Genomic DNA, 253,942 nt, shown 5'->3' on the forward strand with positions numbered 1-253,942 from the left:
ATAAATATAAATAAATAATGACAGATGAATAAACAATATGAATAAAAATAAACAGTACACAGAAAGTTGATTATATACAGTGAGTACAATAAATGAAATACTGTATACAGTGTTTATTAAAAGGTTATATACATATGTGCAAAAGTATATGGAGTGCAACTAAAGAAGGCCTTTATTTACAGTATGTGTATATAAAGTATTTAATAGCAGACGTGGTAACACACTTGGTGAGCTGCCAATGTACACAGGACAACATCTTTTGCCTTTTGACTTATGAAGGTCGATGCTCCCTGTGATGATGAATATTATTATTATTACAAAACTAGTCTCAAACTTGCTTGATACCACCCTGTAAAAAATCATTTCCACCATTGCAGGTTAAAGGGGAGTCATGGATGATGGAGTAACATAATTATGCGTCCAGGAGAATCTGACTTCACTTACACAGACATTACAGAGCAGGCATACTAATGCTGAACACTGTCTTCAGATTTGTTTTAGTAGATAACCTATAATGTTAAGAACTGGCCGCCTAAATCGCTTCCTCATTTTAATTGTTTTATAATTGTTAACATTTAATGACACATTTAATATTTTTTCTCTTTTAAAATGTTATGGAGGCATCCCTAACAAATTTAGGCTTTAACAGTTAACTGCATTAATGTAACTTAGCTTTGTGTATTCCAGGGCAGGATAGAAAACTGTTTGCTCTGCCAAGCACATGGAGTTGAATAATGAACCTAATCAAATGCCCAAATTCTTTGGGACCTGAATATTGGCAAGAGTCAGTAAGAAAGCTTTGGCCTAACTGCAGAATAATGTCATTAGCAATGTGCAAAGTGTGCCTTGCAGGGCACAGCTATTTATCACCTTCCTCTTTTCCTGCGGGACCACAGTGAAGTGTGACGTTAGTATGAGGTGTGGCTGCAGAACACGCTGGAAAGAAGAACGAAGAAAACTTTAAACAGAAACGGATATTGAACTCGACTGATCTATTCTATAGAAAAGAAGTAAGAAGGAGTAAGTGCTGTAACCAGACTGGAATGCAGATTAGAGGAGCTGGCAGGAAGCTTGGGCCAGATACCAAAACTGTTATTAGAAATGCAACAGCAAAATGAAGTATAGATCTCGAAGGGAGCCAAGTATAACTGCATCCTATATTGAGGCAGAACCTGATGTGCTCACTGTGGTTGTAAATTATTCAATGAAATTGTGAATTTTGACACAGGGCTTGTTATCTGAGGAGTCTAAAGATCATCGTATAAATGAGACGTACACAAATATACCGCAAACTGGTTGTAAGAGCCAATTTTTTATTTCAATTTTTTGGAAAATGTATTATACATATGTATGTGTTATTCAAGAAACAGTAAAGTGAAGGTGTAACTTTTGTAATATAATTTGTAAAAGCATTATTCAATGCTGAATATTTTTGATTGTTATTTAGACTTTATTGATTTCTGTTCTGTTACTGTGTTAGCCACTCCTACTTATTTGAATATAAGAAACACTTTTCTTGCTGTCATTTGTAAGCTTTTAGAAATATAAACTTCTGTTAAACGTTTAAGGTAACACAATAAAGACATAACAGGTGATAATGGTTGTAAATATAAGAATTAAAAGGATGTCCTGTATATATATATATATATATATATATATATATATATATATATATATATATATATATATATATATATATATTTTTTTTTTTTTTTTTTTTTTTTTTCTTTTGTTTGTTTTTAGATTTTGTGATAAAAGAAGACCTTTTGCACAGACTCACTGGTTTTGTGACGATGTATAAGAACATATTCCCTTGTATCATAGTTTCAAGGGAAGGTAATCCAGGACTTTGTTTCTATACTAGTGTTAGGGTTGACTTGGAAATATTAAAAGTGGATTTTTATAATAAACTCATTTCACAAGATGTCTTCTCATGACAAAAAATAGGGCTTTACCAAAACACACTGATTTCTGTAACAGGCTCTCAGATGTGTTCAGTTTGGCTTAAACGACCCTCCTTGCTATTCATGCTGGAGGTGATGTAAATGCTATACAAAAGGTGATATATTGTTTTCACCCACAGATCTAGAGGATGCACATTTCCACATTCCAATTATTGTGAAGTACAAGTGGTTCTTCTCAGACTATATGACCAAAGCTACATCATTTCTGGCTTTTCCCCCTAAGTTTTAGCACAGAGGGTATTTAGAATATGATTGTGAAAATTAACTGCAAAAAGATCCACTTGATGTCTGATCAGACTGGAACAGAGCTGTATGAAACATTACACAACTGGACCATTAATGGTAAAAACGGTAGGTCTAGTAGAGGTCTGCGACCTGACCCCCGGATCCGGTGCAAGTCCTTTTCACTTTTGCTCCCACTGCAGCTTTCCTGTGAGTGAATGTAACCAGTTAGCTAATTGTGATGTTTAATGAAATAATGTTAATATGAGAATTGTAGAGCAGTGAAACCATCAAATGCCAGTGCTGTTCCTTCACTTCACAACACACACTGATCAGGACTATGAATGAATCTCCATAACTGAGGATATTACGATTTGAATCTCAATGCATAGCCAATGATACGATACATTAAAGATACACATGAAGCAGCTACTGATGCGATGCGAGTCCGCCCTATTATAATGCAAGTCGATATGATTTACATTTGATTTAACACAATGCAATTCCATGCAATATAATTAAATAAAAAGAAATATGTGTTATGATTTCTAAAGCATGGCCTGTATCGTGATACAAAGGACAACTTGTATCCGATGCACACTTTTTTAAATCGATGCTTGGGAACGGCACTAAGAGTGCACTGGCTTGTGCAACCCTAATGGCTGGGGTTGGTTCCCTGACCGGGGATCGAACCCGGGCGGCGGCGGTGAGAGCGCCAAATCCTAAAAAACATTTTTAGGGGCGTTGGAGGTCTGTGAGCACCCTGGGACTACCCCTTAGGCAGTCCTTTTTGAGGAGCTCCTAGAGGTAGTGACCCGTGCCGCTGCCAAGCTTGAGATCGACTGGCCGGCCTATCAGCAAATGGCTGCTTTAGAAAGCTTAACAAGCGCTTCCTGAATGAAATTATGAGGTGCAGAGACAGAGTGTCACAAGTTGTCTTCCCCAAAGAGGGATCCCATGCAAACTCTAAGTGCATTGGATGTGTGAAGAGATCCCAGGTTACTGACTCAGGGCTCCATACTGGCAGTTCCTGGGCATCACATAACACTTACGACAGATGCGTCCCTCACTGGGTGGGGAGCAGTCATGAGTGGCTGCTCTAGGTCTCTGGTGGAGGCCCAATTGGACACGGCACATAAATTTCCTCGAAATGCTAGCTGCTAATTTCTCCTATACCTCAGACGCCACCATGTTTTGGTTCGTACGGACAACACTTCGGTGGTTTCCTATATCAACCAGTAGGGGGCTCTGTGATCTCACCTCCTGTACAAGCTGGCATGTCAGATCCTCCTGTGGGCCCAAGGGAAGCTGCTCTCCTTAAAGGCAGTGTATATTCCAGGCCACTTAAACGAGGGAGCAGACGCCTTCTCGAGGCAAGGGCCGAGGCCCTGGGGGAATGGCCACTCCACCCGGATGTGGTAGAGCAAATCTGGAAAAAAATTCACAGAGCTCAGGTGGACCTGTTTGTGACTCAAGAGACAACGCACTGCCCCCTCTGGTTTTCCCTACCACCCCCAGCCCCTTTAGGGCAGAATGCCATGGTACTGGCACGGGCCCTGTCATGCTGCTCCTGGGAGTTCTGGAGTGAATGCTATTTCTTCCTTTTATGAGTCCTCTGGTCTCTCCGCTCCTTCAGATTGCACGCTGGGCCACCTCGCTGACCTTTTTCAGGTTCTATAGCCTTGACCTAGACTGTACTTCGCCCTAGCTTGCTTAGTAGGCAAGTTTTTGCCGCATGTTATTTCCTCTGGAAACCATGGTTACATATGTAACCTGGAGTTGTTAGGGGATATAGAGTGGAAACATACACAGTGTAAGGGTGCGATGTTGTGCTTTTTTGTAAATATTGTAAATATTGATGATTTAACAGCAGAGCTGATGTAAAAACTGATCCAATCAGATTGGGTGGGTTCAGGTGAAATGATACTGAGTATGGATTGGGATTATGGAGTGGGCGGTTTAAAGCCTGTTCATATATAGACCTCTAATGTCTAGTACTGACACATTTTCAGGAACTTCTATACTATTTGCATGGAATTCTTTGAACTCATGTTATATTGCATGAGCCACAAGGTGTCAAGAAATCTTAGACAGTTCTGTGTTACTATAATGTATTCAGAGTCTCAAACACTGTTCCAGCCCCAGTGATGCTCCTGTACACAAAGCAAACTCCATGCAGACATAATGTGTGAAGGTTAGAGTGGAGGAAGTGGAAGTGTCCTGCACAGAGCCCTGACCTTCTCACTCCACTGACCACCTTTTAAGATAACCTGGCCTAATGCTGTTGTGGCTGAATGAGCAAAATTTCCCACAGCAACACACACACACACACACACACACACACACACACACTTAAAAAGCCGTGCCTGAAAAGTGCTGATATACAGTCTCGAGAAATTGTGAAAATAGAGAGAAGTAGTTTGTTAGCTAATGTAGTAGGGCAGTCTAGGTACCACCCTAGTAAACGTGAATGACTGGTGTGACAGCCTATTGGCTGCCATTCCAGGCATATTTAAGACGTCGTTTATGCCACCTGAGTGTGCATGGTCCAATCATTGTTGTTTGTGGGCGGGTGCACACAGCTTTGCGGGAGGTATGTACCTAGCTGTTTGGCTAATGTTGCTGCTAGTGTTTATGCACTATTAAGTGTGTATATTGGTTTGTAGGCAGGTTGTGTTTAGGATTGGCGCAATGTTGCTGTTGGGTACAGGCTTTCTCTCACTTCAGGTATGTTGATTCCAGTGGATTAATGTTTGTTGCGGTGTGACTCGTAACTTATGCTAAGATTATATTGCAGTGTGTATGCGCTGATGGAACACCTGCATATTTGCAGCTCGTTGATTTTGGATAAAACTGCAAGTAACTGAACCTGTGTGTTTAGCGAGCTACTTCTGGGTATGTATATCTAGTCCCTCAAGCATTATTGGATTGGTGCCTCTGACTGATTTGTCTTTATTTTTGTCTATTTTAGTGGGGGTAATTACTCACGAGCATTTCATCATTGTGGACTGCAGCAAATAAGTTACTCCTTATACAACATTAAGACGGCACTGTTTGTTCTGTTGTGACCATTTGTACTGGATTTGTTTGTTTTTGTTTTGTTGCTTCACTCTCATGTTGGTGGTTTAAAGGAAGGCTAGTTTGAACCGTCACCTAACAGGAGATGTACCGTTTAGCCCTACTGGTAATTGCCACCAGCAGCGTGTTTGTTTGTTTTTCTTTATTTTCCCTTGATCTGCGCTCGTCCTATGGACGGCGTGGAAGAACACTCAATATCTGGTACCTGGGAAGATTTTTTTTGTTCCCTGTTTAAATGTATTGATTTGAGTATTTATGGAGATCTCTTTCAGTTTCCTTCTTGATTAATTTGCTATTTTTGTGATTTGATTTGAACTCTGTTTTCATTTTTGTTTGTTTTTATTTTTTTCCCTTTTTTTGTTCTTTTCTTAAACTCTTTGTTGAGCCATTGCGAGGTTCATGAGCTCATGAGTTCATGAGACATAAAAAATTTACAAAATAACCAAAGTGCAATGCTGAAGACATGATTCACATGACTGCAAAACATGGAAGAGATGCACGTCAAAATTCCTGCAGTGTGAGATTGGGTTGTTGTCATTCACAATGTGAAGGGGTGCACGTGTGTGTGTGTGTGTGTGTGTGTGTGTGTGTGTGTGTGTGTGTGTGTGTGTGTGTGTCTGAAATGATGGGGAAGAGGCAGTAGATGGGTGATGGCTTTTGAAAAACTTTGATCCTCTAAATAAAACTGAATATTATAAAAAAAATTTTTAAGCTATTTCATAACTATTTCGATTCACCGCACGCACAATTTATTAATAACACAACACAAGGAGTGAAAAGTCGACGACATGTCACTATGAGGAGAAAAGAAAGGCATGAATTAAATTAGGCATTAAAATATAAGGGAAACTTTCAATGTTAATCTTTTTCACACCCACACCCCCACACACACACACAGTCTTGACAGATAAATCCAGGTGCTCTAGTTTCACCCATTCAGCTCCCGTCACTTTAAATTCACTTCTGCCAAACGATGCATCAGTGAGTCAAAATAAATGATTGGAAGAGAAAAAACATTTATTGAGTCCATCAGAAACGGAAATGGGACTGTGTGCGTGTGTGTGTGTGCGTGCGTGTGTGCGTGCGTGCATGTGTTTTAATGACTTCACCCAACATACTTCTTTCATCAGACACCTGCAAAGAAAAAGCAAAGAAAACAGATGTAGGCAAAAAAAGTGTTGACATATCATTTATTTTCACATAATCTTGAAAGCAACCATTTTTTTTTCTTTTACAGAACTAGATTTCTTTTTCTCTTTTTCTGTAGTTCATTCATTCATTTTCTCCCGCTTATCCATAATTTGGGTCACGGGGGCAGCAGTCTAAGCAGGCCTTTGCCCCGCCTTCGACTGCTGCCCAATCCTCACAGCACTGTCCCTTACGGTCCCTCCTGCAGGTGGTGAGCCCACGGGAAGGCGGCCCCACGTCACTCCGACGTCACGGACCTTGATATTTCCCTCGTAAGGGACCCATTTTCTGTAGTGTTTGGCTCAAATCTAATTTAGCTCCCAATCATTGTTCCAAACAAATCACTATTTCCACCGATATGTGGTTCTTCTCCAAACCTGCTACACAAAGTTGGAAGCACACAATTGTATCACACATCTTCAGATAAAGATAAACTTGAACTAGGAGACCCAAACCTGTTCTTGCATGCAAATGCCCCTGTGAACAATGCCAGCTTCATGAAGATATGCTTTCGATGGGTTGGGGTGGAAGATCTCCTGCTATTAAGCTCCAACCCTTTTGAGATAAATGTGAACACTGACTGCACCCCAGGCCTTTTCACCTTACCCACATCATAGAGGGAGTTGTAGCTTAGTGGTCTTTGGATCACAAAGTCATTAGTTCAAATCCCAGCTTTACCAACTTCCCACTCTTGAGGCCCTGCAGGAAGTTGCTCTGGATGTAAAATAAATGTAAATGTACTGTACATCCTTCCTCATTTGACACCCTTTTCACAAATTAATTCAATAATTTTTATTTGTATAGCGCTTTTAACAATGAACAGTGTCTCAAAGCAGTTTTACACAGATAATGTGGTAATTAAAAGTGAATATGTTCTTTATAAGTGTAAGTTTGTCCCTGATGATCGAGCCGGTGGCGACTTTGGTGAAGGAAAAAACTCCCCGAGATGGCATAAGGAAGAAACCTTGAGAGGAACCAGACTCAAGAGGGAACCCATCCTCATCTGGGTTGCAACGAATGTCCATTTATTGCAGATAAACAATGTTGTGGGGTACAGTGATGATGATCAGAAGCAAACTGTAGTCCTGTACAAAATGTAGCAGACTGTTGACATTAACTACAGTCCAATCCATTCTCAAAGCTCCTGTTCTTACTCCGGTATTTCATGGAACCACCCGAGGCGTTGATGAGAAACCGTCCCCAGCTGCACAGAGTGGCCTCCAGTCGAAGAGAACACCATCCAGAGGAAGGCCTGGACGAAGTGGGAAGATCCACGGAGGGAAGAGGGGCAGGAACAGTGGTCACTGGAACCTCAGGAGCATGTTTAACTCGACCAAGAGAGAGAGAGAGAGAGAGAGAGAGAGAGAGAGAAGAAGAGTGACAGGAAGAGACACATCTCACTCACATAGATCTCCACAAGCACGCTCCAAAATATAGTGGAAGATCTTTCCAAAAAAATTGTGCTTATTATTACAGTAAATGGTGACTAAATCTGGAATGGGATGTTCAAAACGCATCAATCTTATCCAAACAAGTGTCCACAAACCTTTGGCCACAAGTATTTGTTTATACACAGCTTCCTGGAGGTCCTGCCACTGCTGCATGACCCAGTTTTAGCCAAACACTTGACTCTAGATTACTTTGGTGTACAGAGGAGTCAATGATTACAAGGTCATTATGCTGTGCTCGGGTTTTTGCTATTGTTGCTGGAGGCGTCTCCATTTTGGTGTCTTCAGTTCAAAGGACATCGTTGCAGAAGTCTGGTGGTTTGTTTACATGCAACTTTGCAAAAAAAAAAAACATGCTCCTGTATTTTCAGAGAGAGGAGAGGCTTTCTCCTGGCAACCCTTTCAAAGGAACCAGACTTGTTCAGTATTTTTCTAGTTGTACTGTACTAGGTGAATTTGCTCCTTGCTGAACATCCACTCTTGGGAAAATTGCTTTTCTAAGATCATTTCTGATGTCTTTCCTCCTTAAAGTTGTGTTAATACATGCCTGAATGCTACAGACCAAAACATAAAACTTGGACTTATAGAGGTGATCACACTTGTCAATTAATAAAGGGCATTTGATTAACAGCACCTCCTGCTACTTCTTAATTCCAAAGAAGCAGTGAAGGTATACATGGTTATTCACATATAGCTTCTCCGTTCATGACTGTACCACCCACACACCCCTACACAAACATATCTCTGCAGTCTCTAAATGCCGTGATCTTGTGTCTGTGATGAAACGGTATATGATATTTTATCACCCGAGCATCTATGCAGCACTCAGGGCTCCTACTGTGCATTACAGATTATATTTGCCTTGTATTACAGGTGGGAAGGCAAAAGAAGCAATAAGAAGAAACTTCCTGCATTCCCTTATTAAGCTTATTATAAAGTAATATACACACATAACAATGTTTAATCAGAAAAAACACAACTTTCCATGAACAGTATTTTCACATACAAGTCCTGTGCTGGAGCAGAAACCACAATATTTTTCACAATAAAAACCACAGTTTTTATAGACTTAAATTGTCAAATGAATTAACAATTATTGTCATGTTAGCCATTCTAGTTCGAAATGCTGTACCTTGTTTTAAAAATAAGTATTTTCTTTACTGTAAAGACAGTTGACTCGGTTGATATTAAACAATAAATAAACCGCCTTGTGTTTTTAGTTTAGATTGCTGTCTCTCTTTCCTTCTATAACTACTACTGTGATTTTTATGAAGCGTAAAGATTGTCTGTGTAATATAAGTGAAATGTTTTACAATCGACTGTATTACTGAATTGTTTCCATTTAAAGTGTGTAGGATTTTATTCAGTTTGAAAATATGTGATTATTTCTCAGCTCTGACTACGGTGGCCGAGAAGTGCAAAACACATTAACAAATCCGAAAACAAAATAACAAATCCGAAAACAGATTAACAAATCCGAAAACAAAACAACAAATCCGAAAACAAAACAACAAATCCGAAAACAAAACAACAAATCCAAAAACAAAACAACAAATCTGAAAACAAAACAACAAATCCGAAAACAAAACAACAAATCCGAAAACAAAATAAATTCAAAAACAAAATAACAAATTCAAAAACAAAATAACAAATTCGAAAACACAACGACAAGTCAGACAAACCGGAAAGGTAGGTTTATAGATAGTTTGTGAATGTAAACTTACCGATCATTGGACAAGACACCTGTCATTCAAGATATACAGGTGAATGATATACTCGTCCAATGATTGATAAGTTTTCATTCACAAACAATACCTACCTTTTCCGAATTTGTTATTTTGTTTTCCGATTTGTTCATGTGTTTTGCACTTCTCAGCCACCGTATCTGACCCCCAAATCCCTACAGTCATTATGACCTATGAACAACATACAACCCCAAAACACACACACACACACACACACACACACACACACACACACACACACGGTGCTCTCAATCACTAATTCAGCACACGTTAGTTACACACACAAACTGCACTGAACTCTCATTCATACAATGTTTATGTTAAGCTTTCCTTTGCTGAAACCAAGATTTTGTTACCCAGTTCCAGATCTTCATATCTGCCTTCATTACATGAGTACAATACACTATTACACTATTATCTAGTCAGTAGACAGTTTGTACAGTGAATTATTTATTGAGTTGTCAAACATTCACTGGCTTTTTGAGATTCAGTTCAACTATTGCTGTCTGCAATTTCAGCATGGACTGCAAGAGCAAATGTGAAATTCTGTGTGAAACTGGGCAAATCTGCCACAGAGACGTTTGACATGACAAACGTCTGACATACGCCGATGATGCCACGAGTCGTTCAAGGTGTTTTGAGTAGCACACACACATCAAGAGCGGAAAAACATCACTGGAAGATGATGAGAGATCAGGAAGACCTGGGCTCAACCCCCGAAAGTGTCGAAATTCGTGCATGATAATCACCGAACACTCCACATGATCTCACTTCCGCACCCACACTACTAACTCATTTGGCTCCCTCTTCCTGAAGATGAAGGTGAAGCTCAAAGGTCGCCGTTTTGACAGCATTGCGAAAATCCAGTGCGAATCGCAGAAGGTGCTTGACACGCTCCCAGGACACATTCCAGAAGTTACAGGGACACTGGGAACGCTGGATTGCTGTGCAAGGGGACAATTTTGAAGGTGATGTAGTGTAAAAACAGATAAACAAAGTACGTCCTTGTAAACAGAGCTAGTCTGGAAACTTTTCGATACCATCTTGTAACATTTTGAGCAACTTCTCGCTTTTTCTATCAACTCAGATTTATGTTTTGTGTTTTATCAAATGGATGAACTTAACTATATTTATGTCGTATAGTCCCACTTATCCTTCATTGGGTTTATTAAGAGAAAATCGATACATTTTTTTAGATGTCTCCTAGAACCCTCCAAAGGATACACCGTCCAGTTATGAACTAAAATTAGAGACATTAACTAAAGCAATGATTGGTGTTAAAAATGGCCAGTTAAAAAAATGTCCTTTGTGAAGTCGCAATTAAACAAACAATAGATCATCAAGTGAAGAGACTGTATTTACAGATGTATTTACATTTATGGCATTTGGTAGACTTATCCCCTACCACTTATCCCTCATCATTTACCACCTTTATACTCTTAGTCTAGTGGTTAGGATGCGGCGCTCTCAATGCTGCGGCCCGGGTTCGATCCCCGGTCAGGGAACCAACCCCAGCCATTAGGGTTGCACAAGCCTTAGTGCCGGTCCCAAGCCCGGATAAATGGGGAGTTAGGATTGCGTTAGGAAGGGCATCCAGTGTAAAAGCATGTGCCAAATCAAACATGCGGATGATCTGCTGTGGCGACCCCTAATGGAAGAAGCTGAAAGAAAGAAAGTTTATCCTATTCAACTTACAACTAGGCAGAATTGAGGCTCAAGGGCCCAGCAGTGGTAGCTTGGTGGTGCTGGGATTTTAACTTATGACCTTCTGAACCAGCTTCTAATGCCTTAACCAATGACTTCCACCTTCCACTTGACAGCAGTATGGCTATGCTGAGGGCTTAGCAAAGATGTTGAGAATCCAGAATTTAGCAGGATGGTTTTTTTTTTCTGATGCCGTATTAAAATGTGCAACTTAGCGTACTAGTGTTTAAAAGACGTGCAATGAGCAGGATGTAGAGATAGAGGCTAATGTAGTTAAAATTTTAATGTAATTAAAATTTTATGAAGTAAAATTGTGTAAGCAAAATTTTAAAGGGTGTCAAAGATCTAAATGAAGAAGTTTTATTAGTGCAAAGTAGAGATCAAATACATGAAGTCGTTCAGGTCTTCGTTTTCTAATGTGTTTTATTCGTCTTTCCACTTAAACCAAAATATAAATGGAGTTTCACCTTAAATGTAAAGTAAAAATAAAACTAATAAGTGAGAACCTTCTGTTCATTCTTCATGTTATTACTGATAGTAACAGGAAGGTAAATCGTCATTATCTCCATCTACCCTTTTGATCACAGGATGGTTTTTCTACGCTATATGTTATATAGTATCATTCTGGTGGTACAATTTACATATTATCGAGACCAGGGTGAATTTCCTTTATGGTAATTAAGCTGTCTTTTGGAAAGGAGCACTTTCTAACACATTTCTTGGAGTAGAACGTGGGCTGGGGCAGACTATAATTTCTTAGAGTTGTGTGGATAATTAAATATTTACATCAGTCATAACATTAAAGCAACTGACAGGTGATGTGGATAACACTGATTATCTCATTACGAGGAGTAAGGATACCTTCTATTCTGGAAGTTAATGTGCTGGAAATCAGATCTGAGTATTTCTAACAAGAGACCACATCCTGATGACTAGACGACTTGGTCAGACATCAACAAAACAGCAGGATTTGTAAGGTTTTTCGAGCTGTGTAGATGCAAAGCGTTCAGAGAGCCCACGCTGACCCCCTTTGTACTCCACCCAAATTGACATAGAAGCATGAAGCAGTGGAAGAAACAATAGTGGCCTGGTCAGATGAACCATGTTTATTTTTCTTACAATATGTGGATGGCCATGTGCTTGAGCATGAATTACTTAGGGATGAAATGGCATATGACTAGTAAACCATTGGTCCTGGTAGTCATTCATTCATACCAACTTTCATACACATTGTTTAAAGAAACTTGTCTCAGGTCAATTCCTTATATTTTTATTAGATTTGTTCTTTCCTGGCAATCTATTCTGGTAAAATTTATATTTCCAGCAAGTTAAGTTCTACAGTTAAACAGATTTTATTACGGTATATATTTACTGAAGGAATATTTGATGAGAGTTTAAAGTTGTAATTGAACAAAGTGAAGATGAATAAAGAATTAATAACTGCTACAAACTAAAGAACCAAATGAGCAGGTTTTCGAAAGCTAAATGTGAATGGTAAACTCTAAAGACTGGTGTGTGTGGAAAATCCCAGCTGCTCATCAGTTACTGAAATACCCAAACCAGTCCATCAACATCAACATTTTCCCCATTATGATGTCTGATGTATGAGGTCTGATGTCACCCTGTGAAAGCTTTTGTATCTTGTATCTTTATCTGCATGGTTCTATGCAATAGGCTTGTTACGGTCCCTCTTAGCGGCAACCTAGGGGCAAAGGGGGGGGGGGGTGTAACATGCAGTGAATGTGTGAGCGTGTCTGGAGAAAAGGGCATCAACAAGATCCAGTAGTAGCTTTTTTTTTTTTTCCATACACTTAATATAATTTACAATAATATGAAAAAAATGGAAACAAATAAACCAGGAATAGAAGTGAATAATGGTGGTGGAGTCAGTGACAAATCAGTAAAATAAAGGAACCATCTACCCTGCAAATATACAAAACTAATTTACTCAAGAAAAGTGCAGAGGGCACCCGTCTCTAACCCCAGTGTGTCTAGATAGAGATGTAGTATGGAGAGGAATGTAGAAGAGCAATCAAACTATTTCATTTCTTTTTATTTGTAGAGCGCTTATAATAATTTTCGCAAAGCAGCTTTACACAGATACAGAGGTTATAAGGTTGCAAATACCCAGCAATCATTTGGTGGAATTAGCACATGTGCACAGGAGGGACAAAAGATGAAGAGAAAGCAAATTAAAAAAATAAATAAAAAGAAACAACAATGCCTCTCTGGTATGTTCCAGTTCTGCTGCCACTTAGAAGAAGATAACTACATATATGTGTAGTTATATACTCATATATATTTTAACTTTCTATTTTTCTTTTTTTTTTACATTTAAATACAATACAGAATTATACAGAAGCAATAAATGTTGTATACATTTTATATCCTTATACAGACTTTGCAGCAAAAAAAAAAATTCTGATATAATCCACACATCCAGTAAATATCCCAGTGAAGTGTAACATCAATCATTTCAAATAAGGTAAATTTTTTAGGTATCTCTGGCTTGGGGGGCAACACACCCTCATTATATCACACACAGTGTTTGCTCTCCCAAGGCAGTGGAAAAAAAATACATTATACCATTTTCCCTAATGTTGTTGGCCATGTCTTCATTCACAGCTGCTGTTTCCCGTTTGTTTTTCTTTCAGCATCTGCATCATTTGTGGAGCTGCTGCTTATTTTTGCCAAACATGAGAAGTGTTAGTGTGTCTGCATCATTTTTATGTTCCATTACCATTATTTGGCACTTTTACTTTACAGCTGCTTTCCTCGTGTAGTACAATGAACTTCATACTGAGTAAAAACGAATCATGCACGGAAAAATATAGAAACGAGAACAGATTTGTTTGTTACAGATGTGTGCACAGTAAAATTGTAATACTATAATCTATCAGTCTGCAGTAAGTGACCTGTTGTTCTACCTAACAGTACAGACTACAGTAGGAAACACTAAATCAGGACCGGCTGTAGCTACATGCAAAGCAGGCAGTTGGGTAGGGCCTTGGGCTTAGATGGGGGGCCTCCAATCAACACAGGCAGTGGAAGATTAGACTCTATGTCCATTGGATATAAAATAACTGTCACACACCTGAAGCAGAAGCAGTTAATATCAGTGTTTAAATGTGGGTCCCCACTATCTGAATGCATGAAAAGTCTGTGTACAAAGAAAGTGCAGCTTGTGATCCGGCTACCTGAGCTGTCATCATGTATTTTTGACTATAATAAACTTTCTTCTGGCTTTTCCCATTCGGGGTCGCCACAGCGGATCATCCGCACGTTTGATTTGGCACGTTTTTACACTAGATGTCCTTCCTAACGCAACCCTCCCCATTTATCCGGGCTTGGGACCGGCACTAAGAGTGGCTGGGGTTGGTTCCTTGACCGGGAATCGAACCAGGGCCGCAGCGCTGAGAGCGCAGCATTCTAATCACTAGACCACCAGGGACTGTATTTTTGACTATAATGTATTAATAAAATAAACAGAGCCTTATTCTGCCAATTCGAGTCAGCGAATTATTTTGCAGCCGGTTTATTAAGTTCATAACAGCGTTAAGACAAGTTAAGATTTTAAATTTGTGTATGTTTGACGCTTTGAATCCGAGCTGATCGACTGTACAGGGACACTGTCTCAGGAGCGGAGTTTCAAAATGCTAAAGTAAAAGTTTTTAAATAAAAACAGCAATCGCAGCTAGGTGGCCTTGGCCCAAGAATAAGAAGAAGAGCTGCAAAAATGGCAAAAAAAAATACCATAAAGGTTAACACAGTCCAAAGTGAATAATAGCAATAATCCAAAAAAAGATTCTTTACGGAAGGATCCCCTAGAACAATTAGTTTCCCAAAGAAAAAAGCACTCAAGAAAAATGTAAAAACTATGAGAACCACACACAAAGAGTTGGCCAAGAAACATCAAATTCCAAGAAACAAAATGAGAAACACAGGAAACATAAAACATGCACAGGGAGATTGAACACAGCTGATGATGAATAACTAACAGTCAAGTAGCCAAAACACAACACATTCAAAATCCTGAAAACTGTGGCTTTAAAATCATTTGATAGAGCTGTTCGTCTGCCTTCTGCCTATGTCCACACATTTTCTCATGCGCAGTACAGGGATGGAAGTGTTTTCAGACGTTTCAGTGTTTCACTTTTGGGAAACAATTAAAAACTAAAGTGTGGGCCTGGAGTGTTTTTAGATAAAAAAACGTTGTTTGCGAATGATGAAAATAAGATTTGCTGGTTGTTGAGTACCAGTAATGTTTTGAACAGTTTTTACTACCTTTTGCAGGCTTTCCTTTAATACACCATTGAGCAACCAATACTAGCTTGATGATGTTGGTCGAGCTCCTTAGAATGATGCAGGGATAAAAACTTGTTAAGATCTCAGAGACAGATTAACTTTTTGCCATCTCCTTAGAAGGCATAGACGGTGTTTCACCTTGCTTACCAAAATTGAAGTGTACTGGTGCCTGGACAGATCGTCTCTAGGTTACGTGTATAACCCTGGTTCCATGAGGAAGCTATAAAAAGCACATGCGGTGAAACCAAAGGCACCTTAGGAACATACCCTGGTCTGGGTTAGAGAAAGGCACTGGCCATGCCTGAGGTATACTCCAAGTGAGGGCCTAAAGGTCCCCGACCCTCTTCACGGAGGAAATAGCCAGAACAAATACAGTCTTGACTATAAGAAACTTCAAGGGCACCTCAGGCAAGGGCTTGAAGGGAGGCTTAAATAGGGCCTCCAGAACGACGGCCAGGTCCCACACAGGCACTCTAGGTCGCACCTGAGGCCTTAGCCTCCGGGTGCCATGGAGGAAACTTGTCACTAGCAGGGACTTGCCCAACGACTGCTCAGCAAGCGGAGCATGATAAGCCACAATAGCCGACATGTAACCTTTCAGGGTGAAACGCGACAACCCTGTGGCAAACTGTTCCTGCAGGAACTTCAGTACTGAACCGAACGGGCAAAAAAATGGGTCCAACGGGTGGTGTTTGCACCACACAGTGAACAGGTGACATTTCAGGGCATACTACCTCAATGTGAAGGGAGCTCTGTGATGGAGAATAGTCTCCACTTCCTCTGCAAAGTGACCAGAGCCTCAGCCTCCATAACTCCGGGGCTGAACCACCGTGCCCCCTGCCTGAGAGAGAAGATCCCCCTGGGAGGAATCTCCCAAGGAGGTTGCTCGAGAAGGGCTACCAGGTCCGCAAACCATGCCAGCCTGTATAGGGGGCGATAACGCTATTCCCCCCTGATTGTTGATGTAGAAGACCACTGATAGGCATTGTTGCCAATCTTCATGGTATTTGTACATACTTCATGATGTTAGAATTATACAGCAACACACAGCCATAGGCAATTTATACAGAGATTTTAATGCGAAAAGTATGTTTTTTTGTAACTGTTTTAGTGTGTATGCATCTAATATCTGTATGTAATACTTTTTTAAATGGAATAGATTTGGATCAAATTATGTCTTTTATTTGAGCTGTATTCTAATTACTGCCATGAGGGAATCAGTACATGTTATTTAAATGAATATCTTACTCGACCTGGATAAAAAACATTTTATCACTGTCTAAAATAGGAATGGATTTTGTCAGAACTAAACGAAACGATTCCCACTAGATAGAGCACATTTTTCACAATTTCTCAGTGCTACAGCAAGACTAAAAACCTCCAAAAACCAGGACAAAAACAGTGGATGCAGTATAGTGGACCAGCTGTTTGATTCTGCATCTGTATCCAGTTTCATCACATCACATCTTTGTTTAGGCACTTGAGAGTAGTGCAGAACTGGAATCAGTATGATGGACACTGTGCAGATGTCCACACTCACTTCCTCAGTGTTAATCTTTGGGCTGCCAAGGTGTTTGAAGACACAATGTAACCTCATTTTAGCTGCATTGTCCCTCGATCTAATGGCTTGAACAGGAAACCGCAGAGAATCAGGAACTCTTTTAAACCCCTTCAACACTAATCTCTTACAAGCTTTCAAGGCAGTTGGTTCAGAACAACAGGCCATTATTTACTGAATCCTCGATCTCCTGAGACTTGTGTCTGTAACAGCAGCGACCAGAGGCTTGATATCAGGTCCTGGTGCTTTTCTGGTCTTTAGCCTTTGAAAGAGTCTCCAGGTACCCCCCTTCACAGTTTCAGAACATTTGTATGTAGGTCGGTATAAGGCCATGTTCCCACTAATACATTTTCATTTGAAAACACATATTTTTCTCTCCATTTTAGCCTTCTGTCCACACTGAGATGATGTTTTCAATCAACATGAACAATGCTTTTTTAAAATGCTCTCCAAAAGTGATCATTTTAAAAACTGTTGATAATGATGACATTGCCGTGACGTTTCAAAGAGCAGGAAAGAAAATAAACGGAAGGTTGAAATGACGCAGGTCGAAGCATCTAACATTTTGATCATACACAGTACAATCAGGGATACAGGGATGTGAACAGGTACGTGAACGCTTTCAGATCTTTCAGGGTGGATGAGCAACTTTAGGGAAATGATTGAAAACAAAAGTGTTAGACAAAAACATTGTTTTCAAATTTACCCAGATTAGTGTAGAGCTGCAACCATGGTAGAGCTGCCCATAATCAGATTGTCAAAGCAAACATTTCTATAATCTTAATGTAAAACAGTAGCAGAAGTCCAGTGTACTGTTGTCGCTCTATTCTTTGGAGAAATATCAGATAAAATACATTATATGGCCAAATATGGTTCTTCCCCAAACGGAAGTAGTAGCACAACAATGTCCTTATAAGTTGGTGCATTACATTTTTCTTTCCTGGAACTTAAAAAAAGAACATTTGCCCCTGTACACAATAGGAGATCCAAGGATCATTAAAGTTGCTGTAGACGAATTGGTGTGTATTGCGCAGACTCCAAACCTCAACCCCACTGAGTACATTTGGGATGAACTGGATCCCGATTGAACATAATTTCCTGACTTCAATCATTCTCTTCAAGTCAATCATCACTGAGACAGCTACTGTACAAAATCACTGTCCACATTCTAATAAATACTGTATTTTTTTTTATCATTTTGTAATTTAGCAGCATTCTTTTTGTGCACATTTGCAAAGAAGGTGTTAAGTAATTAAGTATATTAAATAAGTATAGTTCCTTTACAATGTGTGTCTGACGGAACTGTTACAAAATCTGGTCGTGGAGCCCCAAATCTTTATTACCGTTTTCCTAGACAGCCGGAGGGTGAAGTGTGTATGAGGGATGTGTGGTAGTTGAGGATGCAGCATGGGGCATTAATGTCTATGATGAATTTTGAGCAACCAGATGATCCTCGAAAATCTCCACCGAGGAGCTTCCGATGTTTAGTGTAGATTGGATTGTTTTTGGCATATAGTATTGGGTCACCTGACATTTTCTGTTATATGTGGTTCTTTTCCAAATCGTTACTACAAAGCTGAAGGCACTCAAATGTATAGGACGTCTTTAGATGCGCTAAAATATAACTTTGTATTCACTTGAACTTGAAAACCCAAACCTGTTCCAGCATGGCAATGCCCCTGTGCACAAATTGAGCTCCTTGAATATATGGGTTATATGCTTCGGAGAGGAAGATCTTGAGTGGCCTGCTTTAGAGCTCTGATCTCATTCCTTCTAAACACCTTTGGGATGAATTGGAATGCTAACTGCACCACAGATCTCCTCACTTACATCAGTACCTGCCTTTTGTAAATACCCTTATGGCTGATGAACACAAATATCCATAAGCACACTTTAAAATCTAGTGAAACATCTTCCCAGAAGATAATTTAAGTTTATATAAATAAACGTATATATCCATGGAAACTAAACAGTTAAAATGAGCATTGAGTTTAGCCCTGAGTGTAGCGATAGCAAAAAATGCTGTGCACATTAATCATTTCTATGTAGGTAAAATCCAGGAAGTCCAACTGAGAAGACGTAACTCATTTTGCTGCCCAAGGGGTGAACATTATCCAGATAAATGCAGTGGATAGTGAAAGCTGTGGCACTTGAGCCTCAGCAATGAACCAGAATTCGCCACAACTTCTACACTTTGTATTTTTGTGACAAAATGACACACATGACAACAGCCATCAGTTCTTCACAGAAACTGCTTCTACTGTAAATATACTGTTCCCTTGGGGTTTATTGCAACAGCTGGTTTTAAGTGATCCTCACCCCAGATAATTGCTGACAAACTAAAATGGAGATTTGTGCAGCTTGAGCCTGATTCAGCTGAATCCAGACTGTATTTCACCACCTATAAACCCAGGATGCGAGCACATAATGATGAAATATTGGTATGAATAGTGAGCTGTTGCGGTTGTTAAAGGACCTACACATTTTTATTTCTAATATACACACACACATCTTCTGTCTCTTATTGCAAGTTTGTACACACAAGACATTGCCTTGATTTTAGATTCAGTTTTGTGGAGTCTAGAAGAATTAAATACGATCATGTAATCAGAATTATTTGCACAAAACACACTTAAAGTATGAGACTAAACGAAACCAACCAAAAACTAGAAATTTGACTATAAACATGAGTAAAGAGTTACATCTAACGATGTAATACCCAGTAAAGGATTCAAATGAGCAGGAAATAATGTTGGTGATATTATTAAAGCCACAACACTATACCACTGGCAGGTATTAAATTCTACAAAGCTAAAACAGAGCTCTGGTACTATAATTATATAATTGGAATGTCATAATTCCAGTAGATGTATTGGGGATGATCATAATGCTAATAAAGACTGTAAAGTTTCACACTGCTGTGTAGAGAAATAATATAATGAATTTGTAATAACCTGTATATGTTGATAAATGATGTCATCATCCTCAGATCGTGATTCGTTATTAAAAACACTAATTTGGTGAAGCAGTTAATGTCAGATTGTAGGCTACCGTTCACTGTATGTTGCTTGCAGTTGATATTTTAAGCACATACTGTCGACACAGGCCAAAAACACTATGATAATAGTGAATAGGCCAACCTTTAGCTCCCAGAGCAGCCATATTTACTTGTGGCATAGATTTGAAAAGGTGTTGGAAACATTCCTATTAGATTCAGTTTCATATCAACATGATTTCATCATGTAATTGGTGCAGATTCCAAAACTGAACTATCATGCTGGGAATTCTGTTCTGCCTATTGAAAAAATAAGAAATAAATGCATGATTTAAGAGGATAAAGACTGGAAACAAGTCAAAAGATCTTCCAGTGCAGTAAGATAATTACATTTTGTAAGAGTTCTTGAAATAAGAAAACATATCAAGTTTTAAAAAAAATAAAATAAAAAGTCAGTAATCACGGGACACGATGCAAGCCCAGATTATTCCGTCAGTGATCTTGCGAGCGACTAGGTGAGTAAGGACCCAAATGCAGGATGGGTATGGAGAAAACAGGATTTAATGGGGCACAGGCAACACCAAAGTTCAAATACAGTCCAGGGTCTGAAACACAGACAAACAGGGTGATGCAGTGAAACACAAAACCAAAAATCCAAGAGTTCAAAAAATCCAAGAGACAGCAAACAGAACAATATAGGCAGGGCAGAATCAAAAACCCAAAAAACAGTCCAGAGTTCAGAACCAGAAACTGAGCAGAACAGGGGTCAGGAACAGAAGCAGGAGCAGTAACAGGAATCTAGAGCAGACAAAGTGGCACAAATAATCTCAGGGACATTAGGAAACCGGTGAGATAATCTGGACCGTGTTAAAGTCTTTGGTGTCCTCAAAAAGTGGAAGGAACGGGAAAAAAGACAAGATGGCCGCCGACCCGGAAGTGCACGCTGCAGAACCGAACGTGCACCCACGAAACCGGAAATTTGTGCGAAAAGATTTTAAAACCAGAGCTACTAAACATGGGAATTCCTCTTAATTTAAGAATCGTTATCATTAATAATTGAAACGAGACCAAGAATTTGTCTCATTTTTAAAAACAAGATGACTATTTAAATGATCACGCATACTTACGTATTGTCAACAATTTTTTGTTCAATAATTCTTGTAACACACAGTAGTTACGATGCGAAACCAAAGCAAAATCATTGCCGCTTCTTAAAATATTTAAACGTATTGCACTCATTGTAATTATTTTTTACTGAGCAACCTTAAAGTTATTACAGCTAAAATAAATTCTTGAAAGATACAAGGCTGTAATGATACTGAAATTATGTCTGTGATAGTAATTAAGCTACATTTGCAGGTAAAATAACTAAGTTTAAGCATTACTAACTAACAGATAAATAATCTTTAAACAATTATAAAAATCGTACACAATCTGCTCTTGCATAGTATTTTAGTGTGAATATTCTTAGTGTGAATATTGATTGCCATTAAACCATTACATCACCTCTAACAAACTGGACTCTTGACATAAGGCAGGTTGGGCCATGGGATCACTCCCACCCTAAAAAAAACCCCCAAAGAACAAAAAAACAAGTCTTCAGCTGTCTAATTGTGGTGAGCCCATGCACACTATAGCCTCAGCTTTTTGTTCTATATTAAGAGACGTGGAAGCCTCTGCTGTTGTAGTTCATCTGCTTTGAGGTTCAGCATGTTGTAAGATGTTTTTCTGCTTACATTTTCTGTCAGCTTGAACCTGTCTGGCCATGCTCTGGTGGCCTCTTATCAACAAGGTGTTTCTGTCTGCAAAATGAACACTAGCTGGATTATTTTTGCTTCATTGTGAGTAAACTCTAGAAACACTGTGGGTGGAAATTCAACATGATCAGGATTTATAAAAAAAAAAAACTCAAACCATCGCAATATTCACACTGCAGTTAATAATAACTACGATGGATAAGGTTGATGTGAACATTACCTGCAGTATCTGCATCGTTTTTATGCACATCTCTTTTACACCCGGTCCAACACGGTTAAAAAATAAGACTTTAAAAGGGGTCATAAAGAGAAAGAGAGACAGATTTTTGGATAACTGACTCACACTTTCCTCACCTACACTTATTTTCTCCTCTTTTAGAGTCCCAGTGTGTTTAAAAACCCCATGGGTTCTACTTGAGCACAGAGAAACGTCTTCCCACCCACCCACCTACACACACACACACACACACACACACACACACACACACACACACACACACACACACAATAGCTTAGACTACAGTTCAAAGCTTAGGACAGCAAAAGGCAAGAAAGGCCTTTCACCAATAGGCACGTATTGATTTCAGCATTACTTCAGACGCAATCTAGTCTTTGGATGGATAAGTGTGTAGAATATAAACAGTACTAGCTGACTGAGACTGTTTTTAAAAAAAATAAATAAAAAAAAGCCGGTGAAAAGGCAGGCCTGCTGTAGGCTGTTAGCTGGATATAAGCGCTGATAGAAATTGAACTGAAAGCTCTTGTGGTTGAGCGCTTCTGTATCGATCACCAGGATTTCTTACTGTTTCACTCACGCCCTTTTAATAAGCCAGTCAAGAGGGAGAGCAGTGAATAATTGAGCTCGAGTTATTTAGCATAGATTCTGGAAATATCTGTAAAGTAGCCAGCTTTCACACTACCAGGAAAAGAAAGCACAGCATTAGAGCTAGATTAGAATACAATAAAGTCTTGTCAGGAATCGAGACTAAGCCAGAGATAAGAATGTGTACACATTAAAGAACATAAGAGAGAAACGAAAATCCGTCCAATTTGTACGATTTGCGGTTCATCTCCATTTTGCTTCAAAGTCTCTGTACATGCTTTTTATGTGTCCCTTCTTTCAGTTCACTACTGCTCTTTCATCTTGCAGATGGCTCTCCATTCTTTCCTCGGCTGAAAAAAAAAAAAATTACGAACTCCAACTATGTGTACTCTTCCTCTTCACTGTCCATCTCAAAGAAACAGTCTTCGGTCCTTACGCTAATGTCGCTGTGAAAACATTGTCTCGGCACACCAGCTGGCAGAAGTAGATTCTGATTCTGAGCTAAGAAAGGGATCAAAGAACCTCTTGAGATGTTTCCTTGCTGACTGGATTCCAGGTGAAGTGCAGCTCATAGCACTGATGTACTGTTCTGCACAACCCTAGCCGCGATGAATCTGACTGGGACTAAATGTAAGACTGCAAGAAATGTGTGAGGCTATAAATAAAGCCGCTGCCCCCACAGTCACTAACATCCCAACAAAACCAAATAATCATCTCTCAGCACCTCTCCTGCAATGTGAATATGACGTGTCACAACACTACGGAGACCGAGGCGTGTCCCGAGAGTCACATTGAATACAGATTTACATGGCGGAGGTAGAGATCTGGAAAAGAATGTCTTGTTTTATTTATTTTGTTTTGTTTTCTTTGCCACTACCAAGACAAGGCAGTGGAATAAATAGATGACTTGCTGTCTATCTGAACCAAAGAAATAAAATAGAATTAAGTAAAAATCTGTACAATATCGAATTTGAAAATCGAAAATCATATTGCATTGTGTTGAATCGAATGAAAATTGGATAGCACTGCATCATAAAAGGGGTGAATCAATTTTAATGCATATGAATCAAGATGCGAATCACATTGCCCTTAGTTATGGGGATGCACATACCTACAACAGACACACAGACAAACGGACACACACACACACACATCACAAAACCCTTAAACCCTGAACTTAACAGGGTGAAATGCTAATGAGCCTTAAGCCCCTTTCTGTAGGTTTGTCCCTTTTAGCTAAGTTTTTAAAAGTGTACTTCCACCTGCTTCCAGAGTCACATCAGGTTCTACATCGGTGTAAAATCTGGGAACAAGGAAGACTCCTAAGCTATCATGTAGTGCTCCATGTGTGGCCACATTACACCAATGATCTGGAAGTGATCAATGAGCATTTCCAGAGTGTGGAAGCTGGAGGATGAATGAGCTCTCCAAATACTCCCTTTGCTATCAGGGTAAGCCCAACTTAGCATTCAACATCTACCACCAAAGACACAGCTGAGGTGGTAATGCAACACATCAGTCAAACTCCAAAGAAGTCAACTCTTATAGTCACTGAAGGTCACAAAAGTCAGCAGTTACATCACATACGCAAAGCAGCTAAAGGACACCCATCTTCAATGGTTGCAACCAATGGAAAGGAACGCAGAAACTATTGTGCTGGTGTTACTGAAGCAGGTGATTGTGAAAGGAAAGGTGGAATGGATCCTTCAACCTGAATCAATGCAGAGCTTTGGGTAATGCATGACTGGTGATGTGGTGGTGTGTGCACTGGGATGTGTTTCTATTGGTGCCAGTATTTTTTAAATTCCATTAGCATGGAGGTGGCGGTTAGTCATTGCTTTATCCATTATCCAACACATTTTTGAGACATGGCAGGATTTTGGGTTATTTAAAGATAAACTAGGCAGTAATCAGTGAGTCATGGGGAAAAAAAATATGTGCCGTTCAAGCATGCTCCATTGACTGAACTGTTTCTTTAACCAAATTAGATTTGCCTCACAGGGCAGCTAGCTGGCCAAGAATAGTGTTAGCATTTTTCTGACCTCTGATTGGTTGGTCAGAGGAAAACTGTTACAGCCAAGTTCGACTGGCAAAACACGTCTGTAGCGCGCTGCACACATTAACACATCAGAGTTAAACTTTTTTATGCCTACGGAGGAAGAGAAATTGATTTGTCTTAGACATACTTAAAAATCAATTTTCAAGAAAAGCTAGACATCGTGAGGAGGTCAGCCAACCCCAAAGCTAGCTAGCTTGTCTCAGCCCAAAAAAGGGTTTGTTCGCCACTTCCAGACCAGTGCCTACAGTACCACTGGTTTACAGCCTCTAAGAAGCGTTGCAAATTATGAGTATGCATCTCTGGTGAGTTGGTTTTATTTTATTAAAATTTTTAATGTTTTTGTCGTGTTTTTAGACAAATAGTGATTCTAAACTGCTCCAGATGATGCAGTTGCAGTTATAGTGTAGCGGTTTAGAGCTTGCTTTAGTAAAATGGTATTCACCCTCCATATGCCTCTCTCTCTGTAAAATTTAAATGTTGTGTATGTATTTACTGCGAGTTTTTTGATTAAAGAGAGATTTGTGTGTGTGTGTGTGTGTGTGTGTGTGTGTGTGTGTTTGAGGAAAAAGTGTGTGCGTGTATGAGCAACTATTATAATAAAGTGGTTATTGTATATGTATATGTGTTGTTTGTGAGTAATACTGATTGATAAAAGAGTTGGGGTGATTATTAAAGTAAAGCAAATGGAAGTTCATGCAATATGATGTTTAGAGGTTAAAAGGAGATAAGCAATCTGTAGAGCATAAAACTCTGAATGCTGATGGACGTTGTGTGTGTGAAGTATGTGGTGTTATCCGTAGAGAAATAAAAAAAGGATCTAAGGTCCTGTCTGCCTCTCTTGTTGAATCATTGGTACATGTGCATTGCTGAGACAGTCGCTCAGAGCGTCACACGGATTGAAGCACGCTGACAGAGCAACATGGTCAGCGCATGGCTTCTGTTTGATTAAGGCCAGTGCTGTTTTATATAAAAAAATAAATAAAAAAATAAAAAATAATAAAAAAAATAAAATAAAATAAAATAAATAAATAAAATATTTTTTTTTTAAATGCTTGGATGTGTATTTGAACATGTGTATGCATATCCAAATATAAATTTTTTACTGTGCCGTTTGATCTCTCAGCTTGAGAAGTAACGCAGTGAATTACATTTTGTGTGTGACCTTTGTGTTATGCAGTTTAAAGGACACTTGGCAACGGACTGACCAGTCATGGTATTTAACTAGTTAATGAGGTACAATCGTTTGGTTTGAACTCGGTTACAAGTTGTTGATGCAAGTTTTACAATTTGTTTGTGGGTTTTGCTGAAGTCAGTTTCAAGTAATCTTTAATTTTAGTAGCTAGTTTCAATTTATGCATACAAGAATACAGAAAGTTATCATAATGTCAAAAATAATTACTCCTGTAGATGTGGTATGCGAACAAGTTTTTGTGCAGAGAGGTTATAAGTAGGTGGGGACTTCCGGATCGGATATCCTCAGATAATGGAAAATAATTTGTGGATAAAACAGTTAAAATGATCTTACAAAAGTTGGGAATTAAACAGCGTCTTGGAGCAGTATACCACCCACAAAGTCAAGGAATTTGTGAAAGGATGATTGGTGTTGTAAAGAATCGCATTGTTAAGATCTGTCAGCACAAGGGCTTAAACTGGGTAGCGGCGCTTCCACTGGCACTAAGGAGAGGAAAGACGAGGTGCACCAGAAACTTGATGAGCAAAAGAGTACCACAGTGCAACCTGGAGACAAGGTGTTTGTGAAAGTGTTTAGAAGGAAGTGGTATAACGAACGTCGGGAAGGACCATTTGAAGTGGTCCGCAGTACTGGAACAGCGGTCCAGGTCAAAGGATCTCCAACGTGGTATCATTTATCACATTGTGTTAAAGCACCGAAAGAGGAGAGAACGTGTTCCCAGAGTCAAGATGGTGAGGGTTCAAGAAAGTTGGAAGAAAGTGTGGATGAGCATGCAGCAGGAAAGGAGATGCATGAAAATAACCAGAGTCAAAACCCAGAAGGGGAGATTGTCCGTGATGTGGACGATGTCAATGATGCTGTGTATGTTTTTGACGATGCCAGAAATGACGTTACAGTTAACAGACAGGGAAGAACATTTAGGGACATTGATTTCCAGCAGGTTCCTGAAACAGCAGAGCCTGTGGCAGTCGAGAGACAAGCGTCACAGGTTAAGAAGGACTGTGTCACAACTGCAGGAGAATCAAGGGAGACAGTTGAAAGAAGGAGTCCAAGACCAGCTCGGAAAAGGTTTAGACCAAAACGGTACGAGAACTAGAGCCCATGCGACTATAGCTCCTCAGCAGATTGCTACAACGGCCTCTCCTCCAAAGGTTGTTATTAGAGTTAAGTTAGGGAAAGCGACTGTTCTTCCTTGTCGATGTGGAAGATGGAATGTTGGTAGTGCTGATCCTCCTAAGTGAAGGAATAATCGTGGTGAAGATCTGTTGTTGACAGGACCTGAATTTGAAAGTGTGCCTCGCGATCAAAGAAAGTATTTTTTGTATAATGACATGAAGTTGGTGAAGATGCAGACAGATTGTTCACTAGTCTTGCGTAATGCTACATGGGAAGATGAAGGTGAATATGTGTGCACTTATGTAGAACCAGCATTTAAATTTGTACCAATTCTTAATTATTGGGTGGATGATTATGTAACGCGTAAAGTGACACTTGTGATAAAAGATTTGGAACCCAGTGGGAGTGTCACAGATACTAAAGAGGTTCAAGATCAACCTATTACAATAACTACTCCAAGGATGAATAATACTCGAATGGAGCTTGTTACTGTAGCTCTGGATACAACTAAGAAGGTTAATACATCAACCCAGACTACTACTACTTTATCTAGGACTGTGTAGGAGAATAATGATACAACAGTGACGACGCCTTTGATGTCTGTGAAATTTGTAAACGTATAGTAAACAGCTATTTGATGAATTTGGGCCAACATGATAATAAAAATATTAGTAAGTTGTATGAAGTGAAGTTTCATGCGCCACATCAGAAATATAGTAAAACTTTGATGGTAAGGAATCAAGACTTGCCTGGAAATGTGACAGTAGGGAATTTTAGAGATATTTGGTGGGTTTGCGGTGATAAGGCATATATATATTTCTGCCTCATGGATGGATAGGATGTTGTTACATGGCAAGGCTGAAACTTCCATATAAGGTTTTTGCTGTACGGCAGGGAGAAGGACCTGATAGAAATCAGTTGAATGTTGTTTCTACAAATAGGATGAAAAGAGCATTGGCACAGTTCCATAGTTTGGAGTCCTATCATTGGAGGATAAGTCTAGGAGAAAAGTGGGGTATAGGACTGTTCCCATGGTACGGTGTGACATTTTTAGCTGATCATATTGATAACATCACTTATACGTTACAGGGTTTCGCCAATGAGACAATAAGGGGGTTTGATTTTCTGTCAAATACTCAAAGGAGTCATAGATTAACATTACTAAAGCATGACATGGCTTTAGATTATATATTGGCCAAGCAAGGTGGCCTATGTGTGGCTTTGAACTTAACTGGTGATGCCTGTTACACCTTGATCCCCGATTTTTCTGATAATATGACTAGTGTTATAGAGGCATTGCGAAACATACGAGATGCATTTGGTCCATCAGAAGGAGCTGGATGGTCTGCAAATTCTTGGCTGCAAGACAAATTAGGACCTGTAGGTGCAGTCCTGGTACAAATTTTTGTGGCAGTTATCTTATCGTTGTGTGTGATGTTTTGTTTCTGTACGCTGCTGTTGACCTTTGCGAAGGCAATGATATTGCGATGGGTTGGAGTTGTGATGCCTGGGGACGGTACTCAGATGCCACTGCTGCGAACAGCAGATGTAGATGAAGTGGAATTAGAAGGTGAACTGGTGGAGAAGTATCCATTTTGATATTTGTTCGTATTATAATTTTTCATATATTTTGAAAATAGCTTACTTATTAGTAGTTTCCTCCTATACAGATTTAGGATGAAAGGGGGGAATGGAATGTGATATTATGATTCATTTGTTGCCCGAGAAGACAATACTGGTCGTTTTTTTTATTTTCTTTACTCCAAAGAAACAATATTGGGGGAGATACATACGTTCCAGCATGGACAACAACCTGAGATCGGAAGGCTCAGAACGAGGAATGCTGTGATTCTACACATCAGCGACCCCATACTGAGAATCAACGCAGCCGCGAATGGACATTTTCCCCATACACACATATATATGTTTATTATTGGATTTTATGTGTTGCAGTATATCCAGTGACATTGATAGAAAATGTTTGTACGCTAGTAGTAATCATAGTAAGTCACGATAGTTTTTAAGTTTCTTCTGTTGCATAACAAATGCATATGTATTACTTCTTGTTAAAATCTTGATTGGGCTGGAGTACAATATGTGGCCACCTGGGGCAGAGGGGCCGTGAGAGCGGTTTTCCTGTCTTGATTGTTTGAAGGATATTTAAGGAGAAACGGCTGCCTGACAGGTTTTTTCACTCTCACACTTCATAAATTTATTATATTGTTAAGGTTATGTGACAGGAAGGATTATTACTATTTCTGTAAACAATGATGAACATGTATGTTATATTCTTTTGTTTGTTGAGGGCTTATTGATCCCTCGAAGGGGGGAAATATATAGTATCTTAAATATGTAATATCTTCAATATGCAATATCTTTAATCTGTGTTCGGCTTTGTTCTGTGTTGCTGGAGGCAGACCAGATGTTTCTTGTTAAGCCAAATGTATGAAAGGCTATAGTGTTCGTCTTAAGAGTCATGACTGGGAAAATGAGACTGTTGTCCTTAAATCAGTATGAGTCGAAGTATAGAATATGATCCAGGATGCATGTCCTTTTGGGAGACGACCTCTGACCCGTTCATTAGATAATTAAGATGAATGATCTGGGAAAGGGAGCTCCGATACATCTGGGATACATTTAGCCTGGACAAAGACAGACTTCGCTTTGTGTTAAAGCATTATTGCGAAATAAGATCATATACAGCTGCTATACATTAAGAGGCGGACCCAGAGATCGGGCAAAGTATTTAACATGTGTGGAGCCATGAATCGGGAGTCGTCGACTCATCGATACGGCGGCTCCGAGCTGATCCAGGAGGCTCGTGAAGATGCTGAATTTCTGTGTTAAATAAACACTTTATTTACAAAGATATATCAGTGTCTACGAAGATTCATTCCAAGAAACAGCTACACTCCATCAAGACAAGAAATATACATCACATGCCTCACAAAAAGCATAGTGAAGAGCATCATGGGCTCCAGGAGAACCTAGGGGAGTGTCGTGAGAGCCAGTGAGAATTATGCAGGCAGTGGAGTATTCAAAGACCACAGAAGCACAGTATTTCACCCAACCACACCCTATAGGTTTCCCCTGGATCATCTGGATAGCGAGCTCACGGGCCAGCTGAAGGCACGTTAGACATCCTTGAGAGATGAAGTTTCCCGAGGAGTCGGAATCTACAAGGGCCAAAACCAGAAGTGATAGCGTGGGGTCATGTTCTTAATTATTATTATTTAGATAAGTGGGTGATCTCAAAGGTGAGGTCTACGGTAGTCACGAATGGACGTGGGGGTCGGGCACTGGCAAATCAAGTGACCGGGACTACCACAATACAGGCATGCCCCTGCCTCGAGGTGACGCGCTCTCTCTCTCTCTCTCTCTCTCTCTCTCTCTCTCTCTCTCTTCTCGATAGCCTGTAGGGAATGATCTGCATGCATTCTGGTTCTGGGATGGAAGCGATGGCGTGGCGGAGTGATGGTTTAGCTTCCCAGGGTTTAACAGCCAGCTAGTGAAGGCTATACTCCATGAGCGATGAAGACCCTTGCCGAATACTGAAGAGCTGTCTATGCTGAACACTTCAGCAAAGGGGCTCGTAAAGAGTGAATATGAGGTGGTAAGGGCACTATTGGCGTTCCATATAGCTCTCGCCCATGACAGAGCCTTCCTGGTTAGCAGCGAGATGAGAAAATCTACCTTGGAACGATCTATGGGGAATTTAGAAGGCTGCATTTTGATGTATAGATTGACTTGCAGAAGGAAGCCACTGCACTCAGCCGCTTCCCCGGAGTATGAAGCTGGAAGGGAGCTGGAGTGAACGCCTCCCAGAGAGTAACGACAAGTTCCTTGACTGGATCCATGATTGGAGCTGGTTGGGGATCCATTGTGGCTAGTTCTTTTCGGTCGGATCTTCTGTCACGGATAGACCAGGCGTCGGGAAACGGGAGTAAAACCAGGTGTCGTTTATTAGATCTTAGATAGGCAAAACACAATAGAGTAAGAAACAGAACTGCAGGAAACAGTGAACTTAACTAAGGTGTGCATTACAAGAAGCGTAGCGAGGAGCATAGGCAACTTAGGAGGTCGTAGGACAGGTAGGTAGTCCAGATAATCTATGGTAAGTTAACGATAGATCGATCGGCAAGTGAAGAGGAAGAGGGACCTTTTAAAGGAGACGGGTAAATGGAAAACAGGTGATGGTGATTATTAGGAGTGAGAGGCTGAGTGAGATTATTGAGCGTTGGAGGGAGGGGTGACTGGTGGCTCTATGACACAGATTCTATGGATTCAGATTCTAAAGATTCAGAAAACTGATTCCCGCATGTTGTGTTTATTTGCTTAGTTTCTAACATTAATCCACATGTTGATAAATAATACTTGCAGTGCATTACCTATTGCATTACTGAAGGATTATTTATGTTGGATAACATTAAATTTACTTAATTTATATGCATTATTTAGTCTTAATTGCTCTCTATATATCAGCAGTAATAACAACCACCAGATATAAAATGTATTGAGGAAATTAGGTCATCTATAATGAAAGACTGCTGACTCAGACTTACAGAGAACCATATGTAGCCTGTTCTATTATGCATTACTTTCATATATTGCTGGATAAAATAAATAAAAATAAAACAAAATAAAGTGTAATAGTGTGTAGCTCTATAGAAGTAACATATCTGCTTGACCTACAAAAGAAAACTGAAAACCCAGATTTTTTATATTCACATGTATCTAGTATAGATTACCACAAACCAAATACATTAAACCTATTTCTATACATACTAATTTCAGAAATAAAATTTTCTTTTTTCCAAAGGCAACAATTTTGTTTTTCTTTTAAATTGGAATACTACTAACGACTAGTAACGACTACGACACTTAAAAGCACATGAAACCAGCACCAGCTCCTGGAATGAAAAGGAAGCACTGCAGGGATTCAGGCAGTGTGTCACAGAGATTTAGCATCTCATTCACACTCAGGGAACCATGATTACATACATAACCTGGAGACATTCCCCTTCAGGAACTTGAGATGTGTCAGTCCAATCAAGCCAGACTGCCCAATCCCTGCCTAGTGTGTATGGGCACAGCTAGGGCAAAGGACAGAGAGGCCAGGAGAGGCACTGAGGTTGAGGCAATAAAACCTGACAAAGGTCAGCGAGGTGGACCAGTCCACAGCAAAACATTTGCACCTCGCTGACTTTTGAAGGAAACTCAGAGGACAAGGCCTTAGAGGCCGTCACACTTCGAGTGAAGTGCACTCTGACCTTAAAAGGAGTGGGGAGACCAGAAGACTCAGAAGAGGAAGAAATGGCATTCACAATCCACCTGCTGAGCATCTGCTTATTTTCAGGGAGACCTCTCCTTGGAGGGCCATAACAGATAAACAGCTGCTCCAACTTCCTTCACAGTTCTGTTCTGTGGACAGATATGTCCAGTGCTTGCACAGTGTCATCAACGGGTTCTCACCCAGCGACTTCCCCAAAAGGCATGCATGACAGGCCGCAATGGCAGACACGTAAATCTTCAGGGTGGAAGGAGCCAACCCTTTGGGGGTTTATTATTGTACTTCCTCCCTGAGATAGAAGATTCCCTCCTAAAAGAAAGCTACCAGGGAGGGGGTTCGAGAAGGGCTACCAGGTCCGCAAACCATGGCCTGCCTGCCTGTCCTTGGCGAATTCTATTCAAAATCTGGCATATAAACTGCCTTCAAGGAGAGCAGCTTCCCTTGGGCCCACAGGTGAATGTGGCATGCCTGCTGGTACAGGAGGCGAGATCGCAGAACCACCTGGTGGTTGATATAGAAAGCCACCGAAATGTTGTCCGTACAGACCAATATATAATGGCCTTTGTGGTCTGGCAGGAAATGCCTTAGAGTTTGAAGCAAGGCCAGCATCTCGAGGCTGTTTAGGTGCCACGTAACGTGGCTGCCATCAGACCCAGCAGTCTCTGAAACTGCATCACAGTAAGTGACTGGCCTTTCCTTAATCTGTTGACGGCTGCGAGAATGCTATACCTAATTAAGTGGTTCTCTGTGATGGAGAAAACACACTTTTTTGACGTTTAGCCTTGACTCGAGTTCCTTCATGTGGGCAAGAACGAAATCTCTATGCTGGACTGCCAGTAGCTCTGATTGAGTCTATATCGACCAATCGTTGATATAATTTAGAATGCGGATGCCCTGAAGCCTCAGCAGGACCAATGCTGCATCCACACACTTTATGAAGACATGTCTGGCAGAGCCTGTCAGGCAGCCAAATAGCCTCTTTAGGGAATCAGTCTCTCTAGAGTGACCTCTGTACCTATACCTATACCTCTATACCTGTAGCCGGAGCAATGCCCTGGAGCAGCTCTAGGGGCCTCCTGAGAGGTGCCGTACCCCCCCACTTCCACCATGGTGCCAGGAGAAAAGCGTGGAGGGTGTTCGCTAGAGCTGCCTGTGCCCTGAAGCACCAAGAGTGGCAGGGTTAACGATCCAGCTCCCAGAGAGTGCCGAGGCAGGGTGGGCACTAAATAGTGCGGTGCACAGCGCCCATTCCCAGCCAGGTTCCCAGGTAGTCCTAGGTCAGCCCTATCCCTGTCGGAAAGATAGAAATATATATGATATATAGATATAAGAGCCAAATATGCCCCTCTGTAGAGACGAGGGTTGCCATTGACCGCCCAATGGCCTTAGCGGCTTTGGTTGCCCTCAGGACCAGGTCCGTAGAACAGCAAAGCTCACGGACCTGCTCGCCACCCAGAACATCTCCCATGTCCAGCTCCCGCAGCAGATCGGCCTGATAGTAGCAGTGCCGTAGTGGTTCCCAGGGGCTTGGTGGGCACCGCCGGGGCTTTAAGGGATGACGTCAGCATCTCTTTAATCCAGGGCATTGCCCGATAGCCACACTCTCTTAGTCCTACTATATTCGAGTATAATGCCACCCTGGGACTGAAGGGGCAGAAGGAATAAGGCCTAGCCCACGACCTATACACCTTGGTGTGCAGGTTTGGGGGAAAAAGCAAGCCCCCGCACGGAGACAGCAACTCCGGTTGCAGAAAGCATTTGTTAAGCTTACTAGGCCTTCTGCTGATTAACCAGCCATTTCATTTCGAGTTTGGCCTTGGCATGGTTTACTAGCTAACAAGGGGTAGTCTCAGGGGGCTCGGAGACCTCCATCACCCACCCTCCTTGGAGGAAAATAAGCAAAGCTGAGCCTCTCCTCTCAAAGGAAAGAAACCGCCTAAATGCTATCGAACCTTGCGAGCAGGTGCTGGACCGGGCAGGTGAGGGAGGCGAAAGGGACGAGCCTGTCCACCTGCAAGGTCCACCTGCGAGCACCAGAACCACGAGGAGCGAGTGTCTCCCCACCCATTGCCGAAATGACGCCACGCTTTTGATTGGACTAATTATACACATGATTTAGAGCATGGACAACGCAGAGGCTTTTCAAAGCATTTCTGAAGCAGCTCGAGTTCCTGAAGGTGAACTTCATGGAACTGACTTTGTGTACAAGCGAAGTGCCATACAGGTTTGGGTTTCCTAATACAAGTGAGGGAGAACTTTCATGTTGTATTGAATTATTTATTCTAATAGTTTGTGTAAGAAACACATATGCCTGGAAAGGTGAATTTTTTTTCACCATGTGTATTTTCTCTTGATAAGGTTTATTTTTTACATTGTGAACACATGAAAATGTCTTTTGAATCAAATGAGTGAGCAACATAGTCATGATCTCAACTGATTCTGAATGAATCTCCACAAATTAAAAAAAAAAATGTAGTGAAACATCTTTACAGAAGATCAGGGCTCATTATAAATCAATTCATTTTTTTAGTGCTTTTAACAATAAACATTGTTTTAAAGCAGCTTTGCACTGATAATGTGGTGATAAAAATAAATAAGATGTTCTTTATAAGTGTAAGTTTGTCTCTTTATTTTTGACAGCAAATAGAGACTAATTGTAGAAGGGCATTTAATCCTCTGCCCAGGTGTCCACAAACTTTTTTCCATATGGTGTGTTTGCACATCCTGATTACTTCTATTAGTGTAAAAACCCCAGTCACCTGTGCAGGTTAATGAGAAATTGAAAGTAGATTAAATACTGTATCCAGTACAGAAATGGCAGTGTGCATGAACATGTGTATTGGCAAGAAATATATCATATACCCTGGATTTGTGTAGACCAAATTAGAAATTCAAGAACACACACAGACACTTGCATTAAAGTGATCCCCACAATAAAAGGTAAATCTAACAAAGAGCTGAAAGCACAATATTCTAACATTCTGAATTGCTTCAGATGAAGGAGAGGAAGACATTCTGCCTCACGTGTCTCTACCAATCAGGAAATGAATAAAAAAAATGCTTTGCAGTCTAACAGACAATGGAAAAGGTAAGACTCTGGAGAACGGGTATCATAGAAAAGATGAATAAAGGTGTGAAAGAGAAAAAGAGAAAGGTTTGACTTAAAAACAAAGGATTGCATGGGAAAGGCATTAATAATTTTGTACAAATCCATTATTAATAATGTGCAATTTTTTGTGCACCTACTGTACTTACATGTTTTATAAACAGTTGGAGGAAACCAGAATACCAGGAGAAAACTGATGCAACCATGCAAAGAAATGTGAAACTCAACACATCCATGAAGTAAAGTTCAGAAATGATTCTGGGACACATGAGCAGTGAGGCAGCAGTGCTAATGCTTTATGGTCATTAGCTAGTCTGATAGCGAAGAAGACAAACTGCATATATTTTTGTTTGCTTTTTTGCATTTGTAAAGATAAGTAACTAATGTTGAATGAAACAAACAGAAAATGTCCTTCCCCAGCCTCTTTCTCGCTTTTTTTTTATGAAAATATATATTTAAAATTTTATTTAGATTGTGCAGACTGTCCACCTTACAAGTCCCTGTGAACGAGCTGTTGCCAATAAAATATAGTAAATTAATATAAACCTTTCATTTGTGTTGCAGTTGGAACCACAGTTAAAAACTTGCTGTTATATCTGACCAGTGAGATTCAGGAAATTCAACTTGACCTGTGGTATCAGGAATGTGGTATATTTTTACTTACTGGTGTCTATTTCTGTTCATCTCTTACACATATAGACCATCATATTTTAGACACTGAGGAAGTGGAATATGGGTACACATATATGGCTGAAAGTATGTAAACAGAAATGTTTTACGCCCATATATGGGAAAAAAATTTAGTGGAAATCCTTCCCAGAAAATTGAAGGTTATCATAACAGTAAAAGGTGTACTAAGTTTGGAATTGGATGTTCACACCAAACATATGAATGTGTAGGTGTCCACAAACATTTGGTATACAGTATACTAGAGATGGAGAAGGTCAGAAGGAGTTGCATTGTGTTAGTGGATCTAGAGAAAGCGTACGACAGAGTTCCGTGTACAGTACAAATGACAGACTGGTATACAGCGGAGGTTGGACTGCAGCAAGGATCTGCTTTGAGCCCTTTACTGTTTGCAGTGGTAATGAATAGGCTGGTGGACAGGCGTCTCCATGGACTATGAAGTTTGTGGATGATCTTGTGATTTGTGGTTAGAGTAGGGAGCAGGTGGAGAAGAGCCTGGAGAGGTGGAGGTACGTGCTAAAGAGAAGACAGAGTACATGTGTGTGAATGAGAGGGAGGGCAGTGGAGTGGTGCAGTTGCAGGGTGACGAGGTGGAGGAGTTTAGGTACCTGGGGTCAACAGTGCAAAGTAATGGAGAGTGCAGTTTATTTAACGAGCAATTAGTTTTTAGTTTTAAGCAGTTAATAGGACTACCATTTAACAAAATAAGCTTTGTTTGTATGAATAATGCATTTAGTACTTGCTCCTTCGTTTTAGTTTTAGGACTTAAGCATGCAAGAAGTCAGCGGATTAAAAAGAAAAAAAATTTGCATTTGTTATCTTTCTGTTTTTTGATTCCTGAGTTGATAGGCTTAGTGGGGAATAGTGGGGAATTGAAGCATATCAGAATTTTTTTTCAGCTATTTGGAGAGCAAACACACATACACACACACACAATACACAATATAGCCCATGCTGTGACTGGCTCTTACTGCGTTCTGAGCTCCTCTAAGCTGAGACCATCTCCCTGCCATCCTTGCGCCTCCAGCATGCACCGAGAATAATTTTCAATTTCCTTACGCCTGCCTTGCTCTGTTTGGCACTATCGATTGCTATTTCTTATTCAAGTCTAAAACAAAAGGAGTCTGTTTACCTCTCCAACAACCACCCTTTCAGATATTTACTTTTGTTCAGTTCTGCATCTCTTCCTCATCCAATAAACATTTATATGGTTGTTTTTAATGTTATGGTTTCGGTTGGTAGAAACATTTCTTGAAATAAATGTGTTTTGGAGAATCTCTACATGTGAAGAGCAGTTTGACCTTTGTTTTGCTGAAGGATGAACACAATTTGAGGTCATTTGCATCTTAAAAGTCACTATAGTCACCTTTACACCAGCAGTAAACTGCATATTCAGTGTTTAAATGGGCTTGTGTTTGATGTGACTTTGCTTCAAAATGTTCTTCTGAAGATAAAATTACCACCGAAGATCAAATCATTATTTTTTTATGAATTTGATCTGATCCCAGTCCAGAGAGTGAGTCCAATACTTCTCCCTGAATTCAGTATGGATTTAAAATAGATTTTCAATCTGGATGGGGTGAGAAGAGAAGAATAAAACATGACAAATTATTGTAGGTGGTGTTCTAACCAAGGTTATTTTCCTTAACAAAAACTTTTTGTTAAATGAAAACTAAACCACAGTTATATAAAGTCCACCAGTTGAGTTTCTCAACTTTTGATCATTTATTTATGCTTGTCTATTAGACATTAACTCATAAACTCATTGTATAAACTTCAGCCATATTTTTTAGGTGCACAATTGTACAGGACATCTTTGGATGCAGCATGAAATTATGCCTTCACTTCAACTAGGAGACCGAAACCTGTTCCAGCATAACAATGGCTCTATGCACCAAGCCAGCTCCATTAAGATCTGCTTTACATGGGTCAGAATGGAAGCTATCATGCTTTAAAGCTCTAAAACCTATTGAACACTTTTGGGATGACTGCACCCCAGGACTCCTCACCTCACCAACATCAGTACCTGACAGTTCTAACAACCTGGTAGCTGAAACAATCTTCAGAAATCTCCAAAATCTCTTCCTGAATGTATAGAGGAGGTTATAACAGCAAATGCAGACTAAATGTGGAATTAGATGTTTAAAAAGATGCACATACCAATCTTACACTCGGATGTCCACAATCTTTTGTCCATACAGTGTATATTAGAAACTAATAAAATACCAAAATGAAATCCAAAACTAAACTAACTCTGAAATTTCCTATCCATTTTTCGTTGTAACATCCCAGGTAGCAAATACTTCTAGCCCTGATTTGGCATGAAGCCGGCACAGCTGGCATCCAGTCGGCACTGGCATACGGCACGTGAACCGAACATGACCCAGGTATGGTAAAGATGGAACCGTCTTTAAGGCGGCAAACAAGATATGGGCCAGTTGTTAAGTGTATTAATTATAGAGTTAATAGACTTGTGACTTGTTTGAATGTTGAGTTGTGTGCACAATGGTGCTTGTTCATGAACTAAAAAGATGTTCAAGAGCTTTTTTAAAAATCGTACTGACATTCAAGCATTGTTTTTTGTTTGTTTGGTAAATTGTTTGGTTTAAATGTAAAATAATTTGTATTTGTTTCAGAATACTGTTTTTCGGGCATTTTTCATATGGGCTTTTTCATAAGGATGTGTATAAAGTGGCTAGTTTTGTTGAGGCGACATGTGGAACCAACTTGTTTGGTCCTACATAGGACCAGAATCAGGCCATCTATAGTCATACATTTGGCGGAGATATGGCTATGCCATGGGAGATATGTGGCACGAGTTCTGGCAACCAGACCTGGTCTAATCATGTACCATTATTCATTGCTGTATTTGGGCCAAGTGAAAGTGAGTTGTGTGGCCTATCACTGGGTCAAACGAATTTTGCTATGTGTGATGTAGTTTATTTTCTTGCCAGTGATTATAGATTTACATTTCATACTAATTAAAGCGACAAAGCAGGTTAGTGTCTGTCACCACTTATGTTACAGCAACAATAAACAGTTGTCCCTTCACCCCTCTCTGAATCCCTCTCTCCTGTAGTTGATAAGATATCAGACAGCTTGTCATGTTGCCCAGAAAACCACAAAACACAAACCTCTCTGTTTTTCCAGCAGCAGAAAACTTCATGTTCCAAAGTGCTTTCCTCCATAAAAATGAAATAATACAGAATTAGCATTGGTATATTAGCATTAGAAGAGCAGATTACTGTAGAGGTTCTGGCAAAGCAGAGCAAAGAATCTGAGACAAGATAATATCCTTTAACTTTCACTTTATTTTCTTAACACATTGTGTTTATTTGATCTAAAACCCAAATGGACTGCACTTTTTAGAATGGACATCTGATTGATGATCTATTATTACAACCATAAAAAACATCACACATTCCATGTGAAGCTGACAAGCGATTAGCCGGTTTTCTGTGGGAGCTGCCGAATCATCTCTCCTGTCAAACTTCAGTCATTCGAAACACACTTACACATACTGCAGCATATTATTAAGACTGAAGTCCAGTACACATGAAATGAACTCATTAACGGGCTTGATTGGATATATGAGGTTGTTAAAAAAGTTTCGAGACTAATGTTGTAACTGGTGCTATTGTGATCATGAAGGGCAAGTAAAACATAAAAATCTGTGTAAAACTGTGCAACAGAGATGTTTGACATGACATACGTTTGACATACGGCGATGCTGCAACGAGTGGCATGGACGATACCAAGAGATCAGGAAGTCCTTCAACAAGCTCAATTCCCAAAAATGTCGAAACCATTCAGCAACTTGTGCATGATGATCGTCGGAGAACAGACGCCTCTGTAACTGATAAAAGTGTTAGTCCCAGGCAGAAGAAATGCTAAAATGAATAACATTATTGTTTTTTTGTTTTTTTTTACCATGCTTAATGCCAAATTTAGGCCTAAAAATAATATATTACGATTAGTAAAAGAGAATGAGTCTAAATGAGTTTAAATCATCATTACATCATGACAAGCACACTCCAAGAATCAAACTTCCATCTTCCCAGAAGAATGGAGTTTATTGTAACTGCAAATGTAGACTGACTATGGAATGGGATGTTCACAAAGAAAATCATACCAATAGTATGCTCAGGTGTCCACAAACGTTTGTCCTAATAGTGTATCTTCATCGCTTCCATTTTGCTGAAAATGGAGACATGAATAAAGCATGAATTTCACTCGGAGCAGGGAGAGCACCGTGATCCACTTCACAAACACTCGACTGGTGCTCGCACAGAACACCTGAAGGCACAGGTGTGTTGATTGAGCAGATAACAGCGTTTCAACTGATGTTGCCAAAACAACAGCTGAACCCATTAACACTGACGACATCTCCGTCCCGCTCACTGCATTACATTTTTCCATAACATGAACACATTCACAGTAACATCAGAGTATTTCAGATAAACTATTAGAAAGTGTATACAATACTGATTTGTATACAGTTCCTGGATTGAACCACTAAAGAGATTACATCTATGCTACAAGCGACTGCATGATGAGGATTTTGTTGGTCGAGGAATCCAAAAGCGAACTCATACCCCACTCATAACCCTCCTGCGAGCTCGATATTTTGTGAACATCAGGCTGTGAGTACTTCGTTGCTGCTTAATGTCTCTTCGAGGGGCATAAATCAGCTATGACAACACATGTGGCAGCGTGCACATGCATTATTCATAGAGGCTGCGGAACAGACGTACCCCTAAAGCGGTGTTTAACACTGTGCACATTAAGTAAACAAACCACGTAGGCAGCTTTCCGATGCTGTGCCTCTCCTCCGTACTGATAATACTGATGGCTAGCTGTTATCTTCCACAATACGCCAATAGGACTGTTTATTTATTTACTTTCATGCAAAGATGAGATAATAAAGAAACCATTACAAAACTAATGGATGTGGAGTTTGTATATGATGTTTATTCTTGGCTTCATTTCTGATTCAGCAGTATAGGGGGAGGTGAAAATTTTTTTCTATTTCTATTTAAATATTTCTATAGTTTTTATTAAATATTTCTCCAGTAAAAGTCAAACTTCTTACATTTCATTATCCTGCATATCAGACCTGTTGAAGGAGAGTGGATTCTACAGTTACACACACCAAAACAGAGAGAAACATTTACTTCACACTAGTGATGATCATTTTAGTGACTCGGTTCTTTGAATCTCGTTCATCAAAATGAACGAAAGTCTTGTTTTCATTTCGTTCCCTTGATCAGATATAAAAAAAAAATTGTTAGATTTTCAATAAGCAAATCCCCCAACATGTCTACATGAAACTATAACTTTCTTTCGGCTTCTCCCATTAGGTTAGAGAACATTCGAGAAAATGTTTGATTTGGCACGTTTTTACGCTGGATGCCCTTCCTAACACAACCCTCCCCATTTATCCGGGCTTGGGACTGGCACTAAGGCTTGTGCAACCCTAATGGCTGGGGTTGGTTCCCTGACCGGGGATCGAAATCCGGGCCGCAAAGGTGAGAGCCCCCGCATCATAACCACTAGCCCACCAGGGAACCCCCAACATGTCTACATACACACACATTAACTATAGTTCCAATAATTAATAACAGAAAATGCAGCTAAGAACAAATTATGATAAACAGAATGAGTAGCTTTACCTCTCATATCTCCTGGTCTGTGTCGTTAGCTCTTTTTATCACGTGACTTCCATAATTATTGCGACAATAATGTCGAGATTCCGACCAAAAAAAACCTGATCTATTACATTGTGTTGTGTCTAAATAAATCTTAAAGACTCGTTCAAAATGACAAATCGTTTTTTGCATTTACTTGAACTTGGAAACCCAAACCTGTTCCAGCATGGCAATGCCCCTCTGCACAAAACAAGCTCCTTGAAGATATCATTTACATGGTTTGGAGAGGAAGATCTTGAGCGTCCTGCTATGGAGCTCTGATCTCAATCCTACTAAACACCTTTGGGATGAATTGGAACACTGACTGCACATCAGGTCTCCTCACTTCACCTACATCTGCATCACCTAAGTTTACTAACACCCTCGTGGCTGATGCACACAAATGTCTACAAGCACACTCCAAAACCTAGTGGAACATCTTCCCAGACGATTGGAGGGAATTATAAGAAGAAATTGGGACTAAATGTCATGTCAATTTATTTCACGTTCAAGGACTTTTCACAACGGACATTGTCTCAAAGCACAAAATTTAAGAGTTATCAGAATTTAACCATTAAGGTGAGCAATGTCTATTTATGAGCAGCCATGACAACTGTAGCAAGGAAAAACTCCCTTAGATGTTATGAGGATGAAACCTTGAGAAGAACCAGACTCAAAAGGGGAACCTCCTCATCCTCATTTGGGTGAAACCAAACGTGTGATTATAAATATTTAAAACAATACAAAACACCAGAGAGTGAGAACTAACGTGAACATCGGAATGTGAGATTATGAGTCATTTTCTTTTCTACAGTCTTATATTGTGGAATGTGAAATGCAATGCTCAAAAAGCACATGCCATCCTTATGACCAGGTGTCTGCAAACCTTTGGCAATATAGTGTATTTAATTTATTCAATAATCAATTTAATAGATTTTCATTCAACTGTTTATTCAATTGAATATCAGTGCACTCTCATGTGCTAGCCTTATCTTCTCCTCCCTCCCTTTAATGTCACATTGCACTTGGACCAGCACCTGGCTGCAGCTATGATTAAAAGTGCAGTATTGAAGCTGTTGTTATTCTTAAAATAAGATAAAGGCAAAAGTACACCTCCAGATGTTTTGGATGATCTGCTTCATGCATGTCTTTCTCATGGGATTCTGTGTCAGTCGTGGTAGAAACTTGAAGGTGAACTGTGCACCAAAGTGCAGCAGAGATCTGAGACACCACCAGGAATGTTTATTTTTAACCTTTAAAGTAGGGCTCTCTGAACAACATGGACTATCTAAATCAGAGAGAGCAGGTGAGATGGACCAGGATACAACTGGTTCCTGAGTCAGTACTGAAGCATGAAAATGGCATTATTGACTCCATGGTTTGGTTCATACACTTGATGAATGTTGAAAACATCTCCTTTCTTTACAAATTCATATAAAACTGACAAGTTTATGCCAGAAACTTCTAGAAACTTCTGGAACCAAATGTTCCTGAAGCACTTTTTGGAAATTGTATGTCCTTAGAGAAGCAGATTCGTACTCAGTGGATGTCTGGTCAGTTTTGACAGTTGACCCATGAGCCATATATGTTCCTTGGGGACTTCTGGAATTTTCTCAATGATATACAGTAAAACCCCGTTGAACGAGCATAATTCGTTCTTGAAAATTGCTCGTAGGTCCATTTGCTCATACATTCAAACTGATATTCCCCATTTGAATGAATGTAAAAGTGATTTAATCCGTTCTGAGATCTCATTCGATTGCTTTTTTATGCACTTAAAATGTTTTCGTAGCCCATTTTAACAAACAAATACACCACAAATTACCGTAATGTAAACATAATTTAACACTTACCCATGTGGTAGTGGTGGATTGCGAGTGTAAGACGTGCACCATGCTCTTAACCTCCTCGATTTCCATGGTAAATTGATTTACTTTCGTTTTCCGAGCACCATCACTGATTTTCTTAGGAGACATTTTTCAAGATTTTTAGTACAATAAAAAATATAACACTAAAAAAAGTTATGTTTTTGCTGCACTGAACAACGAGAGCGACCGAGTGACGGAGAACCGGCAGCGTAGGTTTGTTTGTGCCTTGGAAATTTGCTGGAAAAGCGTAAAATATTGCGAGCAAGGTCGCTTGTATCTCTGTTTGCTCATACTATTAGTTGCTTGTACAACAGGGTTTTACTGTATCAGCATTGTACGAGGTGGTATCAAAAGGTTTCGAGACTGATGGTGCTAACTGGTGCTATTGTGACTACGTGCGTTACCACATCTGCAATTTCATCATGGAGAGCAAGTTAAAACAAAGAGAAAACGTGAAATTCTGTGTGAACCTGGCCAAATCTGCCGCAGAGACGTTTGGCATGACATACGTTTGACATACGGCGATGCTACAACGAATCGTTCGAGGTGTTTTAAATGGCACATGCACTAAAAGACAACGAGAGATCAGGAAGACCTTCAACGAGCTTAACCGAAAATGTCGAAAGCGTTAAGTAACTTGTGCATGAGGATCTTCAGAGAACAATCCACATGATCTCACTTCTGCACCCACCCTATTCGCCAGATCTGGCTCCTGAGGACGTTGCCCTCTTCCAGAAGATGAAGAACCAACTCAAAGGTCGCCGTTTTGACACTGTTTGTGGAGATCCATCGCGAATCGGTGCTTGACACCGAGTGCTGTATTGTTGTGCAAGGAGACTATTTTGAAGTTGATCGTGTGTAAACGTAGATAAATAAAGCACTTTCTTATGAGCAGGGCAAACTTTTTGATACCACCTCATATACAGTTAAGGAAATGTATTCACACTCTACCTGGTGTTTAAAGGGTTCAAGGTTTATTCGAACTTTCAGCTTGCATTAAAAAATGAAATGTGTAAAAAGTCAACTGAAGTGAATAAGAAGATTTAACAGCACTTTTGATTGACAACTGCTATTGAATGTATATCTATGCTCTCTCTCTCTCTCTCTCTCTCTCTCTCTCTCTCTCTCTCTCTCTCTCTCTCTCTCTCTCTCTCTCTCTCTCTCTCTCTCTCTCTGTGTCTACCTCTCCCTGTTATCTCATTCAGAGGATAAGTATTGACAGCTTCCCTTCAAAAATATGAAGAGTATGTAATCCTTACCACAGTTTATTGATGCACGGAGCCAAGGTTGAACTTGACTTGAGATTGTGAGATAGATCAAAGATAAGCAGAAAACAAGTAGACATAGATTACAGAGATAAAAAAAAAATTTGAAGAGAGAGAGAGAGTGAACGAGAGAAATAGAGGAAGCCAGAGATTTATGAGCTTTGAGGACTCGCCTCAGTGTTGAGGTCCATCGAAAGAAAAACTCGCACTAAAAGAGACATCGGAAGAACTTCAACTCTGATAATAGCTGCTGCATTGCGACCACCAGAACACAATAAAGCCCCTGTACTGGCTGTGAAACACACACTCTGAAATAATGCATGAACAAGAAAACTTTTTCACCCTGAGTACAATGTTTACCAAAGTAACCAAAAAAAAGTTTCTGCGCTGAACATCCCGTTTTGTTAAGCGAGTTCAAATTCCAGCTCCAACAAAACAACCACTGCGAGGCCCTGAAGCAAGTCCTTTAAACTTCAGCTTCAACCGTTCAATTGTATGAAATAAGATATTTATATGAACTACAAGTGAATCAAAATATTTTTCATGTCTGGAAAAAGTTTTTTAGGAATAAAAAAAAACACTAAAAGTTTTCCAGAAAACTGTTCCATGTGTCTTAGATAATGGAATCACAAAACATCTGGCCGCATTGCCACTGAAAATAAAAACAGGAAGCTGGAATTGGAGTTCTGAAAAGAATTCATGCAATGTTTTGTTTTTGAACTGTATTATAATAAATGCACATTTCTTCGAGTGACAAACGGGTGGAAATGAATTCAGTAAATTTTTAGCTTCATTAATAAAAATATACCAAAAATGATAGGAACGCCAACTTTTCCAGCATGTACATCTTCCCCAAACTGTTACTACATAACTGGAGCTACACAATTGCATCATATGTCTGAGGATGCAGTAGCATGAAATTTTCTCTGGAGTTACAAGAAACAAACCTGCTCCAACATTCATGGATTGGTGTGGAAGATCTCCTGCTATTGGACCCTATTGAACACGAATGAATGAGAACGCTGGCTGCACCCCAAGCCCCCTCACCTCACCTACATCAGTACCTGACTTTACTAACACCCTTGTAGCTCATTGAATCTCCACGAAATCTAGTGGAACATCTTCCCAGAAAAGTGAAGCTTATTATAACAGCAAATTGAGACTAGATGTGGAATAAGATGTTTGAGAAGCGATCTTATGGTCAGGTGACCACAAACTTTTGGCAACAATGAGAACGTAGGCATTGAGGTCAGAAAAAAATCTGGATCTTTGTATTTAGTAAATGCATTCCTTATATACAGATTATGGTTGGATTTGTTTTGTTCTCTTTCACTATTTATATCAGTTTGCTGAGATTTATAGTTGCATGTGTTACCATGTGTTACCAACCTTGAAAGCCACCTCTCAGATTCTCTTCTCAAACATTCTTCATGTAGCAACTTCAACACAATCTGATGTTTTCCCGAATAACGCTTGATGATAAAGGACACAACAGTAACTAGAGAAGTTTTGGAAAATTTTGCAGCACAAAAGCAATGAAGCTTGACTATTGTGTATCACATTTGAGAACTCATTAAATGTTCCTTCATCCAAAGTCATGAGCAAGAGAGAGTCTTCCTCACTAGAACAATCCTCAAATGTCATACGAACCAAAACCATTAGCTGCACTCTGTCTGTCACATTGATTCATTCAGTCTTCGCACTAGGTCTTGTCTTCAGACAGTAATTCGATTCTCCATGCTACACTAGATGGACCTAGTAGAACATTTTTAATCACAATTGTTATGCTTCATTAGCCAATCAGGTTTTACCGGTGGGGCCAAGTGAGGCCAGGGCTTTTTTCATGCGAAACCTTTCGTACTTCTTTAAGCCACAAGTCACTCTTTCCTGGATGAAGTTCCATGGTGTGAAATTTCCAAAGTTTGGCCAACCGCTTGAGTGCATTCAAATAGTGAGAGGTTTTTTCATTCATCTATTTGCCTCTGCAGGAATTCAGTGTATCGTCAAACCTTTGTAAAATAACCGACCTTGCTCTGCTTTTCACGGACGCAAGGACATTATTCCTGCACAGGTTTTGGAGGTGGACCCAATTTTGGTTGCCATCCTGTGAGCTCAAAGGGTTCTGAGAGAACAGCAGGGGGGAGATGAATATGCAGCATCCTCTGGGAGTCCCACTACATGGTGATGTTTTCAATAAAAAAAAGTTGCATCGTCCTTCAACCTAGCAACAACCTCCAGTCAGTCAGTAACTGATACATTGATGAAACTCATTACATGTAGTATACGTATAAAAACATTTGGTTTCTTATCAAAATATGATTGAATTGCTTAGAATTGTACTTAAATAAGATTGTTTTAATAATCATTAGAGAATAAGAATCAGAAAAAGCTATATTGCCAAGTATGTTTTCACTTACAAGGAATTCATGGTGACAGAAGCTTGCAGTTGTACATTTTTATAAAAGATAAATCAAATAAAAATAATATAAAATAAGGCCGTTTGCCAAATGCAATGAATGTAACTGAAATGTAAGTTTGCTGTTATAATCAGCTTCACTCTTCTGGGAAGATGTTCCACTAGATTTCGTAGCGATTCATTCAGCTATAAGGGCGTTAGTAAAGTCACTGATGTAGGTGAGAAAATGAGGAGGCCTGGGGTGTAGTCAGTGTTCACATTCATCATGTTTAATAGGTTTGGAGCTCTATAGCAGGGGATCTTCCACATCTTCCATCCTATTGAAAGCAGATCTTCATAGATCTTCATCTTCCTTCCGCACAAGAGCACTGTCACACTGGAACAGGTTTGGTCTCCTAGTTCAAGTGAAGGAAAAATGTCATGCTGCATTCAAAGACGTCTGAAGGTCCCCTGGTGGTCTAGTGGTTAGGATGCGGCGCTCTCACCGCTGCGGTCCGGGTTCGATCCAACCCCAGCCACTCTTAGTGCCGGTCCCAAGCCCGGATTAATGGGGAGGGGTTGCATTAGAAAGGGCATCCTGTGTAAAAACAAGTGCCAAATCAAACCATGCAGATTATCCGCTTCGGCGACCCCTAACGGGAGAAGCCGAAAGAATGTTTGATTCAAAGACGTCTGATACAAGTATGTTGTTAGAAATCCAGTGAAACATCTTCCCAGAAGAGTGGAGGTTACTGTAACAGTCAATGGGAATTAAATGCGGTATGGGACAGTCAAAAAGAAGCACATACAATAGCAATCTTGTGGTCGGGTGTCCACCAACCTTTGTTCATATAGTGTTTTATATCAAACTCTTGATGGATTCTTAATGATTTTGTAACAATATTTTATTTATTTGAAAAAGTGCCACACCAAACATACGCTACTGTATTTATTCTACTGAAGGGGCAGTAAATCCCCTGATTCCAGCCCACCGGAGCTTTGTATGATTCACTTCTAGCAACAACAAGTGAAAAGTAGAAGGGGATAAAGAGAGAGAGAGAGAGCGAGAGAGAGAGAGAGAGAGAGAGAGAGAGAGAGAGACTACACCAAAGGTTTTCGCATATATTAAAGTAATTGATCCAGTAATATTTGATTGACCTGCCATTTAATATTTAATGTTTTATATCAAACCTATTACAGCAGTTACTCTGAACATTGTACAAACCTCCGCAGTCTTGCATTGTAATATCATGTTGCGTTGTGTTTTCTCAGATCATCTGGTGTCATCTTATTCAATAATTGGTACAATAACTCTGTCTGTAAGTAGTTGTTTATGTTTACCCATACATCATTTCTATTTTAGATGTATTTTATTCAAATCATTTACTCTGCATCCTATTTTCACCCCACTGGAGATTGTTGTCTCCCTCTGGGGGTGGGTCTCAAAGCATGAGCAATGCAGCTGCAATTCAAGCTTCACGGAATACATCCCAGAAAAACATCTCAGGAAAACATCCCAGGAATAAAAATATGATCCCAATATCCAAACGATGTCCTCGCATCGCTTTAATCAGCTTAGAAACATAAGCCTGTGTAACTGTGTGAGAAGAACAATATATCTACGCTATCGTACAGCCTGTGGTGGAACCCGTCGAAGAACATCATGTTGTTTATTTTACCTGTGTGAGCTGTGCATATGCAATCCCCCCAAAAAGCTCCATAGTAAGAGCTCCCTGAGCATATGCGATTGAAAAGCTCGGGTTGTTCGCCCCTCGTGTATTTGTTTGTGGATGAAAAACATACTTTTCTCTCTCTGCCTTTTAGTTCACACACCTCAGGGCCATTTTGGTGGTCCGGTGATGTGTGCTTTGATGAAGCCGGAGGGCACGAGTTTCCCCCGGCGCAATAAATAGTTTACAAGGTGGAGACAAATATATCAGTATGTGAAGCAGCTTCAAAAACACATTGAACCGAAAGCCTTAAAGCCTCTGTTTCACAGCTGAAGGTGATCAACTTACTGCTCGACTCGACTATCGATCCCTTCTCGGTCTGCGAGGTTCGCTATCTGTGCTGCTGAGACTGGGAACTCTTCTCAGCCCGATGCCTTTAAAACCCCTGTTTACACCCGGTCTCGATCACGTTGTAGTAACCCGGCATGCTGAGCACATCTACACTGAACGCTTGTGATTTCCAATGGAGGAAAAGTGTTGTGCAGATTTATTAGATCTGTCTTCCGTTGCACTCGTTGTTTTGTTTAGTTTTTTTCTGCTCCAGCAAATCCAAGCTCATGTTCTAATACAAGCTGTTTCAAGCTGAACTTTTTTATTACTGGAAAGCAGAGATCATGACAAGAACAATAATGTTTTTTTTTTGCCATTTGTACAAGTCTTCAGCTAGACCAGGGATCTCCAATCTTTTCCAGAAAGGGCCAGTGTGGGTGCAGGTTTTCATTCCAACCAATCAATGGTCACACCTGATAGTCATTTACAATGACGATCATTAGATTTGAACAGGTAGAATTTGGTGTGGACTTGCTTGGTTGGAATAAAAACCTGCACCCACACCGGCCCTTTCTGGAAAAGATTGGAGACCCTTGAGCTAGACCGATGCTTTCTCAGATTTTGCATTCACACTGAAGATGTTTTGTGATCATATCATAAAGTTCAGACAATCAAGAAGACATCAGAACCTGTTCACACCTGCACTTAGTGCTGGACAGCTTTGTGAAGTGGCCTTATATTATCATTCCTCTATATACATTGTATGGATACAAGTTTGTGGACACCTCACTATAAGATTCCTATTAAATTCAATTCATTTTAATTTGTATTGCGCTTTTAACAATGAACAGTGTCTCAAAGCAGCTTTACACAGATAATGTGGTGATTAAAAGTGAATATGTTCTTTATAAGTGTATGTTTGTCCCTGATGATCGAGCCGGTGGTGACTGTGGCAAGGAAAAACTCTCCGAGATGGCATAAGGAAGAAACCTTGAGAGGAACCAGACTCAAGAGGGAAACCATCCTCATCTGGGTTGCACCGAATGTCCATTTATAGCAGATATACGATGTTGCGGGGTGCAGTGATGATGATCAGAAGCGAAAAAAGTAGTCCTGAGTCAGTGTACGAGACTGTTGACATTAACTACAGTCCAATCCATCCACAAAGCTCCTGTTCTCACTCCGTAATTTCATGGAACCACCCAAGGCGTTGATGAGAAACCGTCCCCAGCTGCACAGAGTGGCCTCCAGTCGAAGAGAACATTATCCAGAGGCAGGCCTGGATGAAGTAGGAAGAGGGGCAGGAACATGTGCATCCTGAACATCTCATTCCACATTTAGTCCTTATTTGCTGTTATAGTAATCTACACTTTTTAAGAAGATTTTAGACTAGATTTTGGTACTGATGTAGGTGAGGTGAGATCTGGGGTGCAGTCAGCCTTCACGTTCATCCCAATAGGGTTAGAGCTCACAAGGAGGAGATCTTACACACACACCTCCAACTTATGTGAAGCACATCTTCACTGAGCTGGCTTTGTGAACATGGGTAATGTCATGCTGGAACACGTTTGGGTCTCTTAGTTAAAATGAAAGCAAAATTTCATGCTACAAAATCCAGACATCTTATAAAAGTGTGTGCAACTTTGTTAGAAATGTAGTGGAACATCTTCCCAGAGGAGTGGAGCTTTATATTATAACAGCAAATTAGGAGTAAATGTGGAATGGGGTGTCTAAAAAGGTGTCCAATTTAATGTGGAAGACACTTTAGGTGTCCTCTTTTGTACTTTTGTACTGTCTACTGCTTTCTGCTACACCACCAGTCACGAGAACTTCGCCTGATTTACTGGAACACGGTGTGTTTGAACATTCAGGTGGATGCCATGATGTTCCTTCCATGTGCCATATTTAAAATAAGAGCACTGGTGGTAAAAAAAAAAAAAAAAAGGCATGCATGAAGCTCCTGTGTAGAACTGTATAGATTTGACTTAGATATGATTGCGCGTGCATGTAGTCTATGTGTGTGCGCGTGTGTGTGCGTGTGTGTGAGTGTGTTTGTCTCGCCCCTCCCCGCATGCTCTCACTTACATCTCCCGTCTCTCCGCGCGCCCGCGAGCAATCAGAATAGACGCGCTCAGGCTGTCCACGGTCCAGCAGCGCGTGCAACATGTCCTCAGACGTGCAACTGCGCGAGCGAGCGAGCGAACCGACCGATCACGGACAAGCACCGAGCGAGGAGTGAACGCCTAAGAGCACGTAGGTCCATCCTTATCTATTTATACAGATATATATCTTGCAATATGTGTGTATGTGTATGTTTGTGTGCGCGCGCGCGCGCGAGCGCGTCCGTCCGACCGTGCGTGTAGGCGCATAGAGATGCACAGAGCGGATTTTTCTTTTTATCCCTTTGGTCCGATAATTAACAAAAAAAGAAATGCGCAGTCCAATCGCGTAACATTCGGTGAAAAAAAAAAGGTGCTGGGATGAAACCGTGGTGTGATGTTCTCCAGAGGAGAAGTCTTCATGTTTTTTTTCTTCTTCCACGAACTACTGTGGCTGGATGAAGCGATGGCAGTGTGGAAGCTCGACAGGCAAAAAAAAAAAGAAAAAGAAAAGGCGCGTGTCCAGATGTTGGAAACATTAACGAGGTCTGAGGCTCCAGGCTCTCACTGCCATGTCCACATGTCCATCTCACTGTCCTCCTCAGGTTTTTAGGACAGAAACTCAGATTATGAAAAAGTGTTTTCCTGTACAATTTTCAGGCTTTGCTTACATCAGATGTTACAGATGTTACAGATGTTCGGTGTGGTTTATTTTTGTGTTCGCGTTGTTCGGCACGCTGGGTTTTGGGGTTATTCACTGAAACTCATGAAATTTCTTTAGCAAAATAATATGTATATATATATATATACACTGTATATCCACAAACAAACATAAAAAAATATATATATTTAACAAAATAAATAAATCAGTTAAAATAAATAAATATGATTTTTGCATAAATACAATTATACAAATAATATATATGTTACCTTTATCTATCTATCTATCTATCTATCTATCTATCTATCTATCTATCTATCTATCTATGTCTCTCTCAATTTCTCTCTCTCTCTCTCTCTCTCTCTCTCTCTCTCTCTCTCTCTCTCTCTCTCTCTATATATATATATATATATATATATATATATATATATATATATATATATATATATATATATATATATAAAGTTACTCCATATATCTCTCCCTATTCCTCTTTCTCTGTCTTTATCCCCCCCTACTATTCTATTTCTCTTTTTTCCCTCTTGCTCTTTTTCTCTCACTCTCTCTCCCTCTTTCACTCTGTTTCTCTCTCTGTCCACCCTTCACTCTATCTCTCTCTCTCTTTCTCTCTGTTTCTCTCTTTCCCTCTCTCTCTCTTTCTCTCTCTCTCTCTCTCTCTCTCTCTCTCTCTCTCTCTCTCTCTCTCTCTCTCTGTCCACCCTTCATTCTATCTCTCGTTCTCTTTCTATCTCTCACACTCTCTCTTTTTCTCTGTGTCGATGCCCCTCTCACTATTTTGCCCCCCCCAACACACACACACACACACACACACACACACACACACACACACACACACACACCTCCGACATTACTTTATTTGTATATTTCTGAAACATATCTTTGCTACATTCTGTATGGATGTAGGATGAATCATGTGTGTTACACTGACGGGATCACGCCTTTATTTATTTATTTATTTATTTATTATGATCTTTACACGTCTGATATCAGGAGGCTCTTGAGCTGAATCCTGGTGAAGGAACGAGATTTTAAAAAATTCGATTGTGCGTCACAGAGCTCTTGGCTGCGCTTGGAGACTTGTGTGTGGTGTGTGTGTGTGTGTGTGTGTGTGTGTGTGCGTGTGTGTGTGGTGTTCATGTGGTTTGAGAAATGAGCAGGACCTGCAGTCGATTGTGGGCGATTGTGAGGTGTGAGCGCGGCTGATGAACGTGGTGACCCTGAGCCTTCGGGGTGACGCCTCGGGGTGACACGTAACGACTCGGAATCTGCTCCATTACGCTTATTGACGTCTCTGTAGGAGACGAGACAGAGATCTGAGTGAGACATTTACAATCATAATGAACAGGTTAAAGCGTTGTGTGTATGCGTGTGTGTGTTTGTGTAGCATGATACTTAAATAGAAAATCCATCTGAGCTCACCTTTGTGAAGATCGTTTCACCTTTAGGCCTGATTATTTATTTTTGTATTTTTTTTTTACAATAATTAGTGTGTTATTTCTTTTTCTCATGAAAGCCTCACGTGTGAGTATCACATAGGTGTGTCATCTTAGTGGCAATTTTCGAGTCGGATCACCAATAATCAATATCTACAGATTATTTAGTGGTCAGATGGTGATGACTAAACCTTAACCTCTGGTTATCAAGTGTTGTCCATGGGGATGCCGTCAGGACGTATATCAGGGAGCAAGAAGAAAAAATGCAAACGTGCTATCAGTTACACTGTGTGTGTGTGTGTGAGGAGGGTTAATGAAAGGAAAAAGAGTAAAACTGTCTGAGAATTTACATCAGAGCTGCTCCATTTGTCAGCGGAAATCAATTCCATTTCACACTAAAATACCGCAGGATAGAACGAGTATGTGGAGAGTAACATGCATATAACTGTATGTATAAATGTATAACTGCGTAAACAAATATTGTTGGAATATACGACTAAACATCAGTATATATTTGGTGACATTCGGTCGCTTAGAGTAGTTTAATTTATATTTGTGTGCCTTTGTTTATTAAGCAATGTGTCTTTATTTTTTATTCATTATTCTCCTGGAGACTTTGGTCTCAGTTACCTCAGTTGCATCCTGCACTTAAAATGAGTTCATGATGTTTTTTTTGTCTATTAAATTATATTATACATGAATTACTGACATGAATATTTTTCTCTATTTCATTTAAATGAAATAAAAATTTTTTTTAATTAATTTATTATTCAAAAAGATAAAATTTAATAAAATGTGATACAATTTATATTTTATAATAATAAATTAATAAACATGAAAAAAAAAATGTATATACAATTTAAATACATTTATTTATTTGTTATTTAAATTTTTTTATGTTTATAAATGTATTATTAAAAAAATATAAAATGTAATAAAATGTGATACAATTTATATTTTATAATAATAAATGAATAAACATAAAAAGAAAATGTATATACAATTTAAATACATTTATTTATTTGTTAATTAAATTTTTTTATGTTTATAAATGTATTATTAAAAAAATATAAAATGTAATAAAATGTAATACAATTCAAAAATATGGTTTTTTGTACACAGCACTGTATATTCCCGTAATCAACAATTGTGCAGTTGCTTTATTCTTTTCATTAAAAAAAAATATAAAAAGAGAACAGTATAATAAAAAAAAGCAATAATTCGCAAAAAATAAATCAGCGATGGGAACAAAGTGAGGAAGGTTTCTAAGCGAGTACGCACAACGACGCTACACTGACACAACTACACTCTATGGTCAAATATATTGAGACACTCGTCTTTTCCAGCCATATGTGCTTCTTCTACGTCTGGATAAACATAGCATAAAACTTTGCCTTTACTTGAACTAGGAGACCCAAACCTGTTCCGCATGATGCAGTACCCCCTGTGCACAAAGCCAACTCCATTAAGATCTGCTTTACATAGGTTGGAAAATGTAGAAGATCTCCTGCTCTAGATCTCCAACACTATTTGGATGAATGTGAAAACTGACTGCACCCCAGGCGTCCTCACCTTCTCACCTACACCAGCACCTGAATTTACTAACACCATTGAAGCTAAAGGAGCTTAAATCTCCACAAAAATCTCGTAGAACATCTTCCCAGAAGAGTGGAGCTTATTATAACAGCAAAATGGAGACTATATGTGGAATGGGATAGTTAAAACGCACATACCAAAATTATCCAATCCAAATGTCCACAAACTTTTGACTCTTTTGACTTTTCACTCCATATCAAAACTGCGACTGTAATCACGCACTGATTATGTGTAAGAAATTCAGATTCAAAATGTCATTAATCCAGAACATGAACACTTTTGACGTATCAGACTTTTGCACACGAATGTGATCGTGCACACACTCACTTTCCTTACTCATAGGCGCTATAATGCAGTGTACTGTGTGTGTGTGTGTGTGTGTGTGTGTGTGTGTGTGTGTGTGTGTGTGTGTGTGTGTGTGTGTCGCTGCACTCAGACAGCCTCAGGTGTGTCTTTGTCTTTGTCCTATCGTTCATCCAGTAATAATGCTGACTGCCAGTTCCACACACGCACCATCATTATCATGTAAACACTCGCAACAAAAATGAACACACGACACAAAGGACACCACTGTATGGATTTTACAGCTGGGTCTTACAGATCTCCTGATGCGTGCACACACAAACACACACACACACAAACACACACACACAAACACACACACACACACACACACACAATTAATAATTAAGACAATAAAATAATAAAAATTGCTAAATAAATATATAATTTGTGTGGACACACACACACACACACACACATATATATATATACATGCATACACAAAAAAACATACATAACACATGAACTTCTTTAATTTTTTTCATAGTTGCTTTGTCTGATAATACAATCGTTTTTCTTTTTTTCTTTTTTTCTCATTAACTTACACTCAGTTCCTCATAATGACAAAGTGAATATAATTATATATATATATATATATATATATATATATATATATATATATATATATATATATATATATATATATATATATACACACACACACACACACTGGCGATCAAAATTAGAGAACAATTTATAAACAATTGAACAATTCTGAAATAATGTCATCTTCACACAAAATAACTAAGGCATTTATAAAAAAAACATTATTTTGCAGAAAACAACTGATCAAAATTAGTGAACACTTTTAGATACCTCCCAGTTATTGGTGTTAATCTGGTGCCTGGTGCTAATTTCCTTGATTATCTGTCAACTGTCAATCTGTTAACTGGCAGACTAACTTCCAGTTTCACTGACTCTGCAAGATGGTGGGCCGTTCTAAAGTGACTGAAAGCCTCCGGCAGCAGGTTGTCCAGATGAAGGCCAAAGGGATGACCCTATCAGCCATAGCAAGACAAGTTGGTCATTCCAAATCTGTGATTTCAAGAATATTGAATCTTTACAACATCACAAACTCATTGAAGTCCGCCAAGAAGGCTGGTCGTCCACGGAAGACAAATACAAGAGAGGACAGGATACTGCGGAGGATCTCAATGGGCAATAGTTTCCACACTGCAGCTGGAATTGCTCACCAGTTCAGCGCTGAACTGGGTAAGGATCTGTCTCGACATACAGTGTCTCAACGTTTAAGAGCATTCGGACTGAAAGCCCACTTTGCAGTGACCAAACCTCTCATTAGAAGAAAGAATCAAAAGGCTAGACTAAGCTTTGCTGAGAAGCATGTTGTGTGGACAGAGGAGAACTGGTCCAAAGTTCACTTCAGTGATGAAAGCAAGTTTAATTTATTTGGGTCCGATGGAAAACATTATGTTCGGCGACAAACTGGGGAAAGACTGAACCCAAAGTGTGTAAAGAAGTCAGTGAAAAGTGGAGGAGGAAGCGTCATGGTTTGGGGCATGTTTTCTGCAGCAGGAGTTGGGCCTCTTATACAGCTACATGGCAGAGTGAATGCAAATGTTCAGAACCTTCTTCAACAACATATGGGTCCTTCCCTGCGTTCATCACCCAATCAGCCCGCAGTGTTCATGCAGGACAACGCTACATGTCACACAGGAAAACGGTAAAGCAGTTCCTTTAAACTGAAAACATTTAAATAATGACATGGCCTGCCCAGAGTCCTGATCTCAACCCAATAGAGAACCTCTGGAAAATCCTTGGTGACAAAGTTATGGCTAAGAAACCCACTACAGTCACCGAACTGTGGAGAAGACTGGAAGAAGAGTGGACCAAAATCACACCAGAGCAGTGTGAGAGACTAGTGCTGTCCTGTAGCTGCAGCTGTGCTGAAGTCATTAAAGCAGAGGCCTGAGGACTGTTTTGTTGTAATCTTTTGTAAAAATTTTTGTAAAATTATGTTGTAATCTTTTTCCATGCTACAGTCATTGTTGTTCTCTAATTTTGATCAGTGTGTTTTCTGCAAAATAATGTTTTTTTTAAAAACATTTTAAAGTTGTTATTTTAGTTATGCTTAGTTATTTAAAAGGTGTTCTGGTAGCATGGTATAGGCAGGACAAAAACTCCTTCAACTGTTGAGCAGTGAAGATGACATTATTTCAGAATTGTTCAATTGTTTATAAATTGTTCTCTAATTTTGATCGCCAGTGTGTGTATATATATATATCACATCTATAAGTATTTATTCCCTTATGTAAATATATAATTATGTATAGAGCTAGATTGATAGAGACATTCTTTTATATATAACATAGTTAGATATAATCGAATTAGAATAGAATTAAATAAAAAAAAATACAAATCAAAACAAACCACGTGAAAGCACGTTTCTTTTCTGTTAATATACAAAGTGAATTTGGATTCGGAACGAGAACGTGACATGGGTGCAGGGTTTTTTTCACTTAGTGCTACATGTCCTTATTAACATCATTCCCTGTGAATGTGTGTGTACCTGTGTTTATTTTTCCCAGGTCATGTTTGAGAATTTGGAGATTTTTAGATCTTCTATTTCCATGGCATATGTTGAAGAAATGAATGCTAGAACAAGTTTTTAAAGACCACACCTTCTGAATACTCTACTAGGTGACCATCAAACTAGCACAAGGCGTCTGACAAAAAACGTACCTGATCTCAGAACAATGTAACCGCACGCATGGCCAACAACAAAACAGATTTCCCTTTGAATTGATTGAATTTTTATTTATTTTTTTTACTTGAATTTGCTTCACCATAATACAGAGATTGTTAACCAATAAGAATCCCTTTTTAAATTTCCTCGATTTATTTAATTAATACAATGAAACCCATTAAGATCCCTCTTAATGTTTAATATGGTTTCATTTCATTTCATTTCATCTTCTCCCGCTAATTCGGGTCGCGGGGGCAGCAGTCTAAGCAGATTCCCCAGACACTTCTCCGTGTCCAGGGATCGGGCTGTCAAGGCCCCGCCTTCGACTGCTGCCCAATCCTCTCAGCACCGGTCCCTTACGGTCCCTCCTGCAGGTGGTGAGCCCACAGGAAGGCGGCCCCACGTCACTCCGACGTCACGGTCCTTGGTTTATTTTTCTCGTAAGGGTCTCCTGGAGCATAGAGGGTTAGGGGCCTTGCTCAAGGGCCCAAGAGTGGCAGCTTACTGGGGCTTGAACCCCCGACCTTCCGATCGGTAACCCAGCACCTTAACCGCTGGAGCCACCACTCCCCCGTTTAATATAGTGTAGAAGTAAAAAAAAAAATGGAAGGCATATCGTTTCACAAAGCTAGACCCAAAAATGTTTCCGGCCAAGAACCGGTAAGAAGGAAACTGGGTCAAAGTATCTTAGACTTTCTGGATATTAATGTACATGTCCAAAATCATACAGATCCAGGTTTAGAGATTCAGTTAATGTTTATGTCAAAATAAGAATGAAAAGAAATTACTGATACGTCTGTATGAGGTGGTATCAAAAGGTTTCGAGACTAGTTTTGTAACACACCTACAGATGGCAGCACAAGGCTGCATGCACAGTCACAGGGAGCGCCGAACCTTTAATGCCAAAATACATCGTCCTGTGTACATTATTAGCTGTACAACTGGTGACCCAGTGTGTGACCACGTCTGCTATTCTGTCCACGGGCGCACTCTGTCACTGAGCTCTCCTTACACGTGAGTTTCTCGATGGAAAAACACGATTTTACTTCCGCACCCGCCCTACTCGCCAGATTTGGCTTCTGCAGACTTCGCCCTCTTCCTGAAGATGAAGATGCAGGTCTTCGTTTTGACACCATTGCGGAGATCCAGCGCGAATCACAGAAGGAGCTTGACACGCTTCGAAAAAAGAAGACTTCCAAAACATTGCTGTGCAAGGGGACTATTTTGAAGGTGATAGTGTGTAAACGTAGATAATAAAGTACTTTCTTGTAAACAGAGCTAGTTTTGAAACTTCTTAAGACCATCTCGTATGGATAATCACCTTGCGTATTTCACAACCCTTCTGCTTCTGCTGGGATTTTCACACACAACAGTATCTAGTGTTTACACAGAACAGTGTGAAAAACAAAAACTGTCTAAAAGTGGAGGATCTGCAGGCTGAAACACCTCGTGAGAGACAGAGATCAGAGAAAAATGAATAGAGTGCTTCGAGCCAAATAATCACTCTTTACATCTGTGGTGAGCAGAAAAGCATCTGAGAATGCACAACACATCAGGCTTTGAGGTGGATTTTTTTCTTTTCAGTCACGAACAGCTTGACCCAAATTCACCCCGATGAAGACTGAAAGAAGACTATCCAGTATAAGACTTTTTCCTTATCCTGCTGTTTGATGTGAAGATTTACTAAAGCACTTGACCTGCTGCTGCCACGGGATTAGCTGATTAGTTTCAAGGCATTTCTAATAAAGTGAAATGTGAGTTTATGTGTGTTGGTAAATGCAGGTAAATAATATTGCATTTAAAACTACAATATATTTACGTATTAAGTTTAAAGTGAGTCGGATTTGTGTATTCGTGGAATTCCAGGGTTACCGGTGTGTGCCGAGCGTTCTCTAAACCTTAATGAGGTGGACTGCACTTTGATTGATCGTATCTGAATGTGGAATTGCTTCCTGACTGGCTTCATTACGCTGAGAAAGCTGACAATGCAGCATCCGGGTGCTGTTCCAAAAAAAATCCTCTTCAAATGCATTAGGTTCATTTAAAGACCGTGTTTTTTAGTGAAAATGAATCTGTAGTAACAACACTTGTAGTTTTAACCGAGATTTATTCTCATACATTTAAATTCTCGATTATAGGCTCACATGCAATCTTGTAAATTCCCACTTTATTCCCATTAATTCCTGTTTATTCACATATATGGGGGAGTGGTAGCTCAGTGGTTAAGGAGCTGGGTTACTGATCGGAGGTTCAAGACCCGGTATCGCCAAATTGCCGTTCTTGAACAAGGCCCTTAACCCTCTGTGCTCCAAGGGTGCCGTATCATGGGGGACCCTGTACTCTGACTCCAGCTTCTGAGCAAGCTGGGATATGGGAAGAACAAATTTCACTGTGCTATAATGTATATGTGACAGATAAAGGCTATTCTTCTATATTCCCATAGAAAGTTTCCAGGCTTGCAAATTCCCAGCATTTTAAAACCCTTTTCTTTCCTCACCACATCCATAAACCTCCTCCATGGTCTTCCTCTTTTCCTCCTGCCTTTCACCTTCATCATTCTTTTACAAATATACATTCCTCCAATATGTACTTCCTCTGCACATGATCCACCCATCCCAATCACAGCTCTTCACCTAAAAAAACTCATTTCTAATCCATTCTCATCACTCCCAATAAAAATCTCAGCGTCTTCAACTCCGCCCTGAGACCTTGATTAGAAGAAAGCGGCAAAAATAAGTTTTTCTTTTTCTTCTTCTGATCTCCTACGTTCATACACAAGAGATGCTTTATTTCCAGTCCTTGCTGTAGTTCCTTCCCAAGGCAGTAGATGGAAATCATGGTAACATCAGCCTCTTTTCTCAGACCGGAGAGATGCTCTCACAGATGAGTGATGCACACAGACCTTCTTTTTTTTCAATTTGCTTGCTTACACTTACACAACAATCTACTAACGGGAGAGGGTGAAGCTTGCGATGGGCTTCTTATAGACGTAAATCCAGACGCTCTCCTGGTCTCTCAGCCAGAAATGTTGTTTTTAAACGGCTGGAATTTGAAGTACCGATTGCTCTGGTAGGTTTGAAAAGATGCATCACCTGTTTCACTGATGCCAAACCATGTACATTATATGAACAAAAGTATGTGGTCACCTGAGCATTAGATTTCTTTGTGCTTCTTTTTGAACCTCCCATTCCACATTTAGTTCCCATTTGCTTTTTTAATAAGTTCCACCCATCTGGGAAGATGTCCTGCTAGATTTTTGTGGAATTTCATTGGGAAACAATGTGTTAGTAAAGAAACAGGTACTGATGTAAATGATTCTGGGATGCAGTAAGTGCTCACATGCATCCCAATAGGTTTGGAGCTCTGTAGCAGATCTTCCACTTTAACCCATGCAAAGCATATCTCCATGAAGCTGTGGAAGAACCACATATGGCTGGAAAAGTCAGGTATCCTGATACTTTCGGTCATGTAGCGTATTTTAATTTCTGACCACACACACACAGTTTGTGAAAAAGCACTAAGACTTGTTTGATGCACTTAAAGTGTTATTGAAAGTCTACTGAATGTAGAGCATTGAAACCATTTCAGTGGGAATCTAGATGGAGTCTCTCAAAGGGAGTCCTCTGCAGCACTGCAAGCTTGTTGTGTCATTTATTCAAAAAGACCAGGTTTGTTGATAGCAAATAATTTCCACGACAACAGCAATGTCCTTGAAAGACAAAAAAAAAAAAAAGTGACGTGAGGTGCGACTTCATTAAGAGAAAACGTGACACGGGTGCAATCTTGAGACAAGAAATAAAGAGGCACAATGGAAAAATGTAGTCCACACACACACACACACACACACACACACACACACACACACACACACACACACCTCACATTACTTTAATTAGTGCAGCAAATGACTCTAAAACCTGTCAGAGTATTAGTTAGTGACGTTATGTAGAGCGTTGTTGCGTAACGAACGAATGTGAGTGTCTGGAAGGAAAGGAGGAACAGCCAGGGAAAGGATGAAAGAAAAAAAGATAAATATATATATATATATATATATATATATATTATAATTAAATCTGCTGTCTCCTTCACACACACAAACACACACAGACACCCAGAAAAAGTGCTCTTTTCTGTGCATCAGAGTGCAGCAATCTGGCGGGCGGATCAGTCTCAAATCAAAATGGAGTGGCAGAGAGGACACAAGTGGCTCAGTAGCACGTGTCGGCTTGAACCCCATTTACTTAGCGCTAGATGATCCATCATCCATGCGATGCGGCGTTTATTTGAACCATACAGGAAAAGCATTTGCGGTAAAATGGTCCAGAAAGGTACAGATGTGAACGGTAACCGCAACCTTAATAAGTGTTCGAATTGAGCGATGCAAATCGCACTGCAGCCGCCTGAGACGAGACGAGACGAGACGATACGAGAGCACGTATTTCTGATTGCATGGTACAGGCTGAATCATGAAAAATACCCTGAAAATCTGAAAGATGGAAGTTCTGAGGTAAAGTAATTGTGAAAAGTCACTGATTGGACTAAAGACATGCGGTGTGTAGGATGATTTCTCTACACACACTGTGTCCCTTTACTCCATAGGTATTAGGGTTGTGCATCTCCATTAATGAGGCAGATGGCATTCAAATCTCAATGTATAGCCAATGATACGATACATTAACGATACATATGAAGCAGCTACCGATGCGATACGATTCCCCAATTACAATGCAGTACGATCCGGTTTAGATTCGTTTCAACACGATGCAATGCGGTGCATTAGTAGAATTATGATGCTGTGCAACTCGATATGTTACAGACAGTTCACTTTTATTTCTTTGGTTCAGACAGACAGCAAATCATCAATTTATACTTAGGTGCCTTTTGCACATGGCCCTTTCACAAACATGCCTTCCTCTCTCTAGGAAGATACAGCTCTACCTCTGCCATGTTAATCTGTATTCTATGTAACTCTCAGGACACATGCCGTGTATTGTGATACGTCATATTCATGTAGCAGCAGTGGTGCTGAGAGAACCCGCTCTAGAAATCGATCTATATATATATATATAAAATATTGTTTCCTTTTTCAAAAATTAAAGTACTAATGATTATTTATAAATGCAAATATATTAAAAATTATGTAAATATGTTAAAAACGATGCATCGCAATACAAATTCCAGGCACGTCTTTAAATCAACGACGCGAATCAGTGGATCTTATCGTCTCTACAGGGTTTACAGTAACCATTGGAATTTTCTAACTCTTAAGTATTTGCCCCCTATTTGTTGTCTTCCAGTGTCAAATTAAATCTTATGAGAAATGTATTCTCTCTTATTTATTTTTTTATGATTTTTTTATTTATTTATTTTTTGCATGTTCTGCAAATTACATGGATTATTTTGCTGGACAGCGAAATAGGATTTCGTTTTCAGTTGGATTTAAATCTGCGCTTTAATTTCCAAAAGCCATTTTTAGAATACCTTTTTTATTTAATTTGCCCCTTTTTCCTGAACGGAAAAATGATAAAAACGAACATTTCTGGTTGACTGGAACAAATTATTCTGAATAATTGATTTATATTCGGCTCCATCCATTTTGATGCAAACAGGCTGTCCGGTTCTTCCTGCTGTAGAGCAAACCCTGGAGCATGATGCTACCATCACTATGCTTGATAACAGGAGTGTTCTGTGTTTGCGTTTGCCAGCAAGTGGCTCCAAATTACAGATATTTATTGTGTAAGTGTACAATTGGATGTGGGTGGGTGTAAAAAAGAATACACATTCATTGTTCATTGTGAGCCCTTCAAATTTAAATACTAGCTCTAATTTCAATTCCACCTATTTATTAATTTATTTGATGACATTTTATTGCTTTAGTGATTCGCTTTGACATGAGCATGCTTAAATGTGATGCCTCACAACAGCAAAATGAGAAATAAACAGGCAGGAATACTGTATGTCAGATTTGCTCAAAACATAAAAGCTTTTATTCCTAATTTTTTTTCTATAGTTCTCCAAATGCCAAATAGATCATTATAACATTGGAGTGTCACACACTGACCACCAGTGATTCAAAGCAGATATTTCAGTAGAAAACCCCTGACCTCTGTTACCCAGTTCTTACTGGCAGTTCGTCTCCACATCTCTCCATTTAAGGTTCTAACAGGTCTGCTGTGACCAGACTGTCAGAGATGCAATAAACTGCACAGCAAACTAAACAGGGCAGATCACAGGCGCACAGCCATCATGAATTTAACAGACGATTCCAGGACCACTCCTTTATTTGCAGTCGGTGGCAGACGCCGTCTCTGGCTGTGTGCTGCCTGTGGAGTTTTAAAAGACATGATTATAAAGAGACAGAGAGAAAAAACAGGGGCAGAGAAGATGGAGGTGAAAGAAAAAGGTGGCTGTGTGAAAGTCATGTTTTTGTGTACTATACATATGGTGCATTTCATATATATATATATATATATATATATATATATATATATATATATATATATATATATATATATATATATATATATATATATAAAACACACACACACACACACACACACTATATTGACAAAAGTATTCGCTCGTCTGCCTTCACATTCAAATTACCTTGAGTAGCATCTGATTCTTAATCCATAGGGTTTAATATGATCTTGGCCCACCCTTTGTAGCTATAACAGCATCAACTCTTCCTAGAAGGCTTTTCACAAGGTGTTAATGGGAATTTTTTACCATTCTACCAGAAGCGCATTTGTGAGGTCAGACACTGATGTTGGACAATAAGGCCTGGATTCTAATTCATCCCAAAGGTGTTTTATCGGGTTGAGGTCAGGATTTTGTGCAGGCAAGTCAAGTTCTTCCACACCAAACTCACTCCGTCCCCGAACTGTTCCCACAAAGTTGGGAGCATGAAATTGTCCAAAATGTCTTAGTATCCTGAAGAATTAAGAGTCCTTTCACTGGGACTAATGGGCCGAGCCCAACTCTAGAAAAACAACCCCACATTATAATCCCCCCTCCACCAAACTTTGCACCTGGCACAATACAGTCAGACAAGTACCGTTCCCTTGGTAACCGCCACCCCGAACTCGTCTATCGGATTGCCAGACACTGAAGCATGATTTGTTATTTCAGAGAACATATATAGTGCTCCAGAGTCTCGTGGTGGCGTGCTTTACACCACTGCATCCGATGCTTTGCATTGGTGATGTAAGACTTAAATGCAGCTGCTCGACTATGGGAACCCCTTCAATGAAGCTCTCTACGCACTGTTCTTGAGCTAATCTGAAGGCCACAAGTGTGGAGGTCTGTAGCTATTGGCTCTGCAGAAAGTTGGCGAGCTCTGTGCACTATGTGTCTCAGTATCCACTGACCCGCTCTGTGATTTTACGTGGCCTACCAGTTCGTGGCTGAGTTGCTGCCGTTCCCAATCGCTTCCACTTTGTTATAATACAACGTACAGTTGAATGTGGAATATTTGTAGTGATAAAATTTCACAACTGGACTTATTGCACATTCCTGTCACAATACCACTGGAATTTACTGATCTCCTGAGAGCGACTCATTTTTTCACAAATGTTTGTAGAAGCAGTCTGCATGTCCAGGTGCTTGATTTTAAACACCTGTAACCATGGAAGTGATTGGGTGGAGAAGAGTGATAGCAGGAGTGATTTGTATAAATAAATAAATACTGTATAAAGGAGTCGAAATTCAAAGCTTCAACAATACACAAATTTGTTCAGGATGTTGAAATTGAATAAATCAAATTAATGCAATACACTTTTTTATTATATTGATTCATTTTTTTTTTTATATACGTTACACTTAAAATATTCTACTTATTTTCCTTATTCTTTAACAAATGTCTGCATTTAAGATACACTAATTAATTTTAATTTCCAATTTCATATAACAAAATACAAAGTTTTGAACTTTTTCAATTCATTGGTCAGAAAATTGTGAGCATAGGATAGCTTTTGATTTGACTTAAATAGAAGAGTCGATTTTATTACAATCACAGAAATTGGAATATTTTTTTTTAATCCAGACGAGTAAAATTTTTATGAATTGATTTTTTGCATTTGAGAATTCAATTTAATAAATTGTTATTTTATTTGTTTACCAGCTTTTTCCAAAAATAAATCATTTTAAAAACACATTTTAAATTCATACATATAATCCCTAATGTGACAGTGACAATGGTGAGAAAAAGATTCATGGGAGAAGAATATGAGATAGAAACTTTGAGAGAAAGTAGACAGAGAAAGAAGAGCATCCTCATCTGAGAGACACCAAATGTCCTTTCATTTACCCTAAATGCATTTACCCATTTTGCAGACGCCCTTATCCAGAGTGAGTGGCTATGGCTAAAATACATTAGGTAGTCCAGTATCCAGGCAAACAGATGATGGTCCACTTCCATGTACACTATCTTAGCCCTCATGAGGGCAGGTTGGATGGTGCTAAAAGCACTAGAGAAGTCAAAATACATGACTCTCACAGTGCTCCCAGCCTTTTACAGGTGTGAAATAGCCCGATTTAGGAGGAAGATGACCGCGTCTTCTACTCCAATGCTAGGTTGGTAGACAAACTAAAGTGAATCCATTGATGGGCTCACCAGAGGTCGGAGATGAGTAAGTACCAGCATCCCAATGTCTTTATCAGATGCAAGGTCAGCGCTACTGGTCCCCAAAGTCTTTTGGGCTTGACGTCTTTGGTACAGGCACCACGCAGGATGTTTTCCATACCTGTGGCACCTTCCCCAGGTTCAGGCTCAGTTGAAACATGTACAGCAATATGCCGCACAGCTGGTCTGCAAAGGTCTTAAGGAGCCTGGAGCTGATGCCGTCTGGGCCCGCAGCCTTCCTCATTTTGATCTTCCTGAGCTCCATTCTCACCTGGGCTTCTGTGAGGGGTAGTGTGTATTGGTTGGAGTGTTGACTGGATGGAATCCAGTCAACACTGGACCGTGTAGACCGTGAGCTGGAGCAGAGAAGTGGGGTTTCAGCAGGGGGGACTGGATGGGGGCAGGGGAGGGTAGCTGATCAAATCTGTTAAAGAATAGATTAAGATCACCCATACTGGTCACCCTCAGCCTGAGAGCTGGGCTCCTTATGACCAGTGATGGTTTTGAGCCCCTTCCACACACCGCTGACGTTGTTCTGCTGCAGCTGAGCCTCCATCTTCCTCCTGTAGCAAGCTTTTCCTGATCTTCTTTCTCAGTTCTCTCTGAGCAGTTTTCAGCTCTTCCTTGTTTCCTGATTTAAAAACCCTCTTCTTCTCTTTATAGTCTTTATATCAGAGTTGCTCCATGGTTTGTTGTTGGGAAAACACCGTACAGTCCTGGTGGGTACAGTATTCTCCACACAGAAGTTGATGTAGTCAGTGATACAGTCTGTCAGATTGTCAATATCCTCCCCATGAGGATTGCACATTTCCTCCCACATACAGTAGTTGTTTCAAAACAGTCTTTCAGAGCCTCACTCGTCTCATCAGACCATGTCCTCACTGTGTGAGAGGCAGCTGGTTGCCTGAATACAAGAGGTTTTACACAGGTAGGAGATGAACCAGGTTGTGATCCGATCTTCCCAAGGGGGTAAGGGTGCTGATCTATAAGCCTCCTTTGAGTTTGCATAAAATAAATCCAGTGTTTTATTGTCTCTGGTGTGGCATGAAACATACTGGGTGAATGTGGACAGAGTGGAGGATGGAGGGGCATGATTGAAATCTCCAGAGATAATGAGAAGGGCATTTGGGCATTTAACAGTCTGTTAACAACAGAATGCAGGACATCGCATGTCGATTCACCGTCAGCAGAGTGTGGAATGTGCGCAGCTAGCGCGATAACATGCGAGAATTCCCTGGGCAGATAGTACGGCCTCATGCTTGTGGCTAACAGCTCAATGTCCTTACAGCAGATTTGCTCTTTAATAGTGATGTGACCAGGTTTACACCATCTATTATTCACAAACACTGCCTGTCCTCCTCCCTTCCTCTTACCGCTCTCCATCGTTCTGTCTGCGCGTAGTAGATGAAATCCATCCAAAGCCACGGTCGTATCTGGTTTTAGCTTGGTTAGCCATGACTCCGTGAACAGCATGATGCTACACTTCCGGAATTCCCTCTGATGCCGGGTAAGATGCCGCTAGCTTGTCCATCTTGTTGGGTAAAGATATTACATTTCCCATGATGATGGACGGGAGAGTTGGTCTGTAACGTCTCTTTTTAGTCCGACACAGAGCTCCAGCCTGGTTCCCCCGTCGTCTCCTTCTTAGCTCGCGGGGAATATCCGTTTTTTCCTAAAGTAGCATCGCCGTGTTGCGTGTGTAAACAATAGGACCGTGGCTGTGAACAGAGTTTCCAGACGTGACTGTGAACAAAGTCCAAAAAAGCAGGAAAAGTAGAGCAAACTTGGTGATTTTGTTGATGTCCATTGTGCCTTTTACAATTTCACATACACTAAAAAAGCACAAAGTGTCGGAACACTATAAAATAAATAAAAAGAGTACAAACTTAACTGCTGCAACAGGCTGCCACTTAGGCGGCACCTACATTGTATATATATATATATATATATATATATATATATATATATATATATATATATATATATATATATATATACTTTTTTACTTCACAATCCTGACTTTGTTTCTCGTAAACATCCAACATTTCTGGTGCATCCACCGGTAAACATGTCGTCTCCTCGAGAGCTGATTATTAGACAGCGTTCTCTCCAGGGATCGGAGGCTTAGTTTGATACCATGTGATTCTATTGACTGTACGTAGGGGTGATGCTGCCCGACTGGCTAAAATAAAGTCAGAATTGCGATTAAAAAGGTGCAGTTACCAGAAATAACGTTTCTTAGGTCAGAATTGCGAGAAATAAAGTTGCAATGAATTCCATATGAATCTTCTTCTTGTTTTCTCCCCCGTTCCTCCATTTTGAGGACTAAATAAAAAAAAAAAACTAATAAAGTCATGAATCTAATAGTAGTAGCAAAGAAATAAAATAAATTATAGACATCATCATTTATTCTCTGCATGGTGCGTTATCTTCTACACAGTAATTCATATCATATTTTACATGTTCCTACACATAGAGAGAATTAATGATGGTTTATTAGGAGAACCTGACATTGTTCTATAGGTGAATTTCATGAGAGCACACACAAACACACACAAACACACACACCCTGTGACATAGCAGCAGTAAAAGATGGTACAATAATACTTTTTATGGACTTGATAAATTTATGAGTGTTTGAGCTTGCTCAGTATGGTATGTTCCAGGGCATGATGCAGTCCAGGACTATAGGCGTTCTGGGGCCCGGTGCTGTCTGGGGCTCAGTGCGTTCCAGAGCTCGATGCGGTCTGGGGCTTGGTGCATTCCAGATCTCTGAGCAGTCTGGGGCATGATGTGGTCTGGGGCTCAGTACTGTCCAGGGCTTGGTGTGTTCCTGGGTTTAGTGCAAACCGGGGTTTGGCTCTGAGTCAGAAAAGACTTCCTTTGAATTGCTCAGCAATTGTGTAATAAACTAGCAGTGAATGAGTGAAATTAGCGAGAAAGTTAGAGTGATATGTGTAGTTACACACAACAGCCTTTATTAAAGTGATAAAAAGAGTGTAAAAACCACACACACACACACACACACACACACACACACACACACACACACACACACACACACACACAGATACATACATATGAAAAGAGGCTATACAGTATAAAGAACTACGCATGAGTGCTGTACACTGATCTAGTGGTATGTGAATCTGTGTATGTGAGGCCCAGGCTGTGTGTTGGCTGACAGATGTAACTTCCCATCTGTCTCTTCATACTTCACCATGGCCAAGGAAGCAGCCAACCATAACCTCGACCCTGACAGCACTGAGAGAGATAGTGGTGGAAAGTGAAAGGGGGAGATTGCGAGTGTGTGTGTGTGTGAGTGGGTGGTTAGTTGGAGTGGTGGTTGGGCCCCCCTATGTTTCATTCTCTCTCATCTTTCCTTTCTGACAGGCAGGAAAGCCCCATTGGTCACACGTGTGTTCGCCGGCCCACTGGCTTTGAAGTGACTGCTCGGCTGTTAGCCAGCACGATGGCTTCATCTGCACTGTTTTCCCATCACTCTCTCTTTCTGTCTTTCACACACACACACACACACACACACACACACACACACTCAGGTAGATGCAGGTAGACACGGGGACTAAGCCAAGACAATCACTTTTCAATTACACAGTGCTGTCAGAAAGGAGTGTGTGGGGAAAGCGATTTGCGCTCACACACATTTCCAGAGCGGTTCGCTCTGTGTGAGCTAATAGATCTCCAGTGGTGAGGACATTAATCATAGGCAGAGTGATGTTTAATGACAAGGCTGATTAGAATGTTGGTCTAAAAACTACCGTTTTTTAAAATCACTCCTTGCATATATTAATACGCCTCATGGCAGCTACGATGACGCATGGCTTCGGAAATCGGAGGCAATGCGAACGGATTTTAGCACCACAGACCACAGGGTACGATTTTATATTCGTAGTCAGTAAGAAAAAACACACACACAATGACAGGACTGGAGATTGGAAAGGAAGTGCGTATGTGTGTGCATGGCGTTGGATTTGCATTGCGCAGCGTTAGCGAGCGAACACTAATATGGTGTGTGTTAGCTCATAACAAGTTGATTGCTGTCTGCTCAGGGACCGAGTCGCATCCCAGAGTCCGACGCATGCTGGGTTTCCTTAAGCCTCCTCTGCTTCCCCATCTCTCTCTCCTCCTACACACACGTCAACCACTGAAATTATGGCATCATCAGCCATTTCATAAGGCTCTCCATTGTTTTGAAATGAAAGAACATCAATTTCCTTAGCCGCACTGCCAGGAACATGATTTGTGGCTGCTATTATTTTCCAAAAAAATAAAAAAAAGTGCTGAGGAAAATATCCAAGGACTGATTCTGAGATGAAGAGTTCTGCTATGCTTTCCCTGTTTTTGCCTCTACTGCGGCGTTACAGTGCAGACCTGCGCTGTCGCGTGATATCGTTAATAACCCATTCAGCTATAAAATCCGTAACGTACCGTGTCAGGATTGATGAGCGCAAGTTCGTTGATGAAGCGCACCTGATAGATCGGTCAAACCGATAAATCGTCTCGCAGGGAATTACAGTACTACATGATGTGTTTTCCAGCCTTGAGTTCGGTTGTGCGGTAACTGCACCTACACCGTGTGACTCTGTTTGACTTTGAAAAAGCCAGGCTGTGCATGATGAGAAGAGTTTTGAGTGAAGTGTCGAGTCATTTGTTTGTCTCTATTGTAGTCAACGATTATTTCCTCCGTCACGGCTGTTTGCTGTGGCACAATAACGCATCTGACTGGAAAAGTTATCAGCCAGGTACAGCCTCCTCTCGGCTCAGCTGATGCATTCAATTCCACGTTCCAGCCCTTTCCGTCTATCCACCTCGCTCTCTCTGGCTCAGGCGGACCCTCGTTCCCACACCGCCACGATTTCAGCACAATCTGGGGCTGCCTTGGGCAGATAAACACTCCTCTTTTACCTGGCAGACAGTCTAAAGCTAGATTAATGTAGACTCAGAATTGCAGGGAGATGAGAAGAATGATTCACGCCGTACTGGATCCTTTGTACATGCTGAAGCCTGATGCTATTCTTCTACACAATGATTAATTTCCTGGTCGTTCTAGTTTATTACTTTTTAAAATACAGTGTTAGGAGTATATTCGACAATCCAACTGTATTTTTCTTCTGTTTGCAATCAAAAGTGGTACCAGATCATGAGTAAAAGCTAGAATATGGATAGTTGGATTTCAGGAAACTGTGAAAAACGAAAATGTTAACAAAAAATGAAACTCTGTTCCGATGAAAAAAAAAATACAGCTTTCAATCAGATCATATTAAAACAGCCTTTATGATTCCATAATTAGAATAAGACTGGGCATGAATGGTTTCGATGAGAGAGCAGAAAGGGGAAAAAGCCAGTGCTAAGAGGAACATACAGGTTAGTCCCATGTTTTCCTGGATGCCCCCAAAGCCTTCTGGAATAATCATTTTTGGAATAATAGCTTACTGGAAAACTTTCGGTCCCCTGGTATAACCCTAACCATACCACAACAAGGACAACATACCAAACAGTCACACATGGTGGTGGTAGTGTGATGCTGTGGGGATTCAGAGATTTGAAAAATTAGCGCCTGGCAAATGTTTACCAAAACTATCCTTGATTCACTCCAGCATGGAAATAGAGTATAATAGTCTGTCATATTCTCTGTACACATTTAATTTAGTTAGTTCAATTTAACAAACAGGATGCAATTGCCAGGTAAAAGGATTAAAAATCAACAAAAAAACATGGTTCTGTGAATATAATTTTAATGCCAATTTTGGGATAAAACAAAAGCTTGGAAAAGCATGAATAGTGTATCATGAGCAAAGTGATACTTTGGAATTATATTAAAAACAAAAATCCAGTGGCTTCCTGGCTTGATAAAACTTGCTTTTGTTGCGAGAACGTCTCATTTGATTATTTCATGGTATTATTAGCTCCATAAATAATTTAAATACATTCTCAGCCATTAAGTCAAAGTTCACTTCTAGCATTTATTGGAGTTTCAATCATGTAAAGACAGGACAAGTATTATTTTTTGCTCAGTACTGTATTTTTGCATACACTGTTTGGTCAAAAGTTTGTTGACACCTGGGAATAAGATTACTGTGTGCTTCTTGGACATCCCATTCCATGTTTACGCCTCATTTAAAGTTATAATAAGCTTTACTCTTCTGGGAAGATGTTCCACTTGATTTTGTGGAGATTTGTGCTCATTCAGCCACAAGGGTGTTAGTAAAATCAGCTACTGAGGTAGGTGAGAAGTTGAGGAGGCCTGTCGTGCAGTCAGTGTTTACATTCATCCCAAAGGTATTCAGTAGGGTTGGAGCTCTATAGCAGGAGATCTTTTACTCCAACCAAAATCTGGAGCTTGCTTTGTGTACAGGGGCATTGTCATGCTGTAGCAGGTCCATCAAACATCCAAAGACGGCCTATAAAATTGTGTGACTCCAACTTTGTGACCCAATGATGTGTAATATATCTCATCTTCACTTCTTCTTGTGTTTCTGCTGATCACTTTAAACTAGAGGAGCTCTAATTGGCAAACACGAGCCGAATCAATGACAAAGGCACAAAAGAAACGTCTTTCCTGCGTAACACAATACAAAATAAATACTAGAACATTCGCAGGCTGATGATTGAATCTGAAATGTAAGCAGAGGTTCAAATGGTTTATTTCAGATGATTGTCTTATATTAAATATTATGTTATTAAAAGTATTAACAACATAATACACACACGATTGAATATCATAACATTGATTAAACTCTGTTTTATTTGTACAAACAATACGATTGAAGTTTGCAATTAAATATTATTAGTCACTGGATGTTGGGTCCTTTAGATTAAACTTGATATGTTATTATACGGCTCTGTTTTCTGATACCGGATGCTGATGTGCACACCCTGTGTATTAGTGGCAAAACATACATAAATACTAAATACAATTACACCCGAGTATGAAATTTCTATCTCATTCCACATTTAGTCTACACTTGCTTTATAATAACCCACACTATTCTGGAAAGATGTTCCACTAGTTCCCCCTCAGGAACTTGAGCTGCATTATAAATGTTTTGGGGACACCTCTGCATTATCTGTGCTTGCTTTCAGGGCCGAAGCTTACTAATATCATGTCCTTACATTTGGTCTTGCCCTCTGACCCCAAAATGCGTGGATGCGGCACTGGTCCCGATGAAGTTTCGGAGCGTCCGCATTCTAAATTTCTTTCAATGCAAGAAGGTCCACCTGAGCTCTGTAAAATTGTTTCTAGATTCCCACCTCAGGGGGAAGCCACTATTCCCCGGGCCTCTGCCCTTGCCTCGAAAGGGTGTCCGCTCCCAGGTTTAAGTGGCCCGGGGAATGGTGGCTTCCCCCTGAGGTGGGAATCTAGAAGACATCGCACTGCCCCCTCTGGTTATCCCTAACACCCCCAGCCTGGATGAGATGGTACAGGCGTAGAAAGGATGGTCGCACTGCTCCAAGAGTTCAGGAGAGAGTTCATGAGGATGGAGTCATTCTCCTCCTGGTGGCCCCATAGTTTGCCGGCCTGGTAGCCGTTTTTGAACACTCTTCCTGGGAGCTTCCTCTCAGGAGGGATCTTCTATCTTAGGCAGGGGGCGCAATAATACACACCGGCCTAGAGCTGTGAAGGCTGTGGCTTTGGCCCCTGAAGGGGCGCAGCTGCTAGCCGCCACCTCTCCCCCGAGGTGGTAGAGACCATTGTTCAATCCAGTGTTCCCTCCATTAGGATGTCGTACGCCGCGAAGGTGACGTCTGTTCACGGCATGGTTTAAACACACCACCTAAACCCAGTTAACTGCCCAGTCGGCTAAATTCTTGAATTCCTTCAAGAACAGTTTGCCAAAGGGTTGACTCTGTCCAACCCTGAAAATGTATGTGTCTGCCATTGGGGCCTGTCATGCCTACCTCGTGGGCAAGTCGCTGGGTAAAAACCCATTGGTGACATACTTTCTCCATATCCTAGAGTGCCTGTATGGGACTTGCCCATTGTCTTGAAGGCCCTGTCGAAACCTCCCTTTGAACCTCTGACCGATTTACCTGTCAGGTTTCTTATAATTAAGACTGTGTTCCTCTTGGCCATCTCCTCCCTTCAAAGAGAAGGGATCTTCAGGCCCTTTTGTGGCCCCTTCTTTCCTTGAGTTTACTCCAGGCCTGGCCAGTGCCTTCCTCTACCCTAGATCAGGTTATGTTCCTAAAGTTCCCTCAGTCATCCCACAACCTATTGGGCTCCTGGCATTCTCTCCTCCTCCCTTTGAGGCCCCAGACTAGAAAAAGCTTGACTGTGTCCAGCACTGTACATATACGTCCACAGAACAGAATTGTGGAGGAAGTTGGAGCAGCTGTTTGTCTGCTATGGCCCTCCTAGGAGAGGTCTGCCTGCGAATAAGCAGATTTTTAGCAGATGGATTGTAGATGATATTTCTTCCTTTAATGGATCCTCTGGTCTCCCCGTTCCCTTCAGGGTCAGAGCACACTCCACCTAAAGTTTGGCGGCCTCTAAAGCCTTGTCTTCTAAAGTTTTCCTGCAAGACACTTGCAAAGCTGTGAGCTGGTCCACCCCGCTGCCCTTAGTCTGATTCCATAGCCTTGACCTCAGTGCCAATTCTGGCCCCTCTGTCCTTTACCCTAGCTGTCCACACTAGGAAGGGATTGGTCAATCTGGATTGATTGAATTCTGTTTCCCAAAGCATTTCTGACGCAGCTCAAGTTCCTGAAGAGGAAAGTCTCCAGGTTACGTATGTAACGATGGTTCCCCGAAAGAACCGTTTCGTTCCCTCTGTGAACCATGTTTACATACGTAACCTGGAGATGATTTTGTGGAGATTTGTGCTCATTCAGCTACAGGGGTGTTATTAAAGTCAGCAACTGATGTAGGTGAAAAGGTGAAGAGACCTGGTGAACAGTCAGCATTCACATTCAACCTAATAGGGTTTAAGCTCTCTATAGGGGATGATGCCCATATGCCGAAAAAAATCAGGTGTCCCAATATATTTGTCCATAAAGTATACAAGCATAACTCTTAAAAAACATTAAATTTATTTGAGTAAAATTCTAATCATTTCCGTTTGTTACCAAATCAAATTGATTATTTTTTTTCTCTTATCACACAAGAGTTTTTATCTCAAAGATCCCACATTAATAAATATGGTACTGATTAATCATCAGCTTGCAGTGCAAAAGAAATGTATGTAAACAAGTCAAACCCAGACAAACAAGGCTTTAGGCAGAAACAGCCTGTGCAAAAAAAAAGTATCAAAGAGAAATAAAAACCATTGCTGAGAGGAACTTAAAATCTCATCTCAAATTTCCCAAAAGCAGCTTGATGAAGTTGGTATAACGTTATGTAGATTAATAAGTGGAAAGGGGAACTTCTTGAAAGTCCAAATAACATCTGAAATAAACCTCATGAGAACATAATACCAACTATTGAAACATGGTGGCGGTAGTATGTTGCTGTGGGGATGCTTTGACTCTTTAAAGTCCTGCTTTAGTTCCTGAAGATGACCATATAGTCTTTAGGGTGAGTTCTGAAGCTCCGGCACAATTGGGTTACACAGCGAGACAATGAACTGAAGCCAGAAAAACAAATTTATTTCTGAATGTCTCAAAAGAAACTAAATGAAGGGCTACTTAAAGTGGCCTAGACAAACAGAGTCCTTACTTGAACCCAGTTGAGATGTTGTGGCAGGATCTTAAATGGGCAGTTCATGCTCGAAAGCCCTCCAGTGCGGCTGAATTAAAACAATTCTGCGGAGAAGAGTGGGCACGAAATTCAATTATCCACAGGCGATGTTGCTGCAAAAGGCGACACAGATAGTTATTTAAGGTTTTGGTGTTGGGGGGGGGGGGGGTGTTGCAGGAGGGGTAATTACTTTTTCACCCCAGTGATATAGGTACTTCATACTGTAATTTCAATTGCATTTCCCTATTGATTCTAAAAGCCGTGTTTTTTTGGGGAGTTTCCTTGTTTGCTCTTCATCTTTTATTTTATATGTTTTACATGATGTGTTGAAAACACTGAGTGTGACGAACGTTTTAGAAATATCATCCTGCTGTATCTTTCTTTTGTTCATTTGTTCTTTCTATCCGACATAAGCCTTTGTCAAACTCGGTTTCGCGTCCCCAGGATCACCCCTGCTGCGGACTTGTAAAAGAAAATTAAATTTTAGAGGTCTCTTCCCCGGAAATCTTTCTTTGTTGATTTAATTACTGCATGTCTCACAGAGCATTCCCCAGACCCTGGCTCTACCCTTTTTATCTCTCTCTCTACACACACACACACACACACACACACACACACACACAGCTCCTCTAGGGAGAATAGAAGTGACAGTAGATGGATGACAGCAGGACTCACTCTCTGTTCCATATTATTTTTATTAAACAATTATTCTAAGCAGGTCAGTCGCAGCCGCAAGCTGGAGTCTTACTGCCATTTCTCTTTTTTTTATAAGGAAATCTTATCGTTTTTAAGAGGAAATGCTGAACTTGACCGAACAAAAATGACACCAAATTCTTTTTTTTTTTTTTAACCCAAAACACTAAATATTATATGAAAAGTTTATCTTTATGCAGCAGCTAAAAGGCCAGTTTATGAGGGGACGCAACTTCCGTTACTGTGGGCTCAGTTTCATAATGTTACTGTGAAAATAAGGTCATTATAACTCAGAGAGAGAGAGAGAGAGAGAGAGAGAGAGAGAGAGAGGGAAGCTTAGTGTTAAGATTTTGGACTTATGATCAGAAGGTCATGAGTTCAAATCCCATCACTGCTAAACTACCACTGCTTGGCCCTTTAGCAAGGCCCTTAACCCTCACCTGCTCAGTTGTATGAATGAGATTATCATAACTGTAATTATCTGTGAATAAGAGCAACTGCCAAATGCTGTCAATGTAAATGTAAATAGAGAGGGAGAGAAAGAGAGAGGGCAGAATCACCTCTTTAGGTGGAGTAGACAGCAGTAGCACTGGGACGAAAGCATTTTCAATAACAACTCCACTTTTAACAACAATGTTAACCAACTCAAAGTTTTGCACAAAAACAACTGCGTTGTTCATTCTCAATGCTGACAAAACATATTCACATCTGGCCACTTCTCCCACAGCTACACCACACTCCTCTACACAGACGTTCACAAGGCTACTTTTACAGCATCGCAAATCTAAACTCCACCCCTGAGGTCATTCTGCACATATTAAATACTGAAAGCTTTAAAAAAATGTCAACTATCCTACTTCTAGACGTTTATTACACACGCAAAGAGACCAAAGAGAGAAGTTAGAAAACTGTTCGGCCACAAAAACTCCACACTCTCAAAAACACCACACACACAAACGCTCAAGTGTGCGCATGAAGATAGAAAGAGAAAGAGAGGGAGTGAAGGAGTACTACTCATATAGAAAAAATACATACCATCTGCTGAACGTTTTTCAGATGAAAACAAAATCAAAACCAAAATATATCGTCTTCCCGTGGGCTCACCACCTGCAGGAGGGACCGTAAGGAACGGTGCTGTGAGGATTGGGCAGCAGTCGAAGGCGGGGCCCTGCTTAGACTGCTGCCCCCGCGACCCGAATTACGGATGAGCGGGAGAAAATGAATGAATGAATGAAAATATATCGTGTCAGAAATATCTCCCGAACTGTTTTCATAACTGTTTCTAGAACTGTTCCAAGAACCTTTTTAAAACCTGTTTTTGGACCTGTTCTCATAACTGTTTCTAGATCTGCCCCAGAACTGTTTCCGGAACTCTTTCCACAAATTTAGTGCGATTTTTGCGCTATTTCTTTGGTTACACCACTCATTTTTCTGGTTTGAGTTGATTTGACTTGGTGATACTGGACAAGGGCGTCTGCTTGACAGCATCTGCTGGTCTGCTTGACTGGACAAGGGCATACTTTCCCACTCTTTCTTGCAGAAATATTCCAGCTCTATGGGACTGTTAGAGAAGGCATCTTCTGTGCTCAGGCCCCTTCAGGTCACCCTACAGATGTTTACTTTGATTAAGGTCTGGGCTGAGGCTTGGCCAATCAGAAAATCTGATCTTAACTTTAATTTCACTGTTGATTTGGATGTGTGCTTTGGGCCAGTTGTTGTGCTGAACAGTGAAACTCCATTTCATCATCTTACTAGCAGACATATGAAGATTTTGCACTGTTGTGGCTATTTCAGATTCCCTTAAACCTTGCTTAAAGTTCTGAGTGAAGAAAAGCAGCCCTAAAGCATGACGCTACCACCATCATGCTTCACCATGGGGATGATGTTCTTTTTTGCACCATAGACCATAACACATTTTGACACATGGTTTAAAGCTTGGATGTTTTATTTTTTTGGTGGGAAAGACATTTTTATCTAGCCTCACCACCCCATAGCTCCACCATATGAAGAATATGAGAGATGCTTATCCCATGCAGAGAGTAATCAGTACTTGTCAGATATTCCTGCAGCTGCTTTAATGTTATCTCAGGTCTCTTGGCAACTTCCCTGCTAATCTTTTGTATTCTTCTTTCAAAGCAATGCCCTGCGCTTGGTTATGTCAAACAGGTGCTCCATTTTCTCTATGTGTTGATGGTGGCCCATGTTTACTGTGCTTTCGAAAATGCTTTTATACCTCGTCCTGATCGATAGCTTTCAGCAAGTGAGAAACCATGCATGCTCTCTGCAAGCTCTTTGAGGATCTTGAGCAAGAGGATGGAACCAAGAAGATGAGAAGAAAATCTGAAGAAACAGCAGATCTTTTTCTGGGTGAATCACAGCTGTGTGAGCATTACTTCTGAACATGAGATTTAATAATAAAATCTATTAGAAATTCTAGGGTTTTTTTCCCCCTAATTTATCCATTGTATATACTTAGTACTCCTTTTATTCTGCGATGCTCTTGGCATGCAATTAAAGATTCTACCTTGTATGGCTGATATTTTCCAGCCATGTGTGCTTCTTCCACAGACTGTTATTATAAAGATGGAATTAAACAATTGTATGGTGTCATTGGATGCTGGAGCACGAAATTTGGTCTTCACTTGAACTAGGAGACTCAAACTTGTTTCAGCATGTCCCAAAGTGATTGTGATCACTGTGAATGGAAAACAGATGCATGATTTTTACGTACGTTCGTAAATTCCGGACATGTTACGTTCGGAATAGTTAAATTCGAAATCTTTCATCCGCACTCTCTTTCATTACACTTTCTGTGCTACTTCGAGCCGTTCTCTGTAGTTCTATTCAGTGTCATAATTCATGAGATCTAATAATAAGCTTCAGGATGAATAAATCAATAATCAATCGAGAGTTTTGAGAGTCCATTTTTAATCACCTGTGATCGCGTGTGTGTGCGTGTGTGCAGATTTTTAGTAAATGTACATGAAGTCAGAACATTTGAATGACTAAAAGCCTCCCATTTAGTAGCAGGCTTGTGAGAAGCTCTGCTGAGCTGTGCTAAAACCTGAATCAACTCACACAGCTTGGATAATGAAGTAGAGAAAAGCTTTAATCCATGCAGTTCTCTCTTTCATTATTACCATGCCTTCCTGCACAGTGCGTGTGTGTGTGCGTGTGTGTGTGTGTGTGTGTGTGTGTGTGTGTAAGAGAGAATGAATTTTTTCTTTGGTTCACCAGACTGTCAACATAAACCGTGCACTTTAAAAAAAAAATTTACTCATAAGTGCTCCAGCTTATGTTTATTGCCATTTAAGTGTGTGTGTCTGTGTGTGAGTAAGTGAGTGTGTGCAAATCTATACCTTCTGAATCAGCTCAGTGGCCACAAAATACAGGTCTTGTACTCTTTGTTATCTGTTTGCTCATTTAGCTGGAGAAGTGCTCCGAATATATTATGCCTGATAGCAGAGCAAACAACTGAACAAACAGACTAATCATCAAGGCACTCTCTCTCTCTCTCTCTCTCTCTCTCTCTCACACACATACACACACACACACACACACACACACACACACACACATTCCACGGCATGATGCGCATGTTTAGTATCTTTATATCTCAGTATATAATTTTTCTCAAAAGAGCAAAAAGATTGAATAAAAGTGTTATTAAAGTGTTTGTAAAAAGTGTGTTTTATGGTGTTTGAGAGACACATGTGTGTTCCATTGGTTTCTATGCAACAAACCTTTGGTCAAAAAAGATTTGACCAAACAAATCTATAAATGTCCAGCTTTACACACTCTCAGCATCCGGACAGTTTTTCCAAACTTTCAGCTGAAACATTTTGTCTCTTGTAAAAACTTGCCAGATGCGTTCTTTACTAGTTGGAAAGTTCTTTATTGTGATCCAGTTCATCCCAGAGCAGTTCAATAGGATTTAGGTGCGGTGACTTGGCAGGCCGTTCTACAGAGCTTACAGGCTCATCATCATGTTGCAGGGTGAAGTCGGTTCCAATGAGCTGCAGTCCGGACGTAATTGGTTTTGAAGTATGGAATGGTAGCCATGTTGGTTTAGGATTCCTTTCACTTTTTAGAACCTTCCCTACTCCAAAACAACCCCAAACCATTAAGCTTCCACCTCCATGTGTGACTGTGGGGGTGATGGAATCTGATCACATCTTCTCTCCTGTTCTCCGTTTGCACTCATCCACTGTCCATGTGTTTTGTGCTTTTACTAAGTTTGTTGCACAGAACAAAAGATACACACATGTGTCTCAAAGATTGGAGATTATTTCCAGATGTGGATGTGACGATAAATTATATGTACATTGCTACTAAGCAGAAGATGAGATGAGTGAACGTATAAGTGTGCAGGATCCTGGGGGTACCAGAAGCATGTAGAGAACAGAGAATATGCGTTGTGTTGTGTCTTACTTTAGTTTCTATGTTCTATGAAACCAAGTTTCTATGAGTCAGCTTTATCAAGTAGTTTGAGGAGGACAGAAAGAGAGAGAGAAACAGGGACAATAGTGGTTTGAGAGAGATTGATGGGTTTTTGAAACAGCATTATGTCATAGATAATGGTCAGGGTCTGAGACAAGAGCACCCACTGAGCTTTACTTGACAGTGGGACAGTTAAAGGGATCGAGAGAGAGAGAGAGAGAGAGAGAGAGAGAGAGAGAGAGAGAGAGAGAGAGAGAGAGAGAGAGAAGAGAGAAAGAGAGAGGGTAAGATTAGGAGAGAATAGACTGAGGGACCGAGTGCAAACCTGCAGCCCACACACCAGGAAGGTATGGTCTGTGCAAACGATGATGAGCGATGCTCAGAAGGAGAGAATTGCATTATGGTCCAGGCCTCGAGGGAGTTTATAATGGAAAGCTGGGAGGAGCCCTTCAAACTGACTGCTTTCTTCTAGCAAAGCTTAGATCAAGACGCTGCAAACACGAGGCGCGCACGATCCTCTCGAGATGGCCATTACAACTATTAGAAGCTTATGCACACACACACACACACACACACACACACACACACACACACACACACGCACACACACACACGCACACGCATATACACGATGCTCTTGTAGCTGCAGGATTAATAGATCCTGGAGGACAGTTTGGTTGGGTTCGCTGTAACATGCCTCATACTGTATGTGTTATTAATGCATTAAGGAAGTGTGTACATCACCACAGACTCCAAGGAGAAGATTAGTAGTGACAGATGTTTGCATTTCAGCATGTCTTTAGCAGTCATTTGCAGCGCCTCAGCACTTGTCAAACACAGAAAAAATAAGCACCTATATATAAGAAATAACCCCAGCCACACTTAGTGCCGGTCCCAAGCCCGGATAAATGGGGAGGGTTGCGTTAGGAAGGGCATCCAGCGTAAAAACATGTGCCAAATCAAACATGCGGATGATCCGCTGTGGCGACCCCTAATGGGAGAAACCGAAAGAGAGAAAGAAATAAGAAATAAAAAAATTATTTAAGAAGATACAGACCAGAAACGATTCAAATTATAAGATAATTACACTTGGCATCTAAGCTTTAGAAGAAAAAGAAAACATTTTAAAATAAGCATTAAAACACTTATTCCAAGCAATGCTTTTTTTTAAAGGTTTGCTTTTCCTTGTGTGAAAACATCTTAAAACCAGAGCTACTAAACAGGAGAATTCCTCCTAATGTAAAATCGTCATCATTATATCTTCTGTCTTAAAATGAGGCAAATCATTAAAAACAAGATCACTATTAAAATCAAGATCACGCAGATATGCGTATTGTTAACAATAGTTTTCGGACTATAAGCCGTTACTTTTTTCCCATGTTTTGAACCCTGCGGCTTAAACAACAAAGCGGCTAATTTATGAATTTTTCCTGGGTTTTTCCCGGTTCACAAACTTCAAGCCAAAAAACTAAGCGACATAACATTAGACCAATATAATTTCCGACCGGAAACGAAAAAAGGCACCTCACCTGTGTTCTGAGCTGCACGGCATCGGGAGAAATTTTTTTTTTTTAAACGCGCGACGATGCCAAAAGATAAACTCTCGAGAGAAATAGTTGTGAAAGGAAGAAGACAGTGAACAATGACTTTCTTGGTCGGCTACTGTTTAAATACAAGCCGTTGTAACGTGTTGAGTCTGGGTGATGGGAGAGCTCGCTAACTCCAGTTACAACAGAAATCATATAAGCACAGACAGGTTTCCAAAACACGTGCTTTTTTATTTTCTTGGCAACAGCGTTACGGGTTAGTCAAAGAAACTTAGAAATGAGCATCAGAAAATAATAAGGACATATTCCTCAGTCTCCACACATGCAGTAATAGCGGAAAAAATGCGGCAGCATGCTATTCCCAAAATACCGCTCTGCTCTTAAAGGAAGCGCAACATATTTCACCCGTTACACCGTGTGTAACGTGTCTTTCGTTAAAGCCTGTGTAAAGTTCATTAGTGTAGACAGGTGTGGCTTATTTATGTTAAGAATAAAAATATTTGTAAAATTCAGTGGTGCGGCTTATATATGGGTGCGCTTTATAGTCCGGAAATTACGGTAGTAAAAATGTACACACGTACACTTTATATTCTAATATTAGGAACAAAGTTTCAAAAATAACAACCATCCTGGATAAAGAGTGTGGTGACTTAATAATGTAGACTCTTATAATCTGTTATATGTGTTATATGTGTTGTTGACATAAAATTTATATATATTTATTTAATATAAATAATACTAACGAACAATTTCTAAGTGTGATTATTGGTCATTTTTTGTTACTTGGCAACTTGGTTCAAAACCAATTATTACAGCTAGAATAAAGTCTTCAAAAATACAAGGCTTCAAATGATGTCTGTGATGGTAATTAAGCTCAATTTGCCAATTTGCAGGTAATTTGCTTTACTAACTAAATAAGAAAATTCAAAATAAATAATATAATAAAATAATCATAATAATCTTGCACACTATGCTCTTGCATAGTATTTTATTCTTTAAAAAAGTTTAATAAAATGTTTTTGGCTAGAAATAAGATTGTAAGTCTTTGCAGTTATACTGTATATTAACACACATTATAATAAGTTATAATAACTAAATGAATGTCTCATAAGGTCCCCCGTATGGAGGAATCTTCTCTGCTGTTTGAGTTCTCTTTTTCTCCGCATTCTTCTCTCTGACCTCGACCAGTGCTGGTACTGTATCATATCCATTTATCTACCTGCGTTCAAGGATTCAGCTTGAGAATGACGTAACGCAGCTGCAGGAAAAGCATTCATTTCAGCAGTTCAATTGATTCAACCGTTATTGTCAGTTCTTGAAGCTATACGCTTTGAGCTCCTGCCAAATGCTAGCTTTGACCTGCGAGATCAAACACAAAAAAACGTTGCCTTATGTTGTTAAGCCCTCGCTTCTGCTGTGAAGCTCTTATGAGGGCAATGATGCCAAAGATCCTGGCAAGAAGAACATCGCAGTGCCAAGACACACAGCGCATACAAAACATACAAACTGGAGAAGACCGGAGATCCAGACTCAACTGATAAAATTGTTTTTATTTGGGTGTTAATATGCAATGAATGTAAATCCCGTTCCTGTTATTAGCTCATGATTATACCCTGCACACCTGCTCGCACGCTAGCCTGTGAATCATGGGATTAATAGGGACGTATGCAGTTAAAAGGATCGAGAGAGAAAGAGAGAGAGAGAGAGAGAGAGAGAGAGAGAGAGAGAGAGAGAGAGAAAGAGGGGGAGAGAAAGAGGGAGAGAGAACGAGGTAGAGATTTCTGAAAGTTTAAGTGAACACATGGAAAAAATGATGAACATCAATACACAACGAGCTATAAAAATAACGATGAGTATAAAACAAGTAAAGTCTTTCGGCCTTGCAAGTAGGTAATAAAAAAAACAAAAAAATATGCCAAAGTCTTTAGGATGTCATTAATATCATTTATAAACCCATCAATCTTGAAAAAAAGCCCTGTAGGCTGCCAGCCACAAAAGCAGCCCCAAAAGAATCAATAATCCTCTACCAAATAGTGGGAATCTGTTGGTTAACCTCTCAAACAGTTAAATATTGGTGTCATTTGCAGCACAGTGCACAATTCGAAGGAGCTACTTGCACTCAAGTGCACATTGCTGCCCTTTTTTTTTTAAACTATGTGGTTCCAGATTTCTTTCCGGTAGCGTTGTTCTCAAAAATGAGTTTTCTTTCCGGAAAGAATGGCTCCTCTAAGATTCCTGTAATGAAAATTGTACAGAAAAATGTACAGTACATTTGCAGCATTTGGCAGATGCCCTAATACCAAATGACTTACATTTATCATACAATTGAGTATCTATGGGGTCAGGGAACTCACAACCTTTGGATCCAAAGTCAAGGCACTGGACTTTGGATCCAAAGGTTGTGAGTTCCCCATATCCCTAACCACTAAGCTACCACCTCCACATTATGCTTCTAAAAACTCTTATAATATCTGGTGTCCGATTTTACCTCAAGATAGCCTGTTAGCAAAAGCACAAGCCTGTTGTATTGAATAAGAGGTAATTTCTCGCCTAAGTGGCAACTTAATATGTATACAGTACAGTATACAGAATACCTGTATATCTTAAGGCTTTATAAACCGTCCCGACACTCTTATTAACCTTTCCTCTGCTCTTAACCACTTTCAATATTCTTAAACCTACGTCATTTTAACATAAAAAACTCTATATGGGTACTCACCAGTGAAGATACGATTTGAATGATGAAGATGATGATGAATTAAGTGTGCAGTACTAATGACGAAGGCGATAATAATGAAATGAATGTACTGCATAACAGCATTACAGCTCTTCTGAAAGCTTCATTTGTTATGCTAACCCTATAACTCTTAACAATACTACCTATATACCGTGAAATCAGCGAAAAAATACGCGAAACTAAATTTGATCTGTTCCATGTAAAAACCCGCGTTACAGTGAGACCGTGAAAGCTGAAGCGCGATGTGGCGAGGGATTACTGTGATTGGACTATGATTAGCTCAGGCGTTCGATTGTCTAAATACACTCTAAAGACAAAGGTTATTTGACACCAGACTTTTCTAGCAATATGTGGTTCGTCCCCATACTGTTTTTTGGTTATAGTTGAATCATGTCCATAGCTTAAAGGGACTTTGCATGAATGGTAACATCGTCAATGGATGTTCCTGATATTTACCTTCAGGGGGTTCTTCCAGGAACCGATCACCACAAATAACACTACAGTGAATAAACAGTAAATGTATTATAGTCCTGACAAAGTTAGAATTCAGAAGCTGTATTTTGTAGGTTGGTCAGGAGGGACTTTACTCAACCTTTCCTACCACTTGATATAAAGAAGGCTGGAGGCAAAGGCAGATGTTGATGTAGAGTTGCAGCCTGCAAAATTTAATGTCTTTTCTTATATTTCTTCAAAGTGTTGTAGGTTCAGTGTCTGTGTTTGCACTACAAGTTGTCCCCATGTGAAGAAATGGTTTTGTATACACAACATCGACACAGACCCAGTAATCGATCCGAGCCGAACAACACCACGATGATCTTCGGATGCGTTTAATTATGAGCTGAGATCTAAACAGCATTACGTACAGCGAGGACGACTCCGTCGCTGTGTTCGGTCTAATGAGGTTTGTGATTAGAGCACTGAAAGCGTTATTGCCTCTGGGAGAAAGACCATTAGTCTCTGCTCCAGCAGGACCCCATGTGATGCTCAACACACTATACTAAATCCTGCATTCACCTCATCCTCTTTTACCATTTAGTCTACCTGTTCCCTAGAGCTCTCCTGGACTGCATGCACATTAGTTATGAGAGGCTTTTTATGCAGCGCTGCTTCATGCCGACTCTCAGCTGTCCGTGTTTGTAATAACTGCAGGTTTTTTTGAGGGGTAAACGTTAATAAGTTTTAGGCAGAGTGAAAGCAGGTGAAGTTGAAGAGCAGCACAAAACACCGTTTCTCATTTCAAAATTATGATGTCTATTTATTATATGTGTATAGTCACAACATTCATTGTATAGAAACACTAATGCATGGTATGAGGAAGCTGAGAATCCGAACAGGTCTTGATGTTATTGTATGCAAGACGAGAATAAACGTAAGTGCAGGGGTTTGATGTTCGTACGTGGATTTTATTGTTAACGTGATCCAGGATTGTTCGGAGCTCATGCTGGAGTTGCTGTCATAGCACCATGTCTGGACACTTAAACCTGCTTAGCTTTCAAGTTCTTTATAACCTTTAAGCATTAACTCTGTAATGCAGCTGTAGGAAACTGTGCATGTTCATTGGCTGTTGAACCAGACGATCACAGCGTTGCCCCGCATGGATTCTAAAAGATTTAAGAACTATGATATATTACTTATTACATATTTTGGAGTGTAACTGAAAAGCAGGGGCGGCACGAGGTGGCAACTGCCACCCTATCTGCCACCCCAACACCGATCCCAATGTATAAAATATAAATTAAATTAGTTTTCTCAATCAATTTACAGCAGCGATGCTTCAGTTGATGACATAAATAATGCTGGAAGTGACCATGGTATAAGGTGATAATCCACAGTTAGGTGTGAGGCCTTACACCATTATAATGCTCTCCACTTCACCTCGAGCTGTTCTTTACCTTCACATCTACACTTATATCCTGTAACCACTCACACCTACACCTGAGGTATTACTTTATATATTTATTTAATAAAATAATTGACAACTGTTTTGGTAAAATATTTTTTTTTTTCAGGATTTAGACTACATGTACAGTGGGTACGGAAAGTATTCAGACCCCCTTACATTTTTCACTCTTTGTTATATTGCAGCCATTTGCTAAAATCATTTAAGTTCATTTTCCTTTCCTCATGAATGTACACATAGCACCCCATATTGACAGAAAAACACAGAAGTGTTGACATTTTTGCAGATTTATTAATAAGGAAAAACTGAAATATCACATGGTCCTAAGTATTCAGACCCTTTGCTTAGTATTTAGTAGAAGCCCCCTTTTGATATAATACAGCCAGGAGTATTTTTGGAAAAGATGCAACAAGTTTTTCACATCTGGATTTGGGGATCCTTTGCCATTCCTCCTTGCAGGTCCTCTCTAGTTCTGTCAGGCTGGATGGTAAACGCTGGTGGACAGCCATTTTTAGGTCTCTCCAGAGATGCTCAATTGGGTTTAAGTCAGGGCTCTGGCTGGGCCATTCAAGAACAGTCACGGAGTTGTTGTGAAGCCACTCCTTCGGTATTTTAGCTGTGTGCTTAGGGTCATTGTCTTGTTGGAAGGTAAACCTTCGGCCCAGTCTGAGGTCCAATGCACTCTGGAGAAGGTGTGCGTCCAGGATATCCCGTTCCTGCAGCTGAAAAACACCCCCCACAGCATTATGCTGCCACCACCATGCTTCACTGTTGGGACTGTATTGGACAAGTGATGAGCAGTGCCTGGTTTTCTCCACACATACCGCTTAGAATTAAGGCCAAAAAGTTCTATCTTGGTCTCATCAGACCATAGAATCTTATTTCTCACCATCTTGGAGAACTCCATGCGGGCATTCATGTGTCCTGCACTGAGGAGAGGCTTCCGTAGGGCCACTCTGCAATAAAGCCCCGACTGGTGAAGGGCTGCAGTGATGGTTGACTTTCTACAACTTTCTCCCATTTCCTGACTGCATCTCTGGAGCTCAGCCACAGTGATCTTTGGGTTCTTCTTTACTCTATCACCAAGGCTCTTCTCCCCGATAGCTCAGTTTGGCCGGACGGCCAGCTCTTACCTGACTTTACTAACACCCTTGTGTCTGAATGAGCACAAATCTCCACAAAATCTAGTGGAACATCTTTCCAGAAGATTGGATGTTACTATAACAGCAAACAAGGACTGAATGTTGAATAAAAATTAGTTGTAAACCTATGTGTGATAATCTTTTCCTAATTGAGTCCTTATCTTTGCTAAATTAGCTCATCAGATTAAGAGTAAATGTAAGTAGGTGTATTAGGGTTTAGCTAGTCCATAGTGTAATCTGATCCTCAGAACACAGATGGTATGTTTGCAGTGCGAAAAAAAGAACACAAACATTATTCTACAACTGCATTTTAATCTTCTGTGTTATCTCAATCAATACGCCGCGGATGATTTGTTGATTTGTTGCTTACCCCTGAGCGCTCCTGATTCCCAGGCACCTGGCTGACATGCTAGCATCAGACTTTTTATTTCATAATCATTCTCAAAATGTTTTCTCTTTGGCATGAGATATACCTGAAACTGCACCTCCCCTAATTCCAATTCCACCGAATTAATCCAAACGGGTGCTACAGTAAGCTGCATGCTTGGCTTTGCTTCCAAAATCGGGAATTTGCATTTCCTGTCGCATAACATGGACTCTGCGATCGTAATGGTGGCGATGTATGAGGTGATTAGCATATTTTTAGACCCTTCCGAATGAGTCACTGTAATTTACATCAGAGGATGATTCACTGTGTGTCATGCGCCATGGTTTAGCTTCACTGCAGCAACGAGGAAATCCTGATAACAAAGCGGTTTACCTTAATCGTGATTCATCTCGGCCGTTCGAGGTTTCTCCTGGAATATTGTAGAGTACGTTTGGAAATTTGGTGCTCCAGTTAAATGTACAAAGAGACGAGCTGTTTAAACAGGATTTGAGATTAGCTTATTGTTAAGTTTTACATCAAATCAAGTTTGCATCATATTATAATATTGTATAATCACAGTTTATGATCATACTCTTATACATTAGTTGTACTTATGCATCTGAAACATCATAAAGTTCTGCCTCATACAGATGAAAAAGAACACAGCATGAGCTATAGATTTGTCTAAACGGCATCAAATGGTGGGGAAAAGTATGATTTTATTGAATTTCAATGCAGTGTGGTTGTTGGAACCAGACAGACTCCTTTAAATATTTCATAATATCCAGATTTTCACACACAACTGTCTGTAGGGTTATGTTAAAAAAAAACATCCACAAATTTTGCGAAAAGGATTTTTTTTTTTAGCTAAAATAAGCCTTCCTTTACAACAACGATGAGCGGAAAAGCATTTCACAAGATACAACATACAACATCTTGAAGCAGATGAGCCACAGTGGGTTCCTGATGGATTTTAATACAAATTAAAGCCACATTTCTACCGTGTTTCATCACGAACAAAATAAATTAGTTTTGTTTATTAGGACGCTGCTTTCAGAAGGTCAAGCAGACCACGGACTGTGTACAGAGCGTAACAGTGTGTAATTATTTATTCTTTTCCGTTAATATTGTTCGGCTTCTATTTTCATTACATGTTTTTCATAGATTTTTTTATTGTTATACATGTAAATGTTTTCAGAAAAAAATACACACAATAATAAAACTGCTGGATTAAGGACCAATATCCAGGAACCTTTCCTAGTCTTTTCCTGGATTTGGTACAATCCTTGGTACTGGAAAACCTTGAAGAACATGAGCAAGAATCACGATCGAGGTGTTAAATCAGCCTCCAAATTCCTGATTTAACACCTCGACCGTGATTCTTGGTCATGTTCCTCAAGGCTTTTCAGTAGAACATCACCCAGAGCATCACACTGCCTCCACCACCTCTCCTTCTTCTTAGAGTTCACCCAGCTGTCATCTCTTCCCAAGGTAGGAGCCACAACTGCACCCTAAAAGATCTTGCCATCCACATGATGGTAAAGAAGATGTGATTCATCAGACAATTTTCAATCAGCACCAACCGATTTTTGTGAAGTAGGTCTTCTGTGACATCGAACCAGACATCTTTACTCCCTCCATGAGCATTGAGCACCTAGGAAGAACCCTGTCACTGAGTCATCTTCCTTGGATCCTTGGTCCTTTTTGTAGGTACTAACCGCTGAATAACCAGATATACCACAACACTTACTGTTTGGAGACAATCTGACCCAGTCGTCTAGACGTTACAATGTCTAGATGTCTGATGTTTGTTAAAGGCACTCAGATCCTTAAACTTGCCCATTTTTCCAGAATTCTTCTAGGACTGACTGTTCACTTGTTCATTAACATGTTCCACCCCTTCTAACAAGAGAATCACTTTATTCACATCACCTGTCCTAATGATATGGATGATGGTTGGTGCATAAATGCTGTATATCCGATGTACAACCTTATTACCAAGAACCAATATCGATTTGAGACACAAAACATCTAGAGATGCTCAGTCTCAGTTCCATTTTTCTACCTCCATTACACTTCCACACCGTTCTCTGCTGAGCTTTATTGTCCGTGATTTCGCTCGAATCAATCGGAACATCTCCACGCGGAGAGTGAAGTGTGTATGATTGCATGTGGGTTCTAACCCAGTATTGATTTCTGCGAGAGGAGCAAGATTGAGGACTTCACGGCGATATGTTGGTCTCATTGATGTCTTGATGGAAACGCACGTTTGGACAAGTGTCCTAACAACTAGCAGCATTCGCACACACACACACACACACACACACACACACACACACACACACGGGGGCAGTTTTATAAGGACGTGCACCCTTAGCTGGGATTTTTCCTCCTTTTTGAGCCTGTATCATATCCCAGAGAACCCATTTTAAAAAATGTTTATGAATGTATACAGAATCAATAACTTTGTGGAATAGGCCACTAAATCACTTGCATGTCAGATTATGCCTCCTCAGTCTAATGGTTTTAAATCATGACCAGGATTCATTTATTACTGCTGATTTTTGTCTGGGACAGCAAAACTGTTTCGAACTCCATCTATCTATTATCTGTTGATCTACCTAATAGATGGGAAATGATCATTTTCAAGTTCATTTTTCACTGCAAGCTTGTATACTTGTGTATATGTAATTACGGATTTGAAGAAAAGAACAAAACAAAGGCACGGCTAATCAAGCTAGTTGTGTTTTCAGTATAGCCATACCAACACATGTGCTGATAAATCTCTTGTATTATTTAGAAACAATATACAGATAAAAGTTTGTGGACACCCGAGCGTAAGATTGGTATTTTTTTTTTATTTTTTTTATCTCATTCCAAATCCAGTCTCCATATGCTGTTAATAAGCTCCACTCTTTTGGGAAAAAACTGAACTGAACACTGAATTTTGTGGAGATACATTTAGCTACAATGTTGCTAGTAAAGTCAGGTACTGATTTAGGTGAGAAAGTGAGGAGGCCCAGGGTGCAGTCAGCGATCACATTCATTCATCCCAATAGGGATGGAGCCAGTGCTTGAATTGAGGGGGGCTGGGGGGAACATTAGGCATTAGGGACCCCACATGACAAGTAAAAAATACACTTAGGGGGGTCCCCAAGATTATTTTAGTGAAAAAGATATATGAATTACACAACAACTGGGGACCCCCCATAAGACTTGACTCAATTCGAACACTGGTTGGAGCTCTATAGCAGGAGATCTTCCACATCTTCGTTGGAAAACACCACCATGTCACAAAGGAAGTGAATCTGTGGTTGTGTATTAAATCAAAATAGACAAAGACTCATTACAGGTTATGTCCACACGAATACGTTTTCATTTAAAAAAGCCAATTTTTTTCTTTTCTCTGATTTCTTCAGTCTATACTGAGACGGCGTTGTCAGTCAACGAAAACGTAGTTTTTTTGAAACCGCTTTCAAAATTGGATACAATTGTAAATAAACGCACGCGTAAATGACGTCGTTTGAAGCAACTCAAGGTTTGTGCGTGCACAGTACAGGAACGTAAGCAGATATTTTCAGATGTTTCAGTGTGGATGAGCAACTTTTGGGAAACGATTGAAAATGAAAATGTGGACACAAAACCTTTTTTAGATGCGCCATTTTTCAAATGTATCCGGATCAGCCATTAGGGTTGCACAAGCCAGTGCACTCTCCCAAGCCCGGATAAATGGGGAGGGTTGCGTTAGGAAGGGCATCCAGCATAAAAACATGTGCCAAATCAAACATGCGGATCATGAATACGGATAATCCGCTGTGGCGACCCCTAATGGGAGAAGCCGAAAGCAATTAGTGTAGATGTAGACGCAGAAATTCATTCACTGCGCTCTTTGTGTGCAAAACTTTTCTTTTCCAAAGTATTGAATTAGTAAAGTCATATTGTATTACTGTAGTGTGTAAGCTGTTGAGGGATCATCATTGAAACCCTTTGACAGGTTAAAGTTCTGCCGGGCTTCGGGATGTGCTTGAGCACCATGACGTATTTGCATTTCGTGTGGAGTGGTACTTTTTCCATGTAATGAGCCACTGACCTCGATAAGACCATTTCATTCTTTTCTTTAATTAGTTTCTAAATGTCAAGATACAGGCCTTTCTAGTGTGTTTCTCCGCTGCACTGGACGGACTGATTGTGTGAGCTGCACGTGGCAGGGATCCAACTCGCAAAGCCACTGGTCAAACCCAGACTCCAGTTCAGAATTTGAATGGGGATGAAAGGAAAGCTCTTGAGCTCTTAGATTTGACAGCCTGCTCTCTCTCATCCTCACCAGAGCTTCTCCACACTGCATAATCTAATACCAGCACAAACATTCCTGTGTCTTAGCAACTCCTAACAACAGTTCTATATACTTGTGTTGCTTCTCAGCTCAACATCCACATCCACACATTCCCACTCGTTCCTTTACACATCATTTTATCAGCTTTACTGTTAGGATTATTTCTTATATTTAAAAATGATATTTATTATTTCAAGTAATTTTTCTAAATTGTTTTACTTTCCTTCTAGTATTAGGTATACTTCCAAATTCCACTAGCAAGTGTGGCCTTGTCACCCCAAGGAACCTTCTGGTGAAAAAAGTTTATATAAAATTTGATTATGGAGCACCTAAGGAACCTTTTCAGCAAATTTGGGCCCAAATTCTATGTACGTTCTTTGTCATAACCTTTGAACCATGTGTCCAAAAATGAAAAGCGACAAGTTCTCTGCTTTCCCATCTTTGATTTAGTAAAAGAAAAATTTATTTTTTTGTAGTCCTGCCCAAATTTTGTCTGTACGAGGTGGTATCAAAAGGTTCAAGACCAGTTCTGTAACCCACCAACAGATTCAGCACAAGGCTGCACTCACAGTCACAGGGAGGACCAACCTTTATAAATCAGTATGTCAAAAGACATATTCCTGTGTACATCGGTACGTATCAGGACACGTGCCTTGTCACTGAACTCTCCTCACACGTAAGTTTCTCGCCGGAAACAACATGATCTCACTTCAGCACCCACCATACTCGCCAGATTTGGCTCCTCCAGACTTCGCCCTTTTTCCTAAAGACGAAGCTCAAAGGTCACCGTGTTGACACTATTGCACAAAACCAGATCGAATCGCAGAAGGTGCTTGACACGCTTTGAAAAGAAGACTTCCGGGACACGTTCCAGAATTGACAGGAACACTGGGGGCGCTGTATTGCTGTGCAAGGGGACTATTTTGAAGGTGATAGTGTGTACACATGGGTACTTAAAGTACTTTCTTGTGGAGTATTCTCAACAGAAAGAGCGAAGCCACCAAACAGGACTTCTGGATGTATCTCAGTAATGATTAAAAGCACTTAAACAAAATTCAGTAGGCATCTTCCGGACATTTACCTGGGGCTTGGCAACAGATTTTGTGACAGTGCTACTTTCTGGTCAAAACAATGACATGCTAAAAATACATACATCTCACTGCTATTTTTTGCTGAATAGTCACCAGATTCGGCTTGCATCCTCCTGACACATTTGCAAAGAAATGTTACCAAAGAAATTTTGATATTTATAGATGTTCTTCTGTAAAAGTGAATCTCAGTAGTCTATAAAAAATGATCTTCAGGACTACGTGCTGAATTTACCCAGAAGTTTTCATGAGCAGAACCATTTAACTTTTTTTTTTGAACAAGAATGAGCTCAATTCACAGTTGCTTTCTCCTGTAATTCCCTGAAGTATGTTTATGTGAACAGAGTGTATTTCCTGTGGACCATTTTGAATTTGGGTAAAATTGGTGCTACTCCTCCTGAAATTATGTCCAATCAAAACTAGATTCGGGATATATCCAGACATTAGGCTTGTTCATCAGGTTTTAAGATTTACAAATGGTTTGCCAAGAACACCATACAGGTGGTTTAGCCACAAGGGTGCTAGTAAAATCAAGTACTGATGTATGTGAGGTGAGGAGGTTCCTAGGGTGCAGTCGGCATTCACATTCATCTATTTTCCATATGGTTGGAGGTTTATAGGGGGAGATCTTACACATCGTCCATGGGTTTGGCTTTATGCACAGTGGTATTGTCATGCTAGAACAGGTTTGGTTCAAGTGAAGGAAATTCTAGTGCATCCAGTGACATCTTGTGTATCTCAGTTGTGTGTCTCCAGTACTTTTGTCCATAAATGGTATATAGTAAGCAGGAGCAAAAGCTGAAGTACGAAGGTATGAGTGAGACAAGTACAAGTGAAACCAATTACAAAAAAAAAAGGCTTTCTTCATCTTGACCTGTCAATGTGTTGTTTTTTTTTTTGCTGACACGAGGAACTCTTGCTGCAAATTGTTTCCATTGCGCTGAAACGTATTATTTAAAAGCAAGTCGTGCAGAAATTACATAAAAAATAAAGCAGTAAAATCTGTTTAACAGCACAATCAAATGAACTTTACCAGGCTAGACGTATCTGCACACACACACACACACACACACACACACACACACACACACACACACACACACACATTCACAGGTTATTATCTAAACTCAGGAGTTGGGTCAATATTGAGTTATGTGAGGCGTTAATATTCAGTCTGATATGAGCGATATGAATGTATCAGAACTTCATAATTGCACTGGGGTCTTACACAAGCTTTTAATAAACACTGTCGGATCTGAGAGAATGTAGCAGATGTTTGTGAAGCGACAGTAAACGCATCAGAAGGGAAGCTAGTCATGACGGGAAGGGGAAAGTTTTTTAACACCGCTTGACTTTTTATTATAAGACAGTAGGAATGTGTGTGTTAACAGGAAGTGCTTCATTAGGTCCACAGTTGTGATAATAGTAAGAGTTCCCTGCACACCATAATGCATTCCACACATGTACACACATGTACACACACACACACACACACACACACACACACACAGCTTCCATATCGCCTTGTACTTTTGGCAACTTTACGACCAAATTCTCGAAAAAAATGCGGAAAAAGTTTTTCAACTCGACGCTGTCAAAGTTTTTTCCAAGTTTTCCTCTTGTTATAGGATCTTCAGGAGCTGCCAGAAAAAGCATGATGAGGCAATGACAAAGCTCACGAGTAGGAGAGGACGGAATGAGGGAATTGATGAAATGAGACATAAGAGAGACAAATGAGGTGGGGGTAGGATCTTCTCACCTAAGATGAGAGACACATCGGTGTCTTGAAATAAACATGAGGAGCTGCGTGATTACGATGGTAACGGACTCATATACGCTGCCAACCAAAAAGTCATTTTTAGACTTTTATCATTTAAAATACTTAAATTGTAACCAAAAAATATAGACAAAAGAACACCTGACATTAAGTTGGAGGCACGCAATTTGCTTCGGACGTCTTTGGATGTTGTAGCATAAATGTTTCCTCCATTTAAACTAAGAGACCCAAATCTGCTCCAGCATGACAAACCCCTGTGCACAAAACCAGCTCCAAAAAGATCTCCTTACCATTGGATGAAGTGGAAGATTTCTTGCTGCAGAGATCAGAATGCTGCACCCCAGGCCTCCTCACCTCACCTACATCGGCACCTGACGTTACTAACACCCTTGTACCTGAATGAGTCTCCACAAACCTCCATATAATCTACTGAAATATCTTCTCAGAAGAGTGGGGGGATTATTATAACAGTAGATGTGGAATGGAATGTTCAAAAAGAAGCAATTGTTTGCTCAGGTGTCCACAAATAACGAGAGCAGCGGGTCTCTTTAGCTCTCGGCAGTGTGTTTACTCTCACACAGTCACGCTCGTCTCATCCTCCTTCTCCTGTGTGACATCAAATCAACGAGTGGATAATAATCATTTAAACATTGTCCTCCTTATCATCATCATCATCATTATTATAATGATCACAATGCTCCTGAGAGCATTGGAGCCATAATTCAGCCTCGTACAGTATGGAAATGTGCAACGTCTCAGGGTTTGGAATGTCTGTCAGTCTGCTTATGTGTGTATGAAATGTGTGAAACTTGTGTAACCCCCAGCACTTCCCTTTTTTCCTGCAGATACACTCAATTGCCTCGCTGCCCAGGAGAATTCTGATTATTTGCGGTCAAGTCTACAGACCACGGAAAGAACCTTTCAGAGGGAAGCAGGATTTCCAGGTGAGGATGATCGCAAACGGCTGGAAGGGAAACAGGGTCAGGGGGTGGAAGTGGATGGGGAAATATTAAAGGGGTGAGGTGGGGGTGGGGAGGAGATGGTGGTATGTGTGTGTGTGTGTGTGTGTGTGTGTGTGTGTGTGTGTGTGTGTGTGTGTATGTGTGTATACATATACTGTTGTAAAAACGTCATATTAACATAGCAGCAGTGGTGCTGCGAGAACGAGCTCGAGAAACAGTTTAGCAAAGAGAAATCGATCTACATAGGAAATATTGGTCACAAATTGTTGGTCACGTTCTGAATAACAAAACTATAGCGCATGTACTAATAATTATATATGAGTAATCACATTTTTACTGATGCAAATATGTTAAAAACTATGCAAATTCTTGTATCCAATGCACAATGTTTTTAATCATCAAATCACATCATTAACTTTGATTTTTTTTTTATGCAAATCTCTGAATCATACTATATACATATATATACATATACATATATACATACACACGTATATATACGTATGTATGTATGTATGTATGTATGTATGTATGTATATGTGTATATATGTATATAGTATATATATATATATAATGATATTGTCAACCTCTTATGTAAAATACATTTTGACAAGGTCATTACAGTAGTATAAATGCTGCGTTTCCCCCAGTGCACTCTGGAGACTGTGTCTATTACACTTGCATGTATTTCATCTGACTGATATTCTGTTTTGAGGCCTTTCCCCCATGGCATTCAGTACTCGGCTGCTTCAATATCAGCAGTTTCACTCAGACACCCCCCACATACTGACACACACACACACACACACACACACACACACACACACACACACACACACACAAAAATGAAATGTAGTGATGGCATTTGGTATTTTGGCTTTCTCAAATTGTAATTTGCATGAATCCCTCTGTCAGCGATCATCAAGGACAAGTAGAGTCTCTCTCTCTCTCTCACACACACACACACACACACACACACACACACACACACACACACACACACACACACACACACACACACACACTCATGACATATTTATTTATCCCCACACCTTAGTTGAGGTGAGGAAAGAAAGAAAGAAAGAAAGAAAGAAAGAAAGAAAGAAAGAAAGAAAGAAAGAAAGAAAGAAAGAAAGAAAAAAAGAAGGAAAGAAAGAAAAAAAGAAAGACAGGAACATTTATCTTTCCATGTGGTGACATGTTTAAAGTGTTACGGTCACATGACTAACCAAAATAGACCTACAGAGAAAATAAAATGAGAACGAGACAGAAGGAGCGATTTCCTGTCAGTGACAAGTGAGGAGGATATAATTTTTTTTTTGTGTGTGTGTGTTTGTGTTTTTGGGCGTGGTCCTCCAAAGGCACATGAAGAACAGCTGATAGATGGATGACGGTCTCGGTCTCTCCATTTTTTTCCCCGCTGTAGGGACGATCCAGAAAGCTCAGATTTGTCATGTTCTCTTTTTCCCCTCCTTCTCTCTCCACGTCTCAGTCGTCTCAGTCTCTTTCCTGCTCAGCCTATAAGAATGCGAGTGTCTCCCCGAGGCAGGATCCAGACGCACCGCAGTTTACAACCATCTATAATTCATCAGGACAGTGACGCCTAAAACAAGCCTACCGAGATCATAGCACACGTTTTGTGTTCCGATAGATTTCTTTGATTTTTATTTCCGTCACTTCATTAGAAGTATTTGCCAGGAATAACTGAATGTCAGAAATAAGGGCTTGGCACGGATGCTGCTTTAGGTATAGCAGATGGCAGGTTGAGAAAGGAGAACTACAAATACGAGAAGAACGTGTTAATGAAGCGTTATAGGTTCTCATACCACCTTCTAATCCCTCACCAGCAGATGCCGAGTTAAAGGTCAGCCTCTCCTCCCTACAGCGCAGAAAACTCAACACCGTGATTAATAAACCATGAGACTATAACACAGATGTCCTTAAGATATTTGCTCCTCTGGCAGATGCAGATATGTACAGCGGTCAAGCACGAGGTTTTGTTTTGTTTTTGGGGATTGATTCCAACAACCCCAGGCAACTTCATGCACAAACTCATCTGCAATAACTCCTTTTTTCCCCCATCACTATTCATAAGTCGTGTTTTTCGGCTCCCAGGTTTCAGCAGATGTCTGGTGATGGTATTGTATAAAAAGCCTTCGTTCAACTTTCTATGAGCGACTCGGCATAACAGAGAAACGTCACACTCACCTTCAGCACTTCAACGTCTAAATAGGAGTTATACAGTACCATAATAAAATGTTTGATAGACATAACATAATAATTTTGCCTTGTGAAACGACTGACCAAGCTTCTAAAACTCCTTTTCACTGCAAACAAGTGAACGATTCGTTCCTTTTTAACAAGTCTTTAATGTGACTCAGAAGAACGAGTCATCTTAAAGAACGATTCGGTTATTTTTCTCGATTCGCACATGAGAAAAGTGTCGCAAAAATATCCATAGGTTATGTACAGGAAACAGAATTGAGTTAATCGCATTAGTCCTCTGGTCCGAGTTGTTTGTTCTTTCATAACATTACTGTGTCTACCGTAATTTCCGGAATATTAAGCGCACCCATATATAAGCCGCACCCACTGAATTTTACATAGATTTTTATTTTGAAAATAAATAAGCCGCACCTGTCTATAAGCCTACACTGTCTACATTGAAACTAATGAACTTTACACAGGCTTTAACGAAAGACAGTGTCTGTTATACGGTGTAACGGGTGAAATATGTTGTGGCTCCTTTAAGAGCAGAGCGGCATTTTGGGAATAGCCTGCCGCCGCCGTTTTTTCCCGGTATTACTGCATGTGTGCAAGGCCGAGGAATATGTCCTTATTATTTTCTGATGCTAATTTCTAAGTTTCTTTGACTAACCCGTAACGCTGTTGCCAAGAAAAATAAAAAAGCATGAGTTTTGAAAACCTGTCTGTGCTTATATGGGTTCTGTTGTAACTGGAGTTAGCGAGCTCTCCCATGACCCAGACTCAACGCGTTACAACGGCTTGTATCTAAACAGTAGCCGACCAAGAAAGTCATTGTTCACTGTCTTCCTCCTTCCTTTCACAACTATTTCTCTCTGGAGTTTATCTTTTGGCATCGTCGTGCGTTTAAAAATCAACATCGGTGGAAGTTTTTTTCTCCCGATGCCGTGCAGCTCAGAACACAGGTGAAGTGCGTTTTTTTCATTTCCGTTAGGAAATTTCATTGGTCTAATGTTATGTCGCTCAGTTTTTTAGCTTGAAGATTGTGAAACCGGGAAAAACCCAGGGAAAATCCATAAATTAGCCGCTTCGTTGTTTAAGCTGAGGGGTATAAAAAACGGCGAGAAAAAGTAGCAGCTTAAAGTCCGAAAAATACTGGAAATTTCAGACCAAAAAAACCTCAATCTAGTGCATTGTGTAGCATCTACGAGAGTCATTGGACAAAAGAACGAACGACTCGGACCAAAGTATTTTCATTATTGGAACTATAGTTAAATTGTGTGTGTAGACGTGTTAGGGGGTCTGCGTTATAAAAAATGTAACATTTAATTTTATTTCTGATTATAGAAATGTAATAAAAAAATTTTTTTGAAAAGATTCTTTCAATTTGATGAACACGATTCAAAGAACCGAGTCACTAAAATGATCCGATCTTCCCATCAATACTGCAAACATTTGCGAGTCATGTGCTGTCATGGTGCGTCAGCACCAGGGTGTGAATTCTTTCGGCTATTGAGAACACAGAGAGGTTTTTGTATGTGAGTGTGTGTGTGTGTGTGTGTGTGTGTGTGTGTGTGTGTGTGTTTGCAAAATAGCTGCATTACTGCACTGCATTACCACATGACTTGAAAGCCTGATTGTGTTCACACACGGAAGGAGACTTTTATATTTACAGCGTCGCCCTTATCCAAAGCGGATTACAATTATCTCATTTATACAACTGAGCAGATGACCGTTAGGGGCCTTGCTCGAAGGGGCCCAGAAGTCCAATATCTGGTGGGTTGGGTTGAAAATAAGTCTACGAATAATGTGACATAAAAGCATTTGTTTAATACGCTGATTTGTAACGCATGCTAGTGCCAGAATTCTGGTATTTATATACCATACTGAAAGGGGAGCGTGATCACGAACAATCCACATGCTGTGTCTATTATATTACGTTTCCTTTGCACAAATTCATTATAATTTGCCCGATTTTTCTTACCAGGAGACGAGTAAATCACGAGGTGTTTTTTCATGACACCACGTGCTGTACGCTGCTTTAAACGAGGATGAAACTATAACCAGGACAACCGCCAATAAAGTGTCAGGGTGAGAAATGAGAGAAAGTAAAAGTCGTTCCTGGAGGATGGGATGACACCAGGAGCGTGAGGGAGCACGAGGTTGGGGCAGGGGGGAGTACAGTCTACAAGGGAAGATATTAAAGTTTACTGTCACATCACGTTGAAGGATAATTCAGTTCACTCTCGCGCCCTGGCCACCCAGATTCCTGGGGAAAAAAAATCAGTTGACAGCTGTGTTTTACTAAGGAGAGGAATCGTCATTTACCATGAAGGCATTTAAAATAAACCAAATAAATCCTTTGGCGTGCAAATAATCATACACACGTGTGTTTTAGCAGAATGCAGAGGTATTTATAAATGTACATTATAGACAAATGTATTGGGACACCGAACATTTTCTGCCATATGTGGTTCTTCTTCTGTTGAGGCACAAGCTTCACTTGAACTAGGAGAACCAAAACCTGTTATTGCCCGCATTCAGAAAACCAGCTCCAGCTCCAAGATGCTTTACATGTGTTGGAGTGGAAGATTTTCTTCAGTTCGCTTTAAAATATATAACCTCTAACTGACATTGTTTATTTTTACTGTGCAAATGGAAGTGGAAAAGCGTCACATACTCCCTTGAAATCTTCATCTGATAAGCTTTTATATTTGCAATACTTGCTGAATGTTTATTTAAAAAAAAAAAAAGGATTGCTTGCCTTTTTTATACATTTCCAGGATTTATTTCAATTGTCAGTCGTTGGAACAAATAAAACAGTCGCATTAAATTACATAAACAAAAGAATGTTTTCTGTAATATTAGTAAATCTTCAGAAATATTTACAATTGCATAAATCCCCTTTTCCTCCCTTTCCCTTCTCTTTTTCACCCATTTTTCTCCTCTTCCACACTTTTTATCCCCTTTCCACCCCATCCCCTGCTTTCCTTCTCTCTTCCATTTCTTCTTCCCCTCTTCCACCCCTTTCTTTCTCTCTTCCACTACTTACTCACGCTTCCTTCTATTTTCCACCCATTCTTCCCCTCGTCCACCCCTTCCTCCCCTTCTTCCTCTCTTTCTCCCCTTTAATTCCCCCTTCCACCCCTTCACCACCCTCCCTTCTCTTTTCCACTCTTTCTACCCCTCTTCCTTTCGTTTGCTCCCCCTTTCAACTCCTTCCTCATATTTCCTTCTTTTTTCCACTCCTTTGTCCATTCTTTCTCCAGTTCCCTTCTCGTTTCCCCTCTTTCTTTCCTTTGCTCCCCCTTTCTATTTATCCATTCCTCACTTTCCCTTCTCTCTTCCACCACTTCCTTCCCTTTCCTTCTCTTTTCCACCCCTTCTTCCCCTCCCCTTTTTTAAGCCCCTTTCTCTTTTCCCTTTTCCCCTCTTTTATTCCTTCCTCCCCATCCCCTTCTCTCATTCACCCCTTCTTCCCCTTCTCTTCTCCATCCCTTCTTCCTCTCTTTTCCCTCCTTCCATTCCGACCTCCCTTTTCCTTCTTTTTTCCACCCCTTCCTACTGTTCCCTTCTCTTTTCTACCCCGTCTTCCCCTCTTCCTCTCCTTTTCTCCGCTTCCTCCTCTTCCCTTTTCTTTTTCACCTCTTCTTTCCCTCTTCTACCACTTCTTTAGCCATTTCCACCCTATCATCTCTTTCCATTCTCTTTTTCACCCCTTTGTCCCTCTTTCTCACTTCTTCCTTCCCCTCCCTTAACTTTCCCATCCATTCTTTCTCTCTTTATCCCCCCCATTGCACTCTTACCTCCCCTTCTCTCTTTTCTTTGCCTGTTCCTGCCCATTCTCCTTCCTCCCATTCTCTTCTGTTTTCTATCCCTTTGTCCATTTCTCCTTCCTTTTTATTCCCTTTTTATTTTTTTACTTTTCCTCACTCCTTCATCTCCTTCCCTCCTCTTTTGGACCCCCTTTCACTCGCTTACTTCCTTTTTCCCCCCAGTTTCCTTATTTTTCTCCTTTGTCGTATGCACTGATTATTCACTAAATTCCGATGTAGCTTTAATTAGTGGCCCAGGAATACCAGTGATCCCATTCCATTTTTTTGTTTTGTTAGAATTCCTTATATACTTTTTTCTTCAGGACGCATGTTGTATTTGCATTAGCATAACAACCTTCAGATGCTAATAGTACCCGTGTCTGCTAGTTTACCTCCTACATGACAGACTTTCTCTCTCTCTCTCTCTCTCTCTCTCTCTCTCTCTCTCTCTCTCTCTCTCTCTCTCTCGTTATCTTGCTCTCTCACATGTACACGTTTTTTTTTACACACTTCTATCCACCGTAGAGCAATAATTATGCATTCACTGCAGTTGGTTGAGATGCGGCTAATCACATTAGCAAATCCTGTGGCTACAGGATTTAGGAAGAAGTGTAGCAACTTTACTAATGAGTCTCAAAGAACATATATAGATGATGGTACACAACACTGCCTCCTCTACTCTCTCTCACTCTCTCTCTCTCTCTCTCTCTCTCTCTCTCTCTCTCTCTCTCACTCACTCTCCCTCTCTCTCTTTCTCTCATTCACTCTTGACTCTGATTGACCTTTATTATTTCTGTGCAGTTAAAAAATACTCTAAATGTTAAGAAGGAAACTATGTTAGAAACCTTTAACACTGTAAACCCCCTGCCTTGGCAATACATTAATTAATTAATCATTAAATAAACATCCCCCGCTGTATCGGAGTAGCTGTAAATGTGAATGTGTTAAAGTTGAAAACAATTGTTCGAGTCACTTCAGGAGGTCTGAGATGGATCTCTCACCAGATGTTTTAAAGAGTGTAAGTGCATTATTCTTCTCAAGCTACATTTAATCAAGACTTTCTTTCAGTTATTGTAAAACACACACACACCCACACACTCACCAATATGTGGTTCTTCCCCAAACTGTTACCACAAAGTTTAAGGCACACAAATGTATAGAATGTCTTTGTATGCTATAGCAATACAGTTTTACTATAACTAAGAGCCCCAAACAGTGTTCCAGCATAGCAATGCTCCATTACACAAAGCTGGGTTCTTCAAAATACGCTGTATGGTTGGAGGTTGGAGTAGAAGAACTCAAGTGTCCTGCACATAACTTTGACCTTCTCAAACCCGCTGAACACAGACTGAACCCCGGTACCTGATCTATGAAATGCTCTTGTAGCAAAATGAATGAATGAATGAATGAATGAATGAAATCTGTCATTTACTTTTACATGTAGTAGCCACTCTTATCCGGATCAGCCAAAATTTGTAACGAGACGTTCACCAGGCACATATGAGTCTTTTGGACAGGATTGCACATACTTTTATCGATATGGACAGATATGGTACCACTTGCTGCAATCTTTGCAAGTGAAGATACACCATATGGGTCTCCTACTTCAATGTTTGTTGACACCTGAGCATAAGATTGGTGTTTCTTTAAAAATATCTCATTCCACATTTAGGCTTCATTTGCTGTTTTAATCAGCTCCACTAGATTTTGTGGAGATTCATTCAAGCTACAATGGTGTCAGATACTGATGTAGGTGAGAACGGTGAAAAGGCCTGGGGTGCAGAGAGCGTTCACATTCATCCCAATACGGTTGGAGCTCCATAGCAGGAGATCTTCCATGTTTTTCAAACCGTGGAAAGCAGATCTTCATGGAGCCGGCTTTGTGCACAAGGGGATTGTCATGCTAGAACAGGTTTGGGTCTCCTATTATCCAAAAACATCTGATACAATTGTGTTTGGGGAGGAATCACATGAGGGTAGGAAAGTCAGGTGTCGTAATATTTAGAATCTCATTATGAGATAAACGTGTTACAAGTAAAAAGACACGTGAGGAAACGTGTTTTAGTTAATTTGATATCGTTGGCCAGTTATTTTTTAGAACTCTTTGAGAACGACAAAATGTTAAATTGTTGTAAATGAAATAAATTAAATTACAAACATCATCTAACTGTTTTAACACATTCAATTGTGCCTAAAATTAATTAATTTATTAATTAATTTATTTTTTTGCTAAGATCTTTTTATTGAAATTTTTTTTTATTCTCTCAAAAATCTTTAAAAATGACTTTTTTGGGGTAATTTACTTGAGGCATCTGGGTGGTTTATCACTTAATGTTGTAGGAGTGCAACATCTGCCACATTTGCATATTGAAAGTGTTTTGTTTTTTTTGTATGTTAGTTTAGTTAACTTGAAGAGTTCCAGCATAGGAATCTTTATTCTTTGTAAAGAGATTAAATAACAAACGTCGCTAGATTTAAATAATAGAACATAGTTTTGCTCAAGTTGAATGATACGTAGTACATATTTAAGTGACTTAAATATAAATCGGACTTCTCCAGACACATAAAACATTTTCTGCAAACGCTGTCGTAAGTCACGCCGTGACACGAGGGAGTGGTATTTCTATATATCAGTGTATTTAAAAATGCATTACTAGGTTAATATGTGAGCTTGTGTACGTTTGATTTGTGCGTATGTGATGTAATATAATGGCTTCTTTATCCAGATTTTTAATACACTGTTCGATCAAAAGTATTGGGACACCTGTCTCTTCTACCCATATGTGGTTCTTTCCCAAACTGTTGGAGGCACACAATTGTCTGTAGATGCAGGAGCAGGAAATGTTCCCTTCACTTGATCTAGGAGACCCAAACCTGTTCCAGCATCACAATACTGGGGTCATTCAGAGAGATAACGGGATCAGTTTAAAGCTCTGTTATATGAAATGATATTTTATTCATACAAATCTCATACAATGGAAATATAAATTGTATCAGAAGGTTAAATTATATCTGGCATAAACATGTTTCACTCGCATGATGCACAGATTCTCAAATAATAACATTTGCAGGTAAAAAAAAACCCAACCAAACAGATGAAGTAACAGTAAATAGATAGTGAGTCTGGCATGGAATTGCCCCGGTGTATTTTTTTTCTCTCTTCAGCTCCAGTTTGTGCTTGTTTTCTCCCTCCAGTGAGGCTCAACACAGCTTTAGGGATTGCTGTGAAGTTAAACAGAAAGTCAGTCAGGTTTGTTTGTCACTTGTTTCTTTCACTGCCACATAACTACAGCCTGTTTTCCCAGCATGCTCTATTAGCTCAGGGCTGCTCCAGCTCCTAGCAGGTAGCCATTAATATTTCAGAACAGGGTTGTTCGGGTTCAGTGTGAACGTCATTAAAGGGAGAGGGGAACAAGGTGCTAAATGTAAAAAATAAATAAATAAATAATGGTCAGTGGTCCGCTAACGCCGTAAAGCCCACAACGGCCTCGGAGTTGATGCGTGATAAAAAGCAAGAAAAATCTAAAGTCTCTAATGTTGAGCATTAGCGATATTAGGGGTACACGTGTTAGCTTGCAAATAACGTTTTAAAAGCGGGAATGGAAGCATGCGGGTTTAGAAAGTGCCAGCATCAGGGGAAAAATATTGAGAGCGAAAGAGAGAGAGGGAGAGAGAGAGAGGAAATGATATTACTGCATCTGGCTGTGGCGTGGTATTATGATTATTATCATATATATTAGCGTGCTTTGGGATAAGGCTGTGAGCTGGCAGTGATGGGGTTGGAACTGGATTAATCGACCCGTGTTACACTGCTGTGGTGCTCCAATGATGCTGTGCAATGGCTGATAAACACGGACCAGGGACTTGAGCTTACAGAGATGGAGGACGTTCGAAGTGGGCATCACTCCAGCCTGCGTTTGGATGCTGGTGAAAGGCAGCTCACAATTGGCAAACAATGCATCAAGGGAACACACAACACAGCCCTCATCTGACCTTGTCTGGGTACATGAGCTGCACGGTCTCATCGGTCTGGTCTGGTTTTTTTTTTTTTTTTGGAAGCTTTGTGAAAACCTTTAGTCACAGATCACTGTTGTTTATCTCCATTTCTTTATGTACTGTAAATAGAACGCGCGCACACACACACACACACACATACACACACACACACACACACACACACACACACACACACACACACACAGTGCAAACAGTTTGATGAGATCCTGTCTAAATTCCATATGCCTTGTATATATTTTCTTTTTTCTCATCCTTCACATTTCATACCCTCCCATCCTTCCTATTCCCTTTATTTCCAGCTTTCATATTTCCTTTTTTCCCATTCTTTCAATTTCCTATTCTTCACATACTTCCTATTTTCTATTCCCTCCATCCTTCGAATTTCCAATTCCTCCTTTTCTTCCTTTCTTCCTTTATTGTCATCCTTCCTATTTCCTACCTCTTTCATCCTTCCTATTTCATATTCCCTCCATCCTTCCTATTTCCTTTATCCACATCCTTCTTATTTTCATTATTCCCATCCTTCCAGATTCCTATTCTTTCTATCTTACTTATTTTCTTTTATTCCAATCCTTCCCATTTTCTTTATTCCCATCCTTCCTATTTCATTTATTTCTTCCATTCTTCCTATTCCTCCAATCCTTTCTATTTTCTATTCCTTCAATCTTTCCAATTTACTATTCTTTCCATCCTTCTTATTTCCTTTATTCCCATCCTTCTATTTCCTATTCCTTTTATCCTTCCGATTTTCTATTCTTTCCATCCTCCTATTTCCTTTATTCCCATCCTTCCTATTTACTATTCCCCACATTCTTCCCGATTTAAAAGGTAGAGTAGTTTTATTCCTTGAAGATGGTAATGAAGGAACTGCGAGAGATTTGCGAGAGAGGCAATTCACCTTTCCGTTCCGGTGACTCAACATGAGAAAGAGCACAGTTAATGGAACAGATAACACTTTTTCAGTACTTTTATATGGAATTTTTTGTTAGCTTTGAAAGCTGTCTCTCAGGTTTCATTTTTATATTCTTAAAAGACTGAATTACTGGAACTTCATTGGGCCCAGTCTCGTCCCTTGCTGACCTGCTGTCTGTGCTTTAATGATTGAACTCATTGACAACGTGAAATCGCTCTCGATGTTACAGGAACTATGCGAAGAGTGAAACTGTAATATGCCCAGACTCTGAAATGTCTGGACTTGCATCGCTCCCTGACTTTTCTGCCAGTGTGTATGTTAAAAGCGCAGCTGCTGTTCGGCCTGTGCCTCATGCTGCCCGGCGACAGAGAGGAAAACAGATGCATTGTCAAAGCTTGATGTAATTTGCAATTATCGAGGGGGTTCTGATGTTATGATTTAGTTTTTGCCCCCAGTACGAACATGATTTAAAGCTGCTATCAGGCCTGTCATTCGAATTACGCATATAGCAGATGCATTGTGTCATAAAGGAGAGCGAGGGGAAGCCTGGCTAGTCGAATTTAAATACTTTTCTGCTCCTACACTCTTAACCATAAATAATAAAGTTAAAGGAGTTTACTGAACTGTTTACTACCGTGGTTATAAACACACACTCACACACACTCACACACGCACAGACACAATTACATTCAATGTACAAGCAGCTATTAAAATGCATAGTGCAACACAAAAGATTGGAGGTGTGTGTAAGTGCCAAATGGTGTGTGTCACATTTGCACGATTCATGATATCCCACTTCTCTGAAAGATGCGGAAATGAAGCGGACGATCATTCGTGCGTCGGGACATGATTTGCTCCAGCCAGAGAATTACAAGATGTGTTTAATAGAGGTCAAAACAATTTGGACTCATCCGAGTGAAACACAACGCAGTGCCACTCAGTATATCGATCACATGGAGGCTACAGGAGGCGGTCCTAATAATCCGCTCGGCTGGTTTTAACATGGCTCTTCCCATCGATCTTGGTGTAAATATTACACTGGAGTGTGTTTACTCGGAATATGGATTTGATGACTTGATTTACTGACAGACTTGATTTTTTCTTAATGATTTCATGGCAAAAACCTGTGGATTATTTCTGTACGGTTTATAATCATCGAGTTGTATCGCACAATTCTTGCTCTTCCTGCTACAGTAGATACACTATGTGTCCAAATGTAGAGGGACACCACCTGATTTTTCCTTCTATATGTGGTTCTCTTAGCACAAAGTTTAACACAATTATATCAGATGTCTTTGGATGCATGAAATATTCCTTTCACTTAAACTAGGAGGCCCAAAACCTTCTCCAAAATGACAATGTCCCTCTGCACAAAGCCAGCTCCATAAAGATCTACTTTCCATGGGTTAGAAGATGTGGAAGATCTCCTGCTATAGAGCGTCAATACCCAACTTTACTAACCCATCAGTACCCAACTTTACTAACACCCTTGTAGCTGAATGTGCACAATTCTACACAAAATCTACCCAGAAAACTGAATGATATTATAACAGCAAATGGAGACTGAGTGTGGTAAGGAATGTTCACAAAGCACTATATACATAGTACATACCAGTGGTAGGCCGTGCCTTTGGCACCCGGGCCTTCAGTGGGGACTTACCCGACTTAATCCACCTCTTAATACCACCACTATCACGTCGTAATTATATAAACCATCAATACTATAAACAAACGCAATATAACAATGTGTGCCATTACAGAGAGAGAGGCATTTCACATATTTACATTTACATTTACATTTGTGGCATTTGGCAGGTCATAGTCCAAGGAGGCTCCTGCCTGACCTCGTCTATCAACCTGTCCATCACCACTGCAAACAGGAAAGGGCTCAAAGCTGATGCTTGATGCAGTTCAACCTCCAACTTAACCCAGTCTACTGCACACTTCACTGCTGTCACACTGTCCTCATAATGACCTGCACCACCCTCACATACTTCTCTGACACACCAGACTTCCTTATACAATCCTCTCCACCCTGTTGTGTGCTTTCTCTAAATCCACAAACACGCAATGCAGCTCCTTCTGACCTTCTCTATACTTCCTCATCAACATTTTCAAAGCAAATAATGCGTCTGTGGTGCTCTTCCTCGGCATGAAACCATACTGTTGCTCACAGGTGGTCACCTCTTCTCTCAGCCTGGCTTCCACTACTCTTTCCCATAACCTTGTGGTATATATATGGGTAGGTGGGTAGCTAGGTAGGTAGGTAGGTGGGCGTGCGGGCGGACGGACGGACGGACGGACGGACGGACGGACGGACGGACGGACGGACGGACGGACGGACGGACGGACGGACGGACGGACGGACGGACGGACGGACGGACGGACGGACGGACGGACGGACGGACGGACAGACAGACAGACAGACAGACAGACAGAGACAGATAGATAGATAGATAGATAGATAGATAGATAGATAGAATATATTTAAAAAATGAGGCACAATGGTAGATTGTTAAGTGCAGTTAATGTTTAAAATAAGAATATTTTATTATTATTATTATTATTTTATTACTATATTAATTTGTAAAATAAATGAATGAGAGTTGCTCTTTGTAAATCGAATATACCCACGTGTTCGGGCTGAAAGAGCGTAACAGCCTCAAAGAAATAAATCTGGAGCAAATCAATTATTTATCCCTTTATAAATCATCTCCAGTCTGCTTCTGACTGAGATGGATTAATGGAAAGAGAAACAAAAGCAATTCTCAGCCCTGTATGTAAGTGCTGAATAAAACAGACATGTCTGTCTGTCTGTCTGGCGGTCAATGATGTGTGATTGACAGCTTTCACTACATGAAGATCACACGCTGTTGCTCTGAAGCAGCTCTGATGGCTCTAGCACCTTCCCATCCCTCCATCCCTCATTAAACTACTCAGCAGGAGATGAGGGTGTACACAAACAAACAAATCAAACACACTAAAGCCAACATGGAGAGCGTTTAAACGGCCATTAAAAGCTTATTATGCAGCTCGAATGAAACCTTTTAGATCAGTTTTCTGTTCAGACACTCTGTGTTTTTACGGAGTTTAATGCCCCAGGATTTTAGATTTGTAGATTCTCAGAATAATGGTGCATCACATGCATTTCTACGTAAAGAGTAGAACTCTTCAATCACCCTGTAATACAACCGAGGTTATACTGATTTTTATTATTTGAAGCATCAGTTCCTCATTTTAATTGAGTTCACTGTTTTCATGACAGAACGATGAGAAAATCAGTAAATCTGTCGCAACCTCAAAAAAAAAAAAAAAATCGAGAAAAAAGATTAGCCACTTGGGAGTTACACACCACATTCAATCAATTGTGTGCTTCAATAATGTTCACTACACAACACAGTACAAATCACACCTAAGTATGCACTGGGTTCTCTGAAGAAGAAGTCAAGACCACACCACTGCTGTGTGACCGAAAGAGTGCTTATCAGTTTTCCTGCAGGAGAACTGTGAGGTGATGAACCTTCCCCAGGAGTTAGATTTTTTTCTGACTGAAACTCCGCTCACATCCTATTCCTCTCTATTTTCATTGGGCATCTAAAAATGTGGTCCACAATATACTATATACACAATATTTCTTACTTTCTTTTTTTTGGCTCCTCCCATTAGGGGTCGTCACAGCGGACCATCCGCATGTTTGATTTGGCACGTTTTTACGCTGGATGCCCTTCCTAACGCAACCCTCCCCATTTATCCAGGCTTGGGACCGGCACTAAGGTACTAACCTACTTAATACACAATATACTGTATAATATACTCTGGTTTACACTAAAGTTGCTAATTACCGTGAATAACGTCAAACCAGAAACACCATGAAGGTGTCAGCATTTCGTTATAAATCAAGGCTGAAGGACTGAGGAAAGAGGATAATGTCTCCACTTGCCTTCGTACCTTTTGTGAAGTGTTCCCGCAATATCTACTCTTATTGGAGCATGAAATTAAACATTCAGTCCATTTGTAGTAAAATGATTACGCCGCTTCATTGCAGCACGGCGTCTTATTTATGAAAGCCCAGGAATGATTCCAGCCAAATGAATGGCCAATCAAAGCTATGCTGTTCATCAGATTTACATTTACAACACTCTTATGAAGAGCCATGTGTGGCTTGTATAGCTTTTCCCAAAGTGCCATAAATGTGCTGTTAATTTAAAAAAACGAACAAATAACTCACAAGATATTAGAACTTATTTCCAATTCTTTTTTCAATTTGCTGAATCCACATATATTTAACTTTTATTAACTTTGTTGCAATACACTATATTGACAAAAAGTGTGTGGATATCTGAATATGTGCTTTTTTAAAACGTTTGATTTCACAATTAGTCTCCATTTGCTCTTATAATAAGTTTCACTCTTCTGGGATAATTTTTCACATAGGGTTGGAGCTCTGTAGCAGGAGATCCTCTACATCTTCCAACCCATTAAAAGCAGATGTTCATGGAGCTGGAACAGGTTTGGGTCTCCTAGTTCAAGTGAAGGGAGAATTGTGTGTCTTTGAGTAGAACCACGCAAGGCTGGAAAAGTTGGGTGTTCTAATTTTTCCAACTTTTGGGCATACCATGTTCCTCCAACACTCAAATTTTTAAACATGACATATGGACAAAGGCACTGTACAGGTACCTTTCAAATGAATTGCTACCAACATTTATTTTTGTATCCATCTCTCTCTCTCTCTCTCTCTCTCTCTCTCTCTCTCTCTCTCTCTCTCTCTCTCTCTCTCTCTCTCTCTCTTTATCTGTTGATTCGCGGTCTGTGCCAAAAAGCTGGGCTGAAGGCTGAAAGCCCTTAATTTAATAGAAATGTCTCTCGTCATCTCTACTTAATACATGTGTCCTAATGGAGAAATAGAAAATAAAGGGGGGGTGGGGGGGTGGGGGGATGGCAGAATTTTACCCTGTTGCTTTGTAGCTGTAGTTGGCAACAAAATCCATCCTGAGCTGCTGACTTTCAGAACGTCCGACCAACAAACAACAGCATGAACATATGGCTGGAAACTCTGTGCTTAAACACCCGAGACCTTACCGCAGTGATCTGCTTCGTGTCCTTGTCCACGTGCTTCTCAAATGATAAAGTATTAGCAACTGGACAGTGATTGGTGATTGTATAAGTATTAGTGACTGGACAGCAGCCAATCTACCACCTTTACTCAATTTATATCTCTCACACTCTCTGTCTCACACACGTACACACACATATATGATTGGTTCACTGGCAAAACACCAAGCACAGATTGATTGAGTGAGACAATGCTTATTTTTCACTGATATTTATATACCATTAACCGCCAGCCATAATCTGTGCACAGTAACTCATCCAATGCACATGAACAAGTTTGTTATTAATTGACCGGGCATTTATAGTACTCGTTCACATTTACGCTTACGGCATTTGGCAAACGCCCTGAGCGATTTATCATCTCATTTATACAACTTAGCAATTGAAGGTTAAGGGTCTTGCTTAAGGGATGAACAGTGCCAGTTTGGTGTGGTTTGGATATGAACTCACAACCTGCTGATCGGTTTTGACCACTTGTATTCATGGTCATTACATTAAGAAGAAGAGCCTTTATTTTGTCACATGTATATTACAGCACATTGAAATTCTTGCTTTCGGATATCCCAGCGATTTTTAGGAAGCTATGATACAGCACCCAGTTCCCTGGTGGTCTAGTGGTTAGGATGCGGCGCTCTCACCCCTGCGGCCCGGGTTCGATCTCCGGTTAGGGAACCAACCCCAGCCATTAGGGTTGCACAAGCCTTAGTGCCGGTCCCAAGCCCGGATAAATGGGGAGGGTTGCATTAGGAAGGGCATCCAGCATAAAAACATGTGCCAAATCAAACATGCGGATGGTCCACTGTGGCGACCCCTAACGGGAGAAGCCGAAAGAAAGTTTTATGATACAGCACCCCTGGAGCACTATGGGTTAAAGGCTTTGCTCAAATGCCAACTTGGCAATACCACCAACCTTTCGATGAAAGCCTTAACCATTTAGCACTGGACAGCACCAGGATTATATTGCCATCTTAAAGCTCTCAGATCCTTAGCGCAGGTTGCACTCTGGACGAGTCCATGTAGGTTTACTGGTTTACCCTTTTCCTACTCTTGTGAGCTATAATAAATGCTTAGTGCCCCAGGTGCAAATGTCCTTGTGTTCAAGTGTCCATGGTGCCAAACGAGAGACTGGTGTCCAGCCGGGTTGTGTTCCTGTTTCACACTCAGTGCAGCTATTATTTTATATTCAAGAAGAAATAACTAATGATCAAATGAATAGGCATGAGTCCATAAATTAATCGTTAAATCTGGCAGATGCTGTAACCCAAGGCTGGGGCTAAAGTGTGCCTTACACACATCCTGCACACATCCTGAATATATATATATATATATATATATATATATATATATATATATATATATATATATATATATATATATATATATATATTCTTTGTGCACTTGCTCAACAGTTAATGCACATTTTCAAATGCCTGAGACTTGTACAATTATCCACTTATATATTACATGCTGTACATATATTTGCACATTTATCTGCATTTGCCAATTTGCATAATTGCTACTATTTGCACTTCTGGTAGCTAAACAGCATTGTACTGTAGAATGACAATATCTATCTATCTATCTATCTATCTATCTATCTGTCTGTCTGTCTGTCTGTCTGTCTGTCTGTCTGTCTGTCTGTCTGTCTGTCTGTCTGTCTGTCCAGTATACAAGCCGCATTATTTAACGTTGGAGACCCACAATTGAACTCGACGTCTTTGGATGCGAAAATTTTTCTTTACTTAAACTAGGAGACCCAAACCTGTTGTAGACACCTGAGCAGAAGACATCCCTGTGCACAAAGCCAGCTCCATGAAGATTTGCTTTCCATGGGCTGGAAGATTATAGAGGATCTCCTGCTATAGATCTCCAACCCTATTGGAAGGAATATGGATGCTGACTAAACCCTGGCCTCCTCACCTTCTCATCTACATCAGTACCTGACCATACTAACACCATTGGAGCTGAATGAGTACAAATCTCCACAAAATCTAGTGGAACATCTAACCAGAAGAGTAACAGCACATGGGCACTAAATGTGGACTAGGAGTCTCAAAAAGATTCACCTACCAATCTGCTCAGGTCTCTACAAGCTTTGGTCGACATATTGTACAATGAAATATTTGTATTTAAAGGACATTTTTTTAGTGAAACTGTAATTTAGTTGAACACTTGGTGTAATCTGTCTAAAAAGAGAATCCTACACTCAGTCCTGCACTGAAGAAGCATCGCTGACACAAATCCCCACTCTGATGTGACATACAGCACTCAGGCATGGGATTGTGAGGTAGGCATCGCCCAGGGCTCATCACCCTCTCCAACACAACAGCTTTTTAACAGGATTACTCCTCCTCTTTGTGGCAAAGTGGGAACGAGAGAGGGGGGGGAGAGAAAATAAGAAAACACATCCACATTCGCGTTCTATCTATTATTAATCTACAACATCTATCCTTTACAAGATTACCTGGAATTATTTTTACGCCCATTAATTAACTTTAAACCCCAGCTCAAAAAAAAATCTAATTAAAAGAAAATAAAGAGGAGGATTGATGTTCTCGTCTAGCCAGCCTGCCTGCAACGACGGTGAAGTTAATGTTTATTAATGTATACGCGCCAATACTTTGATTACGCCAGTCGCGTTCCACAGAGAGAAAAGAAACCACGTCTGGCTGTCCATCAACGTAGACATGTGTCCCTCTCGGTGCGTTCTCTCAGGCCATGGACAGTTTGACAAGTGTGTAACATCGAGTCTGACAGCTTAATGCTGGAAAACCGAGATACCAATTCAAAGCTAGTCAATTACAGCAGCTTAGAATAAGACTAGGGAGAGGGGAAAAAAGAGAGCAGGGCAATTCTGAAGAGGTTTAGCGTTCCTCCTGGGCTCTACGCTTGATAGATGAACTCTAACATCAACATCTTTCTGAACTGCCAGCTTTCAGCTTGTGTGCCAAATGGGATGATATAAATTATGTAAATGTAAGAATTGTAGAGGGAATAAATGGTTAGTATATGGTGTGTATAATTGATGCGGAAGAAAAAAAAAAAAAGGTGGATTCGCTTTGGGGCTGTATAATAATTGGACATGTGGCTTGGGAACTGCTGAAAGCCGACATCAGATGAAGAAAATCGAAAGATTTCCACTGCTGATTTGCATCCTCATGGCCTTTCAACCAAAAACATAAAAAAAAAAACCTGAGGTAGTTTGGTATCATCATTAAGGATAGTGATGTTTGATTTGCTGCTTTTTTTTTTTTCTTTTTTTTTTTTTTAGATTTATGCTTTAAATATTTGTCATTTGTAAAAAAAATGTGAGTAATATTTAAGATTTAATTAAATTAGTAAATAGATAATAAATAGACTAAGATTAAATTCAATTAGATTAGATTTACAATTATCATTGTAAATAGTAATGTAAATAAATGAATAAATAAATTAATTATTTAATCAATTAATTAAATAATCAATTAATTAATTAATTAATAATTTATAAATATACATTATTAACACTTACGGCTGTAAATTGTTTAGTATATTCTTAATGTTAAAGACAACATCGGTCTATATAACATTTGCAAAAGTATTGGGACAACTGACTTTTCCAGCAATATGTGCCTCTTCCCATTGTTATGACGCATTTGGAGGCACACAGCATGAACTTGTGCTTTCTCTTGAACAAGGAGACCCAAACGTGTTCCAGCATGACAATGCCCCTGTACACAAAGCCAGCTCCATGAAGATCTGCGTGACATGGGTTTGAACATGTGGAAGATCTCCTGCTATTGAACTCTAACCCTATTGGGATATTTGGGGCTTCTCACTTTCTTACGTACATCATTACCTGACGTTACTAAGACTCTTGTAGCTTAAAGAATCTCCACGAATCTCCACAAAATATAGTGGAACATTTTTCTGGTAGAGTGACATTTATAATAAAAGCAAAATGTCCAAAAAAAAAATACCAAAAACTTTTGTCTATAAAGTGTATTTTCCCTTTTTACCATTTATTTATTAATTTATTTTACACTACCGTATTTTTCGGACTATAAGCCGCTACTTTTTTCCCACGTTTTGATCCCCACGGCTTAAACAACGAAGCGGCTAATTTATGGATTTTTCCTGGGTTTTTCTCGGTTTCACAAACTTCAAGCCAAAAAACTGAACCCCATAACATTAGACCAATGAAATTTTCCGAACGGAAACGAAAAAAACGCACTTCACCTGTGTTCTGAGCTGCACGGCATCGGAAGAAAAGATTCCAGCGGGTGATTTTTAAACGCACGACGATGCCAAAAGATAAACTCCCAAGAGAAATAGTAGTGAAAGGAAGGAGGAAGACAGTGAACAATGACTTTCTTGGTAGGCTGCTGTTTAGATACAAGCCGTTGTAACGTGTTGAGTCTGGGTTAAGGAAGAGCTCGCTAACTCCAGTTGCAACAGAAATCATATAAGCACAGACAGGTTTTCAAAACTTGTGCTTTTTTATTTTTTTTGGCAACAGCGTTACAGTTTAGTCAAAGAAACTTAGAAATGAGCATCAGAAAATAATAAGGACATATTCCTCGGCCTTGCACACATGCAGTAATAGCGGAAAAATTTATTCCCAAAATGCCGCTCTGCTCTTAAAGGAGCCACAACATATTTCACCCGTTACACCGTGTAACAGACACTGTCTTTCATTAAAGCCTGTGTAAAGTTCATTAGTTTCAGTGTAGACACCTGTGGTTTATAAACAGGTGTGGCTTATTTATGTTCAAAATAAAAATATTTGTCAAATTCAGTGGGTGCGGCTTATATATGGGTGCGCTTTATAGTCCGGAAATTACGGTAAGTGCTTTTATAAGTACTGTGTTTCTGGTTAGGATTAAATGGTGAGTCCGATGCCAACAGTAAACTACAATTCCAAAAGTTTGCGGACACCTGGTCAGAACTTTGGAATGTGTTTTTTGAGCATCGCATTCCACATTTAGTCCCAATCTGCACGTATAATTCCTTCCACTCTTCTGAGAAGATGTTCCACTAAATTTTGTGCTCATTCAGACACAAGGGTGGGAGTAAAGTCAGGTATTGAAGAGGGTAAGGTGAGGAGGCCTGGGGTGCATTCAGCATTCATATTCATCCCAATAGGGTTCGGAGCTCTATAGCAGGAGATCTTCCACATCCTCCACGCCATATGTATGTGATGCATATCTTTATGGAGCTGGCTTTGTGCACAGGGGCGTTGTCTCATGCTGGAACAGGTTTGGGTCTCCTAGTTCAAGGAAAGAGGAAATAATCATCATCATCATCATCATCATCACCAGCATTAAATAAATAGATAAATAAATACATAAATAAACTGAAGAAGGACAGTGAAGGCAGAAACGTCAACGCCTGCGTTTGGAGTGAACAAAAGGGAAGGTTGAAAACAATGAGGTGGAACAATTCCAAAAAGCTAATGCTTTATCTTTTCCCTGCTCTCGCCCTTTCATCCGCACTGTTTCCCTTTTCCCCCATTTGCTCTATCTGCCACAATCTTAATGAGCACCGCAGCCCTCCATCTAACAGCAACGCCAGGCGATACATCACCAAGAGATAGGAAGGAGGGTTAGGAGAGGGGCGACGTGAACAGAACGCAGTTCAGCACGTCGCTTTCATAGCACACACACACACACACACACACACACACACACACACACACACACACACACACACACACACACACACACACAATCATACCATACAGAGAATTTACTGAGTACAATTTCCCTACAAGGGCAAGGAAAAGAAACACCACTTCTCTTTCATCCCTTCTTTTCTCATTTGTCATCGCTGCCTTTTCCACGGCGTGTACCGGACGAGAAACAGTGTGATTATTCACACATTTGCCTACAAAAGGTTCAATGTTTGTATGTTAAAAAAGTAAGACTAAAATGCTGGATGAGGAGAACTGACCATCTGACCATCTTTCCGATTATTTGCAGATTGATTCTCATATTCAGAGACTCTCACTGTCAAAAAAATGATAAAATATCAGAAAAGATTTTTTTCTAAATACAATAAACACTGTACAAGATTATTAATGAATATATATATATATATATATATATAATTAGTTGTCTTCTAATAAAAAATGTTTTACATTCATTTGTTGAAAGAAGAAAATTAAATAAATTTTTTTATTTAAACACACACACACACACACACACACACACACACACACACACACACACACACACACACACACACACACACACACACACAAGGTATATAAATTGTTATTCTTGTTTTTGCCTTTTTTTTTATAAAACTGATATTAACCAAAATATTTAAGCGTCCAAATATCCTAAATCCAATTTTCTTCTTTTTATTATTATTATTAGAAATGACTTTTCCAGCCAGATGTGCTCGTTCCTCAAACTTAGAACACAAAGTTGTTCACACAGTTGTATTAGATGTCCTTGGATGCAGGAGCATGACATTTTCCAGTCACCTGAACTAGGAGACCAAACCTGTTCCAGCATGACTGTGGCCTTGTGTGCTTCATTTTCTCCACATTTTATGTTACAGTCTTATTTCAAAATGAATTCCAAGTATGGAATCAGTCAAAAATTGGACGCTGCTCGTCACCTGTGGGGTTATGTCACGACCAGGAAGTATAAAACGCACATGGAGTGAGGCAGTGCCAGCCTTTGTTTGCTCACAAAGCGCTCTGTGTGTTGTGTTGTCTGTCAAATCATTTGTCTCAAAAAAAGAAAATGAAAGCAAGCAAGAAAGTCAAGCACACTTTCTGGCTGTGCGCTCCTCCTTCCCCCCCGCTATGTACACCGAGGTGTCCAGGTCATGGGTTAAGCCTTTTTCGGCTCGTTCCTTTACCCCTATTTTGAATGTGTATTCTCATAAGGGCCATTGTAGGGATCTTAGTTCACTGCCTCACTTTATGTGCGTTTTATACTTCCTGGTCGTGATGTCACCCTACAGGTGATGGCCAGCGTCCAATTTTTGGACAATCGGGCGCAGCATCTCGTTCCCTCAGGAAACTAGGGTTACATATGTAACCTAGAGATGTTTCTCATGGTCTAAGAGTCCTTCAGGTGCCTTTCGGCAAACTCCAGGTGGGCTTTCATGTGCCTTTTACTGAGGAGTGGCTTCTGTCTGGCCACTCTACCATACAGGCCTGATTGGTGGAATGCTGCAGAGATGGTTGTTCTTCTGGAAGATTCTCCTTTCTCCACAGAGAAACACTTGAACGCTTTCAGAGTGACCATCAGGTTCTTGGTCACCTCCCTGACTAAGGCCCTTCTCCGACGATCGCCCAGTTTAGCCGGACGGTCCGCTCTAGGAACAGTGATGCAGAAATGTTTCTGTACACTTCCCCAGATCTGTGCCCCGATACAATCCTGTCACAGAGGTCTACAGACAATTCCTTAGAGATCATGGCTTGGTTTGTGCTCTGACATGTGGGACCTCTTATAGACCGGTGTGTGCCATTCCAAATCATGTCCAATCAACTGAATTTACCACAAGTGGACTCCAATCAAGTTGTAGAAACATCTCAAGGATGATCAGTAGAAAGAGGATGCACCTGAGCTCAGTTCTGGGTGTCATGGCAAAGTAATGTAATATTTTAATTTTTTTTATTTTTAATAAATTTGAAAAAAGATTAAAAAAAACTTTTTTTACGTTGCTATTATGGGTATTGAAAAAGACTAACATAAAATGTGGAAAAATTGAAGCTCTGTGAATACTTTCTGGATGCACTGTATATTAATTAGACTTCAGATAAGGGACGATTGTACAGGAGACTAAGTAAGAAGCTGATCGGAAAGTCAGTGGTTCAAACCCCGGTATCGCCAGCTGCCACTCTTGGGCCCTTAAGCAAGTCCCTTAACCCTCTGTGCTCCAGGGGCGCAGTATCATGTCTGACCCTGTGCTCTGACCACAGCTTCCAAGCATGCTTGGAAATGCAAAGAAAGAATTTTACTGTGCTGTATACATATGTGACAAGTAAAGGCTGTTCTATTCTTCTTCTATACTTCTAAACTTCTGATCATTACGGAGTGAAGGCTGTGGATCAGAGTGTGGACGTTCTCAGGCATTGGCTCCTGCAACGAACGTCAAGCAGACACACAAACAGCTTCTCTAACTGCGATCTGCATTCGACATTGAACCTGACAAGCTCGATGAAATATTTTTGTATAAACAATAGCACGGCGGTCCTCCTGCGCTCTGACCTTTTCAAACACAGCGACAGGGAAGCTGCGCCGGTTGGAGTGAAATGTTTATGCCGCTGCCTTCCTGCCTCCAGGAGCTCCCTGCAAATTAGGGCAACATTTGCAAAGTGCCTAGTTTTTTTCCGCCACTGATCATATTACATTCCTCAAAGTATTACATTTTCATAAACGAGAGAATGTCAGCTTGCTTTGCAAATAGTAGCAATTTTTAGGAAAGATCCATCTCAAAAAGTAAAAAAGAGTGTACAATTATTATTTATTTATTTATTTATTAGCCTTACAGCACTCTCTATTGCAGGTTTAAAACTGAAAAAACAACAAACACATACAAATATGATAGAAAGAGAGAAACGGAATATTCCTTTTCTTATTGCCATCCATTATATTGATGTCCAGCAGCAGCAGCAGGACAGCCTTATATAAAACAGGCTATAGATTAGGCTATAATAGCTTGTGCCTTAGAGGTGTTTACACACCCACCCACCCACACACACACACACACACACAAACACACATGTAAACATCTATTCTTTCCCCTATTAACTAGCAGCTGTTGCTTCACCTATACTTGCTGTTTCTATAACAAAAAGCTCGGACCATCAGTAGATCATATAAACAATCATACTAACAAACTAATCACCAATTGATCTGTGCAAACATACACACCTTAAACATCTGTATATTTGTTCACGTCTGTGTGATTCTATTATAGGGAAGCAAAAGATCTCATGCACTTTGCTCCGTTAACAGAAAAATTGTGCATATGATTGTGCGTGTGTGTGTGTGTGTGTGTATTTCATTGTCTGTGGTGATGACAACATTATCTGTGGTAATACAACATTTGGCAGGCTGATATGATTTTCCAATGATACACACAAAAAGGTGGCTCCAGCGGTTAAGGCACTGGGTTGCCGATCGGAAGGTCTGGTGTTCAAGCCCCGGTATCGCCAAGCTGCCACTCTTGGGCCCTTGAGCAAGGCTCTTAACCCTCTATGCTCCGGGGGTCCCTTACGAGGGAAATATCAAGGTCCGTGACATGGGGCCGCCTTTCCGTGGGCTCACCACCTGCAGGAGGGACCGTAAGGGATGGTGCTGTGAGGATTGGGCAGCAGTCGAAGGCGGGGGCCTGCTTAGACTGCTGCCCCCGCGACCCGAATTACGGATAAGCGGGAGAAAATGAATGATGAATGAACATTGGAAAAATGTTTGTGGACACCTGAGCTGGGCGTCCAATTCCACAATTAGTCTCCATTTCCTTTTATAATGAGCTCCACCTTTTTTTATTTTTAAAGACACGAGAGTGGTATTAAAGTCAGGTACAGGAGGCCTGGGGTGCATTCAGCATTCACATTTATCCCAATAGGGTTGGAGCTCTATAGCAGGAGATCTTCCACGTCTTTCAACAAATGGAAAGTAGATCATGCTGCAACAGGTTTGAGTCTCCTTGTAAGAACAGTTTGGAGGAAGAGCCCCCTATGGGTTGAAAAGTCCCAATATGTTTGTCCGTATAATATAGTGATTTTAACACTGATTTTCTTGATTTCAATTTGTTTAACTGGGTAAAAAATGAAGAAAAGGATACACACTTTTGTGCAGATAAAGGTCAAGAGAGTCAGTATATATTTGTGTATATCAAACATTAAAGTGTGGAAACGTGTGTGAACTCTGTAGCATAATTTTTGTTGCCGGATTTTCTGGTTTCAGTGTTTCGGAAACATCTTGTGACAATCTCAGTTTCTTGAATTTTAGCACAGTGGTGAAAAAACCCATCCTTGTTGATCAGAGAGATCAGAGCAGACTTCCTCGTGCTGACAGGATGCCTGTTTTGAGTTTAATAATCAAAAAATGTTGAACAACAAAGCATGTCAGAATGCACAGCATATCAAACCTTCAGGTGAAGAAGCTACAACTGCTTAAAGTTTCACTTTTGTCAGCTGAGAACAGGAATTTATCGTTGTCATGGGAACAGACTCACCTCAACCGGACAGCTGCAGACTGAGACCAAAATCACATGGTCGTTTTCACAGTCTGTCTATTCTTGAGTCCCTACTCATGATGGCTTCGGATTTCTGTTCTAGGCAAACAGGAGACTTAATGTAGTTTTAGTTGTTGTAGCTCATCTATTTGTGCATGTTGGGATGCTTTTCTGCTCACCGTGGTTGTAAATAGTGATTATTTGAGTACATGTGAACAAATTAGGACATCCCCATTAAATAGTCAGTTGTTTATAAAGAAATGCTGGCATCAATGTCTAATTTAGTTTTTATATTTCTTTGGAAAAGAAAGTGATTTAATGGCAGGTAAACAACACAATTTAACCTTTTTTTATTAATTAAACGAAAGACATCAACAAAAATGTATTGTAACTTAAAAACAAGTTAATAGACTTTTGTTACCCCCTTTGGCTGAAATAACTTCAGCAAGATGCTTCTTGTATACTCTGACATCATTCCTGAGACTGATGTCAGAGTATACAAGATGCTTCTTGTATACTCTGACATCAGTCTCAGGAATGTTTGCCTCAATTCTTTCAGCTGTGAGATGTTTGAGTGGTTTCCTGCATGTGCAGCTCGTTTCAAGTCACCTGACAGCATCTCAACGGAATTAAGATCTGGGCTTTGACTCGATCATTCCAGGACTCTTCATTTCTTAGATGTCAGCCAGGTCAGCTTGGTGAATTTACTGATATGTTTTGGGTCATTGTCATGTTGCAGGGTCCAGTTCCGCTTAGCTTAATTTTTTTTACAGATGGTTCAAGATGTTCAAACACCCTCTGATACATGGTAAAATTCATGGTGGATTCTATGATGGTGAGCTGGCCAGGTCCTGCTGCAGCAAAGCATCTCCAAACCAGGACACTTCCAACCCCATGCTTTGTTGGTATGAGGTTCTTTTCCTAAAATGTTGTATTTGGTTTACGCCAAACATGTCCTCTCTTCCCGTGTCCAAATAATTACATTTTAGACTGATCTGTCCAAAGAACATTATTGCCGAAGTCCTGGCCTTGGTTTACATTTTCTCAGGCAAACTTCATTCTGTCCTTCATGTTTTTCTTAGAGAGCAAAGGTTCCCTTTCAGGAACTTAAGCTTCGACGGAACGCTTTGGGAACGCACCCGCGTTGTTGACGCTCTGACACACTAGTTTCTGTTTGTTTAGGTAAGCGCTTTGTGTGTAAATCTTTGCATGCATGAGCGTTAAAAACAAGCCGAACTTCGGATACAAGAAACTATTCTCACAACAGTCAAGAGAACGAGAGAAGGTCAGTCACTCACTGTGAAGCAGTTACAGAGGCTGCTGGGACTCATGGCAGCAGCATCCAGTGTGATTCCACTCGGTCTTCTGCACATGCGACCCCTCCAGTGGTGGCTCAGAGACAGAGGGTTCTCCTTAAAGGGCAATCCACTCCGCACTAAGTCTCGCAGCAACCCCTTTGAGTCTTAGATATGTGGAAAGAGCCCGTGTTCCTGCTCCGCTCATGGTTGGTGGAACAAGCTCCATCTCACATGCACATAAACAGCCTGGAGATGCTGGCTGTGTTTCTGGCTCTGAAGCACTTCCTCCCAGACCTAAAGGATTGACATGTGCTGGTCCGTATGGACAACACATTGGTGGTCTTCCACATCAACCACGGGCTGGCACGGCAGATCCTCCTGTGGTCCCAGGGGAAACTGGTCTTTTTGAGAGCTGTTTACATCCCGGAATACTTAAATCAGAGAGCAGATGCCCTTTTGAGGCAAGGGCAGAGGCCCAGGGAATGGAATCTCCACCCCGAGGTGGTGGAGCATATATGGTGGGTATGTTCCGAAGGTGCCCGTGGTTACGTATGTAACCCTGGTTCCCTGAGGGAATAAGATGCTGCTGTTTTGAAACTTCTCCACTTGTAGACTATTTTACGGACAGTGGAATGGCTGATTTCAAACTCTTTTGAGATCTTTTTAAATCCCTTACCAGATTCATAAGCTGCTACATTCTTCTTTCTGAAGGTCTCAGACAGCTCTTTTAATCTCCTCATGGTGTTCACTCTCACTTAAACAGTCACGAGCACACCAAACTAAATGTCTGAGGTTTAAAAAGGGCAAGCCTCTTTCAGAAAGCTGAGTAACGATGCTCTAATCATAAGTACCTGATGTGATATACCTGTGTGGATTTCCTAATCTATTCTTTACCAGAAATTGTTTTTTAATTGAAGTACATTTTACAGAAAGTTCTATAAAGTTTTAAAAGTTTTTTAGTTTTAATTGTTTAGTTATATTACTTGACTCTCTCGGTATCATTCCAAATGATATTTATCATGATATTTATATATCCAAATATGTAAAAAAAAAAAAAAAAACAACACAGGATTTTCATACGGTGTCCTAATTTTTTCACATGACTGTACTGTATATCCCTGCATGCGTCTTAAATCAATCTGGATTTGTTCCTCTGATCCTCTTTTGTCAGTAAGACTTTTCCACCCACAGAACTACTGCTCAGTTATTGTTTTTTTTTTCACACCATTCTATGTGAAAATCCCAGCTTCTGAAATAGTCAAATACTCAATCTGGCACCAACTCCCATTCCAACACACACTTTTTCTTTATTATAATGTTTGATACAATATCTGGCATTTTTTTTATCTATGTTAGGATGTTGTGCTGCTGTCAAACGATCAGCCGAACAGATCAGTTTTTCTCCCTAAATCCTGAATAAGATGAATAATAAATAACATTCTTGACATGAATATACTGTGAGGCATTTAGGGTAAAATTCATTGCAGCTCTTTTATGAGAAAACACACACATTTTTTGTGTGGGCGAGACTGCAAACAGGGTATACCAGGGGTTCTGCCACTGTCTTTGGTGCCCTGCTGAGAAGAACGAGCATCTCCATCTGTCAGCACTTACATCCTGAACACAAAAACAAATGAGAGATTAGAGACCAGTGCAGCCATGTGCATGGAACAATTCCTCCAGAGAATTCTGTACTCCACATTTACACCAGCAGGCAACAAGTCACTCATTTGCATGTAATTTGTCTCTTGTGGCTGGTATTGTCTCCTGGTCTGTCATGTGCACTTTTTTTAATCCTCATGAGAAATAGTAGCAGCCAAAATGTAAAGCCTTTCGCCCACAAATCACATTATGTACAAAAAATGTGTTAAGGTCTGATTTACATGAGTCATGTCAGGCTTTTAGATACTAGCTAGAAATAAAACACTATGTTCTTCCAAGTGTTCATTTATTTAGTATATGCAGGTCATTTATGAGAATAAAAGAAAAACAATTGCATATATGAATTAAATCAGTGGTCCCCCAATTTATTATTTTTTTGTGAGGGCCACGTAATTTCTCTTTTCTTTACATTTACATTTGCGGCATTTAGCGGACGCCCTATTCCAGAGCGATGTACAAAAGTGCTCTAAGTCTCTAGCAATGTATAAAACTACACTGGTATGCTAGATTACAAACTTAATATAAATCAGACTATAACTCTTGATTTTTTTAAAAAGCAAACTTGGAAAGTGCTAATTTAAGTGTTTTAGGAAGAGGTACGCCCAATGCTTTAATGGGGCGGCTCGGTCTGTTACGGAAAATGACAGTTGGAGTGAGTACCATTATTATTGTGGAGATTTTAGTATGATTTTAAAGGTATTTATTTTGCCTCCTAATGCTAGATTTGTTTATTATTTAGTTCTGCATCGTGCAGACAAATAAGCGAAATTTTGCCTAATAACAGAGCATTATATCTATCATAATGATGATTTTTCAGATTCATTGCTTTTTAAATCAAAACATTTACTTATGCATATGGTTGGTGGGTGAATTTGACTAAATAATCAGGCTATGTTAATAACTATTGTTCGACCAATAGTGGATTTCAGCGATTTCAACCAATAGTGGATTGTGCTTTTAACACTCTGTGTAAAATAGTACATCATTTCAAACACATAAACAAAACAGTACTGAATTAGGAAATGTGCTAAATATAGATAGATAGATAGATAGATAGATAGATAGATAGATAGATAGATAGATAGATAGATAGATAGATAGATAGATAGATAGATAGATAGATAGATAGATAGATAGATAGATAGATAGATAGATAGATAGATAGATAGATGAGTGGACATTGTTGAGAAGTTAATGGTTTTAAGGCTATGGCATTAAAAACATTTTGCAGACACTGTTGTAATGTAACAACAAGTAGAAGATTATAATTTTATGGAATTAAAAAATGTGCAAACAAGTCCACTAAATACACACACACACACACACACACACACACACATACACACACACAGTATTTATATATATATATATATATATATATATATATATATATATATATATATATATATATATATATATATATCAGAGGTGGCAAAAGTACACACATCCTTTACTTAAGTAGAAGTACAGATACTCATGTTTTAAAATACTCGGGTAAAAGTTGAAGTACTGATTAAACTTTTAAATGAAAGTAAAGAAGTCTTGGCTCTGACATGTACTTAAGTAAAAAGTAGTTATTACTTCTACCTGTTTTAGCTGTTAACTGGACCTCGTTAGTTAGTTAGATAGCCTAGTGGGTTAATGTCAGTATCCCCACAAGGATGAGTTTGAGAGTTTGATTCCTGGTTGCTGTGTTGGTAAATAAAACTTCTGGACCTTGTCCACTCTGAAAACATTTAATTTCTGTGTTGGATTAATTTATTTATTTCCGGGTCTTTAAAGAAAGATAACTCCACCAAAAAAAAGGCACTTCTGTGGTAGCTCAGTGGGTGAAGGCTTGCGCCTGAACATGGTCCTTAATATAGTCCACGCTGGTGATAAGGATTCAAAGCCAGTCCTACATGCCTTCTTTCTTACTGCGCTGGCATGAAACAAAGTATGAACCCTCCAAAAAGCACACATGCTTTTCAGCAGCGGTCGCTCAGTGGTTTAAGGCTTGTGCCTCATCTAAACATGCTTTCCAGTCTGATCTCTTCCATGGTTCAGTGGGTTAAGGCTGGTGCCTTGCTGATGTTGAGGATCAGGGTTTGAATCCTGCTTTCTGCCTGCTAGTTGCGATGTAGTTATGTTCCTGCTTCCTAAATCTTTCTTTAGCTTTATATTCTTGTGTTAAGGGTTTAAAGGTAGATAGACCTGCCCTAAACAACCTTCCTTGCCTGTCTTCCCTGATGGTTCAGTGGGTTAAATCAGGTTTCTTGCTTTTGGTGGGGTTCAGGGTTCGAATCCTGCTTTCTGTCTGCCAGTCACGATCAGGATTCACTTTTTTATTTTTGTTTTTAATGGGTTGAAAAGAAAGATAGACCTGCTCTAAATAAGCATCCTACCCTGTCCTCACCAATGGTTCAACGGGTTAAGGTTGGTATCTGGCTGGTGGTGAGGATCAGGGTTCGAATCCTGCTTTCTTCCTGTTATTTACAATGTGGGTTCAACTTGTGCTACTTACATCTGTATTCACTTCCTACATCTTTCTTTTATCCTTAAATTCTTGTGTTGATGGTTTGAAAAGAATGATAAACCTGCTCTAATCACGCTTCCCATCCTTTTTTTCTGATGGCTTAGTGGGTTAAGGCTGGTACTTTGCTAATGTTGGTGGTCAGGGTTCAAACCTGGCTTTCTGTCTGCTAGTCATGAGGTAGGTTAAATTCCTGATTCCTACATCTTTATATTCTTGTTTTGATGGGTTAAAAAGAAAGATAGGCCTGCTCTAAACAAGCTTCCCAGCTTGTCCTTCCTGATAGTTCAGTGGGTTAATGCTGGTGCCTTGCTAATGGTGTGCATCAGGGTTCGAATCCTGCTTTGTCCCTGCTAGTCACGTCATGGGTTTACTTCCTACGTCTGTCTTTAGCATTATATTTGTGTGTTGATGGTTTGAAAGAAAAGATAGACCTGCTCTAAACAATTATTGCAGCCGGTCCTTCCCGATGGTTCAGTGGGTTAAGACTGGTATTTCGCTGTTGGTGGGGTTCAGGGTTCGAATCCTGCTTTCTGTGTTTCTGTCTTTTCTGAATTTCTTGCTTTGAAGCATGAAACAAATGATAAACCTCCCAAAAAAAGAAGGAATGTTGTGGGACTCGATGGCTTTGTGATAAAAGCCTTGCCTCTGAGCTCAGAGGTTGCTGGTTCGAATCTGGCTTGTCCCTTCACTGGGTAAGATGTGTGGAAAGTAGTGTCTGGTGAGCAATTCAGGTAGTTGACTGTGTACAAAGCCTGTGAAGACCTGCTGTGTCACAGCCTCAAAAAAAGTGATGGTGATAGGTTTTTGGCAGAATTTTTCCCTATATGCAAAACTAAGTCGATACTTTTTTGGACATTTTTGCTTCATAACCCCCTGTTTTCAGCTACTCAGACACCAGGGGGGCAGATGCCCGGATATTGCTCCCCTGCTTCAGGATACGCCCTCCGAAACCACATCCAACCTTTCACGCAGCCATTTCTGTCACCTTCCTCACTACGGCCACCGGAACCTTCCACAGTCTTAACTTTGAGCCCTGGCTGGGGTTTGAACCAGCAACCTCTTAACTCCGAGGTAAAGCTCTTCCAACTGAGCCACAGGATCTCCTGCAAGAACATGATTTTTAGGACCTTTTCTGGTTCTTTTAAAAAAAAATTTAAACAATTTAAAGGAAATCTAAGAGGTAGGAATCGAAACGGGTGAGTCAGATAGCAGCGAGCACTTTACTGACCATTACACCAACACAGGAGAGGTAAACAATCCTTTGCTTATTGGACTCTTGGCTTTTCTATAGTTAGGAGACCAGTGTTTTCTCTTAGATCATGATGGTAGAGCGTCAAAACCTCTCCTTCCTGTACATTCTCTCAGTAACCGGAAGTCTATGAGAAGTGACTCAGGTATAAGAACCACATCTCCAACACCTGTACCACTGATATACCATGATTTACCAGCAACCAATTTTAATGATCTTTCATTGTTTTGTTTTTAAAAACTTCTTATAATGTTCAATATGAAACTAGAGGCAAGATTTAAACCAGGGAAGTCTTTCATCATAGATCACTAATGGCATTACTTCAAAACTCAAAACTTTGTTAGACATGTAAATAAGCAGGAAAGACAGAGACAAAGACAAAGAGACACAGACACAGCTTTAGAAAGAGTGAGAAACAAATAGAGAGACAGCAAGAGAGAGACATATACAGTGAGACAGAGACATTTACTAAAAGAGACAAAGAGACAATTAGATAGAGAAAATAGAGAGACAAAGATAGCGAGATATAGCCACTTCCTGTTGGAAGTGTTTATCCCGAGCGACTCTTAATGATCTCATTTACTAAATTAGCAGTAGTGAGTTAAGTGCTTGCTCAGGTGCCCAAAACTGGCAGCTTGGAGGTGTTAAACATGTATCATATTTACAGCATGTGATATATATGTAAGCATATGTACAGTGATTAAATATAAAGGCTAAATCAGTGCAGAGACGTGTGGACATCATTTAGAGCCTTTGCTATGTTTCCACACGGACAGTTAATGAGGTGATACCGGAGAGACTGCACCTCTTCAAGTCAAGTCAGGAAGCTTATATATAAAAAATTATAGACATTTAAATGATGTATTGTTTTTATCTGTACGATCAATAAAGACAGTAATTTAAGTTTGTGTTGCCATTATGAGGGAAAAACCTACAAAACGCCACCTAGAGGGTAAATTGTGAGAATCATGGCGGATTTTGGTGTTTGATTTGAGACTCAGAAATAAAACAAAAGTTTAATGATTAAAAATATTTTTATCTGGAGTTAATATATTTATTTTATATCTAAGTAAAGAAAGAAAAAAATTACGTGCCGTTTAAAATAATTTTAATTTTGACAGCCAAATATATATATATATATATATATATATATATACAGTATATATTAATATAAAACTAATTAAAAATGTTGTTATCTAATGAATGTGTGCAGGCTGAAGATCCACATATAGAACACAAGCACAGAAAAGATGATGATCAGGAATGTGTCTGTTCTCAGTCATGTTTACATCACTGACTCCCTCTGTCTCATCCACATTAACCCCAAACTTCTTACTGCCTTCTGTGGTGGGTGAGAGTCCGTACTTTATACACCAGTAGATTGAACGCGTAATGACAGGAAATCGGTTGTTCGGCTGAAATCGGCACGCAGTGAAAATAAAATAATAATATATCACCAAATCAATGGATTAAAACTAAAGTAACGAGTCTGTTTTGAAAATGTAAGAAGTAAAAAGTACAGATATTTGTGTAAAAATGTAATGAGTAAAAGTAAAAAGTTAAATAGTGAAGTAAAGTACTGATACCAGAAAAATCTACTTAAGTACAATAACGAAGTATTTGTACTTTGTTACTTCCCACCTCTGATATATATATATATATATATACAGTACGGACCAAAAGTTTGGACACACCTTCTCATTCAAAGAGTTTTCTTTATTTTCATGACTATGAAAATTTAGATTCACACTGAAGGCATCAAAACTATGAATGAACACATGTGGAATTATATATGGAATTATATACATAACAAAAAAGTGTGAAACAACTAAAAATGTCATATTCTAGGTTCTTCAAAGTAGCCACCTTTTGCTTTGATTACTGCTTTGCACACTCTTGGCATTCTCTTGATGAGCTTCAAGAGGTAGTCACCTGAAATGGTCTTCCAACAGTCTTGAAGGAGTTCCCCGAGAGATGCTTGGCACTTGTTGGCCCTTTTGCCTTCACTCTGCGGTCCAGCTTACCCCTAAACCATCTCGATTGGGTTCAGGTCCGGTGACTGTGGAGGCCAGGTCATCTGGCGCAGCACCCCATCACTCTCCTTCTTGGTCAAATAGCCCTTGATGCCTTCAGTGTGACTCTACAATTTTCATAGTCATGAAAATAAAGAAAACTCTTTGAATGAGAAGGTGTGTCCAAACTTTTGGTCTGTACTGTATATACAGTGGGTACGGAAAGTATTCAGACCCCCTTAAATTTTTCACTCTTTTTTATTTTGCAGCCATTTGCTAAAATCATTTAAGTTCATTTCTTTTCCTCATTAATGTACACATAGCACCCTATATTGACAGAAAAACACAGAATTGTTGACACTGTTGCAGATTTATTAAAAAAGAAAAACTAAAATATCACATGGTCCTAAGTATTCAGACCCTTTGCTCAGTATTTAGTAGAAGCACCCTTTTGATCTAATACAGCCATGAGTCTTTTTGGGAAGGCTGCCACAAGTTTTTCACACCTGGATTCAGGGATCCTCTGCCATTCCTCCTTGCAGATCCTCTCCAGTTCTGTCAAGTTGGACGGTAAACGTTGGTGAACAGCTATTTTTAGGTCTCTCCAGAGATGCTCAATTGGGTTTAAGTCATTGCTCTGGCTGGGCCATTCAAGAACAGTCACGGAGTTGTTGTGAAGCCACTCCTTCGTTATTTTAGCTGTGTGCTTAGGGTCATTGTCTTGTTGGAAGGTAAACCTTCAGCCCAGTCTGAGGTCCAAAGCACTCTGGAGAAGGTTTTCGTCCAGGATATCCCTGTGCTTGGCCGCATTCATCTTTCCCTTGATTGCAACCAGTCGTCCTGTCCCTGCAGCTGAAAAACACCCCCACAGCATGATGCTGCCACCACCATGCTTCATTGTTGAGACTGTACTGGACAGGTGATGAGCAGTGCCTGGTTTTCTCCACACATACCGCTTAGAATTAAGGCCAAAAAGTTCTATCTTGGTCTCATCAGACCAGAGAATCTTATTTCTCACCATCTTGGAGAACTCTATGCGGGTTTTTCATGTGTCCTGCACTGAGGAGAGGCTTCCGTCGGGCCACTCTGCCATAAAGCCCCGACTTGTGGAGGGCTGCAGTGATGGTTGACTTTCTACAACTTTCTCCCATCTCCCGACTGCATCTCTGGAGCTCAGCCATAGTGATCTTTGGGTTCTTCTTTACCTCTCTCACCAAGGCTCTTCTCCCCCGATAGCTCAGTTTGGCCGGTTGGCCAGCTCTAGGAAGGGTTCTGGTCGTCCCAAACGTCTTCCATTTGAGGATTATGGAGGCCACTGTGCTCTTAGGAACCTTAAGTGCAGCAAAAAAAATTTTGGAACCTTGGCCAGATCTGTGCCTTGCCACAATTCTGTCTCTGAGCTCTTCAGGCAGTTCCTTTGACCTTAATGATTCTCATTTGCTCTGACATGCATTGTGATCTGTAAGGTCTTATATAAACAGGTGTGTGGCTTTCCTAATCAAGTCCAATCAGTATAATCAAAAATTTCTGGACTCAAATGAAGGTGTAGAACCATCTCAAGGATGATCAGAAGAAATGGAAAGCACCTGAGTTAAATATTTGAGTGTCACAGCAAAGGGTCTGAATACTTAGGACCATGTGATATTTCAGTTTTTCTTTTTTAATAAATCTGCAAAAAGGTCAACAATTCTGTGTTTTTCTGTCAGTATGGGGTGCTATGTGTACATTCATGAGGAAAAAAAAATTAACTTAAATGATTTTAGCAAATGGCTGCAATATAACAAAAAGTGAAAAATTTAAGGGGGTCTGAAAACTTTCCGTACCCACTGTATATATATATATATATATATATATATATATATATATATATATATATATATATATATATATATATATATATATATGAATGTGAAATATTAGGCATAATGTACGGTAAGGTATATATAGATACACATAAATAGAATAGTGCAGATGTATGTATATAATATATATATATATATATATATATATATATATATATATATATATATATATATATATATATATATATATATATATATTAATTAGTAAATATAATTATATAATTAATCAATTATCTATATATATAAAGCTGAAATACCACTGACTGACTCACTCACTCATCACGAAATCTCAAAAACCACTGAACGGATTGTAATGAAATTTGGAACATACCTTCCTCTTGAGTCTTAGGTGGTCACTAAGAAAGGGTTTTGAAAAATTCGCCCTGGATCGCGGCTAACTCGCGAAAAACGCGATTTCTCACGCATTGTAAATTCTTCGAAATAACATTACGGATTATAATGAAACTTACTACATTGTTTCTTATTAGATGTTAGATGCACGATAAAAATTATTTTCAAAGTAGTTTGCCCTGTATCATTACTACAAAGGGGTAGTACGTTATTTGTTGACGTTACGTTCTGATCTCTGATCATCCAGTCCTGCTCAGTGCTTACTGCTTATTGCCATACTGCTTAGCGTTCTGCCTTCCGTAGCGAAGCACGAGTACTTTCCGCTAGTACATCTAATTTAGGGGACGCCTCAACTAAAGTGACCAACATTCATTCACCATATGATTAGTCCATAGAATGATGTTAATCACATGTTTTACCAGGTTATGTCTATAATCACAGCACTAAAAACAGAATTAGGAAACAAGAAAAAGATATACTTGGAAAACAAGACAGGTTTGATACACCAGAACAGAAATATAGAGTTCCGTCCTAATTTTCCCTAATAACAACTACAATGACTTCAGGCTGGTGCTTTTACAGCGACCCAAATAGGGAGAGTCACATTACTGCAATTATCAGGGTTCTTGAGTCACTTATTCCGAACTGCATAAGAAAACACACTTATTTTTTTTATCATTAGACTAAACCATGTGAGCAGCTCTTCTTCTGTTTAAAACTAGTGTGATTTGATTTAATCCTAATAATTCGTAGTTCGTCGGGTGGCAAAAATGCCATTCCCTGGTCAGACAAGATCACATTCAGTGTTGCACCCCAGGGAATAATACAGAAGAGTGACTCTGTAAAGATTTGTGCTGCCATTGTAATGAAGAACCATAGCTTTTGCATCTTGCATTGCCTAGTCCACTAAAACGTAAATACTTAGCAATGTGCAACTCCATAACTCAGGCAGATGCGATTCACATCTTGATGCATAGCCAATGATACGATATATTAAAAGATGTAGCTGTTAATGTGATGCGATTCTCGCCTGTCACGATGCAGTGCGATCCGATTTCAATTGCGATTCAATGGACAAAAATATGATGCTCTGCAATTCAATATAGTGTAGATAGATTATTCCTTTGGTTTAGACAGACAGCAAATCATCAATTTACTTAAGTGCATTCTGATTTTTAACACATAATATAGCCAGCTCTTTCACTAACAGACCTTTGCAGTGCAAAAAAAAAAAAAAAGAACTAAAACCAAACGTTCGTTTCCTGTTCTGTTTCCAGGAAGATGCAGCTCTACCTCTGCCTTGTTAATCTGTATTCTATGTGACTCTCAGGACACGCCTCAGTCTCCGTAGTGTTGTAATACGTAGCACAGGTGATTAAAGAACGCGCTCGAGAAACAGTTTAGCGAGGAGAAAGCAATCTACATCGAGAATATTGGTCACAATTATTGGTCACTTTTGAAATAGTAAAAGTATAGCGCATTTACTCATTACTAATAATTATGTGTAAATAAATATACCGTATTTTTCGGACTATAAGTTGCTACTTTTTTCCCACGAATTTTACCTGGGTTTTTCCCGGTTTCACAAACTTCAAGTCAAAACATTAGAGCTCCATAACATTAGACCAATGAAATTGCGGAACGGGTTCAGGTGAACCAATGAAACTCTTTATATTAAATCAGATGCGCTCCCACTGAATCGGGCTGCACCACATCATAAATATGGATGATGTTCCTCTGACGTTTGACCTGCCGCTCACTCGGACCGTCTACAGGAAATGTGAATCATTCGTCACGCTGAAAACAACCGGCCATGAAAACACGCACTTCACCTGTGTTCTGAGCTGCACGGCATCGGGAGAAAAGCTTTACCGATGGTGATTTTTAAACGCACGACGATGCCAAAAGAAAAACTCCTGAGAGAAATTGCTGTGAAAGGAAGGAGGAAGACAGTGAACAATGACTTTCTTGGTAGGCTACTGTTTAGATACAAGCCGTGTAACAGACACTGTCTTTCATTAAAGCCTGTGTAAAGTTCATTAGTTTCAGTGTAGACACCTGCGGCTTATAGACAGGTGCGGCGTATTTATGTTCAAAATAAAAATCCTTGTAAAATTCAGCGGGTGCGGCTTATATATGGGTGCGTTTAATAGTCCGGAAATTACGGTAAATGCATTTGAATATATTGATATTTGAATTTGATTTGAATTTGAAAACGATTTTTTTGCTGACGACCCAATGTAAATCGGTGAATTTAACCATCCCTAATGTCCATTCTAATATCCCAAAGAGCTTCATTTTGAAGGGGTCCTTGATATATGCAAAGATGATCAATGCAGCTTTTAAGGTTTAAGGCTTATTCACCAGCTGACATTCTCAACACACCATCTGCAAACATCTCTGGCCAAAAGAAACAGACTCTGCGATGGTTTAGTGTTTTTTCATGCCCTAAATGCCCAACCATGGGATTATAATGAGCTGCATGGAACAACAGCTCCCTACAGCTTTGCAGTACCAAAAACTAGGTCACCTCTTCCTTGGTTTGGGGTTTCTGTATCCCTCGAGACTTTAATAACTGAAAAATATGGGTAGGGCAGTGTAAATACTCTGGATAGATCATTTGACTATTGATTACTCTCAGCGGTCAGGCTTGGTGAACATACACATCTCACGTCTCTTTAAAGGGCGAAGTCCTAATTTAGAAGACACACCGAGTCATTATGAGCTGTAGATGTGTCAGAGCTGATATGTGTTTATATCCCTGGGCACGCACATCTTCAAAAGATGGTGCATCTTCACCAATCTTCCAGCATTTTGAGACATTTTTGATCCACTTAAGACTAATGCATTTTGAAGCAAAGGGAAGCTTTAGACAGACATGGGAGGAAAAGAAGTGTGGAAATCAGGTCTTCTGTCTCCGGTCAGAGTCACAAGATGGACATCTCCAGTACCACCAGCTTGATGGCCAGCTCCTCCGCGATCACCAAACAGCAAAGGGGCTCTGTGAGCTGCAGCTACTAAAACATTGCTGATGTTCCTCTGCTGGTTCCTCTGCCAGATGACCAGGTGCAGGATTGCCCTATTGACACTCAGACACTTCAGTTGGGTCCATTCATCTTCAGGCTTTTTCCATGCAGCTGCCACACACTTGAAAAGCTAAAGGCAGAACTCAGTATCATCAGTTGCCCGTGTTTATTTTTACCATGCTTTTCAGTGCACAGAAAAGTGACAAACTACCAGAGACGGCACGGTCATAAGCTTGTAGCTTTTGGATCATTATCAGCTCAATGGCCATCTAAATATAGTAACAGGCGCATTCTGATTACGATATTCTTAGCTATGAGCTACATATGAGTATGAAGATGAGTATGAGTTTTTTTAATGAATTCATTATATTTAAAACAAAGCCTTTTTTATTTAAGCGAATTATTAGTAGTGATGAGAAGATCAGATCATTTTATTTTAGAAATCTCATTCATCAAAATGAACGAATTCTTTTTTTGAGTCATTTAGTTCATCATGTCATTTAGTTCATTGTAACGCGTCTATGGGATTCACATGATAAAAGAACAAATGACTCAGAGTCGAGAGATGAACCATTCAATTCTCTTTCCTGTACATTAACCTACTGAGATGTTGCGATGCTTTGCTCATGCGTGTCCAGTAAAAAAAGTTTGAATTACTCTTTCTTTGTCTTGCAAATCGTTCTTCTGAGTCAAATTAAAGACTTATTAAAAATGAACGAATCACTCTTTATAACGACTCGTTCTGCTGAGTCACATTAAAGACCCGTTTAAAATGAACGAATTGTTCATGAAGAACCCATCACTAAATATTAACAGCTCAGTGATGGACACATTACTGCAAACTGCTTCTAGCAACCATCATCATTATGGATTCAATATTATGTGGTACCATCTACAACAGTCTCACCATCTCATGGCAAATCTTTAGTCTGTCTATGTGTGGCTATTGTAGGGTACCTGATTTTCAGGCGACAAGAAATCCAAACTGAAGTTGTGTCAAATGATGGATTGGGTTAAGTCGGATTACAGAATCACTGATGCACAAGATGGAACTTAAAGTCCATCCAGAGTTACTGTCTAAACAGAAATCTTATGTACTTCTATCTGCATGTGGTTTAACAGGGGCTTCTGTGTTGTAGAAAAAACATTCAACATCCTTCAAACTTCTAATGTTAATAAGCTCGTGGCTGTGCTGAAACATGCAATTGCTGGTTATTGGCATAACACTGGAAGCTAATTTACATTTATGGCATGTAGCAGACATCGACTTACAAGGGTAAGGGCCTTGCTCAGGGGCCCAGCAGTGGTAGCTTGGTGGTGCTGGGATTTGAACTCCTGACCTTTCTGTCCAAAGTCCAATCGTTTATCAATAATTTCACCAATAATTTACCCAGAGGTATTGTGGTAGTCAAGACAACCTAAACGGAAACCAGGTCAAGACGGAGTCCAGAGTGTATAGAGACCAAGATAAAACTGAGGTACATGTTCGGACCTGAACCAGATAAACCTTTAAAGACTTAAGCTAGCAGATGGTTGTTACCTTAATTTCAACATGTTCCTGAAAATAGTACGATCAGGAATTTCAAAAATTGTTCTAAGGTTAAGTGACACAATCAAGGAGACATAATCCCTAATTCAAGACCAGTGGTTGGTAAATTACTACTTTAGGCCATGTCTACACTGAGGCCTTTTTGTTTTAAGAACGGATGTTTTTTCTCTCTTTCTGGTCTTCCGTCCACATCGAGATGGTGTTTTCAGTCAACGAAAATTTTGCTTTTAGAAAAAAAAACGCTTCACAAAGTGGACACATTTGAAAATGGGAAATGGATGATCAACTTTTGGGAATTAAAAAATTGGGGATTGAAAACGAAAGTGTAGCCTTAATCAGCGGCAGAATCCTGACTGATACATGTCATAAAACATTTATATGTGAGCATGAGCACAACTGCTAGGCTACAAGCTTTATTTGAATCATCTTACTACTGAAGTGTTTTCTTGCTTGTCTTTTTGGTTTTTTTAAACTTTCGAGTTTTTCGGTTTAAAAATAATCATACTGATTTTGTAATGCTAGATTAATATGACTACATGACTATGATAATTAAATTTGCCTATATTAATGTCAATTTTTTTTAATGACAAATTAAGTAAAAAAGATCCCTTTTCTACTTTAGTGTGACCTTTAAAAAGTTTCAATACATAACAGAGTACTTAAAATAAAACTTCACAGCGATGTCTGGTGCAATCATCTCTAATTTAGCTTCACTACAATGGATTTTTTTCCTTCTGCACTTTTGAGCCGCTTGTTCGTTCCTTACTTTTAGATTGTCTGCTACATGCCGAGCTCTTATTGGCCCAGTATTGCAACAGCTGAATAAATTAGGCCATGTTTCATGTAAATAAGATGCATATGAGGGTAAATTGGGCTGTGCTATGTGCATATGACATGTAAATAAGGGGCTAATAGTGTGTGTGCGTCTGCGTGTGTGCGTCTGCGCGCGCGTGTGTGTGTGTGTGTGTGTGTGTGTGTGTGTGTATTTTGCCCTCAAACTACAAACTGACAATAGCAGCTGGGAAGATGTCAAATCCTACTGCTTGCTGTCACACAGAATCAGGTTGCTATGCTGTGGCATACAGGAACACACACACACACACACACACACACACACACACACACACACACACACACACACACACACACACACACACACACACACACACACACAGGTACACAAACGTACAACATGCACACACACATACAGACAGGGAGCTGTCTGTATGTGTGTGTACAACATGCACACACACATACAGACAGCTCCCTGACTGCACACACTTATTTCCAGAGGTATCTAAGCAACTCTCATCAGCTCCTCATTACCCTTCTAGCAAAATGCTCAAATCTCAAAAACCTGCCCACACACAGATACACACACTTTTAAAATTCTCTTATCGACACAGCTGTACAATTATCTTAATTATTTGACCATCATACATATGGACAGCTTCATCCATTTCGATAAAATTTTGCAAACAGGTAATTTTTAAACAATGGATTATGCAGCACTGGTTTCCGTTTGTACATCTGTTCACATCTGCAGCGAATACCATGATGTTGATTACAGGTGTATGGTGGTTAAGAAGTGCAAAACAAATGAATCAATCAGAAAACAAATTAACTTATTAGCAAAACAAATGAACAAATCTGAAAACAAAGTAACAAATTCAAAACACTAACAAATCCGAAAACGCATGAACAAATCCAAAAACAAATGAACAAATCTGTTGGAAAGACAATTCAGACAAACTGTAAAAGGTGGGATAGAATGCGAATGAAATACTTACCACTCATTGGACGAGACATCTGTCAGATGTACAGGAAGTACAACAGGCTGTGGCAGGAAAAGTGTAAAAATTGCAATAAAAGTGGAAAAGTTGGCGTATTGGAAAAAATGGTTTAAAGTAAACTCAGAACTCCACACGTACAACGAAACAAAGTTATACAATTTATAAGAAGAGACCTTTACCCACTTCCTGTTTATCCTGAATGACAGATCTTGAGTCGTCCAATAAGCGGTAAGTATTTTATTCCCAAATTATACCTACCTTTTCTGTCTAAATTTGGTTGTGTTTTTCGGATTTGTTTATTTGTTTTGCACTTTTTGCCCACCGTAGTCGTCTTGGATGCACATCAATTTCAAGCCAATCAACACTAACAAACACTCAGTCAAACCCTGTAAATATATAATGCTGGCTTCCCTGATCTTCAGAGTCTCCAGTATCATATTGTGTCCTCACTATGCTGATGTATTCTCTCATGAAATATTAGTGTGCTGGAATGATCAGCTATGAGAAAGATTCTCCTCTGTAGTCCGGCCGAGTCGGGAATGAAGGTTCCTGCTCTGTCTATTTTTGGTTTCTTTTTGAACCTGTACAAATCACCTGATATCAGAGGCAGTGGCTGCTGTTCCCATCTTGGCAATGCTTCCAGCCCTCCAGTGCCTCGAGTGCATCTGGATTTACTTTCTAATAATGGAACTATATACGGTGGGTAATAAGGCCTTGGCAGAGGAGCATTCGGCTCCCTGTTGAAATTATTGAATGAAGGTCAAAGTGGCAATATACAGGCTATATTGTACATGTCAAGTGCAATTTCTTTCTTTGGATATGTGTATATTTGTCTGGAGAAGTTATATATATGTATATAATAAATCTATTTATGTGCACGCAAAACAAACTAATCACGACTGCTGAGCTTTTTATATGCTGGGAATCCACATAGTTAGTAAATTACAGCTAGGAAATTAAAATATCAGTAAAACAAGGTAATTACGAGGTGGTATCAAAAGGTTTGTTTATAAGAAACTTTTTTTTATCTACGTTTACACACTATCACTTTCAAAATAGTCCCCTTGCACTACAGCAATACAGCGCTCCCAGCGTTCCTATCGAAATCTTCTTTTCGAATTGCCTTCTGAGATTCCTGCTGGATCTCAGCAATAGTGTAATGGTGTTGTTGAGGCGTTCAGTGATGGGCGCTGTTCATGCAACCTGTGGTCCTGAACGATTGTAGCAGACTGTTGATATTAATTACAATCCAAATCCATCCTCAAAGTTCTTAGGCTGTTCATGTGGAACCGTCCTCACAGAGTGGTCTCCAAACGAAGAGAACTTCATGACATCCAGAGGTAGAACGTCAGGACGAATCGGGCAAATAAGCTCTAATTTTATTTAAAGGCTTTTCATTTGATTTAAGTTGTGACTGTTGGGATTAGTGATCAAGACTGCTAGTGAGATCAGACACTAATTTAGGTGAGGAGGTCTGGGGTTTAGTTGACGTTCCAGTTCATTCCAAAGGTGTTCACTGGGGTTGAGGGGATAGGGCTTTGCGCAAGACGCTCGAGTTCTTCCACACTTTCCTAAACATACATCTTCATGGTAATCGCTGTTTTGAAAAAGATCATTTCATGCAGTTTAGGAATTTTTTGTTCCAGTGAACCAAAGTTAATGCAAAGCAAACCTACAGTAAAAAATGCATGAATCAGTCAGGAATGTAAAAAAAAAAATAAGTAGAGAAAAAGAGAGAGAACAAATCAATAGATGTGGCTCAGCTGTGCTATGACTGCCAATACCCTTTTTCTTTTATTTCCAAATGTTTCCCTTCCTGTACACCAAACCTCTTCTCCACCTGCTCCATATAAGCCCTGGAGCTCATCATAGAGAACTGTTTTCGTTTTTTGTAATTTTGCAGCATATGTTTTACTTATTTCAGCAAATGAATGTGTTGTGTAATATTGTACATTTCTCGTGGAAACGTATTTATGTCAGGTATATTCGCAGCATTACTTTTCGGCACAGGGCTTCTCTATTCTTCTTTAGGTCCATGTGCATTCATTCAATTATCTTCAGTAAGGGATTTATGCTGGTCAGGGTTACGGTGGATTCAGAAAATAATCCTGTGAGTGTGAGGCAGTAATGCACCTTGAGTACACCCAAATCGATTGCAGAGCACCATACACATACACACACACACACACACACACACACACACACACACACACACACACACACACACACACACACACACACACACACAAACAAACACACACACACACACACACACACACACACATACATTCCAGGGGTAAATTAGAGTCCCCAATTCACTTTGTAGGAAGAAACCAGAAAATACAGAGGAAGCACAAATGGAAAAGGAAAGAGCATTTGAACATAAAGTTGCCTGATATCAGGATCAAACCAGGAATTCTGGAGCTACGCTATATGGACAAAAGTATTGGAACACCTGACTTTCCCAGCCATATGTGGTTCTGGTCTATTTCACAAATCTGAAGGCACACAATTGTATCAGGTGTGTCTTTGGATGCAGCAAGAAATTTTCCCGCACTTGAACTAGGAGACCAACACCTGTTCCAGCATGACACAAAGTGCACAACGCAAACTTCATGAAGTTATGCGTTGGAATGGATTGGAAAATCTAATAATATTAAACCCTGATGAACACCTTTGGGATGAATTATTTCGCTTACTGCACCCCAGTCCTCCTCACCTCATCTACATAAGTACCTGACTTTATGAACACCCTTGTGTATGGATAAGCACAAATGTCCACAAGCACACTCTAAAAGTCAGTGGAACATCTTCCCAAAAGAGTGGTGAGGTTACGGTTGATGGCCAAAGCGGACTCTTTGCTTACATTTTCTAGTCGATCAGGAAGAATATTTATGATGAATGGTGTCAAAATTTGCAGAAGGTTGCATAGGTAAACCAAGCATGGATGCATGGTCATGATCAGGGTCCAAAAATGATAGATTCATCTGTAGCTATGAGATCAGGAAGCCTGTGACCCTGCTAGGTGAACGACTAACTTTCCCACTGAAACATCATGGAGCTGAAATACACAATATGGGCAAAGGTTTCGGGACGCCCGACTTTTTCAGTCATATGTGACTCTTTCTCAGACTCACAGAGTTGGAGACACACAATTGTTTCTGATGTCTTTGGATGGAGCATGATATTTTCCTTTCACTTGAACTAGGAGCCCCAAACTTATTCCAGCATGACAATGCTCCTCTGCACAAAGACAGAGCTTGATGAAGATCTGCTTTGCATGGGTTGGAGTGGGAGATTTTACTTACACTCTTTTGGCTGAATGAATCTTCATAAAAATTCGAGCAAAACATCTTCTCAGAAGAGTGGAGGTTATTATAAGAGCAAATGGGGATTAAATGTGGAATGAAATGTTCAAAAAGAGGCACGTAGCAATCTTATGCTCTGGTGTCCACAAACTTTTGCCATATAGTGCAAGTCTTCTTTTGTTTGGTGAGTAATGAATAGATTTCTGACTAAATTGGGAATCAGCAATGATTGATAGATTTTCTTATTTGTTTTGCTTTAGAATACTTTTGAGACTAATATATATTTATTATTTATTGTATATATTGAAATATATACACAATATCATTTTGCTTGGATTGAAAATTGTGCTGAATAGTTTGTAGGCGTATGTAAATTTGAAATATGTGCTGTAAATACACAGAGGAGAAATATGGGTACTCATTACAGTTTTACATAACAAAACCTGACCAACAAAACCAATGTGAGACAGACAGACAGACAGACAGACAGACAGACAGACAGACAGACAGACAGACAGACAGACAGGCAGGGTGGCAAGCAGACAGACAGACACACAGGCAACATGGTCTTCAACAGATGAATAATATCCATGTGGCAGAATTCCACTGTTCGTGAAGAGAATAAAAAAGAACGATAGAGAAAGAAATAGTGGAGTTTGGGGAAGTTCAGTCATTGGCGCATCCCCGAGGGCAGATGCAATTTTCAGCTCTAGTGAGCCATTTCGCGGAACAGTTAAAGTCCAAAAGGCCAACAAAACCGGCCTCTCTGCTTGGAGAGCCATCCATCCAGTCATTCACTTATATCAACTTGAGCTACAATTTGCGCAAGAAATCAGAGAACCATATTAACAGTGACAAAGAGGAATGCAAATACAGTACAGGACTGCAGAGTATCTATAAAATAAATGTGTGTGGGGACAAAAAAAAGAAGTGATGGTCATTTTCCTCCAAATGCTCACATGTAAGCTGGAATGTGGGCCTGGGGTGAGATCGCAGGAGGAAAATGGCCTCTGTATCTAATGTTGTGTTATGCCTACCCTGCCTAGGGCTTGTGCAAACTGTGACACACAATCGCACACTGACAGCAAACAGAGAACACAGCTGGTTGCCTGCATAGTAAATCCATAAACGACGTCTGCTCACAATATTATCTTGCACCACACGAGCCTTCGGGTTAGATAGAGGGATAGAGAGCGCTATAGGAGACAAACCGTTTCCAAAGTTCCCCAGTGGATTCAAAACAAATTAAATGACTGAAAGCTTCATATATAACATCTTTATTGAATAACTTTGCAAAAACTTCTCATCTAGAGTCATATTTCCAGCTATAAAAATGTTATTGTTCTTATTTTAAGAAAAATATACTCCATTATGTTAGATTCTTATGATCATGATTATTACTCTTAATTTTGTACTTAGTTTCTGGAGCTTAAAATGATTTGAACTGCAAATGCATTGAGCTTAACTACTATCAGAGACCTCATTTGAGATCTTGTATCTTTTAAGACTTGACGTATGCCAGCTGTAATAACTGGTTTTGAGGTTGGCCAGTAAAAAAAAGAATAATCAATCGTAGGACTTGTTCAGTGGTATACAGTTATTTACAACCTAATAACAAATTCTAAGACTCTGCAGTATGAAGTCACCGCACACTTTCCAAACATTATCCAGGATAGTTATTCTTTTTTTTTATTTAGTTTTTGTATAGAAGGTACTTATGACTTTTTACTAAGTTGTTCTGTAGTTTGATTTCAATTTCTCATGTTGAATATCTTTGTGTTCAGTAATTGACAAAATACATTCAATAATGTTTTATGTTGCAATAAGTACAGTTTTTTAAGAAGCAGTAAGTAATGATTTCGTCTTCATTTGGATAAATAATTGTTGACAATACGCATGATCTTGAACTGATTAAAAAAAGAATTAACAAGCTAGTTTTAAGTTAACTATATCAAATACTTGGAAAAAGTGTTTTAAAGCTTATTTTAGGACATTTGGTCTTTCCTGAAGCCTAGATATGTTTTCTTATTTCAAGAAATCTTACCAAATGTAATTATCTTACTGCACTGGCAGATCATTTGACTTGCTTCTGGTTTGTTTTCTCTTAAATTAGCCATTTTTTTAAATATATATTTGGATGCATATTACTTTGCAATGTTGTGCACTCTTACTTTGTTATGTCTGATTTTATATAATCTGCATTCATGTAGCTCAGATCCATGTTCAGTTTAAAATAACACCTATTTGGGAACAGCTTGAGGAGCCTCTTGTAGAACACAGGGAGAACATGTGAACACACAGTCAGTGCAGGAAAAATAAAACTTAAATTATATTTTTAAAATTTCCACCTTATATATAAACCACCGTACTTTCTCTAGTCTGAAAACCAAAAATGACACCTACCAAATTGCAGTGGCATTTGGTACCTGGGCCTTCAGTGGGGATTTACCCGACTTAATCCACCTCTTAATACCACCACTATTACGTTGCAATTATAGAAACCATCAATACAATACAAAAACGCAATATAACCAGGTGTGTCATTACAGAGAGAGAGGCATTTCACATATGGAGAGTGAATACAATTTACTAAAGCAAGAAACCCAGTTAAGACTCCAAACCTCCACACTACAACCACAACTGTGCCACCTACATCATCTGGAGCAGTTCAGAATCAATATTTGTCTAATAACATGACAAAAATATAAAAAATGTAAATAAAATAAAACCTACTGACCAGAGATGCAGACTTGTAATTTGCAGCGCTCCTCAGACGCTGTAATACAGTGGTACCGCTCGTATTCACTGGTCTGGAAGTGGTGAACAAACCCTCTTCCGGGTTGAGACAAGCTAGCTAGCTTTGGCGTTGGCCAACCTCTTCATGATCTCTAGCTTTTTTTTTAGAAAATGTATATTTAAATATGCCCGAGACCAAATCAATTTCTCTTCCTCCATATGCATAAAAAAGTCTAACTCAAATGTATTAATGTGTGCAGTGTTACAGATGTGTTTTGCCAGTCGAACTTGGCTGTACAAGTTTCCCTCTGACCAACCAATCAGAGGACTGAAAAATGCTGACGCTATTCTGGGCCAGCTAACTGCCCTGTGAGGCGAATTTGAAATCTGATTGGATAAAGAAACAGAGCTATTTCTTAAGGAGACTATCGTAAAAGAACCAGCAGTACAGACTAGTATTAGATTGATATGGCAGCACATAGAAGCTGAAATCTGACAAAAAATCTAACATCCACATACACGTACTGGAAGCAGTGCAGCCAAGAGAAACACTACAAAATAAAGAGGATAAACTGTTGGGAATAAATGAACACAATATTATGGAACAAATATTAGAATTTAGGTTGTAAATGTAGGTTAGTGCTTCTGATTGTGTTGAGGCCAGCAGAGAAGGATTTGCTGGCCCTGACCGCCCACCACTGCCAAATTGTAAATCGGTCCCACTCACAATTCGCAGCTGCAACAGTCACAATTAAATTCAGTTCAGCTCTCACAAGTCACAATTACATTCAGCAGCCACAAGTTGCATTAAAACAACTGTGACAACATTTCAACATTTGTCTTGGAGATAAATATTGTAATAAAGAACACACTGGAAACCGAATGACTTGATTATGCTCATATGTTCTCTTAGAACTGAACTAAATATAGCTATATATATATATATATATATATATATATATATATCTGTATACCAGAGTGTGTGTAGATCTCCTAAGATAACAGAGAACATTTCTCCAGCTAACTTTGTCTCCTTAATTATAACGAATGGTCAATTACTGATCACATCTACTTTATTTCCTAAATACTGAGTTGGGCATTCTTCTTGAAGATCTTCTAGTTTATGTACAGAGGCCTGTTCTGGTACTGCAGAGGTGCAAATGTAAATGTCTGTACAATTAATTATTATCTATAGAAACTGCAAAAAAAATCCACTCAAAGGCATTTTAAATTGTTTTATTTAACCAGTCGAGTGAAGGGAAAAATGATTTACATAACACGATTGAAATGTCACAAGTAAGAAGTTAAATCTTTTTAATATTTTCATTTCCTGCTACTTTACCTTCCCTTAATAGTTTCATAAAGTGTTTATTCAGATTTCCTCAGGTTGTTAAGCAGGAATTAAATTCTAATCCTATGTTTTGAGGAATTAACAAAATATGGACAAAAGTCTGTGGGCAGGATTGGTACACTATATTGCCAAACGTTTGCTCATAAGTATGCTATCAGATATTTGGACATCCCATTCCACATTAAGTCTTTATTTGCTGTTAATATTAAGCTCCATTCTTCTAGGAAGATGTCACATGGGATTTTGTGGAGATTTATGGAGATGTAGGTGAGGTTAGGAGGCCTGGGGTACAGTCAGCATTCACATTTATCCCAAAGATGTTTAATAGAGTTGGAGAGCTATAGAAGATCTTCTACTCCGAAACATTAAGGCCCTTCTCCCACGATTGTTCAGTTTGGCCGGGCGGCCTGCTCAAGGAAGAGTCCTGGTGGTTCCAAACCACCACTGCAGAAATGTTTCTGTACCCTTACCCAGATTTGTGTAATTATACAATCCTGTCTCTGAGGTCTCCAGACAATTGCTTAGACTTCATGGCTTGGTTTGCGCTCTGAAACCTGTTACCTGTGGGACCTTATATAGACATTTACCACAAGTGGACTCCAATCAAGTTGTATAAAATTTTACATTTTGTAATGGCAAAGGCTGTAAATACTTATGTATGTGATCTTTTTTATTTATTATTATTATTATTTTTTTATTATAGGGTATAGTTTGTAAAACTTTTAGAAAAATAATGAATTGAATCCATTTTGGAAAAAGCCTGTAGCATAAACAAAAATGTGGAAAAAGTGAAGTGTTGTAAATCATTTCTGGAGGCACTGTATATGTATATGTATCCTGAATAAATATATTCCATACTGCAACATTCTCCAGTCCACTTGCTACGCAAACCAATTATGACTAATTGGTATTTTCATCACAGCAGTGTGTGTAAAGACTTATAGCAGCACAGGTAATTGCTTGTGATGTAGCAACCAACAAAACCCATGTAATAAAATACATGGATTTTCCTCTGGGGGTTTACAATAACCTGGTGCAGAAGTTTGCACACCTCCTTGCTTATACTTTCATAAAACACAATCTGCTCACAATGCAGCACTCAGCTGTTTTTATTGGCTCTCAAGCATGTCTTGATTTGGCAATTTTGTTCAATTGTTCCCTGCAAAAGTTATCCAGAATAAATGGCAAGCGTCTCTGATGTGCACAGGCCTCTTTAAATCATATCGCTAGTTTTGGGTTTGATTTGGCTAGGGAATGCTGCCTAAATCCAGAAATTAGAGTCTTGTTTCATATTTTGACTTGGATTTGTTCTTTTCTATTGGTGATCATGATCATGGTGAAAGGAGGACTTGTTCTGTCTAACAAAAGGAATGCAGGTTTTACACCAAAATATGCTGGTATTAGGAGCTATTCATGTTATTATTTATATTAATATATTTTGAATACAGCTCTAATCCCCGGTTCCCAATCAGAGTCCCTGATAAGTATTACTCTTGACTTCTGTCAGTGTTAGAAGGGACGTCCTGGTCTTGTTGTTACTTTTCTTTACAGAGTTTCATGGCACATAATTTGGACATTCTTTTGAACCATTCTTCTAAACAATGCTTTGTAAGCACTTTGCAGAACATGCCATTCGGATGAAATCAAGAAGAATCAAGATGAAGATATCAGGTTCAGATTCACCACCCTTTTTCCTAATTATTTTCTTTCTTTTTTTTTTTTTCTTCACTTACTGCTACAAGAGCTCGATGAGGGAACTTGTCATGCAACAGACCTGGCTATCAGGGCCACAAAAGAAGACCGCTAGGCATTGTCTGCCCTGGTCTCCATGGAGAGAGACACCTGTGGTACAGAGCCTTTGCTGGGCGCCCTGTAGTGCTGACTGGCCTGGTTGGCGAGGCCATAAATACGGTTGTTGACAAGATTCATGAGGCCAAGAAACAGTCTGCGACATTTCAGCGGTTTCTCCATTGCCACTCTAACGAAGCTGCTTTGCGGGCACAGCCCCAGCAACAGGGAATCGTGAAATTCAGAGACTGGTGAATCGTGAAATTCCCACAGAAACTAGGAACCCTGGGTGGCACTCCAGGCCGAGGCCCGAGGAACTTACTGAGGACTCTCCTCTTCAATAGAAGGTCTTTGGCTAAAAAATCCTGACATTTAGGATTTTTTGTGGTCTCTGGCGGGGGGAGCAACGTGCACTGCAGCATACGGTTATAGGCACACCAGAGATCAGTTTCGAGAGACTAATTCCCTTAAGAGACTATCTGGCAGCCTGGAAACGTGTCTCAGTGGGTCCTGCGCACTGTAGAGAGAGGTTATACGATTCAGTTCAGGTCTCGACCGCCCCAGTTTAATGTAGTGTGTCCCACTTTGGTGGGGCCCGAGCATGCTCTGGTTATGGAACAAGAAGTGAAACTCTTTTGAGCAAGCAGGCCATTGAGGTGGTCCCTTCATCCAGGTTCTACAGCTAGTACTTCAAAGTTCCCAAGAATGATGGGGGTCCCATTTTAGATCTACTTTAGCTGAACTGCTCTCTATTGAGACTCAGGTTATTTAGTGATATTAGCTCGATTAGAGCACCTGGCAAGCACCTGGCATCGAGATGTGGTTCTCGCCCGTATGGGGTTAAGACTGAACGGCGAAAAATTTATACTTTTCCGGTACAGAGAACCACCTATCTAGGCGTAGTGTGGGATTCGACCATCCTGTCGCCTGCACGAATCGGGTCTATCCTCATGGCTGTTAAGAAAGTGAGAGAAGGCCAGCTACTCACTGGTAAGCAGTTTTAAAGACTGCTGGGTCTGATAGCAGCTGCATCCAATGGCCTTCCATACATGCAACCCCTACAGTGGTGGCTCAGGGACAGAGGGTTCTCCCAAAAGAGCAACCCACTCTGCACAATTAAAGTCACGCGACAAGCCTTAGATATGTGGAGAAATCCCAGGTCTTCTGTGAAGATGTTCCACTAGATGTGGAGATTTGTGTTAATTCACCTACAAGAGTGTGTTAGTAAAATCAGGTACTAAAGAAGTTGAGGAGCCCTGTGAATGTAGTCAGCATTCACATTCATCCCAATAGTGTTGGAGCCCTATAGCAGAAGAAAGCAGATCTCCAACTTTGTTGGTTCAAACCACATATGGCTCTATAAGGAAGGTGTCCCAATACTTTTTTCCATATAGTGTAAGTACAGCTTCATCAGTTTTGTCTGAACACTCTTTTTAACCCATCCTCATTAGAAAAGTAAAACGTCCGAAGAAGCGCTGGAGAAAGAAATTGAGTGTATTTTGGCGTTCAGGCTCTTGGCCTTTTTCCGAAGGGACTTAATAGCTTATTATATGGATGTTAAGCCAGCCATTGAAATGAGCGATGGGAACACAGCTTGATGTCCTGCAGCTACAATAGCACTAAATAACTCTTACTGCCCCTGAGAGAATCCTTCACACTGACAGAATGAGAGGCAGGGAAAGGAACGAAGGAAACTATGAGAAGAAGAAGAAAAAAAAAAAGAATAGGAAAAGGTACATCTCAGGTGAAGGGTGTAAAGGATCCTGGGATGGCTTGGTCTCCTTGTGGACCTGCACAACTGAGCAGTTTTTTTAATGGTCTAATGCGTATAATGTAAAAATGTGTTTGAATACGAATATAGGCTCATTCACTGCTTCTTATTCAGTCCTCACTACAAGCTCAGGTCCTTTTTAATGCTCAAATTACTGGACCTTGGTGTTTTGGAATGAATTTTTTATAACTCTATATTAGATGAAGGATTTCTGTCACTGGAGATAAGTGTATTCTTTATGTTTAGCTGGTGGAGTATGAAGGGAGACGAACGTCATACGCTTTAATAGGGATAATGAGAGTACAGACATAATAGGTGCACTCTTCAAGTCATCTTTACCTTGCTAACTTTAAATTCCCTGTCAAAGATTGTTGAAAACACATACACTAAGCATTCATCATTTAATCTGAATAAAATAAGCTATCTAATTATATCCATTGTTCTAGACAGCTCATCATTTTTGTTTTCCTGTGTCGATTAAACTATAGAACTCATCCCTCTGAGTGTTGCTCCATGATATAGTTATAGTTATAGTTATAGTAATAGTTATGAGCGGTGAAGTGAATAACACTGATTATCTCTTTATCATGGCCCCTGTTAGTGGGTGGATATATTTATCAGGCAGCAAGTGAACATTTTGTCCTCAAAGTTGATGTTAGAAGCAAGAAAAATGGGCGAGAGTAAGTATTTGAGCGAGTTTGACAAATTGTGATGTCTAGACAAGTGGGTCAGAGCATCTCTAAAACTGCAGCTCTTGTGGGCTGTTCCCAGTCTGCAGTGGTCAGTATCTATCGAAAGTGCTCCAAGGATGGAACAGTGGTGAACCGGCGACAGGGTCATGTTCGGCCGAGGTTCATTGACGCACGTGGGGAGCGAAGGCGAAGGTGATCCAACAGACGAGCTCCTGTAGCTCAAATTGCTGCTAAAGTTAATGCTGTTTATGTCCTATAGGTCAGAACTGTTTTGGCATCAAAAGGGGGACCAACGCAATATTAGGCAGGTGGTCATAAAGTTATGCCTAATCGGTCATCATAATTTTAATATCTTGGGCAATTATACATGTATCACTATCATTGTAGTCTCACTTTTTCTGCCATCTGATGAACTACTGCTACACATTTTATACAGTATATCTTCATAAGATTGGAAGTTCATTCATTGTACAGCATCTATACTTAAAATATGAGTTAATATGTATATTTTATTTAACATTTATTTTACATGATTTTACATTGCATTGCATTTACATTGATTTTACTTGCATTTTATTTTACTTACATTTTACTGTGAGCGTCTGCAACCCAACAATTTCACCATGGGATCAATAAAGGATTCTGAATCTGATGAACTGACAATTGAGCTGGAGATTTCATGAGAAAGAATTTCACTAATCTGCAGTGCATTGGTTTAAAAAGTTTGAAATGAAAATCAGGGTCTTTAGATAACCAGTCATTTGATAGCATGATTGATAGCTTGGATTGAAAATGAAATTGATTATGAAAACCAATTTTTTTGTCACATACTTTATACAGTACATTACATTACAATAAAATGATTCCTTTACATATCCCAGCAATGTTGGAAAGATAGGGTAAGAGTGCAGACTAGGCCATGAGACAGCGCCCCTGGAGGTCCACACAGGGTTAAGGGCCTTGAAGGTTAAGGGGTAAAGAGTGAACCTTGGCAATACTGGGGCTTGAACCCTAGACCTTCTGATCCCAATCTTACACTAACCCGTTTCTGGCACCCAAAAAGCAAATTTTGACTTAACTATTAACTTCCACTTGGCCAACTAGGAGACATATATAGTCAAGGACATATCTCCTTCAGGGGTCTACACACACTCTATGGCAGTCGAAATAATCAGACAGTACATTAGTTTTATATCATTATTTGCAATATATAGTTGGAGTCCACAGCACCCCAGACCTGCAATGGTCTGCCTGAGATTTGACCAGTTGAATATCACTGTTATCTGAAGCTGATTTTTATTATAGTATACAATATAATAAGTAATAATATTATATATTATAATAATATAATATATTATAATAATACTGTTGTTATACTGTTTTTTGGGGTTTTTTTTTTCAAATATTCTACATATTACTAAATATTATTGCTATTATCAATGAAATCAAATAAAAAACAAAAATTTGCACAATCCCCAACAATTAAAGTTAGCTAAAATGCAAAAAAAGTCTGCGTTTGAAGTGCAGTTACCATTAACAATGATATGATTGTGTAGTTTCTAACAAAGAGGCAGACGGGAACTTCATCTGGGAGTTTTGGAAATACTCCAAGTTGAAAACTTTCCAGGAATGTATAAGGATTAATGGGAATGTATGGGAATTTATTGGTATTTGTGGAGATGAATTAAAAATGTTGAGAAATTTATATAAACTATCATACACAAACATAAATATAAACATTTATAAACATCATAAGCTGCATGCAAACTAATACACATTTAAAAAATGACATTTCTGTTTTAACTGTTAGTATAATGAATTCTCAACAAGATGGAGATTTTTTGACATTATTTTGTGTGCAGGATAGAAAGGGAAAGGATTGTGGTGAGACCTGTGATGTTGTATGGATTAGAGACAGTGGCATTGAGTAAAAGACAGGAGGTGGAGCTGGAGGTAGCAGAGCTGAAGATGTTGAGGTTTTCGTTGGGAGTGACGAGGATGGACAAGATTAGAAATGAGTTTATTAGAGGGACAGCGCATGTAGGATGTTTTGGAGACAAGGTAAGGGAGGTGAGATTGAGATGGTTTGGACATGTGCAGAGGAGGGACATGGGGTCTATCGGTAGGAGAATGCTGAGGATAGAGCTGCCAGGAAGGAGGAAAAGAGGAAGACCATGTAGGAGGTTTATGGATGTGGTGAGGGAAGACATCCAGGTAGTTGGGGTAAAAGAGGCAGATGTACAGGACAGGGGGGTATGGAGACGGATGATCCGCTGTGGTGACACCTAATGGGAGAAGCCGAAAGAAAAGGAAGAAGATTTTGTGTGCAGGCTTCAAGAAATAATGTGTGTGATGTTATGGGGTGTGGCCCTGCAGTAGGTATTCTGTGTGCATGTAAGAAATTGCAGTGTAGAAATTGAACTAAAATTACATAAAATCTGCTTTAAAAAAAAGAAAATTATCCTGGAAAATTTACTACATTTAAGTTCTCTGTTAAAGGCTAATGTGCAATTTTGTAAATTCGTTCACAAGCAAGCAAACCTTTTTAAATAAACATCGAAATTGTAGATTTATTAAAAAAGACGCTTGTTTGCAGAAAAATGATCAAAAACGATATTTCTAACCTCAAAATGATCAGAATCGTGCACCCAGGAGCCTCGGATCAAAAACCAGATGATGTAGTTTGGTGTAATGTGTAAATATGATTAAGAGGCAGATGTGTTGTGTTAGAGGTCTGGGGGAGATGAAAAACTAAATAAATCTGGAAAAATGCCGAATGAGGTCTAATAGGAATAAAAATCTAGCCATAAATATTTCATACGTCTACCAGTAGGTGAGGCAGAGGACACTTGAGAGATATTAATATTCAACCCTATTTTAGCTATGAGTCTTTGAATAATCCTGATACCACCTGTGAGTGTAGTCATGTTACATTCTTTTTCCTGATTAGATTAAGAAAAAGACGTGCCAATAAAATAGGAATCTGGTCAGGTTGTTACTGTTGCTGTTCTGTGCTGGAAAAATAAAAAAATAAATAAAAAATACAACTCCATCTACATTAACAGGTCCATATGGAGCAGAGTCGAGCCAGCAGCGAGCTCTATGCAGGAGCCAAAGTTATATGCAAATTCACCGCTTTACTCTCTTTTGCAACATAAAAAACCACACAGATCTCCTTATAACTGGTTGCCTCCATATATATATATATATATATATATATATATATATATATATATATATATATATATATATATATATATAAAACTTTTAACTGGAAAAACTTGTGTTGGCGGAAGGGGGAAAAAAGAGATTTGATCATCAAACAAAGTAATGGTTTGGTAGTTGCGAAAGAGGTTTTCCCTCCGTTGTATGTTAGTGATGTTAACTCCAAATCCTCTGCATGTACTGATGTTTCTCCACCTTTTCTCCCTCTTCCATGTGTAGGTGTGAAGGCTTATGAGCAGTGCTCCTCGTGCAGTAAGGGAGCTTTTCCTGAGGCAGGAACAGATGGACGGAATAAACTTCACGTTTGGGAATTCTTCAGAGGGAAATGAGACGGAGCCAGAAGTGGAGACGAGCTCCTATAAAACGGTGGAGGTGGTGTTCATCGTGCTAGTAGCCGGCTCACTTAGCCTGGTAACCGTGGTCGGGAACATACTGGTAATGCTCTCGATAAAGGTCAACAGAAGCCTACAAACTGTCAACAACTACTTCCTGTTCAGCTTAGCATGCGCCGACTTTATTATCGGCCTTTGCTCCATGAACCTCTATACTGTTTATATAGTCATTGGTGCCTGGCCGCTCGGCCCTGTAGTGTGTGACCTGTGGTTGGCTCTGGACTATGTGGTGAGTAACGCATCGGTCATGAACTTGCTCATTATAAGTTTTGACCGATATTTCTGCGTCACAAAGCCGCTGAGTTATCCGGTAAAGAGGACCACTAAGATGGCGGGGATGATGATTGCTGCAGCCTGGGTGCTGTCCTTTATCCTGTGGGCTCCTGCTATCCTATTTTGGCAGTTCATTGTGGGTGGACGCACCGTGCCAGACAGGGAGTGTTACATCCAGTTCTTTTCAAACGCGGCCGTTACCTTCGGCACCGCTATCGCCGCCTTCTACCTGCCTGTCATCATCATGATGGTGCTGTATTGGCAAATCTCTCGAGCCAGCAAAAGCCGTGTGAAAAAGGACAACCGAAAGCCTTCAGGCGCCAACACCGGAACCGGATCGCCCAATCGGACCCGCAGCCACGCCGCCAACAAGCTGGACAACAACAACGTAATGGCTGAGGACCCAGACAGGAACCAAACCCAGATCACAGATGAATTGACCAACCAGCTCGACAGCAAAATGCAGAACGGTAAAGGGCCGTCCACAGCCAGTGGAGATAGAGAAGGGGAGGAAACTACCAGGGACAACTGCGTTCCTGCTGAGGAGAAAGAAAGCTCGAACGATTCCACATCAGGAAGCGGAGCCACGGCTCCTCAAAAACCAGAAGCCAACAACACTCCGACACCTGCGCGGCATCACGCCAAGACCAGCGCCTCCAAACTTACCTGCATTAAAATTGTCACCAAGTCGCCCAAGGGAGACTGTTACGCTCCATCCAACACCACCGTGGAGATCGTCCCGGCAGCCGAGAAACAGGATCACGTGGCGCGCAAGATCGCCAAGATGACCAAGCAGCCGCCCAAAAAGAAAAAAGCGGCTCCTTCCAGGGAAAAGAAGGTAACGCGCACCATCATGGCTATCTTGGTGGCGTTTGTAGCCACGTGGACCCCCTATAACGTGATGGTTCTCATCAATACATTCTGCTCCAGCTGCATCCCCAACACAGTGTGGACCATTGGCTACTGGCTCTGCTACATCAACAGCACCATTAACCCTGCGTGCTACGCTCTGTGCAATGCCACCTTCAAAAAGACCTTCAAACAGCTTCTGCTTTGTCAGTATAAGAACATACGCTCCACCAGATGAGCTCCGATAGACGTGTGCATGTACTTATGTGTGTGTGTGTGTGTGGTGTGTGTGTGTTGTGTGTGTGTGTGTGTGTGTGTGTGTGTGTGTGTGTGTGTGTGTGTCTAAAAAAAAATGTTCGGAGTGGCAGTGTGAATCCTGTGGCAGCTTATGCGGGGTCTCATGTTGTTTTGATTTCATTTTATTTTGTAATGTGTGGTTTTTCGTAATCGACACCTTGATGTAGCACTTTACACACACACACACACACACACACACACACACACACATACACACACAGATACACTTGTACACCACATACACACCAAAACACACAGGTCAGCCATTATTTAGGGTTCTTTCTTTAGGGTTCCATAAGAACAGAAGTGATTCATGAATCATGAAAATGACCCAGATGTGAAAAATTTAAATATAGTAAAAAAAAACGTCGATCCATAATTTTTTTGTAAAATAGAAGTGTATAAATGTGAACTGTAAGATAATATAGATAGCATGAATTTACGGTATGTTAATTAGGCCGTGAAGCGGAAGAATATAGCGCGTGTTTCATATAAATGTCATCTACGTATAGTAGAGTAGCTTAAAAAAAAAAAAAAAAACGATTTTATTTGAGAGAGCAGTGTAATACTGAATCTGCACTCTTACGGGGACAATAGGGCTGACTGAACACTCCAACAAAGTGTTGGGACTTCAGTGTAAAATAATACCTGTAAATACGTGTGTATAACCTTGTATAGTGTGTGTGTGTGTGTGTGTGTGTGTGTGTGTGTGTGTGTGTGTGTGTGTGTGTGTGTGTGTGTGTGTGTGTGTTAGATATAAAGTTTTGCCAATATGATGTATGAATGACTATTGGCTGCTTTGTGTTTTCCTCTATAAGTGTGTGTGTGTGTGTGTGTGTGTGTGTGTGTGTGTGTGTGTGTGTGTGTGTGTGTGTGTGTGTGTGTGTGTGCGCGTGCGTGCGCTGGCCTGAATGAGCTATCGGAAAACCACTCTGCCGTATCCCGCGCGTAAGAGTGGGAGTGTGGGGCAGCATGAAGTGCTCAGGCCTCCAGAGATGCAAATGAAAGGCTTTTAAACTGATGACTGATGAGCGGGGTGAAGAGACTCTTCGATACCGAGCCTTTTTGATTTTTGAATAACCCACAAATTTGTCGCGTTATCAAAATGGGGGGAAAAAAAATTTCTGGTGAGAACGAACCGGACGTCGTTTCGCGCTCAGAGATTGGTCGTCTTGAGTCCTTTAAAAAAAATCGCATGGTGGAGAAAGAAAACTCTCCGGTGCTTCCTCATGAAAGATTCAGAGATGCAAATAAGTGCTCGGGCCTGCAGCAAGGTGTTCATTCATGAAGGCTGCAGGTGGTTATGGCGCACTGACAAGCCCGCAGCACTGTTCTAGAGGGATCCTGTGTTTTTCTCTCGGTGTAGCAGCGTGTGTAGAGTTGATGATGAGAAACGAGTGTATCGGCGTATGCATAATGCGTGAGGAGCGATAGAGCTTCCTCTAAGTCTATTCATTGTGTTTTGCACACTGAGGCTTTCAGTCCAAGCAAAAAGCATGCGTGTGTGTGTGTGTGTGTGTGTGTGTGTGTGTGTGTGTGTGTGTGTGTGTGTGTGTGTGTGTGTGTGTGTGATTACCCCAGGATGGGGGTTATTCTAAATCACAGGCTTCGGTCTTGTGAAATAAAGGGCTAGATATTTTGCACCTCTCATCACATCATATAGTGTCACATGATCACGTGTAAAAAAAAAACTGAGTTGACAACGAACGTACCTGTAATTCATCGAATGTTTTCTCTTTCACACCAACACAATCCCAACTTTATTTGTGTAGCACGCAAGTCACAAAGCAATTTTACATGCATACATTTATCCCTATAAGAATTGTTTTATTTCTAAGCATTTTCCTTATGCATTTCAAGGCTTTGCTTCTCTTTCGAAATACAAAAAGTGTCAATCAAACACAAGAATTTCATGTTTAACATCCAAAAATAGCTTTTCGAATCCTTTCACTTGGATAAACATTCGATACATTCAACAATATTGTAAATAATTTCATTCGAATCCTAAAAAAAAAAAAATCCTAAAAAATGTCTTTCCCTTCCACATATGCACTGCATTGCCAAAAGTTTGTGGACACTTGAGTATAAGATTTTTGAATATCCCATTACACATTTAGTCTCCATTTGTTAAAAAAAGCTTCACTCTTCTGGGAAGATGCTCGACTGATTTTTGTGGTGATCCATTCAGCTATAAGGGTGTTAGTAAAGTCAGGTACTGATGTAAGTGAGAAAGTGAGGAGACCTGGGGTGCATATATATATATATATATATATATATATATATATATATATATATATAAAACCTTCAAGTGTTCATTTGTAATTCTCTTACACTTCTAAATGTTGAGGCAGGATGCGGATGTTGGTTAATGTGAAGACTTTAAAAGCCTGGTATCGGGAGCGGTGCTGTGAATTCTAATGTGCGAGAGCGATGTTTTTGCCAAAGGGCAACGTGAGAAAAGTGAATCTTTAGACTGACTCTTAAGTAGAATAACGGTTTGGGCTGAATGGTCTCGTTCGAGTTCAGGAATTTTGTTTATTGAAGCGGGAGAAGCAGGTCCTCGCTTTTTCATGGCAAGGTGTGTGAGATGATCTGACGCAGGTTAACGTTGTGTGAGATTGATGATTTGGCGTGCTCAGGGGCTTTTCCCACTCATAGGTTTTGTAAACTCTTTATTCACAAATCACAAAAAAACAAGATATTAAAAAGATTAGGTTATTAATGTTTTAATAAATATTAACATTTTACGTGAAATAATAAGTGTGGTAAAATCTTAGCATGTGAAACTACGTTGGATATAGCCAAACTGAGTTTTATATATATATATATATATATATATATATATATATATATATATATATATATATATATATATATATATATATATATATATATATATTATTTTAAATGTAAATTTTGAGAGTAATTATTGCACCCAGTGGTCAAATACAGGAACTGCATGCAGCAATTGTTAATAGAGATTCATCTCTGCCGCACACTCGCTTTATGAATAAAGTTAATTGCCTGGGTTGCCACTTTCTGTACAGCTGATTGAGGGATGGTTTGTGATAGTTGCTCCAGGCTGGTACAGATATCGCAAGTGAGTGTTACTCTGAGTGTTCAACAAAGCAAGAATTTTTCCACCAGTAGCTCTCAGTCCAACTTCTCATTGTATCTCCTGCACTATGACCCATGATGTGTGAACGCGTCCTTACATGGCGTCTATCGTATTCATTTTGACCGTTCTGGCTGAGCGGAACGAGAGAGGACGGCGTGATAGTGTGGAGTGGTGTATGACAGCGGACAGCTGTTCGTAATCACTGCGTGAGTGATGAGACGTGCACGGGAAGGCGCTTGGCGTTCGACAGTGATGAGCAGACCCCCTGTCAGGTGTGGCTTCGCTTTCAGTGTGCTGTGGTTGGCTGATAAGATTCTGTTTGGCTCTCAAAAGGGAAAGAATGAAGGATGAAAGAAAGTAAGTAAGTAAGTAAGTAAGTAAGTAAGTAAGTAAGAAAGAAAGAAAGAAAGAAAGAAAGAAAGAAAGAAAGAAAGAAAGAAAGAAAGAAAGAAAGAAAGAAAGAAAGAAAGAAAGAAAGATTAAGGCTCTCTGTGTGACACTTTTTTATAAGCAACTGGAACAGCTTCTTATTTGTGTGTGTGTGTGTGTGTGTGTGTGTGTGTGTGTGTGTTTGTGGGTGGACTGGAGACTAGAGAAGTGAGTTTATTAGTCACCCTCCTATTCAACACAAATAGAAAAGGGCTTATTACACCGCAAACACTGACGTCTTAACAAGTCTGTGAAAGGTGTGGAAACTTCTTTAATGATTTTATTTTCATTTGTTTCTATGCAACAAACGAAAAGGTAAAAGTAAAAGGATTTTACACAAGAATTTGACAGTGAATGAGTGGAAGTAAGTTCTGTGGAGTCCAAATGAGACATTTTTGTCTCCAACAGAAGAACTTGTGTAAGACAGAGAACAGGAGAGAAGGTATGATCAGACTTCCTCACCCCCACAATCACACATGGAGGTGGGAGCGTTGGGGTTTGAGGTTGTTTTGGAGCAGGGAAAGTTCCGGAAAGTGAAAGAAATCCTAAACCAACATGGCTCCCATTCCATACTCCACTGAATACTCGTACTGAATTCCTATTGAACTGCTCTGGGATGAACAAGAAATCTCCAACTAGTGAAGAACATCTTTGAGGCACGGCCAAGTGTTTCGTTTGGAGAAACGAACCGTCCGCATGCTGAGAGTGTGTAAAGCTGTTGTTCATGCTAAGGGAGGATTTTATCATGAAAATAACGTTCTGGAAATGTATAGATTGGTTTGGTTAAAGAAACTTTTCAGACTGTTACATTACCGAGTTTGTTGCGTCGAAACAAAAGGAGCATGCATGTGTCTCTCAGACATCATATAAATACTTTAGATACGGACATTTGTCTCCTGAGATATATACGTATATAAACACACACGTGAAAAAAAGTCTTTGAGTGAAGGTAGTGAATTTATTTTGACCATGTTATCAGTATTTGGTGAATATGTACATTCAGTGAATAGGTACATGGTGTTCCAGCAGCATTCTACAAAAGCCGAGATTGTGATGTCATAGTTATTATTTACAGAACACAGTCTCTGCTACTGACCGACAATCAAGTGCCTTACAGCCGTGTCTGATACCGAATCTTGTTCTGGTATGTTCTAGTTAAAGTTATTAATTACTATTATACAGGTGAAGATTAGTGTTTCCGTGGCTGAAGTTTGTGTGTTTGTGATTATATAAAAAAAAAAAAATTCTATTTAACCCAAAACTCTTTCATTTCCGATTGCTTACATTATTACTGTCGGCACCGTGACCGTGATGGATTTGCGGAAACACACGATGATGTGAAACGTGAGCTCGGTGGAGAGTGTGTTGGAAATGTATGCACGGATAATCTCTGGGGGTCTGGGTATCTCAGCTCGTGTGCATGATTTGAAAGGAGATTTTGTGTGTGTGTGTGTGTGTGTGTGTGTGTGTGTGTGTGTGTGTGTGTGTGTGTGTGTGTGTGTGTGTGTGTAAGCGAGACTGTTTTTGTGTATAAGGAGTTTCAGGGGGGAAATAAGTTTGCACGTGCCTAAACAGCATAGAGAGGACTCATCTCTCTCTCTCTCTCTCTCTCTCTCTCTCTCTCTCTCTCTCTCTCTCTCTCTCTCACACACACACACACACACACACACACACACACACACACACTGATAATTTCAGAGAGAAAAAGTAGGTGCCAAAGACACACTGCCAGTGGCAAGATGACAAACAAACAAACAAGTATGACACATGATGCATATATATATATATATATATAATATGATATATGGATACACAATAATAGCTATAAAAATATGTATACACACACACACACACATACACACACACATATGTTCTTCTTCTTTCGGCTGCTCCCATTAGGGGTCGCCACAGCGGATCATCCGTCTCCATACCCCCCTACATCTGCCTCTTTCAACCCAACTACCTGCATGTCTTCCTTCACCACATCCATAAACCTCCTCCTTGGCCTTCCTCTTTTCCTCCTTCCTGGTGGCTCCATCCTCAGCATTCTCCTACTGATATACCCCATGTCCCTCCTCTGCACACATGTATATATATGTTATGTATAACTATTATTGTGTATTTATATATCATATATAAAGCATGTGTTTGTTGCCAGACTGAGGAACTGACTCTGGAGTATCGATTGTGGTGTTGGAGCATCTGTCAGTGGAAACAAGGGATAATTGGACTTTAAATCACGAAGCCAAATGCTTGCGCTCCCCACAGACACGCCGAGGTTTTAATTACGGAGACAGAAAGAGAGATAACGATGACAAAAAATCATAAAGATTATAACTAATTGTTGTGTACAGTCATACCAAATTGAAACCACCTAAACTGGTGTGTGTGTGTGTGTGTGTGTGTGTGTGTGTGTGTGTGTGTGTGTGTGTGTGTGTGGTGTGTGTGTGTCTTAACTGATGTTCTTTTTTGTGCATGGACTAAAATTAGGCTTTTCTGCAGCCTTTTTTTTATTTTATTTTTTAATAAAGTCATGCCAGCTTTGCCTGTGAGTGGAACAGGAAATATTAAGAAAAAATATATACTTTAAGCCAATAAAAAAAAAAAAAAATGTAAATAATAAAAAAAAGATGAAAGCATAAATAAGCACACTGACATCTCTCCTTCCTCAGGAAGTGGGAGGAATGAACCAAAAGTAAATAATAATAATAATAATAATAATAATAATAATAATAATAATAATAATGATAATAATAATTAAAGGGTATTAGAAAGTAGCATACGTGTAGGAGGATGACGTGGAGATGCACTTCCTGTGTCTGATGTACATACTGATCACATTCTGTTCTCTTGCTGAGGTGTTTAGATCCTCGTCGTGCTTCACCTTCACCGTGATTCGTGACCTTCATCTCAGTAGAGAAGTCGTTTATGTACGACTGTAATATATCTAATGAACACGCTGTAGTTCAGCACAGGTGACATGTAAATACATGTTTATTATTTATATGATCACCCCTATGCCTCCTTCCCCCACCCCCGCCCCCACCCTCCCCACCCGCAAACCCCTCCTGTTTGTACATCGTGTACCGATTTCTTTATAAAGAAATTCAAGTTGGAAATTTGGATGTTTAGAACTTATAAACGATGACTAACATGAAACACATTTACAGTGTATATTGTGCTATACTCTTTTGGAGAACAATTCTATCAAATAAATAAAGATATACAAGTCTGCATATTTTCTTGTGACATGTCGTGATGTTGATGTTGTGAGTTGTGTGACATATCGTTAGGACAGAAACAATACAGTAGAGGGAAGTGAAATTCAATTTGGTACACAATGATCAGAGCACATGGAGAGGAACGATGCATTGTAGATGACTTGATTTCATCTGGAGCTGAGTAAGAAGGAGCAGCACATCACGATAGATAGATAGATAGATAGATAGATAGATAGATAGATAGATAGATAGATAGATAGATAGATAGATAGATAGATAGATAGATAGATAGATAGATAGATAGATAGATAGATAGATAGATGGCTGTTGGATAGATAGATAGATAGATAGATAGATAGATAGATAGATAGATAGATAGATAGATAGATAGATAGATAGATAGATAGATAGATAGATAGATAGATAGATAGATAGATAGATAGATAGATAGATAGATGGCTGGATGTTGGATAGATAGATAGATAGATAGATAGATAGATAGATAGATAGATAGATAGATAGATAGATAGATAGATAGATAGATAGATAGATAGATAGATAGATAGATAGATGGCTGGTTGTAAGATAGATAGATAGATAGATAGATAGATAGATAGATAGATAGATAGATAGATAGATAGATAGATAGATAGATAGATAGATAGATAGATAGATAGATAGATAGATAGATAGACAGACTATATGGATACAAGTTTGTGGACACATGAGCATAAGATTTCTATGTGCTTCTTGAGTTACCATTTGCTGCTCCACTCTTCTGGGAAGATGTTACACTCGATTTTTTGTGGAGATTCTTTCAGCTACAAGATTGTCAGTAATGTCAGGTATTGATTTAGGTGAGGTGAGGAGGCCTGAGGTGCAGTCAGCATTCACATTCATCCAAATAGGGTTGGAGCTCTACAGCAGGAGATCTTCCACTCCAACTAATGGAAAGCATACTGTATCTTCATGGAGCTGGCATTGTGACACGCTGGAACTGGTTTGGGTCTAATAATTTAAGTGAATGCAAAATGCAAATTTTCATGCTCCTGCATACACATATGACTGAAAAAGTCAGGTCTAGAGATATAGTTGGATTGATCTAGAATTCCTATTATCAATTACAACAGACCAAATATTATATATATATATATAGCGAGAGAGATAGATAGATATACACACACACACACACACACACATACACACACACACACACATATTATGTGTGTTGTGTTTGTTTTAAAGATGTAAATATATATATATATATATATATATATATATATATATATATATATATATATATATATATATATATATATATATATATATGTTTATATTTGTGTTTGGTTCATTGCTATTGCACTGAGCAGGATGTGAAATAATATATTAAATATAGAGCAAGTCAAATAATATTTTTATCAAATCGAACCCAAGGTTATTAAAGATTTTCCACTCTTTCAAGCTTGAAATGGTTTTGTTCTATGATCAGATTATTTAGTTCGGATCAAACATTTATTTCTCGAAAGACAAAACAATCTGGGAGTCGATTAGAGCGTATGACTTAATATGTTTTATTAACTATTACATATTTATATTCAAAACCTCTACACCTACAGTTCAAGAGAAAATAAAGGTTTTTTTCTATCCCTTCTTCTCCATTTCCTCATGTCCTTCCATCTATGTGTTGCTTACTGCCACCCCTGTCTCTTCTGTCTCAGAGCTCAAAAATACAGGGGAAGAGTGACTTTCTTTTTCACCTCTAGTCCAACGGGGCTTGCTCTTTCTTCTTCTCCCCACGCTTCGGCTTCAGTGAGCCTGTAGAGACACACAACAGTGCATCAGTCACAGACAACACAAACACAATGACGCTCAATGGCAGATCGGTAAAGAAAGGAGTCTGGCGTGCCGTGGTTCTCCCCCAACGCTGCATTGCTTTAATGAATGCAATCTCGCACTGCCATGGCTCAACAGCTGCAGGAAGAGCAACCGGGTTTCGAATCCTGATGTTTTCCCGGATATCGGAGGTCAGTCCACGTGAAATGGAAATAAAAGCCACAGACTGAAGTGTGCAGTGATTAAATAAAGATAAAGTGGCTTTGTTGTATGGAATGCCAAAATGTCAGCGATCTCATCAACACCTGTTCTACTCCTTTTTTCATACACCTCATCTCCTACACGTTCCTACTTGCCACTGATCAAGGAGCTTGTTTAAAGCTCAATTAATTAAACTCTAAAGCTTCATGAACATTTTATTTCTCGAAAACAGATATACATTCCTAAGATTTACATCCATTTTTAATAGGAACGCGTTAATACACCTGCATGTTGATGCAGTTCCGATTGATGCTCTGATCCGATCTATTATTTGGCAAAAAAAATCCTATATGGAGAAAAGTGATGGGCCATTCATGCCATTATGGTTCTTTGGATAGAGTGGAGTGGAGTGGAGTGGAGTGGAGTGGAGTGGAGTGGAACCTTCTGATTTAGAGCTCTAGTCTCAACACTATTGAGCAGCAGATCATTTCTACCTGTGGCCATCAAACTATATAACTCCCCCCTTTGAGTGTTAAACAGCTGGACCATTATATAGATATAGGCAATATAGTTATAGTTATAGTTTTTTCATGCCACACTTATATAATAACAATATCTAGGGTAATTATGTGCAATAATTTTATTGTGATAAACCAAATTTTATTACTCTGGGGAAGTGGTGGCTCCAGCGGTTAAGGCACTGGGTTGCCGATCGGAAGGTCTGGGGGTTTAAGCCCCGGTATCGCCAAGCTGCCACTCTTGGGCCCTTGAACAAGGCCCTTAACCCTCTATGCTCCGGGGGTCCCTTACGAGGGAAATATCAAGGTCCGTGACGTCGGAGTGACGTGGGGCCGCCTTCCCGTGGGCTCACCACCTGCAGGAGGGACCGTAAGGGACGGTGCTGTGAGGATTGGGCAGCAGTCGAAGGCGGGGGCCTGCTTAGACTGCTGCCCCCGCGACCCGAATTACGGATAAGCGGGAGTGAATGAATGAATGAATTAATTTTATTGCGATAATAATAATAATTGTTACATGTGCAATAACACAATTATTGTTTATTAATGCAATATATTATAATTATTAATGTAGAATGATTTTCTACACATTGTATTTAATTTCACTTAATCTTTAACTTAATATGTATTGTTTTTGTTTTTTTTACATTTCTAATATTTTATTTGACTTTAATATTTACCTTAATTTTACTGTGAGCAACTGCAACTCAACAATTTCCCAAAGGGATCAATAAAATATTCTGACTGATGATTGAACACCTTTGGGATGAATTGGAATGCTGATTGCACCCAGTAACCCTCATCACATTAATAATGTAATATGCAATAAATCAATCAACCAATCAATTAAACAAAAAAATTAATACAGAAATGAATATATTTATATGTGTAATATATAATATAATATTTGTTAATCATAGAGTGAATATAATTAGCGGTTTAATTAAAAATTTCCTGATCATGTAATCAATCTGCCAAATCTGCTTCAGCATGAAAATGCAAAATCAACACTACAAAAGTCACAATTTTCATTTTTTATTTACTTTTTCACTCCCTTTTTACTGCAATGTGAAGTGTATACGCATCAGACGTAGCTGGCTCTGAAAACGTCTGTGAAAACGTCGCACGTCTCCGAGATTTCAGGTGGCTTATGTGTTAATTGTGATTTACTATCAATAATGTGTCTGTGGAATACACGTGAACGTACAGGACATATGTTTGACATTCAAAGACTAAAACCCACAAAAACAGTCCAGTTAAGTAGGTCCAGATGGACACAAAGATCCAATAAGGTATCTATTTATTCTTTCCATTCTTTAGGGGCAGCAGTGGGAAGTGTGACGGCTGCAGAGACATTTTATTTTGCATTTCTGTATGATTCATACTATATATATATATATATATATAAATAAGCAGACACACATTTCTAATCTTGTGCCACCGAGCAGCCGGGCTCTTTAGACCCCCATCACGGGTTTGACAGCTCGCAGCAGTTGCCTTCACTGCAATTTTTTATATAGAAGCCAAATGATGTTCTGATGGTCTGGAGATCTGGGGACTAATGCTGCTGCTTATAATGTTCCATTTGCATATCTTTTTGCTGCGCTAAGCTCTGTACCTCTTATTGAAAGTTTTATTTGGTCCTTCGGGTTGCACAGATGTGCACCTCTTACATCAGTGCTTTCTTTCATGGAAGATCCCCGAGAGAAATGTGTCTTTTGGCCTTCCTGAATAGAGGAGGAGAGATTGCATGGAATTCTTTATGAGGAAGGGGACAGGAATGAGAAAGGTACATTGGCCATGTGTGTATATATATGCTGAGCATATATATATATATATACATACTGTGTGTGTGTGTGTGTGTGTGTGTGTGTGTGTGTGTGTGTGTGTGTGTGTGTGTGTGTGTGTGTGTGTGTGACAAACTCCTCCTCCTTTCATTTCTTAGATTTTCCAAATGAAATGCATGACATACGTTTTATATTTTAAAATTGTAATTTTACCCAATGAACAATATATATCTTTTTCTTTTTTTTTTATTATCCTGACAACCTCCACCAAACAAATCAAAAGTGTCTCAAATCACACTCATATCCTTCCCCAGATGATTACTGAGCACTAACACTCAGCACTTTTCCTTTTACATTAAATGCTGGAATTTAAAATCTCTGCATGTCACAGGTCTGTTTTGCATACTGGATTTTCTAGATCGCTAAAATATTTTTCAAGGCCGTGTTTTTGATTCGATATGCAGCCCACGACAACAAAAGACACAACGCAAGTCAGTGCATTTAACATCATTATGCATGAAGTTATTTTCCAATTTGACCCGGAAGCCTGGCATCCATTCTGTGGACGCCATTTCTCTGAATGTACGTTATATAAACATGCATCTGCAAGTATAAAACAGTTGTGCTCGGTGTCAAGCCGTACCGCTCCAACCCCATCCTGGATTCTTTTCCTATACAAACATCTCATCACACCGAACTGATGAGTCACAGCAACGAATAATCCCTTTTAGTCACTTATGTTACTAATACACACATATCACTGACATGCAGTGTCCAAGCTCGATCAAAGCAGATCGCACAATGATCTCGCAAATGATCCGATCAAAGCCAAACAGAACACCAAGCAATTACAGCACAGAGACGTTGGATGTAACAGCAAAGGTGAGAAAATGTTGTTTATCCAGATATCGAGATCCAGATACGAATCGCATGGTGTGAATAGAGCCTAACGGAGAATCTATTTAAGGTTTATTCATGGAGACACTGTCCCACACACTCCGCTATGATTCAGGAGAAATGATGATCATCTCTGTTTTATATTTTTCTGACCTGTTCACATTGAAATTCGATATTGAAGCCTATTCGCCCACATACAATTTAGACTTGATTTTTGAATAAACCTGACCCAAAGTAAATTAAATCAAGTAATGTAGCTAAAGCATCACTTTCGTTCATATATTAGTATAGGAATTCTTAGTGTAAGTGAGATAAGTATTTAAAATCTCACAAATATCTTTTATTAAATACAGTTTTAATGCACTGATCCACATGAGCTTTTTGACCAGACACTGGAACTCAATTCAATTCAATTCACTTTAATTTCCACAGCACTTCTAAATATTACTTTTAAAATGACATTGTTTTAAAGCAGCTTTACAGAGATAAAGGGTTACAAATTTGTATAAAAGAATGTATAAGTTTAGTGCTTCTAACTGACATCTCTGTTTCAAGGAAAGACCACATGAGATGTTATGATGAAGGACCCTTGAGGGGAACCAGACTCTTCAACACTAAATGTCCATTCTTTACAGTTCCATCATTGTTGATGTTTTTTCTGTTTAGCGATGGACGCTTAAATGCAGAACTGTTCGTGCGAACTGTAATCCTGAGCACATTGTTTCAGACTGTTTATATTAATTAAATTCCAAATAGATCCTCAAGAAAAAGCCGGTTAAAGTTCCAAATGTTGTGTCGCAAATTTCAAGCGGACTTTCACAAGCCTTTTCTTCAACATTGGAGACTTTCAAAGTGAGAGAGAATGCTTCAATTCTGTGACGTTGGAGTGCACTGTCTATTGTTTCCTCTGTGATAATGGTACCTGCTGCCTATAAGTCTTTCTTAGTGGTGTTTGGTACTTGGGCGACTCTTCTAACTAACCTTCAGACTCACTGATCAGAATATGCAATCAACGTAATCAAAGATAATAATCACCCACAGCACAGCATTTTTATACCATCAGGCAGACACTACAGGAGTGTTAGAGCCCGAACATTAAGGCTGATAAAAGTGATTTTACTATACTATTTAATATTGACATTACTTTTTTGTTTTTTTATATATATATATATATATATATATATATATATATATATATATATATATATATATATGTGTATGTATACACATAATGCAGGAAAACAATGCACAGAAATGCAGGGAAACCCCAGGGTCATTTTATGAGGTTAATATTGATGTTTCTGCTAGAGATGATGTATGCAGGCAGTGCTGCTGTGGCTACAGTGAAAGAAGACGTGTTGAATTGTGTTTATTAGGTTTCTTGCTTTAGAATAGCCATTCATTATCACCGTATGAGATTCCTGTGTGTGCTGTTATATTGCGTTTCTCTATAATATTGATGGTTTCTATGGACGTGGCGTCATAATGATAGTATTAAGAGGTGGATTGATTCAGGTAGAACACCACCGAAAGCCTGGGTGTAAAACGTACAGCCTGCGAAATATATTACAATTACACACTTGTATTCAGACAGACTGGGATATGCTGTGAGTTTGTGTTTTCTTCATGAAGGTTTATAGCCATGTTTATGTTTATATTTTCTGATGTGTGTGTAAGGTCACAATTACACACTTAGACAAAAGCCTTGCAGAGTCGTGACCACCTTCAAAGCACAGAGAGCTGCACAGATCGAGCTATTCACGAACGAGCTGCGGAATTAGATCGTCTCTCTAAACAATTATAATAATCAGAGATGATACGAGTTTTGGAAGACTGAATGCAGAGAGGAATAAACATGAGAGATAAATGACAGTGTCATCAGCGATGTTCCATTTGTTCCAACATATGCCTGGGAATTGCTTATGCACAGGCTAAAAAATCAACTCTCTTTGTGTGTGTGTGTGTGTGTGTGTGTGTGTGTGTGTGTGTGTGTGTGTGTGTGTGTGTGTGAGAGTGAGTGTATTTTAAATGGCAGATTTTTCAGAGAAAAGCAATTACCACCCACTCATCTGCCTCTCTAGATCCAGACCTCTTCACATAACTAACAGACAGACCTATCAGACATAACAGCTAGCAGACATATAAGTGGTCTTTTTTTTTCCCTTTCAGCACAGTTCAAGAACCAGGAATGATATTTTAGTTGGTTAGTTGTTGGTATATGATTTTAATAAAAACAAAGGTCCGAAATCATAATTCCAAAATATGCCTAAAATGCAGAATATCAACCCCTATAATGAACTGTTCCTTTTTTGTAACAATAATCCAATTGGTTAGGACTTTTTTTTAATGATCGCAAATATAGCAAATGTATTCAATAAAATTATAAATACTGAAAATACCCTTAAAAGCTTTTTTTATTTACTTGCTAAGGACCTTTGTTGACTTCAACCGCTGGATTAACCTTCAGATACAGAAACTCGGTTTATGTGAAAAGACTCTTAGTGCACCAATCTATTAATAGAATGATAATAAACTTTCTTTCCGCTTCTCCCGTTAGGGGGCGCCACAGCGGACCATCCGCATGTTTGATTTGGCACATGTTTTTACGCTGGATGCCCTTCCTAACGCAACCCTCCCCATTTATCCAGGCTTGGGACCGGCACTAAGGCTTGTGCAACCCTAATGGCTGGGGTTGGTTCCCTGACCGGGGTTTTAATAGAATCATATTAATAAGTCAAAAATTGCTATCTGTTAAAATAATCATGAGCCCAAAACGTTTTTTGTTTTTTTTCAACTACTTCAAAAAACAAATTAGTGCAAATAAGATGTCATGGTGAGTTCGAATTAGGAGTTTCTTCCATCATTTATAAATGTTCTGCTTGCTGTTGAACTGATGCTGAACTGTTTGTTGGTGATCAGTAGATACACCAAGCGCCAATCAAAACACGTTTAAAACAAAGCGCTCGCTCGACCCTGATCGGTGGTTTGCTGCGTATCTGAGGTTCTACGTGAATTGTGAAATGGATATAAATCAAACAAGGTTTATGTTTTCAATAAGCAATTAAATATATAAATATAGCATTCAGCATAATCGGGTTGATAACGAACTTCCACGTCTAGAAAATGTAGCTGGAAATGAATATTCTTTCTCAAGACAAAAGCACAGCAATGGAGTCAATTGAGTCCAGAGATGAATCCATAACAAAGGGCTAGTTTAATATTTTATCCTGTATTTCCTGAGAAATGTGTGTTTGTATGAAGATGTGATTACTCCTACCCTGTATCTTGGTCTTGGTCTTGCCACAGGGTTTGGTGGCGGAGACAGTGGTGAGGCAGTCAGCATCCGGGAGAGCGCGTTTCAGCAAACCAGTCCGGGTTTTCAGCCCTGTGTTCGCATCACACTCACCCCATAACTGGAAATCGTACTTGCATTCACCTGAGCATGATGAGAAGAATGCAGAGGAATAGAGTGAGATCTTAGTAAAGGTTTTAAACAACAATTTTTTTTACATCCTCTTTTAGATCCTCATCAAATACAAGCCAGAGGCAAATTACTGAGACAACGTGAGGAAGGAAACTTAAGAAGAACTGAATCATCTGAGGAACAGGAACTAGTGGGAATATATAGGAAATCATTGCAGGATAGCGATTTAAAAGTGGAAAAAGGCAAACACTTTTAAGCCTGTTGAAAGATTTTCATAACACAACTTTGATATCGATACAGCTCCTGGTATGAAGTGGGAATTCATTTAGAGATCTTGCAAACAAGGTGTAACTAGAATAAAAGCATGCTCAAGACCCATGAAGACTATACTGACAAAGAACAAATGTTCCAAAGCTAAAAACATGAAGACTGATGACAAATAACATCGTATGTTAGGATGTTGGGCGACCGCAAAGCGATCAGAACAGCATCAGTGAACCGACTGATTGGGAAATATACACGATAAATGACGTTCTTCCGTAAGACATTTCCTCAGTTCGTGTTTTGATGCTGTCTAACACGTGGCTCCAAATCCGTTAAATCATAGCATTTACATCATCGAACCATTTCTTGCCTTGTGCATGGGGACACTGTCATGCTGGAAGAATGTGGACTGCTGGATTTAAGATAAAAACTGTGTAATTGTGGCTTTGAATGCTGAAACAGACAGCAGCATTTGTAAGCAAAATGGAAATGTGATAATGCTGCAGAAATCGAACCAAGCATGTAAAAATTTAAATATTCCTAGAATGGCGAATTACAAATAACGTTACATTCAGGGTATCAGTTATGAACCATGGTGCAGTTCATGACGCAAAAAACAAGACTAGTTTGTGAATGTAAAATGTGAGCTCAGGTGCTTAGAAGGAGATTGACTGCTGCAGGGCACCAGGCATGAAGGATCCTATCACTCCCTGGTTGAGTTCATGATTCTGTTATTCTCACTCGTTTCTCTGAAGCCCTCTGCTGGTTGATCTCTGCTTGACAGTCATGAGATGAAGGTAATGATCCACAATAGCTTCACTGATTTCCATGAACCCTTTCTTCTACAGAGCCAAGTGAACACAAAGCTATCAGCGAAATGCCCTTTCTTATAGTTACAGAGATGCCGTTTCTTTACCCTCAAACTATATTACTCAATATTCAAGTTCAATATCAATCACTTATTTTATGGCATTTGGCAGACACCCTTATCCATTTATCTTATTTATACAATTGATGAGATATGGGGTTAAGAGCTTTATTCAGTGGCCAAGGACTGGCAGGTTGGTGTGAACTGGATTGGAATTTGAATGCCTTAATCTCTAAACTACCACCTCCCATACTTACAGTACGTCTTTTACAGCCAGGAATTAAACAAACCCTGTACATTCAGTGTGTGTGATCCAGGCTTTATGATTTGGAGTGTTAGGGTTTGTATATATTCATTTCTCACTGCTGATATAAAATAATCTCTGTACCTTTCTTCGTTTGCACACACACACACACACACACACACACACACACACACACACACACACACACACACACCGCAAGAATTATTGTCTTCCTTCGAGAGTATGAGCAAAAACGTATTCAATAGACACTAGAATGATTCACATTTTCACAAGTTTCTCCAACCAAATCCTTCTCATAACAGTCTAAGCAATAAATAAAGAATTGTATTTTGTGGTGTAAAGAAAAAAAAAAAACATACATGTGTACCTGAGGCCTACTGGAGAAAAACCTGCACTCACTCTTTATATCAACATCTATAACCCTCTGTGCATTTTTTGTTGGGTTTTTTTCTCTTTGGGTGTACTTTCTTTTTATCACATTGCCACTTTAGATTATATATATTGTGTCTTGTTGTCTTGGCTTCATCTTGTGCCACTGGATTACGCCCCATGCTAATACAAGAAGCAATGGAAATCAAAGCTGGGTGTGATGGGAACAGACTCAGTTAGAACTCCAGCTAGCACTGGAATGGTGTCGAGCCTGATGACAAAAATTGTGCCTAGGGGGTTGTTTATATCAATCATCCACCTGTGGAGATACCAGGAACAAAACTATGGAGAGACCAGAAAATGTAAAAAAAACTAACCTTCAAAATATCCTCCGACCACAACTTTTATAGTGGTGTAACCTTCTGATACTAATTTATACAGTGTATATACAGTGAGGAAAATAAGTATTTGAACACCCTGCTATTTTGCAAGTTCTCCCACTTAGAAATCATGGAGGGGTCTGAAATTGTCATCGTAGGTGCATGTCCACTGTGAGAGACATAATCTAAAAAAATAAATCCCGAAATCACAATGTATGATTTTTAAGCTATTTATTTGTATGATACAGCTGCAAATAAGTATTTGAACACCTGAGAAAGTCAATGTTAATATTTGGTACAGGAGCCTTTGTTTGCATTTACAGAGGTCAAACGTTTCCTGTAGTTTTTCACCAGGTTTGCACACACTGCAGGAGGGATTTTGGCCCACTCCTCCACACAGATCTTCTCTAGATCAGTCAGGTTTCTGGCCTGTCGCTGAGAAACACGTCGTTTGAGCTCCCTCCAAAGATTCTTTATTGAATTTAGGTGTGGAGACTGGCTAGGCCACACCAGAACCTTGATATGCTTCTTACAGAGCCACTCCCTGTTTATCCTGGCTGTGTGCTTTGAGTCATTGTCATGTTGGAAGACCCAGCCTCGACCCATCTTCAATGCTCTAACTGAGGGAAGGAGGTTGTTTCCCAAAATCTTGCAATACATGGCCCCGGTCATCCTCTCCTTAATACAGTGCAGTCGCCCTGTCCCATGTGCAGAAAAACACCCCCAAAGCATGATGCTACCACCCCCATGCTTCACAGTAGGGATGGTGTTCTTGGGATGGTACTCATCATTCTACTTCCTCCAAACACGTTTAGTGGAATTATGACTCAAAAGTTCTATTTTGGTCTCATCTGACCACATGACTTTCTCCCATGACTCCTCTGGATCATCCAAATGGTCATTGGCAAACTTAAGACGTGCCTGTTCATGTGCTGGTTTAAGCAGGGGAACCTTCCGTGCCATGCATGATTTCAAACCATGACGTCTTAGTGTATTACCAACAGTAACCTTGGAAACGGTGGTCCCAGCTCTTTTCAGGTCATTGACCAGCTCCTCCCATGTAGTTCTGGGCTGATTTCTCACCTTCCTTAGGATCATTGAGACCCCACGAGGTGAGATCTTGCATGGAGCCCCAATCCGAGGGAGATTGACAGTCATGTTTAGCTTCTTCCATTTTCTAATGATTGCTCCAACAGTGGACCTTTTTTCACCAAGCTGCTTGGCAATGTCCCCGTAGCCCTTTCCAGCCTTGTGGAGGTGTACAATTTTGTCTCTAGTGTCTTTGGACAGCTCTATGGTCTTGGCCATGTTAGTAGTTGGATTCTTACTGATTGTATAGGGTGGACAGGTGTCTTTATGCAGCTAACGACCTCAAACAGGTGCATCTAATTTAGGATAATAAATGTAGTGGAGGTGGAGATTTTAAAGGCAGACTAACAGGTCTTTGAGGGTCAGAATTCTAACTGATAGACAGGTGTTCAAATACTTATTTGCAGCTGTATCATACAAATAAATAGTTTAAAAATCATATATTGTGATTTCTGGATTTTTTTTTTTTAGATTATGTCACTCACAGTGGACATGCACCTACGATGACAATTTCAGACCCTTCCATGATTTCTAAGTGGGAGAACTTGCAAAATAGCAGGGTGTTCAAATACTTATTTTCCTCACTGTATATATATATATATATATAGTGTTGGGCAGTAACGCATTACTGTAACGCAGTTACTTTTGACAGTGACTAATACTGTAACACTTTACTTTTAAATAAAGTAACTCCGTTACCGTATGGTGTGCTGTCCGTTACTTTTTTCAATAAATGAATTTCGGCTGAAGTGTAGACTACAGTCTAACCTGTTTACAGCAGCGTCGCATTGTAGGATTGGTGGATAAACCTCTGTAAACAGGAAGAAGACGCGCTGTGGGCGTGTCTCCGTTTATTCAGGTCTGTGCGGCAGTAATGGTGAGTCGAGGCGAGAGCAAGACGAGTTTCTCAAAGTGGAAATATGCTCATTATTTCAATTTAGTTGAGCATAAAGACAAAAACGTTTTAGTCAAATGTAAGTTGTGTCTTTCTGGTTCGAAGGTCGTATTTACTGCGATAAACAGCAACTCCAATCTGTTGAAGCTCCTCCAGAAACTCCATGCCTGAGGAGCTAGAAGCTAGAAGCTAACCTGGTGTTTTGTTCTACATTGTTGATAGTTTTCATACTTCAGCTGTGAAAGGAACATGTTTAAGAGCTCAACACAACAGCTTTTATAATGCAGAAGCCACATTAGTTTTTGATTGTGAATCTATTATTCAGCTTGTTTTGTTATTTTTTTCAGAAATCCTTGTGATATGTTCAGTTTGTGCTGCTCTGACTTTAATAAAATAGTGTTTAAAAATTACTTTGTGTTTAAGTCAGTTTTGTGTTTGTAGACCATAACGCATAAAAGGGCATTAATGGGAACATTAAAGAAGGTTCTTTAAAAAAGTAATTTTTATATATATATATATATATATATATATATATATATATATATATATATATATATATATATATATATATATATATATATATATATATATAAAATGCCTGAGCCAGACTAGATGATGAACCTTATGCCTTTGAAATATCCAATGAAATGTCAGTCTGTTATCTGTGAATGTTCTGAGCGTCTGCATTTGGGATGGGAGCAACCAAGCAGTTGGTCTGAAAGAGTGAATAACAGAGTGGATTGTGTGCATTTGACAAGCCATCTGCTTTCCTGTTCCTGGATTTGATTCAGAAAAAAATGGTCAGTGTGAAAACTGTAAAAATATAAAGCCAATAAGATATAGTAGTAGGCAGCTTTACCACTACAAACGCTCTTGCTGCCATCTCGAAATCATTCATTACATTTTACAGGTCCATTACACAGTGCAATAGTGCAGTTGTGAAGCTCAACGGGGTAAAATCTCTTGTCCTCAGAAGGTGTGTAGGTGAGTCAGAGAAAGGTCATGCTACAGTGAACCTCTTGTAGTAAACTAAGGATGTGCTGGACAGGAGTAGAACATGGAAGGTATTATATATGAAGGTATTATAAATTCTGGGGACAGCAAGGGCAATTAATGAATGGATATTCCGGACATTGTGATGGTGTGCATGGACAAAAAGAGCAAATTTGGACTCGTCTACATGCAACACCATCACAATGTCCGGAAAAGGAGACCAAAGTGATACACATATGCATATATTCAGCTCAAAACATCACAAATTGCATGTATCCTTCATTTTACGATTTCTTTTGCTCCCTTTTTTTTTCAGGAGGTTCGCAGAGGGATTACACATCACTTAATCAATACCTCTTACTGTTTTACTGCTCAGTCTTACATTCTTTGAAGACAGTCACGCAAATTGAATCAATGCTTGGGCCAGGACACTGAAATGCCTTCCATTTTCACAGCATGCGCATAAATGAGTCAGAAATAAGTGTACAGGAACCACAGCGTTAGCATCGACTGAGCACATTGGCAGAGTTGTCTATCATACATGTGGTTTTTGTTTAATCAATGTTTTAGTAATACGATGTCCCATATTGGAGGTAAAATACCTACCGTAATTTCCAGACTATAAAGTGCACCCACTGAATTTGACAAAGATTTTGAACATAAATAAGTCGCACCTGTCTATAAGCCTGTCTACACTGAAACTAATGAACTTTACACAGGCTTTAACGAAAGACACGTTACACGCGGTGTAACGGGTGAAATATGTTGCGCTTCCTTTAGGAGCAGAGCGGTATTTTGGGAATAGCCTGCACTGCATTTTTCCGCTATTACTGCGTGTGTGGAGACCGAGGAATATGTCCTTATTATTTTCTGATGCTCATTTCTAAGTTTCTTTGACTAACCCGTAACGCTGTTGCCAAGAAAAATAAAAAAGCACGAGTTTTGGAAACCTGTCTGTGCTTATATGATTTCTGTTGTAACTGGAGTTAGCGAGCTCTCCCTTCACCCAGACTCAACACGTTACAGCGGCTTGTATCTAAACAGTAGCCGACCAAGAAAGTCATTGTTCACTGTCTTCCTCCTTCCTTTCACAACTATTTCTCTCTGAATAATCTTTTGGCATCGTCGTGCGTTTAAGAAAAAGTTTTTTCTCCCGATGCCCGTGCAGCTCAGAACACAGGTGAGGTGCGTTTTTTCGTTTCTGTTCGGAAATTTCATTGATCTAATGTTATGGGGTTCAGTTTTTTGGCTTGAAGTTTGTAAAACCAGGAAAAACACAGGAAAAATTCATAAATTCATAAAAGTAGCGGCTTATATTCCGAAAAATACAGTATTCTAGTATGTGTAGTAAAAACTAATTTAACAATATGGTTGATTAAAAAAAGGTGTTTGAGCTAAGGAAATGATCAGTTGAAATACACTGATCTATTAGAGCTCCAAAAGTGAAAATTCCCCACTTTCACTGCCTCCTGATCACTGGAATTCACTACTACAGAACCAGTGACAAATTTGTTTTGTTAATAAAAAAATACAATTCAGAAACACACTATGTAGACGAAAGTTTGTGGGCACCTGACCATAGAATTGGTATGTGCTTCTATTTGAGCATCCCATTCCACATATAGTCTCCATTTGCTATTATAATAAGCTCCACTCTTCTGGGAAGATGTTCCACTATATTTTTGTAGAGATTCATTGAGCTACAAGGGTGTTAGTAAAGTCAGGTGTAGGGTAATGTAGGTGATTTGAGGAGGGCTGGGGTGCAGTCAGCATTCACATTCATCCGATTAGAATTGGAACTCTTTAGCATGAGATCTTCCACTCCAACCCATGTAAAGCAGATCTTCCTGGAGCTGGCTTTGTGCATTGTCATGCTGGAACAACTTTGAGTCTCCTAGTTTAAAGGAAGGGAATATTTCATGCTCGTGCATCCGAAAACATTGTGTATTTACTTTGTGTTACCAGTTACTCCAGGGCACATCTGGCTGGAAAAGTCAGGTGTCCCAATACTTTTGTCCATACAGTGTACATAGTGTGGTCATAGGCATATGGAGGAGGCTCAATATAAAAAGAGCATTGACAGGGCCTAGAAATCTATGATGGAACCTGAACTAAATGCACGGTGTGAGAACAGAAACATGTTCTTAAATATATTAAAGAGCTGACAACGTTGCTTTAATTCTGCATGACATTATGTAGATTTCACCTCCAAACTGCTTCTTCCAGTTGCAGGGAATCTTGCAGCGTTGAGTTTTGATTTTCTGCTTGCAGTCAGCGCCTGTGCGGGTTCCTTCTCTAGTGCCCAAGCCGCAGTCGCCCTCATTTGCCACACACACACTCCACTGCCAGTCTCCACATCCTGACTTACGTTCTTTCTTGCCTTTGAGAGCACACACACACACACACACACACACACACACAAAATAAAAAGACAGAAATAACAACATAAATGTCAGAGTTGTTACATCTTTAATGTGATCTTCCCAAAAAAAAAAAAAAAAAAAAAAAAAGAAAGAAAGAAAGAAAATAGATATTTGATCATTGGGAACATATTAAATAAATTAAAAACCTACAACACCCTTTATGTACTGTATATGTCTGTACATCAGGTGTCTTCAACATCAGGCAAAAGAGACATGGGGCAGCGGCCCCCTGATACAAAATGTGTCAAACACAACCACTGATATTGATAGAAACCAATCATATTATGCTTATATTATGGTAAAACATTTAAAACTTTGTTGTTGTTGTACCTGCATTATTGTCTGTATATTTTCATATATTTTCCAATCTTTCAAAAAGATTTAAGCAACATAACAAACCTATATTTTGCAATCAAAATCACAATTTATTAAGTGGTTCACAGTTGTCTTTTATGTTAATTTTTTTGCAGTTTTATGCATTTTTTTATTGTACCGTCAGGTGAACAGTTATACATTTACATGAACATCAGCTTTAGGTTTAATAGACTTTTAATTTAATAATTCAAATATTTTTTAAATGAAATACTCTTTCGATGATTTAAGATTCATTCCGTCAACGCAAGGACAATGTTTTAGGGTGTGATGAGACAAATGTTGAACTTTTTGGCCATAATTCTAAAAGGTATGTTTGGTGCAAAGCCAATACAGAGCATCATCACCAAGGTAGTGACAAAATAGTGACAGGCAATCATGGTGGGGGTAGTATTATGCTTTGGGGTTGCTTCACTTCACTTGTCAAGATATACGGGAAAATTAAAAGGTCCAAATACCATGATATTTTGCCATAAAATCTTCTGTACTTTTTCAAAAGCTAAAAATACAGAGGAATTTTACATTTCAACATGACAAAGTGCAAAGCACACATCAAAATAAACAAAGACATGGCCTCAGAAAAGGAGAATCCAAATCGTGGAATGGTCCAGCCAGAGCCCAGACTTCAATCCCATCGAAAACCTATGGAATGAGTTGAAAAAGAGACATACACAGGAGATCCCTGCAAAGAAGAATGGGATAGGCTGGATGTCTGAAGTTAACAGAGACTCATTCACAAAGACTTGATGCTGTAATAGGTTTTTTTTTTTGGTTTTTTTTGTTTTTTTTATATTTTTTTTATATTTTAAAATATTTTTTATATTTTATATTTTTTCACCCTGAATTTCTGTTTGTTATAAGATCACATTAAAGCTCTAGCAAGTCAGACATTTATGTTGTTATTTCTATCTTTTAAAAAAAAACATTTAAATTAAAAAAATTGCAATTTTATAATAGTGTGTAGACTAGATTTTAGCACACACCACTCTGATCTACATGGTTTCTTACCAATGACTTAATTAAAATGGATTAGTTTACCTTCATGGTATTAATAATGACACGTTATTTACCTTGTTTTGCTTCCTTTCCAACTTCTGACAGCACATCTGTAACAAGTAAGAGTGCCAAGACAGCGACACACACCCACTGCTTCTGCTGCATGCTGGGACAGAGCACAGGCATTACTGCAACCCTGGTTGTGAAAAGCATTAATCAATTGCATTGCTATTCCTAGGTTCAATCAAGCATACTTACAGACCATATAAATATAAATAATGCAAAGCGACATAAAATACAATTGTACGGTTGTAAGAAAAAAATATTTAGAGGAAGAGTTCTGAGCTCTACGAAGTCCTAAAACTTCTAAAGACTTGACAATTTAACAAGCATAAGGTACAGTGAAACAAATCCAAATCAAATTCATACAAAGTATGACGTAGTGAAATGTTTTCTTATGACTGTCCAACATGTAAATATAAAAATATAGAATATAAATAAAAATACAAATTTAAAGGCTACAGAAAAACTAGCCCTACTTTAAACATTAAACAATACAGTATACAGTAAAAGAGAAGACATAAGGAAATAAATAAAAAAAAAGCAATATATATGTACAGAATCTCACAAAAGTGAGTGCACCCCTCACATTTCAGCAACCATTTTGGTGTATCTTCTTAATGGACAACACTATAGAAATGAAACTTGGATATATTTTAGAGTAGTCAATCATCAGCTTGTATAGCATTACAGATTTACTGTCCTCTAACAATAACTCAGCATACAGCCATTATTGATAACAGCCGTATGTCGTGTAACCATGCTATAGCCTTTATGCAAATCCTATGTCCTATTCGCTATGTTCATGTTTTTGGTTGCTTGACAGGACAATATAAATTGTGTATCTTGTATTAAAGCAGTTCAAATTTGGTGTTTTAAGTACAAATTTATCATACCATGACCACTGGACACAGGAAGGAGATGGTCTTGACAACCTATTGAGCACCTATGGGGCTTCTCAAGCGGAAGGTGGAGAAGTGTCATGTGTCTAACATCCAGCAGCTCTGTGATGTCATTATGGAGGAGTGAAAGAGGATCCCAGGAACAACCTGTGCAACTCTGGTGAATTCCATGCCCAGGAGGATTAAGTGCTACATAACAATGATGCTCACACACCATATTGACACTTTGGACACAGTTTTGACATGTTCACTGAGGGTGTGCTCACTTTTGTTGCCTGTTATTTAGACAATAATTGCTGTAAGTTGAGTTATTTTTAGAGGAGAGTAAATCTGTACTGCATTGACTACTCTTAAATATATCTAGTTTTCATTTTTATATTATTGCCTCTTGAGAAGATATAATAAAATGCTTGTGTGTATATTTATTTATATATGATATATTTTAGCATAAGGTACTTTATAAAAATATAGAAGACAGAGTTGTACAGGGAGAAAAGAAATAAATAAGGAAATAAAGGGAAAAAATTGTAATAATGAGGCATAAGAGAGCTATAATTAAGTTATATTATAACTTCAAGTGTGTGCACAAAAGTGTCGGCTGCCATCACAACTATAAATTAAAAAAAAAAATAAAAAAAAAAAAAAATATATATATATATATATATATATATATATATATATATATATATATATATATATATATATATATAAGAAAAGAAATGAATCAGCGGAGTCATGTGATCATTCAATTCTAACTGCTGTCCGGTTCTGACTGGTGCTGAAAAAACACACACATCTCTCTCTCTCTCTCTCTCTCTCTCTCTCTCTCTCTCTCTCTCTCTCTCTCTCTCTTTCTCTCTCTCTCTCTCTCTCTCTCTCTCTCTCTCTCTCTCTCTCTCTCTCTCTCTCTCTCTCTCTCTCTTTTCATTTTTTTCTCTCTTATCATGTTAAAGAAGCAGAAAAGCACTCCGGCTGCTCTAAAGAAAAATGGCCATGAGATGTAGGTAATTATTGAGCCTCTGAAGCCCAAGTGCTTCGTTGTGCTTAAATTGCTGTGAAGCTGCAGCCTACCGATGGTGTTATCTGCATTCTTTGGTTTCATATAATTTACGAGTCTGCTTCCTCCTTTCTCTCATTCTTCCTCCATCTGCCTCATTTTCCACTTTAAACATACTCTTTCCACTCCTTATTTTTAGCTCTCTGGTTTCTGCCTCCGTAATTGTTGCTGTTCCTTCGCTCTGTTCATTAATCAGTGAAGAGCAGACTGTGGACTGGAATATCATCTAATTATTGCAGTTTCGCATCCAATCAAGCTCATCAGTGTAGAAGAAAATTACCAACAATCGTGTCAAGTTCATCATGATCTTCTTGTGCTACACAACATGGTTAGCAATTTATCTAGCATATGTGTGAATATGGCTAACTCAGCAGATTAGATTAATGGGCTTATCTAGGTAAAATATTTTGGGAGGTTAGAATCAACAAAAACGTGTTCCAAATGCTGCATAACCCTCAAGGAGCTAGCATTATTTTTATATTACAATATTTAATATTTTGAGATTAAAAATGGATATATACATTACATTTACAGCATGTTTCAGATGCTCTTTTATCACAGCATCATCGAGAGCATCCTGACCAACTCCATTGCTGTATGGTACAGAGGCTCCACTTGGTGTGAACTTAAAGCCCTGCAAAAGCTGGTCAAATCTGCACAATGCATTACTGGCACCCAACATCCTGCCATTGAGCACCTTCACCACAGCAGATGTCAGTGCAGAGCTCACAACATCATCAAGGACTCTTCACATTCCAGTCAGAAACTGTTTAACCTCCTACCATTTAGAAGGAGACACAGGAACATACACACCAGAATCAGCAGGTTCAGGTCCATCTTTTTTTTATCCACCATCACCCTACTGAACTCTACACCGTTAGAACACTGTATAAACACTGTGTATAACTTCTGTACAATTGTACATATATACATAATGTACATATTGCATATTGTAATTTATATATCCCTCTTTCCTTACATACATACTGGAGTGCCAGCTCCAGTCCCAACTCATGAAGATTATAGACCTTCAAAGATGTAGATGCTGACCTCGCAAACGTCCCGAACCATCTAGAGACGTACCAGCACCATTTGGATTCCACTTCATGTGGAGTTTGGACATTGGACCTCTAATAATATTTAAAGGCTCTGGCATGGAGAAGCTGGTGTTGGATCAATGATGATCTCAAAATGTTGAGCTATTTTATGAGTTGCTCAGTAGCTCCTGGTTCCACAAAGTCAAATGACTGTATAAAACTGTAGAAGGACATTACTCATAATCTCACACTCTAGTACTCATGATATTTCTAATTCTCCAGTGTTTTGTATTGTTTTAAGATTTATAATCACACTCTTGATATCACCCAAATAAGGATGGGTTTCCCTTTTGAGTCTCTCAAGGTCTTAGTCGCCCCCAGGCTGCTCATCAGGGGTAAATACATCTCATTCACTTTAATTCTTAAGTTCTGTAAAGCTGATTTAAGGCAATGTCCATTGTAAAAAGTGCAAAAACATGAACTTGAACTTATATCCTTTAACTTGTACTTTTCAACAGTGCCTACACATCATTTAACTACTATAGTCTTTATATTCATTCACTGTACATATGTCTACATAAATCTATACATACATTAAATACTGTTCACATACATATTTATCAGCACTTGAAAATGTGCACTATTGCTACTATTTGCACTTCTGGTGCATGCTAAACTGCATTTCATTGCTGTGTACCTGTTCTATGCAATGACAAAGTTGAATCTATCTATCTATCTATCTATCTATCTATCTATCTATCTATCTATCTATCTATCTATCTATCTATCTATCTATCTATCTATCTATCTATCTATCTATCTATCTATCTATAAATATTGATATGTTCATTGATATAGACTTAACCCTTATAAGGTCTTCGTTTCCTGTTTACAAATCTGGTCTTTGGGGTCTATATGACCCCAACAATTGATAGAGAAATTATACAAAAAATATACATTTTTAATTATACAAATAATATTTTTTTGTTGTTGTTTACTTCTCATCTATTCATTAATGCTGTGTTTTGGGAGATATGAAGTACTTTTGTACCTATTTACCACACAATTCCTCAACTACACCATAAGCTTGCATATGAAATATTAATTTTTTATGAAAAAATCACTTAAATGATGATCTAAATTTCTGATTTATGCTGGATTTATAGATTTTTTTTTGACAAATGAAGAAAAAATATTGAGTTTTTTTCACATTTCCCATTCATTTCAATGTGGGGTCATATTGACCCCGAAGACCAGAAGTGTAAAAAATCTTTTTACATACCTTCAGAACAACCGAATCAAGCCCAGTTTTTTTTTGTGTGTGTATAGATAGATTATGTAGGAAAAGTCACAAAATATTATTCCACTCAGATGAAGGGAACCCTTTTTTTTAATCAAGAAAAAGTCGATTGGGGTCATATAGACCCCAAGGACCGATTAAAGGTTAAAGCACTGTTCGCTCTGAATAAGGGTGTCTGCTAAATGCCATAAATGTCAATGTGATGCAAATACAAGAAAAAGTAAAAGTAGAATCTTCCTACACTTTCTAGTCTTCATCTAAATCTATCAATTAAAATGACTACCATAACCGAAGGTCAGCAGCAGCTCCAACAGAGAAACAGCAACCATTCAACAGATTTGTTGTGATCTGACGGATATAAGCCGATGTTCCACTGATTTCGTTGCCTCACTAGAATTTTAGCTCAATAAAAGTCTAATTTGGGAAATGCAACAATCTGTAAACAGTTTGCAAAGAGATGCAGACGAGACAACTTTCAAAAATCAGTTTTATAGCAAATAATGAAGTATTCTGATGATTTTCAAATCCTAAGTGCATACAGTGTCTATAATATGCAGAAGGCATTTCTACTAGAAATGTTGCTAAAATTTGCCAAATGATATTAGCTGTTGTGTGAATAGAAGCATGTTGAGTGACATGTCAAGCTTTTTAGATAAAGCCTGTCTGAAAATACTCAAACTAACCAGTATGTTGTTGAATTGAACTGCATGTTAAATGAGTAATCACCAGACAGCCCATTAGCTAGTGTAATAGCCTCATGATTGAATTTTGTCTGAGGTTATGTTATTATTAATGTCATCCTGCAACAAAATCTATAGAAAGAACTGAAAGAAAGTCTTTTGTTATAAAAGTCAGCCTGATGGATACAGCATTGTGTAGAATGGATAGGTGTTTTGTCTGAGACAGGTGGCAGGCAATCGCTCATACAACGGCAAAAAAGAAAAAAAAACAGCAAAGGATTAGAAGTTCTATTTTCCCTCTTTCTCTTGTCATTTGCGCTGACAAGCATCTGCTTCACGACACAGCCCATGTGTTTTACCTGTGGGGATTTAGCGTATGCTATTTTAATCAAATAACAGATCGTGCATGCAAATTCAGTCGGAACTTAATTGGATTTTGAAGCCGTAAGAAAGGTTAAAAGGGTTACAAGAAACACTCATACTTCAACCTTCCACGTTTTTATTATGCGCAATGACAAAAAGCAAGTCAGAAATTTAGACAAACTAAAAATGCTAATGCCGCATGTGTCATAGTCGATTCTGGTCTCCTTCTCACTCTGGAAAGCTCACAAATCTCGAGCTCAAGGCGTCCCTCGTATTTTTTTCTCTTCATTGTGAATTCAGTGGAGCATACAAAAGTTGGACGTGGACTTGGAAATATTATTTCACAGAGACTGCATAAGGAACAGGCAAATATATTAGCATAAAGTACTTTGCAGTGGCAAAACTGCATACTGAATCAATAGTGTGTCATTTTTGAAACGCAAACCAAAGCTCTTTCCAAACTGTGCACCTTCAACCTAACTATAGACGGTGATATTTAGCGTTGTTCTTGATTTTGCTAAGCATCTTGGATTGGAGAGTATTAGTAATTTTTTTTAGCTTTTGTGACAGGTTTCTCCGTGCATGCTGTTCATAATCGACTTTATGAATCATAATGTTTGTAGGGGGGAAAAAAACAGTATTTTTGTGCTGTTTTGCATGTTTCAGGTGGTGAAAATCTGTCAAAACGTCGGCATGGCTAAATTATGTAGAGGAGCTTTAACATGGAATGAGCAATAAGTTATCCTCCTTTATAAAACAGAAGGTGTCTATGAGATTTTCTCTTCACTTGAACTAGGAGACCCAAACCTGTTCCAGCATGACAATAAAAATCTGCTTTCCATGGGTTGGAAAATGTGGAAGATTTCCTGCTATAGCACCCGATCGCACACCTTGGGATGTGTGGGATGAATGTGAATACTGACTGAACCCCAGGCCTCCTCACCTCACCTACATCAGTACCTGACTTTTCTAACACACCCTTGTGGATAAATGAGCACAAATCTTCACAAAATCTAATGGAACATCTTCCCAGAAAAGTGGATCTTATTATAACAGCAAATGGAGACAGACAGTGGAATGGGATGTTCAAATCTTATGTGCAGGTGTCCACAAACTTTTATCCATATAGTGGAATTGCAGTGGTGAATGAAGTACACAATAATATAATCGAATTAAAGCGGACTCCAGTAAAAGTAACAGTTCTCCTTGTGCATTTCTACTCAAGTAAAAGCACTAAAAGTTCTTTTTAATCCAATATAGGGCAAGTGTATTTGAAAAATTAATGCAATTCAATGTTACTTTCCCATTCATTTCTGCCATTGAGATGCTTTTATTTGCTAAAGGTTAAATCCAAAGTGTTTCTCTCATGTAGTAAACTCACCATGAGCTTGTGTAAATAAATCAAAGAGATCCTCAGCATTTTATTTCTATAAGAATAAATTTTTATTCCAAACGTGCAGCTGTTACTGTTTTATTTATCTTTTTCACTATTTTGCAAATCATGTCCTTAGGGTAGTATTTAAGGAAACGAGTTTTTCACACTTTTTTCGAAGGCGCTAGTTTAAATTGACATCTCTGTGTCTACAGTCGAATAATTATGGTCTGTATTTCATAAATAATTTAAGCTAGTGATGCAATACAATGTTGAATACAACCAGGCGTCTGTTCAGGTCTGAAGACTACCCTGTACTAGTAATAAAATGATGAGGGATTTGTTATGCTCATAAGAGAGATTTGCAGTCAAAGTCAAATGCAGATAAGACGATGATGGGATATTCAGGAAATGTCACATACAACTCCTTCAGCAGCATTCCTACTTACTAGAACTGATAGGGCTGATTCGTCTCTGCAGGAAGCAAACGGATGAGAAAATGGTGATCATCGGATCCTTCTACATGAGCTCAGTAGGCAGTGCTGAAGACCAAACTTGTCGATATAGCTCCACTACAAAGCTGTGTACATGTGTGTGTGTGTGTGTGTGTGTGTGTGTGTGTGTGTGTGTAAGATAAGCCTCAGTGCAGACAGACTGCATTATACTACACTATTAACTCATTGATTGCAGTCGGATAAGGTGCCCTAATTGAGGGGGAACGATCACAGCAGCTATTGCTAACAATATTAAATAGCACAAAAATGCACACACTACAAAGTCAAATCAATCACTAAATGGAACACATCAAAGGTCCAAATGTGAACTCATCAAAATGTATATGTAGTATTCTTTGGCGTCAGTGTACGCTTGCATATACAGGTGCATCTCAATAAATTAGAATAGCATTAAAAAGTTTCTTTAGTTTTGTACTTCAATACAAAAGTAAAACTTGTATATTATATAGATTTATCACACACAGACTGATATATTTCAAGTGTTTATTTCTTACATTTTTATGTTGATGATTTTGGCTCACATTTAATAAAATGTAGACCAATCACTAATTTTTAGTGAATTGTTGGCCTTCTGGAAAGTATGTTTATTTAATGTATACGTACTCAATACTTGGTAGAGGCTCCTTTTGCTTTAATTAATGTCTAAGATCGGCGTGGCATGGAGGTGATTAGTCTGTGGCACTGCTCAGGTGGTATGGAAGCCAAGAGTTCTTTGACAGTGGCCTTCAGCTCATTTGCATTTTTTGGTCTCTTGTTTCTCATTTTCCTCTTGACAATACCCTATAAATTCCTGGCCAGTCAAGCACACCAAAACCATGGTCATTTAACCAACTTTTGGTGCTTTTGGCAGTGTGGGCAAGTCCTGCTGGAAAATGAAATCAGCATCTCCATAAAGCTGGTCAGCAAAGGGAAGCATGAAGTGCTCTAAAACTTCCTGGTAGACGGCTGTGCTGACCTTGGACTTGATAAAACACAGTGGACCAACAACAGCAGATGACATGTTTTTCCCAAACCACCACTGACTGTGCAAACTTTACACTGGACCTCAAGCAACATGGATTCTGTGCCTCTCCTCTTCTCCCTCCAGACTCTGGAATTGCAAAATTTCCTTTTATTTCATCTAAAAAGACGACTTTGGCCCACTGAGCAACAGTCCAGTCCTTTTGTCCTTTGCCCAGGTAAGACACCTCTGACGTTGTCTCTGGTTCAGGAGTGGCTTGACACAAGGAATGATTGCTAGCCCATTGCTAGCCCAGTTGTAGCCCATGGATACGTCTGTGTGTGGTGGCTCTTGAAGCACTGACTCCAGCTGCAGTCCACTGTTTGTGAATCTCCCCAAATTCTTGAATGGGCTTCGTTTAATCTTTTTTTAACACATTTTTTTCCTTCCATTTAACTTTTCAATAATGTACTTGGATACAGCACTCTGGGAACAGCAGCTTCTTCCTGGCTCATTCCCATGTCAATGATCGTCTTCTGGACAACTGTCAAGTCAGCAGTCTTCCCCATAAATGTATAGCCTGAACCAGACTGAGACACCATTTAAAGGCTCAGGAAACCTTTGCAGGTGTTTGTATTTAATGAGCTGATTAGATTGTGACACCACGAGTCTCCAATATTGAACTTTTTTCACAATATTGTAACCAACTGAGATAGTGAATTTTGAGTTTTTATTAGCTGTAAACCTTTAAAAAAAAAAAAAATAAACACTTGAAATATATCAGTCTGTGTGTGATGAATCTACATAATATACAAGTTTCACTTTTTGTATCGAATTAATAAAATAAATAAACGTTTTAATGATATTCTAATCTATTGAGATGCTTTTGTGTGTGTGTGTGTGTATATATATATATAACTGTACACTCATACACTCTATACAATGACAATAACGTTGAATCTAATCACAAACAGGGTCAGGGTCATGCAGATGCAGATGCAGAATCACTGAACAAAATGAAGATGAATTCACACACATTGTGGACACCTAAACATAAAATTGGTATGTGCTGCTTTTTAAACTTCTTGAATACCATTCCACATTTAGTCTCCATTTCCTGTTACAATAAGCTCCACTCTGGGAAGATTCTGGGAGGATGTTTCACTAGATTTTGTGGATATTCGTGAGATTCATTCAGCCACAAGAGTGTTAGTAGGTACTGTCAGGTACTGATGTAGGTGAGGTGAGAAGGCCTGGGGTCCAGTCAGTGTTTACATTAATTGTTTAATAGGGTTTATAGCTCTATAGCAGGAGATCTTCCACTCCACCCCATGTAAAGCATATTTTCATGGAGCTGGCTTTGTGCACAGGCGCATTCTCATGCTGGAAACATGGAAGTTCGGATCTCCTTGTTCAAGTGAAGGAAAAATTTATGCTTCAACACCCAAAGACATCTGATAAAATTGTGTAAAAAAAGAGTATTTTTATTTCAGCAATGATCTGATCTCCAAACAACACAAAAAGCCATCATTTACAGGCTCATTCAGCAGCTCGAGATGAAGAGCAGGAGAGATTGAGTCTTTAATGGAGTATAAATATAAATATATCAGAGCATTAAATAGGTCGAATCATTCTGATTGTTCACACTTGCACACACTCACAATGGCTGTGATTTTGGAGTGGGACCACCGTGTGTCTACGAGTCCAAATATGTAAAAATTTCTCTTTGTTCACAGTCGACACGTGGTCTCACGCTAATGAACGACCACCCTTGCTGCTGGATAACATAAACGCTCACTCGGGGGAAGATAATAAAGCTTTGAAGGAACATGATTCAGAAATGAGTGCGGATAAAAGATTTGGACGGCGTGAAAATAACGCACAGAGCAAATGGTGAGGCCTGTAAATGTTGATGGCGCTAAGTGATTCTCCTCGTAGAGAACACTGAGTGGCTGAATGTTTGTAGGGTTTATATGGGGAAATTACAATTGATCCAAGCAGGAGCAAGGTCACAGCAAGGTCAAATGTCTGAAATTGTTATTCTTACATAGTTTTCTTCTAGTTTGAAGTGTTTTCGAGAGTATATCTGGCAGACAAATTACTAACCTGAAGGACTCGACTTGCTGGTGGTGAAGGCATTGCGTTCTACTTGTCTAAAAAAATAGAAGGAAGCAGCACTGGCATTGACTTGTGTTGAAGTGTTTTAGAAGCATATATAAAAAAAATATTCAGTGTGTCAGCGCAAGACTGACCTCCTATTTTTTTGGTGCTTCATTAGATACGAGCCCAGGCTGCTCAAGCAGATGCGATTTGTTCTAGGGAATGAAGGGGATGTCACTGAGGGGCTAAATCAGTGGTTCTCAAACTTATTTTTTGCCATTCCCCAATTTAAAGGTGTGAAATCCAAGCTCCACCTGTCCCTTCATCACTCCAAAAAGATGCCAATAAAATTTGAAAAGATTTATTGAAATATTAAGTTCTAATTCAATAGCATCAAACAGAATCAAGTTTAGAAAGAGAGACAATAAAAGCGTAGATTTGTACGGTACCATATCAGATGTTTTAATATGCTTGCTTTAATGACCTAATTGTTTGTTTGTGGTTGCTTTAAGAGTATGAACTTTATTTTTATTAGAGAAAACCATGAATGAAGAAAACTAAAAATATTTCAATCCTGCTGTTCATTGCACCCCATCTGTCATGTCTTTATTCCCCATTAAAGGGGTGCCCCACAATTTAAATACCACTGGGATAAACTGACCACCTCAGGAGGAGAGATGCACTGGCTCTTATAGTATATTATTAATTGTGTTTATTATAATGTTTGGCATCACCCTTATGTCAGAGTTAAATACAGTAATGTAACATGGGTTGCACTTTGAACATGAGACGGTCAGTGATAATGCAAATACAAATTAAATGATAACCATGATGCACTTCACTTAAATACCATTCGAATCTGCACTGTAACAACTTCCTAGGCATTATTTTCTAATAAACTTGTTTTTGGCATATATATATATATATATATATATATATATATATATATATATATATATATATATATATATATATAGCGTTGAAGCATCATTTGCATTATTATGTAATTGTGGTTCTATGAACTCAATGACACTGAGGTTGAAAAAGTCATCAGACCAATAAAGATTACTGAAATTTGTAGAATTTTCCAATTTCTTTTTAGTGTGTCATCTTTTGGTTAAGAGCAAATACAGTTTCATCAGGTTACAAGGCCCTCGAGTTTGGCTGTGATTTTAGAATTTAACTCCTAGATTAGCTTCTCTCTTCTTCTTCGTAAAGCCGGAAGTATTTAACATATCTGGGGAGCCTATTCTAGGAGAGCTCTGTGCTTTGAATACTTTAGAAGGATAAATCTAAGGGAGAAAAAAAAAAACTCACACAGCGGGTTGGACTGAAATGAATCACTGGCAGGTAGCAAAGGGTTTCATTCATGACAACATTACTTCAGAGGATGAAAATCCTCAATGTCCAGAATAGCCCTCTCGCTGAAACCTCTCTTACCATGGCTCTCACATACTGCCCATATCCTCATTTCTCTCGCTCCTCTCAACCTCTTAATAAATCCACACAAGGCACAAGGACCTTATGGAATTCATTCCTGGGTTTCCAACACACATAACACCCAGTCAGCTGAGCTATTAACAAATACCTTCATTATTTGCCTAAGTCTGTCAGCTACCACTTTGCTTCAAAAAGAACCACATTCTGCTGACTCCTGTTGTTTCTGGCTAGAATAAATCCTGCCCAGGTGCATTTCCCAACACAATCATGCAGACACTTGAAACCCATATATTTGCATCCCATGGACCTTCTTCAGTTTGCATACTGCTCCATCTGATCTACAGGAGTGTGTCAATGCATATCACTTACATACATGTTCAGAAAAAGAACATCCCAATGAAAATTCAGGGCGTTACATCACTGTGTGCATCTGGGTCACAGACCTGATGGTCAGACCCTTAGTGGTGAATCATTAGTTTGGCCCGCTAGATATTGATTCTGAAGACAGATGCCTTACAGGGATGCCTCACAGGGATGTGTACTCACCCCCCGCCTGTACTGCTGGTTCATGCATGACTGCTTCACCAAATACACATCCAATGTCATTTAAACGTTTGCTCATGATCTAACTATCCAAAAACCTTACTCTTAAGTGGCCTTTCTGGATAACCTCACTTGATCCATCCACCAAAATGATCATAAGGTTACCTGAGGAAACTAAAGAAATTTACACTGGATACACTTATACATCACCAAATTCCACTGTTGTACTGAAGAAAGCTTCTGCCTGGGTGCATCACGGTATGGTATTGCAGTTTCTCTGCCCACAATCACAAGGCTTTCCAGAGAGTGGTGAGAACAGAAGAACTCATCACAGATCTCAACAAATTCCCAGCTATACAGGATGCACACAGTCAATTCTTACCAGATCTGGCAAGCGCATTTGGAGCATCCAATCACACACAAGTCTGATATAGAACAGATTTTACCTGCAGGCTATTAGATTCTTATACAGCTTGTAGATCAGTTCCTCTCAATTCCCAGTGTCACCAAGTCACTTTACATATTATTCTTCTTCCAGTGTCACGTGATTTCTTAACTGTTGGACATGTCTTATATTTTGGTTACTTAACCCACTAAACTTTACACTGAAACATTTGGAAAGTTTACACTTAGATACTATACATTTGATCATTACACTTTTGTTGACTTTAAATTAGCACACTACATTTTACCTTTGGTTACTTTACATTTAGACACTACACTTTACATTTATACACTACACTAGTCAGGCATTTAAATGTTAAGCTTTAAGTAAAAAGTAAAACTTTACATTTGGACACTGCGATTTACATTTGAACACTTAACTTGACATTTATACACTACACTTTACATTTACACACTACACTTTACATTAGAACACTACACTTTACATTTACACACTACACTTTTCATTTACACACTACACTTTACATTAAAACACTAAACTTTACATTTACACACTACACTGTTCATTTACACACTACACTTTACATTAATACACTACACTTTACATTTAGACACTACACTTTTCATTTACACACTACACTTTACATTTAGACACTACACTTTACATGAATACACTACACTTTACATTTAAACACTACACTTTACATTTAGACACTACACTTTACATGAATACACTACACTTTACATTTGAACACTACACTTTACATTTACACACTACACTTTACATTTAGACACTACACTTTACATTAATACACTACACTTTACATTTGAACACTACACTTTACATTTACACACTACACTTTACATTTAGACACTACACTTTACATTAATACACTACACTTTACATTTAAACACTACACTTTACATTTAGACACTACACTTTACATTAATACACTACACTTTACATTTGAACACTACACTTTACATTTAGACACTACACTTTACATGAATACACTACACTTTACATTTGAACACTACACTTTACATTAATACACTACACTTTACATTTGAACACTACACTTTACATTAATACACTACACTTTACATTTGAACACTACACTTTACATTTAGACACTACACTTTACATGAATACACAACACTTTACATTTAAACACTACACTTTACATTTAGACACTACACTTTACATGAATACACTACACTTTACATTTGAACACTACACTTTACATTTACACACTACACTTTACATTTAGACACTACACTTTACATTAATACACTACACTTTACATTTGAACACTACACTTTACATTTACACACTACACTTTACATTTAGACACTACACTTTACATTAATACACTACACTTTACATTTAAACACTACACTTTACATTTAGACACTACACTTTGCATTAATACACTACACTTTACATTTAAACACTACACTTTACATTTAGACACTACACTTTACATGAATACACTACACTTTACATTTGAACACTACACTTTACATTTACACACTACACTTTACATTTAGACACTACACTTTACATTAATACACTACACTTTACATTTAGACACTACACTTTACATTAATACACTACACTTTACATTTGAACACTACACTTTACATTTACACACTACACTTTACATTTAGACACTACACTTTACATTAATACACTATACATTTGAACACTACACGTTTACATTTTCACACTACACTTTACATTTGAACACTACACTTTACATTTGAACACTACACTTTACATTTTCCCACTACACTTTACATTTGAACATTACACTTTACATTTAAACACTGCAATTTACATTTAGACACAACACTTTACATTATTACACTATACATTTGAACACTACACGTTTACATTTGAACACTACACTTTACATTTGAACACTACACTTTACATTTACACACTACACTTTACATTTGAACATTACACTTTACATTTAAACACTACAATTTACATTTAGACACTACACTTTACATTAAGACTACATTTTAATTTTAGACACTACTTTTTACATTTAAACACTACTTTTTACATTTAAACACTACATTTGGTCACTACATTTTACATTTAGATGCTACAATTTACAGTACATTTAGACACAACACTTTACATTTAGACACTACACTAGTCAGGCATTTAAAATTTTTCACTTTACTTTTGGACACTGAATTTTACATTTGGAAACTAAAATTTACATTTACACACTACTCTTTATATTTTAACACTACACTTTACATTAAGACACTACCATTTCTATTTAGACACTACATTTTACATGAAGACACTACAATTTAATTTAGAGTTTTTACCAATTGCTTACACACGTTTTCAAAACCAAGTCTCCTTTTTTCAAAACTCTACACACAATTCTCAAAACTGCACACACAAAATGCTAAATAGCTCACATCTTCTTCAAAATGCAACACTGCATTCAAAATGCATAAACACATGAATGAAGCATTTGCATCAAATGGCAAACACCTCTTTCATAATAATACATTTCTGGATATACCATGTAAACACTGCTGTTCTAAATCTAAAGCTCTTTGGTCTTTCATAGGCTTATATCTACATTTCAATACAATGTTCTACAGTGAAAGTAATCTGCTAAGAGGGGTAACAAGTACACCGGAAACGGCAATGCAATGTAGAAACAGAAAATATGTATTAGGCCAAAAATTACTGTTGTATAAATTAGCATACAACAAAACAATAAACATGTAAACCAAAATTATATTCTTTACAGTAGAATACAGTAAATTGTGTGTGGGGTCCCAGTCCAGGAATTGGCAGGGGGGAGGGGGGGTGCAGTCCCCAGTGCTAAGCTTTATCTCTTCTCCGAGCTGGGTCTGGCCACAATACTTCGTCCACATCACAAGCTACGGTTTCTCTATGTCCCCAAGGGTTGGCGATCATATACTTTCCAGCGCCTGGTTTAGAAGAATTCCTCTATGGGATTTAGAAAAGGTGAATATGGGGGAGGTACAAAACTACAAATTGTGGATGGGTGGCAAACCAGTTTTGGACCAGAACATCCCGGTTAAAACAAACATTGTACCATATAAGCACAAACCGAGCAGGCGCCTGATCTGGATCAGGGACAAGCATTGTATGAATTGCATCCAGAAAAGTGAGTATATGGCCGGTGTTGTATGGACCCAGTGTGGCATTGTAATGGAGGACCCTGTTTTGAGTGATGGCAGCACACATGGTTATATTACCCCCACGCTGTCCAGGGACATTGGTAATTGCCCTCTGTCCTATTACATTTCGTCCACGGCGCCTGGTTTTGGTGAGGTTGAAGCCAACCTCATCCACATAAATAAATACATGACGAATTACATGGGCATCCATTCAATGCAGTGTAGTAAATGGATGGTTTAGAGTTACAAATGTTTATGCAATACTATGCAGTCATACGTATTTTACAGTACATTACTATAATGCTAAAATAGTCATTACATAGTTGCATACCTGTTCTCATTTCTGAAGGTTCGAATTATGGACACCACTGGAAATCGACTCAAGTGAAAAGATTTTGTGTGTAAGCAATTGGTAAAAACTGTAAGACACTACTCTTTACAATCAGATTTACACTTTACATTTGATCACTTTACAGTATAATTACACTTTACATTTAATCACTTTACACTTTGTCACTTACACATTTTGGCACCATGCTGTGATTTTATGCCTCTTTTTTGTCCTCTGTGTCTGTGTGTGTGTGTGTGTGTGTGTGTGTGTGTGTGTGTGTGTGTGTGTGTGTGTGTGTGTGTGTGTGTGTGTGTGTGTGTGTGTGTGTGTGTGTGTGCCTTGAGCGTGAAAGTGCATGTTTTTGATGTCTTATATCATCGATAACATTTACTAAAGCCTCACCACAGCAATGTCATTGTTCCAATATTCCAGTTGAAGCTTGAAATTAGTGAAACAATACACACACACTAAACCTGTAATTCCACATAATTATTAAATATCACATCTACAGACACAAGAACGCAGATGCAGCACTATGAAGTCGTCACTGAAACGCTGTCGAACAGAGAATGCGTCCGAGTGTGTTACAGATGTTTCTGCTGATTTCTCTTTCTGCTGATTGAAGCAGGAAGCAGAGCTGGGGTGGGTTTTTTTCCACATCAGCTGAATCACAAATGAGGTATTGGCCAGTCTGAGCTCACAGAGCCAAACACACACACACACACACACACACACACACACACACACACACACACACACACACACACACACACACAGACACACACAGTGTATTCACAAAATAACAGACATCCGCCAGGTCAATCACTTACAATGCACTCCATCATTGTGTTCTCCTCTTACACTAGACCCACACACATGACCTTGGACATCAAATATGAATGACTGAAAGAACAACCAAACAAGAGGTAGCTGATTGCTCAGAGACTTCATTAACACAGATATTTCGCTAAGATGTATGACAGAATGCAGGGATGGTTTTTGCCGTTTACTGTAATTCACTTGGGTATAAAATGCAGATGTATAAAAACATTAAATTATATATATCACAATAAAATAAAAACAACTATTAAAAAAATTACATTCCTACAGTGGTCACACTAAATATTGATTTAACTTGGATTTCTCTTCTGTATATTTACTTTCCAGTTTATTCCCTGTTAAAAATAGACCTAATTTTTATGACTTTTTTTTAAAAAGCATTCTCACTTCACAAAAAAAAAAAACCCAGACCTTTGTTCCATTGTTCTAAATGCGGGAATGTTCTAAGTGTGGGAAGGTGTGAATTATTTTTCTAGTGACGTAGAAGAAGTGTAATTGCTTTGTTCCACACACCTGGTCCATTCTTTTGTTTATAAATGCCCTGCTTCGAGGGCCAACAGCGACACAGAATGCAGTGCAGTTCATTAAGTTATAAAAGTAATTAAATGCTAATTTTGCATCAGCATTCCACAATGTTGGACTTAACATCAGAAGGTTGTGAGTTCTTTCTACTTATATTTACAAACAAGGAAGTAAAAAAGCTTCAAGACTCGCTCTGTTTACAATATAGCACTATATTTATCTACCTTTACACACTATTACCTCTTGCACAGCAATACAGCGCCCCCAGTGTTGTGTTCCTCACACTACTGGAACGTGTCCTGGAAGTTTTCCTTTTAAAGCGTGTCGGCACCTTCTGCTATTGGCGGCAGAGATTAGCAAAGGTGTCAAAATGTTAACCTTTGAGCTGGATCTTCATCGAAGTTCGCAGGTACCAAATCTGTCAAGTAGGGTGTAAAATAATGTTGTTTCATGTGTGAGGAGCGCTCGGTGACAGAGAGCACACGTTGTCAAAATAGCAGACGTGGTCATGATAGCACCAGTTGCACAGCTTCCAATGTACACATTTTTGAACACTGACTTATGAAGGTTGGTGCTCCCTGTGACTGTGCGTGCAGCTTAGTTGCTGTTGGCGTGTTAGAAATCTACAAATCTTCTCGAAGATTTTTGATACCACCTTGTAGTCTAGAACTTTTATGTCCTAGTAAATCCATAGCTTTTCCAAAAATGTTCTAAATTATTATTCTATGGGTTTGTATTCAAATTATTAGAATAGGATTATTATTTTATAAATGTTTATATATATATATATATATATATATATATATATATATATATATATATATATATATATATATATATATATATACAGTGTTGTGCTCGTTACTAAAAAATAGTAACTAGTTACAGTTACTCGTTACTTCATTCAAAAAGTAACTCCGTTAATTTGTTGATTACTCACACCAAAAAGTAATGTGTTACTGTTAAAAGTAACTTTTTTGGTTACTTTTTTTAAGAACCTTCTTTAGTGTTCCCATTAATGCCCTTTTATGCGTTATGGTCTACAAACACAAAACTGACTTAAACACAAAGTAATTTTTAAACACTATTTTATTAAAGTCAGAGCAGCACAAACTGAATATATCACAAGGATTTCTGAAATAAATAACAAAACAAGCTGAATAATAGATTCACAATCAAAAACTAATGTGGCTTCTGCTGTTGTGTTGAGCTCTTAAACATGTTCCTTTCACAGCTGAAGTATGAAAACTATCAACAATGTAGAACAGAACACCAGGTTAGCTTCTAGCTTCTAGCTCCTCAGGCATGGAGTTTCTGGAGAAGCTTCAACAGATTGGAGTTGCTGTTTATCACAGTAGATACGAGCTTCGAACCAGAAAGACACAGTTTACATTTGACTTAAAAGTTTTTGTCTTTATGCTCAACTAAAGTGAAATAATGAGCATATTTCCACTTTGAGAAACTCGTCTTGCTCTCTTGTCTTCATCCACCAATCCTACAATGCGACGCTGCTGTAAGCAGGTTAGACTGTAGTCTACACTTCAGCCCAAATCAATTCATTTAAAAAAGTAACGGGTAACGCACCATACGGTAACGGAGTTACTTTATTTTTAAAAGTAATGCGTTACAGTATTAGTTATATATATATATATAATATACAGTGGAACCTCGGAGCTCGCGGCCTCAGCACTCGCGACCTTGCATGCTCGCGACTTTCATTCCGACCGGCGACTCTCATTCAGATCGGCTCGTGAGCAACCGCAAGCTGCTCAAAACGCTAGTTTTAACATTTCTAATCAAGGTTTATCTCATTAAAATTGTCTAATAATTAAGTGTTATGGAGTGAAATAGTGTTATTTACTCATTTAAGTCAATTTCGTATAGTGTTCTTTGGGTTTTTACTGGGTTGGAAGGGGCGAATCAAAAGGTCGCGAAAATTCAGAACTCACGACCGGTCTTGGTCCCTAACCCTCGCAAGCTCCGAGGTTCCCCTGTATATATATATATATATATAAACATTTATAAAAAATATATAATAAATATTATTAATAATTAATACTTAATAATAATTTATTATCATTACATACTAAAATATATAACATAATTTAAGATCTACAAACATTTGTACTTTTTGAGCAATGTAATAAAGCACTCGTAATAATAATAATACCACCTCATAGTAAGTTATTGTAAGTCGATAAGTTAAACATGACACTGATCGTTTTTTTTTTTTTAATGAATGAACTGTAAATAATCTCCATTTACAAGACCAAAAGGTAGTGGATGGACCTGGGTTTGTTAATACCTGTGTCCAGATTCAATTGGTTTATTTTTCATAATATCACCTTGCACAAAGGCAGCTGCATGAAGATCTGCTTCAAATGGAATGGAGGATGTGGAAGATCTCCTGGTATAGAGATGCAACCCTATTGGGATGAATGTGAATGTTGACTGCACCTCAGGTCTCCTGACTTTCTCACCTACATCAGTAGCTGATTTTACTTACACCCTTGTAGCTGAATAAATCTCTACAAAATCTAGTGGAACATCTTCCCAGAAGAGTTACTATAATAGGAAATGGGGACTATATGTGGAATAGGATGTTGAAAAAGAAGAACATAGCCTTTGTGTATATGTGTGTGTGTGTGTGTGTGTGTGTGTGTGTGTGTGTGTGTGTGTGTGTGTGTGTGTGTGTGTGTGGTGTCCTGCAATGGACATCCAGATTGTTTTCCCGCCTTGCATCCAGGTTTTCCTGGTTAGTCTGGGTGAAAGAGAGTTCATCTGTGCGAGTGAAATTTTAAATGATCATGTATCTGTTAAAGATTAAGTCGTGGCGGAGACGGAGACAGAATGTGAGAACAATGCGATTGTGTTATTTCCATCTCCAGGTTTCATTTTACAAACGTCAGCTCTACTTCGAGGTCCAGCGCGTCATAACTAGAACGTGTCGCAGGTGATTGTCCTTCTCGACGATGAGTGGAGAGAAAAGCGTCGCCTCGAATGTGACAAATTCAGTAAATTCTCATTAGTGAACAATAAACAAGAACCGGCGCAAACATTTCACTCAGTCGGTGTGTGTGTGTGTGTGTGTGTGTGTGTGTGTGTGTGTGTGTGTGTGTGTTTAACTCTGTGTATATGATAGCATCTAATTGTTTACTAAAAATGTAGCCGATTGTGTTGGATGCTTCCATTTCTCATTTGAAAAAAACCAAACACATCTTTGCATGTTGATAATGAAAAAGTTACTTACTCAGATGAAAACTTGCTCGTATTTGATTACACTGCATCTGAATTCACTGTGTCTCCGAGCAGATTAAAGATGTTAAACGGATGAATAACCGGATCTGAATTCACCTCTCTCTCTCTCTCTCTCTCTCTCTCTCTCTCTTCTGTTGTTTATAGAATATTGGAAAACTATAAAAAATTAAACTAAATCCGTTTGTAAAAAAATGTTGAGGATCGATGCACATTAAACCTGAACAAACTGAACCCAGGACATTTTTATTACAATGTCAGGAATTGTTTTGTCTATTTATGAGTTTCTCCTCTTTTTATTTATCCGTGAATCGTTCTGATAACAGTCTGATTATAATTCAATACCTTAATGTGTTCTTCCATGCATACATTTCCCATCAGCCACTGCAGGTGAATGTTTGTGGACAACGTGACTGTCCTGTGAATCCTTTTAATCATCCTATTCCACCTTTAGTTTCCATTTGCTGCTATGATACACCCCACTCTTCTGAGAAGATGTTCCACTAGAACCTGTGGAGAATTAATGGAGATTTATTCAGCCACAAGTGTGTTAGTAAAGCCAGGTACTGATATAGGAAATAAATTGAGGAGGCCTGGGATACATTCATCCCAATAGGGTTGGAGCGCCTGCTATATGCAGGAGATCTTTCATATCTTTCAACCCATGCAAAGCAGATCTTCATGGAGCTGGAACAGGTTTGGGTCTCCTCACTCACATGAGGGGAAAATAAAAATTTGGTGTTACAGTTTGGAGAAGAATCACATAAGTCAGGTTCATGCAACACTAAAAATATTAGTAGAAAACTAGAATATTAATGAACACGTGTGTGCCTCAAAGCAATTTAGGTTTGGAGGAGAAAAAAATCCCAGAACGTATATTCCATTTAAATCAATCTGAAAGCCTTTAGATTTTAAACGACTGCGGTGGGATAATACATTTGTGTTCCAGGATGCTGTCACACAAACTACACATCATCAGTGATGTTTTAATAGAAGCTCTCTGAAAACACAGCAGAATTTAATTAACGCAGTCCCAGTTAACTAAATTTAACTCCGAATGAGTTCACCGAACGCAAGAGATGCGCATTTTGTTGCTGCCTCCAAATCCCTGAGCAACTCTCAGTGTCACTTTCCCTAAAACAAACCTGGCAATGAGCCACTGGGAAAAAAGTGTATGCACGCACACACACGCACACGTACACACACACACACACACACACACACACACACACACACACACACACACACACACACACACACACACACACATTCTCATGTAGAGCAAAGCCTCCAGCTTTATACTGCTGCCCATTTCTATAAAAGCAAATGTTTGCTGGCATCGAAGGTTGTGCTGTCAGTGACCTAGACTGCCCTCTGCGACCACTAATTGGTTCAAAACACACACACACACACACACACACACACACACACACACACACACACACACATATTTGCCTTACTACACTTATGATGACTTTCCACCAAAATAATTCATAATGTAGCTAATCAACCCTACGTCTTCATCTAAATCTCACCCTAACTCAGGGGTGCCCAATCTTGCTTATTTAGATTAAAAACCTGCACCCACACAGTCCCTTTGTGGAGAAGATTAGACACCCCCATGCCCTTCCTTGACCTCAGGAACCAAATAAAAAATTCAAGTTCAAAAGAACCCGACTTATTTGGTTCCTTTAGATCATCCCTAAATGGTCAAATGTCCCCACAATATCTAACGTGATGTACACTCTCGGCATACAGCCTTTTTTTGGGGACTGAGAGTGTGCATTGAAAAAATGTGTGTAATGTACATAGTTGTTCTGATCTCAATGGTTTTAGAATTCAGAAAAAAATTATCTAACCTGTTTGAAAAATATGTGATAGAAAGAAAAGCATCAAGTATATTACAATATTTTCGACAGGAAGTGAAGACAGCCGTTGACTACCTACTGGCCACCAAGGCCACAAAGGAAAAGCTGATCAATCAGTAAATATTTGAGGTTGCCCTTCTGCTGTCTCTTGTCTGTGATGTAGCCTTATTCCAGGTTCACACTGTGTGATTTTGGCCACAATTTTGTCATCTGAGAATGAAAATCCTAAAAGATTCTTATAATTCGAGGCTAAAATCTATAGCCTTTGATTGCTGCTTTGTTCACTGACAGCCGATTAATGGTCCCCTCACATTCACACGTTCACTCTGGTTTGTTGACGTTGGTGTGGTGGGTCGTCTCTTATCCCAGAGATCCCTCATGTCTGTGTTACCTTCTGGTTCTCCCTTTTAGTTATGCTGCCATAGCGAGTCTTGCCAGAGTCCAAACTGCACAGTGATATTAACTTCCATACAACAATAAGGACACTTAATAATCCATATCCTTCTCTTCCTGTCACCCCTCTTCTCTCTCTCTCTCTCTCTCTCTCTCTCTCTTTCTCTCTCTCTCTCTCTCTCTCGGTCGAGTTAAACATGCTCCTGGGGCTCCAGTGACCAATGTTCCTGCCCCTCTCCCCTCCGTGGATCTTCCCACTTCGTCCAGGTCTGCCTCTGGATAGTGTTCTCTTCGACTGGAGGCCACTCTGTGCAGCTTGGGACGGTTTCGCATCAACACCTTAGGTGGTTCCATAAAATTCCGGAGTAAGAACGGGCGCTTTGAGGATGAATTTGGACTGTAGTTCATGTCAACAGTCTCCTACACTGACTCAGGACTACTTTTCGCTTCTGATCTCCATCACTGCACCCCGCAACATCGTTTATCTGTAATAAATGGACATTTGGTGCAACCCAGATGAGGATGGTTTCCCTCTTGAGTCTGGTTCCTCTCAAGGTTTCTTCCTTATGCCATCTCGGGGAGTTTTTCCTTGCCGCAGTCGCCACCGGCTCGATCATCAGGGATAAACTTACACTTATAAAGAACATATTCACTTTTAATCACCACATTATTTGTGTGAAGCTGCTTTGAGACAATTTTCATTGTTAAAAGTGCAATACAAATAAAAATGAATTGAATTGAATTAAATTGGTTGTTGCAATAATTTTTTAATTCTGATGAAATTCTGGCAGTGTCAGAAGATTTTAGACTCTTTCCTGCAGAGGGATTTCTCCTATAAAGTCTGTCAAACCAAGAACCAATAGAAACACCTAACTGAAGTGCGATTAGTGCGACAACTTTAAACCATCTCAGCTAAAATGTGGAAACAAATACAGCAAGAAGAGTAACATTTTAATATTGGAGGGAAAAGGAGTGTTCGTATGATGATGTATCATCAAGGCATATCAGAAAGAAAATTAACATTGCAAAATGTTTTTGTTTGATGCTAGCTACTGTAAGCGAGTGAACGCGGGTCTGAACGTGTCGTGGATTGATGACAAAACTCAATTCTTTTTCTTGTGTGCATTAGTTTTTGACTGTCATCTCACACACTGACTGTAAGACAGTATGACATGGGGATCATGTTAATACAGTCTGACGTCTGAGCAACAATTGCAAAGGACTATAAAAATCTCTAATCAGTAATTGTTTCCTTTTTGTTTTCTTAGATGATCTACCAGTTTGAAAAGTTTGGCCTGGTGTTTTGGTAGTTGGTCAGACCGAGCTGAGTTCTTTAAGTACTGCAGAATAAGAGCACTAATATTATGCCCAGAGGAAACAAGTTTAGCAAGACAACTAAGATACGTTTAAAGGCATTCGTGGCTGGGTACAGAGGATAACATGGCATTCTGAATCATCCAAACTCCAGGACGCTCCATGATGAGCTAATGTGTAATGCATAAATTGGCAAAATAAATAAATAGAAAACAGATATATAAATCACATCAAAATCATAAGAAAATGTAATAAAACTTGGGGATGTAACCCGGGGGTTAGGTTAGCTGGATAAGATGTGTGACTACTGATCAGAAAGTCTTGAGCGTAAATTTACCATTAAGCTGCCTCAGCTGGACCCTTGAGCAAGGCCTTTAGCCTTCAACCACTCAGTTGTATGAATGAGATAACTGTAAGTTGCACTGGATAAAAGTGTCTGAAATTTATGCTGTGCAAATGAAAATATAAAAATATGCTGGCAAATATGCTGAAGGCATGGCCAGAGGGAACAAGTGATAAGAATACACCTGTAGCTGATGAGACTAATTACTGTTTCAGTCTGGCAAAGCTAACAAAAAGGAGAAGGACACCAACTTTGGAGTGGGGGGACACCAAGCAGAGGAGAGCGGAAGGGTCTCTGACAGTGACTAAGCGCAGGCAGATACCGAAAGAAAGGCATTCTGTTTTCCAAGTTTGCTCAGGCAGTCATTGAGAGAAAGGCGTGGTGGTCGGCGAGGTACCATGGGGGACACTGAGGAAATGTAAATAAAAAATAAAGAACACTATGCTTGGTTTCCTGGAAGTGGAAAGATGTGATCATGTAAACATAGGTCCTGAGTGTTAAAATCAGGTCTTGAATCTCATTTAAACATAGGTTTTGAGTGTTGAAATCAGGCCTTGAATCTCAATTCATCTAATGTGGGCCATTTCAATTCTTCATGTAAGATTTAATTGTATTTGTACCTCTGTTTGTTAGAACACTGGCTTTAAAAGTTCTACAATATCCTTATTGATCCTTTGCCAGTCTTCTTAAGAAAGTAAGACTCTGATTTATTTTCTTCTTGACAACTGGATTCTCAGGTTCTCCTTTGATGTCTGACATGTTGTATGTTTGCACACAACCATCACCTGGAGATAATTTTATATCCTTATTACAGACTTGTTTTTGAAAGCAGACATGCTGTAGGTAAAGCTGAATGCGCAGTATATTAATAGATACTTTATTAATATTTAGAGGTCCTAACAGGAAAAAGTCAAGGTGGTTAAGGAGACCATGCTGGGATCCTCAGTAGGAGTTGAGGGGGCATCCAGTTATTTTGGTATTTGTTTGTTTTTCTTGATCCGATCAGGAATTAGAAAATACAAACTCTGGTCAAAAGCCACACTATATTTTTATGCTTTTAATTCTCATGTCTTATAAACCAATTGTGTTGTCTTGCTAACTTCTATAAACTTTCTTTCAGCTTCTCCCTTTAGGGGTCACCACAGCGGATCCTCCGCATGTTTGATTTGGCACATGTTTTACGCTGGATGCCCTTCCTAATGCAACCCTCCCCATTTATCCGGGCTTGGAACCGTGGCTGGGGTTGGTTCCCTGACCAGGGATCGAACCCGGGCTGCAGCGGTGAGAGGGCCGCATCCTAACCACTAGCCCACCAGGGAAATTCTATAAACAAATAAATAACCCCCCAAAAAACACAATAGATACCAATATACTGTAGTCATATCTTTATGGTTCAGAAGATGAACAAAAACCTTGTGCAAGATCTTTCTCTCCAAAAAGAATATCACAGCTTGAGTCACAGTAGGTTTACAAGCCAGAAAAGGTGCACATGTTTGGTCATCATACACAGTGCTATGGTACGTTTGGCAGAAAACCGAAGACAATGCATCACTGTATTTCTGTGAAGTGAACTCTAATTGAGATAATTCCAGGGACAAATGTGGGGGAATCTGTTCAACAGTCAATATTAAGTCCTCAAACAGGACAAAGATCCCAAGGTCACCAGCAAAGCAACATCTGAAATGTAAAAAAAGAAGAAAAAAAAAAAAACATATGGAGTTGGATTGGCCAAAGACATCTGTACATAAACGAAACTAACACTGTTAGACCTTATTGACTGATAATTCCCATATTTACGTTTTATTATTGTTTTGTTTTCCTTGTTTTTAATTTTGGACTTTATCAGTTACAGTTGCTTACGTTTAAGCACGCGCCATCTCAGACCTCCGCAGAGGGCGCCGCTCCACCTCACATCAGCCAGAAAGTGCTTGGGGCAGCCACCTGGACACTTCATCCGCCCTTTTTCTGACCTCCAAGGCGTTCCACCCGGTGGCAATTTGCCTCAAGTCCTGCTGTGTCCACCGCTGGCACCCGACTTTCCTCTTACCCCAGGATTTTTGTGCTTGTCCAGTATTTTGCTCCATCGGTCCCTCTCCACCGACCCAGGGCAGGTTGTGAGGCCTTGCCTCTTTTGTCTGCCGCCTCTTACTCCCTAGACATCGGACAAAACAGGGCCGCCTGGAGACGGTCGTGGACACAGTGGGTACTGTCAGAATCTTCCGGTTCCGTGGCACACACTTCCGTCGGTGGCCATCTTGCCGTTCTTGCCGCGCCTCCCTGTATTTAAGGACACCCAAGACTTTAGCTCGGGGGCCAGATTATCTTACCGGCTCCCTAGCCCCTGAGAACATTCTTGCCACCCTGCCTGCTCTGGTTCCTGCTCCTGTTCCTGATCCTGATCCTGTTCCTGATCCTGTTTCTGACCCATGTTCTGCTCTGCTCTGGTTTTGACTTTGGACTTGTTTTTGGTTTGCGTTTTTGCTCTGTCTTCATTGTTCTGTTTGCTGGCTCTTTTGAACTGTTTTTTTTTTTTATCTGGTTTAGTCTCTGCCTGCATTGTTCTGTTTGCCTGAGTTTTAGACCCTGGACTGTTTTTGGACTGTGTCTCTGTCTTGCCCCTATTGCTTAGTTTGGTTTTTAATTAAAGCCTGTATTTTCCTTACCCCTTGTTGCATCCTGCATTTGGATCCTCACCCACTCACCCGTGTCTCACCACCACTCTCTGACAGAATAATCTGGGATTGCATCGTGTCCCGTGAGATTTCTGACACTTTTATTTCAAGTCAAAGGTGCTTCTACATGTTTTTGAATTATAGAGTATATATATTTCTTCCTATCTGGTTAAACCTTGTTTATAAATGTTTTTGAGAGACACGCAATTGCTGTTTTAGGCCCAAATCAAGAAAAATTTTCAGGAAAGTGTACTTTATTTTCATAACTGTATTAGGACCATTTTAAGGTATTTTTTTATGGGAGCTCCTCCACTTATCTCATCCACCTTCCTTGTCATTCTTATACACATACACAGGACTAAAAATGAGTGTTGAACATCTGTATTTACTTTCTGCACTGCTTTCTCATCTTTCTGTATAAGTTTTTTAATTATTTTCTCTTTCTTTTTCACACACACAACCACACACACACTCGGACACTCTGTCTGCATGCAATGCACAGCATACTAATGAAGTAGGCTTAAAAGTAACACATAAAATATTCTTTGGATTAGAAGGTTCTTACACCTAATGGCCAAAAGTAATAGTTCACCTGATTTTTCCACCTCTATGTGGTTCTTCCTCGGACTGTTGGGCGCACACTATTTTATAGGATATTTTTGGATGTGGTAACATGATTGTTTTTTATTTCACTTTAATTAGGAGATTTAAAACTGTTCCAGCATGTGCACAAAGCCAGCTCCATGAAGATCTGCTTTACATGGGTTGGAGTGGAAGATCTCCTACTATACAGCTATAACCCTTTTGGGATGAATGTAAAGGCTGACTGTACCCCAGGCCTCCTCACCTTCTCACCAGTACCTGACTTTACTAACACCCTTGTAGCTGAATTAATCAAAAAATCTGGTTGGAACATCTTCCCAGAAGAGTGGAGCTTATTATAAAAGGAAATAGGACTAAATGTGGAAAATGCTCAAAAATATGTATCTATAGAGTCTATAATAAGTAAATAAACATATTTAACATTATGGAAAACCTATGTGTGTGTGTGTGTGTGTGTGTGTGTGTGTGTGTGTGTGTGTGTGTGTGTGTGTGTGTGTGTGTGTACATGACTCCCTGACCAGTCCTTTGTTACCTTTGCTGGTTTTTGCGTGTGTTATATTACTGCAATTGAATGCTGCATTCAATTCCAGCTCTGTGGGTGGAAATGATTTGAGCTCAGTGTGTGTCTCAGTCTCAAATGCTAGGCTTCAATAATTCTGTACCGTTAATCTGACATTAATTAAGTCTCTACTCTTCCCTCCCACCAAGCCAAAGCAGCTGCCTGTCTGCTTTGATATCAGCCAACACAACTCATCAATCTTAAAGCAAAGAATATAACTTCTTGGGATTATAATAAAATTCATAGTAGAGTTCAGCTCTTCTTCCTTCTCTTTCTGTTTCCATGTAAAGCAGGCGTACAGTCAAACACCCCTTGAGTGCCTTTCAAAAAAGATTTCATTATGCACTGAATTGTCATTTGATCAAAATCAAGTTGTATTTAAAAAGAAAAACATAAAAGGGTCACGTGTGACGTTTTAGCCGCACGTGCCCTAATGCGATGATTGTTTTTCAGCCTCCAAACATTCACAAAGGCCTCGCTGTGTTTTGTTATTAATGTAATAATAAGCAAATTACACAAACAAATCCAGTGCATGTCATTTCTAATTTCCCTTGGGATCAGCTATCTCATTATTTTGAACCCTTTCAACCCCAGTAGCTCTCCTTGATGCTGAAAGCCGTGAGGATCTCACCCAGCCGTTATACAAGAGGCGACAATAAGAGATAGTATTGTCCCCATGTGTTGGAGTATTCTGTCTGTGTTGTCGTCTGTACTCAGTAGGTGAGAGTTTATGATTTAAAGTGAATTAGGCACACAGCTAAAAAAAATAACTCTGATGCATGAACGATGCTCTTGCTCCTTATCAGCACGCTTCTCCATTAGGCTGTTATTCCGAGCCATTGCTTCCCCCATTAGTGTACGGAAGCCTATTAGACGGTAGCAAGAGCACTCACAGGTACACATCACACCTCACTGCTCTCGCTCCAATCAGCTTTCCATTCAGTGTGGCACAATAAAGATTAAAATCCACTGTCTTGCTCTGGTGTGACAAACTCGCTGGGATCTTTTGAACACAAAATGTGACCATTTTTTTATACAGACTTGACTTTTTATATACACTTTATAAAAACCCCATCATAAAAAGCTTTTATTCAAAATGCTACTGCACTTCTGCATCCAGTCCATCTGTAGAACATATTCGCCAGCCAACTCTTAAATGGAAAAGTTATCTACATGAGAGTTTGAAAAAGAAAAAAAAAGAAAAGAAAAGAAATTCACTTGTCAAATCTACTATACAGAATAGAGAAATTCTTTCTTAACATATCACAGCTTGTTAGGAAACTGGGGTCAGAGCATAGGTTCAGCTTGGCAATACAGCTGTTGAACCATGACCTTCTGATCAGTAACTTGCAGCCTTCATTACTTAGCTACATGGTGTTGGGAGAGAAAAAAATGCAATAAACTGGTGGCTATCTGGTGTTTTTTGGCTATTTTGAAAATATTTGCTTAATACCTTGCTCTTGCTGTTCTTGCTGACATTTTCATTCAGCAATCACCTTCATTTCTTCACTCAGAACATGATCACTTAAACATCATTTTTTCTGAAACATCAGGATAATGAGGTAGTTTACCTATAATCTGTAGACTTTTAAAAACCTTTTGAACACTGCCCCAATGTATAAATTTGTCCCCAGAGGTTTTTCCCTAAAAAGTGAGCCAGCCAGCATTGACAGTGGCACTAAAAACTCCCTAAGATGGCCCGAGGAAGTAAGTCAAGTCAAGTCAAATCAAGTCAAGTTTATTTCTATAGCGCTTTTCACAACAGACATTGTCTCAAAGCAGCTTTACAGAAATCAACAGTCAAGGTGAATGGTGTGTATTTATCCCTGATGAGCAGCCGTGGCAACTGTGGCAAGGAAAAACTCCCTTAGATGTTATGAGGAAGAAACCTTGAGAGGAACCAGCGTAAACCTGGCTCTAAATAGAACCCATCCTTATCTGGGTGACACCGAAATGTCCATTCCCATCATTGTTGAGGTTATCACTGGTCACAGATTGAGACATGAATGAAAAACTGTGCATGGCAGCTGTAGCTCCTAACCACTGTAACACTGTTTACAACGATTACAGTCTAAATTCATCCTCATGGTTCTTGAATTTAGGCCTCCTCACCTAACCTGGTCATGTGGACCATCCGAAGATGCAGCAAATCGTCTCAGCAAGAGAAAAATCTCCTTTTTCTCACAGTATTTAATTACTCTTTGAACACAAACTGAGGGATTTGATTGCAGAAATTCAAATATGCTTTTGTACCTACCTCTTTATTATTTGGAGAAATATTTTCAGGGAAAAGGAAAGATATGGCATTTTGTAGACACCCTTATCCACTTATAAAGCTGAAGCTTAACGGTCCTGTTTAAATATACAGCAATAACAATGTGGCAAGGCTGGGATTTAAACTTATGACACTGTGATCAGAATGTCAATGTTTGAAGCACAGTGCTACCCTTAATACAACTTAACACCAATCTCCTCTTGTACCACTCTCTTGAAGGAACGTTACTGCTGCTACCACATCTTTTAACAGGGGAAATCACCTGCATCAGTTATGCATAAGCTTTCGAACATTTTCTCAACCTTCCCTCTCTTACTTTTCCCCCTCCTTCCTGACTTCATGATTTTGCCACCTTGTTTGATGAGAATAGTAAGATATGCCAAATGTTCCGTGCTGCGCAGTTTCCTACACTGCACTCTGCACTCCTACCCTTCTAGCATGTTTTTCTCCTCTATCTACAGATACAAAATCCTATAAATTCTTTGCTCCAGCAATTCATCCACCTGCCTATAAGAGCTCATGAATGCTTCACAGTATTTCACAAGATCTCCAAGATCCGAACCAGTCTGGTTTCACTTTACAGAAAGTCTTTGTGGCTGTTACTAAGAAGCTTCACTGCACTACATCAGCCAAACACTCATCAGTCAACAACGAGACCCCTATGTGCCTCTCGAACACTGGAGAGTGGCACAGCAAGGCAGCAGTTTGCTTCTGGAAAAACATCAATATCTGTTCCATGCAGGCCAACCGCAGATGATCATTTTTATTTCAGAGCTTTACTTTAAGTTTCGAATTAAAAATATGATTTGTCACATACACATTCATACAGAGTATGACGATGTAGTGGAATGCTTTTTTTATGACTGTCCAACATGTAAACATGAAAATAGAAATAGAGTATAAGGAAAAAAAATAGAGTAAATTAATAAAATAAGTATAAAGTATAAGTAAAATTAAAAGTATAGTATAACTAAAAAGTTAAGTTATATATAAAATATATTATATTATATATAAAATTATTATATTATTATATTATTCTTAACCTAATTTTCATACTTTAAGAATAAATTCAGAAGAAGGTCTCCAGAAACACTGTCAGTTTATAGAGAAATGCTTCCGGTCTGATTATGAGGAACCTCATGACTTAAAACGTATTTCCAACACAGCAGTGGATTTTATTTATGGTTTAAAACAAGTTCATCACCAGACCTTAGATTTAACTATAGAAGAGACAAAAGACCATAGGAAACAGAAGTAAGCATTGAATGCAATTGTTTGGTGAGGTCGGTTACACATTAAAAAACGTATGCAGAAAGGATATGCTACAAAATATTGTTATTTTACTTTTCATTCATTCATTTTCTCCCGCTTATCCGTAATTCGGGTCGCGGGGGCAGCAGTCTAAGCAGTCCCCCGCCTTCGACTGCTGCCCAATCCTCACAGCACCGTCCCTTACGGTCCCTCCTGCAGGTGGTGAGCCCACGACAAGGCGGCCCCACGTCACTCCGACGTCACGGACCTTGATATTTCCCTCGTAAGGGACCCCCGGAGCATAGAGGGTTAAGGGCCTTGCTCAAGGGCCCAAGAGTGGCAGCTTGGCGATACCGGGGCTTGAACCCCAGACCTTCCGATCGGCAACCCAGCGCCTTAACCGCTGGAGCCACCACTCCCCCTGTTATTTTACTTCAATAATTAAATTGGAAAGTGTGTTGTTAGCTAGTGGAAACTAGCAGGAAATGAAAGCTAAAAAATCATTGTATTGATTGTAAAAACATTTTTTTGAATGGAAACTGTAAAACAAAACAGTGAAAAAGAGAATTCAGTCCTTGTTAACATGAACAGACTCGAACCCTTTTCTTCCACCTATTTGGAAACATGCCAAGTGTTGCAATACTTGGCATCCTAGACACATACAGGGAATTACTGGTGTCCCCAGTAAAGAATGAGGGAAGAAAAAAAATCACAGCCAGCCAGAAAACACCGGGATTTAACTTATTTACTAATTTGGGATGATTTTTAGGGCATTTAGAGAAAGGCATCTAACAAAAAGTTAAATCTCTCCTAGCTTTTATCTCCTGGGCGTCCTATGCTAATGTTGTAGATCTAATAGGTGCTTGTTAAACACTGTCTTATTACACACTGATGGTAAGTATCTCTTTTCAGTGTAGGCGTCCATTTAGTCTCTTTTGTGTGCAGACGGACGAAGGGAAAAAGGTTCGGCTTGGCTAGAGTGGCTGCGGTAGGATAGCGGATAACTATAGCAACAGCAAACACACGGAGGCCCTTTTTCTTTACTCTTTTCTATTCTTTTTATATAAGCAACTGCTTTTAACTCTAATTCCTATTCCAATCAGGAAAGGCCCACTTTTTTTTCCACATTCTGTCTCGAATTCTTTTGGAATTACACGTGCTATGGGAATGATATAAGAACTCACTCAAACATGTACTGTTGCTTTAAAATTAAATATATATACAAGAAGCTAAAACACTTCAAACTAAAATTGGATGGTGGCTATAAAGATGTAGCTGGTGATAAGAAATCAAAACCCATTTTTATGCTCAAATTTTCGTCACACATTTTTTCTCCTTCAGGCAAAAGAATAAACAAGTAAACCTATGCTTCTCTCGTTCTTCTGCTTTTTAAAACTGATAATGGTTTGACTGCTACAAAACATGACATTTAAAGCAAATGCTGTGTTGGAGGTGCTTAAGCACCACCAATGCTAGGGGATGTCACTTAAAAGATTATTGCTCCAATTTCACGGTGCAAACCCGAGCTACGTGAAAGGTGTTCATCCCTTTCGTTTTTATGAGTCAAAGGAAAGAAGAGATTGCAGATTCTTTAAAAAGAAAAAAAATTTGAAAAAACATCTTAGCTAACAAGTTTGTGTAATGACAGAGCAAGTAAATTGAAACACTCTATTAGCTGATAAAGTTGAGCTTCACATTTGCATTTACGATACAGACACATTCCCCACAACAGCTCCCATCTCTCAGGACTCAGACATGTTCCAGCTTTCCTCTTCTGCTTTAAGCAAGAGGTTTCTGTGGGTTTGAGGAGCAAACACATTTGGGAAACCAACACACTCTCAAACCTGCCTTCGTACACAGAGCATAGAGATTCTGTCTGACCGCAAATCTCCTCCGAAAAGCCTCAACCTGTCTCCTCTGTGCTCACAGGTGTCTCAAAGTGATGTATTCAGAGCACACGGTTTCCTTCAGGCTCTGTGAAAAATTTGCTATCTCTTCTCTCGATTCCTGTCCCAATGCACCTCTCTTCCACTTTGAGCTCTTATGCAGGGTACTTACTTTCAAATGAAGGCACGAGTTCCTCAAACGAAGCAGTTTATCTCCTTTCTTTTCATTCACTTTGCCTCGGATTTCGCCTTCTTTGTTGCTCTTACACATTCACTCGCTTCCTCTTACAAACTCTGTCTCTTGAAGCCACAGGGTTGTGCTTATGGTATTTGTGTGTATGTGTGTGTGTATGTGTGTATGTGTGTGTGTGTGTGTGTGTGTGTGTGTGTGTGTGTGTGTGTGTGTGTGTGTGTGTGTGTGTGTGTGTGGGTGTGTGTGTGTGTGTGTGTGTGAGAGAGAGAGAGAGAGAGTAGTGGGGGTTGTGTATTTGGGTGGTGCCGATGGGGGGGGGGGGGGGGGGGGGCTGACCGAGCATCTCTCATGTTCACGCTTTCATTAACACAAGGTCACCCGAGGGATGACACTAAGATAGGAAAAAAGAAACAACTATGAATATTTGAAACTGACTGAAACATATAGAAAGAAGGACCTGCTGTGAGGTCTGTCTGTAATCTCTGTCAGGGATTTGCTCCAGATTTGTTCAAGTGTACTTACTGCTTAAAAAAACCATCACGCATTGGGGCCATTGAAGACTGGTGAGGGCATCTAGTGCGTAACTGGATCGCCTGTGGCTAGGAGAGTACAGTATGTGCCCAGGCTATGAGATGTTCTCGGAGGGCAGGAGGGAAACTCTGAGGACTGTTTCATTAGTGTGTTCCTCTGTCTTCTTTTAGGGTCATCTGTAAACAATGAAAGAGAGTTTGCTTTGTCATTCTTAGATCCTGACTTGTACGGGGTCCATAAGGAGTGATGCAGTTTGAGACCTTTGCTTGACTCCTCTTGGTTCTGAAGGTACATGAAAATGGTAATATGTGGCTCCCTCCAGCAAATGACACAATTTCAGCAGTGCAAACTTAACTGCCGATCTGTTTCCAATGCCATAGTTCTGCTTGATTGGTGACAACTTTTTGTACTTTTTCCACGCTCCGTGTCCACATTTACAAAAGTTGCTCATCCACACCGAAACGTCTGAAAATGCTCACGTCCTTTTACTGCGTACAAGCAAAACATAAGACGCTCCGACTCGCGTCATTTCCACCTGCTGTATATTTACTTTCCGGGTCTTTGAAACGCCCCGGCAATGTTTAAAAAATGCATCACCGTATTTGACAGCCTTCATTTTCCCACACAGTCAACACATTTTTTAATTTAGCCACTTTGAAGAGCGCTTTTTGAGAAACGTCGTCTCAGTGTGGACAGAAGGTCAAATCGGATATAATTATGACAGTGTAACTCACATGACAGTGAAAGGTTCTTGGGTGGATCTGGGTCTTTGAGAAAAGGAACCATGCTTCCTGAACTGTTCTATTCTAGGTTAGATGCTTCCTTAAGGAGAGACTTTAAGAGATGTGCAATGGAAGTAAAGCTTCAAATGAAATGCTGAGAGAAGCACAGTACTCGAAGTAACCTAAGGTGGTGATCACTCAATACCATCAACTCAGATTATCAACAGAGGATTAGCTTGGCGAAAGCTTGTGCTGAGCGCAGTTGTTCTAAAGCTGCAGGACAAATGGTACTTAATGGTGACTTGAGTTCTCAATAATAGATGTAGGTTTGAAGGCCACCTGCTTTTTTCTACACAAAATACAAGTCTAGTGATGCAGTGGACAAAGCAGGCCAAATTTTTACTTCCCCTGGGCAACAGTCAATTGTGGAGCAGGCTATCGAGGTGTGTGGTGAGACCAATCAGAAAATCAAGAGTCAATTTTCATTCTTAGCAGGCTGTCTTTGTATGTAGTTCACGGTTCCGACTGTGGCAAAACTGCATCTACCAACTGCTCTGAGTGTGCAAAATCTAAGACCACTCTCCTCAACCCTCAGAACCCAGTAAGCACTGTTCCCCAATTTCTTTTCCTGCAGCTTAAGAATAAAGTCACATTGAAACAGCTTGATAGATGGAATTCAAAAGTCAGCCGCTCTCTTCTTTGAAACCACACAGCTTTTTAGCAAATGTCTTTTTGGTACATGGGTCTTATAAGCTGCTTACATAAATCTCTACTTTTGAACCCTTATCTTACCAAATATTACATTTAAACCCCCCCTGCATTTTCTGATATCCAAAACAGACTATTTGTGCAAATGTTAAACCATATCAGAGAACTGTCTCACATGCAATGCCAATTTCTATTGCGTTTGGCATTGTTTACATAAAGACAAAATCATACAATGCAACATATTTCCAACAGTGTTGCCAATGTTATCTGTTATACTATGATATACTGACCAGGCATTACACTATGACATTATAACATTATGACCAGTGAAGTGAATAACACTGATTATCTCTATCATAGCACCTTGTAGTGGGTGGATATATTAGGCAGCAAGTGCACATTTTGTCCTCAAAGTTGATGTGTTAGAAGCAGGAAAAATAGGCGAGCGTAAGTATTTAAACGAGTTTGACAAGGAAAAAATTTTGATGGCTGGACGACTGAGTCAGAGCATCTACAAAACTGCAGCTCTTGTGGGCTGTTTCCAATCTGCAGTAGTCAGTATCCATCAAACATGGTCCAAGGAAGGAACAGTGGTGAACAGGTTCATGGGTGGCTGAGGCTCACTGATGCACGTGGGCTACGACGGCTGGCCTGTGTGGTCCAATCCAACAGACGAGTTACTGTAGCTGATTTTGATGAAGAAGTTAATGCGGATAATGCTTGACAGGTCAGGACTGTTTTGGCAGCAAAAGGGGAACCAAACAATATTAGGCAGGTGGTCATAAAGTTATGCCTAATCTGTGAATGAAGCTGGGGATATTTTTGTAGGAGTGGCCAGGCATTTGAATTTATGACATTTAACAGAAGCTTTCATACCTTATATTGTTTAGATTTGGCAGATGTCCCCATCCAGAGCGACTTTCATTATCTCATTAATACAGCAGCTCTGGGGTTAAGGGCCTTGTTTAGGGGCCCAGGAATTGCAGCTTGATGTGGCTGGGATTTGAACTCATGACCTTCAGATCCACAGAGCTTTCACCTCCACCAGGGCCAAAAGTTACTCTGGGGTGGCACAAAAAATGTCATATGCCAAAAACATTCATTTATCTCATATAGGTTTCCAAATCACATTGATGTACGCCATGCAATTGCACCAATATTTTTATTTGAATTAAAATTAATGTAAAATTCACATAATGTCTGTTATATATTTATAATCTACCTTGATGCATTTCCACCTTGATTTATACTATAATCTTTGCATCGTATTAAACAATTATAAATTGATAAAAAATAATAATTATAATCTGCTTCTTCATCTTTTTTCGGCTTCTCTCATTAGGGGTCGCCACAATGATCATCCGTCTCCATACTACTCTGACCTCTACATCTGCCTCTTTCAAACCAACTACCTGCATGTCTTCCTTCACCAATTCCATAACCCTCCTCCTTGGTCTTCCTCTTTTTCTCCCTCCTGGTGGCTCCATCCTCAGAATTCTCCTACCGATATACCCCATGTCCCTCCTCTGCACATGTCCAAACCATCTTAATCTCACCTCACTCATCTTGTCTCGAAAGCATCCAATATGCGCTGTCCCTCTAATAAACTCATTTCTAATCCTGTCCATCCTCATCACTCCCAACGAAAACCTCAACATCTTCACCTCTGCTACCTTTAGCTCCACCTCCTGTCAATGCCACCTCCTGTCAATGCCACTGTCTCTAAACCATACAACATCTCATCCTTCAGGACCACCCCTACACCATTTTTTCTTTTTATCCACACCTTGATAGAACAGTTTAAACCTTCCAATGTTCCTGGCCTTGCTCCCTTTCCACTTGGTCTCCTAAACACACAACCTTTCTCCTCTCCATCATATCAGCTACCTCCACGTTCCTCCACTTCTCCTTTCCCTGCTCCCCTTCTCTTCCTTTGGCCAACAATTTCCACCGGTACCCTGTTGGCTAACGATACCTGTGGCGGTCGTTGGTAACCCGGGCCACGACCGATCCGATATGAATTTCTCTTTTTCTGATCCGCATATTTGATTTGGCACATGTTTTATGCTGGATGCCCTTCTTAAAGCAACCCTCCCCATTTATCCGGGCTTGGAACTGGCACTAAAAGTGAACTGGCTTGTGCAACCCTAATGGCTGGGTTAGCTTCTGGTATAAAGTATACTATTTATATTAATATGAGGTGACATGCAATAAATAGCACACATACTACAAACCATATTCTTACAAATGCTACAGGAGTTTTAGCCATCATTTCAAGTTAGGACAATCATCCTTTTTGTCTTGTGTCTATGCTATGAGTCCCATTATGTGCTCAAAATACCAGTGCACAAGCAGATATTAGATGTCATACTCTACCCGACTCGCCGCAACCTTATTTTTTTTTGTTTGGCCAACAGGGTGAATAAAATGCATAAAGAAGGATTAAGGATGGAGGAAGGAGGTCTGGTTGTCCAGCACTGATCAGTCCTAACCGTCTACTCCATTCTGACCTGCACAAGAGTGATTTCTCATCTTTTGTGTGTCTGTTGAGTCAGAAAAATATATTCAGATATATGACAAAAAAGATAAAAAAAAAAAAAAAAAGAACTCCAAGATTTTGGCCACATTGAGTTTGCTACATGTGTGTGTGTGTGTGTGTGTGTGTGTGTGTGTGTGTGTGTGTGTGTGTATGTGTGTGTGTCTGATGAAACCAAATGAAATCTTCCACTTCCACTCCAGCAACTGGTGATGTGGCATATATAGCAGTCCCAAAGGAGATTAAAAAAAAGGCACACACACTCACACCCCAATGCATTGAAACAGTATGCTGGTCTAGGTGTACAGCATATGGTATGGGGAAAGAGATGACAGCCATTTCATTTTTTTTTTCTTTTCAGTTTTCCTTTCTATCCTTTCCTTATTCATTATAAGCTGTCTGTGTGTGAAGAAGGAAGGGGAATAGGAGGCACCGGGGAATTCTAAAACCTTAGAATAAAAATCTCTCTTACACAAACACACACATTTACAGCTACATGTCACATTGTTACAGTGAGATTAATCTTTAACGGACTCAATAGAGATGTGACCATGTAAATGAGAAACTGAAAGAGAGAGAAAGACACTGCATCCGTTCACTGAAGAATAATTCCAAGCGAGGTGTTAATATTGCATACTTACTGTACATTCAAGTCAATAATTGATAGCATTTCAAAAAAATATTGTGTATATCAGTGGCGGGCGGTGCATTTGGAACCTGGGCCTTCAGTGGGGACACGAATCCACCTCTTAATACCACCACTATCACATCGCAATTATAGAAACCATCAATACAATACAAAAACGCAATATAACAACGCATTTCTCATATGGAGGGGGAATACCATTTTACTAAAACAAGAAACCCAGTTAAGACTCCAAACCTCCACACTACAACCGCAACTGTGCCTCCTACATCATCTGGAGCAGTTCAGAACCAATATTTGTCTAATTACATGACAAAAACATTAAAATGTAAATAAAATCCAACCTACTCACCAGAGATGCAGACTCATATATCGCACCGCTCCTCAGAGGCTGTAAGCCAGTGGTACCGCTCATATTCACTGGTCTGGAAGTGGTGAACAAATTCTTTCCCGGGCTGAGACAAGCTAGCTAGCTTCGGGGTTGGCCGACCTCCTCACGATGTCTAGCTTTTCTTGAAAATGGATTTTTAAGTATGTCCGAAACCAAATCAATTTCTCTTCCTCTGTGGGTGTAAAAAAAGTCTAACTCAGATGTATTCATGTGTGCATCACGCTACACGTGTTTTGCTAGTCAAATTTGGCTGTAACCTTTTAACCAACCAATCAGAAATCTGATGTCTCTGATGACAGAGCTATTTATTACAGAGACTATGGTAAAAAAAAAAAGGCCAGCAGTACAGCCTTTAAGGCCCTGGGCAGATTAGACTGACATGTCAGCACATCTGATATCTGATTAGGCAAAAAAATCAAAAATCCACATACACGTACTGGAAGCAGTGCAGCCAAGAGAAACGCTAAGAAATGAAGAGAATGAACTGATAGGAATAAATTAATACAATTTCATGGAACAAATATTAGAATTTAGGTTGTAAATGTAGGTCAGTGTTTCTAATAGTGTTAAGGCCAGCAGAGAAGCCTTTGCTGGCCCTGACCGCCCGCCACTGGTGTAATTCCAAGGAATCTACTGCAGTTGCAGATGCGATTAAAACTGCAGGTATTTTCATACAATGGGTTCTGCAGTGGTGGACAAAGAACACAAACCATGTACCTGAGTTAAAGTAGAGATGCATTAGGTAAAATATTATATTAAGTGCTCCCTTTAAACTTTCCTTTAAGTAAAAGTACAAACGTATTTGCCGTCAAATGTATTCAAGTATCCAAAGTATTATGATTTATTATGGCTATAATATTCCAATTATAATTTTTGTCACAAGATTCTTTGCTTAATCAACGCCGTTTATATAAAAATATTAGCCTTTTAACCTTCTTTTCAACTATTTAAAAATAATTGCATAATTAAGCCCACCGGTGTTGTAGGAAGTTTGAGTCAGGAGTTTCTTCCATCCTTTTTAATCTCAAAATGAACTGATGCTGAACTGTATGTTGGTGATAAGTAGATACACCAAGCACCAAACAAAACACGTTCAAAACAGAGCGCTTGCTCGACCCTGATCGGTGGTTTGCTGTGTGTTTCACCAGTCATGTTTTTATCCTCTTAAATGAAAAAAAACGACTGATTTTGAAAAAGTTTAGTTGTGTAAAATGTAGGATATTTAAAATGTAGTAAAGTTAAAGTCTCCCCAAATGGAAAGTACAGATACGTGAAAAATCTACACTAATTAATTACATTTACTTCTTTACTGTCCATCACTGCCTTTAACACTCGGTTCTCCATGAATTGTGAAATGGATATAAATAACACAAGGTTTATTTTTTCAATAAGCAATTAAATATAAAAAATATAGTATTAAGCATAATCAGATCGATAACGAACTTTCATGTCTAGAAAATGTAGCTGGAAATGAATATTACATTACAATATTACAGTAGCAAATTACATTCACTTTATTACTGTCTTACACTGGGGTTCTCATACTGTATGCAGTCTTTATTTACTGAAGAAACCGTATAAAACTCAAGTGTCTTCACCTATAGTTATCACAAACTACAGACAACAGTCAAACCAGAGCCAGTAGCCATTTATCCAAAATGACCAGACTGTTTAAAGAGCTCAGGTAAAGAGTAAGAACTTTCAGTCAGATCTTCCTACAGTAGGCACTCAAAATATGCAGGGTTTAGAGGAAAATCTATAGTTTGATCTCCATACATTAATGTGATCAAATCATCCTTATTGGTATAATTTTACCTCATTAGTATGAGTTCAACAAGGTCCCCTGGTGGTCTAGTGGTTAGGCTGCGGCGCTCTCAACGCTGCGGCCCGGGTTCGATCCCCAGTCAGGGAACCAACCCCAGCTATAAGGGTTGCACAAGCCTTAGTGCCAGATAAATAGGGAGGGTTGCTTTAGGAAGGGCATCCAGCGTAAAAACGTGTGCCAAATCTAACATGCGGATGGTCCGCTGTGGCGACCGCTAATGAGAGAAGCCGAAATAAACTTTGAGTTCAACATACTCCTGAGGAACCAGTTTTTTCTTTACCACAGTCACCACTTTCTCACTCATTAAAGATAAACTTACAGGAACTAAAGTTATAAATTCATATTTTATAACCTCTTTATTTTAATAAAGCTGCCTCGGGACAATGTCCATTCTGACCCTGACGACCTGGACTTTTTAAAAAAAATCTTACATACATTATATTGCCAAAAGTAAGTCCCAATTTGCTTTTGAGAAGATGTTCCACTAGGTTTTGAAATACGCTTGTGGACATTTGTGTTCATCAGACTCAAGTAACTGTAAAATCAGGTACTGATGTAGGTGAGAAGGTGAGGAGGCCTGGGGTGCAGTCAGAGTTCCAAATCATCCCAAAGGTGTTCAGTAGGGTTGAGATCAGAGCTGTATAGCAGGCCATTTAAGATCTTCCTCTCCAAACCATGCAAATCATATCTTCCTGGAGATTCTTTTGTGCACAAAGGCATTGCCATGCTGGAACAGGTTTGGGTTTCCAAGTTTAAGTGAACACAAAGTTGTATTATACCCTATCCAAAGTCTATCCCTATACAATTTTGTGCCTCCAGCTTCGTGGTAACAGTTTGGAGGAAGAACCACATATGGCAGGAAAAGTCAGGTGTCCCAATACTTTTGTCGATAAAGTGTAGCTCAGCGGGTATATCTGGCAGTCGAACAACTTATTCAATGTCTATAAGTTGTTGCAGAACCAAGTATGAGTATAATTATGCCATCTCCTTCTGGTACTATTATTACAGGGTTAGTCCATGGACTGGTGAATTCTTGAATAATTCTAGTTTTTATAAATGTACAATTCTTATTCCAGGCCATTGCCTACTGGCACACTACTACTTATAAAAATGCCATGATTCTACCCGGCTTCCAATTTTATTGAGGGTGGTGTATCCCACAGTGTCACACTCCTTCCGGTAGACTGATAACACAGACACACACACACACACACACACACACACACACACACACACACACACAAACATCTGTATATTAATTTACCCCTGTTCTAGTGCTGTAATTCCTTTTTTATGTTTAGTATCCAAATGACCACAAAATTATCTGTTACTTATTTTTTAAACAATGGTGCGTTTTATTTGATCACGAAAGGTACCATACCGTCTTAATACACTTTGGATAAAACTTTAAAGTCCTCCAAAGCAAGTATAGCCCGAAAACCATGCCCACAGACGCATGAACAAAGGGAGTCTTTCCCTCCCAAATTTCAGGCCATAGCATTGGCCATTCCCCCAAAGATGGGTGGGGTTCAGGACCTTTAAAACTTCTTGAACCCAACTAATCAAGGTTCAGTTAAGTAAAGCAAGCTCGCTCACTCGGCTCAACTGGAAAGCCCGAAGGCCCGGGGGTCCGAAGGCCCGGAGAGTCGGACGCTTAGAACAGCCCAGCAGCGACTCTTCGGGACAAGATCTCAAATCTCTTCCAGCAAGCTTTATCTTCAAGAACAACAACTGCTCTGATCTTCAGGAGAAGCTGGAAGAACATCTGACTCCATCCTAACCGACTCGTCCAAGATTCTTTTGTCTACCGCATCCGGACTCTTGTGCAACAAGCCAATGCAAGTAAACGGTTTACCAAACAATTTAGACGTGTCAAGCTTGAGCCCCTTAATTTAAGGTGAATTTCAATTTCCGTGACGATTTCTCAGTTAGGGTGTGATTAATTTTGAAGCTTAAGCTTGCCATTCCCTTTCTTGCTTTCTCTCCTTTCTTCTTCTCCTTTCTCTTCCTTCTTTTCCTATTTCTAACTTTTGTTTATTTTAATTTTAATTTTCTTTATTTCTTTTTGTTTGTGTAGTTTTATGTTGTGTTTGTCTCATTCAATAAACGCCATATTTTTCACAAGTGATTGTCTCTCAGTACCGCCCACAATTTAAGGTTCCTGCAATATTCGGTCTGAACTACATGCCCTAGTAATTGTACGGGGGGGTTGCGTCTTTCTTGGCCAGGGAGATACCTCTTTGATAGAATTAATAAAGATTATAATGTCTGTTCGCCGGACGAACAAACCCAATAAGTATAACGTTAATTCCATTTCCGTCAATTCAACTTAATTTAAATAGGAGTAACTATAACGTATAGCATTATAATTACTTATAAATATTCCCTTTTCTTTTTGCAAGCTAAATTCGCTACATATAATGGTGGAGAATGCGGGCAAACTGTTTTTCAAACTATATACTCATTTGATCTTTTTTAATGGTTTTTCCCTCTTCTCTCCCATTCGCTACAACACACCAAGAGAAATTAACAGCTGATCCCTGACATAAAGAACCAGGAAGTAGGGGGAAGACCCTAGTCTCTTGTGGATTTCCCTGCATGGATTTCCTACTGGAGCAGTCCCCACAGAGACCTTCAATATGAGTGAGAGTAATCAATGGTGAAATACACCAAACACACCGAAGTGCCATTGTATCCTTTTTCAATGATCAAGGACATGACAATGGACGTGGTGTTATCGAAACCAGCTCTGTTAACAAGAAAGTACTTGATTCAGCTATACGTTTGCACACTATCCCCTTACAACAACACCCAACAATAAGTTGTTCGGACCTCTTTTATTTGTCGTACAAGAGTTCTTACAATTCTGGAAAAGGTTTTTTCCCATTTACTGAATGTATTCTGTGTAAACTGATGGAACCATCGCTAAAGCAAAACTTTAAAAAAAATCAATAAATAAAAATTTTTTAGTACATTCTAAACATGAGAGTAAATCTCCATACATCAGACCAACTAACAACAGAGAATTTGATTCAGATGCAGGAGGGTGAGCCCCAGAGGTATAAAATGGGCAACTAGTGCTTGTGTTTTCACCGTATGTCAAGCTAATTTATGTATTTATACAGTACATCAAGTGGCAAGGGCAATTTGAGGTCACATACGAAAGTTAGTCAGCTATAATGTGTAAAACAGATAAATCACCTAAATCGCCTTAAACCATGAACAGGGACTGTGGTTTTGTTTTGATTGTGGTCCCAGAGAGAGTTGAAACCTCAAAAAGACCACAGGTTGCCCAAATTCAAGCAAAAGTTGCTGAAGAGTCTTTCTGGTCGCAGTAATCTCATAGATCACACTAAGATATGCAGAGATGTAAAGGTGAATACAGCGGGGAAAATAAGTACAGTGGAACCCGGTTATGTCGCCGGCCTAGGGGACGCCAAAAAGCGTCGAGATAACCGATGATCGAGACAAACGAAAACCCATATGGGGGCAATATATTAACGTGCTTGAAATATCTTTATGTACATGATGTGCCTTAATAAATGAGAATGTGCATGCACGTGTTTTTGGAGGTTTTTTTACACAACAGCATTGCTGCGATTTGTTTGATTGGTCATGCGGATCGAGATAACCTGTAATGCGGATAAGGAGGCGGAAGCCGAAGTAAATTCCTGACATAACCGACATTAAGTGGCAAATTTGCCCCCCCTCGTGCTCGAGATAATAGGGTTCGGCGACATAAAAAAATCTACATAATGCTAAGACAAAGCGAGAATTTGGCGGTTCCACTTCAAAAACGTCGACTTAATAGGGTTGGCGAGTTAACCAACTTCGAGATCAGTGGGTTCGACTGTATTTGACACATCAGCATTTTTATCAGTAAGGGGATTTCTAAGTGGGATAGTGACACAAAATTTCCACCAGATGTAGCCATCAAGCCAAATATTGAATTCATACAAAGAAATCAGAGCATTTAAGTATACAAGTTAAGTCATAATAAATAAAGTTAAATGACACAGGGAATAAGTATTGAACACACTTTATTTAATACTTTGTAAAAAAGCCTTTGTTGGTGATTACAGCTTCTAAGATGCCTCTTATATGGAAAGACCAGTCGTCTGCATTGCTCAGGAGTGATTCTGGCCCATTCTTCCACACAAATGGTCTATAAATCTTGAAGGTTCCTTGGGCCTCTATTATGAACTTTGATCTTCAGTTCTCTCCATAGATTTTCTATGGGATTTAGGTCAGGTGATTGACTGGGCCATTCAAGCAACTTGATTTTCTTTCTTTGAAACCACTTCATTGTTTCATTGGCCTTGTATTTGGCATCAATGTCGTGCTGAAATGTCCACCCTCTTTTCATTTTCAGCTTTCTGGTAGATGGCAGCAGATTTTTATCCAGAATGTCCCGGTACATTTCTCCATTCATCCTGCCTTCAATAATATAAAGTTTGCCAGTACCCCTTGCTGAAAAGCAGCCCCAAACCATGATGCTTCCACCCCCAAACTAAACTGTTGATATGGTGTTCTTGGGGTGGTGGGCAGTGCCACTTCTTCTCCAAACATGGTGTGTAGAATGAGTGCCAAAAAGTTCATTTTGCTTTCATCTGACGATACTATAGTCTCCCAATAATCCACAGGCTTCTCCAAATGTTCTTTCGTAAACTTTAACCGAGCTTCAACATGCTTTTTGTTCAGCAGTGGAGTATTGCGTAGTGAGCGTGCATGGATGCCATGGCTGTTCAATGCATTGCTTATAGTTTTCTTTGAAACAACAGTACCTGCTGATGCAAGGTCTTCCTGAAGTTCTGCCCGAGTGGTTCTTGGCTCTTGGCGAACTCTCCTGATTATTCTTTGGACTCCATCGGAAGGGATCGGTTTATGGTGAACTGATGCTCTTTACATTTCCGGATAATGGCCCCCACAGTGCTCACAGGAACATTCAGCATTCTGGAAATGCGCCTATAACCATTCCCATCAAAATGCTTTTCAACGATAAGATTACGAAGATCTTGAGCGAGTTCTTTGCTTTTACCCATCATGAAGTCTTTCCTGTGTGTCTCCTGGAAAATGAGAAGCCTTTATAGGCCATCAATTAGGGCTAAAGCAGCTGATATCAATTAGTACTGATAGGGGGCAGGGTTTCTCTCTCAATACTGACAGATTTTAGGTGATCTCCAGACTTTCTATGCCATTTTGCACCTTGGTATCTTCATGTGTTCAATACTTATTCCCTTTATATCACTTAATTAATTATGACTCAACTTGTATACTTAAACGTTCTGATTTCTTTGTATGAATTCAATATTTGGCTTGACGGCTACATCTGGTGGAAATTTTGTGTTACTAGCCCACTTAAAAAAGTTTTTACTGATAAAAAATGCTGATGTGTCTAGCACTGTTATAAATATTTATTTTCGCCGCTGTATATACACCTGTACCTTTTCCACAATTTGTACAATTCCCTCTGGTGCATTTGTGTGCCTCAGCCACCATTTAATGGGTCATGAAAATAATTCACAAAAACACCACATATAACTATATATTTACAACAATTATTGGCAGTGTTCAATTCAGTGGTCTGTTCTGTAAAGTAGAACCAAGGGAGTTGCAATCAGCACTGCAACCTGCTGGGGAGTGCCAGTGAGCACCCCCTGTCCCATGATGTCACCATAATCCCACTGAGAGTTTTATTATTATTATTATTATTATTATTATTATTATTATTATTATTATTATTATTATTATTATTTAGTGCTATTTTTTCCCCTATTATTTTGCTATTTTGATATATTGTGATTACATGCAATTTGTCTTTCTGGTGATAGCGGCCTCTGCTGTTGGAAAGAGCAATAGAGATGTAGAGGGTGGCAGGGTGGCAGGGAAACTTGTCCATGCTTAACATATGCTCAAATATGCAAAGATTTCTTTGTATTAAATCCTTTTAGTTGTGCCTCCTCGTTTAATGTTTAATAGCTGATAACGTAATATATTGTTGTGTTAAAAGTCATTTCGTGTTTTGCATTTAAATCATTTACCGTAATTTCCGGACTATAAAGCGCACCCATATATAAGCCTGAATTTTACAAATATTTTTATTTTTAACATAAATAAGCCGCACCTGTCTATAAGCCGCAGGTGTCTACACTAATGTACTTTACACAGGCTTTAACGAAAGACACGTTACACACGGTGTAACGGGTGAAATATGTTTCTTTAGGAGCAGAGCGGTATTTTGGGAATAGCCTGCCACTGCATTCTCCAGGTATTACTGAATGTGTGTAAGACTGAGGAATATGTCCTTATTATTTTCTGATGCTCATTCCTAAGTTTCTTTGACTAACCCGTAACGCTGTTGCCAAGTCAAAATAAATAAGCACGAGTTTTGGAAACCCGTCTGTTCTTATATGATTTCTGTTGCAACTGAAGTTAGCGAGCTCTCTCTTCACCCAGACTCAACGCGTTACAACGGCTTGTATCTAAACAGTAGCCGACCAAGAAAGTCATTGTTCACTGTCTTCCTCCTTCCTTTCACAACTATTTCTCTCGAGAGTTTATTTTTGGCATCGTCGTGCGTTAAAAAATCACCCGATGGAAGTTTTTTCTCCCTAAGTCGTGCAGCTCAGAACACAGGTGAGGTGCGTTTTTTCATTTCCGTTCGGAAATTTCATTGGTCTAATGTTATGGGGTTCAGTTTTTCGGCTTGAAGTTTGAAGTGTGAAACCGGGAAAAACCCAGGAAAAATTCATAAATTAGCCGCGGGATTTAAATCTTGGGAAAAAAGTAGCAGCTTATAGTCCGAAAAATACGGTACCTGTTTTTCTGCTAAAGTTTGATATACATTATATGTTTACAAACTTGAATACAGGTTATTTTGCAATGATTCATAAATGTGTTGAACCTTTTTATGAAAGGCTGTGAATTATCTGTATGGCGTGGGGGTGAAGCATTGTGGTGGAAGCTATTGGGGGGGGTGACAATAGGCCCTACATGCCATAAGCAAAATACAGTGTCTGGGATTCCACTTGGGCTATGGGAAGTGCATTGGCTAGCAGGCTATTATGGTGGGTTTTAACCTATTTATTCAGGCAGCACTCTGACTGACCTCATTAAAAAGTGGACACCAGATGTGGTCCAGTGTACAGAGCCATGCTGACATGCTGATTTTCAGGGCAGAAAAGCTTTAAATGAACAACCTTTGCATTCTCCTGACTCCTCTTACAGACGCAAAGGCTTTTACTAAATCAGACCCTGCTAATGGAGTTGTTTAGCAGTGAAGGAGTAGTTAAGCACCTCTTGTGCATGGAGGACGGTGTCTTGAAGACAGGGGGTAATTTCAGCATTGAGAATAGACCAGTGTGTGTAATTAAATGATGCTGAATTTTATCTAACATAGAAAGATAACATTCAGCATCATTTAATTACACACACTGGTTTATGCTCATTCATGAAATTACCCCCTGTCTTCAAGACATCGTCCTTCATGCACAAGAGGTGCTCAACTACTCCTTCACTGCTATACCGCTGGGGTCCCAAAAAGTCCAAGCAACTGAATATCTTCTTAGAGAATAAAGAACAACCCAATGTGCATAAGGAGGATGACAAACAGAGGTTAAGCAGTAGATAGAAGTAGTAGTTTACTTGTGTATTGTTGTTCTCTTAGAAAGTGAAGTAAAACACACCTGCATATTTTTTGTAAGAAATCATGGCAGATCTTTTGACACCTTTTATGTGATATAGGCCATATAGGGGGAAAAAAGCTAATTGAAATGTTTTAGGGCTCTAGTCAAGATAAAGGGGATCATGGATCTCTCCAAACTGCAATCTGTTCTGGCACAAAACCTGCAGGCTTCTGTCAGACAGCTGAACATTTGGGGAAAAAAATCAACTTCCAGCACAACGAGCAAAGTCAACAATGGAATAGCTTCAAAAGAGGATCATTATTTATTGAGAAGCCCCAGTCAGAGCCCAGAACTAAATCATATATAAGTATTTATATCCAATATGATTTATGAGCTAATATGATTTATCGTCATGATGTTTAGTTATCCATGGAATGTGTTTTTTTAGTCCGTGGTGAACGGTGTTTTCTGAATGTTTTTTTGTGTTAATATTATTTTTATTTGTAATTGTTTTGCAAGAATTTCTAGTAGCATTTAGGCCAGGGGTCCCCAAACTACGCAAAATATACACATATGGAACGGCCCTCTGAACAATGCCAGAGACATATTTTGATGTTAAATGTGTATATATATATATATATATATATATATATATATATATATATATATATATATATATATATATATATATATATATATATATATATATCTGTATTTGATAATAAAGGTTGGCTTTCGAAGTAAAATGCTGGAACTATCGCCTATCTGCAAAATCTATACAGATAGTTTTTCCGGCTTACAGTCCACTGTTATGGTCCGCTTTTATGAGAGTGGCCTCTAGAAGCGAATGACTGAAGCCATGTGTTTTTAGTTTTTACACTCGAGACTACTTGCTGCATCGAGATAGCAATATTATATTTATTATTTAGAATTTATCGGTCATATTATTATATTTAACAATAAATATATTCATATTTATTTCCTTTAGAACATTTTCATGATTCAGTACTGTTTTTTTTTTTTTGTTCAGTACTATTTTCATGGAGTGTTATGTTTGTTTGTTTGTTTGCTTGCTTTGTAGTTATTATTTGTTAGATTCACCCACTAAATATGTGCATATGCCTAAGTAAATAAATGTTATGATTTCAGTAGCAATGAATATGAAAAAAATCATTATGATTAAGTAATAATGTTCTTTTAATAGGAAAAAATTGATGTCTGTACAAATGCGGAACAAAATAATAAACTAATCTAGCATTAGAAAGCAAAATGTCATTTAAATTCATAATCACATCTCCACAATAATACTGGTAGTCACATGTCATTTCCTGTTATAGACAGACCCGCCCCCATAAAATATTATGTGTCCCTCAGAAAAAAGTTTGAGAACCATTTATTTTAAACACATTGCATATCTGTATAAAAGATCAGATCCTCATCTAGAAAGCCGTTTTTATCAAAAACTTAAAAGATAATTGTGTGGGGTCTTTTTATTATCTGAAATGTTCTAAAGCACAGACATTATATACGTAAATTGAGAAAGTAATCCCTAATTTTACCAGAGCTGCTTCCCATATTATCCCATTTCATTTGCTGGTAATACATACGCTAAGGTTAAAACTAAGTTCAGGGAACATTGCGGATAGTTCAAAATTATAATATGAATATATTGGTTCCAATAAAATGAAATACATGGCAAGATGGGTTGAATTAATTTCCATGGCAACACAGGGTTGCATGAGATTTTTTTTTCTTGCAGTGCTAGATCCCGAAGCATAGGTCAGATCTGTTTAATCCCTGGCTTGATTAGATTGAACTGGGATTTATTTTTACCATTTCTTTTCATAATGTGCTACTATGAATGAATAAACTGCCGAGAACATTTCATGGGTCACGTTCGTACCTGCGCCATTTGGATTCCACTTCATGTAGAGTTTGGACATTGGACCTCTACAAATTTCTAAAGGCTCTGGCATGGAGAAGCTGGTGTTGAATCAATGATGATCTCAAATGTTGAGCTATTTTATGAGTTGCTTATTTGCTCCTCTTTACATCACCCAAATGAGAATGGGTTCCCCTTTTGAGTCTGGTTCCTCTCAAGGTTTCTTCCTCATTCATCTAAGGGAGTTTTTGCCTGCCACAGTCGCCCAGGCTGCTCATCAGGGATAAACACACATCATTCACTTTCATTCTTACATTTTGTAAAGCTGCTTTGAGACAATATCCATTGTGTAAAGCGCTATAGAAGTCAACTTGAACTTGAAACTTGAAAAGAGAGATTTAACAATTTAAATTTGATTTACAAACAAAATCAAACCAAAACCCTTTTCTATGCAGAATATGAATGGTGAAGACTGTGGATTATAGTGGAAGTTATTTGACAGCTTGAAATAACAACCAGGAGCAAAAGATTATTGTATTTTGTAGATCTTGGCATTTAAACCGAATAAAGCTTCAAGGTCAATGATCATGAACGTTGCATGATGATGAGAGGAGCCTTTGTATCAAAAGTACTTTTCAAAAAAAAAAAAAAAAAAAGGTTATTATCCTAAATATACACTTTATAGACAAAAGTATTGGGACATCTCACGTTTTCATATGTGCATATTTGCTTCTAGACCAAAGCTTTAGCTCAGACATGAAGAATTTGCATTGAATATCTTTTTCTTCTTTACTTGAACAAAGAGATCCAAAACTGTTCCAGCATGACAATGCCCCTGTGCACACATGTAGATATGCTTTCCATGGGTTGGAGTAAAAGATCTGCTAAAGAGCTCCAAACCTATTGAATGCCTTTGGGATGGATGGGAACATCTTGAGTATTATTATAACAATAAATGAAGACTGAATGTGGAATGGGATGTTTAGAAAGCACAAAATACAGACGGCTTGGTCGGGCCTTGTAGTACATGTTCTTGCCCCTCTGCAAAAAAGAACTGCTATCATCTGGATGTGATCTAATGATACTTCCAAAAGCACAGGGCAATGGGGAATTTTTTTTCAGTCTACAGCCAGGTTAAGAAAAGATATTTAAAACCTTACTCCTCACTCTGGGTACACAAGATTTGTTTCTGAATGAACGCAGGTGTAGATAGAACGGTTTTTACTTATGGCCACATGCAGAAGAACCTGTGGGCCCTAATGTGGCCATAAGTATGGTCATTCTATATTTGTGTCTAAAAGAAAATAAAAATAAAACCAAAACAAGGATAATTTGCTTGTTTTAAAGCCAATACAGAATAAGAATGAAATGTATTTTCTGTTTTCATTTCAAATCATGGACACAATATTTCAAAACAGCATGTCTTATTCTTCAAAAAAAAGGAAGAGAACCACCAGCCACGCCCCCCTCTAGCGATCAACACTCCTGCTCAGCCTCTCCCTAATGTACTAATCACCTACACCTGTTTTCCCTTAATCAAGCATCCTTTAAAAGATCCCTCACCCCTTTACTCGCCATCCAATCTATAGTATACATATCTCAGATCACTTGGACTTCTCGCGTTCCCCGGTGTTTCCTGTATTCCTTGCTACCCTTCTCGAGAACCTCGCTTCAGCTAAGTTCATTATTTCCAGCACTCTTTTCTCTGATACTTCTTTGTTTGCTTTGTTAAGATCAATAAATTTCACCTTGCTTTACAAGTTTCTGACGCCTGGTATTCCGTGACAATGGGTCTATATTCCCATAGTTGTCATTGATAGAGATGTATAATAAAAGTGGAATAATCCAAAAGCATGATGCAATTACAGGAACAACCATCCACAAGCCCCTCTGGCTGCTGCAGCACAAAATCATCTCGTATGTGCAACATGCAGAAAAAGGAGATTTGACCCTGAGATCAAAAAAAAATTATCCTGTGATCCTGCACAGTGATTAAATAATGATATTGATCCACACTGTATAACTGGATACAGAATCATCTACTGTATGATGTAGCTAACTAGCTAGCTGATGAACCCGGTAAGCAGGTTTTTGGTCAAATTAGCATGTCATGTAACGTTAATTATCCTGGTGGTCACTTGGTCAGGTTATTTAATGCGTTCCTTAAGAAAAACATGACTGGTAAAGGCTAGTAAAGATGTAATGTGGATGGGAAACATATAAATTAAGCAAAGAAAGTGTCGTAATACTATATCCAAACAGTTTATCCTAAAGCAGGAATATAACTCTTTTTCTAACCAGAATATATTTTTTCTCACAAAAACAAGCCAAAAGTAAGTAAATTCCGTTGTTGAACAGCATAACTAAAAAAATGCTGGTAACAATGAGTAATTTAGAAGGCTCCTACACACTATGGAGAAAGGTTTGTGGACACCTGAGCTTTAGATTGGTGCTCTTTGATCATTCCATTCCTCATTTAGTTCCCATTTGCTGTTATAATAATGTTCCTTTAGATTTGTGTGGAGATTTGTGCTCATTCAGCCACAAATGAGGAAGCCTGGGGTGCAGTCAGCATCCACATTTATCCTAAAAGTGTTCGATAATGTGATCTAGCAGGAGATCATTCACTCCATATCCGTCATGCTGGAACAGGTTTTAGGTCTCCTAGTGCAAGTAAAATAAAAAAATTTTGTTACCACATAAAACAACCTCCTATACAATACTGTTGTGTGCTAACGGTTTTGGAAAGGAGCACATACCTCTGGTAAAGTCAGGTGTCCCAATACTTTTTGTGTACAGCTCTAAGACTGCAGGACAGACAGTTCGGAGCCTGCTGAAGGACTCTGTGTCTGATAAAGGCTAAACGAGGTTTGCAGATAGTGCTGGAGCCAAAGTTACATATCACAGTTCGACTGTCAGCTCACAGTCAGCTGGAAAATGTCCCACAGCAACTGTTAATGGAGCTTGCCTTGGGAGAGCCTTAGCGTGCTGCAGCTGAGCAATTAGATCAGAGAACATTCAGACTGAAAAATGCCAATGCCACAGTCACTGCCGAGACATTAGATACCTCGCTGGTGGCCATTATCAAACTACCCCACACACAACCCAAACCTTCTTAATACATATTGGTTTTATACACATAACCTAGAAATCCATTCTGATTTAAACAGTGACAATAAAGAAAGGCTTTATATCAACATATTGATATTAGATACCAACAGGTGGTATCAAAACGTTTCCAAATCGATAGTGCTAACTTGTGCTTGCTAACCCTTAAAAATGTCGAAACCATTTGGCAACTTGTGCGTGATGATCGGCACAATCCACATGATTTCACTCCCTTACCCAGCCAACTCGCCAGATTTGCGGATTTTCCCCTCAACCCGAAGACAAAGCTAGGAGAAGGTGCTTGACACACTGCCCAAAGAAGACTTCCAGGACACGTTCCAGAAGTGGCAGGAACGCTGGGAGCGCTGTATTGCTGTGCAAGGGGACTATTTTGAAGGTGAAAGTGTGTAAACGTAGATAAATAAAGGACTTTCTTGTAAATAGAGCTCGTCTTCAAAACCTTTTTTAAATCACCTCGTATGCTACAGTGCCGTAAATCAATTATTATCAGGTTTATATCTCCATACAGCCTATAACTCACAATAAATGTATTACACTATTATTGCTCTTTTCTAGTCAAGCAAGCGGTCTTCTTTCTTTCTGAAGTTACGGTCTTTGTTCAGCAATCGTTGTACTTTTATTTGATTCAGGATTAGATAGTGTTAGAAACTTCAATTGCTTTTTGTATTGTTACTTAATGATAAAGAACGAATGTGAAGTGGGACCCATAGAGATGCACTGAGGAACGAAATATACGAGTGTGTGTATATATGGGTGTGTGTGTGTGTGTGTGTGTGTGTGTGTGTGTGTGTGTGTGTGTGTGTCTGTCTGTCTGTCTGTCTGTCAGTTCGATTAACAATGTTCCAGCCATCGTGGCTGTTTAGAAAAAAATCATTAAGTGTTTTGCATCCTCCCCCGCTGCCTCAGAAATGTCGTCAATCAGGGCAATCTTTTAGAAGTTATAGCCCTATTAACCATGGCAACCTACTCAAGGCGAGGTACTCATGACTCGCTCTGAATTCATAATCCCTAGACCAACTTTCACAACCACAAGCATGTCTCTCGCTCTCACTGCCCCTTTAATGAACCACATGGCCATCTGTGTTTATTACACTCGAATACAGTGACACCACATGTACCGTGACCGAGGTCTTGCCCTCACAGCACCTGGCCAGTGACTGATTATAGAGCAGGTGTTCACATTACCCATAGGTACTGGTACAGGTATGAGCACTTTATTATCTCTGCATTTAGAGAAGTTAAAAAACAACTTAATACTGTATGTCATTAACAAAGCTATAGTACTGAAATGCTAACATTTATAATGAAGTACTGTATTAATATAAAAACGTGACTAATACAAAAATGTGTTGCAAAATTTGAAATACGTAAAGAAATGTATTTTTAATTTGTAAACATCTGTTTTTTCTACTGAGCAATTAATGTGTTACACATAATTTTTTATCTCGACTGCCACATATACTGTATTGCACACAATAGTATTTGGACATTTCAATTATTTGCACTTTAAATATTTCTTTAGCACTTGTTGGGATTGTTAGGATTTCCAAATGAGGAAAAAGAGAGAGAGAGAGAGAGAGAGAGAGAGAGAGAGAGAGAGAGAGAGAGAGAGAGAGAGAGAGAGAGAGAGAGAAGGTTGGATGATGTGGAGATGGTGAAGCAGGAAGTGGATAGGTTCAGTAAGGAGGAAGTGAGAGCAGCGATGAAGAGGATGAAGTGTGGAAAGTCGATTGGACTGGATGACATACCGGTAGAAGCGTGGAGATGTTTAGGAGAGATGCTGTGGAGTTGTTAACAAGATTGTTTAACAGGATTTTGGATGGTGAGAAGATGCCTGAGGAATGGAGAAGGAGTGTGCTGGTACCGATCTTTAAGAATAAGGGAGATGTGCAGTCTTGCAGTAACTACAGGGGAATAAAGTTGATCAGTCACACCATGAAGTTATGGGAAAGAGTAGTGGAAGCCAGGCTGAGAGAAGAGGTGACCATCTGTGAGCAACAGTATGGTTTTATGCCGAGGCAGAGCACCACAGATGCCTTATTTGCTTTGAGAATGTTGGTGTAGAAGTACAGAGAAGGTCAGAAGGAGTTGCATTGTGTGTTTGTGGATTTAGAGAAAGCGTACGACAGAGTGCCAAGAGAGGAGTTGTGGTATTGTATACTGGAGTGTCAGAAAAGTATGTGAGGGTGGTGCAGGACAGAGGAGGGACATGGGGTATATTGGTAGGAGAATGCTGAGGATGGAGCCACCAGGAAGGAGGAAAAGAGGAAGGCCAAGGAAAAGGTTTATAGATGTGGTGAGGAAAGACATTCAGGTAGTTGGGTTAAAAGAGGCAGATGTAGAGGACAGGGGGGGTATGGAGATGGATGGTCGGCTGTGGCGACCCCTAATGGGAGAATCCGAAAGAAGAAGAAAAAAAAGAGAGGCAGATTCTCTCAGAAGTAAAGATGGGTAGAACAATCTGTGAAAGACTGTGTCTCCTATTTGTGGTGATGAAAATCACTGCATGTGCTCATTAACAACTCCAGAAATCATTGACTGTGAGCACAGTTTGCCATGTTAGGCACAAATGCAGATTAAATCTCTATCGTGCAAAGAAGAAGGCATGCGTGAACATGATCCACATGATCCTCCACTTTTTTACTTTTCCACAAATTCTTTGAAGTGCTTGTTACAAATCTCGAAAGTCTCCTTACTTATTAATTAGCAACATACCTTATTGTAATGGGCTCAGTTTAGAATCCCATCATTTCAGTTTAATGTTGAGAACAAATGTTTTTACTGCAAAGTACAAACATCGAACCAAAAATGATAAAGCATAAATCTTAATGATTGTAAAAAGTAATATATTAATAATATTATGAAATAATCATTTGAAAAATCATGTTTTTGTATTTCTCTGTGAAAGGAACTTAGCATTTTAAGAGGAGGCTTGACGTAGTCTCAAAAAAATTGGAAATTGTGTAGCTTTAAATGTATTGTTTAATCAATATATCCAAATGCACAAGTAAATTTACACAACGTAAATCATTGTGAAACACTTTCCAGGCTTTTGTCTCGTCTTTATTGCCTTCAGTTACTGCAGATTCAGGCCAGTCTCACCCCACATCGTCATATATCGACGTTGCCTCGGATGGCATAGACATCTGATGCAGAATGGAGCCCCTTTGCGTCACTTTTCAACGTAGATGGCCATCCTTTACACTTCAAAAGACTTGCCTGGTCAATGCAGCATTTACATGACATAGGTTACTGCATGCTGACTGAAGAGTCCGGTGGTTCGCACATCCAATTCATCATGAGTGTAGAAGTATAGAGTATGAAGTGTAATTGTTCTTATCCTGTGCTGCAGCTTTGTTTGTACAGAAGTCCGGAAAGACCATGCATTATTTCTATTTGTTTGGTTTTTTTTCTCATTTTTATCTCACAATAACAAATGTATTAACTCCAGATAACAAAAGTTTTGCAGCATATTTTTCTCAAATGTTTCCTCGAGTCACCTTCTCAGGTGGTGAACATTAATTTGGAAATGGTCTAGCACTGATAAATGTAAGGCTAGATAGACAGGTGGATAGGGATACTTTATTCTTCCCCAAGGTGAAACCCATTTCACTGAAGATTTAAGGTCATTACGCCAGCGCCAATTCAATTAAAAACAGATGCTCATTCATGATGTTTAGTATTTATGCGGATTTATGCATTTAAAAATAATTTTTATCACAAGATCTCAATATAAAAATACTTTTATGTTGAAATGGAAATTAATTATAAAAAAAAAATCTTACAATTTGATTTTCTGTATCTCTAATTAATTTACATTTTATTTAATTAAATAAGTATTTGATCACCTTCCAACCAGCAAGACTGAAAATGACAGATGTCTCCATTTTTGTAAGTGGGAAAACTTAAAAAATCGGCAGTGTATCAAGTACTTATTTGCCCCCCTGTACATATATACCAGGAGGTATCGAAAAATGTTTCAAGACTAGCTCTGTTTACATGAAAGTACTTTATCTATCTAAGTTTACACACTATCAACTTCAAAATAATCCCTTTGCAAAGCAAAACAGCACTCCTAGTGTTCCTGCCACTTCTGGAATGTGTCCTGGAAGCCTTCTTTTCAAAGCATGTCAAGCACCTTTTGTTATTCACCCTGGATCTCTGCAACGGTGTCAAAACAGCAACCCTGAAGCCAAATCTGGCGAGTAGGGTGGGGGTGCGGAAGTGAAATGTGTTCATTTTGATTCCAGCGAGAAACTTACGTGTGATAAGAGCTTGTTCACAGGAGGATGCCTTTTTTGGCAAACTGACATATGAAGGTCGGTGCTCCTTGTGACTGTGCGTGAAGCCTTGTGCTGCCATCTGTTGGTGTGTTTTAAAACTTTTTGATACCACCTCGTATATATGTAACCCGGTCATGTTATACATCTGAATGCGAATAGTTAGAGCACGGATATATACCTTTAAGAGCCTAAAAACTACACTGACATCATTTTGTGGGTCTTGCAGTGAATAATGCATAACATAAGAAAGACCGGGAAAGTTACAAGATGGCAATGTCTTGGAAATAGACAAAGTGGGAAATTTTATCTAAAAACTTTGTAAGTTTATAAACCATTATAAATAATATTGTCCTCTGGGGTCCACAAACGTAGCAGTGAGTTTTGTGTCATTTTTTGCTCATAACGCTGAAACAATCTTAAATAACTGTCTTAATTGATCGTACAGATAAGAAAAAAAAATAGTTTGTTATACATTAATAAACCTGAGCAAACAAAGTTCAATTAGGTTGGGAAGATAATATTTGAATATTCACTCTGGACAGCTTTTGGGTTTTAAAGAAAAAACTGGTACCAATATGTCCCGTATGAGATTTGTTCTCAGCCCTTAACCACAAATGAATGTGTATCTGATTAACAGCAGGTACTTTATTATTAACAATAGGATGCAGAAGGTCTTAAAATCCACAATATGGTCCCCGCAATCAAATTCGAAAGTGTCGAGCCACAGAGTTTCCCATATAGCGTCAATATGTCCCGAGAATTTGGTACTCCATGTTATGAGCTCTAAATGACAGATGAGACATTCCAGTCAGGCTTCTTAGCAGCTCACCTCTGTACACGCCACAACCGAAGAGGACCGCAACCATCCAGTTACCTGAGCAACGACTTTTCACTCTTCATCAGCCAGAGCAGAGAGCAAAGGCGGCTAACAACTGAAAAGCAGAGCGAATGTAGGTGCCTTAGCCACGGCAGAGAGCGTCTCGATCTGTCCACCCACACAAACAGTCCCATTCAGTGCTCTCTTTACCAAACCTTCTTCAACACTAGTTCCATTTTCTACCCAATATCTTCACTTGAGCCCCACTTTTTACCTAATAATGTCTTTGAACACAAATTTAAAATTTAAAAAAAAAAAAAAAAAAAAACAGTTTTATATTTCCACACAAAGACGCGTTATAGCCTACCGCTCTGCGCTTTGAGAGGGATGTGGAACACAAGCAGGAAAGAGACCACCGATCTCTTTTTCTGATATCTTCATGTTGTTGTAAAAGGTACGAAGAGCTAATTTTATCTTCCACAAGGGCAAGGCATTTAGGCTATGTTTGCGCGCTGCCAGAGAAAGCCAAACTAAAATCAACGAAACGCGCTTTACAAATGAACTTGAAAAATCAATATAATTAAAATAATCAAAATAATTAAATTAAAATCCAAAATACACTTAATAGCCTACGTGTGTCAAAATCATTTCCTAAAATATTCATAAGGAATTTATAAATTGTGCAAAATATTTTTAATAGGCCTACATTTTTTAAAAATCTCTCTCTCGCCAATAGGGGGTGCTGCACGTCCTTCAAGCTCAAACAGTGACGGCACAAGTCAGCTCATGCTAGTGAGGGCAAATTCCAATCTAAAAAACTCACGTTTTGCACGTCGATCATTTACATATTTCTCAAAGATTCCTCCTCAACTTTTAAAGTCTCATTTAGCTCTCTCGCAAATTCACATATTCAATCGATTTCACTTTCTTTAATGGAAGGCTCGCTAATCTCCTCACTGTCCTGGTTACATATTTATGATTTTTTTCTGTTCAGTTTAAAGACATTAATTGTTTTTCTTATTCCCAGACAAACTGTCTCCTCTTAGCTAATAGCATAAAAACATCTATTGTTTTTCTTACTTTACTAACACCCTTGTGGCTAAATAAATCTCACACAAATCCCCACAAAATCTAAAAGAACATCTTCCCAGAAGAGTGGAGCTTATTGGGGACTAAGTGTGGAATGGGATGTTCATAAAGCACCAATCTTATACTAAGGTGTCCACAAACCGTTGATCCATACAGTGTAGTAGTCTTCTTAGTTAGCATGGACTAATTACATTTAAGTGACAAGCATTTTTTAGTTCTCCTCTTCAACAAACTAAGATGGAACAGTTTATGAAAGTTCACCATCTCCGTGTTGGTGTTATATAACAAATCATATTTCACAAAGAACTGATAACATTTAAATAAATGCGAGCTAGAAAACTTCGTCTTAATATAAATCAATATAGTGTTCCCACATGTGTTAATATTTAGAGTATTAGCTCATTTTATGAACAGCTACACGGTAAAATATTGAACAATACTATATCAAGTTCTTTCAGTGACAAATATAGACTTCCGAGTGCAACACCACTGAAAAGTCGCTTCATCCAATTTCCCGTATGATCAGTTCCTGAAACACTCCGCCGTCTGCCATATGTCATAGTCTGCCTCAAAATCCTCTTAAAATATCCAACAGACTTCCAGTATGCAGGGTCCAGTGTCCACTTTTCCACTCTGTGGAGTCTCTCATAGGTGCCTTCTGTGGGGTGTCTTTAATGAGCTCCAGTCCCACACATCTCTTACAGGAAACAGACTAGAGTAGCAAGAAATGCTTACAGAAAGCCTCCAGATCATAATACAGCCTACATTTAAATACATGCATATGCTTTAAGGTAGGCAAAATCCATATTTCATGCATCACTGCATTTAGAAAAGTTTTACAGCAATAAAAAAATGGGGTTTATCCATTATTTTATTACATTTATCCTATACAGGGTCACAAAGGGATAATGGCGAAGGCAGGATGCCAAAACATCAAAACATACAATCTCACACACTAAAGACAAATGAGATGGAAAGTGGAGCACCCAGTAGGAAACCCCTGAAGTATAAGAAGAACATAAAAACTCCAGAGATAACAAAAGTACACACATCCTTCATTCTTACCTCAGTGACCTCATCACACCTCGCACTGCACCACGCTGTCTGAGATCCTCCAGCACTGCTCGACTGGTACCACCTTCTCTCAGAATGAGGGGTAAGTACACTTCAAGGCTCTTCTCTGTTCTGGCACCGAGGTGGTGGAATGAACTTTCCCTAGATGTCCGTACAGCGAAGTCCCTGACTATCTTCAAGAGACGACTGAAGACCTACCTCTTCCTGAAATACTTAAATTAGCACTTAAGAAGTTTGTAGAATTCTAGGGTTATATTTATATTAAGTTTGTAATCTTGTGTACCAGTGTAGATTTATTCATTACTAAAGACTCAAAGCACTTTTGTATGTCGCTCTGGATAAGGGCGTCTGCTAAATGCAGCAAATGTAAATGTAAATGTAAGTTAAAGTAAAGAAGCTCTGAGGTACTTAAGTAAAAAGTGTCCAAAAGTAGTTTGTTAAAGTGTCACCCTGGTAACTGGACCTCACATCATATTAATATAGTGATATAAAAGAAATGTAAATATTGTTATCTAATGAATGTATCCAGGTTGAACATCCACCATATAGAACACAAGCAGAGAGAAGATGATGATGATCAAGTGATCAGAAATGTCTCTGTCTCAGCCACGTTAGACCCAGACATGTTTCCTTCTGTCTTGCTCGTTGTTAGCTTCGTAGGCTAGCCTACATCTGGGGTGCATGAGAGCCGGGAAATGATAAACCAGTGGTAGATTGGAAAAGCCGCACAACGACAAGGAATGTGGTGATGGCCTGAAAACAGAGAGCAATGTAAGGAAAAAGACTGATCATGTCATCAAATAGATTCAAACTATAGTAACGAGTCTGGTTTGAAAATGTAAGAAGTAGAAAGTACATATATTTGTGTAAAAAAAAAAAACGTAGTGAGTAAAAGTAAAAAGTTGTCTGAAAAATAAATAATTACGTCCCATCTCTGAAAATCTCTACCACTTAGATACAAAAGCGCTTTGAATATTTAGGCGAGTTGTGCTTTACATGCATCCAATCACAGAGGCAGGATTTTCCTCATCAAAAAAATCACAGTAAACCTGCACATTGGTGTGTTTGTGATTCCTAATCGCCTCTTCAGGATGATAGAACAACAACCGAACAGGCCAGAAAAAGCGAGTGTTCTGTGGGTACTAACAAAAAGAGAAAAGGCATCTGATTTCATAAAGCATTGTACTACAGAATTCAATTTGATCGTGTTAATAGAAATGTTTTTGAATGTTTTAATGACTCTTTATCGCCCCCTTGAGTCTGGAATTTTAGAACCGCCATAGTAAAGGAACAGTCACTTGGACAGGAGTTTGTGATTTACATTCTGATCAGAAGTTTGCGAGTTCGAATCCCAGAGCTGCCAAACTGCCACTGCTCTGTCGTATATATAAGATCGTCCGGATTTACTCATTAAAATACAAAGAAACACCGCTGTGTATAAATTTCCTATAATTCCTATATTTCTCAGATATAATTACTGAACCTATTTCTAGACAATCCAACGCATGTCGAGTTCTGCTTCACAATGATAGGAAGACAAAGACATTTAGCTCCTAAACTTTGGAATAGTCTTACTGACAGTGTACCTGGCTCAGACAAACTCTCCCAGTTTAAGTGCAGATCAAAAATTTTGTGCTCCAGAACATCTGATCACATGATCAATTTGTGCTGTTAATATCATGAACAGCAGCTATGCTAATTCCTCTCTCATCTCTTTCTCTCCCCATCCCGAGGCATCCTGAGGTTGCTCCAGCCCCAGTCAAGTCCCACCTTATGAAGAATGTGGACCTTTAAAGAAGTAGATGCCGACCCCTCAAACATCCCGTACCATCTAAAGACGTACCAGTGCCATTTAGAGTTTTGACATTGGACCTCTTTGAGTGTTTAAAGGCTCTGGTATGGAGTAGCTGCAGTTGGATCTGTGATGATCGCAAATGTTGAGCTATTTTATGAGTTGCTCAGTAGCTCCTAGTTTTATAACTACAAATGACTGTAAAAGACTGTAGAAAGATCATTACTCATAACCTTACATTCCAGTGCTCATGTTGGTTCTCACTCTCCAGTGTTCTGTATTGTTTAAAGACTATAATCACACGCTTGATGTCACCCAAATGAGGATGGGTTCCCCTTTTGAGTCTGGTTTCTCTCAAGGTTTCTTCATTCATTCATCTAAGGGAGTTTCTCTTTGCCACAGTCGTCATGGCTGCTCATCAGGGATAAATACACATTGTTCACGTTAACTCTTAAAATTCTGTAAAGCTGCTTTGAGACAATGTCTGTTGTGAAAAGCGCTATAGAAATAAACTTGACTTGACAAAATAAGAAAGAAAATCAGTCATTTTCAACATAAAAGCAGGAAATGAGTAAACACATCTAAACCCAGGCTAAAATAATCATATATTTAATTTACATTTTATTTGCCAAGGTAGCATGTTTTTTTTTTTTTTTTAGAAAAGTGAAATTGTTTTAGAAGGGCGAAGGATGAGAGAAGATTTACGATCAGTGCCATCTCACTTGACAGACACTTCATAGAGAATAAGTGGACACTGTGGGATTGTAGAAAGAGGAGTTGATGGACATAACAGCACATAAAAGAGACAGGCGAGAAAACTAATGGCTGTAACAGCGCAGAGGAGAGGCAGGTAGGAAACATAATGATGATATGAAGCATCTCTTTGTACAGATTTATCTTCTGGAAACTAACCTGTGATTATGCTTTCTCTATATCTCTCTCTCTATCTCTCTCTCGCTCTCTACAGCTTAAAGTAAGGGATGAGCAATAGAAAAGCTGAAATGCAGCATAGTTTATATTGGCTTTGGCGAATTGAGTAGATGTAGATCACCGTTAATCTTTATTTTGGTTTGGAAATTTAAATGATACTGTAAAAGGGAACAAACCCAATAACATGGAGCGAATACGTCAATGGAAGGATTGAAGCGAAGCTACCGATGTATAACATAGTGAGCTCCCCTTAAACGTATTCCTGGTGCTGTTGATACTTCTGGGAAAGTAGTAGCTCAGTGGCTTTCTGATCAGGAAGTCATGAGTTCAAATCCCAGCACTACCAAGCTCCCATTGTTAGGACCTTGAGCAAAACCCTTAACTGCTCAGTCATGTAATTGATGTCACTCAGTATAAAAATGTCAGTCAAGTGCCTTATGCATGTGGTGTGTATGAGTCTGCTCATGTAAACACCCATCACAGAAAAGATGAATTGTATAAGTTGCCCATTGATCGTTAATTTATAAAGGAAAAAAAATCCTTTAATCTTCTCTAATCCTCAAATTTTTCTCATGAGGTATATTTAAGTTGAAACCTGAGAGAACATGCTGGAAAAAAAAAGAACACAACTGGTACTTAATAAGCATCAGCACGCCTTGTGAAATTGTGCGTTTAATTCAATTTGCATGGAGGCCTGAAATTGTGTAGGAAGCCAAAACTGCAAGTTATGATCGAGTAGAGGTTTATTTCTGTTAAGTGAGTGAGATTGGCCATCACAAATCTGAAAATGGGCTATGCTTCAATGTTTTGGCTAATGAGAGGATATTTGTTGTTTTGACTATCAGACAGAAATGATTCTCTGAACAACGGAGAGCAGAGAATAATAGCTGGATGACCTTCAACAAATTCACGAAATGACCAAATGACATAATGCCTTGATGTATTCTTTGATATAAATAAGAGTGTCACATGGCCAACGTTCCACTGCAAAGTCTTCAGATAGATGTGTTTAATGAAATTGGCCAGAAAAAGGAAATGTCTGGGCTCATTAAGCTGCAAGGGGTTATAAGGCCATCTCCAAAGTTTTAGAAATTCATTATAAAGAAGGGCTTTTCAGAAATGAGTATTTATATAAAATGGCCAATGAGTGCATAGTGAAACAACAGCAGTAGTATCTGTAATAAAATACACGCATCCATCATTATACACACACACACACACACACACACACACACACACACACACACACACACACACACACACACCAGCCTGAAACAAGGACCATTTTAAATTGACACACACTGCCATCTAGTGGTAATAAAAAGATTGGCAAATTTTAGATAGAAGTGAAAACACGTATTTTGAAGTAGGTTTGGTTGTTACTAAGAATTTGGTGTCGTTACAGTCAGGAGCATTTGTAAAGTCTGGATTAAAACTTTTACATTAAACAAGAAGCTATAAAAAATTAATATTATCCTCTAATGCCAGGTTTGCTCACCTGCCTGATCTGCTGTAACTTGAAAATGTAAAATTTTTCCCACTAAACAAAGTTATATCATTTTGTCATCTTTATTCTCTCGCAGAATATGTAAGGATAATGAAGACATATTACATTGCAATCAGCATTCACATTCATCCTATAAATCAATAGTTCAATATTGTTGGAGCTCTATAGCAGGAGATCTTCCACATCTTCCAACCCATGTCCAGCAGATCTTCATGGAGCTGGCACAGGGGCATTATCATGCTGGAACAGGGTTTGGTTCAAGTGATGGAAAAATTTTAAAGAAGAACCACATATGGGTGGAAAAGTCGGGTGTCCCAATACCTTTGCCTGTGTAGTATATACTGTATATTAATATTCATTAACACATTCATTTCCTAAACATTTACATCCAGCACATTTCTCCAGATTGACTAACAATTACATAATTTAAACACTTGCTCAAGGGCCCAAGAGTGGAAGCTTGGTGGTGTTGGGATTTGAACTCACGACCTTCTGATCTAAATTCCAATGCTTTTACTTACTAAATGCCCACCTCACTACACACTTCTTTTGACTGGAGATTTGAATTTTGACAAACGATCAAATATCATAGCTATTAGTTCCAACCAATTAAATGGTAGTAAGACTATAGGTGAAGTGGGCATTTGTCTAATAGTTACTTATTTATGTCCAAAAGCAAGATCCAGAGTTCAGCCCCAGGGCCAAACTGGATTGCATCTAAACTCCAGTGTCCAAATCAGTTTTCCTTTCATCAGACAGTGACAGGAAACTATGGGTTCTTAGTCTTTTCTTTCTCTGACTACAGACACAAACTTATGCACTGTGATAGACAAAAGTGCACAAACCATGTAGATGAGCAAAAGTAGAAATTAAATGTGCTCAATTTGACCTTCCACTTGAGTAAAAGTACAAAAGTATTTGCCTTTAAATATACTTAAGTATCCAAAGTATGATTTACTATGGCTTTAATGTTCCTATTATCATTTTCGTTCAAAGTCTCTTTGCTTAATCAACTCAGTTTAAGTGAGAAGACTAATGTTTCTCTCAGCACACTGATCTATTAATAGAATGATATTAATGAGTCAAACACTGATTGATTTCTATTTAAATGATCGTGACCCCAAAACCTTTCAACAACTTTAAAAAAGAAGGCTACGGTTGATGTGGGGAATTCAGGTCAGGAGTTTCTTAAAATTATTTATTCCTCTCAAAATGTTCTGCTTGCTGTTAAACTGATGCTGAACTGTATGTTGGTGATCAGTAGATACACCAAACGCCAATCAATACAAGTTCAAAACAGAGCGTGTGCTCGACCCTGATTAGTAGATTGCCGCGTTTTTGGCCAGTTGCGTTTTTATCCTTATAAATAAAAAGTGAAAAATCGACTTATGTACAGTAATCAATTACATTTACTTCCTTACAGTCCATTACTGATTTATAAATGTTTACAGAAATAACATTTAAAGAAGTTAACAATATTAAGGGCCACAAAAAAAAAAAAACGTAAACCGCAAAGTCTGAAATACCCTTAGTTCTTGAAAGTATACCCTTATTCTTGAAAGCGGATTTGCAATAAGTAAGTTATAATTGGCTTAGTTCAGCCATTGACATTTGGTACCTGAAGTAGGACTTCCTACACCGTTCACGGATGTAAATATGGATCATAGGAGTAAAAGTCAACCGACATTGAAGATTTTTGAAAGATTTTATTTTAGATGAGTGTATTCTGGTGTCCCAGTGGCTGTAAGCCAGTGGTACCGCTCATGTTACTGGTCTGGAAGTGGTGAACAAACCCTTTCCCGGGCTGAGAGAAACTAGCTAGCTTCGGTTTTGGCCGACCTCCTCACAATGTCTTGCTTTTCTGAAAATTTATTTTTAGTCTGTCCGAGACCAAATTAATTTCTCTTCCTCCGTAGGCGTAAAAAAGTCTATCTCAGATGTATTAATGTGTGCAGAGCTACAGACGTGTTTCACCAGTTGAACTTGGCTGTAAAGTTTCCCTTTGACCAACCAATCACAGGACGGAAAAATGCTGACGCTATTCTGGGCCAGCTAGCTGCCCTGTGAGGAGAATATGAAATCTGATTGGTTAAAGAAACAAAGCCATAGATAATATTCTATATAGAGTATAGAGTAAATATAGAGTATAAAGGCCAGCAGTACTGATTTTAAAGGCCCTGGGCAGATTAGATTGACATGGCAGAACATAGAGTGAAATCTGATTGGACAAAAAATCTAACATCCACATCCACGTACTGGAAGCAGTGCAGCCAAGAGAAACTCTACGAAATGAAGAGAATAAACTGTAGGGAATAAATTAATAAAATTTCATGGAACAAATATTAGAATTAAGCTTGTTAATGTAGGACAGTGCTTCTGATAGTGTTTAGGTGAGCAGAGAAGGCTTTGCTTCACCCCTATTAAGATGCAATGCGGTGCAATGTAATATGATGCTCTGCAATTCAATATGGTGCAGATAGATCACTTTTATTTCTTTGCTTCCGACAGACAGCAATTCATCAATCACTTGAGTGCCTTCTGACTTCACAAACACACTTTTTTATTATTAGTCACTTTCTAAATAATAAAAGTGTAGTATCTTCTAATATTTACACAAATAGAACTTATATATATATATATATATATATATATATATATATATATATATATATATATATATATATATATATACACAGTACAGACCAAAAGTTTGGACACACCTTCTCATTCAAAGAGTTTTCTTTATTTTCATGACTATGAAAATTGTAGAGTCACACTGAAGGCATCAAGGGCTATTTGACCAAGAAGGAGAGTGATGGGGTGCTGCGCCAGATGACCTGGCCTCCACAGTCACCGGACCTGAACCCAATCGAGATGGTTTAGGGGTGAGCTGGACCGCAGAGTGAAGGCAAAAGGGCCAACAAGTGCCAAGCATCTCTCGGGGAACTCCTTCAAGACTGTTGGAAGACCATTTCAGGTGACTACCTCTTGAAGCTCATCAAGAGAATGCCAAGAGTGTGCAAAGCAGTAATCAAAGCAAAAGGTGGCTACTTTGAAAAACCTACAATATGACATTTTTCAGTTGTTTCACACTTTTTTGTTATGTATATAATTCCATATATAATTCCACATGTGTTCATTCATAGTTTTGATGCCTTCAGTGTGAATCTACAATTTTCATAGTCATGAAAATAAAGAAAACTCTTTGAATGAGAAGGTGTGTCCAAACTTTTGGTCTGTACTGTATATATATATATATATATATATATATATATATATATATATATATATATATATATATATATATATATATATATATATAGTACAGACCAAAAGTTTGGACACACCATATACAGTGAGGAAAATAAGTATTTGAACACGCTGCTTTTTTGCAAGTTCTCCCACTTAGAAATCATGGAGGGGTCTGAAATTGTCATCGTAGGTGCATGTCCACTGTGAGAGACATAATCTGAAAAAAAAATCCAGAAATCACAATATATGATTTTTAAACTATTTATTTGTATGATACAGCTGCAAATAAGTATTTGAACACCTGTCTATCAGCTAGAATTCTGACCCTCAAAGACCTGTCATTCTGCCTTTAAAATGTCCACCTCCACTACATTTATTATCCTAAATTAGATGCACCTGTTTGAGGTCGTTAGCTGCATAAAGACACCTGTCCACCCCATACAATCAGTAAGAATCCAACTACTAACATGGCCAAGACCAAAGAGCTGTCCAAAGACACTAGAGACAAAATTGTACACCTCCACAAGGCTGGAAAGGGCTACGGGGTAATTGCCAAGCAGCTTGGTGAAAAAAGGTCCACTGTTGGAGCAATCTTTAGAAAATGGAAGAAGCTAAACATGACTGTCAATCTCCCTCGGACTGGGGCTCCATGCAAGATCTCACCTCGTGGGGTCTCAATGAACCTAAGGAAGGTGAGAAATCAGCCCAGAACTACACGGGAGGAGCTGGTCAATGACCTGAAAAGAGCTGGGACCACCGTTTCCAAGGTTACTGTTGGTAATACACTAAGACGTCATGGTTTGAAATCATGCATGGCATGAAAGGTTTCCCTGCTTAAACCAGCACATGTCCAGGCACGTCTTAAATTTGCCATTGACCATTTGGATGATCCAGAGGAGTCATGGGAGAAAGTCATGTGGTCAGATGAGACCAAAATGGAACTTTTGGGTCATAATTCCACTAAACGTGTTTGGAGGAAGAAGAATGATGAGTACCATCCCAAGAACACCATCCCTACTGTGAAGCATGGGGGTGGTAGCATCATGCTTTGGGGGTGTTTTTCTGCACATGGGACAGGGCGACTGCACTGTATTAATGAGAGGATGACCGGGGCCATGTATTGCGAGATTTTGGGGAACAACCTCCTTCCCTCAGTTAGAGCATTGAAGATGGGTCGAGGCTGGGTCTTCCAACATGACAATGACCCGAAGCACACAGCCAGGATAACCAAGGAGTGGCACTGTAAGAAGCATATCAAGGTTCTGGCATGGCCTAGCCAGTCTCCAGACCTAAAACCAATAGAGAATCTTTGGAGGGAGCTCAAACTCCGTGTTTCTCAGCGACAGGCCAGAAACCTGACTGATCTAGAGAAGATCTGTGTGGAGGAGTGGGCCAAAATCCCTCCTGCAGTGTGTGCAAACCTGGAGAAAAACTACAGGAAACGTTTGACCTCTGTAATTGCAAACAAAGGCTACTGTACCAAATATTAACATTGACTTTCTCAGGTGTTCAAATACTTATTTGCAGCTGTATCATACAAATAAATAGTTACAAAATCATACATTGTGATTTCTGGATTTTTTTTTTTAGATTATGTCTCTTACAGTGGACATGCACCTACGATGACAATTTCAGACCCCTCCATGATTTCTAAGTGGAAGAACTTGCAAAATAGCAGGGTGTTCAAATACTTATTTTCCTCACTGTATATATATAAATAAATACGCACCAATGTGAACTTCATTCAGGCTCACAAATGCTGTACAGTTGAAGACTGAAATAATGTTGCCTGGTCTGAATCTGTTGGGGAAACACAGATGAACCCAACCTACCTTGTGTCAGATGTTCAGGCTGGTGGAGGTGGTGTAATGGTGTGAGGAATGTTTTCTTGGCACTCTTTTAGTCTTTTAGTGAATCATGACTTTAATATTAGCCGATTAGAGTTTTAATGCTGATCATGTGCATCCAACAAGTTCCCCATCTCCTAATGGCTATATTCAGCATGATATTGCATCATGCCTCCAAGCAAACTTCTTCCCAGACATGACAGTGAGTTCAGGGTTCTTCAGTGGCTTTTCCAGTCAGAAAATCAGAATCCGATTGCACATCTTTGGCATGTGGTAGAACAAGAGATTCACAACATAAAAAAAAAAAAAAAAAAGGAATTGCATGATGCAACGATGCCAACATGGAGCAGAATCTCAAAGGATCCCTTTCAACATCTTGGTGGAATCTGTGCCATGAAGTTTCTAGGCTGTCATTAAAGCAAAAGCAAGGATCTGCTCAGTCGTATGGTTCTTCGAGTCGACTCGTGGCCAACTCTTTTAAGGGGCACCTGTTTGTTTTTGTTTTTTTCCACGCAAATTTCCATTAATACGCAAAATTGTAGAAGGTTTCAACACATCAATTATAGACCCATGAGGACTGCTTCCACATATAATATGATCTAATGGAAAATCCACTGTAGGTAATGGCTGCAAAAGTAAATGCTGGAGTCAGAATCTTGCTGTAGAGCTCTCAAAGAACCCATTCTGACCTCTGTAGACCACCTGAAGCTCCTACAATGAACATTTGAGTATCAGAATTAGACAGAATTAGATGAATGAAGTCCTGTACATCACGTGGATGGCTCTGTGTGTGTGTGTGTGTGTGTGTGTGTGTGTGTGTGTGTGTGTGTGTGTGTGTGTGTGTGTGTGTGTGTGTGTGTGTGTGTGTGTGTGTGTGTGTGTAAGATATACCTGGGGAAGAGGTGGCACCAGGAAACAGTTTGAAGAGCTTTGGATGAAGTTCTACTGGAAA

General features: G+C 39.3%; 2 protein-coding genes and 1 long non-coding RNA gene across 6 annotated transcripts; 2 read left to right on the plus strand and 1 right to left on the minus strand.

Annotated features, from left to right (window-relative positions):
• The first annotated feature begins 51,556 nt into the window (after positions 1-51,556).
• chrm2a (cholinergic receptor, muscarinic 2a) lies at positions 51,557-157,898 on the plus strand. Of its 2 annotated transcripts, XM_083546401.1 has the most exons (4): positions 51,557-51,705; positions 97,498-97,596; positions 106,800-106,884; positions 156,269-157,898. In XM_083546401.1, exon 4 carries the CDS (start codon positions 156,281-156,283, stop codon positions 157,799-157,801), a length of 1,521 nt encoding a protein of 506 aa, XP_083402527.1. In that variant the 5' UTR covers positions 51,557-51,705; positions 97,498-97,596; positions 106,800-106,884; positions 156,269-156,280; the 3' UTR covers positions 157,802-157,898. The 2 variants fall into 2 exon arrangements, with proteins under 2 accessions (XP_083402527.1, XP_083402526.1); XM_083546400.1 differs by lacking the exon at positions 106,800-106,884.
• A 3,000-nt stretch (positions 157,899-160,898) lies between these two features.
• On the plus strand, positions 160,899-162,905 carry LOC310728764. Its single transcript, XR_014534336.1, has 2 exons — positions 160,899-161,335; positions 161,405-162,905. It is a non-coding gene; the product is annotated as an uncharacterized lncRNA (long non-coding RNA).
• A 3,270-nt stretch (positions 162,906-166,175) lies between these two features.
• Positions 166,176-222,111, minus strand: ptn (pleiotrophin). 3 transcript variants are annotated; one of them, XM_083546538.1, is made up of 5 exons: positions 221,900-222,111; positions 182,274-182,395; positions 180,615-180,788; positions 173,139-173,297; positions 166,176-166,443 (listed from the first exon to the last, which is right to left on the minus strand). In XM_083546538.1, the coding sequence occupies exons 1-5, from the start codon at positions 221,914-221,916 to the stop codon at positions 166,388-166,390; spliced, it is 528 nt and encodes a 175-aa protein (XP_083402664.1). In that variant the 5' UTR covers positions 221,917-222,111; the 3' UTR covers positions 166,176-166,387. The 3 variants fall into 3 exon arrangements, with proteins under 3 accessions (XP_083402664.1, XP_083402666.1, XP_083402665.1); XM_083546540.1 differs by lacking the exon at positions 221,900-222,111 and adding an exon at positions 216,384-216,677 and having other exon boundaries at positions 182,274-182,365; XM_083546539.1 differs by lacking the exon at positions 221,900-222,111 and adding an exon at positions 216,384-216,677.
• Between the last annotated feature and the right edge of the window lie 31,831 nt (positions 222,112-253,942).

This window comes from Silurus aristotelis (genome assembly GCF_946808225.1).
Source record: "Silurus aristotelis genome assembly, chromosome: 7".
In the NCBI taxonomy this organism is placed as follows: Eukaryota; Metazoa; Chordata; class Actinopteri; order Siluriformes; family Siluridae; genus Silurus; species Silurus aristotelis.

Coding starts and splice junctions, on each gene's coding strand:
- chrm2a (XM_083546401.1), top strand. CDS start 156,281: ATGAGCAGTGCTCCTCGTGCAGTAAGGGAGCTTTTCCTGAGGCAGGAA.
- ptn (XM_083546538.1), bottom strand. Junction 180,789..182,273: donor TGGAAAGGAAGCAAAACAAG/GTAAATAACGTG, acceptor GTGCTCTCAAAG/GCAAGAAAGAACGTAAGTCA. Junction 166,444..173,138: donor GACCAAGACCAAGATACAGG/GTAGGAGTAATC, acceptor GTGTCTCTACAG/GCTCACTGAAGCCGAAGCGT.